At 34.9% G+C, this 288,358-nt stretch overlaps 2 protein-coding genes and 3 long non-coding RNA genes across 12 annotated transcripts in view; 3 read left to right on the forward strand and 2 right to left on the reverse strand.

Annotated features, from left to right (window-relative positions):
- Nucleotides 1-362: 362 nt before the first annotated feature.
- Nucleotides 363-135,791, reverse strand: LOC143203665 (protein-L-histidine N-pros-methyltransferase). Its single transcript, XM_076415920.1, has 5 exons — nt 135,417-135,791; nt 109,026-109,216; nt 957-1,166; nt 722-900; nt 363-664 (listed from the first exon to the last, which is right to left on the reverse strand). Exons 1-5 carry the CDS (start codon nt 135,600-135,602, stop codon nt 456-458), a joined length of 975 nt encoding a protein of 324 aa, XP_076272035.1. The 5' UTR covers nt 135,603-135,791; the 3' UTR covers nt 363-455.
- LOC143203667 (uncharacterized) lies at nt 1,131-1,658 on the forward strand. The gene is made up of 2 exons (XR_013007396.1): nt 1,131-1,401; nt 1,464-1,658. It is a non-coding gene; the product is annotated as an uncharacterized LOC143203667 (long non-coding RNA).
- A 584-nt stretch (nt 135,792-136,375) lies between the features above and the next one.
- LOC143203668 (uncharacterized) lies at nt 136,376-206,106 on the forward strand. The gene is made up of 5 exons (XR_013007397.1): nt 136,376-136,473; nt 205,286-205,396; nt 205,520-205,627; nt 205,759-205,869; nt 205,969-206,106. It is a non-coding gene; the product is annotated as an uncharacterized LOC143203668 (long non-coding RNA).
- An 801-nt stretch (nt 206,107-206,907) lies between these two features.
- Nucleotides 206,908-208,280, forward strand: LOC143203851 (uncharacterized). Of its 2 annotated transcripts, none has more exons than XR_013007453.1 (3): nt 206,908-207,013; nt 207,595-207,705; nt 208,010-208,280. It is a non-coding gene; the product is annotated as an uncharacterized LOC143203851 (long non-coding RNA). The 2 variants fall into 2 exon arrangements; XR_013007452.1 differs by lacking the exon at nt 206,908-207,013 and adding an exon at nt 207,344-207,474 and having other exon boundaries at nt 208,010-208,279.
- A 42,184-nt stretch (nt 208,281-250,464) lies between these two features.
- Nucleotides 250,465-288,358, reverse strand: part of zfh2 (Zn finger homeodomain 2) — a 370,513-nt gene continuing 332,619 nt past the window's right edge. For 6 of the 7 annotated variants that reach the window (XM_076415461.1, XM_076415462.1, XM_076415460.1 and 3 more), the window contains one exon: nt 250,465-251,230. In XM_076415461.1, the coding sequence (XP_076271576.1) occupies nt 250,614-251,230 (617 nt within the window). In that variant the 3' untranslated portion in view covers nt 250,465-250,613. Of the gene's footprint in view, nt 251,231-271,159; nt 271,213-288,358 lie in introns of all 7 variants that reach the window. The other variant, XM_076415464.1, reaches the window with a different exon arrangement.

Genomic DNA, 288,358 nt, shown 5'->3' on the forward strand with positions numbered 1-288,358 from the left:
ACTTAGATTTTTGAACAGTTTTTTTACAGTAACGAAATCAAATATTATTTCAAATGTGTTTTTACCTCATTTGTTTATTATTTTTGGTCATTCCGTTTTAGGATTATTTGTTTTAGAAGTGAATCCTGCTAATGAAAGAGAAATTTTAAAATGTGTTTATCCAATATAGATGATTGATTGCTTTTTACCAATTGAAAATAAACTAAATATTATTCCATCCAACGTTTATGCTATAACTGTTTTTTTCAGGTATTTGAAAGTTGAATCAACTGATTATTAATGAAGGCATAGGCATTGTTTTTTTATGGCGCATTCGCCATTTCTACTATTCATTACAGGTTTTGAATAACGACAAAGTAAAATTTCTCCAAATTATTTAATGAAAATTATTTTATAAAAATTGGCAAAAATCACTCGTTTAGCTTAATAGTCTTACTAATGTGATGTCATGTTCGTTATTCGATGGCTTTTAGTACCAGTATGACATCATCTAGCCAGTAATACGACTGATGCAAGTCGCCCTCACAAAGATACGGAACCCTGCTCCATGAGACTACATCGAATTTGGCAGGTTTCAGGACATCACGAATCAAACTTTGTACCTGAGCTTCGAACGTGTCTCCTCTAATGGGAAGCACTTCCGTAGGACTGTGGTCTGAAGAGCCTGGAAACACGAGTTGGTTTCAGTTAATAGAGTAGAGGCTAGTTATGTTCAGTGTACCTGATTCAACGTATGCCGAGAAAGGAAGCACCAAGGCCAGAAGCACGTAACCACCTGGTTGTAAAGTCTCTCTGATGTTATGTAGGATGGTGAGAGGGGTATTGCATCGATCCAGAAGGTTGAGACACGAGATCACCTCGAACTTCCTGTCCATAAACCATTTCTCGATGTCTAGGATTCTAAATTATTGCGAATTAATTTTCTCTGTAGAGTTTCCGGTGTTAGTCATACTCACTGATAACCTCTCCGAGTCAGGAGCTTCTTCATCGTGCCCGATACTTCGGTAACGTAGGTTTTCTTGAAGAACGGTGCCATTTGTGCTGTGACCTTGCCATCTCCCGCGCCCAGATCCAGCAGAGAATCGAGTTTGGTATCGTTTTCTATCTTGAGCAGTTTCGAGAGTTGAGATTGGGAGACAACAAACATCGAACCACATTCCAACCATCTGTAACAAGAACCATGATTAATTACGTTAGAACTACATACAATATTTTCAGATTGTTATTTTGTTTTCTATAAATTACATATAGTACTGAACATAATAATGAAGAGCATGAGTTTTAAACATCTCTGGAGTGATCAAAAGTGTATTGAGTTACACTATTTACAGATCAACATTTTATTATATTTTGTACATATTGTTACATTTGTCTGTGTAGAGAACCTGTTCTATATAGGAGGTGAGACTCAGTAATGATAGTGTCAATTGAACAGGTGATACTTATGTTATAACTTTAAATAGCAGCAGTGATATGGGACAGTATTCCCTGTCTAGACAATTTGTTGGGCATATGATTGTACAAGTTTAAAAAATGTCATATCTTCTATGGAGTGACTGAAATATAATGAAGGATATTAAGTTACTATTTCTGTAACTGTTTGGTATAAATAAATTGGAACCTATGCTTGAGGAATGAAGATATAGAAGAGGCCTGATTATTTTTGTACGAAACTTGCTCCATAATTGTGTTAACAAGATAATAATAGTATCTTTTTTTTGTAGATCGACTAGCGGGTATTCAAACGGTGGTTGTATTCCCAAAAATGATATAGAACATGCATTTTATTAGTCAAGATATGGTAAGGTGTTGCATCTTTATGCTGGGGACTATTCTGTCTGGATTGAATAATTAGAAATGATGTGGAACGTAGAAAACTATAACTGCTTTTGCAGAGTGAGTAGGTTATAACATATTTTACAATTAAATTATGATATTTTTTATATACAGAGTGATACATACATCTGTGTATAATATGAAGGGGTATTGATTGTTCTGATGGTCAGAAAAAATATTCTCGCGTTTTTATCAAGTAGGCCGTTGCACTGGTAGCCATTAAGCGAAATAGTTGGGCTTTCTCGAGCCGATGTGATGTAATTTAATGATCAAAGATGGCGCTAGACACCGCTAAATATTCGCACACCGATAAGGCAGCCTCGTAAATTCGCGCTCGGTTTTTGTCATCGTCACGCATTGCCACTTCGCGTTATTACGTCTTCGTCGGGGGAAAAACGCTCTCGTCAAAGGTTATGCAAACAATTCGACGATAATTAACCCGCCAAAGGGGCGCGTTTAGCGCTTTTTGCCGTCCACTCTATTATCGCTTAATACCAACAATTCGGTTTTTGTCGACCGTTCCTCGCCGGACATCGAATAAAATGTAAAAAATGGCGATAATGGCATTCCGATGCGTGGTAAACTACGGAGCCAAAGGCCATAAAAATAGCTTAAAGCGTGAAGGTATCTCTCTATGGCCGGCGGGTAGCGGCGGCCGATAGGCCAGAGTGCCGTCGCTCCGTATTTGATTCCAGCGCGATATTGAAATCGTATTCTCAATAAAAACTTGATTCGATGTCACTTTAAACGAGTTAGAAAAATATCGAATCATTTCCCAATATATAAATATTGGTTGGACGTTCTGTAACTCGAGTGGTGGTTAGTCTTTATTTTTTATAAGAGCTTAATGTAATACCCCTTCTGTTAAAACGCGAACTGAATTCGATTTTTCGTTAAAAATTAGCTTTAAGTATATATATTTTCATATATAAACTGAGGAACCTCCACCAAATTATAATTATTGACTAATGTTTTATGACTGTTAACTTTTATTTTTCAGAGGAATTTACTATAATACTTGTAATATTGTTATAACGCATTAGTGAATTCGAATTTTCATTAAAAATGAGCTTTAAGTTTATATTTTACATCGATATTGGTGGAACCTTCGCCAAAATATAATTATTGGTTGGAGAATCTGTGACTATTGTGGTTAACCTTTAATTTTCAGAGTAATTTATTATAACGCTTCCTATATTATTATAAATGCGATAATGAATTCGATGTTTCATTAAAAATTAGCTTGAAGTATATATTTTTCTTAAGTACTGCTGGAACCTCCACCAAAATATAATTATTGGTTGGAGAATCTGCGACTCTTATGGCTAACATTTATATTTCAGAGTAATTTACTACAACAGTTCCTATGTTATTATAAACGCGATAATAAATTCGATGTTTCATTAAAAATTAGCTTGAAGTATATATTTTTCTTAAGTACTGCTGGAACCTCCACCAAAATATAATTATTGGTTGGAGAATCTGCGACTCTTATGGCTAACATTTATATTTCAGAGTAATTTATTATAACGCTTCCTATATTATTATAAATGCGATACTGAATTCGATTTTTCGTTAAAAATTAGCTTTAAGTATATATTTTTCATAAGTACTGGTGGAACCTTCACCAAAATATAATTATTGGTTAGAGAATCTGCGACTGTTGTGGTTAACCATTATATATCAGAGTAATTTATTACAACACTTCCCATGTTATTATAAACGCGATGTTGATTTCGATTTTTCATTAAAAATTAGCTTTAAGTATATATTTTTCTTAAGTACTGGTGAAATCTCTACCAAAATATAATTATTGGTTGGAGAATCTGCGACTGTTGTGATTAACATTTATATTTCAAAGTAATTTACTACAACAGTTCCTATGTTATTATAAACGCGATAATAAATTCGATGTTTCATTAAAAATTAGCTTGAAGTATATATTTTTCTTAAGTACTGCTGGAACCTCCACCAAAATATAATTATTGGTTGGAGAATCTGCGACTCTTATGGCTAACATTTATATTTCAGAGTAATTTACTACAACAGTTCCTATGTTATTATAAACGCGATAATGAATTCGATTTTTCATTAAAAATTAGCTTTAAGTATATATTTTTCTTAAGTATTGGTGAAACCTCCACCGAAATATAATTATTGGTTAGAGAATCTGCGACTGTTGTGGTTAACCATTATATATCAGAGTAATTTATTACAACACTTCCCATGTTATTATAAACGCGATGTTGATTTCGATTTTTCATTAAAAATTAGCTTTAAGTATATATTTTTCTTAAGTACTGGTGAAATCTCTACCAAAATATAATTATTGGTTGGAGAATCTGCGACTCTTATGGCTAACATTTATATTTCAGAGTAATTTACTACAACAGTTCCTATGTTATTATAAACGCGATAATGAATTCGATGTTTCATTAAAAATTAGCTTGAAGTATATATTTTTCTTAAGTACTGCTGGAACCTCCACCAAAATATAATTATTGGTTGGAGAATCTGCGACTCTTATGGCTAACATTTATATTTCAGAGTAATTTACTACAACAGTTCCTATGTTATTATAAACGCGATAATGAATTCGATGTTTCATTAAAAATTAGCTTGAAGTATATATTTTTCTTAAGTACTGCTGGAACCTCCACCAAAATATAATTATTGGTTGGAGAATCTGCGACTCTTATGGCTAACATTTATATTTCAGAGTAATTTACTACAACAGTTCCTATGTTATTATAAACGCGATAATGAATTCGATGTTTCATTAAAAATTAGCTTGAAGTATATATTTTTCTTAAGTACTGCTGGAACCTCCACCAAAATATAATTATTGGTTGGAGAATCTGCGACTCTTATGGCTAACATTTATATTTCAGAGTAATTTACTACAACAGTTCCTATGTTATTATAAACGCGATAATGAATTCGATTTTTCATTAAAAATTAGCTTTAAGTATATATTTTTCTTAAGTACTGGTGGAACCTCCACCAAAATATAATTATTGGTTAGAGAATCTGCGACTGTTGTGGTTAACCATTATATATCAGAGTAATTTATTGCAACACTTCCTATGTTATTATAAACGCGATGTTGATTTCGATTTTTCATTAAAAATTAGCTTTAAGTATATATTTTTCTTAAGTACTGGTGAAATCTCTACCAAAATATAATTATTGGTTGGAGAATCTGCGACTGTTGTGATTAACATTTATATTTCAAAGTAATTTACTACAACAGTTCCTATGTTATTATAAACGCGATAATAAATTCGATGTTTCATTAAAAATTAGCTTGAAGTATATATTTTTCTTAAGTACTGCTGGAACTTCCACCAAAATATAATTATTGGTTGGAGAATCTGCGACTCTTATGGCTAACATTTATATTTCAGAGTAATTTACTACAACAGTTCCTATGTTATTATAAACGCGATAATGAATTCGATTTTTCATTAAAAATTAGCTTTAAGTATATATTTTTCTTAAGTACTGGTGAAACCTCCACCGAAATATAATTATTGGTTAGAGAATCTGTGACTGTTGTGGTTAACCATTATATATCAGAGTAATTTATTGCAACACTTCCTATGTTATTATAAACGCGATGTTGATTTCGATTTTTCATTAAAAATTAGCTTTAAGTATATATTTTTCTTAAGTACTGGTGAAATCTCTACCAAAATATAATTATTGGTTGGAGAATCTGCGACTGTTGTGATTAACATTTATATTTCAAAGTAATTTACTACAACAGTTCCTATGTTATTATAAACGCGATAATGAATTCGATTTTTCATTAAAAATTAGCTTTAAGTATATATTTTTCTTAAGTACTGCTGGAACCTCCACCAAAATATAATTATTGGTTGGAGAATATGCGACTCTTATGGCTAACATTTATATTTCAGAGTAATTTACTACAACAGTTCCTATGTTATTATAAACGCGATAATGAATTCGATTTTTCATTAAAAATTAGCTTTAAGTATATATTTTTCTTAAGTACTGCTGGAACCTCCACCAAAATATAATTATTGGTTGGAGAATCTGCGACTATTGTGGTTAACATTTATATTTCAAAGTAATTTACTACAACAGTTCCTATGTTATTATAAACGCGATAATGAATTCGATTTTTCATTAAAAATTAGCTTTAAGTATATATTTTTCTTAAGTACTGGTGAAATCTCTACCAAAATATAATTATTGGTTGGAGAATCTGCGACTGTTGTGATTAACATTTATATTTCAAAGTAATTTACTACAACAGTTCCTATGTTATTATAAACGCGATAATAAATTCGATGTTTCATTAAAAATTAGCTTGAAGTATATATTTTTCTTAAGTACTGCTGGAACCTCCACCAAAATATAATTATTGGTTGGAGAATCTGCGACTCTTATGGCTAACATTTATATTTCAGAGTAATTTACTACAACAGTTCCTATGTTATTATAAACGCGATAATGAATTCGATTTTTCATTAAAAATTAGCTTTAAGTATATATTTTTCTTAAGTACTGCTGGAACCTCCACCAAAATATAATTATTGGTTAGAGAATCTGTGACTGTTGTGGTTAACCATTATATATCAGAGTAATTTATTACAACACTTCCCATGTTATTATAAACGCGATGTTGATTTCGATTTTTCATTAAAAATTAGCTTTAAGTATATATTTTTCTTAAGTACTGGTGAAATCTCTACCAAAATATAATTATTGGTTGGAGAATCTGCGACTGTTGTGATTAACATTTATATTTCAAAGTAATTTACTACAACAGTTCCTATGTTATTATAAACGCGACAATGAATGCGATTTTTCATTAAAAATTAGCTTTAAGTATATATTTTTCTTAAGTACTGCTGGAACCTCCACCAAAATATAATTATTGGTTGGAGAATCTGCGACTGTTATGGTTAACATTTATATTTCAGAGTAATTTACTGCAACAGTTCCTATGTTATTATAAACGCGATCTTCAATTCGATTTGTCATTAAAAATTAGCTTTAAGTATATATTTTTCATAAATATTGGAAGAACTTTCACCAAAATATAATTGTGGGTTGGAAAATCAGTAATCGTCATGTTAATCTTAATTCATTGATATAATTTTGTATTATATATTTCTATTGTCATAACGCGATATTTAATTCGAATTTTCGTTAAAGCAATATTACATAATTAGTGCTTGTATTTGTAATTTGCTTGATTTTATTTAGTCTAATGCTCCTTTTTGCGGAAATTTAATTATAACGCGAACGTAATCATGAAGACACTCGCGTAAAAAAATCTATGCAGCCCTCACCAAAATATAAATACTACTAATTATATTTTGGCGAAGGCTCCACCAATTTTTTTACGCAAGAAAATGTTTTTAATTCCATGGAATAATCGAATCAGTGCGCGTCGGTCTTGTGTTTCCGGTCCGTGGTTGGTTTAGTAGGCAGCCGCGCAATACCATCTCGACATCTCATCAGTGCTGGATCATCAGTTGCGCGATTACCATCCTAATCGATCCATCAGCTCTGAGCAAATTACAAATTATCGTGGGTTATTCTTCGCAACCATTTGATCGGGTTCTCGGGGGTCAGTCCACGACCAATCGCCAATCACGGACGCTGACCAGTTACGATTTCCATTCCGTTGAGATTCGTGTTTTGAATCAATCGTTAATAACCATACAATATTCCAAATTGTCTGTTTTAATTACCAACTAACAATAGACAATTACAAAATAGTCTGTTTATTAAGTTAATTTGTTAACAAAGTTATTTTGTACATACAAATCATCAATCTCATACATCAACCGTGATATAGTTTTAAATATTTAATTAAAGATATTTTGATGATAATATGTATATATGTATAATATGTATATATGTATAATATGTATAATATATATATATATATATATATATAATATATATATATATATATATATATATATATATATATATATATATATATATATATATATATATTATACATTATATTATACATAAATTTGTGACGTCAAAATGTCGCAATGTTGCCGCATCAACTCTGAGTTTTAGTTCAGTTTGGCTTTGAAATACAACAAAATTCTAATCTAAATAAAATAATTGAACAAAAATATTATTACTTATATTTTGCTAAGTTAAAATTGACAGTAATTTAGACGAAATTTCCCTAATATAACTAAAAAAAATATTGAGTGTAAAATTGAGAATGACAATGTTTCAAAATATTCAAAATATTACTGTAAATATTATGTTGGCGATGTTATTTTTATTATTCAGTATATTACTGCATATTAATTCATTAATTCATATTGCATAATGTAACATACTAGGGATGCTGAAAAAATACCGATGCTGTATAAATAATATAAATACCGATATAAATAAAGATAAACACGGATAACATAAATATCTGTCGGAGACTGCACGTTTTACTTTTAATATTACAAATTTATTACAAATAATATCTTAATATAACATAATATTTACATTATTCTACATATAACAACCATCATGATTGAGGTGGTTACCATTAAAATACACACACACACACACAAAATTCCATCAAAATCGGTCTATTTGGGAGGAGTTCAATTACATACACACGGAAGATTGGGAGGTTGGAGTGAAAAAATATTGGTAGTGTTATATTTTTAAAATAAGACACTATCGGTCTTTTATAACAGGTCAATTGAAAAGTCACCGGCCTACCATAGTAAAACACATTTTTTGGCAAAATTATGATTTTTTAATCAACATAACTCCTTTTAAGGGCGATACAATGATTACAGCGACCCTCCAACTTTTCGACACCATCTTTGTAGTACGATTTGTCCTTTGCTTCAAAATAGGCCTCAGTTTGGCGATCACCTCTTCATTCCATCAAATTTTCTTCCCAGCGAGCATTCTTTTGACATCTGAGAACAGGAAATAGTTGCTGGGGGCCAGATCTGGAGAATATAGTGGATCAGGAAGGAAATCGAAGCCCAATTCATGGATTTTTTACACGGTCAGCATGGTCTTGGTGAAGCAGCACTTTCTTTTTCTTCAAATGCGATCGTTCTTCGGCGATTCCGTTCTTCAAACGGTCCATAGCGATATGTAATAGTCGCGTGTTCATGGGTCGTCCTTTTTCAAGGTAGCCAATGAAAATTATTTCATGCGCATTCCAAAATACAGACGCCATAACCTTGCCAGCCGACTGTGAATTTTTTAAATGTTTTCGTCAGTAACAACCTCTTTTGGGCGTCCACCGTCTTCGGTGCTCATTTTACCACGTCTAAACTTAGCATACCAATCCTTGGTGGTTGGTTTTTCCGGGGCAGTGTCCGGAAACTGGATATCAAGACAAGTTTTTGCTTCAACTGTATTTAATCCCTTAAAAAAGCAATATTTTATCAACACGCGAAATTCCTTTTTATAAATTATTTTCACAATAACAAAAGTTGTTTTACTCAAAGTGCTATAATTCACAAACTAATGATCCGACAACTGTCAAATTTGTACACGCATCTTTTGAGGGTTAGGGCTAACTAAAAAACATATGGATTTAATTCTAGTAGCGTCATCTATGTGTCAGGCCGGGGATTTTTCAATTGACTTGTAAAATTTTTTAAGTTCCTTCACCATTTCGTCATTAAATTGAGTTGTGGGTTGGTTACCAAGTAAACAAAACTTTTTAATAAGCCGTGGGGGTGGTTATAAAAACTTATGGTTGTTCATTAAAAGTTATTTCCCTCCGCAAACCTTAATCATCGTGTCCGGGCTTTTGCCCGAGAGGACCGCCCGTTTGGCGGGCGAGAAGGAGACGGGAAAATTGGTGGATGAAAACGAAAATCATTTCGACCGGTTATGCCGGAGTTTTCTGTTCTCTTCTCTCCTCGCGCCGCGCCATTAGAGCGCTACGCGGACGGCGAAAAGAACAATATGGGACCCGAAGACGAAGAGGAAAAAAGGAGAAATAGTTTAATAATAATTGCGTCGAGACGCTGAGATAGGAACAGTGGCGTCGTGAAGCTCCTGATGGCCGAAATGGTGTAGAACTTGTTTGATGACAATTTGTTTGATATTCGTCATCGAGAGTCTTTGATTTTAATGCCATATTGATTCGAATTTTCCGGAACCGACAAATCAGATCCTCCACCAAAATATAATTATTAACTTTTGTAGAAAACACCAAATAATTTTTTTAAATTAATTAAATTTTACACTAGATATGGTTAGTACAATCTTAATTTATAAATTGATTTATAACTGTTCCATAGTGCTTGCTTCTCAAACTCTGCAGAAGGACTTGTGGAACTTCAACTCTAACGGCTCTATTTCTCAAATAAATATGAGTTTCAAAAACCTGCGACTATTTTGCTTCGACGTTTTAAAAGAACCTGGTGTGGTATTTGGTACTAATCTACGAGATCAGTAAATTGTTAACAGGAAACTATTGCCAATTGCTGCAGTCGTAGCTTTTTAAAAAAAAAAGTCTCGCATCAAAGGACATTCCCAACATTTAAATCAATTTCGGTTAAAGCTTCAATAAATAGTGTCTTGAAATCACTCCTCTATATGCTCCATACTGTTGATATACTACTAACAAAACAAACAGTACTTGGAACATTTGCTGATTAAACAGTCAATATGACAACAGTCTATCTCTGCTTAGGACTCTATTTTACTGATGCAGGTACAACAGGGCAATAGTAAAACATTATATTATAAAGTAGGATTGTACTAAGTATATCTAATAAGATGTGAATATATATTTTGATACAGTAGATAAAAATAACTCTGATCAACCGTGATATAGTTTTAAATATTTATTTAACGATATTTTGATGATAATATGTATATATGTATATATATGTATATATATGTATATATATATATATATATATAGTCTATTCAAACTTTATTTATATATGCGTCATGTAAATCTGTGACGCCAAAACGTCACAATGTTGCCGTATCAACTCTGAATTATGTATCAAACTGAATTTTAGTTCAGTGTTGCTTTAACACAACAAAATTATAATCTAAATAAAATAATTAAACAAAATTGTTATCAAATATAACTTATTTTAACACTATGGTACATCTAAAAACTACAGTTAATTTTACAGCAACAAAGTTAATAGGTTAGAGTTATAACCTCTTATGACTATTAGTTTCAAGAATTTTGCATACGTCTGGCAACCGGACGACTTTGACAGGCTCATTCGTTTACTCGAACACGTAAAAATGAGAAGGAAAATAATGTCCGATATTAAAACGAATTTACAAATTGCAGCAGGCAATAAATGAAACATCTTGATGACATCAATTGCTAAACTGACTGAAAGTTATTTGAGATGTTGAGCTAGGTTATCGTCCAATAAGTCTTAGAATTATTTGTCTTCGAATTTGCTCGGTTCTCCAAGTCGTTTTTTGTCATTGATATCAAAATTACCAGTATTAAATCACTGAGACCAAAACCGACAGTTTTGACAGGATATGACGGAGCAGCATCACCGTAAAAGCGCTTGATCTGATCTGTTTATGATTTAACTAACTGTATTTCGATGATTTTGATAACGATGCGTCCATATATAAACAAAATCCGAAAGATACTTTCGGCTAGATATCGGAGACAAAAGCCTACTCAGGAAATCTCTTTAAAATCACCCCCTCCTCCCTTCACCGCCGCCCCAGCTCCCCTTTATTCATTTTAAATTACCATCCACGCCAAATTGCCCATTAAAAACCATCAATTCCCCACCTTCAAAGGCCGGACGGACCGAACCGACCCCCTGCCCCTCTCCCCGGCCCGTCCCCCCCTCGCTCTGCCGAAATCTTCTTATTATCGATTTAATTAAAAAGGACGGTGCGGGACCGTCATCGGCGGAGAGTCAGGGGGGATGGCGAGGGGCGTGGGCGGGGGACGGGGACGGCAAGGACGTTAGGTAAAAGGTGGGGAGGGGTTGGCGGGCGTCTCGTTCCGTCGCGGGCGTCGGTCCTTCTCATCGACGCTGCCGGTGAGTTAAAAAACAGCGCACGGCGATCAATACATAAAAATTTCATATTGAAAATGATTGAATGGCCCCGGCAGAAGCGTATCGGTCGTGAGAATGAACTCGAAAAAATCGTAAAAAGTACAAGCAACATTCCTGTGTTATTTACCAATAGTTATCATCAAGAATTTTCGAAGAATGTGTAGAAATAAACAATGTCCGTGATTATTATTGAAAAGATTGGATTACCTTATAGTATGTCCAGGGCGGACTCTCGAAAATATAATATTATGAATCAAATAAAAGTATTGATAAATAATGATTTCCATTCATTCATTCACAGTCCTTCAGTTGAAATTGTTAAAACGTAGAGCTATCGCATATTTAGAACGTGAACAATCTATTTACTATCTTTAAATTTCATTAAAAATTAGCTTTAACTATATATTTCTCAATCAACTAAGAGGAGCCTTCGTCAATATATAATTATTGGTTGGAGAATATGTAACTTGCGTGGTCAACATTTATTTACCAAAGTAGTTTACTATAATACTTCTTATATTATGATAACGTCATACTGAATTCGAAATTTCATTAAAAATTAGTTTTAAGCATATATTCCACATATGTAAATACCGGAGGAACCTTCACCAAACTATAAGTATTGGTTGAAGGACCTATAACTTGTCTGGTTAATCTTTATTTTTCAAGGTAATTTACTATAACAGTTATTATATTGTAATAACGTGATATTGCATTCAAATTTACGCTAAAAATTAGCTTCGAATATAGATTTGTCATATATAAACACTGGAGGAGCCTTCACCAAAATATAACTGTTGGTGGGAGAACCTGTAACTCGCATGGTTAACCTTCATTGTTCAAAGTCATTTACTATAACTCTTACACCGTAGTAACGCGATATAAATACGAATTTACGTTAAAAATTGGTTTTGAGTATAGATTTTTCATATATAAATACTGGAGGAACCTTCACCAAATTATAACTATTGGTGGAAGGACTTGTAACTCGTCTGGTTAACTTTAATTTTTCAAAGTTATTTGCTATAACTCTTCTTATATCGTAATAACGCGATATTGAATTTGATTTTACGTTAAAAATAGCTTTGATTATAGATTTTTTTATATATAAATACTGGAGGAACCTTCACCAAATTATAACTATTGGTGGAAGAACTTGTAACTCGTCTGGTTAACTTTAATTTTTAACTAATATCGTAATAACGCGATATTGAATTTGATTTTACGTTAAAAATTAGATTTGGTTATAGATTTTTCATTTATATACACTGGAGGTACCTTAGAAAGTATGAACCTCATTATTAAAATTCTTACATTAGTTTTCAACAGTACGTATCTTTTCTAATAGCTGTTTTACATCCACGTTGTTGTGATTTGGTAATTCAAATAAATAAAATAGATAAATCATTTTATATAACAGGTCAGTGAAAAGTCCCCGGCCGACACATAGATAGATGGCCCTACTAGAATTAAATCCATATTTTTTTTAGTTAGCTCTAACCCTCAAAAGACACGAGTATTAATTTGACAGCTGTCGGATTATTAGTTTGTGAATTATAGCATTTTGAGTGCAGCAACATTTGTTAGTGTGAAAAAATAGATAAAAAAGAATTTCGCGTGTTGATAAAATATTGCTTTTTGAAGGGAAAAAATACAGTTAAAGCGAAAACTTGGCTTGATGCCGAGTTTTCGGACACTGCCCCGGGAAAATAAACCATCAAGGATTGGTATGTTAAGTTTAGACGTGGTGAAATGAGCACCGAAGACGGTGAACGCAGTGGACGCCCAAAAGAGGTTGTTACCGACGAAAACATTTAAAAAATCCACAAAATGATTTTGAATGACCGTAAATTGAAACTGAATGAAATAGCAGACACCCTAAAGATGTCAACGGAACGTTTACATCGTATCATTCACGAATATTTGGGTATGAGAAAGCTCTGTGCAAGGTGCCGCACGAGCTCACTTTTTACCAAAAATAACGACGAGTTGATGATCCGGAGCAGTGTTTGAAGATGATCAAGCGTAATAAATCTGAGTTTTTCCATCGATATCTGACAATGGATCAAACATGGCTCTATCATTGCACTTCGAGGTCCAATCGATAGTCATGCGAGTGGACTGCACACGATGAACCCGCTCCAAAGCGTGGGAAAACGCAACAGTCGGCTGGCAAGGTTATAGAGTCTGTATTTTGGGATGCGTATGGAATAATTTTCATTAGCTAAGAGGAAGGACCATTAACAGCGACTATTACATAGCGTTATTGGACCGTTTGAAGGACAACAGCCGCATTTGAAGAAAAAGAAAATGCTGCTTCAGCAAGACAATGTATCCTGTCAAAATCCATGAATTGGACTTCGAATTGCTTCCTCATCCACCGTATTCTCCAGATCTGGCCCTCAGCGACTATTTCCTCTTCTCAGATCTCAAAAGAATGCTCGCCGGGAAGAAATTTTCGTCGAATGAAGAGGTGATCAATGAAACTGAGGCCTATTTTGAAGCAAAGGACAAATGGCACTACAAAAATGGCATCGAAAAGTTTGGACTTTTCAATTGACTTGTTACTTAATATTGAATGTGTGATTTGATTTTAGTTCCATTTTCGTTAGGTCTTGCTCAGTTTTCAGAGTAGTTCGGGTCCCGTATCGATTGTCCCGATTTTCCCCGGAATAATGTCATACTCGAAATCCGATACCCTGAAACCGGCCCACCCCTCCCCCCGCAGGACAATCCGGGACGTGCACGGATCGGCAGTAAAAACGCCATCGCATTTAAATCAGCACTTAACGGAATAAAATGCCCTCCCCCGAAACGTCCCGGACGATTCCCAGTCGGGTCGTACGGCGTTCCGGGATTCGTATGGTTTTTTTGTCAGTCGGCGTCGCCGCCGCGTCCACTTTCATTTGCCGAATCGTAAAAATTAAAAACGTGCCACGGCGCCGGGCGAATGTAATTAAGCTGAGAGCTCGGCCGGAACCCGGTTTATATCCCTCCTTGGAATGGATTAATATCGGGTCGGGATGGTGGAGGCGGCGGCAGCGGTGGGGCAACGGACGGGGTGTGGAGGAAGGTCGGGCTGATTGTGGGTTAGTTATCCCCTTTGACGGGGAGGTGGCAGGTGCGCTAGGTGAAATGTATCTTTCGCGGCTATGGTGCGGGTGGTCTGTCGCTGATTTTAATATGAAAGTTTCCATTTAAGATATCGAACTTTTGTTTTGAGATATCGCCCCATCGGTCATTAAATTTTGTTTTGCAAAAATTAGGAGTGAGGCGTAAAAATTTCGATATAAAAATCTAGAATTTTTGAGGAGCGTATCGAACTTTTGTTTTGAGGTTTCCCTCTTCCCCGCGTGGCATCAAAAGAATCTTCCGTTGAAAATTTATTGGGATGTTGGAGTGAAAAAAATATTGATAGTGTTATATTTTTAAAATAAGACACTATCGGTCTTTTATAACTGGTCAATTGAAAAGTCCCCGGCCTACCATAGTAAAACACATTTTTCTGGCAACATTAGTTTTTTTTTATTCAACATAATTCCCTTCAAGGGTGATACACGGATTATAGCGACCCTCCACCTTTTCCATATCATTTTTGTAGTACGATTTGTCCTTTGCTTGAAAATAGGCCTCAGTTTCGACGATCACCTCTTCATTCGACGAAAATTTCTTCCCAGCGAGCATTCTTTTGAGATCTGAGAACAGGAAATCAGTCGCTGGGGGCCAGATCTGGAGAATACGGTGGATGAGGAAGCAATTCGAAGCCCAATTCTTGGATTTTTGACACCGTGCATGATCTTGGTGAAGCAGCACTTTCTGTTTCTTAAATGCGGCCGTTTTCTGCGATTTCCTCCTTCAAACGGTCCAATAACGTTATATAATAGTCGCTGTTGATGGTCCTTCCTTTTTCAAGGTACTCAATGGGAATTATTCCATGTGCATCCTAAAATACAGACGCCATAACCTTGCCAGCCGACTGTTGCGTTTTCCAACGCTTTGGAGTGGGTTCATCGTGTGCAGTCCACTCGGATGACTGTTGATTGGACTTTGGAGTGAAATGATGGAGCCATGTTTGATCCATTGTCACATGTCGACGCAAAAAGGCGGGTTTATTACGCTTGATCATCATCAAACACTGCTCTGAATTATCAACTCGTCGTTGTTTTTGGTCAAAAGTGAGCTCGTGCGGCACCCACTTTGCACAGAGCTCTCTCATACCTAAAGATTCGTGAATGATATGATGTACACGTTCAGTTGATATCTTTATAGTGTCTACTATTTCATTCAATTTCAATTTACGGTCACTCAAAATCATTTTGTTGATTTTTTTAATGTTTTCGGTCGGTAACAACCTCTTTTGGGTGTCCACTGTATTCACCGTCTTCGGTGCTCATTTCACCACGTCTAAATTTAGCATACCAATCCTTGATGGTTGGTTTTCTTGGGGCAGTGTCCCGAAACTCGGCATCAAGCCAAGTTTTTGTTTCAACTGTATTTTTTATCAACACGCGAAATTCCTTTTTGTCCATTTTTTTCACAATAACAGCTGTATTATGTATTTGTTCTGTTGTTCCGTGTTTATTAGGGAAGCCAAATTGTTGGTCTGGAATAATAATTCTCTTCTCTGCGATTATTTTGAGTCTTTTAATGTATAGTTTTTCGAAAATTTTAGAGATCACGGATAAGAGGCTTATAGGACGACACAGAGGATACGTTTGAAGACATTTAACAACTGAATGACTTTTGTAGACTCGATTACGTGCTCGAAGGTTTCAGAGAGCATTGTATCTCTTTTTAATGAGGAATAAAATAACAATAAAAAAGTGGAATATTGTTTGGTGTTAAAACGAATTTACAAACTGCAATAGGCAACACAGTATACATCTTGATGACGTGAGTTCACTGCTACTTTAGATATACTATATTTGTATATCTACCTAGTTAAGAGTCTCATCTAGTTAAGAAACAGCGTCCTTCTGGTTTACGCGTCCGAGTCGTAACGCGACATCATCCTGCGCGATCCCTTTCGCGCCTCCGGTCCGCCGCGATTAAGAAAATGGAACGATCCTCCTGCCTAATAAGAATGTTTTCAATTATATCGTAGTTAATTTGGTCGGGGATCGAGTTCGGAAGCGGCAAAACGGCCGGGCATATGGGGCGACCCGTCGCGACCGAGGCCCAACAAACGTTCTCGCGCAGGCCGTACCATTAAAACGGCCGCGTCCTCTAAGATAAGCATTTTATTGGTTAATTTCGAATTAATAATGGCGGAATTCGCTCTGGGAGATGCCGCTAATTCTAATAATTTTCTTATTTATCTCGGCGTTCGCGAAAAAGTGGTGTATGTTCGAGAGGGAGGAGGTTGGACCGCACCAATATCGTTTTAGATTCGCATTTTTTGCCTGTTCTTGTCAACACTGCTGTCATGTGAGTCCATCTGACGGTTTCATCGTAAAGTTTGAGGCATTTTTAACGATATACGTACTCAGAACATTTTGTCGCATGGATGCTATTTGTTTATTTTATATTTAGTTGGACGTTTCGTCTCGGCAAAAAATGGAACTGAATCGTGAATATTTTCGTGCGATCATTTTTAACGATTTTGATAACGACGTTGATTTTCACAAGAGTGCATCAATCCACTTAATTTCACTTTTGGTGATGAAGCTCCGTCTAAAAACCACTGTTTATAGCTGGTTTAGTGAATTCAATCGTGGCCGTAGTTCGCTGTCCGACGAGTTTCGCGAAGGTTGTCCAAAATCGGCTCTTGTGCAAGAAAACATCGATGCTGCGTGCGAAATAATTAAGCAAGATCGTCATGTCACCTATTATGGGATTGATCCATTCCTAAGCATTAGTTCCACCGGCATATATTAGATTTTACATGAACGCTTAGCTGTGCGAAAGTTATGTTCGCATTGGATCCCACATAATTCGACAATCGCTCAAAAAAGAGCTCGTGCCGATTGGTGTAAAGAAATGTTTAAGTTTTCGTATGAGCCCGAAAGTAAGCAGCAGTCGACTGTATGGGTGTTCCAAGATGAATCAAATCTAACAAAAGTTGTTCGCGCACGAAGCACTCCAAAGAAAATGGTGGCTTGTTTCTTCGGGAAAACTGGTCATATTGCAACAGTGCCTCTAGAGGATCGCATAACAGTAAATTATGATTGGTATACAACCATTTGTTTGCAAGAAGTCTTCGGTGAAATGAGGAAAATCAACAAGAGACGTCGGATTGTTGTTCATCATGACAATGCGAGCTCTCACACATCGGCCCAAACAAGAGACTATTTGAGCACTCAAAAATTGAATCGAATCATCGAATTGATGGATCATCCGTCGTACAGCCCTGATTTGGCACCCATTGACTTCTTTTTGTTCCCATCCGTGAAGAATAAACTGCGTGGTCAACGATTTTCATCGCCCGAAGAAGCTATTGAAACGGTCAAGAATCATGTTTTGAATCAATCAATCAATCAATCAATCAATGTTTTGAAGAATCAATAACCGATTTTTATTTTTATATTTCCAAAGGTTAATTCTTTAAGGGTATGCCCTAAAGAGGATTTTTCAAAACTTGCTGTTTTAGTCTCGCGGTATCTAATTTTAAGGTTTTTTCTCTAAATTTGAAGCTTTATTGCAAAAATCGATACAATGTATTTTATTAAAAGTATTGTGCATCGATAGCCGCTACTTTCTTCCCCATCTTTCCAGCAATTTACGGATTCCATCTCGAAAGAACGATGTATGCTTTGAGGCTATCCAAGAGTCGGCCTCTTTATTGGTATCTTCATAAGAACTGAAGCGCTGCTCAGACAAGTCACTCATATACCGGAACAAGTAGTAATCAGAGGAAGTCTAGTAGTACTTACCATTTTATAACCTTTCCAATATATTTTCATGCGTTTTGCAACATGTGGTCGTGCGTTGTCATTCTGACGAATAAGCTTATAGTGTTTTTGCTCATACTCCGTTCGTTTTTCGGGCAATGCACGGCTCAAACGCATCTATTGTAGTCAGAAAAGGGATTTTCAAATAATTTATGTGGTAGCAGTTTTCTTTCGGTTTGGAAGTTTCTCATTGCAAGCAAACGTCTAGTTAGAGTTGCTTTATCAATTGCCAAGCGCTGTCTGACACTTCTTTAATTAAGTGTTTGAGCAGTATTTTCGTCCAATAAGTCTTGTATTTCATTGCTTTCGAATTTTTTAGGTAGTTCAGACCCTTCTTTTCCATTGACATCAAAAATGCAGCATCTTTCTTAATCTGAATAGACCCCAAATGAAGTACAATCTAAAGAATTTGAAAAACTTTGTTAATAGTATTTATTAATACAATTCACACAATTTGACAACACTTCAACAATTATAAATATGCACTTTTAAAACGTTTTGGTGGTCGCGCCTTCAATTATACAGACAAGGGCTCACGTCTTGGTGCAGATCGACCATATCCGAGTTCGTTTTTTTCCCCGAAGTCTCACTAATTATCACTGAACTACTAAAGAGGCAGTAAAAAAAAGGACAACTCGGGTTACTAATAATTATGTATTTTATTATAGCAGTGGGACTGGGAGCGATATAATTATGCCGACTGTATAGTAAAATCTTGGTTTAACGTCCGATTTTTCTGTTTTGATACGCGCCGGTTTAATAAGGGACCGATGAAAAACTGCGCTAACCGTTCCGATGACATTTCGCACCGTTCCAATCCCGATAGCTTTTAATTAGATTAAAAATTCAACCGTTCTGTTCGGTTTCTCGAAAACCGTTGATAATTCGGACCGATACCCGATAATCAAGGCCAACTTGACGAAACCTGGTGATGAGTACCTGTTAAACAATTGCGACAAGAAGATAAGAAGATATTTATCTATTTACAGTATTATTTTAACTACTACCAACTGATCATTTACAGTAAATAGAAGAAATCCCGAGTCAAATTTCTTTCTAATCATTTACTTTACCAAAGAAGGCAACTATAAAACTCACTGATTTTATTAATGCAGTTTTTACTACTAACGCCTAAAGTATTTGAATAACTCTTGTTAAAAAGGCTAAAACTAATCGTACAAAAAACCTAATAACAGTTTGGTTTTATGAACTAACATCCAACAGTTGACCAGGTAGACAGAATTATAAATATTATTGAAAAAATGTACGAAGAGAAAAAGTTTGCTCAGTTATATTCTTGGACGTAGAACAAGCCTTCTATAAAGTCTGCCATAAAGGAGTCATGTATAAACCATAAAATGTTATCCAAGCAATACTTTGAACTCTTAAACTGGTCTCTGGTCTGGCGAAGATGTTTAGAGTTAAATACGAAGAAGCTTAGTGAACAATGGCAATTTGTATGGAAAGACTTCCCCTGCAGGCAGGTGTGCTACTGGGAAGTGAATTGCGACCAGTATTTGATGTGCAGTACATTCGGGACTTGCCTACATTCAGTAAAAATATTATGCTACATTTGCAGATGACACAAGTTTGGATCGGAGATAACAGCACTGAAAAGTTACCTAAAACTTATAAATAGCTATTGTCGAAATACAATGCTGAATAGAAAAATAGTGCATTAAAGTGAATCAAAATAAATCAGTGTATAGATTTCATCAACAAAAGAATTAAATATAAGTCAGTATATATAATTTTGGTATGACCCTTGATGTTAAATTGAGGTGAAAGCCACATGTTAAGAAAAAATGCGAAGAACTTAAGCTGAAGTACCAAAAATGTACTAGTTGTTATTTTGAGTAGATATTCGGCCCTGTCAGTACAGGCCAAATACCAGTGTGGACTTCATATCATGGTGTCGACTTCAACTCTGAGGTTGTATCAGGCAAAGCAATAGAAATATTATACAAAGAGTCTAAAACAAGGTTCTGCGAGATATTGTTGATGCTCTATGGTGGTGTAATGGCAATCTGCATAAGGATCCGAAGGTATAAAAACTATTGAGGAGTAATCCTTATCAAGGAGTATAACCAAAAGGCACGAGCAGAAGCTTCGCCAGCACGTCCTTGTTGAGATTCTCCAGCTCCTAGATTATGATATGGCTTAGTCAGAAGATCAAAAAAATTAAGCAAATCTGTCCAATTCTCGAGTTTAATGAGACTAACGAACACCAATTTATACATATATATATATATATATATATATATATATATATATATATATATATATATATATATATATATATATATATATGTATATACAATTAAACCCTCCTACATGTTAGTTAAAACTTTTTAAAGAATTTTGCCATTAATAGGGACATAATATTGGCCAAGAATGGTGAAATAGGACCCACAGTGGTTCGATTTCTCGAAAATCGCTAATAAATCCGGACCGATACCCGATAATAAAGGCCGACCAGACGAGACCTGATGATGAGCACTTATTAAACAATTGCGGTCGGCGAAATAAGGCAAGCGAAAGAAAAAAAAAAAAAGAACCCGGCCGGCCAATTAAGAGAAAAATTGCGAAATTGTGACGAAGGCGCTTGAAGGACCGACCTCTCTTAACCGCTCTCTCAACCCTCCGGTCACAAACGGTCCGAAATCTAGACGATGGCGGGGCGAAATTGCCAACTGCTAATGGTTCGTGATGTTCGTGAGAACCAATAATGGTCAGTAATAACTATTATAAGTTCAAACTTCAATTTCAGCGCTAATTTCCATAGAGATCGAACCCATACCCGCCGTAGTATAATTTCAGTACGTCATTTCTGCGCTTTGGCGCTCGGGGCCCGGAGCAGCGACCGCAGCGACGCCAGCGAATACGCTTCGGAATTAGTGTAACGACGAACTCCCCCCCCCTTATTTCGTTATTCCGGTCCAATATAATATATATATTATATAATATATATAACTCCGTGAAAGAAATTGCAAATTTTAAATATTTTTTCGTACATCAATTTTTTTGCTAATAATATTAATTTCTATTAGTCTTAACTAGCGTTGGCAACTATCGACGGAGTCAAAAAAATAGCCACTGAAAATACTAGCAAAAACTAGTAATTAATATTTTCATTCAAATGCACGGTTCGATTGTTTTTTTCCATTCGTGATGTACTAATCCTTTCCTGTATAAATAGTGAGAGAGACAAGGACGGAGATAATTGCTTGGATCAGTTAATTTTATATGTGCTTATATTTTCCAACGATAGTATAAGCGAGACGAAGATGTACGTATTCCCTCACGTACTAACTTTAAAAAAGAAAAGGAAAAAAATAATTACTGAATATTATAAACATGCAATGAATAATTTCATTTTAAAGGAATTAGAATTACTTTTATATTTGAATGTTCTGTGGATCTGTAAAAAGGAATAGAAAGGAATCATAGAAAAAAACTAATCTATGACATAATTAAAAATGATAATAACATTACAATAACTACTAGAGCTTTTTTTAAATAAAATAAATGCCTTATTTATTTATTTTTTATATATTTTAAAGTCTCCTTTTACCAACTATGGGTTTATCTGGACTGGGCCTAAAGTTTAACGTGGGCTCCGAACCCCGGTCCTCAGCATTAAGCCTACCGACTGGCGAGTGACCAACTTTAGAAATCATACCAGAAGACATCCGGTCTTACCCAGCCTGATTACTGGCGTGACTGGGATCGTTTTCCTTGTCGGATTTTATACGCTTGCCTAGAACATTCACAAATTTTAAACAATCACAAACATACATTTACGACCATGCCCCAGCAGGATTCGAACACGCGGCTATCGCAACAGTTAGAGGACGGTCCCATCGCCTTTACCACTGCGCCACCAAGCCGGCAGCTTTATTTATTATTGAACGGAAATATTTTTTAAGCACTATTCAAAAATATAATATGTTCAGCTTTTCTCCCGTGATGAGATTGTTAATAATTTGGCCAGATTAAAAAAAAACTTATTCCAAGGGGATAGATGTTGCCGGTATAGCGGAATATATATAACTGATATAACTCAAATAATATCATTTTATGAGCATGCCAAAAATCTAATGGGTTTTCTAAACGCCCAATAAGTGGCATTTCAAAGTACTGCTTAATTTGTGAAGTTGTAGCACCTGGTGTATTTATTTCTAGTTCTTTATCCAAATGTCTTCAGGCGAAATACATTCTTCGTCAGTATTTGTGTCTTGAATTTCGAATTGTACTATTGTATTTGTATTTTTTGAAGTTAGGATGGAATATATCTCTTTAAATCGATGATTGCAGACAGCAGAAATTGAGGATTCTCTTTCAAAATATTCTCAAACGATATAATGTTTAGCTGAACGCATCATTCTACTGAAAAGTATAAAATAATAAAAATAGTTTCTAAAAAAGATTTCTCTGCCTTATCTGCTGATAAGATAAATCGTAACTAAAAAGTGTCGCAGCCATCACTATTTTCTTGTATTTTTTAATTGCCAAGAAAATAAATTGTTGCATATTAAAGAAGAGTTTTCCTATCAGAAAATTTCTTTTTTTAGAAATATCTAGTATAAATATTGAATATAGTCTATCACCTTTTTACGGTTAATACTTTTTTGAAATTTAACTGCTTCTGTAAAAACTTCTTCAAATCCTTTGGAATCGATTCAATTATCAAATCTTCAATCTTCAATCGATCAAACCTTTTAACCTATTAAAAATGGTTCTGCTTTCTAAAATGCTTCTGTGTTGATATACAATATATTGTTATTTGCAAGCAAACTACCAAAAAAATCATAAAACTATATATATTACATATAAATCTATTTAAGCATAAATTCGGCATATTTTTGTCAAGGTCGCGGCTAGGACGACAGCCAGAATGTTAAAGATCAGTCGAACAAACCAGTAGAACCCAAAATAGTAACTAAAAGTACACGACTGACACAGTCTATAGTAAATAGTAATAAAATCAGTCTGACCCAAAATAGCAACTGAAAACAGTGAACTGAAACAGTCGATAGTAAAAAGTAATTAATTACTAAACAGTCGATAGTCGATTTCAGTCGAATGTTCCCAACTGTAGTCTTAACTAATTACAACATGATAAGAAAAATAAATTACAGTTTTTCGGTCTATATAGATAAAAATGAATTGGTGTTCGTTAGTTTCGCTAAAACTCGAGAACGGTTGCACCGATTTGGCTAATTTTGGTTTTAAAATATTAGTGGGACTCCAGGGAATGTTTATATGGTGAGAAAATAGGCAAATAGTCAAAACAATTATGTTTCCTCATACAAAGTGTTACTGTTACGGTCATCAATATGATACGTTCGGAAATTTATTTTCTGACTAACTACCGGACACTATGATCAAACCGCAATTAGAATATATAATGCATTAAATATAATTTCTCAGCACTGCCCGTGTAATTCTTTAGCACAATTTATATATCATATAAAAAACTTATCTTAACTTTCAAGAATATAACAGTTGTTTCCATTCAAATGACGTTATTTGGGACAACGCGTATATAATCTGTTCAAAGTTATTATGTACATACGTCATTTAAATTTGTGACATCGAAACGTCGCCATATTGCTCACCAACCCTGAGTTTTAGGTCAGTTTGGCTTTGACATACGACAAAATTCTAATCTAAATAAAATAATTGAACAAAAATGTTATCAAATATAATTTATTTTAACATTATGGTACAACTAAAAACTACAGTAGCCTCTTATCATTATGGCTTTCAAGAATTTTGCGTACGTCTGACAACCGGGCGACTTTGATAGGCTCATTCGTTTACGTGCTCGAACTAATCAGACAGCATTGTATCTCTATTTAACTAGATTAAAATGAGAAGGAAAATATCGTTTGATTCTAAAACGAATTTACAAATCGCGGCAGACAATACATTAAACATCTCGACGACGCATGTATAAAAAAATTTTGATAGAAAAATTGTGTAGCACAGTGTAATTTATAATAAAAAAATCTTTCCCATGCATGGATTTCCCAGTTTGAAAGATAATAAAACTTGTTTTACTAGAGCCATTATAGCTTGAAGATTAGTACTATCCAGATGCCATATAGATCTGTAAATAGTGAGGCTATCGATGCCTCAGATCAGAAACATATTGGGACATGGAAGACATATACAGAAGAGCTGAATTTCGCTCAAAAAATATCACTTGTTTATGTCTTGTTGATTGACTGGCTAGGAGGAATCACGTGATGAATCTTCACCAGTCCTCGCAGCGGATCCAACCCCTTCCAGGATGAGCTGCGCACGCCTCTCGGCTCCCGCCGCTCCCCCCCTCACCGCCTCCGTTCCGTTTTAATTAAACGCTCCTTCATTAGCGCGTATCACGCCGCCTCTTTTGTCTCGCCAATCGCAGTCTCTCCCTCGTCGATTTTCTCAGGAAAATTAATCGTGGAGGAAAACGAACGCCGGCCAATGGCCACGTCTTTCTTCTCCCCGCTGTTGTTCCCCCCTCCCCCCGGGACCCCGTCGTCGATGATAAATTAATGTGGGGATTTGATTTATTAAAAAATACATACTAAACTCTATATAAAAACTATCTTTGGTAAAAATTTCATAATATTCTTTCATATATATATATATATATATATATATATATATATATATATATATATATATATATATATATATATATATATATATATATATATATATATATATATATATATATATATATAGGGATATAGAGACAGAAAAGGCGACTTTGTTTTATACTATGTAGTGATATATATATACTAGCGACCCGCCCCGGCTTCGCACGGGTGCAATGCTGATACTAAATTAAATACACTACAGAAAAAATATGAACGTTGTATATAAAAACATAGCGGCCCGCTCCGACTTTGCACGGGCATAAAATATATATGCCTATGTCACTCAATGAAAACATGATTAAAATCGATCCAGTATTTTTGGTTCATTCATTACTGCCCTTGGCCTGCACGCATTAAATTTGGAGTAAAACAATTCCGCTTCCCCTATACTTACTATGAAGATTTCCTGCTATCTTTGGAATATCTAAAATCATACAATTTTTATTACCTTACACATTTTTAAACGCAAATTTTAAATTTGTAATATCTCCGAAAATATTTGTTTAATTTACATGCTGTAAGGAACCATATTGATCTATATTAATTGCACAATGTATTTAAGGTACTTAATTCGATAAGGATTAATGCCGTATTGCTTAAAATAGCTTCGTAAATAAGCTATTTTCTCACGTAAAAAGTAAACAATAAAAATGGTTAATGTGGGTTATCCCTAAAAGATAAACATATACCATCGCGGACTTTTTTGTAGACCTTTTTATGTTGTACAATACTGTACTACATTAATTTGATCTAACTCGTAGGGTTAGGCAGCGTTTTTGCTAATTGCTAAATAAGCCTAAAAAAATAGGTTAATTTACGACATCACGTTAGAAACCTCTAAAATTAGCAATGTTGCCTTAGTATATTATGCATGTATTATACATATATAAACCTTCCTCTTGAATCACTCTATCTATTGAAAAAAACCGCATCAAAATCCGTTGCGTAGTTTTAAAGATTTAAGCGCACATAGATCACATAGAGCACATAGATATCAATGAATTCCTTGGGTATTCAATATTTTATTTGAAATAAAAGTAACTGTATCTTAGCTGCGTATATTATAATAATAATTATTACAGTTACAATATAATATATAGAATGAAATACCAGAACTATCATCGATTTTACTCGAATATAAACTTGATATATGAATAGTGAATGAATTGGCTCTCCTTCATTAAGTTCACTAAGTTATCTCTCTGATATCCTGAACAGTCCCAATACTTCTCTTCTACCACGCTTGTTTTTCTTTCGTTTATTTTCCTTATTTTTTATATGCCTTCAAAGATTCTAAATTTGGATCATATTTACGTATAACTAATCAGGACTAGTTGATAATAATAATAAGGACAAACAAGTCCGTAACGTCAGCTATTATACTGAATATATTGATAGATAAAGTGAATTCGTTTAAAATATTAATAATATCAAAAAATAATGTACATATAGGGTGGGGCAAAAGTCCCACTGCCATTTTGATTGCGTGCCATCTTGGTTACGTGACATTTAGCTCAGATTCGCTTTAACCATTGTGTTGTGTAGACGTCCAAATTTTATTATGGACAAATATACGTCACAAGAAGCATATAGTATCTGAAAGCTATGTGGTGAAATTGAAGATTTTTCGTCTAAATTGATAATGAGCGATGAAGCCCATTTTCTTCTCAGTGGCCACGCCAATAAAAAGAACAGTCGGTTTTGGGGAACACAAAATCCTCAATTAATTCATGAAACATCATTGCACCCTCTAAAAACAACTGTATGGTGCGTTATTCATGCTGGAAACATCATTGGTCCGTATTTTTTTGAAAATGACGAAGGTTTTGCTGTTACTGTTGCTGCTGAACGGAAATTTTCTTGTGCCGGAAATAGAAGAGCAAGGATTAGAGGACTTGTAGTTTCAGCAAGAGGGGGTCACAGTACACACAGATCGTTCAACAATTCAATTATTGAATGACGTTTTCCCACGAAGACTAATTTCGAGAAGTGGCGATTTAGCATGACCAGAAACATCTCTGGATTTAACAGCGCCAGACTTTTTTATGGGTTTTTTTTTAAATCAATAGTTTAGGTGAATAAGCCCCAAACGATGAAACATCTTAAAGACAATATTCGTCACGAAATTGAAGAAATTCAGCCTCAGATGTTGCAGAAAGTTGTATAGCGAATCGCGGTCACCATTTAGCCGATATAATTTTTCAATTACAACGATTAAAAAATGTAAGGACCAAATACACTTTTTATGAAAACCAAACCCACTTATCTTTTCTTTGAGAAAAGTTATAGGTGATCAAAATGGTAGCAGGACCACATTGTAGATCAATATCACATCAATCTTTGGGATCTTTTGCTTTTATTTTCTTTATAAAGAAATATATAATCATATAAACCTATTGAAGAGCAACACGTGGTTCCCAACATCCAAATGTTGACAGGAGCTCGGAAATATTTGAGCACGCGCAAAAGAGTACATGATAGGGTGAACTTTAACGTATGATTTATCAGGCCGGTCTTAAACATGTTATCAATGCTCAAACTAATATCCTGGACGACATATTGCAGATATTCTCCTTTTTTTCGTCGGTTACGGCGCAGAGATTGATTACCAGAAGAAATGGCGCATTATCGGACAGCGCTCGAGCCTGCATCTCATCGCGACCGAATCAACAAACTCCTTTCGCCTCCTCGCCACTCACCCCTTTCCTCTCTCTCCCGCTGCCCGCCTGGAAACGTCCCAATTTGGCGGGTGGATTGCGGTGGTGAAGGCGCGCGCGCCATCAAGGCCGCCGCCCTTTTCCTAATTAAGAGCGTTCATTAGCGCGCCGGCCGTCGCCCCCTCCCGTTCTTTGTTTCGCCGCCTTTCGACCAATCGCCTGGCCGCTTTCTCTCGCTTTTCCCAGGAAAATTAATTGCCGCTCCGTGGCCGCGGCGGCGGTGGCGGCGAGGGGGGGTCGGGGATCGGTTCTCCGTCGGATTACGGCTATGATTTATGGATTTCCCCCTAATGGAAATCTGGTCCGTGGTCCCGGCCATTTTTCCGAAAGGTTTGGTCAGTAATTAATCGTTTTCCGATGCTGTTCGCCAATTTGCCCTCGGACCGTGTCCAGAATCATTCGGTCAAGCCGGAAACAACATGAAGGTTTGGCCGGTTCCTCGTGTATTACTATATTAAGTCAGAATCGTCGTGCTGCATCTCTTATGAAGGAAGTTTAGTTCATTTATCGAAATGCTTCAACAACAAATAGAATCATCAGTTGGATGTGAAGTACTGTCTGTTCAATGAAAAATTTTCACTGGTTTAAGAAAAAATAGGAAAATATGCGTATAATAATGTATTGGGTGATTTGGCCACTTTTTCGTTATAAAAAAGACATTTATTAAGAAAAGTGGGTTCGATATATGGCAATCCAAATGTTTTACATTACTTTCTACACCTGTTTTCTTCCAACAAGGTCGGTACACATCTGCAGTAATAATTTCATTCGGTTTTAACAGCTTGTAATATACTACATCTTGCTGATCTCGTCATATACACAGCCACCATTTTTTTTATAACATCTTTATTAGATACGCTTAGTACAATCTTAATTATTATTATTATTACAATTAATTTATTACTACTTTTCCTATGTGCTTGGATTAATTAACAAGCAAGACGAGTGCGAGAAAATACATCAGTATGTATTCGTCAATTATAAAATTATAATTATTTATTAATTATTAACTTATAGCTATAGTTTACACTAATAATACACACTAAATGGTCACACAAGTTCGTATGGTTTTGTTCGTTTCAATCTCCTGACATCCTGTGCGCTGTCCAGCAGTTGTATTGCTTCCACGTTAGTATGATTTAGTAATCTTCTTTCGTGTTTCAAGGCGCAATCCTGCACAACTTCGCATATCCATTTGATTTCCAGGTCATCGTGCAGTTCTGCATTGGTTACATAGCGATAGGCATTGGTAATCAATCGAAGAACCTTGTTTTGACAGCGCTGTATGACTAACTGATTTGAATTTTTAGTGCAACCCCATATTTGCACCCCATAGGTCCAAATTGGCTTTATAATTGTATTATAGATCAACCTCTTTGATTTTAGATCAAGTTGAGAGTATCTTCCGACTAACCAGTATAGTTGTTTTATTTTGGTTCTAATGTGTTTTGCTTTTTGTCTAACGTGATGCTTCCAATTTAATCTACCGTCAAGATGGATTCCAAGGTATTTTGCTGATTCTGCTTGAGGGATTGAGCATCCATTGAGTAATATAATTAAGTTTTTATTACTTCGCCTTAATGCAAAATTAACGTGGATAGATTTGGAGCTATTAAGTTCAATTTTCCAATCTTTTGTCCATTTGTAGATCTTGTTGACTGCCATTTGCACTTTTAACACAGCCACCATGACCATCATTATTTCGCTTCGTTATTGACGTAGATGACTCTCCTAGACTATCCCATGATTTTATATCCTTGGGTTTGTCGTAGTAGATCCCCTTTTCATGTCACAGAACACACTCTTCTTATTTTGCCTGCAACCAATAAACCTGCGATGTTGAAACTGTTCGAAATGTGAATTGGATACACCAATTGCCTAAGTTGTCTGAAAATTCTTTGTCACTGGCCTATCTTTGACATGACATCAATATCACCACCAAACTCGACTACGTAATATATGACGTGGAAACCTTACCACACGTCTCTAGAAGTATTTGGTGGCAGCAGATTGATTCAAATCATTTCATACAAAAAAGTAATGATATATTTAATAAGTCAATAATACTAAATAAGAAACTGTAGTAGAAACTGTAGTGTGTATAGATTAGAATAGTTAGAAATACATGCAATGCAACGTACCATATAATAAACGACTGAGATTTCAACCATATACTTCATATTCTAATTTATCTGAAGCCTCAAGTTAAAATAGAGCGAGGCAGTTTTCGATATGATTAACAGTTTGAAGCTCTAACATGTTTCCTGTCCAAAAACATAATTTAAATGACTCTGCTTGACCTATTTTTCTATTTTAATCTGTGGACAATAAAAGCAACAATATCACGAGATGATAAACCATATAAAATGATAAGAGTTCCAAATATGTCGGTATGACATCGTAGATTTACGCTTGATTATATTTAGATCTTCTTTAAACTGTAATTAGTAAAATATTAGATTGATTCAGTTTAATTATCAGTGATCCTTAATCTATGAGTCCGAATAAGTCTGAGATTTCCTAAAAATTGGGACAGTATTAGCTAGATCAGAGAAATATGTAATATTCACTAACTGAGCAGATAATTTAAAAGAAAACAACACGTGAAATGTCATTATTACTAACGTATTTAGATATCTCCACAAAAGAGAGAAGATTAATCAAGATCAGTTTATAAAAAATATGTAGCAGTTAGTCAAGAATAAGGTTTATTTTTTATGCACAATATGTTTATAGTGTAACGAAGTGCTGACATGGTACTCTGGTCTGATTCAGATACCAATGCCTATTGTTCTCCTGTCGAACTTAAGATGCAAGTTCTGTCGGATTTATACCCCATCTATCGTTCTCGGCGATACTGGAGCTTCATTAATTAGTGGGGCTTACGTTAGGGCTTGATTCTCAAACTCAATATTTTTTAAAAATTATTTAATTATTACATTGTTACTAGTCGTTTCTGACTAACCTACAATTGTCCAAGGTGTGTTTGGAGGACCTTTTTTGCTGTTATTGGATCTTTTTGAGATGCTAAGATGGTAGTTTTACGCTGAGTAGATCAGTTGGATATAGGAGATACAGTTTCAGACCCAGTACACTGCCTAGCGTAACTCCTGAATATATTTGTCAAAACCATCTAATTTAACTGTCACCCATATATATCTTTTTTTGTTACATATATATTGGGAGTGTCATTTCTGACTTGATAGCTTTTGTATTTTTATCTCTGGTACAAATGATATTTTCGCCTGAGTATCAACCCATTTCCTCTTTCCTTTATCTGAATGTAAATTCGGACCAACTTTTTAACTTCGGCTTAGGGCTTCGACCGTACTTTGATCCTGACCTTGGATATCGGCGTCAGTATCAACACGACTTCACCCAACAACAGTCTCGCACACCCCTCCCCCCCGTCCTTTAGCCGCCCCGCCGGCAGTTTCGACGGTTCCAGGTAGGGTAATGGAGGCTTCCGCCAACTTTCGCAAAGAAAAGCAATAAAGCCGCACAGGTGATCGCAGGAGAGCGAGAGGATGGGGGGAAGACGTGCCGTCGGAGGGGGGACCGCCGCCCATCGAGTCCCGTCTCGGAGATAATAAACTCGGGTCGCGAGCTTTTCCCTCGACCGTTCTCTCGCCGGATCCTCCCCGCACCCCTCCGCCGCCGCCGCCGCCTCGCGCGCGCTTCCCCCCCGCTTCAGACGCAGAATCTTATTAAATTGCCCGGGCGTCATATCAGAATGGGCGGCCGTTTCCAGGGTAACGGCCGGGACACTTTGAAAGTCTAATGCATACATATCTCACACTTTGGGATGAGTATGGGGAGGAAGAGGAGGAGGAGGAGGAGGCGGCGGGGGGTTTGGGGAGGATGCGAGGCGAAGCGTTGGTGCCTCTGGATGTTAATATATGTTCGCGTTCTTTTCTCCTTCTTTCGCTCGAGGGAATTGTTTTCGCAGTACTTATTCGTCTTTTAATTGAATTCGTCCTCGATGGTTCTTTAGATGCCTGATCAAGTCAACTACCAACATCAAGAACTATTAGTGACAGCTGAGTTAGCTCTTAAGACTTACTAGTCGTTTCCGACTAACCTACAATTTGTTTTTATGATAACTTAAATCTAGGTATGGTGAAATAATGTTTATACACGTCACTGCTGTATTTTTTATTATATGCACCTCACTGTACAAGGTCAGATGGTTTGATTCTTTTGAGTCTGCGTCTTGTTCTGGTGGTATCCAAAAGCTGCAATACTTCAATATTCTAATGAGAATGGAGTCTTCCCTGATGCCCCTTTGCAATACTCTTGATTTCTTGACTAGCTGTGGGTATCAGAAGGTCTCGATGTAGGTAATCAGTCCTATAGTATTTGGGTGCACCCACAATACCTCTCAGAACTTTGTTCTGATTTTAATAGTTCGGTGTGTTGTTTTGGTAACATTTTCTCTAGTTTATGAACAAGGCCTTCATGCCAAACCTTATCGAACGACAATCAATAATATCTGTTATTCTACTGACCTGTCAATTGTTGAATGCTTGTTAATAAACCCAAATTGGTGTGTTGATATTAGGTTTTTTCGCTCTATGATCGATTTTATCCTTTTTGAACACGAGTTTTTCAAAAACCTTAGATATTACTAGCAGCATTTATATAGGTCTATAGGTTTTTGTTTCGTTTGGTGACTTCCGAGGTTTCGGGATCACTATAATTTCCGCCATTTTCCAAATGGTTGGGACATGTTTTAATATAAATGGCTTTCTTGGTGGTTTTTGCAGTAATTCCTCTGTTATTATATCGTAGCATGGTGATTTCCTGGGTTTAATGTCAGTTTTAATAACTTTGCTTAGTTTTTCTAGATCTTCAGCAAGTGCTCCTGCTTTTTGGTGATTGTCACGTGCCCAATTCCTACATGGGTATCTTATAGGTTGAGTTAATACTACAGAAAATTACTCAGTTTATTCTCAGATCAGTTATTTAAGCTCTGAAGATCATTCCAAACTTGTGGTTGCAAGATCTTATTATTTTTTGAATTTACCTTATTTATTTTTTGAAGTCAGTTATTTTATTAAGTATTACAATGGGTAGGCCAAGTAATGTATATAATAATGTGTACAATGTAACGTATGAGTTGAATGCTTTAACCATTACGCCATAGAAGCAGTTGACTGCGATATTTGTACGACTTCTCATATAATATGGTTAGTGCTTAAAAAACATTATCACCATCTGTAGTAAATCCTTTAAAATGAATGTATAGGCCTGCTATATATATGGAGGACAATTCTATGAGTACTACTGGAGTACTACCAGCCGCAAATCGAAAATCGATCCTCCTCCGAGAAGCTTTATGGCCGGGAATCGGACGAAACCCCGTATCCGACCGATCCGCTAATAATTGGTGTTATTACAAATTAACTTGACGAAAAAAAGGGAAGCGAAGAAGAAAAACGAGGGCCCCAGCTGGAGGCCGGTTCTCTTAACGCCACGTTGCCGGGCCCGATATTATGGCGTCCTCACGAGGTCCCCGAAGGCTACACCTAGAGCTCCAAACGTCTGGTCGAGAGAAATTGGTCCTTTTTAATCATGAAAATTACCCGAACGGGCCTTTAATGAATGATTTATATTCGATTGGATCGAAAGATGCGGGCGGGCACTACCTAACCCATATTTCTTTCGTTTTGTCTACCAGAAGTCGTTTTTTACAATATCAATGTTCGATCACGCTTTCCTTTCAATCTTAAGAGATGCATATGGTTTTTCCAAATAGCTAATCCGCATCGCAGATGGCGTCGAATTCACTATGTAAACATAAACCACTTCACCGACTTCAAACTGAAGATGGTAGTGGTTAAAATAATATTGTAAATAGATAAATAAGTTTAGGTAGGTATTATCTAAATAGTGGGTATATAGTAGATTATAAAATACGTGTAGTAGATTGGTTAAATAAGGTTTTTGTTTATTTTTATTTAGTTATTACGATTGTAATGTACATATTTTATTTTAAAACGTTTTTTTTGCGTTCAAAATTGTAAATTTCGTTCCGATTTCGTTTCAATTCACATTCCAAGTAATATTCGGCATGCTAATTACGTAGTCGTTTGCCAAATTAAATTATCTCTGATAGTTTCCGAGATATAGGCTATTGAAACTTTACAATTTGGGCAATAAACATTCTTGTGTATCGTTTTTCCGAAAGAAAAGAAGTCTGACTTGAATGGTACCGCTCTGTTGTTCAGCGAGTTTCACAAAAGGAAATTATACGTATCGGCGACGATGTATGTGCTGCTTTTCCTGGTGTTAAAATCGTAGCGGGCGCGCAGAGAAAAATCTCGAACTCCTACACCGACGCGGTGTTCGAAACTATATGATTTTCGTTCGGGATTTTTGTGTATTTCATCAGCCCGAAGGCCGTGATGACGTCCGTACCATAAGTACTACTTTGGGTTCTATTGCCGGCACGTTTGGCGAAAATCTACGTGTATTCGGGCGGTAGGTACTAGGGGAATATTTAATTTAATAAACTCAGGAACAAACGCGCTAAATTTGTGTGTTTTTTGCCAATTTTTTACAAATTTGGTTGGATATTGGTTGTTGTCTATTATCAATACTTGAAAATGACAAGAAATTGCAAATTTTCATGACTATATATACGGAAAAAGTGCCAAAAAGATGATCCTCTCGTTTTAAGATAAAAGTCTCAAAATATATGCATTTTGGGTCGAAATAAACGAGAATCCATGTCAAATTGCTTTAGAACTTATAATTTTTAAGATATGTGATATAAACAGAAATCCACTCAATTTTTCAAAATACACTTTTCTTTGGATAACTTGAAAACTAAAAGCTGTATAACAATTATTATACTACCATTCGATTCAGCGTAAAATTCTTTATATATCTGATAATTTTCATTAACCTGCTGCTATGTCAACGGGTATGGCAGTAAAAAACTTGAAAATGACAAAAAATTGCCAATTTTCATGACTATATATATGGAAAAAGTGCCAAAAATATGATCCTCTCGGATTAAGATAAAAGTCTCAAAATATATGCTTTTTGGGTCGAAATAAATGAGAATCCATGTCAAATTGCTTTAGGACTTATAGTTTTTAAGATATGTGTGATAAACAGAAATCCACTCAATTTTTCAAAATACACTTTTCTTTGGATAACTTAAAAACTAAAAGCTGTATAACAATTATTATACTACCATTCGATTCAGCGTAAAATTCTTTATATATCTGATAATTTTCATTAACCTGCTGCTATGTCAACGGGTATGGCAGTAAAAAACTTGAAAATGACAAAAAATTGCCAATTTTCATGACTATATATATGGAAAAAGTGCCAAAAATATGATCCTCTCGGATTAAGATAAAAGTCTCAAAATATATGCTTTTTGGGTCGAAATAAATGAGAATCCATGTCAAATTGCTTTAGGACTTATAGTTTTTAAGATATGTGTGATAAACAGAAATCCACTCAATTTTTCAAAATACACTTTTCTTTGGATAACTTAAAAACTGAAAGCTGTATAACAATTATTATACTACCATTCGATTCAGCGTAAAATTCTTTATATATCTGATAATTTTCATTAACCTGCTGCTATGTCAACGGGTATGGCAGTAAAAAACTTGAAAATGACAAAAAATTGCCAATTTTCATGACTATATATATGGAAAAAGTGCCAAAAATATGATCCTCTCGGATTAAGATAAAAGTCTCAAAATATATGCATTTTGGGTCGAAATAAACGAAAATCCATGTCAAATTGCTTTAGGACTTATAGTTTTTAAGATATGTGATATAAACAGAAACTCAATTTTTCAAAATACACTTTTCTTTGGATAACTTAAAAACTAAAAGCTGTATAACAATTATTATACTACCATTCGATTCAGCGTAAAATTCTTTATATATCTGATAATTTTCATTAACCTGCTGCTATGTCAACGGGTATGGTAGTAAAAAACTTGAAAATGACAAAAAATTGCAAATTTTGATGACTATATGTATGGAAAAAGTGCCAAAAATATGATCCTCTCAGATTAAGATAAAAGTCTCAAAATATATGCATTTTGGGTCGAACAAAACGAAAATCCATGTCAAATTGCTTTAGGACTTATAGTTTTTAAGATATGTGTGATAAACAGAAATCCACTCAATTTTTCAAAATACACTTTTCTTTGGATAACTTAAAAACTAAAAGCTGTATAACAATTATTATACTACCATTCGATTCAGCGTAAAATTCTTTATATATCTGATAATTTTCATTAACCTGCTGCTATGTCAACGGGTATGGCAGTAAAAAACTTGAAAATGACAAAAAATTGCCAATTTTCATGACTATATATATGGAAAAAGTGCCAAAAATATGATCCTCTCGGATTAAGATAAAAGTCTCAAAATATATGCTTTTTGGGTCGAAATAAATGAGAATCCATGTCAAATTGCTTTAGGACTTATAGTTTTTAAGATATGTGTGATAAACAGAAATCCACTCAATTTTTCAAAATACACTTTTCTTTAGATAACTTAAAAACTAAAAGCTGTATAACAATTATTATACTACCATTCGATTCAGCGTAAAATTCTTTATATATCTGGTAATTTTCATTAACCTGCTGCTATGTCAACGGGTATGGCAGTAAAAAACTTGAAAATGACAAAAAATTGCCAATTTTCATGACTATATATATGGAAAAAGTGCCAAAAATATGATCCTCTCGGATTAAGATAAAAGTCTCAAAATATATGCATTTTGGGTCGAAATAAACGAAAATCCATGTCAAATTGCTTTAGGACTTATAGTTTTTAAGATATGTGATATAAACAGAAACTCAATTTTTCAAAATACACTTTTCTTTGGATAACTTAAAAACTAAAAGCTGTATAACAATTATTATACTACCATTCGATTCAGCGTAAAATTCTTTATATATCTGATAATTTTCATTAACCTGCTGCTATGTCAACGGGTATGGCAGTAAAAAAACTTGAAAATGACAAAAAATTGCCAATTTTCATGACTATGTATATGGAAAAAGTGCCAAAAATATGATCCTCTCGGATTAAGATAAAAGTCTCAAAATATATGCATTTTGGGTCGAACAAAACGAAAATCCATGTCAAATTGCTTTAGGACTTATAGTTTTTAACATATGTGATATAAACAGAAACTCAATTTTTCAAAATACACTTTTCTTTGGATAACTTAAAAACTAAAAGCTGTATAACAATTATTATACTACCACTTGATTCAGCGTAAAATTCTTTATATATCTGGTAATTTTCATTAACCTGCTGTTATGTCAACGAGTATGTTAGTAAAAAACTTGAAAATGACAAAAATTGCAAATTTTCATGACTATATATATGGAAAAAGTGCCAAAAATATGATCCTCTCGGATTAAGATAAAAGTCTCAAAATATATGCATTTTGGGTCGAACAAAACGAAAATCCATGTCAAATTGCTTTAGGACTTATAGTTTTTAACATATGTGATATAAACAGAAACTCAATTTTTCAAAATACACTTTTCTTTGGATAACTTAAAAACTGAAAGCTGTATAACAATTATTATACTACCACTTGATTCAGCGTAAAATTCTTTATATATCTGGTAATTTTCATTAACCTGCTGTTATGTCAACGAGTATGGCAGTAAAAAACTTGAAAATGACAAAAAATTGCAAATTTTCATGACTATATATATGGAAAAAGTGCCAAAAATATGATCCTCTCGGATTAAGATAAAAGTCTCAAAATATATGCATTTTGGGTCGAACAAAACGAAAATCCATGTCAAATTGCTTTAGGACTTATAGTTTTTAAGATATGTGATATAAACAGAAATCCACTCAATTTTTCAAAATACACTTTTCTTTGGATAACTTAAAAACTGAAAGCTGTATAACAATTATTATACTACCACTTGATTCAGCGTAAAATTCTTTATATATCTGGTAATTTTCATTAACCTGCTGTTATGTCAACGAGTATGGCAGTAAAAAACTTGAAAATGACAAAAAATTGCAAATTTTCATGACTATATATATGGAAAAAGTGCCAAAAATATGATTCTCTCGGACTAAGATAAAAGTCTCAAAATATATGCTTTTTGGGTCGAAATAAACGAGAATCCATGTCAAATTGCTTTAGGACTTATAGTTTTTAAGATATGTGATATAAACAGAAATCCACACAATTTTTCAAAATACACTTTTCTTTGGATAACTTAAAAACTAAAAGCTGTATAACAATTATTATACTACCATTCGATTCAGCGTAAAATTCTTTATATATCTGGTAATTTTCATTAACCTGCTGCTATGTCAACGGGTATGGCAGTAAAAAACTTGAAAATGACAAAAAATTGAAATTTTCATGACTATATATATGGAAAAAGTGCCAAAAATATGATCCGCTCGGATTAAGATAAAAGTCTCAAAATATATGCTTTTTGGGTCGAAATAAACGAGAATCCATGTCAGATTGCTTTAGGACTTATAATTTTTAAGATATGTGATATAAACAGAAATACACTCAATTTTTCAAAATACACTTTTCTTTGGATAACTTAAAAACTAAAAGCTGTATAACAATTATTTTACTACCATTCGATTCAGCGTAAAATTCTTTATATATCTGGTAATTTTCATTAACCTGCTGTTATGTCAACGGGTATGGCAGTAAAAAAACTTGAAAATGACAAAAAATTGCAAATTTTCATGACTATGTATATGGAAAAAGTGCCAAAAATATGATCCTCTCGGATTAAGATAAAAGTCTCAAAATATATGCATTTTGGGTCGAACAAAACGAAAATCCATGTCAAATTGCTTTAGGACTTATTGTTTTTAAGATATGTGATATAAACAGAAATCCACTCAATTTTTCAAAATACACTTTTCTTTGGATAACTTAAAAACTGAAAGCTGTACAACAATTATTATGCTACCACTTGATTCAGCGTAAAATTCTTTATATATCTGGTAATTTTCATTAACCTGCTGTTATGTCAATGAGTATGGCAGTAAAAAACTTGAAAATGACAAAAAATTGCAAATTTTCATGACTATATATATGGAAAAAGTGCCAAAAATATGATTCTCTCGGACTAAGATAAAAGTCTCAAAATATATGCTTTTTGGGTCGAAATAAACGAGAATCCATGTCAAATTGCTTTAGGACTTATAGTTTTTAAGATATGTGATATAAACAGAAATCCACACAATTTTTCAAAATACACTTTTCTTTGGATAACTTAAAAACTAAAAGCTGTATAACAATTATTATACTACCATTCGATTCAGCGTAAAATTCTTTATATATCTGGTAATTTTCATTAACCTGCTGTTATGTCAACGGGTATGGCAGTAAAAAACTTGAAAATGACAAAAAATTGCAAATTTTCATGACTATATATATGGAAAAAGTGCCAAAAATATGATCCTCTCGGATTAAGATAAAAGTCTCAAAATATATGCATTTTGGGTCGAACAAAACGAAAATCCATGTCAAATTGCTTTAGGACTTATAGTTTTTAACATATGTGATATAAACAGAAACTCAATTTTTCAAAATACACTTTTCTTTGGATAACTTAAAAACTGAAAGCTGTATAACAATTATTATGCTACCACTTGATTCAGCGTAAAATTCTTTATATATCTGGTAATTTTCATTAACCTGCTGTTATGTCAACGAGTATGGCAGTAAAAAACTTGAAAATGACAAAAAATTGCAAATTTTCATGACTATATATATGGAAAAAGTGCCAAAAATATGATCCTCTCGGATTAAGATAAAAGTCTCAAAATATATGCTTTTTGGGTCGAAATAAACGAGAATCCATGTCAGATTGCTTTAGGACTTATAATTTTTAAGATATGTGATATAAACAGAAATACACTCAATTTTTCAAAATACACTTTTCTTTGGATAACTTAAAAACTGAAAGCTGTATAACAATTATTATACTACCACTTGATTCAGCGTAAAATTCTTTATATATCTGGTAATTTTCATTAACCTGCTGTTATGTCAACGAGTATGGCAGTAAAAAACTTGAAAATGACAAAAAATTGCAAATTTTCATGACTATATATATGGAAAAAGTGCCAAAAATATGATCCGCTCGGATTAAGATAAAAGTCTCAAAATATATGCTTTTTGGGTCGAAATAAACGAGAATCCATGTCAGATTGCTTTAGGACTTATAATTTTTAAGATATGTGATATAAACAGAAATACACTCAATTTTTCAAAATACACTTTTCTTTGGATAACTTAAAAACTAAAAGCTGTATAACAATTATTATACTACCATTCGATTCAGCGTAAAATTCTTTATATATCTGGTAATTTTCATTAACCTGCTGTTATGTCAACGAGTATGGCAGTAAAAAACTTGAAAATGACAAAAAATTGCAAATTTTCATGATATGGAAAAAGTGCCAAAAATATGATCCTCTCGGATTAAGATAAAAGTCTCAAAATATATGCATTTTGGGTCGAACAAAACGAAAATCCATGTCAAATTGCTTTAGGACTTATAGTTTTTAACATATGTGATATAAACAGAAACTCAATTTTTCAAAATACACTTTTCTTTGGATAACTTAAAAACTGAAATCTGTATAACAATTATTATACTACCACTTGATTCAGCGTAAAATTCTTTATATATCTGGTAATTTTCATTAACCTGCTGTTATGTCAACGAGTATGGCAGTAAAAAACTTGAAAATGACAAAAAATTGCAAATTTTCATGACTATATATATGGAAAAAGTGCCAAAAATATGATCCTCTCGGATTAAGATAAAAGTCTCAAAATATATGCATTTTGGGTCGAACAAAACGAAAATCCATGTCAAATTGCTTTAGGACTTATAGTTTTTAAGATATGTGATATAAACAGAAATCCACTCAATTTTTCAAAATACACTTTTCTTTGGATAACTTAAAAACTGAAAGCTGTATAACAATTATTATACTACCACTTGATTCAGCGTAAAATTCTTTATATATCTGGTAATTTTCATCAACCTGCTGTTATGTCAACGGGTATGGCAGTAAAAAACTTGAAAATGACAAAAAATTGCAAATTTTCATGACTATATATATGGAAAAAGTGCCAAAAATATGATTCTCTCGGACTAAGATAAAAGTCTCAAAATATATGCTTTTTGGGTCGAAATAAACGAGAATCCATGTCAAATTGCTTTAGGACTTATAGTTTTTAAGATATGTGATATAAACAGAAATCCACACAATTTTTCAAAATACACTTTTCTTTGGATAACTTAAAAACTAAAAGCTGTATAACAATTATTATACTACCATTCGATTCAGCGTAAAATTCTTTATATATCTGGTAATTTTCATTAACCTGCTGCTATGTCAACGGGTATGGCAGTAAAAAACTTGAAAATGACAAAAAATTGAAATTTTCATGACTATATATATGGAAAAAGTGCCAAAAATATGATCCGCTCGGATTAAGATAAAAGTCTCAAAATATATGCTTTTTGGGTCGAAATAAACGAGAATCCATGTCAGATTGCTTTAGGACTTATAATTTTTAAGATATGTGATATAAACAGAAATACACTCAATTTTTCAAAATACACTTTTCTTTGGATAACTTAAAAACTAAAAGCTGTATAACAATTATTTTACTACCATTCGATTCAGCGTAAAATTCTTTATATATCTGGTAATTTTCATTAACCTGCTGTTATGTCAACGGGTATGGCAGTAAAAAAACTTGAAAATGACAAAAAATTGCAAATTTTCATGACTATGTATATGGAAAAAGTGCCAAAAATATGATCCTCTCGGATTAAGATAAAAGTCTCAAAATATATGCATTTTGGGTCGAACAAAACGAAAATCCATGTCAAATTGCTTTAGGACTTATTGTTTTTAAGATATGTGATATAAACAGAAATCCACTCAATTTTTCAAAATACACTTTTCTTTGGATAACTTAAAAACTGAAAGCTGTACAACAATTATTATGCTACCACTTGATTCAGCGTAAAATTCTTTATATATCTGGTAATTTTCATTAACCTGCTGTTATGTCAATGAGTATGGCAGTAAAAAACTTGAAAATGACAAAAAATTGCAAATTTTCATGACTATATATATGGAAAAAGTGCCAAAAATATGATTCTCTCGGACTAAGATAAAAGTCTCAAAATATATGCTTTTTGGGTCGAAATAAACGAGAATCCATGTCAAATTGCTTTAGGACTTATAGTTTTTAAGATATGTGATATAAACAGAAATCCACACAATTTTTCAAAATACACTTTTCTTTGGATAACTTAAAAACTAAAAGCTGTATAACAATTATTATACTACCATTCGATTCAGCGTAAAATTCTTTATATATCTGGTAATTTTCATTAACCTGCTGTTATGTCAACGAGTATGGCAGTAAAAAACTTGAAAATGACAAAAAATTGCAAATTTTCATGACTATATATATGGAAAAAGTGCCAAAAATATGATCCTCTCGGATTAAGATAAAAGTCTCAAAATATATGCATTTTGGGTCGAACAAAACGAAAATCCATGTCAAATTGCTTTAGGACTTATAGTTTTTAAGATATGTGATATAAACAGAAACTCAATTTTTCAAAATACACTTTTCTTTGGATAACTTAAAAACTGAAAGCTGTATAACAATTATTATGCTACCACTTGATTCAGCGTAAAATTCTTTATATATCTGGTAATTTTCATTAACCTGCTGTTATGTCAACGAGTATGGCAGTAAAAAACTTGAAAATGACAAAAAATTGCAAATTTTCATGACTATATATATGGAAAAAGTGCCAAAAATATGATCCTCTCGGATTAAGATAAAAGTCTCAAAATATATGCTTTTTGGGTCGAAATAAACGAGAATCCATGTCAGATTGCTTTAGGACTTATAATTTTTAAGATATGTGATATAAACAGAAATACACTCAATTTTTCAAAATACACTTTTCTTTGGATAACTTAAAAACTGAAAGCTGTATAACAATTATTATGCTACCACTTGATTCAGCGTAAAATTCTTTATATATCTGGTAATTTTCATTAACCTGCTGTTATGTCAACGAGTATGGCAGTAAAAAACTTGAAAATGACAAAAAATTGCAAATTTTCATGACTATATATATGGAAAAAGTGCCAAAAATATGATCCGCTCGGATTAAGATAAAAGTCTCAAAATATATGCTTTTTGGGTCGAAATAAACGAGAATCCATGTCAGATTGCTTTAGGACTTATAATTTTTAAGATATGTGATATAAACAGAAATACACTCAATTTTTCAAAATACACTTTTCTTTGGATAACTTAAAAACTAAAAGCTGTATAACAATTATTATACTACCATTCGATTCAGCGTAAAATTCTTTATATATCTGATAATTTTCATTAACCTGCTGTTATGTCAACGAGTATGGCAGTAAAAAACTTGAAAATGACAAAAAATTGCAAATTTTCATGACTATATATATGGAAAAAGTGCCAAAAATATGATCCTCTCGGATTAAGATAAAAGTCTCAAAATATATGCATTTTGGGTCGAACAAAACGAAAATCCATGTCAAATTGCTTTAGGACTTATAGTTTTTAAGATATGTGATATAAACAGAAATCCACACAATTTTTCAAAATACACTTTTCTTTGGATAACTTAAAAACTGAAAGCTGTATAACAATTATTATGCTACCACTTGATTCAGCGTAAAATTCTTTATATATCTGGTAATTTTCATTAACCTGCTGTTATGTCAACGAGTATGGCAGTAAAAAACTTGAAAATGACAAAAAATTGCAAATTTTCATGACTATATATATGGAAAAAGTGCCAAAAATATGATCCTCTCGGATTAAGATAAAAGTCTCAAAATATATGCATTTTGGGTCGAACAAAACGAAAATCCATGTCAAATTGCTTTAGGACTTATAGTTTTTAACATATGTGATATAAACAGAAACTCAATTTTTCAAAATACACTTTTCTTTGGATAACTTAAAAACTAAAAGTTGCACAACAATTATTATACTACCACTTGATTCGGCGTAAAATTCTTGATATATCTGGTAATTTTCATTAACCTGCTATTATATCAACGGGTATGGCAGTAAAAAACTTGAAAATGACAAAAAATTGCAAATTTTCATGACTATATATATGGAAAAAGTGCCAAAAATATGATCCTCTCGGATTAAGATAAAAGTCTCAAAATATATGCATTTTGGGTCGAACAAAACGAAAATCCATGTCAAATTGCTTTAGGACTTATAGTTTTTAACATATGTGATATAAACAGAAACTCAATTTTTCAAAATACACTTTTCTTTGGATAACTTAAAAACTAAAAGTTGCACAACAATTATTATACTACCACTTGATTCGGCGTAAAATTCTTGATATATCTGGTAATTTTCATTAACCTGCTGTTATGTCAACGAGTATGGCAGTAAAAAACTTGAAAATGACAAAAAATTGCAAATTTTCATGATATGGAAAAAGTGCCAAAAATATGATCCTCTCGGATTAAGATAAAAGTCTCAAAATATATGCATTTTGGGTCGAACAAAACGAAAATCCATGTCAAATTGCTTTAGGACTTATAGTTTTTAACATATGTGATATAAACAGAAACTCAATTTTTCAAAATACACTTTTCTTTGGATAACTTAAAAACTAAAAGTTGCACAACAATTATTATACTACCACTTGATTCGGCGTAAAATTCTTGATATATCTGGTAATTTTCATTAACCTGCTATTATATCAACGGGTATGGCAGTAAAAAACTTGAAAATGACAAAAAATTGCAAATTTTCATGACTATATATATGGAAAAAGTGCCAAAAATATGATCCTCTCGGATTAAGATAAAAGTCTCAAAATATATGCATTTTGGGTCGAACAAAACGAAAATCCATGTCAAATTGCTTTAGGACTTATAGTTTTTAACATATGTGATATAAACAGAAACTCAATTTTTCAAAATACACTTTTCTTTGGATAACTTAAAAACTAAAAGTTGCACAACAATTATTATACTACCACTTGATTCGGCGTAAAATTCTTGATATATCTGGTAATTTTCATTAACCTGCTATTATATCAACGGGTATGGCAGTAAAAAACTTGAAAATGACAAAAAATTGCAAATTTTCATGACTATATATATGGAAAAAGTGCCAAAAATATGATCCTCTCGGATTAAGATAAAAGTCTCAAAATATATGCATTTTGGGTCGAACAAAACGAAAATCCATGTCAAATTGCTTTAGGACTTATAGTTTTTAACATATGTGATATAAACAGAAACTCAATTTTTCAAAATACACTTTTCTTTGGATAACTTAAAAACTAAAAGTTGCACAACAATTATTATACTACCACTTGATTCAGTGTAAAATTCTTTATATATCTGGTAATTTTCATTAACCTGCTGTTATGTCAACGAGTATGGCAGTAAAAAACTTGAAAATGACAAAAAATTGCAAATTTTCATGATATGGAAAAAGTGCCAAAAATATGATCCTCTCGGATTAAGATAAAAGTCTCAAAATATATGCATTTTGGGTCGAACAAAACGAAAATCCATGTCAAATTGCTTTAGGACTTATAGTTTTTAACATATGTGATATAAACAGAAACTCAATTTTTCAAAATACACTTTTCTTTGGATAACTTAAAAACTAAAAGTTGCACAACAATTATTATACTACCACTTGATTCGGCGTAAAATTCTTGATATATCTGGTAATTTTCATTAACCTGCTATTATATCAACGGGTATGGCAGTAAAAAACTTGAAAATGACAAAAAATTGCAAATTTTCATGACTATATATATGGAAAAAGTGCCAAAAATATGATCCTCTCGGATTAAGATAAAAGTCTCAAAATATATGCATTTTGGGTCGAACAAAACGAAAATCCATGTCAAATTGCTTTAGGACTTATAGTTTTTAACATATGTGATATAAACAGAAACTCAATTTTTCAAAATACACTTTTCTTTGGATAACTTAAAAACTAAAAGTTGCACAACAATTATTATACTACCACTTGATTCGGCGTAAAATTCTTGATATATCTGGTAATTTTCATTAACCTGCTATTATATCAACGGGTATGGCAGTAAAAAACTTGAAAATGACAAAAAATTGCAAATTTTCATGACTATATATATGGAAAAAGTGCCAAAAATATGATCCTCTCGGATTAAGATAAAAGTCTCAAAATATATGCATTTTGGGTCGAACAAAACGAAAATCCATGTCAAATTGCTTTAGGACTTATAGTTTTTAACATATGTGATATAAACAGAAACTCAATTTTTCAAAATACACTTTTCTTTGGATAACTTGAAAACTAAAAGTTGCACAACAATTATTATACTACCACTTGATTCGGCGTAAAATTCTTTATATATCTGGTAATTTTCATTAACCTGCTGTTATGTCAACGGGTATGGCAGTAAAAAACTTGAAAATGACAAAAAATTGCAAATTTTCATGACTATATATATGGAAAAAGTGCCAAAAATATGATCCTCTCGGATTAAGATAAAAGTCTCAAAATATATGCATTTTGGGTCGAACAAAACGAAAATCCATGTCAAATTGCTTTAGGACTTATAGTTTTTAACATATGTGATATAAACAGAAACTCAATTTTTCAAAATACACTTTTCTTTGGATAACTTAAAAACTAAAAGTTGCACAACAATTATTATACTACCACTTGATTCAGCGTAAAATTCTTTATATATCTGGTAATTTTCATTAACCTGCTGTTATGTCAACGAGTATGGCAGTAAAAAACTTGAAAATGACAAAAAATTGCAAATTTTCATGACTATATATATGGAAAAAGTGCCAAAAATATGATCCTCTCGGATTAAGATAAAAGTCTCAAAATATATGCATTTTGGGTCGAACAAAACGAAAATCCATGTCAAATTGCTTTAGGACTTATAGTTTTTAACATATGTGATATAAACAGAAACTCAATTTTTCAAAATACACTTTTCTTTGGATAACTTAAAAACTAAAAGTTGCACAACAATTATTATACTACCATTCGATTCAGCGTAAAATTCTTTATATATCTGGTAATTTTCATTAACCTGCTGTTATGTCAACGGGTATGGCAGTAAAAAACTTGAAAATGACAAAAAATTGCAAATTTTCATGACTATATATATGGAAAAAGTGCCAAAAATATGATCCTCTCGGATTAAGATAAAAGTCTCAAAATATATGCATTTTGGGTCGAACAAAACGAAAATCCATGTCAAATTGCTTTAGGACTTATAGTTTTTAACATATGTGATATAAACAGAAACTCAATTTTTCAAAATACACTTTTCTTTGGATAACTTAAAAACTAAAAGTTGCACAACAATTATTATACTACCACTTGATTCGGCGTAAAATTCTTTATATATCTGGTAATTTTCATTAACCTGCTGTTATGTCAACGAGTATGGCAGTAAAAAACTTGAAAATGACAAAAAATTGCAAATTTTCATGACTATATATATGGAAAAAGTGCCAAAAATATGATCCTCTCGGATTAAGATAAAAGTCTCAAAATATATGCATTTTGGGTCGAACAAAACGAAAATCCATGTCAAATTGCTTTAGGACTTATAGTTTTTAACATATGTGATATAAACAGAAACTCAATTTTTCAAAATACACTTTTCTTTGGATAACTTAAAAACTAAAAGTTGCACAACAATTATTATACTACCATTCGATTCAGCGTAAAATTCTTTATATATCTGGTAATTTTCATTAACCTGCTGTTATGTCAACGGGTATGGCAGTAAAAAACTTGAAAATGACAAAAAATTGCAAATTTTCATGACTATATATATGGAAAAAGTGCCAAAAATATTCAATTCAATTCAAATTTCAAATGACCTTTTAGAATAATCTCTTTGTTACACAAACTTGTATTTGCTTATTTTTAGCTTCTACTTTCGATGAGATATGATGTGATCGATATAATATTTGTGAAATTGTTGAGTAATAAACTAGTAAACTAATTTTAAATTTTCGTCCAAAATTCTTGAAATATTCATTGGAAATCGCCATCAAACAATTATGTTAATCAAGTTATTTGAACAACACGAACCAGACAGTACCAATTGAAATGAAACTTGAAAAATTTTTTAAAATATCTGCATATATATGTTAAATAGAACTTGTTACAAATTACAGTTCTATTGAGGGATTTTGATATGGTGTGGTTGACTTAATAATTGTGAATTTGATGGACAAAGTGTTAAAAGAAGAATCAATAATTCTTCTTGGTATTTTTAAACCAGGAGCATCTAATATTCTGCATAGAATCGGCGAAAATCGTCATCGATCAACGAAATGACGCGAGAAGAACGAGCCGGACCGTGCCCAGAAGAAAGACCGGTCGCGGAAACCCGAGCGGTTGGTGAATAGGGTTCCGAACGGCGCGGATTTATGTTCGGCTGTCTTTGAGCGTCGCGGAACCGGGCGATTCGATTAATTAAAAGCGCAAACCTTTTTGTCTTGCGCTTCTCCTACCGCCTTTGAAACGCGATCCGAATCTGCCTTTTTTGCGAGACCCCGACCACGGAACAATTTATGGCCACCGAGATGTACTAACGAAGGAATCGCACCACTCCGCTGCGTACGTTCACCGGATACCGTATCCGGAGAGAAAATTTCGGTGCTTTACGTCGGGTTTTTGTATGTATTTCGATTATTTTTCACTACAAAACGGCTTTTATTGAGAACGTTGGTACCATAGTGTATTAAAAATAATAGGGAGCTTAAGTTTCCTTCTCAATTTATTCTAATTCTCGACACTTAAACCTATTTCGGCTGGAGTTCCACAAGGTAGTGTCTTGGGACCAATTGTATATCTGCTCTATACTGCTGATATCCCAACAACAAAAGAAACAGTACTGGAATATTTGCCGACGATACGGTTATCATGACAAAAGATGAATCTCTGTCTAAGGCTATAGAACAAGTAGAGGTAGCGATCAGCAAGATCTATAAATGGACTAGAGACTGGAAAATACAGCTTAATAGCTCCAAATCTGTCCATGTTAATTTTGTGTTGCGGCGAATTGACAAGAACTTAATTATATCGCTTGACGAATGCCCGATTACTCAAGCAGAATCAGCTACATATCTCGGAATATATCTCGATGGTAGGTTAAACTGGAAACATCATGTGAGACAAAAAGGAGAATAAATTAAACTCGAGCATTCAATCACTCAAGAGTAATTAAGGGCGAATGAGTTTTCCTAGATAAGTACCCGGTTTTGTCACTGTAAAGACATGGTAAGTTACCTTTTAATGCAACACTATTAAATGAATAATTAATAATGAAACATTTGTAAGTCATATGAGCAGTGTTCCTTATACTTATATATTAGTACAAAAACATATATATATATATATATATATATATATATATATATATATATATATATATATATATATATATATATATCACATCGCGCCACCCCGCTACGTACGTTCACCGGATACCGTATCCGGAGAGAAAATTTCGGTGCTTTACGTCGGGTTTTTGTATGTATTTCGACTATTTTTCACTACAAAACGGCTTTTATTGCGAACATTGGTACCATAGTGTATTAAAAATAATAGGGAGCTTAATTTTCCTTCTCAATTTATTCTAATTCTCAACACTTAAACCTATTTCGGCTGGAGTTCCACAAGGTAGTGTCTTGGGACCAATTGTATATCTGCTCTATACTGCTGATATCCCAACAACAAAAGAAACAGTACTGGAATATTTGCCGACGATACGGTTATCATGACAAAAGATGAATATCTGTCTAAGGCTATAGAACAAGTAGAGGTAGCGGTCAGCAAGATCTACAAATGGACTAGAGACTGAAAAATACAGCTTAATAGTTCCAAATCTGTCCATGTTAATTTTGTGTTGCGGCGAATTGACAAGAACTTAATTATATCGCTTGACGAATGCCCGATTACTCAAGCAGAATCAGCTACATATCTCGGAATATATCTCGATGGTAGGTTAACCTGGAAACATCATGTGAGACATGAAGCAGAACAAATTAAACTCAAAATCGAGCATTCAATCACTCAAGAGTAATTAAGGGCGAATTAGTCTTCCTAGATAAGTACCTAGTTTTGTCACTGTAAAGAGACTGTAAAAATGTCACTGTAAAAATTGTAAGTTACCTTTTATCGCAAAATCATATCGCAACACTATTAAATGAATAATTAATAATGAAACATTTGTAAGTCACATGAGCAGTGTTCTTTATTAGAGAGATATTTATATATATATATAGAGAGAGAGAGAGAGAGAGAGAGAGAGAGAGAAATCACAATATTCGCATAAAAGTATAGAAAATCAACCATGTAATTATGATAGTTTAGTCTTCATTATATTTCTTAGTCACAATTTCTTCTATGTTTACCAATGATGACCATGTTGTGTTCCACTTAGTTATCATGTCCTAAGCAGAATCCGATTACGTGACGTATTTGACTACACCATCACTTAAAGTACTTTTTTGAGTTGTCTTTTTGAATCTTTTATTGTAAAATCGCGTTTATTAATATTACTTTCTTCTGCTTCTTCAGAATGTGACAATTTCAGCATCAGTGAGTTTTCTACAGACGGCTAAATCATCATCAAAGGTAACAAACTGCTCAAAGTCAGTCTCTTGAGACCTGAACTCTTCTTGAACTCTTTGTCGAGTCTTAGCTAGTTCGGAAGGTGGTAAGTCATCGTTCTCATCATCATATAGAAATTTAATCCGCTCTTCTTGTGATTCCGTGCTTTGGCAATAATCTACATAGCTGGAAGTTCAATATCAACAAGATACTGCCTGAAAACTTCCTTTTTTTAGTGCATTCTGAAGTCTTAAATGATTCCTTAGTCTAGTGGCTGAGTCCTTAGCTGAAGTTTCGAATTAGTGTTTACAGGCAAGTATTTTATTTTTGTGTTTATTAGATTAGGAATATCTCCAGGTGCTGCATAAACAGTCCCATACATAAACTAAATCAGGTTTTATCGCTAAATCTCATAAAAACCATCAAATTGTATAAATTAAAATAAATAATAAACTGAGTCACATGAGCATTATATTTATTAAACAAAATTAGTTAAGTCTCGTTCAATAACACATCGACACTGTATTTTGATGCCGCGGTATAGGAAACCGGTCCCCCCTTTCCCCCCAGTCGTTCCTCCTACTCCCGCATCGCCGCCTTCCGATGGATAGGACGAACCGGGGAAGGAACGTGTTAATTCGTTAATTAGAACGGAGCTGGCGCCGCCCCCGCAAAGGGTTGCAAGGTCCAGGGCCAGCGTGCGCACCCTCTCTTCCTCGGAACGTTTTCCCCCCACTTTGTCGCTTTTAATTAGTGAGGTCAGATGGGAATAAGCCAATTAGAAACGGGGGAGGCGACGATAGGAAGGACAAGGTTGGAAGGAGACGAGATAGAACCGCAACTGTATCTCGTAAAGTGGGTGGGCTCCGGAAATGTACCGAAAATCGCTCTCTGTATATAGTGTAATTGTAATTATCAATGTACTGGGATCGAGATACAGTGTTACTTCGTCACTCGGTCATGATTTATAGTTTTAAAAACATATGACAAACATAAATACAATTGTCTTACGAAAATACTCCTTTCATTGTATAACTTGTGTATTTCTAAATAAAATAAATGATAATAATATAACAATAAATAAGTTCATGTTAAACTGCTCCAAAATGTATAATTTTTAAGATAAGTCATAAACAGAATTCCACTCATTTTTAGACGATACCCTTTTCATCGTAAAATTTAGAGACCAAAGGTTGAATAAAAATTGTTATACCACCATTCGATTCAAATCAAAATTATTTTAAAGAAAAATTTAGAAAATTGCAAAAAAATCGCAAATATCTAAGGGAAAAGCGTCAACTAACAATGTTAATGTATAACCCGGATAAAGATAAAAGTCTCAAAATAAATGTATTTTGGTACGAAAGAAACGACAACCCTCGTTAAATTGATTCAGAATTTATAACCTTTAATGTATGTGATATAAACAGAAATTCACTCATTTATTTAATATCTTCACTCTTCACTGTATAATTTAAAAACTAAAAATAAAATTGGATAAAAATTATACTACAATTCGATTCAACGTCAGATTTTCTCTAACTCTCCTCTAACTCTAACTCTTCTAAGATGTATATAAATTACTATACCACCATTGTTTATAATACTGTAGTTTTCACTAACCTATAATTTTTTGAACGAAAATTATAGAAAATAGTCTATTCAAAGTTACTTAGTGCACACATCATTTAAATTTGTGACGTCTACATCTAGAAACTATAGTTAATTATACAGCCACAATAGTTTATAGGTTAGAGTTATAACCTCTTATCATTATTGCTTTCAAGAATTTTGCATACGTCTGACAACCGGACGACTTTGACAGGCTTATTCGTTAACGCGATTGAACTAATCAGACAGCATTGCGTCTCTTTTTAACAAGAATAGAATAAAAAGGAAAATATTGTCTGATTTTAGAACGAATTTAGAAATTGCGGCAGGCAATATATTAAACACCTTGATGACGTATGTACAAAAAGACTTTGAATAGACTATATATAGTCTATATCTGTACATAGTATAATTGTAATTGTCATCAGTCATGGATAAAAGTAAGAGAGTAAGATAAACTGTTTAATAATAACGCGAATTAATTTTGAGGGATATAAATAATAATAAATAGTAATTAAAATATAATAATACATTTATATATTAATTTATTACTAATATTAATACATTTGTATATTTAGAGATACATTTTTTGTTGTAGATGTATTTTGTAAGTCTCAATATGTGATTCATCGCCCAAATATTTGAGAAATGTTGGTGTCAATTTGATACCAGTCATAAACATCGTCTTCTCAAATGAAATTTGAAGACTTACTCTTTCTGTGGCTTCTTTTTTTAGAATCTCTAGTATTTGTTTTTGAACTGTTTGAGTGTCCGTGTCCTGAGTTAGAAAAGTCAAAAAGTCTATCGCAATTTTGGTTCTTCCTAACTTGATTGGTTGGTCAATTTTAAGATCCTACTTTATTTTCCGCCACTCTCGGATTACCTTGTCTAGGACGCACTTGAAAAGTAATGAGCGGGGTCCATCACCTTGCCTCACTCCTGTTTTCCCGTTCCCCCCCAAATTTCGAAGGGTTTCGATACTACTAGCTTAAAATGTTTCAACGTTTTGCATTTTTCACACCTTTCTTGAACACATTTAAAATCTTTCACGCCGGTACGGTAAGTGTTCGGTACTTTTCCGGCATCTTGAACCGGCGTGGGTGAAGAAGAAAAACGCTCGGTGCTCTGCTTCTCGGCGAGTTTTTCCGTGGCGTAGACGCGGCCCTGCTGCCTGGGGGACACCGCTCGCCACTATACTGTTCATTAGTTTTTCCGTATATAGTACTTCCACGGCAACAATTGCCACCTGCACGTCTTCGCCGTTGAGCGTACCAGAAAAATCGCGAAGAATAACGCTCGCGGTCCGTCGAGCTAAGCCCTGTACACACTTACACTTTTGAGTTAGATTATATATAAACTAGTGGACCCAACAGACGTTATCTTTGCAGATATATGATATCATTTCGATTGATTGAAATGCCGAAAACAATAGATAGTCATGGTCACAAATTCATTGCGGCTTTAATAAAATATTTGGAAAAGGAACGAGATAATGAAGGCTATAATTTACGTTAGGTTATTGATGATATTAAATAATATAAGTCCCTACAATTTTATTGAACATGTTTTTAGCGGGTTGCTGCCCCGCAAAATATTAGTGTGGGTACTGTTAATAACATCGCTTACGAAATGAAGAATAATATGTTAGATTCACCCAAGAAACCCCGTCTAGGTACAGAGTGGGTGACGAATCCGGACCATTTTGATATTGGCTATATTCGAGACTAAAAATACGAAATGTATAGGAACAGTAAGTACACAAACTATTTTATCGATATAAACATAATTTAATAGAATTATCTTACGGAAAATTGCCTGTCTGAAAAGTATACATAAAAGAATTAGGGACATGCGGCTTTTTGAGGGATGTAAAACATCCCTTCATACACTTTTACAGGGCATAGACTGCACTGTAATCTAAGGGGTCTCCATCAATTCTGAATTGTGTTATGCCGTGTATCGTTGTTCAACCAGTCAAACAGTTTTTTAAAGAAAATTAATAGTTTCTGTTTCCTAAACCCTTTCACACTTACAACTTAAATATGCGCGTCCGTAAACTCCGATATAGTTGCGTAGTGTGAACGCGGCTTAGAGTTCAATTGGCGAACACGAACAATCTGAACCAGCATCTACATATTACTGGGTACCCGGCCTAATTAATGTCCCCCAGGTGATTTATTCGCGGCCATGAGAGACGAACCGGCGGCTACGGCGACGTTATTCCCTTATTGAGAAAAGCGCGACTTTTTGGAGCGTTGCCATCGCACCGGCCCGACTTAATGCCGGTCGAGGTAAGATTTACGCGGAAAACGTCGTGCTCGATCGACGTTAAATTACGCCGCCGGCCTCGGTTCAACTCCCCGTCGGCACGGTGGCTCCGTAAATACTTTCTAATGATCCGTTTCATCGATGTTGTTACCGTTTGATCTTTTATTGTTTCTTTATTGTTAACATCGATGACCTCTCGTGGACATGGTTTTATTGTATGTTTAGTACGTATTGTGTCTTTAAATTTCTTTATTTGATAAATAGAATGTGGCAGTTTACTTAATCAGTATTTATACAGGGGATAGACAAAATAACATGAATACATCAATTTTTGCTTTTAAAACAGCTGCCATTCTTCGCGGAATAGATTAAATGTGGCTTTGTGCTCTGTGCAAAGTGGCTGCCGCGCGAGCTCGCTTTTGACTAACAACAACGACGAGTTGACGATTCGGAGCTGTGTTTGAAGATGATCAACCATAATAAACCCGAGTTTTTGCGTCGATGTGTGACAATGGATGAAACATGGCTCAATCATTTCACTCCGAAGTCCAATCGACAGTCATCCGATTGGACTGCACACGATGAACCCGCTCCAAAGCGTGGGAAAACGCAACAGTCGGCTGGCAAGGTTATGGCGTCTGCATTTTGGGATGCGCATGGAATTATTTTCATTGACTACCTTGAAAAAGGAAGGACAATTAACAGCGACTATTACATAGCGACCGTTTGAAGGACAAAATTGACGAATAACGGCCGAATTTGACGAAAAAGAAAGTGCTGCTACACCAAAACGATGCACCGTGTAACAAGTCAGTGAAAACGATGGCAAAAATCCATGAATTGGGCTTCGAATTGCTTCCTCATCCACCGTATGCTCCAGATCTGGCCCCCAGCGACTATTTCCTGTTCTCAGATCTCAAATGAAGGCTCGCTGGGAACAAATTTTCGTTGAATGAAGAGGTGATCGCCGAAACTGAGGCCTATTTTGAAACAAAGGATAAATCGTACTACAAAAATGGTATCGAAACGTTGGAGGATCTTATAGTCAGTGTATCACCCTTGAAGGGAATTATGTTGAATAAAAAAAACTAATTTTGCCAAAAAATGTGTTTTACTATGGTAGGCCGGGGACTCTTCAATTGACCTGTTATTTATATAACTCGTATCATAAACTCAGCTCAAGCACTTGAATAACTCGCAGATAAACTCAAAACTAGACGAATCAGCACTTGGAAAGCTCTTGGTGCCCCGAGAACAATCCAAGAGGTGGAAGAATAATGACCACACAATACCGCAAATTCTAATTCGACTTCTTCGACGCCCAGAACGAATTTTCGAGACACAATCGAACCCCCGTCGGTTCTCGAATGCCTCGAATAAATCAAAGTCCACGTACGGGCCTGCCCGTGCATATGTATACGTATAATATCCACACAGAAAGGGGTGGGTACCGGTCCATTCGAAACCGTACAATTAACCGGTAGCAAACGGAATAAATAATTAAATCCGTATCGATTATAGCGGCCTCTCGCAGGGCCTCCGTTCGAATTTGACATTTTAAATACGGACCGGCGCCGATGACAGCCCGTAATTATTTTTTTTCTATTTTATTTTTCTTTCTCTACCGGCGCGGCTACCGGTACACGCGGATTGGAGCGCGCTGGCGCGGGGAGAGGACGGGGGAGGGTAAGGGACACGCACACTACCGAATCGAACACACGTGTTCACCTTGGATTGTTTTTATACATTATTTATCGGTTAAACGGTGATATAATGCTTCCCCTCCCCTTGTTCTCATCTTCTTCCACCATCAGTTCATCGTGGCCATCTTAAATCGACATAACTTGATGGATTTGTTAAAAATATGTTTACCTCATCGGTATTTAGTTGCAATTTAGGAGTGGGTTGGGTCTTCATCCAATAAATCTTGCCCTATAATGGCATTTGATTGGTTCATTTCTATAACTCGGCTGGAGTTCCACAAGGTAGCGTCTTAGGACCTCTCCTGTATCTGCTCTACACTGCTGACATTCCAACAACAAAAGAAACACTTCTTGGAACCTTTGCTGATGACACAGTTATTATGGCAAAAGATATATCTCTGACTAGGGCAATAGAAAAAGTGCAAGTGGCAGTCAACAAAATCTACAAATGGACAAAAGATTGGAAAATTCAACTTAATAGCTCCAAATCTGTCCGCGTTAATTTTGCATTATGGCGAAATAATAAAAATTTAATTGTATCACTCAATGGATGCCCGATTCCTCAAGCAGAATCAGTTAAATACCTTGGAATCCAACTTGACGGTAGATTAAATTGGAAGCATCACGTTAGACAAAAAGCAAAACACATTGGAACCAAAATAAAATAACTACACTGGTTAGTCGGAAGATACTCTCAACTTGATCTAAAATCAAAGAGGTTGATCTATAATACAATTATAAAGCCAATTTGGACCTATGGGGTGCAAATATGAGGTTGCACTAAAAATTCAAATCAGTTAGTTATACAGCGCTGTCAAAACAAGATTCTTCGATTGATTACCAAATGCCTATCGCTATGTAACCAATGAAGAACTGCACGATGACCTGGAAATCAAATGGATTTGGGAAGTTGTGCAGGATTTCGCCTTGAAACACGAAAGAAGATTACTAAATCATTCTAACGTGGAAGCAATACAACTGCTGGACAGCGCACAGGATGTCAGGAGATTGAAACGAACAAAACCATACGAACTTGTGTGAACATTTAGTGTGTATTATTAGTGTAAACTATAGCTATAAGTTAATAATTAATAAATAATTATAATTCTATAATTGAGGAATACATACTGATGTATTTTCTCGCACTCGTCTTGCTTGTTAATTAATCCAAGCACATAGGATAATTAGTAATAAATTAATTGTAATAATAATAATAATAATAATTAAGATTGTACTAAGCGTATCTAATAAAGATGTTATAAAAAAAGTTTCAGTTTGTTCATGACACCATTTGTGTGTGCCTGATATAGAGTACGTTTAGCATTTTTGTGACTTACAACCACTATTATTTGAGTATAATGTATCTTCAATCCCAAAAGTGTTGTATATCCAGTGCATGCGAGGAAAAAATGGGATGTCGTTTTCCTTGGAAGAAACAGCCCTAGTTAGTTTAAGGATGTATGTGTGTGACTTAGCATTGTCTTTACCTGGTATTTACGTATACAATTATATAGACTATTTATATTTATATAAATATTGTTTTTTTAAGGAATACAACAGAAGAAATAATGAAATCTTATGCCCCATTTGGACATATTTTGGGTTTAAAATATGCCCAAATGGGTAGCTACAGAGATAGGTCTACGCATGGAGTTAGAAAATTAATTCTTCAACCAGTATGTTACTAATGAGGGTTTAACTGGATTGAACCTACAGTTTAGCGTGGGCTCCGAACCACGGTCTTTGGCATTAAGCCAACCAAACATAAATTTACGACCATGCCCCAGCAGGATTCGAACCAGCGACTATCGCAGCTGTAGGAGGACCGACCTGTTGCCTTTACCACTGCGCTAATCAAGCCGGCTTTTTTTGTTACTGTTCTTTTAAGTATCACTTTTTGGTTTCTCCATTCTGACATATATCATATAATTTATTTGCTTAAATTATCCGTTTCACAATTTTCACAATAACATTGTAAAAATAATTTTAACTTGCCCCATTTCATCTGTATGTTAAACAAGTAAATAAAATATTAACAGACATAGAAAGCAGTCACGTGATGCGCTTATAGATGCCTGTGATGATAATTTAAACTAACCAATGAAATGCAGCGAAATGGTGTTCTCAACGCCTTTCTGCTAAGATCACGCAAAATAATTATGAAATTATATGTATTAAGTAAGAGGGTCACTATTTATATTTCCGGAATTGGCAATACTGTTGTCATGTGAGTCCATCTGACGGTTCCATCGTAAAGTTTGAGACATTTTTGACGATATACGTACTCAGAACATTTTGTCGCATGGACGCTATTTGTTTATAATTAATTGAAAGTTTCGTTTCGGCAAAAAATGGAACTGAATCGTGAACATTTTCGTGCGATGATTTTTTATAATTTTTGACGTGTATTATCAGAACAAGAGTGAATCAGTTAAACTGAATGAAATGAATGAAATTAAAATTAATCAACTTAAATTGACTTTTGGCGATGAATCTCCATCAAAAACCATCCTGTATCGCTGGTTTAGTGAATTCAATCGTGGTCGTAGTTCGCTGTCCGACGAGTTTCGTGAAGGTCATCCAAATTCGGCTGTTGTACTAGAAAACATCGATGTTGTATGTGAAATGATTAAGCAAGATCGTCATGGCACCTACTGTGAGACTGAGGCATCCCTAAGCATTAGTTCCACCAGCATATATGCAATTTTACATGAACACTTAGCTGTGCGAAAGTTATCTTCGCATTGGATCCAACACAGTTTGACGATCGCTCAAAAATGGCTCGTGTCGATTGGTGCAAAGAAATGCTTAAGAAATTCAATCGCGGTGCTTCGAAAGACGTTTATAAAATCGTGACAGATGACGAATCATGGGTATATTCGCATGAGCTCGAAAGTAAGCAGCAGTCGACTGTTTGGGTGTTCCCAAGATGAACCAGATCCAACAAAATGTTCTTCGGGAAAACTGGTCATAGTGCAACAGTGCCTCTAGAGGATAGTAGAACAGTAAATTCTAATTGGTACACAACCATTTGTTTGCCAGAAGTCTTCGCTGAAATAAGGAAAACAAACAAGAGATGCCGGATTGTTCTTCATAATGACAATGCGAGCTCTCACACATCGGCTCAAACAAGACACTAATTGAGTACTCAAAACATCGAATTGATGGGTCAGCCGTCGTACAGCCCTGATTTGGCACTCAATGACTTCTTGTTCCTATCCGTGAAGAATAAACTGCGTGGTCAACGATTTTCATCGCCCGAAGAAGCTATTGAAGCATTCAAAAATCATGTTTTGAAGATACCTCATTCGGAATGGTATAAATGCTTTGAAAATTGGTTTAAGCGTCTGCAAAAGTGTATCGATCGTCATGGCGAGTACTTTGACAAACAATATAAATATATTCGCAGCTTAATTATTTGTTTTTTTTCCTATTCCCGAAATATAAATAGTGACTCTAGTAAACACTCTATATATTACTCTATGTCAGTAAGATAAAATGACATATGTGTCATTATAATATGCCACACCTGATATCAAATATTAATTGAAAAAATCTTGCATCAACCCGGGTGGGTCAGTCGGTAGAACATCGGGCTTTTATCCCACGGGTCTGGGGTTCGAGTCCAGGATCGGACGTCCACTTTTCTCCTACACCTCCCTCACCTCCCGTACCTTCTTCCGATTGTCGCATCGCTCCGCGTTCCTATTTCGACTATTAATTTCTGACGCGTCGTTCCTAACGCACTCGACGATAATTCAATATTCCGCTCCAAGATTAAGCGACGCATAAATAATTTATCTTTTGTTCCTACAAGCCGTTTATCACTCGCATACATTATGTCGCCGTGGCCGTTCTTTTTTTATTTGGGCTGTTGCATTCGCCTTTATAAATATTAAAAGGACCATCAGCGCTCGATGCAAATAGAGAAAGAAATTCGTTTGGCCGCGACCTTGCCAAGGTGATGGGCGACGTTGCCACTGTTCCTGTTCTATTTTTCCTCTTGTTTCGTAGGGATCGACCTCTCGGCCAAGCGGTGATAGTGTTGATACTTCTTTGTTTTAACTGGCTTCGGTCATTCCAAAAAGAACATCCTATATACAGGGGAGGGACAAAATAATATGGACACCTGACATATACACAATATTTATTTATTAATAAGGTGCCGAGCCACCATCCACTTTTGAAAGTGCTGTATTTCTTTGCGGAATAGTGTTTCAATAACAGATCAATTGAAAAGTCTAAAAGTGGCCTACCATAGTAAAACTAATTTTTTTGGCAAAATTAGTTTTTTTATTGAACCTAATTCCCTTCAAGGGTGATAATTGATTATAGTGACTCTCCAACTTTTCGATACCATTTTTGTGGTACGATTTGTCCTTTGCTTCAAAATAGGCCTCAGTTTCGGCGATCACCTCTTCATTCTATAAAAATTTCTTCCCAGCGAACATTCTTTTGATATCTGAGAAGAATATTTTGAAATAGTCGTTGGGGACCAAATCTGGAGAATACAGTTGATGAGGAAGCAATTCCAAGCCCAATTTATGGATTTTTGCCATTGTTTTCACTCACTTATGACACGATGCGTTGTCTTGGTAAAGCAGCACTTTCTTTTTCTTCAAATGCGGATGTTTTTCGACGATTTTGTCCTTCAAACGGCCCAATAACGCTATGTAATAGTCGCTGGTGATGATCCTTCAATTTTCAAGGTAGTCAAGACTTTGGAGCGCAATGGTGGATCCATGTTTCATCCATTGTCCCATAACGACGCAAAAACTTGGGATTATTACGCTTGATTATCTTCAAACACTGCTCCGAATCATCAACTCGCCGTTGTTTTTGGTCAAAAGTGAGCTCGCGCGGCACTCACTTTGCACAGAGTTTGCTCACACGCAAATATTCGTGAATGATACGATGTACACGTTCAGTTGACATCTTTTGTGTCACAAGAGTGGGTGTCCACTGCGTTCACCGTCTTCGGTGCTCATTTCACCACGTCTAAACTTAGTATACCAATCCTTGATGGTTGATTTTCCTGGGGCAGTGCCTGGATACTCGATATTGCTTCAGATGTATTTTTTCCCTTCAAAAAGCAATATTTTATCAACACGCGAAATTCCTTTTTATCCATTTTTTTCACAATAACAAAAGTTGCTTCACTCAAAATACTATAATTCACAAACTAATGATCTCACAGGTGTCAAATTTATACACGAATCTTTTGAGGGTTAAGGCTAACTAAAAAACATATGGATTTAATTTTAGTAGCGCCATCTATGTCTCAGGTTGGGGTCTTTTCAATTGACCTGTTAAAGCAAATATGGAAGTCTAAACTAACTGAATGAATTCCCGACCCATCCTAAAAGAAAATACTTTCATTCTATCGCGTATTAGCCTCGGAAATCAATCAAAAAAGCGCGCAATGCACGCCCATCACATGGGTACCTAGCGATGCAGCAGACCATTCGGCACCGTTGACAATCCACGCAATCGTAATAACAAATGACGCAAAGGTCCTTGTCCTTTCGAAGAGTGTAATAGTCTTGTTTATAAGGTCTCACATTGTTGCCGACACTGAATAGTTTTACTAAATTTATTCTTTGATATTGGTATGTATGTAGAATGGCGTGAAGAAATATAAACTCGTATATATTTTTTTATATATTGTAAAACAAATTGGAAACTTCATGTTAGACAAAAAGCAAAACACATTAGATCCAGAATAAAACAACTATACTGGTTAGTCGGCAGATATTCCCAACTTGATCTAAAATCATAGAGGTTGATTTATAAGACAATCATCAAGACAATTTCGACCTATAGGGTGCAAATATGGGGTTGCACTAAAAATTCAAATCAATTAGTCATACAACGCTGTCAAAACAAGATTCTTCGATTGATTACCAATGCCTATCGCTAAGAAAATTTCGTCGAATAAAGGGGTGATCGCCGAAACTGAGGCCTATCGTGAAGGCAATTATATTAATTAAAAAAAAAACAAATTTTTCAAGGCAAAGGCAAGAAGTCAGAAAAACGCAACAGTCAGCTGGCAAGGTTTCGGCGTCTGTATTTTGGGATGCGCATGGAATAATTTTCATTAACTACGTTGAAAAAGGAAGGACCGTCAACAGCGACTATTACATAGCATTATTGGACCGTTTAAAGGACAAAATCGCCGAAAAAACGGCCGCATTTGAAGAAAAAGAAAGTGCTACTTCACCAAGGCAATGCACCGTGTTACAAGTCAGTGAAAACGATGGTAAATATCTATGAATTGAACTTGGAACTGCTTTCTCATCCGCCGTATTCTCCAGATCTGGACCCCAGCGACTATTTCCTGTTCTCAGATCTCAAAAGACTGCTAGCTGGAAGAAAACTTCGTCGAATAAAGGGGTGATCGCCGAAACTGAGGCCTATCTTGAAAGCAATTATGTTAAATAAAAAAAAACAAATTTTTCCAAAAAAAGGGGTTTTAGAATGGTAGGCCGGGGACTTTTCAATTGACCTGTTTTATATCAAATATATTTCTGACCTTATACTGAAAGTATTACCAAAACCAGTTTTAGTAATATTAATATATTATTTATAAGTTACTTTCTTTGGTTTATTAAGTGAGAAACATGATTAACTTCATAAATTGTGGTTAAATTTCCACAGGGCGATCACCAGTTATCATTACCAGTCAATCGCGATCATTTATGACACCATAGCGTCCCCTGACAACCCCCCACTCGCCCGATGACACCCCTGACCCGCAGTCGAGTCCCGCGCAGGGCGAATTATTCAAAAATAGAATCGCTAGGTGTCACGTAGAATATAAGACTGTCTGTGGATGTCACCGGCAATTCCTCCATGACATGGACATGGCCGCGAATCGGAATTATGCCTCCATATTCGTATATATATTTTCGAAATTGGGGGAATAAATCACTTTGGGGGGGTCGACGGAGAGGGGGTCGGCGACGATCCCCACCCCCCTCTCGTTTCGCACCCGCAAACCAATTTGTCATGTTTTCCGTATGCGTGCATTCGTTCTATATTTTTTTCCTTCGGCTCTCTCGCGGCAGTATTATCACGAAGGTAACGTCATTCTGATAGCAGTTTGAATTAATTTGATTCTAATAATATCACCTCTGCTTTTCGTTAGTATTGATATTATTTAATTATTACATTGTTACTAGTCGTTTCCGTCTAACCTACAATTTGTCTTCAAGATAACTTAAATCTAGGTATATAACTAGGAGGACCCATCGGCCCTATCCCAGTCTCTGGTGAAATAATGTTTATACATGTCACTGCTGTATTTTTATTACATGCACCTCACTACACAACACTACCCAAGATCAGGTGGTTTGATTCTTTTGAGTCTGTGTCTGTTCTCTGGTCGTATACAAAAGTTGCAATACCTCAATATTCCCATGATAGTGGAGTATTTCCTCATGCCTCCTTGCAATTCTCTTGAATTCTTGACTGATTGTGGATGTCTGAAGGTTTCGATGTCTTTCCGTTAGTAAAATAATAGTTTTTTGTTATTGTTTAATACACTTTCTCAAAATGTATGAAAGATATGGCCTATTCTGTAGGATTCCATGAAGATTATAGAGCTATTCTCCTTTGAATTCAATCAATTAACCGGAATCAAATTAATTATCAAGAAAAGGTGTCACGGGCTAACGCTGGCTTGGCAATCGTTCTGAGAATACGTTACTCCACAACATCTCGGATTTGGCTCATGCGCACTCTCCTATATATCATAGAATAAACCATAGAAAAGAATAAACTATATTGTCTTCGTTTTCTAATGGCGGTACATTCTTTTAGAGTCGATCGGTACAGTCGATCAAGTCAAAACAACAAAAAAATCTTGAACTCTCCATATATTTTGAGAAAGGGTATTAAACAATAAAAAAAACTATTATTTTACTAACGGAAAGACATCGAAACCTTCAGACATCCACAGTCAGTCAAGAAATCAAGAGAATTGCAAGGAGGCATGAGGAAATACTCCATTCTCATAGTAATATTGAAATATTGCAACTTTTGGATACCACCAGAACAGGACACAGACTCAAAAGAATCAAACCATCTGATCTTGGGTAGTGTTGTGTAGTCAGGTGCATGTAATAAAAATACAGCAGTGACATGTATAAACATTATTTCACCAGAGACTGAGATAGGTCCTCCTAGTTATATACCAAGATTTAAGTTATCTTAAAGACAAATTGTAGGTTAGACGGAAACGACTAGTAACAATGTAATAATTAAATAATATCAATACTAACGAAAAGCAGAGGTGATATTATTAGAATAAAATTTTCTAATGGTGGTACATTCTTTTAGAGTCGATCGGTACAGTCGATCAAGTCAAAACAACAAAAAAATCTTGAATATATATATATATATATATATATATATATATATATATATATATATATATATATATATTTCTTTATTTTAAAGTCTCCTTTTACCAACTATGCTCGGCATTACTACCGACCGACTGGCGAGTTCCAACTCTAGAAATCATGCCAGAAGACATCCGATCTTACCCAGCCTGGTTACTGGCGTGCCTGGGATCATATTCCTTGTCGGATTTTACACGCTTGCCTAGAACAATCACAAATCTTAAACAATCACAGACATAAATTTACAACCATGCCCCAGCAGGATTCGAACCCGCGGCTATCGCAACAGTAAGAGGACCGTCCTATCGCCTTTATCACTGCGCCACCAAGCCGGCATATTTAGATTTTGTGTTACATTAATAAATCTATAGTAATCATAATTAAATTGTTATGTTATTCTTGGTTGTCTAACATACATTGGTTTTAAAATATGGAAGAACAAGGGTAAGTGCAGAATGTAAGGGTAAGGCTGAAGACAATTTATTATTGTTGCGTCTTTGATTGTATTCCAGCTGTTTTTGACTAAAACGTGTCAATTGCAGTCGATAGATGGTTTCATTGAGTAATGCTTCTAAATATTCTGGTGGAGGACTAACTACGCGAACAACAGACCAAGAATCACAACATTATGTCTCTTGATGCTTGCAGTGATTATATGTTCTTAAGGAGACAAGAAGGGGATGATCAGAAGAGGTGGCAAAACTATCCGCTGGTGGAATACATGTTAGAGCGTCAGTACACTCGTCTAAAAGAAATAGCGATGAACAGAGATTGTGAACCAAAGTCGAGGAATCATAAGGTATTGCCGCCGTTTTTCCTCTCAGTGCTGGGACAACAGACGAGGGATCATCACATGTATAGAGTGTGAGTACGGTCGTCTAAAACAAATAGCAATGAAGAGAGCTGATGAAACAAAGCCGAGGAATCGTAAGTTATTGCGGTCGTTTTCTCTCAGTGCTGGACTAAAACGTGTCATTTGTAGTCAGTAGATGGTTTCATTGAGTAGTAATGGAATACATGTATAGAGTGTGAGCACACTCGTCTAAAAGAAATAGCGATTAAGGGAACTGGTGAACTAGTATCGAGGAACCATCCCAGTACGACCTAGGCGAGAAACGGTACCGATAAATCCACTCCCGGCGCATTGTTAAGGTAAATAGTCTGGCGACCACCCTCGTATCGGCCGGTCCGCCGATATTTACGGCCGTTTACTACCGCGATTACCACCGGGCCGTGCCACACCGTCGGATTTATCGATCCGGAACCCGGCGTGGTGCCACATTGTGACGTGGACCGCGCCCATGCCCGCCGGCGGTCGACCAGCTCCACTGATCCCACCGTTTCTTCTTCTTTTATTATTATTACTATTATTATTATTATCATCGTCATTTTCGTATTCTTTCTGGGGCCTACGCGAGCCCATTTCTCCGGTTTAATTACAATAAATACGTCTCGTTTTACATAACAAAAAAAAAGAACAGGAGAGGAGGTGGAGGAGGACGACGACGAAGAAGACGACCAGATAGAATCGTAAAATCCGAACATGTTTTGTGTGGTCCCCCACACCTGATATCGGGATTGATTTAATGCCTTCCTTTCTGACGAGTATTGATCAGTGTCGTAGTGGTCTGTTTCTTCTTTTTTTTAACTATTATTCGTCCCCATATTCATATATATATATATATATATATATATATATATATATATATATATATATATATATATATATATATATATATAGCCCGAAATAATGTAGCAAAGACTTATTATAATAGACATGCTGGTCGAGAAGGATATTTCATCAAGAACTATTTGGATATGTGGAAGGAAGCCTTGTCGACCATAACACCTTCGGTTTGGAGAAACACCGTAAGACATGCAGAGGATATAATTGATAAATGATGGAATCGTGAGCATGTTTTAGACAGATTAGAAATTAACAGTTTAGTGACTGACTTGGAAAGTGACTAAAGGAAACTTGCAATGTTGTTTCTTGTATTGAGAAACGTATGAAATGTTCATCAGTTAGTTGTTAGTTAAAAGACAAGAATATAAGATGTCCTATATAAGATAAGACTTTAATCAAATGACACTTTATCAGCTGCTGACAGCTGGCCCAATACCAGAGACATCAACATTGGATACAGAACGGTAAAACCATAACATCAAGATTAAAAGGTTGTAGAGTAAGTTTGGCCATGTATCAACACTGTGTGCACAGTTGAATGTGGCTTATTATGAACTGCTGACCCATTATCTACAGTTTAAGTTGTTGACATAGCATTGTTATAAAAATATACTATAAACTAAGTAACTTAAGAACAAACTACAATATTTTTTCAGCCACAGTTTTTTTAACACAGCCAATTTTGTAAGAATGAAAGATTTTCAATCCTGACACAATTTTTTTCCACTGAAATAGTCAGAACAGGATCTGGTGTTGGTCTATTGAGCACTGAAACAGTTTCATGGTTATTATTTGTCGTGGGAACATTCTGTAATCTGCAAATATTGCAGATAGTAATGTCCTAGGATGCAGTGTGGCATTATGTACAGTTTTGCTAGTTGATCTAAACTTCTAAATTTTATTAAAATAATATTCTTCTAAAAAATTAGGAAAGCGTCAAATATTATTTCAGCGCTAGTTTTTTTAAAAATATAGTTAATTTTGTAACGAGGAAAATTTTAGTTTTTTATTCTTAATACATATTTTTCATTTTTTGAATTTTGAAACAGTCAGAACAGGTTCTGGTATTGGTTCGTTGAGTACTGCAACTGCTTCATGGAGCTTATTATTTATCGTGGGTTCTGTTATGCTGCAAATATTACACAGAGTATAAAAAGTCCTAGGATACACTGTGGCATTATCGACAATTTTACTAGTTGACCTAAACTTCTTGCATCCAAAACTCTTTCAGCATCAGTTTTTTTTAATACAGTCGATTTTGTAAAGATGAAAATTCAGTAAGTTTCTCATTCTTGATACATATTTTTTCCATTGAAACAGTCAGGACCTAGCATTGATTTTTTGAGTGCTGCACTCAACGTACACTCCAGACACAGTGCCCTCATATTAGAGCTCGTTCGTGTCGACGAGGTTTTGAAAGTGAAAAAAAGATCAGCATACACGCAAGCATCAAGAGTAAAAGGTTGTAAAGTAAGTTTGGCCATGTATCAACACTGTGTGCACAGTTGAATGTGGCTTATTATGAACTGCTGACCCATTATCTACAGTTTAAGTTGTTGACATAGCATTGTTACAAAAATATACTATAATCTACGTAACTTAAGAACAAACTCCAATATTTTTTCAGCCACAGTTTTTTTTTAACACAGCCAATTTTGTAAGAATGAAAGTTTTTCAATCCTGACACAATTTTTTTTCACTTTCAAATAGTCAGAACAGGATCTGGTGTTGGTCTATTGAGCACTGAAACAGTTTCATGGTTATTATTTATCGTGGGAACATTCTGTAATCTGCAAATGTTGCAGATAGTAAAGTCCTAGGATGCAGTGTGGCACTATGTACTATGATTTTGTAAAGATGAAAATTCAGTAAGTTTCTCATTTTTGATACATATTTTTTCCATTGAAACAGTCAGGACCTAGCATTGATTCTTTGAGTGCTGCAGCCAACGTACACTCCAGACATAGTGCCCTTATATTAGAACTCGTTCGTGTCGACGAGGTTTTGAAAGTGAAAAAAGATCAGCATACATGCAAGCACCTATAAATAATAATAATGAAGGCAAAAAATCAAGTGCGCCACTGACTTTATCTGTATATTAATTTGTTTCTACTCGAAAAATACCTTAAACCAACATCAGCGGGGTGCAGCATCCAAATACCTTTTCCGACACGTCCTAATTGTCCTACGACACGGCCGTACAACATCTTCCATCGGGTGCGACAATGCGCGGTCCATCGAGCCATCATTTTTCGAACCTTTTTTCAACCGTCTCTCTCGTTTCCGTTTATTTTTCATTATGTCTCTCTCTGGCTATCCCCTATGAGCTTAATAGTAATGAAGTAATTTTTTCACGGTTCGAATTAAACTGTTTCTCTTCTGGGCTATCCGATTCGTTCCCTCTATTCGGAACCTACGGTACAATACGTGTTTTTTTTCGATCGCTTTTTCTTCTCCGTACCTAGGCATAACGGATCGATTTTCGGCTGAGGATGTCTTCATTATGTATCGAGGCGAGAGCCACAAAAAAGATTGATACAATTAAGAGTAATGCACCTTTAAATGGAAAAATTTATACATACATATATATATATATATATATATATATATATATATATATATATATATATATATATATATATATATACCTAAACCTAAACTTTTTGTATATTCAGAGAAACATTTTTTTGTTGTAGAGTGTATTTTATCAGTCTAAAAGGTGTATCCATTTTATGACAGCGAATCATATTAGCGATCCTTTCTAGTCTAGCTTGTTGAATAGGTTAATTGTAATCAAATTTACCTACCCTTTAGTACCTGTCATGTCTAATGCATGTTAGAGATGGCGTTGCATACACAAAATATATGAAAACACTAACAATGTTTTTGATGTACATAATACAAAGAATGATACAAATTGTTCTGTTTGTAGTGTTATCATTTAACGAAATATTAAAAACACTACACAATTACACACAAAAAAACACTACACGGTGTAATATTAAAAATATTACACAGAGTATAAAAAGTCCTAGGATACACTGTGGCATTATTTACAATTTTGCCAGTTGACCTAAACTTCTTGCTTCCAAAACTCTTTCAGCATCAGTTTTTTTAATATAGTCGTTTTTGTAAGGATGCAAATTCAGTAAGTTTCTCATTCTTTATACATATTTTTTCCATTGAAACAGTCAGGACCTAGCGTCGATTCTTTAAGTGCTGGAACAGTTTCATGGAACTTATTATTTGTCGTGGGCGCATTCTGTAATTGGTCTTGCAAAATCTGGCAAATTATTCTGTTTATAGTGTTATCATTTAACGAAATATTAAAAACGAAACACTATACAAATAAAAATGTTATCATACGTGGGTATAGTGCTTCCAATAAAGAGCCAACGCACGTCGAATGTACTGCCAAATTCAGCTTGTGAAATCGATATATTCGTTTTAATTTTTCCTTCTCATACTACTTAGCATTACTCTAGTTGAAAAGAGATAGAACGCTGTCTGATACATCGGAACATGTAACCGAATGAGTATATAAAATTCGATTTATGTTGGTACTATCACAAAAGGGTATAAACTTATTAACATTAATATTTAATGCTATGCTACGAATTAATTACTTTCCTAGTATCTGGAAAGTAGCTAAAATATTAATGATTCTTAAACCAGGAAAAATACCAGAAGATGTGACCTCCTACCGGCCTATAAGTTTATTACCGATAATCTCGAAAGTTTTCGAGAAATACATAAAAAAGCTAAACTATATAATGGAAAAAAGAAAAATTATTCCAGAACATCAGTTTGGCTTTCGCAATAAGCATGGGACTATAGAACAAGTGCATAGACTTGTAAACAAAATAAACGCTGACCTAAATGCCAAAAGGTATTGTTCGGCTGCTTTCCTAGACATATCTCAGGCTTTTGACAAAGTATGGCATACGGGCTTGCAGATTAAACTAAAGAAACTTTTCCCTCATCCGGACTATCAGTTACTAAAATCGTATCTCACTGATAGACATTTTATTGTAAATCAAGGCGATGAACATACCGAATAAATCCCATATATTCAGGAGTTCCGCAAGGTAGTGTACTGGGTCCAGTACTATATCTTCTACCACACACAAAACCCACCACAAAAATAACTACTGTGGCAACATATGCAGACGATACAGCAACCTTAGCATCCCATGAAGATCCAGTCACAGCATCAATAAACCTACAAACCCACCTGGAGCAAATACAATTATGGATGAAGACAGGGCGCATTAAAGCCAATGAAACAAAATCCACGCATATAACGTTTACCCTGCGTAGAAGAACATGTCCACCAGTGAATATCAAACATCGTCAACTCCCCCAAGCAGAGCATGTTAAATATCTTGGTATGCACTTGGATCGACGCCTAACCTGGAAGAAGCACATACTCTCTAAACGGAAACAACTGGGACTAAAATTATATCAAGTTATCATTAGATAATAAGGTATTGCTGGATGAGTCTATACTCAAGCCCATTTGGGCATATGGAATCCAACTATGGGGTACCGCTAGCAAATCTAATATATCCATCATTCAACGGTTCCAAAATAAGGTGTTGCGTGCCATTGTTGATGCTCCGTACTATATTTCAAATAAAGTGATACAACGCGATATTCCTCTAGAACCTATAACGAGTATAATTCAACGTGTTTGTGTGAAGTAATTCGAAAGAGTCTCAGTGCATCCCAATGTACTCGCTATTCAGCTAAATATGCGACATGATAGTGAAGTGCGTAGACTAAAACGTTTAACACCACCTGATCTGATTACTGGACATATGTAGACTTTAGAATAAGCTTTAGAATAAGACTAATTAATTAAGATAATATTTTATACAGAAGATTGCTTAATGAAGTGATTTTCTACTTGCCACGTATATATAATATAGGCATAAAACATACTTATTGTCAATAGGGCACATTGTGGACTCACGAAGAGTAATAAAAAAAAAAGAAAAAATGTTGGTACTGGTCGAGACTGTTATATGTTTGCAAAATTATTTAAAACAAGACAAAACGCTGTTTTGATAAATTTTTAAACGCTGTTTAATACTTGTCAATATTATGACTGAAAATACTAAAGCCAGTGAATAGTCAAACAGCCTGGAACCGATTGCATCCCTAATCAGTTACCTCAAGAAGGAAGGAGGTAATGAGGGCCCTCTCTTGCTAGTAAAATGCGTTAAGGAGGCAAGTATTGATACTACTAAATATTAAGTTATTACAGTTTTACTGGAAATATATTTTAGCGTGAATGGGTGAATACAAATACACAATACAAAGAGGTGATGAGGTCATATTGATGTTAGCTCTGTTCCAGATCAATTTTACAAATGTATAAACACAGGGTGTAGTTTTTCTCGGTATAAACATAATTTAATACAATTATTTCAGAAAAAAACTGGGGAGTATCTATAACCCACGATGAGGTTTAATAGAATTTTTAGACATTAATTTTAAAAGAACACCATTGTAATAAGCATAATTTGAAGTTTGATCGTTTTTGGCAAAACGTTAATGAAGAATGTAAAGGCAAAAAAGTTTTATGATGTCTTGTTAGTTATAATATTATTTAATAATTCATTGCAGATAAATTATCGTTCATAATGGAAACAGGCTTTATCTCTGGAACTGAGTTAGAGTTTTGTCACTATATAAATATAAATTAAATGTTTGTGTTTCATGTAATTTACCTGTTTTAGAAATAAACCTAAAAAAGATACACTCAAGAAACAAGCATTGTCTGCAATAACACCTTAGGTCTGGATAAACTCCTTCAGACAGATAGAAATTAACAAATTGTGGTAATTAACTTCAACAGTGATTCTGATAGTGAAACTGTCAGTAAATGAAATTTTTTTGTTGTGGGTTTATGGCGTAATGCTGACAGTTACTAACCCAGTGCGATAAGAGCGGAAACAAATAGAGATGAATGTAGATAATCATATTGTCGAGTGTGAAAGATTTGTGTACATAGAATGGTTTATAATTGTCCAGAATATATATGAGCATTTGGTTAAAATGTGTCAGGAAGAGAAGAATAGTAACAGTTTTGCAGATATGGATGAGCTTGAGGGAGAATGTAGTTATCAAACCTAATTTTATGCCGGAAAATTTACACAGCCAGTAACAGAAGAAGCTAAGGAGAAATAAAATGATATCAAACTGACTTGACAAGGAAACACAGGAACTAAGGAAACAGAACTAAAAATTACCAGATAGTGGATAACCAGTTGTAATATGCGTGATATACACATTAAAAAATTAGTCCCTGATTTTCACTTATTAAGAAGCTCTACATATAGTCGTAAGTAAAGAGTCTACGGTTTTTCTCTTCTTTCTCAATCGATTCAAATGACAGTACAAGAAAAAAAAACTAACGAATATATACTCAATATTTCGTCTTTATCTCGTCTTTTTTTTATTCCTGAATAAAATTACAAGACAAACAGGTCCATTCAATTCGTGTCGCCCGGTGTATATGGTTGACACCGAGAGAAGTAAAAAGCCATTATTCAAGCCGTGACTGTCCCACCATAACGAAATACTTATTTTAATTATTTTAATGGCTTATTTTATTATCCAATTTCAATAATCGATTTATTTAAATACGAAATAAAAAATACGACGAATACGCGGACGCCGCGAGGGGGAGAGAGACGGGCGACGAGAGAGCCGAACGCCATTTGCATATAATAATAAAATGTCCACCTACGTGCCCGATTACCTCTATGCCTAATCTCTTTTCTAATGGTTCGAAATAATCTCCACCGAGCCGTCCGTCCTTGTTCCTTGCGTCGGTACCGTCGTTTCTCTCTCGCTCTTTCCACGTCTGGTGGTTACCGTGGTCAATGTCGAGAAATTATTTCCATCTACAGGGTGATCAATCGAAATCAATTGGTCGCTGTTTGGTTAAAATTAGCATTGGAAATGGAAGTGTGTCATTGCCGGTTTTAGTAGATGTCGCTAGATGCTCGCTTAGTTTGCAATGTTAACGCTACTAGAATTAAATCCATACGTTTAGTTAGCGCTAACCGTCACAACATGCGTGTATAAATTTGACAGCTGTCGGATCATTAGTTCGTGAATTATAGCATTTTGAGTGAAGCAACTTTTGTTATTGTGAAAAAATGGATAAAAAGGATTTTCGCGTGTTGAAAAAATATTGCTTTTTGAAGGGAAAATAGATTTGAAGCAAAAACTTGGCTTGATGCTAAGTTTACGGACATTGCCCCAGGAAAATCAACCAGCAAGGATTGGTATGGCATATTGGCAATTCCAAGGTAATAATGGCTTCATAGATAGAGCCAAAAAGGCTCATTTTTGTCTTGATGAGCTTGATAATATTATCAAACATCTGCCCTGGCCAGCACAATCGCTAGACCTTAACATAATTGAACCGTTATAGGTAGTTTCAGAGCAAAGATCATTCGTTGGAACATTATTTAATTTTCTTTAGGAGGTGAAGGGGCGAGAATACATGATAGAGAAGGGGAGAGAGGGAACATAGTCGTGATTCTAATATATTGCTTCCAAACACTGCCATATTCCAAGATAAGAATGCCTCCCTAGATACCGCCAAGAAGGCTCATTTTTGTCTTGAGGTGCTTGATAATATTATCAAACATCTTCCCTGACCAGTACAATCTGACTGAGGAGACCGAGGAGTAGATGTCCATCTTCAACATCATTGAACTAACTGGCGGATATTTCATCGATTGGAACATTTCGTTGGAAATTATTCAGACAGTCAAAATATTGAAATATTCTCGCTGGCCAGTACAATCGCCAGACCCCGACATAATAGAACCGCTATAGGTAGTAGAAAATCCTTGGCCCATTGTTATAATTCCTGCATACAGTTCACCTGGTCGACTCAAACACGACTACTGAGGCACATATGTTGATGATACGGCGAGTTTACCATCTAACGAGGATCCAATGTCACTACATCCGATTTCATCTCAACAAAATTCATTTGAGTGAGACAAAATCTATTTACTTGACGTTCACCCGGTGTAGAAAGACTTGTCCCGTGGGAAATTTTGTATACTAATGAACTCCCGCAAGCAGATAATGTCAAATATCTGGGAATACATCTGGATCAACGCTTACATTGGAAGAAACATGTACTAAGAAAGCGTAAACATTTTGGGCTTAAACTGAACCAGATATATTGGCTCATAGGATGAACACCTGCTGATGAGGTTCGAGGAGGTTCCATTTTTCCTGTTGGGGTATGACGGAGCACCATCGCTATAAGTTTCTAAAAGCTTGATGGACTTCGGTAACCGATTCCTTCGAATCAAACAACTTTATTGAATGTCCAGAGTAGAATTTTGAGTGTTCCATGGTTAGCTGCTGTATTTTCTGGATAATTCAGTAATACTAAATGAAAAACTGTGATTTTATATGGAGCAATGTTAAAATCATCGAATTTAAGAGTTCTCGGAGTATGTATACTTCTCATTTTCATCGCTGATCAAAATATATGTAAGCACGTACTATGATATTGACCCAATTTCGATTAGGTAAACAATGACGTGTTTGTTTTTTTGTTTACGCCGATTGTCCGGATGGCACCAACGCCAAAACGCTGATCATTTAACATATATATAAATGTTTTCTTGCGGATGGTGCCCGATCTTTATTTGTTTAGAACGCAGAAACATAAGTAATATGATGGGAACACATTTAGAAACTAACATTTCCGATGTGATTGATCTAAATTCATGGGAATCGATGGCTGGACGTAGTTAGATTCGTCGTTCGCCACATTTGAAATGCAAAACGATCCGGGCGACAGACAATTATATGTCGGTTCGTTATAATCAGTGTTATTTTATTCGTATTTAGCTGCATCAATTATTTATAAAGGCTGTACAATAACAAATTGCCCTGTTATTGGTCTTTTAGTAAATTTCCGCTTTTTTTTAGCGCGATTTACATTACTGTCATTGTCACCGCAGTTGTTTCCTTGTTTGAGAGTATTCTTTTCGTTGTAATTTTCACTACTTTAAATAATAATAGTTGTCATAATCAATTCTTTGCCGGCGCTTGGGGAGACTGTCGTTGATGCTACAGGACTTCGAGTATTCTTCAATAAATCTCGCCACAGTTGGCAATTGGTCACAGATGTTCTAGCCTTGGACGATGTTAGACGCGGTTCATTGTGTCTTCCACCTAAAAGATCGATTTTGATCGACACCTTTCACTCGAGAGACATGTCCGAGCCACTGTAACTGTGTGTAAGTGCATTTGAAATCCTTGAAGCGTACAGATATCAGCGCCTCGAAGCTCGAAGCCAGCCAAGGATTGGGAAGATAAGTGTTCAAAAGAAGCGAATTGTAGTCTTGATTGTAATTTTTCGGCTTGACCGATACGGCTTATTGCTTCAGCGACAGATGCCACGAGATATTTTAGGTCAATTTTTGAATTCAAGAAAATGCATAGTATATATATTATATTCCTGAAATATACATATAATTTACAAAAACTGGCAACGTCGCAAGATCAAATTTGGATGCGCATGCTGGGCGTCCCTATGAACAGACTCTTGTCTCGGGACTTAGTAGGTCAATTGGTCCCCGACCTGACACATAGATGGCGCTACTAGAATTAAATCCATATATTTTTTAGTTAGCCCTAACCCTCAAAAGATGTGTGTATAAATTTGACAGCTGTCGGATCATTAGTTTGTGAATTATAGCATTTTGAGTGAAGCAACTTTTGTTATTGTGAAAAAAAATGGATAAAAAGGAATTTCGCGTGTTGAAAAAATATTTCTTTTTGAAGGGAAAAATAGAGTTGAAGCAAAAGCTTGGCTTGATGCCGAGTTTACGGACATTGCCCCAGGAAAATCAACCAGCAAGGATTGGTATGGCATATTGGCATATTCCAAGATAATAATAACTTCATAGATATTCCCTGGCCAGTACAATCTGACTGAGGAGACTGAGGAGTAGATGTTCATCTTCAACATCATTGAACTAACTGGCGGATATTTCATCGATTGGAACATTTCGTTGGGAAAATATTCAGACAGTCAAAATATTGAAATATTCTCGCTGGCCAGTACAATCGCCAGACCCCGACATAATTGAACCGCTATACGTAGTTTCAGAACAAAGATCATTCGTTGGAACATTATTTAATCTTCTTTAGGAGGTGAAGGGGTGAGAATACATGATAGAGAAGGGGAGAGAGAGAACATAGTCGCGATTCTAATATATTGCTTGCAAACTCTGTCATATTCCAAGATAATAATGCCTCCCTAGATACCGCCAAGAAGGCTCATTTTTGTCTTGAGGAGCTTGATAATATTATCAAACATCTTCCCTGGCTAGTACAATCTGACTGAGGAGACTGAGGAGTAGATGTCCATCTTCAACATCATTGAACTAACTGGCGGATATTTCATCGATTGGAACATTTCGTTGGAAAATATTCAGTCAAAATATTGAATTATTCTCGCTGGCCAGTACAATCGCCAGACCCCGACATAATTGAACCGCTATAGGTAGTTTCAGAGCAAATATCATTCGTTGGAACATTATTTAATCTTCTTTAGGAGGTGAAGAGGTGAGAATACATGATAGAGAAGGCGTGAGAGGGAACATAGTCGTGATTCTAATATATTGCTTGCAAACTCTGTCATATTCCAAGATAATAATGCCTCCCTAGATACCGCCAAGAAGGCTCATTTTTGTCTTGAAGAGCTTGATAATATTATCAAACATCTTCCCTGACCAGTACAATCTGACTGAGGAGACTGAGGTGTAGATGTCCATCTTCAACATCATTGAACTAACTGGCGGATATTTCATCCGTTGGAACTTTTCGTTGGAAAATATTCGGACAGTCTCCAGATCGCAAAGAATTGTTGCTCTTTTAAAAGCAAATAGTGTCCCAATACCTTATTAACAAATGCATATTGTGTATATGTCAAGTGTCATATTAGTTTGTTCGTCCCCTGTATGTCTATATCTTTCTTATCCATTTATCCTCGTAAAATTTAGAAATAATGTTTTTAATTTAGAATGTGTTATTCAATCGTCTTTAATGTGAAAGAGTGAGAGAATATGATAGATAAAAAGAGATAAAGAGAGAGAGACAGAGAGAGAACATAATAGTCGTGATGGTTCGTATTTGTTCATCTGCGTCAATTTGCATCGGTTTAAGTGGTGTCATTTGTTAAAATCAGAGCGTCGGCTACCGGACCTCGCTGCTTAATTTAAAATAATTTCGGTGATTATTCATGCCGGGGCTCGGTACTAACGTGCTCTTAATGCCGCTCTTAAGTCTCGTTCGACACGAAGACGTTGACCAACCACTGTCCGCCTGGTCCGAAATCGAGCCGTATCCGTCGAAAGCCTAATTGGATAATCGTCGCTCCATCAACCGTCGCTACTATCTCGATCTGTTATGGACTAGAAATGGAACGGGCCACTGAACATTCGGTTGTTTTAATAGAGGATAAAAAAATTGTAGTTTTAACTTTGGTGTTTTTAGTTTGAGACAATATCTCTTATAGTCTCTAATCTGTTGATTTATTTATGTTAGGTGTCATGTATTTTATCAGGAAGATTTAACAGGTCAATTGAAAAGTCTCCGGCCTAACATAGTAAAACACATTTTTCTGGCAAAATTAGTTTTTTTTTGTTCAAAATAATTCCCTTCAAAGGTGATTATAGCGATCCTCCTATTCTTTGCTTCAAAATAGGCCTCAGTTTCGGCGATCACCTCTTCATTCGACGAAAATTTCTTCCCAGCGAGCATTCTTTTGAGATCCGAGGACAGGAAATAGCCGCTGGGGGCCAGATCTGGAGAATACGGTGGATGACGAAGCAATTCGAAACCCAATTCATGGATTTTTGCCATCGTTTTCACTGACTTGTGACACGGCGCATTGTCTTGGTGAGGCAACATTTTCTTTTTCTTCCAATGCGGCCGAGTTTCGGCGATTTCCTCCTTCAAACGGCCCAATAACGCTACGTAATAGTAGCAGTTGATGGTCCTTCTTTTTTCACGGTAGTCAATGAAAATTATTCCATGCGCATCCCAAAATACAGACGCCATAACCTTGCCAGCCGATTGTTGCGTTTTCCCACGCTTTGGAGCGGGTTCATCGTGTGGAGTCCACTAGGATGACTCTCGATTGGACTTCGGAGTGAAATGATGGAGCCAGGCTTCATCGATTGTCACATATCGACGCAAAAACTCGGGTTTATTACGTTTGATCATCTTCAAACACTGCTTCGAATCATCAACTCGTCGTTGTTTTTGGTCAAAAGTGTGCTCGCGCGGCACCCACTTTGCACAGAGCTTTTTCATACCCAAATATTCGTGAATGATATGCTGTACAAGTTCAGTTGATATCTTTAGAGTGTCTGCTATTTTATTCAGTTTCAATTTACGGTCATTCAACATCATTTTGCGGATGTTTTAAATGTTTTCTTCGGTTACAACTTCTTTTGGGCGTCCACTGCTTCACCGTCTTCGGTGCTCATTTTACCACGTCTAAACTGAGCATGCCAATCCTTGATGGTTGATTTTCCCATTAATTCAACATAATTAATTCACAAATTAATGATCCGACTGCTGTCAAATTTATACATGCATCTTTTGAGGGTTAGGTCTAACTAAAAAACATATGGATTTAATTCTAGTAGCGCCATTTATGTGTCAGGCCGGGGCTTTTCAATTGATCTGTTATTAGTGAAAATGCAAGCTAACAATATAGACAACTGTAACATTCGATGGCTGTGACATTACTTCACATAAAAGAACAATTTCTCTTCAGTACGATTGGCTAATTCAGTTGACAGTGAGGAACAATCGATCGAATCATAGGTTCCTCACTGTCAACCAAACACATAGTAATCGAATGCTGAAGATACAACTCGCAAAGACGGTTGGTCAACCTAGGAGAGACGGTGAACCAGTGCCTTAGGCTGGAGTACCTGGACAAGCTGATTAATTTTCTAACCGTTTTTGTATCTTGTATCCTTATCACTGTCATGGGTTATGCGACCACCATACTGTAGCATTCATATATTCATGCATCTGTATGCTTTTGCACATTTTGCTTTTCATCTTGCAACATACTTGTAATAACATTATATACTTCAACTGATACTGTAAATGTGTTATATTGTGTATCTGTAAACAGACCCTAAATAGACCCGGAGGCAGATGGGTCTATAATATACAAATAAATAAAATAAATATATATACGAGGTGATCCAATATTTCGTGCACATTTGATGCACAGTGGTGGATTTCCTCCTTTAATGAGAAACTTATGAGTCAGTTTGCGGTGACCAATTCTGAGACGCGAGAATAATCTTAAGTTTCCACCTCCCAAAGCTTGTTGTTTTATGTTAGATCCCATCTGAGTTGGTCTAGATGTCTAAAGATTCTAGTAGAGTGATGCTTCATATCTCTATTCGAGAACAGGAACTTTAAGATAGTAGACATGCAATCGGAGGCGATAACTACTCGTTTGTCTTGCACATCTTGTACTGAGGACAGTGCCCTATACATGGCAAACAGTTTAGCCGTCAATACACTCGATGAAACGGGGAGCCTGAAGTGTTCTTCCGACATCACCGATGTAAATGCCGCCTCCATATAGTCATCGCTCTTGGAACCGTCCGAGAATATGAAAAGGTATTCAGGATATTTCTCAGTTTTATATTGATTGAATTGGGTGCTGATACTGCTAAAATCAGAAGTATCCCTTGGCAGACTCCTTAACTGATCATCTCTTTGATTTTAGGTCAAGTTCAGAGTATTTTCCGACTAGCCAGATTCTTGACTTGAATCTAATCTGCTCTGCTTCTTGTTTAATATAATGTTACAATTTAACCTACCATCGATATGGATGCCGAGGTATTAAGCTGATTCTGCTTGAGGAATCGAACATCCGTCAAGTGATATAATTGGGTTTTTGGTATTTCACAGCAACGCAAAATTAACATGGACATATTTGGACCTGTTAAGCTGTTATTTTTTAGTCTCTCGTCCATTTGTAAATCTTGTTGAGTGTTACTTGTACTTTTTCCACAGCCTTAAACAGTGATATATTTTTGCCATAATAAAATTGTATCGTCTGGAAATGTTGTAAGTATTGTGTTTTTTTTGTTTTGCACTTTCACTGGCAGATTTTTTAAGTGAAATCTACACGTGTAGCATTAAATATTACTCTATTCGCCACTTATTAGTCCATTGAGAAATTATATTAACAGCTGTTTGTACTATATTTGTAATTGCCTCAATATTGTTACTTGTAGCAAGTACTGCAGAATCAATGCGAAATGTCACCATTGTTACTCCTTCACATCTGTGAGTAGCACTATTATAGAGTAAATATAACATGGATCCAAGGACATAAACTTATGGTACACCCACATAGATGGATCAAATACGAATATTCGAGACACTATTTTATTCCGAAACAACCATTGGAAATAAATTCCTGGGTAATTTGTTTGCCAACTGGTATTCGATACTCACATACCATATTTCAACAAAGGCTTCATCTTAGACATTTCTGAACAAACTTCCTTTTTCTCCCAAAAGATTTCTCAGTGTTACTTCAGCATCAGTCACAATTATTTTGCTGATTGGCAACTACATTAAGATAACCTGGCTCTCTTATGACTTCTATAATGATACCACGCTAATAGCCTGTAAATGTTAAAGCAATACGAGTGAAGTGATTATCTTGATTAATTTTACCAAATTACTAATAATATTCATTCTTGTTTTGATCTCTTCGTGTCTTCAAACAAATAAGCCGGTTTCCAAATAATATAAAGAAAAAACAAATACGGATTTCGAGAGAAAAACAAAAGAAACCTCCAGAGAACGAGACTGTGAGCGAATCGCGGACTAGGAAGAGTAGGGGGAGATGGGGAGGGGGGCAGTTATTTAAAAAGCGGTCGCCCAGTTCGATGTGAAAGGACCGCAAATGTTCCGAGACTAATTTTTGACTAATTAAAAGCAGCGGGTTCGTTAACAACCAAAGGTGCCCGTACCTGTTAATGACCGACACATTTTTTGTCGATCGTCATCGCGCCGCCGTTGATTTTTTCGTCCTCTTTTTATTCTACCGTACAAGCACCCTCTCCCCCGCCGCCGCCGTCGGTCCGGTCTCCTCTTCTGTTCTGGGGCGCGATGATTAAAACTTTTGGTTCGCTTGTTTCTTCGGTTCACGATGGAGACGATGACGAAGAAGAAATGCGAGCATTGGATTTCGCGTGTGTGGTATTTTGGACGGTAGTACCGTCTTTTCTTTTGAACAGTTGGATATTAGTTTGCTAACTGCTTTTATATTTATATATATATATATATATATATATATATATATATATATATATAAATCATAGAGTATCGCAGAATGACGACTTTTAAAGAAAAAAACCAACAAGAAACTGGAAATTTCAATTTTTCCAACAAAGGGTAGTACCATTACTGATGATGCGATATGTTGCAAAAAAACTGACAACATCATATATAATGCTTAAGAATGGTCCCATTAGAATATGGTACCACTCTTAAGTAATAGAGTATTTATTGTTTTCGTACTGCCAGGTCTATCTTTGTCATCACCCAAAACATAAGACACGTTTTAGAGACCGATAGTTTTTTCTAAGGAGCGCTGGATAGGGCAAATTTCAAATATAAGGACCCAATCAAAACAATTTTCAGGGAGCCAGGAGTCCAAAAGGGTAGAAACAGTAAGTACTTTGGAAAACAATGAAGCCTTCTTCACTTCAGGCCGAATCCCGAAATATAAGAGACAACCTTCGGCCGCGGGCGAAAAACCTAAACCCGCCGAAACCGATATTTCAGAAAACGTCGAAAGACCGATTAATTATAAAAAAACGCGAACGCTTGAAGCCGTTCTTCGCCCATATCCGAAACCAGTCGCCGATCCTGGGTCGGCGGAAGGGGGAGACAGGGGAGGTAGGGCGACTCCTCGACGATTTTTTTTTCGTCCAATTAAATGGGTCCCCAGGTGGATGGGTGCCTTGATCTGTGTGTGTATATACGAATCGTCCATCCGTATAAACCCGCCACAGTCTCGCAGACGCATCGTCCACTGTCAATCACCCTCAATCACACTCACGTCAACGCTGCAGCCACGGACCAGCCCGAGCCAATCTACATTATTTACCTGGACGCCGTATACAGGGCGTGAAGATCGCGGCCTATTTCTTCGGCGAGGGTGAGACGAGTCGGCTTCGATTAAGCTCATCAAGCAGACGTATAGAATAACAGGTCAATTGAAAAGTCCCCGGCTTGACTCATAGATGGCGCTATTAGAATTAAATCATCGATCAAAAGATGCGTGTATAAATTTGACAGCTCTCGTATCATTAGTTTGTGAATTTTGATTGTTGATAAAAATATTGCTTTTTGAAGGGAAATATACATTTGATGCAAAAACTTGGCTTGATTCCGAGTTTCCGGACACTGCCCCAGGAAAACCAACCATCAAGGATTGGTATGCTAAGTTTAGACGTGGTGAAATTAGCACCGAAGATGGTGAACTCAGTGGACGACCAAAAGAGATTGTTACCGACGAAAACATTTAAAAAATCCACAAAATGATTTTGAATTACAGTATATTGAAATTGAATGAAATAGCGGACACTTTAGAGATATCAACTGAACGTGTGTATCATATCATTCACGAATATTTGGGTATGAGAAAGCTCTGTGTAAAGTGGGTGCCGCGAGAGCTCATTTTTGACCAAAAATAACGACGAGTTGATGATTCGGAGCAGTGTTTGAAGATGATCAAGCCTAATAAACCCGAGTTTTTGCGTCGATATGTGGCAATGGATGAAATATGGATCCATCATTTCACTCCGAAGTCCAATCGACAGTCATCCGAGTGGACCACACACAATGAACCCGCTCCAAAGCGTCGGAAAACGCAACAGTCGGCTGGCAAGGTTATGGCGTCTGTATTTTGGGATGCGCATGGAGTAATTTTCATTGACTGCCTTGGTAAAGGAAGGACCATCAACTGCGACTATTACATAGCGTTATTGGGCCGTTTGAAAGGCAAAATCGCCGAAAAACGGCCCCAGTTTAATAAAAAGTAAGTGCTGCTTCAGCAACAAAATGCACAAATGGCAAAAATCCATGAATTGGGCTTCGAATTGCTTCCTCATCCACAGTATTCTCCAGATCTGGCGCCCAGCGACTATTTTCTGTTCTCAGATCTCAAAAGAATGCTCGCTGGGAAGAAATTTTTGTCGAATGAAGAGGTGATCGCCGAAACTGAGGCCTATTTTGAAGCAAAGGACAAATCGTACTACAAAAATGGTATCGAAAAGTTGGAGGGTCGCTATAATCAGTATATCACTCTTCAAGGGAATTATGTTGAATAAAAAAAAACTAAGTAGTACTAAGTAAAGTACTTGATGAAGTATTGTAGTACATATGCTTATAGGATCGTAAGACTGTTGTTAAAATGAACTTCAATATTACAATTTGCGCATTTTATTTACCCATATATTGCAAGGTAATGTGATACAATATTGTATACACATTTTTGTTTCATAGAACTGCTAAAGGTTTAAGGGAAGTCAAACATTCATCTTTAAATGTATATCGTTTAAATCCTGTCAAATATATTTGCATCTATATCTTAAAGTAATCATGATACAATTTTTTCAGTAGGTTTGCTATCGATACGATTTTAATTTATTGTGCAATGCAGTTCATACAAACTGCAATGTTCTAAATATAATACCCACAACAAAAAGAAACTCCATCTCTGCCATTGATACTTTGTTTGGTCACCCTGTCGACGAAACCTCCTCCTCCACCACCCCCTCGCGGCGCGGTCCGCCACCCCTCCCGCTCATCCCCCCTCCTCATAGCGACGCTACACATGTTCGTTTTGGTTTATTTCGCCGTTTCTCGATTTGTGCCGTTTTTCAGTCACAATGAAACGGATTCCTGGGCAGATTTTGAGTCGCGATAGCAGCCCGATGAATCCGCAATGATGCTCCGTCGCCATTCTATGCATAATTGCGTTCAGATCGACGGGGAGGGCGACAGTCGACGAGGGCCGGTGCAATCCGTCCCGGACCGGACGATCAGTTTTGTTTTTCGTTGGTCCCGGCGTAATGACGGCGGATTCTTGGTCGAAACGCTGATGATTATGACGCATACCATTAATGATTTTATGATTCGGTCGAGTTCGAAGGGAATGAATGAAATGTCAACACTTTTCCGCCGCCTATTGTCATTCCACTATTTTTTTTTAATTTTTCGGCTAATAGGAACGGTGGATGCACATAGTCTATTCAAAAAATTCAATTCAAAAGTAATGATGCACGTACATGTAACCGAAAGAGCCTGCAAAAATTGTTGGCGTTTGTCATTCTTCAAAATATAATAATTACGGTTAATAATAAACCGGCAAACGTTGTTTTAATGCTTTATTCTAATAAATTGCAAATCGCCGGTGTTTTTATTGAAAATATTTTTTGCGCCTTGCAGCTGAACTGAATATTAGTACCGGCACGGTCACTGAAAGATTTCAAAAAATAACAAACAATATAACCTTAAATTTACCAAAAAGAAACCTTGTTTATGCGAAACAGGTGACGAATCAGCTTGATGTTAGCTGTATCAGAGATCAAATTTACGAAATGTATAAAAACAGTAAGTAGTTTTTTCAATCGAAATATCATTTAATACGATTATTTCAGAGAATATTGTTAGTCTGGAAAATATCCATAAAAAGCCAAAAGATATACAGCTACTTGAGGGATGTAGAACATCCCTTCATACACCGTTGGGTAATATGGGATTTAAGTGGTGTAAAGATTACTTACGAAGGGGTTTAATGGAACTCCAGAGATTGCTCTTGCTCAGAATGGTACATTGGGTCGCTCATGGTAAAAGGATAATAAATATAGTGTAAAGAACACAAAAGTTGATGGGAAAAGGTAAATGTTGGAATAACTATCGATTAGGTTTAGTTAGTCGTAACATTTATTAATAATTCATTGCAGGCATATGGTTCTTATATATATATACTAGCGACCCGCCCCGGCTTCGCACGGGTGCAATGCTGATACTAAATTAAATACACTACAGAAAATATATGAACGTTGTATATAAAAACATAGCGGCCCGCTCCGACTTTGCACGGGCATAAAATATATATGCCTATGTCACTCAATGAAAACATGATTAAAATCGATCCAGTATTTTTGGTTCATTCATTACTGCCCTTGGCCTGCACGCATTAAATTTGGAGTAAAACAATTCCTCTTCCCCTATACTTACTATGAAGATTTCCTGCTATCTTTGGAATATCTAAATTCATACAATTTTTATTACATTATACATTTTTAAACGCAAATTTTAAATTTGTAATATCTCCGAAAATATTTGTTTAATTTACATGCTGTAAGGAACCATATTGATCTATATTAATTGCACACTGTATTTAAGGTACTTAATTCGATAAGGATTAATGCCGTATTGCTTAAAATAGCTTCGTAAATAAGCCATTTTCTCACGTAAAAAGTAAACAATAAAAATGGTTAATGTGGGTTATCCCTAAAAGATAAACATATACCATCGCGGACTTTTTTGTAGACCTTTTTATGGTGTACAATACTGTAGTACATTAATTTGATCTAACTCGTAGGGTTAGGCAGCGTTTTTGCTAATTGCTAAATAAGCCTAAAAAAATAGGTTAATTTACGACGTCACGTTAGAAACCTCTAAAATTAGCAATGTTGCCTTAGTATATTATGCATGTATTATACATATAAACCTTCCTCTTGAATCACTCTATCTATTAAGAAAAAAACCGCATCAAAATCCGTTGCGTAGTTTTAAAGATTTAAGCGCATATAGGGATATATATACAGAAAAGGCGACTTTGTTTTATACTATGTAGTGATAATCCAAATTTAATTTGCTATATCACATTGAATAAGTGTTGTCGAAGACCCGGCCAAAAAAAACTATGCCCGGCACCTAATATTTCCCCCTCATTAAGTTTCCCTAATAGCCGACAGACTGATATTTGCATCATCATCATCATCGCCGCATCATTACGGCTTAATGAATCTCGATCTAGGCGGCCGCGGTCCGTTTCGGAATATCTCGCACATCTGTGATAAATTACCTTTTTTCCATCTCTGCCTTGTCGTCGCTCTCTTCTTCTCCGACGTAGAAGCGACAGCGACAGCAGCAACAGCATCGCCACCACCACCACCAGCAGCAGCAGCAGCAGAAGCGAAAAGAAATTACCGCGACCGTGCCTGGGATCCGCCCTTTTTCTCGACATGACCTGGCGATTTCTACCCCAATTAGTGAATTTTGTATGGGAATCATTAACGCTAATGGGGGACGCATTACAAACATATTGTCGGAAGTCTAATTTATTTTTTGCCACCTTTTCACACTCTATAATTATTAGTATATATATATATATATATATATATATATATATATATATATATATATATATATATATATATATATATATATATTATTAGTTAGTTAGTTAAACACATTTTTTTGGCAAAATTAGTTTTTTTTTATTCAACATAATTCCTTTCAAGGGTGATACACTGATTATAGCGACCCTCCAACTTTTCGATACCATTTTTGTAGTACGACTTGTTCTTTGCTTCAAAAGAGGCCTCAGTTTCGGCGATCACCTCTTCATTCGACGAAAATTTCCTGCCAGCGAGCATTATTTGATTTTCCTTCTCTTTGGTGAATCTAACATATTGTTCTTCACTTTTTGAGATATTTTACTCACTGTGTCCATAGTAAAAGTCAGTGCAGCTGCATTTTACCCTACCCCATTATCTCGATCCTGCTCCAAGTCACCGATAAGAGAAACAGTCTGTTTCTGACTATGACTAGTCATTGGATTCGGAATTTCCAATCAAAGTAATCACAAATACTAAGCAGCGATGTGAAATTTATCAAAACAATACACAAGACATTTGACAACATCTGCGGACGCATCAGATAGCATTGTATTTGGTTTAATAAAAGCAAAATGAAAATGAAAAATACGGACTGACTTTAAAACAAATTTAGAAATTGCATTCGTCGTGACGACATCGTGATGACGTGAGTTCATTGTCAGTTTGGACGTATTACAAGTTCTTTAATAGTTGTTTTCCTTGATACTTCACATTTTCACGAATAGATCAAAATACTGGCAAGTATGTGATATCATATCTATAGAGAAATAGAGATTTAACTTTATAGGAAATTTCGGGAAAATGTTTCGTGACGTCCCACATGTAGATCTCGCTACTTTTAACATGTTACTTGTTTTAATCGCTATGCTAAGAGCCGCCACGGGACCTGATTGGTTTACTTCGTTCTAGGGTTTGTTTATTTATTTTGTGCGCCATTTTCACTGGGCCTTACATAAAGAACAGTGAGGTCAGACTTTATAACGTTTATAATTAAATTATGATTTTATTATATTAATATATATTAGTCGGTAGTTGAAATGCATTTTCGTTCTAGGAACTGTTGGGTGCCCGGATGCATAGATAATGAGGACAGGGGAATGTATCATCGATTTCCGTTAAAAGAGTACTAATGGGTAGAAAACATTAAAAATCCTAAACTTGTTGGTTTAAACATGAAACAGATAATGATCATTACCGCGTGTCTCATAGACATTTTGTGATACACTTAAACTTTCCTTTAAGTACTTATGAATAATTTAGTGATGGTAACGATAATACCACTAGCACAGAACAATTATATTGTACTAATGTACTAATGTAATGTAATTGTACTAATGGAGGTTGATCAAAACCAAAATGATTTAGAAGGTAAATCGAAGGAGTCAGTCACTGTTCTGTTCATAATTGTTACCATTAATTTCCAAACTGTCTTACTATATTTGTAGTGCCTATTTCCATCGTTCCAGGCCCACAATCAGGGTATTCGAAGCAAGCGTCATCGACATTTGAACACACTCCAGAAAGTAATGGTAAAGTTTGTATTCATTCAGCCAGTATCCCCCTTTCTGTTCATTCTTACAGTTAATGACTCTATAACTTGGGTTCGAGATGTTCCTATGAGAGCAAACAAAGTTTTATGTTGTGCTGTACTGTACATCTCAGGTTATTTAGTAAAACTCTTGAAAAAAGAAATTAATTGTGATTTTTGTTTACATACAATTATGAATACATCAGTAGACCCACAAATTAAGACTGATTTTATATAGACAAGACAATATCTTATGCTGACGACTCCAACAAAATTGTTTTATTATATTGTCAGTAGGTCTCTGAGCTATCTCTTTTATATAATACTAGCGACCCGCCCCGGCTTCGCACGGGTGCAATGCTGATACTAAATTAAATACACTACAGAAAAAATATGAACGTTGTATATAAAAACATAGCGGCCCGCTCCGACTTTGCACGGGCATAAAATATATATGCCTATGTCACTCAATGAAAACATGATTAAAATCGATCCAGTATTTTTGGTTCATTCATTACTGCCCTTGGCCTGCACGCATTAAATTTGGAGTAAAACAATTCCTCTTCCCCTATACTTACTATGAAGATTTCCTGCTATCTTTGGAATATCTAAATTCATACAATTTTTATTACATTACACATTTTTAAACGCAAATTTTAAATTTGTAATATCTCCGAAAATATTTGTTTATTTTACATGCTGTAAGGAACCATATTGATCTATATTAATTGCACACTGTATTTAAGGTACTTAATTCGATAAGGATTAATGCTGTATTGCTTAAAATAGCTTCGTAAATAAGCCATTTTCTGACGTAAAAAGTAAACAATAAAAATGGTTAATGTGGGTTATCCCTAAAAGATAAACATATACCATCGCGGACTTTTTTGTAGACCTTTTTATGGTGTACAATACTGTAGTACATTCATTTGATCTAACTCGTAAGGTTAGGCAGCGTTTTTGCTAATTGCTAAATAAGCCTAAAAAAATAGGTTAATTTACGACATCACGTTAGAAACCCTCTAAAATTAGCAATGTTGCCTTAGTATATTATGCATGTATTATACATATAAACCTTCCTCTTGAATCACTCTATCTATTGAAAAAAACCGCATCAAAATCCGTTGCGTAGTTTTAAAGATTTAAGCGCACATAGGGATATAGGGACAGAAAAGGCGACTTTGTTTTATACTATGTAGTGATGATAATATAATAACATTTTTAAAATTTTTATTTTAAATGTTTAAAAAAAAGTAAATCCCTTCATTGTATATTCCATAATGATCTTTCAGATAAAATATTAAACGTAATAACAAGATGCGCTATATACTTTTGAGTAAAACAGGTGAACAGAATTTTAACAGGGGAAGACGACTCAAAGTTTGTTTTCAGTATAAGAAAACAAAAAGACAGAACTCTGATAGATCCTATTAAATTGATGGCACTAAACGAATATGAAAAAGGAAAAAGACGGAAGAGATAATTTTGATTTGCAATGCACCAAGATTTTTTGTTTATAGTTTTATATATATGTATATTATATTTATGTTTTATAGATAAACTTACAATATATGTTTATATTTATTTAGTTTTTACATTAAATATAATATATCATGTGCCAAACATTACTAATGAGCCAATCAAATGTCTTCACAGCAAAATATCTTTCTTATAGGTGCCTATAATGGAGATTTAGATTGACCAATCAAATTACTTGAATGGCCAATTATGACGCCATCTGGATGTTGGGCAAAGCAAAACTTTTAGCCAGAGTCCTCTATTGAGTTACATCTCTATTACTCTATGTATCATATCCAAATAAATCGGCATGTATATAAAAGGGAAAAGGTATAAATAGAGGACGTTTATCAGTTGCGTATTTGCGAGAAATAAGACGGCGAGGAGCGCGAGTGTCTGCGACCGCGGAATAAATCTCGAACATGGCCTCTATTAACTTCGCGCGGGACCGGGTCGGGTGTGTCGGAGGGTACGCGCGTGGGCCGCCCGTATAAATCACATCGTACGCAGACTAATTGCTTATTTGTTTCGGAGGAAGCTCAAATAGCCCCCAACCAGATTAAGGCGAGCGCTAATCAACGCCTGTTTCACTTACCGCGCTGCGTCCGTCTCTCTTTCTCTCTCGCCGGCGTGTCGACGCATTCTTGCGGATGATTGTTCGGGATTCCGTCGCGACCACCTCCCGGCCTCTGGTTCTTTCGGCCGGTACCTGCGCGATCGCCGCGTCCGAAAGCCCGTACCTGGTGCGGTTACGTGTTTTCGCAAACTTCGATAGTAGTACTTGAAATCGTACCTTTTACTGATACCACAACACCTCACAAAATTCTAATCTATAGGCCTTACAGAATAACAGCGAACTGACGTCATCATGACGTTGAATCTATTGACAATTGCTTGTAGAATGGGTTATGCGAAACAGCTAAATACTTCGGCGTACATCTCGATAGTAGGCTAAATTGGAAACATTATGATGAACAAGAAACAGAGCAGATTAGACTCAAAGTCAAGAAATTGTACCGGTTAGTCAGAAGATACTCTCAACATGACCTAAAATCAAAGAGATTGCTTTATCAGTCAATCATAAAGCCAATTTGGACCTATAGGGTGATATGGGGTTGCACTAAGCCATGAAACCAATTATTAATCTAACGTAGCCAAAACAAAGTTCTACGATTAATTACACTATGTAACACATTTTTTCTAACGTAAGATTACGTATTTTGAACTCCTTGTTCTTTGAACTTCCATTGTTAGAAATATTGTCGATTGATATGGTCGTCTAGCATCTCACGTTCCTTAGTAATACTATTTACAATGACAGCCAATATCCTGCCATATCTATTGCATTTTCAGTGATTTTAACAGAAACGTATGAAAACGTATTGTTTGAGCTACAGGGAGGTTTCATTAAATATTTTTATTTTCTCTGTTTGAGGGACAGTAGAGGCACCAAAAACCACTATGAAGTTAAAGATTGGCCAAGAAGAACTGACTTTGTTTGTAGTAAGTCAAACGTTAAATATATTTTTATAACATCTTTATTAGGTACGCTTAGTTCAATCTTAATTATAAATTAACTTATTACAGCATTTCATTTGTACTTGGATTAATTCACAAGCAAGACGAGTGAGAGAAAATACATCAATATATATTCCTCAATTATAAAATTATAATAACTTATAGCTATAGTTTACACTAAAGGTATATACTTTATATAAGTTCGTATCGTTTGGTTCGCTTCAATCCCCTGACATACTGCGCACTGTCCAGCAGTTGTATTGCTTCCACGTTAATATGATTTAGTAATCTTCTTTCGTGTTTCAAGGCGAGATCTTGGATCACTTCGTGTATCCATTTGATTTCGAGGTCATCGTACAGCTCTTTGTTGGTTACGTAGCGATAGGCATTGGTAAACAAACAAAGAACCTTGTTTTGACAGCGTGGTATGACTAGTTAATTTGAATTATTAGTGCAACCCCATATTTGCAGGTCCAAATTGGCTTTATGATTGTCTTATAGATCAACCTCTTTGATTTTAGATAAAGTTGGGAGTATCTTCCGACTAACCAGTATAGTTGTTTTATTTTGGTTCTAATGTGTTTTGCTTTTTGTCTAACATGATGTTTCCAATTTAATCTACCGTCAAGCTGATTCTGCTTGAGGAAACGGGCATCCATCGAGTGATATAATTAAGTTTATATTATTTCTCCGCAATGCAAAATTAACGTGGATAGATTTGGAGCTATTAAGTTGAATTTTCCAATCTTTCGTCCATTTTTAGATTTTGTTGACTGCCACCTGTACGTTTTCTATTGCCCTAGGCAAAGATATGTCGTTTCAACGTTAAATATAGAGCGAAAATGTGATTCTTCCACCTTTACATACAAAACTTGGTTTAATGAAAATGTTGTCAAAGCCATGGATAAAAATGATAAAGGATCTTTCTTTGTATTTGAAAACTATTTTCTCTAAATTAAGTGATGCCAAATTAAAAGGCATTTTTGTTGGCCCACAAATAAGAGGAGTTATAAGAAACAATAAATTCGATGAAAATTTTAACCGCAAAAGAGTTAGCGGTTCGCTATCTCCAAAGAAAGTAATTTATGAACTCTTAGGCAATCTTAAAGCTAAAAATATATTTAGTGAATGATTTTTTACAGATATGGATGGGGTGCAGAATGTCTTTAAAAATATATTTCTTGCATTCTCATTTCGATTTTTCCGCGCTAATCTTGGAATGGTGAATGACGAACGAGTTGGACGCTTTCATCAGGATATAAAACAGATAGAAGAATGTTATCAAGGAAGATGGAATACTAAACTGCTAGCAAATTACTGTTGGTTTATAATGGAAGAGGATTCTACTGTTCACAAAAGGAAAAGTTAATATATTGTGATTTTCTTTCAGAATATATAGTTCATTTTTTCTATTGACTACTTAAACCCGAGCTATATTGATTCATTGTCTATTTGTAAATACATATTACGTTATTAGCATGTTCCTTTTATTTTAATTTGATATCTGGTGTTTTACCTGTTATACAACCGATTGTTTTTGGTCTTTCATTGGTTGCTAAAGCTCCTTCCGCTTTATTCGCTATTGTATTGTCCTGTTTATTGTTTTACGTTAGCCGTTTGAAGTTTGGGGCCAAAACTTATCAAATTCTTGGGCTGCAAAGCATATTTATTTTTCCTGAATTCGTACACTACTTCTCTAAGTCTATTTATACCGATATACCTTTAGTAAATAGTACCAATATATATAATCTTATCACCAGGATGTTTCAACGTGGATATTACTCAAAGATGAACAAGTGAGTCTCAAAAAAGCACCATAATCACCGGGACGGTAATTTGGTACTAATTAGTGGTAGGTGTTCGAGTTCAGATTTCTTTTTTACGGTACACAGCGCGAACCTAATGACGGACCAGTTGAGTGGACACGATGGAGGAATAAAAAAGCATCCGCAACACCAAACAACAAGAAGAAGAAGAACCCGACGACGACCAAGAAGAAGAAGAGGGGGGAGCGAGATAAAAACGTAATTATATAATTAGCTATGGCCGGAACGACATTCAGGTAGAAATTAGAGAGAGGCTAACGAACAGAGAGAGCTGTGGCGGCGACCAGCGGCCAGCTCCTCCGGTGCTCTTTTTATTTCCGATGACAAAAGACCGGGACGCTTTTGATCTTCCGAGAAATCCTTTTGTCCCGGCGTCCGGAGTTCGATTAATTTTTAATTGCGACATTCGGTTGCTCCCCGCTCGCCCCTCGGACGGTCCGTTGTTTTTGCGGCCGGCTCGGTCGCCGCGCTGATTTATCGACACCTGCTAACGGCGCGAATTTGGCATTGCCGATTTTTTCGAAGGGACTCGGCCGCGTGTTTTTTACCCGGCACCGACAAGGCGCTGGTTCCGATGGTCAAATTGCCGAGAACGGCTCTCATTTTTTAAAGGGTACTACTCTCAAACCGCCTAGATTAATATTAAGATGACCTAACAGGTCAAATGGAAAGATAGAAGATAGATGGCGCTACTAGAATTAAAATCATATATTTTTTAGTTAGCCCCAACCCTCAAAAGATGCGTGTATACATTTGAGAGATATCGGATCATTAGTTTGTGAATTATAGTATTTTGGGTGAAGCAACTTTTGTTATTGTGAAAAAAATGGATAAAAAGGAATTTCGCGTTGATAAAATATTGCTTTTTGAAGGGAAAAAATACAGCTGAAGCAAAAACTTGGCTTGGTGCCGAGTTTCCGGACACTGTCCCAAGAAAATCAACCATCAAGGATTGGTATGCTAAGTTAAGAGGTGGTGAAATGAAGGCGGTGAACGCAGTGGACCCAAAAAAAGGTTGTTACCGACGAAAATATTTAAAAAACCCTCAAAATGATTTTGAATGACCGTAAATTGAAATTGAATGAAATAGCAGACACTCTAAAGATGTCAACTGAACGTGTACATCATATAATTCACGAATATTTGGGTATGGGAAAGCTCTGTGCAAAGTAGGTGCAGCGCGAGCTCACTTTTGACCAAAAACAACGAAGAGTTGATGTTTCGGAGCAGTGTTTGAAGATGATCAAGCATAATAAACTCGAGTTTTTGCGTCGATATGATGAAATTTATAAAACATGGCTCTATTTTTTCACTCCGAAGTCTAATCCGAGTGGACTGCACAAAATGAACCCGCTCCAAAGCGTGGGAAAACGCAACAGTTGGCTGGCAAGGTTATGGCGTCTGTATTTTGGGATGCGCATGGAATAATTTTCATTGACTACCTTGAAAAAGGAAGGACCATCAACAGCGACTATTACATAGCGTTATTGGACCGTTTGAAGGACGAAATCGCCGAAAAACGGCCGCATTTTAAGAAGAAGAAAGTGCTACTTCACCAAGAGAATGCACCGTGTCACAAGTCAGTGAAAACGATGGCAAAAATCCATGAATTGGGCTGCGAATTGCTTCCTCATCCACCGTATTCTCCAGATCTGACTATTTCCTGTTCTTAGATATCAAAAGAATGCTCGCTAAGAAGACATTTTCGTCGAATGAAGAGATGATCGCCGAAACTGAGCTCTATTTTGAAGCAAAGGACAAATCGTACTACAAAAATGGTATCGAAAAGTTGGAGGGTCGCTATAATCAGTGTATTACCCGTGAAGGGAATTATGTTGTACTACGGTAGGCCGGGGACTTTTCAATTGACTTGTTATAGTGTAACGAACGACAGCTGATCCATCCACATGATCGTGTCGCCGGCTCAAGATTACGCTCTGAATGGTTCCCTGTTTCTGGACCAGGTTATGCAGATTCAGCGTCTAGATATAAGCTAGTTAATGAGTTATGTTTTGAATATAGCCGCCACGGAAGGAATAGTAGGGACAGAAATATTTCTTAAAGAATCGATTCTCGATTCCGATTTCATTTTTATATTTTTCGATTCTAAGAATCGATTAATCCAGTGTAAGTATCGATTATTTCGTGTTAGTGTGTCGTTCATGTCTCTGTTTTACGTATAATTATTGTCGATCAATTATTGATCACTATGGACTAAGATTATTGCTAACCATCCTAGTCAATCTATTATTTTATTGCCTACCGTTGTTATCGTCTACCATTCTTATCGATACTATTACAGCTGCCAGTATTTCGACCGTTAGCACCGTTATATTTTAATTACCTGACAATATAAGTATCTACGTAGTATTTCAATTTCAGTAATGTCACTGGAAATTGGTTGCTCAGTTACGTTTTTATTATGTTTGCAGAATTATTACCCGACAACCTCGAACATCAACATCTCGCACGCTTAGCTCTGCATTATTTATTTTACCATTTATTGAGTAAGTAGTGGTGTATCATTTATTTTGATCTCTGCTTTTATTTATTTTAGATATTTATTTTTTTATATTATTTCTTTATTAAATATAATCCGTATTTTACGCCCTGGGTTCAAAAACAGCCCTACGCAATAGCTATTTTCCTCTAGTAGTAGATATACCTAGTGGAAACAAAAGCGAAATTAATCCGGCCCGTCTTGACCGCGTATAATTCGAGATTCAGCCCCGGGTACCCCGGGTACCGAGGCAATAAGTCCGTTGCGTGGCGTATGGCCCCGACGACCGCCACGACCCAGGCTCGTAACTCTGGCGATCATTAAAACAATCACACCGGGTGACGTTTACGGCCCCGCGCGCGCGTTTTTCTTTTGTTTAATTTAGTGCGGTGCGCCGTGGGCGCGGTCCTCGTAAAAGGAACGCTGCGAGACCGAAAACTAAAAGGAGGAGAGGAAGAAAAAAAACGCGACCGGGACGACGATAGGACGTCCACCGGGTCCGGGCGTCAAATGCGCACTTAAAATCGTTATTTACGATTCGGTAATTAACAGGGACCGGGCTTTTAATTATTCGGAGCGATTCCGAGAAGCGGGCGGCGAGAGGTCGGGGGCGGTCGCGCCGAAACGGCGTTCGCGTCGCGCTTCTTCTTTTTTTCTTCCTCTTCTTCTCCGCTCCTCTCGGCGGCGTTGTTTGCGGGCCCCGGCCGTAGTTTCGACGTGTTTGCGCGAATTCGCCGCGGCTCGTTTGCCGAAACCGTAAATTTCCAGCTCGTTATCATCGGGTGTTGCGAGATTTTCGTACCGGAAGATATATCTGCCGAGGTTTAGCGCGGTTTTATCTTCTCGTTCATCGTTGGTCAAGCGAGAAGGGTAAAACGGCCATATTAAAGGTGTATTCTAGCCTAGAAGTTTAAAAAAATATATAATAATATGAAATTAATCATTGAGCGAATGTATCTTATTCCAAATTACCATTTTGGTTTCAGGAAACAACATTTCATGCCTGATCAAGTTCACAGAATCACCGTGTCATGGAAAAATCGCTAGAGAAGAAGCTTGAGGAAAATATAAGTAAGAGTGCCACGGAAAAGTGTATTGGGGCCGGTTTCTTATCTACTGTACACTCGAAACTTGCCTAAATTCTATCAAAATTGCTACATTTGCATACGATACTACAATCCTTGCCATCATAGATAACAACATTGAAGCTATTGATGAAATGAAATGTTGTACAGAAAAATTACGCGTCAAAATGAATCAAAATAAATCAATGCATATTGATTTCAGCTACAAAAAATCAAGTACAGGCCAGTATATATAGTATATATATATATATATATATATATATATATATATATATATATATATATTATATATATTTAAATCAACAAGTAGTCCCATATGGAAATGCAGCCATGTATTTTAGAATTAATTTTGATGCTAAAATCAGGTGAAAGACGCATGTTGAGAAAAAATGTGAGGAACTTAACAAGTTTAAAATAATATACTGATTATTGGGTAGATATTCAGTCCTGTCAATATATAATAAGCTTTTGCTTTACCAACAAGTCTTGCAACCAGTGTAGATAGTATAAGATAAAACCAATCATTAAGAAGAAGTATCTTATTCCGTGTTACCAATTTGGTTTCAGGAAACAATATTCCACGATTTTTCAGATTCACAGAATCACCAATATTATAGAAAAATCACTAGAGAAGAAATTTGAGGAAAATATAAGCAAGAGTGCTACTGGTAAGTTTATTGGGAACGGTTTTTTATCTACTGTATACTCGAAACTTGCCTAAATTCTATAAAAATTGCTACATTTGCATACGATACTACAATCCTTGCCATCATATATAACAACATTGATGCTACTGACGAAATACAATGTTGGACAGAAAAATTACGCGTCAAAATGAATCAAAATAAATCAATGCATAATGATTTCAGCTACAAAAGAATCAAGTACAGGCCAGTATATATAAATCAACAAGTAGTACCATATGGAAATGCAGCCAAATATTTTAGAATGAATCGTGATGCTAAAATCAGGTGGACACATGTGAAGAAAAAATGTGAGGAACTCAATATGAAATTTAAAATAATGTACCGATTGTTGGGTGGATATTCAGCCCTGTCAATATATAATAAGCTTTTGTTTTACCAACAAGTCTTGTAACCAGTGTATATAGTATAAGATAAAACCAATCACTGAGAAAAATTATCTTATTTCGAATTACTGATTTGGTTTCAGGAAACAACATTCCACGATAGGTTCACAGAATCATCAGTGACATAGAAAAATCACTAGAGAAAAAACTTGAAGAAAATTTAAGCAGGAGTGCCACGGGGAAGTGTACTAAGGCCGGTTTTTTAGCTACTGTACACACCACACTTGCCTAAATTCAATTTTCTTCCACTAAATTCATATATTTATTTTCGTACATTATTAGCACATGCATATAGTTAGTTGTTATTTTAGTTAAATAAAATTTCAAAACAGATTCTAGATTCATAACAACACTACATTGTTTAAATCATTCAAATACATGGGCATCCAGCTTACTCGTAATATCATATCTCCTATTCAAAAGCAATGATGCTGAATTGTCATTCTAAATTTTAAGCTTAAGCGCCTATTTAAATTGAACATTAAGACAAATCATAAAAGACCTAGTATTGGTTAGTAGTGGCTTCATTGTCATGGCATTTGTCAGTTTTGAATGACATCTATAATCTATAGCAGTCAATTGCTTGATCAGCAACCTGCAGCAGCAAACAAGCAGACAGGGCTGGGTAACACGTCCATTTTAAAGAAACTATTCGACAATGAGTCGTTTTTTTGGATAACCTTTAAGGATACGTCGTTTTTACCGACTTAGACTTCAAACACCATCAAATAATTAAGAAAAATAACTTCAAACTAAACCGTTAAAATTAATTCACATTCCTAATACTCTCGAGACACGAAAACCTCAGGCAAGGTCGCTGGTGATGGACAATATTCTGAGAAATAATAAAAATATGACATGTTGATTTTTCGATAATTCACGCCGGACCTACGAAAACAAAAACAACCGATCCAAAGAGCATTCTACACGTCTCTAATCGGTCCTTTCATTCGTTCGGATCGCCGTAATCCAAACGCGAAGAAAGGAGATCGAAGAGAGGAGAAAAAAAAAACGAAAACTCATGCTTCATAATGTTACGACCATAGAAACCAAACAGAGCTCGTCCGTCAGAATAGAGATACAATCGTGTAAGACGGTAGCGGGATGCGTAACATAAGAAACGCCGAAAGATGTACAAGAAAAAAATACACGTTAATACCGATTCTGCTTCTCTCGCAGCGACGACGGCCTAGACCAGACCAGAGAGAAACCGTACGAGAGGTGGACGGGCGGCAGACGAGGATAAAAAACGGGCCACGGATGGTTATTAAGGTATTTTGTCGAGCTGAGTTTTTTTTTAATTAAAAATTAATCCGACGTAGTCGAAGAGTTGAGAAGGAAGAAAAAAACGCTCTAATAAGAAAATAATACGTTGGTCAGGTAGATAGCGAAACGTTCTGGTAATCTTTAGATGAATGGACCAATAAGTAATGGTGACTTGTCACTTGGCTCTCGTACAAACACCGACTTGGCTACCAGCATCGCTGGATATTTAGGAAGTTGCCAATTCAGTTTTCAATTTTGTATCTTTAAACAAATACGGTAGACGGTCAAATCAGACCGCATCGTGTCTCTTTTTAACTAGAATAAAATTAGAAGGAAAATATTGTACTTATAATAAAAAAATTGCGATAGGCAATACATTAAACATCTTGATGATATATGTAACAAGTCAATCTAAAAGTACTCGGCCTACCATAGTAAAACACATTTTTATGGCAAAATTAGTTTTTTTTACTCAACATAATTCCCTTTCAAGGGTGTTACACTGACTATAGCGACCTTCCAACTTTTCGATACCATTTTTGTAGTACGATTTGTCCTCTTCCTCAAAATAGGCCTCAGTTTCGGCGATCGCCTCTTCATTCGACGAAAATTTCTTCCCAGCGAGCGTTCTTTTGAGATCTGAGAACAGGAAATAGTGGCTGGGGGCCAGATCTGGAGAATACGGTGGATGATGAAGCAATTCATGGATTTTTGACACGGCGCATTTTGTTGCTGAAGCAGCACTTTCTTTTTATTCAAATGAGGTCGCTTTTCGGCGATTTAGTCCTTCAAACGGTCCAATCATGCTATGTAATAGTCGCTGTTGACGGTACTTCCTTTTTGAAGGTAGTTAATGAAAATGATTCCATGCCCATCCTAAAATACAGACGCCATGACCTGGCCAGGCTACTGTTGTATTTTCCCACGCCATGGAGCGGATTCATCGTGTGCAGTCCACTCGGATGACTGTTGATTGGACTTCGGAGTGAAATGATGGAGCCATATTTCATCCACTGTCACATATCGAGCCAAAACCTCGGATTTATTACGCTTGATCATCTTCAAATACTGCTCCGAATCATCAACTCGTCGTTGTTTTTGGTCAAAAGTGAGCTCGTGCGCCACCCACTTTGCACAGAGCTTTCTCATACCTAAATATTCGTGAATGACATAACGTACACGTTCAGTTGATATCTTTAGAGTGTCTGCTATTTCATTCAATTTCAATTTACGGTCATTCAAAATCATTTTGTGGTTCACCGTCTTCGGTGTTCATTTCACGATGTCTAAACTTAGCATACCAATCCTTGATGGCTGATTTTCCTAGGGCAGTGTCCGCACACTCGGCATCAGGCCAAGTTTTTGCTTCAACGGTATTTTTTCCCTTCAAAAAGCAATATTTTTTCACAATAGCAAAAGTTGCTTCACTCAAAATGTTATAATTCACAAACTAATGATTCGACAGCAGTAAAATTTAGAAATGTATCTTTTGAGGGTTAGGGCTAACTAAAAAACATATGGATTTAATTCTAGTAGCGCCATCTATGTGTCAGGGCGGGGACTGTATGTATTTATATTCAGGCGTCATAACAACTCTACGTCACGACGTGCTCGACTCCGGCATAGCCGAGGTGCCAACACCGGCCGATATCAATTAGACTTTTTATTTACACAAGCCCGCAACGAAGGCAACGTATCATTACCGGAGCACAAAGAACGGCCACGCTGATCACGCCGCTGGTTCCTCTCTACTTGGTCTCTCGGGCCACGGGAAAAAACCCGAATTTTTAATTGAAATTTTCTCGAATGCTGGTGTGCCCCGTTCATAATTATAATTGCCGGTCGTTCGAATTCGACAAAATTAAAAACCACAAAATTGTAACTTGTTTAATATGGAGACAGGGTCGTATTCGATATTTTAAATAAGTAAAATAGCTAAGTAAAATTCACTAGTTATCAACATCCTACAATTACACAGGTCTGCAATAAAAAGCTATTTGAGTATTTGCAACTGATTTCAATGCATTTTGGTATGTTGAAGACGACAATAACATGGAAAAACTTCCAGGACGTCACGATATTTTGCTACGGTCCAATGCGATACAGCGCAATGATCTATCTTCACAGATTTGGGCGGTTTACATGCTTTCATACCTGTAGGTTATTCCGTAAACCTCAAAGAAACCTCCAAGTATTTGGGGCTAGTTTTTCGAAAATTAAAACAAGAAGCACAACTACAGCAATAGCAGAGACCCGGAAATACCAGACCAAAAAGAATTGGTTACCGGGAGAGCTTAAAATTGTTGAAAACTTCGTCCTTCAAGAAACATAGGTATCTCCACATAAAGTTCTTTATATATAGCACAGATATAAAAGGAAGAACGATCTTGGGTTGATCAAAATTAAACAGTTCGTTTCTATCGCAATGGAACTTATTTCGAAAACAAGAAGCTGTGACGTATTTCTTTGTGTAGTTATAATTAATTTCAATAACAATAATTACCTATTATAAAAATTAAGTTTACTTCTTGAAAAACACTATTATGTTTGTGACTGTCACTGTATATGTAAAATCACACAATCATGACAGTGTTACTGGCCGGTCGGTAGGTCTAACATAGTTCGGTGTCTATATAAAGCTGCCGGTTCACTCCAGATAAACCTTAGTTGGTTAAAAGAACCAATCATGTTATATTTTGTGAAAGTAACAAGTCATATATTTATAGCTCTTTAAAATATCAAGTTCATGACGTGCCTTTGCGACACGTATTACTTTTGGATGAAGACCCAACCAAAACTCACAATTGACAGAAGGGGTAAACGTAGCCCAAGAAACGATTAGCGACCAATTACGAGAAAAGATGGGAAGATGCGTGCCACATTAACTGAATGATAGGCAAATGGAAAATTGATATGTTCGGAAATCATTGGTTTCATCGAATACTGATGGGTGATGAAAACTGGATTATTTTGAAAGTGGTGGTGGTTGAAGAAAGTATAAAATGGCCCGATGAGTGGTTTTGCTCAAAGGATAAACAGTTTTTTTGGAACAGCATTCATAAATTGGCTGAAAAATGGATAAGATGTATAGAATCAAATGGCCAATATTTTGAACAAATAGATTTTTCCAGTTTCTTGAAAATTATGTTTTTTTTAGAAAAAGACGATAACGATTTTCCAACACCCCCGGTATGTGTGCCATGTGCATTTTAAACTCAAAAAATATAGCAGTTTGTGGGACGTAAAATAGTATCAGTAGGAAATACATTTTTTGTAGCGTTGGAAACTATCGACTGAAAACAGTCGATAGTCGTAAAATAGTCGAAACAGTCGATAGTTAAAAAACTAGCGACCGAAAATAGTAATTACTTACATATATGTCATGATAATTAAAATTAATTATCATGGCATAATTAGAAATGATCGCACAATAACTACTAGAGTATTTTTAAAGTAAATTCTTTATTTATTATTGAACGGAAATATTTTTTAACAAAAATCGAGGGAGTAATCGAAATATTACCTATTATTGCCAGAAAAACAGTCAAAATATTTTACTATTTATCATTCGCAATTTTAATCTTTTTACCCTATTACTTTAACAATATTGAAAAATATCGTTCCAAAATGCTGCTATATTAATATACAAATATTGTTATTTACAAGAAAACTATCAAAAAAATCATAAAACTATATATATATTACATATAAATCTATGTAAGCATAAATTGGGTACATTTTTATCTAGGTCGTGGCTAGAATGACAGAGCCAGAACTTTAAAAATCAGTCTAATGAAACCAGTAGATCCAAAAATAGTAACTAAAAGTACACGACTGAAACAGTCGACAGTAAATAGTAACAAAATCAGTCGGACCGAAAACAGCGACTGAAACAGTCAATAGTATAAAGTAGTCAATCACTAAACAGTCGATAGTCGATTTCAGTCGATAGTTCTCAGCACTAATTTTTTGCAAGCTTTAAACGTTTTAACAAAGCTTCATTCAGCCACCGGCCGATTTTCTGTAGCATACTAATTTATCATTTGATATCGTTTGAGAAATATTGCTCACCAAATTGGCTTAATTAAATCTAACTTAATGAGCAGTATTGCTGAAGGTCCTCAAGTGGACTTATCCTTATACTGTGATGTGATATCATGGATATTTCAGTCGGAACTTAATTCGAGAGACGGTTCTGCACCCTCATCGAGACTCATAACAAAATAATAATGAAGAATAGCCGAATGCGTAACAATCTAAAAGGTAAGAAAGTTTAATTTAAAACACAGTAGCGGCCTGCATGGTTAAATAGGCGGCGTTAATGATGTCGACCGAGAAAAAACCGATCGAGAGACGAGAGGGTCGTTCTAGGCGGAGTTTCGGAACGTTCGAGGAGGCCTTGAAGACATTTTTCGACGTTTTATATATATATATATATATATATATATATATATATATATATATATATGAATTAATTGATGTGTATATTATAGTGAATAAATCTATAAATCTTAACAGCTTTTCATTATCATGAATTATTTATTTGTTATTATTCTTTTAATTAAAATACGTCTTGCTTCTTCTACAATCTTATTTGAGCGGTATCTCATTACTTATATTTGTTGCCGACGAAATTAATTAATGAAAGAAAAACTTGTAATGGGTCGCCAATGAATGTCTGCAAAATGAGATTTATAATTAATAAATATTATCAATTAATTTGTATATGGATAAGTGTTATCATTCCTTTGCTGAATAATTATCATTAACATTCATTAATGCGTAGACGGTACTATAGTCCACCATAACAGAATTAACGAAACAGCGCACAAATAGGACAGAGTCCATGCGTGATTAAGAGATGCGATGCACATTATGATGCTAGAAATCTTGGCGAGAAGGTACCCTTATTTGTACCTTAATATACAGAACAATGAGTGACTGATCGATGTGCTTTTCTGGGAAATGTAATACTTCTGGCTAAGTCCATATGATAATAATAATAAGCTCTAACCAATAAAAAAAAGGAACAAAAATAGATATCATTAATCTAGTACGTAAGGTTTTTAGTTATGTTGCAAATTTGGTGCGGAAAGTAAAAAATATTGCTACGCTATTGCTATACTTCCATCAGTTAAGTGCTAATGGTTTTATCATTAAACTATCTTCAATTTATATTTGGTTGTTTAACATATTAAAAGTAATTGGAGAATGAGGTCATGTGAGCTAAAAAAAAACGAATGAGCTATCTTGAAGTAATCCTTAATTTGTATCAAGGTGTTAGGTTATACTTTTTTTATGTCATGTGATTTTAATGTAACATATTTGGTCACGCTATGCTTGAATAATTATGCATTTCTACAAGAATACATTTCTACAATGCAGGGCTCATAAAACAGCAACAACGAATGAAGAAGAGAAGTTGTGTTCTTTTCACAGACACTCCCGAGAAAAATGTGTTTGCTTCAGAACAAAACGCTAAAATTAGCGGGAAGATTGAAAGGTTCAAAAAAAGAATCAGAGGAGAAAGCAATTTTTTAAAAGTTCCTCAGAGTGTGATGAGGATAATCACTCTGTTGAGAAAATTAATAAAAAAGTTACCAAGGTGAATAAGAACATAAAGATAACTCAGCTTTCTTCAGATGCTGAACATGGTTATTGTTTTTGTTACTCGTCGAGGTTTATTCCGGCAGGCTACTAAGATAACAAAAGGGTACAATGCGCTAGTTGCAGAGGTACCATGGCAGGACGTACAATGTTTTCACATATTTCACATATTATAATACATATTTTTTATCTATAATAATCAGATATTTGTGTTAATATAGTATTATATATTCATGTTATTATAATGTTATTGCTGATAATGAGTTAATAGGCTCACATTGAATGGACTTCTGGTGTGAAAGCTGTTTATGTGTCCATAAACTTTGATAGTGACTAAATTATTTTAAATTTTTATTTATATGTATCCATATTTCGTAGGTTTAATAGTCCATTGGCTCAAGTCACTCCGTCTGTGGGATTTAATGAGCTAATACCATTTTCTTTCTAAAGTTAATTTAGCACAGTAAAGAACGGATTTACTAAAGTTTTCTGATCCTAATAAGCAGTCAAATATATAAACAACTGATTTAAGAATACTTTTCTATTTTTTTCTTTGAATCGACTCTACGCTGATTTGAACAAAAACCTGATCACGAAAAATGAAATGAAAATTACCCCGCTTGGCCCTAATTAAAAAAAAACAAGTTTCTTGATCAAACTAGCAGAATGACCCTTTAGAGGTGCTCTTGTGATACTGTCGTTTCCTTATTTTAATTTCGTATATATGAGCGTGACCCACGTCAGCTTCATTACCTCTTCCAAATCCGTAGACCGGCCAACTTCGAACTTTAACAGTTTATGACAAAAGCAAAACGAACCAAATCGAAACCGGCGGGTAACAAAAACAAAGTGCGCCGATTTTTCGCCCGCTATCTCCTCGTTTTTTCCTCTCTCCCGGTCCTCTTGCGGCCCCGTCTGTCCGTTTCGGTTGGTTCTTCGAACTAACGCAGTTTGTGAATTAATTCCAACGATAAATCTCGTGCCGAATACAATAAGGCTTACGCTGAAGGTGCTGCGCGCTAATACCTGGCCGAGAGTCATCCTCCTGTCGGCTCCCCCGGCCCGTCCCCCTCGGAAGACAATGGACCGCGTGATTTTTTTTTCTTAGCTAGATATGCGAATGCGAGTGTCGGACGGTTAATTTTCGGAAAGATAAGGAGATGCGATATAAGTGATTTAGCCCAAACATGGGTTTGGGTGGTGGTCGAGACGGGGGACAGTACTTTAGTAAATGGTGAACTGAAATATAACAGGTTAATTGAAAAGTCCTCGGTCTGACACATAAATGGCGCTACTAGAATTAAATCCATATGTTTTTTAGTTGGCCGTAACACTCACAAGATGCGTGTATAAATTTGACAGCTCTCGGATAATTAGTTTGTGAATTATAGCATTTTGAGTGAGGCAATTTTTGTTATTGTGAAAAAATGTATAAAAAAGAATTTCGTGTGTTGATAAAACAATGCTTTCTGAAGGGAAAAAATACAGTTGAAGCAAAAACTTGGCTTGATGCCGAGTTTCTGGACACTGCCCCAGGAAAATCAACCATCAAGTATTAGTGAAATGAGCACCGAAGACGGTGAACGCAGTGGACGCCCAAAAGAGGTTGTTACCTATGAAAACATTTAAAAAATCCACAAAATGATTTTGAATGACCGTAAATTGAAACTGAATGAAATAGCAGATACTCTAAAGATACGATCTGAACGTGTACATCATATCATTCACGAATATTTGGGCATGAGAAAGCTCTGTGCAAAGTGGGTACCGTCACTTTTGACCAAAAACAACGACGGGTTGATGATTGGATGGAGCAGTGTTTGAAGATGATCAAGCATAATAAAGACAAGTTTTTGCGTCGATATGTGACAATGGATGAAACATGGTTCCATCATTTCACTCCGAAGTCCAATCGACAGTCGTATGAGTGGACTGCACACGATAAACCCGCTTCAAAGCGAGGGAAAAGGCAAAAATCGGCTGGCAAAGTTATGGCGTCTGTATTTTGGGATGCGCATGGAATAATTTTCATTGACTACCCTGAAAAAGGAAGGACCATCAACAGACCAACCACTTGAAGAACGAAATCGCCGAAAAATGGCCGCATTTAAAGAAAAAGAAAGTGCTGCTTCACCTAGCCAATGCACCATATTAAAAATCCATGAATTGTGCTTCGAATTTCTTCCTCATCCGCCGTATTATCATTGTTGATAACATTGCCAAGGGTACGAGAGAAATAATATACAATTGCAATAGAAATAATACTAAAGGTAATTATAACTTTTAAACAAATTTTGTTATAATTAACCATCCCTTCGTTTTAGACTACTAAATATACAACTGGAGCAAAAGTCTTGCTACCATTTCGATTGCCTGCAACTTTGCTCAAAGAAAAGATAAATAAGTTTAGTTTTCATAAAAAGTTTATTTGGTTTTTACATTTTTTTTTCGTTATGATTAATAAATCATATCGGCTAAATGGTGACCGCGATTCGCTATGCAACTTTCGACTCATTTTAAGCCATTTTTATTATGACATCATATATATCATCATATTTAGTGACGGATATTGTCTTTAAGATGTTGAATCGTTTGGGGCTTAGTCACATAAACTTTTGATTATCAAAAACCCCATAAAGAAAAAGTCTGATGTTGGACTGCGTGGAAAAACTTCATTCAATAATTCAATAATTGAATTGTTGAACGAGCTGTGTGCGCTGTGGCCCTACTTTGTTGAAACCACATGTCCTCTAGTCCTTGCCCTTCCATTTCAGGCACAAGAAAATTTCGAATCATGTCTTCAAAAAATAGTTTGAACTGTTTATTGACGTGGCCACTGAGAAGAAAATGGCCTTCATTGCGCATTATCAATTTAGACGAAAAATCTTCAATTTCACCAGACAGCCAGACAGACTGCATTACTGTACTCAACTCGTTCCTCAGGATCTCTCGGTAGCAATTTTTGGACTAATTGAATTTATATAATTTATATAAAGGAAACATTTTCAAATCAGTTTTCAAAATTCGCCTTAAACTGCGTGCAGAAATATGTAACTGGGAACCACGTCTCCGAATTGATGTTTCTGGACGCTCTGCAACACTATCGCGCACCGGAGCCACAATTTTAGCTTTACGAGATGTTCATTGTCTTCCAGAACGAGGCTAGTCTGCTGTCGTACCGTACTGTCGAAGATTCGTATGCAAAAGATAAATTGTGGTCTTGTAAGGCACTGTATATTTATCCATAATAAAATTTGGACGTCCACACAGCACAATGGTTAAAGCGAAACTTTAAAGCTACAGCTAGATAATCAGTTCAGCAGTCAGTTCATAAATGAGTTTTGTGCATCAAAAATAATGGTAAAAATTACAGTAATTAGATGAAAATTAGACATTTATTTTAATCATGATATATTTTAGTAGCCCGCTGAAGAAAGTAAAATTAGAATAAGAGAAGAAATTAGACAGGATTTGGCAAAACGCAAGAATAGTGGAGGACGATATTTTGAAATGATCAAATTTATAAATAGGGGTTGATCTGAATTGAATAAACAAAACATGCAGCATTAACCATCAACGGCATCCTAATGATCTAACGCTGAAGAATGTAAAATTATAAGAGAAGAAATTAGACAGGATTTGGCAAGACGCAAGAATAGTGGTGGGCGATATTTTGAAATGATCAAATTTATTAATAGGGGTTGATCTGAATCGAATAAACAAAACATGCAGTATTAACCATCAACGGCACCCTAATGATATATTGACTGGAAACTTGTTTTAGGTAAAAAGTACGATGGTCTGCTAAATAAAGATTTAGCTTTGAGATAGATAAATGACACAATTTATAATTCCACAGTTATATATTACATTTATCCATATCTATTCGGCTCTTGAACGCCAGCATTTAATTTAAAATACGAATTTCTGTATAACATTTTCAACCTAATTCAGAGACTACTTCCTGAGATTTTGGGGACACAAACATACGGAGGACATACTACGTTCAATATGACTTACCCGTTGATGGAGGTTTGGGTCATGAACAGGCCCAAAAACAGCTTCACCAGAGCGTGCCATAGTTGGGTGAAGATCCAGTCGGATTTGCGTTCGGATTCTTCCAGGAAATCGACGGTGTCTTGATCTGGTCCGAGTTGGACGAATTTTTGGGCGATGTCCTTTGGGAGCTTGGTAAGATCGCAGTTATACCACTATAAATAACAACAAAAACACTATTATAAGTATTATATAATATAGGTTGTCTAATAAGTACAATAGACCTAGTATAGGAAGTACAAATCAGTTTTTAAGGCTTTTTTAAAACTTGGTTCAGAAGAACTGGTACAATATATTTCATTGAAACTCTTCTGTCTGTTTAGACATACTTACCGTTAAATATTAATCCTTTAAGCCATCATATTACTTAGATAATGAAAACCCGTCTTTATATAAGCTATTTTTTTAGGTTTTCAGCAACTGAAAGAGGCTTAATTGTATAATACAAAAAAAGATCGTACCAGAACACTAATTTGGGTTTCGCAATAAGCACGGAACCTGCATAGACTAGTTAACAAAATAAATATGGATTTAAGCTCCAAAATATATTGTTCAGCTACATTCCTAGAGATATCTCAGGCCTTTGAAAAAGTATGGCATACGGGATGGCAGGTTAAATTAAACTTCTCAATTATCCGAATCATGAGCTACTAAAATCTCACCTCACAGATCGTCTTTTTACTGTAAAACAAGGCGATGAACATACCGAATTACATGCAATATAGTCAGGAGCTCTGCAAGGTAGTATACTGGACCCAGTATTATATTTTCTGTACACAGCCGATTTACCTACAACAAAAATAACTGACACGGCAGTCTTATCCTCTTATGAAGATCCAGCAATAGCATCAATTAACTTACAAACACACCTAAATCAAACAAAAATGTGGCTGAAAAATGCCGTATAAAAGCTAACGAAACAAAATCCAGTCAGATAACTTCTGCGCTGTGGAGAAGAACATGTCCATCAGTCTATATCAATAATTGTCAAGTCCTGCAAGCAGAGTATGCTAAATATCTTGGTATACACCTAGATCAACGCCTAACTTGGAAGAAGTAGCCTTTTGAATGGTGGTGTAAATGCCACTATGCTGCAGTCTAAAATCCGACGAGGAATAACTATCCCAATCACGTCAGTAACCCAGCTGGGTAAGCTGGTTGTTGGTTAATGGCCAGTCCGTAGGCTTAATAGTGAGGACCATGGTTCCAAGCCCGCGTTAAGCAGCAAGTCCAGTCCAGATAAACCCTGGTTGGTAAAAAGGGAACTTAAAAATATGTAAAAATGATGTTTCGTACAATATTACTTGACCATTGGATGACACTGAATTATCGATGAAAGTTATCAGCATTTTTTCCACAATTCTTATTTCCATTCTTCCATAGAAAACTGACCACGACCGGGTACTTGTTCCCGTTCGCCTTTGGATCCAGATAGCGGCTATTTTATTCCTAATTACGAGAAAAAAGATCCACCCTTTATGCGGGCGAAATCACCTAATTTGCAAGCAATCCCTCCGGGATAAGGGACGCCCTCGAAGGCACTAAATTCCCGAATATTACGACGGGAATAAAACGGGAAGAAAAACGATCGAGCTCCAGGACCAGAAAGCAATCAGGCGGGCAGATCCTCGCGAAATGTAAAGATGCAAAAACGGCGCTGGCTGGGTCCCCGAGAACGGGAGCGGAGAGAGAGAAAAAAAGAAAAAAATGTGACTGTTGGGTTAGTTATGAGACGAAATTAGGCTGGGTTTTTTTTTTGGTCCTTTCGCAGATAGGGTACCCACGGGCCGGGGATTCCAATAGGATTTCGTGAGGTTTTTGCGACGTTATCGAGAAAGAAGAGGACAGTATTTCTCCGATTTCAGATTAGATGTCGAATTATCTTGAAAATGGTGTTCAAATTTCGGTTGTATGCCATGAGAGCTCCTTCACAACAGTAGTAAATGATCAAAAATGAAGTTGGTTGGTTTTATGCAAAAATCAATATTATTCTTATAATAGTATGACATAATAATATACCATTATAGCTAGTATTGGGAACTATCGACTGAAATCGACGGTTTAATAATTGACTATTTTTACTATCGACTGTTTCAGTCGCTAATTTTGGTTCGACTGATTTTACTACTTTTTATCAGTGACTGTTTCAGTCGACTGTTTTCAGTCGCTATTTTCTGCCCGACTGATTTTATTGCTATTTACTATCGACTGTGTCAGTCGTGTACTTTTAGTTACTATTTTTGGTTGTACCAGTTTCATTCGACTGATTTTTAACATTCTGGCTAACGTTCTAGCTCCGACGTCCTAGCCGCAACCTTGACAAAAATGTACCCAATTTATGCTTACGTAGATTTATAATAGGCCAACTGAAAAGTCCCCGGCCTAACACATAGATGGCGCCACTAGAATTCAAACCATATGTTTTTGAGTTAGCCCTAACCCTCGAAAGATGCGTTTTATACACGCTTTGACAGCTGTCGGATCATTAGTTTCTTTTTGAGTGAAGCAACAAAAAGGAATTTCACGTGTTGATAAAATATTGCTTTTTGGATGGAAAAATACAGTTGAAGCAAAAATTTGACTTGATGCCGAATTGGAGGATTGGTATGCTAAGTTTAGACGTGGTGAACTGAGCACCGAAAACGGTGAACGCAGTAAACGCCCAAAAGAGATTGTTAGCGACGAAAATATTAAAAAAATCCACAAAATGGTTTTGAATGACCGTAAATTGAAATTGAATGAAATAGCAGACACTCTAAAGATATCAACTGAACGTGTACATCATATCATTCACGAATATTTGGGTACAAGAAAGCTCTGTGTGAAGTGGATGCCGCGCGAGCTCACTTTTGACCAAAAGTAACTACAAGTTGATAATTGGAAGTGGTGTTTGAAGATGATTAAGCGTAATATACCCGAGTTTTTGCGTCGATATGTATCAATGGATGAAACATGGCTCCATCATTTCACTCCGAAGCCCAATCGACAGTCATTCGACTTATAATAATGGTGATACGAATGAGAGTTTCGTATAGTTTTAGGGTAAACACTAGTCCCGAGCGTTTTCAACCCCCACTCCTTCCACCCTTTACCCTCCGCGCGTTTCTTATCGCCTCTTCAGTGACACCGTTTTCGCATTTTCGACGAAAACGAAATTCGGAGCGTCGCAAATTTTTCTCTCACTGTTTTGCGTCGAATTTTCCGATCGTTGTGCCGAATGGGGCCCCCAGTCATCGAGAAATACGCAAATTTCAATATGGCGGGGGCGCTAAGTAGAAATATATGTACGTGTGAGTCTGGGGGTGGTCGTTGACGGTTCCCATTTTAAATTTACATTATTCGGAAGGCTTGAGGGGGAAGTATAGAGTCACCCCGGCGACGAAAGAAATACTTAACGTTTCTTTTTTCGTATTTATTCATCTCGTCTTACAATCGTACATCCAGCATGCAACAGAACATGTTACATTACGGGGATATCACAAGACTATTCATTCAGTTAACCAATATAAACTAGCCAAAGAAATATAGATTGACAAAGCCCATCAGATACTTTTAGAAACATTCGATGGTGTTGCTTTAAGATAGTGCAAATGTAAGATTCAGTTAATAGACAGCGTGTGAAAGAAATTAATAATCTAATACAGAAATATTGAAATAATATATATGATATATACGTTATTGCTATAAATAGCATAATATAGAAGTTATTGATTAAATTCTGACAATTGCAAAGACAGAGTGATGAGAGTGGAGACAACTAAAGGTGAAATATAGTTAATATAGGATAACTGTAGTAAATCCTAATTGTAGAGTGTGAAAGTTTTATGTGCACACATATGTGTTTAATTGTTCAGAATATACATGAGCATTTGATCAAAATGTGTGAGGAGAGAAAGAATACTAATTGTTTTGCAGATATGATAAATGCATTAGAGAGAATGCAGTGAATAAATCTACTTTTATCAAGAAAGATGTATACAGGTAGTCACAGAACAAACTAAGGAGAAATACAGTGATATCAAAATTACTTATATGTACTGAAAGAAACAACAAGTAAATGTAAAAGCTACATATACTCTTATTACTTACTTACTTTTAATTATACTTTTACCAATACTACTTTTACTTTAATGAAAATAAAATACATAACTTAGACATATATATCTAGGTGGATTAGGTCTCCAGGGGATACCACTACATAAAAAACGCGCCTAGAACTCTACCTCATGGGTGGTGAGGAAAAGAGTTCAATGTAAATATAGTGAAACAACTCTAACCTACAAACTGTTGCGGATGTTTAATAAACTGTAGTTTAAGTGCTTCAATAATATGTGCTATAATGTTAAAATAAATTATATTTGATATGTTATTCTGTATCATTATTTTATTTTACATTATAGTTTTTTATATATAGAATATAGAATAACTTTGGAAAATTGTAAAGACTGAAATATTTGTGTGTAATTGTTCAGAATATACATTTGGTGGATATTTGGAACATTTGGTTCAAATATAAGAAGAGGGAATGAATAAAGTATTTACCGATGCATTGGGAGAATGTAGAGATTGAATCAAGAAAAATGTATACAGGTCGTAACAGAAGAAACGACATGACAAATAAACACTCAACGTAGGAAATAAGAAGTAAACATAAAAATGAAAATATGCTCTCGTACGAAAGTAATATTCATTACTCGGACATATAATTGTTAATTAAGCGGATTAGGCGTTCGGGGGATACTAATACATAAAAACGCGTCTAGAGCTCTACCTCATGGGTGGTGCGGAAAAGAGTTCAATGTAAATATAGTGAAACAACTCTAACCTACAAACTGTTGCGGATGTTTAATAAACTGTAGTTTAAGTGCTTCAATAATATGTGCTATAATGTTAAAATAAATTATATTTGATATGTTATTCTGTATCATTATTTTATTTTACATTATAGTTTTTTATATATAGAATATAGAATAACTTTGGAAAATTGTAAAGACTGAAATATTTGTGTGTAATTGTTCAGAATATACATTTGGTGGATATTTGGAACATTCGGTTCAAATATAAGAAGAGGGAATGAATAAAGTATTTACCGATGCATTGGGAGAATGTAGAGATTGAATCAATAAAAATGTATACATGTAGTAATAGAAGAAACGACATGACAAATAAACACTCAACGTAGGAAATAAGAAGTAAACATAAAAATGAAAATATGCTCTCGTACGAAAGTAATATTCACTACACGGAAATATAATTGTTAATTAAGTGGATTAGACGTTCAGGGGATACTAATACATAAAAAACGCGCCTAGAACTCTACCTCATGGGTGGTGAGGAAAAGAGTTCAATGTAAATATAGTGAAACAACTCTAACCTACAAACTGTTGTGGATGTTTAATAAACTGTAGTTTAAGTGCTTCAATAATATGTGCTATAATGTTAAAATAAATTATATTTGATATGTTATTCTGTATCATTATTTTATTTTACATTATAGTTTTTTATATATAGAATATAGAATAACTTTGGAGAATTGTAAAGATTGAAATATTTGTGTGTAATTGTTCAGAATATACATTTGGTATATATTTGGAACATTTGGTTCAAAAATAAGAGGAGGGAATGAATAAAGTATTTACCGATGCATTGGGAGAATGTAGAGATTGAATCAAGAAAAATGTATACAGGTAGTAACAGAAGAAACGACATGACAAATAAACACTCAACGTAGGAAATAAGAAGTAAACATAAAAATGAAAATATGCTCTCGTACGAAAGTAATATTCATTACTCGGACATATAATTGTTAATTAAGTGGATTAGGCGTTCGGGGGATACTAATACATAAAAACGCGTCTAGAGCTCTACCTCATGGGTGGTGCGGAAAAGAGTTCAATGTAAATATAGTGAAACAACTCTAACCTACAAACTGTTGCGGATGTTTAATAAACTGTAGTTTAAGTGCTTCAATAATATGTGCTATAATGTTAAAATAAATTATATTTGATATGTTATTCTGTATCATTATTTTATTTTACATTATAGTTTTTTATATATAGAATATAGAATAACTTTGGAAAATTGTAAAGACTGAAATATTTGTGTGTAATTGTTCAGAATATACATTTGGTGGATATTTGGAACATTCGGTTCAAATATAAGAAGAGGGAATGAATAAAGTATTTACCGATGCATTGGGAGAATGTAGAGATTGAATCAATAAAAATGTATACATGTAGTAATAGAAGAAACGACATGACAAATAAACACTCAACGTAGGAAATAAGAAGTAAACATAAAAATGAAAATATGCTCTCGTACGAAAGTAATATTCACTACACGGAAATATAATTGTTAATTAAGTGGATTAGACGTTCAGGGGATACTAATACATAAAAAACGCGCCTAGAACTCTACCTCATGGGTGGTGAGGAAAAGAGTTCAATGTAAATATAGTGAAACAACTCTAACCTACAAACTGTTGTGGATGTTTAATAAACTGTAGTTTAAGTGCTTCAATAATATGTGCTATAATGTTAAAATAAATTATATTTGATACATTATTCTGTATCATTATTTTATTTTACGTTATAGTTTTTATATGCACCATTGCGACGTTTTGGTATATATTTTGATGACGTGTGTTGACTGTTTCAATGAATAGTCTATAGTTTCAAGTTCATCGTCAATAGACAATTTCGTTAAATCACATACAAGAAGAACGGGCGATTATGCAACGCCAGTAAAAGCTCGATACGGCGACGGGCAGCATTTAAATCTTCCATAATGCCCTGTCACCCCCACTTAGGTCGGACGGTTCGCCCACGGGTCGCGAGAGCCTTATGAATAAATGCGGGTGTTTTTCTCGACCTGCCGGTTAATTTACAGTGGAATCAATATAACAAATTCCATTCCGAACGTCATAAATCACCGTACGCTCCGCTCTCCGGCCGCGTCGCTCTCTCACCTACAAAGTTATTAAACCCTCCAGCGTGATGGGGTTCGTGAGGGGCAACAGATGGCGCTCTGGGCGGCGCTGGTAAGTCGCTTAAACTCTCCGCATTGTTCTTCGTCGGCCTCGCCGATGGTTTCGGTCCAGTGACGCTTTGAGGTTACAGTAAACTGAAGGTAGTTTCGGTTTAGGACATGCGCATTTTCATTTGTTCGGATTAATAGTCTGAGGAAACGAGCGCTTTTCTGGCAAGCTCTGCGCAAAATTTTAGTCTAACATATTTTTCTTTTGGTAGCGAAGAAATTGAAAGTAGCCCCATTAATTTAAAAAGCTATAATCAAACATAAGTTACAATAGTAAAAGAAGTACTAGAAAAGCTTATCACAGGGTATATATAGACTCCAGCCTGATGGGGTTCGTGAGGGGCAACAGATGGCGCTCTGGGCGGCGCTGGTAAGTCGCTTAAACTCTCCGCATTGTTCTTCGTCGGCCTCGCCGATGGTTTCGGTCCAGTGACGCTTTGAGGATACAGTAAACTGAAGGTAGTTTCGGTTTAACACATGCGCATTTTCGTTTGTTCGGATTAATAGTCTGAGGAAACGAGCGCTTTTCTGGCAAGCTCTGCGCAAAATTTTAGTCTAATATATTTTTCTTTTTTTAGCGAAGAAATTGAGAGTAGCCCCATGAATTTAAAAAGCTATAATCAAACATAAGTTACAATAGTAAAAGGAGTACTAGAAAAGCTTATCACAAGGTATATATAGACTCCAGCGTGATGGGGTTCGTGAGGGGCAACAGATGGCGCTCTGGGCGGCGCTGGTAAGTCGCTTAAACTCTCCGCATTGTTCTTCGTCGGTCTCGCCGATGGTTTCGGCCCAGTGACGCTTTGAGGATACAGTAAACTGAAGGTAGTTTCGGTTTAGCACATGTGCATTTTCGTTTGTTCGGATTAATAGTCTGAGGAAACGAGCGCTTTTCTGGCAAGCTCTGCGCAAAATTTTAGTCTAATATATTTTTCTTTTGGTAGCGAAGAAATTGAAAGTAGCCCCGTGAATTTAAAAAGCTATAATCAAACATAAGTTACAATAGTAAAAGAAGTACTAGAAAAGCTTATCACAGGGTATATGTAATTTTTACTTAAATAGGCGAAACCGAGGAAATGTTTTGCGTGGCCCGTTCAATGCAGGCTCTGAGCCCACTTTATCGATTGGTTCATTTGAATTTGTCTACAAAGGCATTTGATTGGCTCATTTCTCTAACATAAAATACAGTTAGCATTTTTGTGTCTTAATATATTTAATTTAATCACTATTACTTGATTATAATGTATCCTCATCCTCAAAAGTGTGTATCCAGTGTACGTGCGGAAATAAACAACCAGGCGTACTTCTTCTTGGAAGAAACAATTCAAGTTAACTAAATTAAGAATGTGAGTATGACTTAGCATTGCTTTTACCTGGTACGTATACAATTATTTATATAAAGCATTTGTGTTCATATATATTATTATTTACAGGAAAACAATAAAAGAATCATGAAAATATTTTCCACCCAATTTAAACACAAAATGTGTCCAAACAGGCAAATTGACATTGTGGGAAAATGTGATTATAGTACATGAACATATTTTGTTACCCTTTAAAAAGCCTTTTTTAAAATGCCATAAATTAAAAACCTAATTATTTTAGGGTTCATTTACTTTAATTAATATTTTGGCTTAAGGCTTCTTAACCGAGATAATCGTTTCAAGAGGGATGTTAATAAAATATATTAATACAAAATAATATAATACAATTTGTAGACCAACAAGATGAGCTTGATTTTATAGATAATTGATTATCATGCCTGTTTTATCATGCCTATATTCTGTGTTTTTGGGCAGCATTAATTTTGATATATATATATCATACATTTTAATTTTTTGTTGCTAAGTATTGATTTTTGGTATGTTTTCTTCATTCTGACGTATATTGATTGAACTGTTTTAATTATCAGTTCCATAATTTTCACAATAATATTATAGTAATAGTTATAACTTGCCTCAATACATTTTTGTGTTGAACATGTAAGTAAAATATCAAGACACAGAGTGTCAGCTGTGCTGCTCTACTTTCAATATGAGGGAACAAAAATATATAAACATTAATACATCTTATTTGAATTGATATCACTAAAGATATATGAAATAGGCAAAAAAGAGCTATAGATAATTTTGATTATATTTGCCACGAGATATAATATGTTTTCAAACAGATTGCAGCCACTTTTATACACACGTTTAATTATTTTTTATTTATATACATTATACATATTCATTATATACTTATATTTAGGCTTTTTGATTTTGAATAATATTTGTATTTATATGGAATTTTATATTAATAAATGGAAATTGGTCAGTAGAAATAAAAAAATATATAATGTATGTTTAAAGACGCAATCTGACTCTGAGTACCTAATGACATCGGCATTTTCATCAGAGTAGGCCTAAACAGCATTTTAAAATTTATTAAAATAAGCAAAGCACCAAAACGTTTGCAGGTTTATAACATCCAATTATTATCACTAATTTTTCGAAGAATTTTGCAAAGGTTTGACAACCAGGCGAATTTTGTGGGCTGATTTGGTTACATGTTCGAACGCATCAGACTTATGCTGTCTCTTTTTAACTAGAATAAGGTGAGAAGGAAAATACTGTCTGATTTTAAGACGAAGATGTATAAATTGCGATATTTACAGATTGTGACGTGAGTTTAACGTTATTTTGAATAGACTATATTTGTGTTGTTAACAAGAAAGTATGTTTTAGTATGTCGACGACTCCAACCCTTGTTTATGTCAATCTATTTTTTACCAATTACCAATTTTACCAATTTATCGCTCTTCCTATAAATATCTTACGGGAGTTCTCGGCGAGGCCTCCACAGACGCCTCATGAAGAACGGCGAAGACCTGCTGCCGTCATTAACACCCTCCCCCCTTTCCACTTAACAGCAGCAGGACCGAATCCTTTTCATCCGGCAAATTTTCGACGAACTAAAAAAGCAAACGAATGGTGGGAGTGGGGGCTAGATGTAAGGGGGTGTTATATGAGATCTACGTGTAGGGGAGGGAGAAGGGGGTGTACGCCGGCAGGGCCCGAGGGGAAGACCGGCCGTATATGCATGGATTATCCTCTAGCGAAAGGGATGTCATTAAATAGCGGCCCGTCTCTCAAGATACTTCAAAGACGGAGGGTAACAAATGCCCGAGGAGGAAAAAAAAGGAGAAAAGCGCGGTGATTGAGAGTGTACGGGGCGTTTTTCCTTTCTTTTTTCTTTATTTTAAACGTGTTTCTTTCTGTACAGACGGGAAAACATATTCATGACCTTGAATATCGATCTGAGCACTGTGAAACTTCTTCTCTTATAGACCGGGGTTAATAAATTAAACTAATTAATTCCTATTAGGTGTATAACTTAATTTTTACATATTTTATATCGTATCACATAATATAATAAAATAGCTATCAACGACGTTAATTTTTGATGTTTTCTATGAACTTGTTCCAACTCTCCAGTAAGATACGAATTCTTCCTGTAGCATGCTCTTATGCTTGATGAGTTCTGCGTTCAACTTTTTATGTTAGTAACTTTAGTCTTACGTGGATACAATCCAGGAGTTCCTAAAAAAACACCTCCTCCATGTCTGCCTCAATAAGCCTCAAAAAAACCATAAAAATTAAGTCATATAACTAATAGGATTACTAGTGTGTTAAAGTATATTAAAACTTAATAAGTTATTACAACAAATACATGGAAACTGATACTCGACAGGTTACATTTATTTTTATTTTATTGATATTAATTTCATATTAGTCAGTTGCTGATTTTTGGTCTGAAGCTTTTGTTTCTTTCGCATCTGTTGAGGAAACAATCCATCAAAGTTACGTCTGTGGTTTTTATTCAAAATTAAGTAAGTACAAATTGTGTGACATTGTTCAATTTCAACAACATTAGTGCCAGTTACCAGTCATTTTTCTCATCTCTCAAACATTTCTTTTTAAGCATCTATCATTTAACGTACTAATCAGTGTTACTGCTGAATATTTCCTTTATAGTGTCGGTTACAGCCCAAAGTATTTGAAAATATTCAAATTGAATAACATTTTGGTTAGATAACATAAGCCACTAGCATTTACCATCAATGATATCTTTATGAAGTTCAGGCCCTTGCTGATCAAAATGCAGTATTATAGCATGAGCTTGCTACTCCTCATATAATTTTTGTGCTGTCATACATTTATGAAGCACTGACAGCAGATGTTGCTGTAGCTGTCGAGTTTCTCATGAATTTGTAGTATATATAAAAGAGTCGCTAAAATCATATGGCTTGAAAATGTTTGATGTGTATGTAATTTTTTTCTCCAGTTTCTGCTATTGATTGAAGTTAGGTATTGAGCTTCATTAGGACCGATAGTACTTAAGAGATTCTGAATAAATAATAGAGAATTCTAAATATATCACAGTCCTGAAGTGTGCAGGATCGATGATGATTCCCTATAGATTTGGAAATTCGCCACAAGTTGGCAACGCTGCACAGTGTATATAATGAGCAATAGGACTAATAGAAGAGTGATACATTGATGGAGCGCCGGATGACGTCGGTCGTATGGCGGAACGTCGGAGACCAGGTGTGTGACGGATGATTCCCGAGGGACGGTCGGGAACCAATCAGCCAAATGCAAATTTGCCGGCGATCAGGTGGAAGCACTGTCCTGGGAGACGGCTCGGGAAAGAAACGAGACATCGGGAATGAATTACGAGTCCTGGATCGATATCTGCATACCTCCGGAGCAGATGTCATACCTGGTAAAGTTTCAATAACATAATTCAACATCCATCACAGTATTTATATATATATATATATATATATATATATATATATATATATATATATATATATATATATATATATATGTATATAATTCTTCTGTCCATGAGTAATTGAACCGTTGGACCGATTTTGTGTATGTATTTATGTGGATTCGAGAAAAGTTTAGATTCACCCGATAGATAGAGCTGCAGTAGGGTTACAGGAATTTTTTAAAAAAGTTTGATTTCAACTGGGGTGTATCTCTCTATTTATTTTGAAGAACAGCTAAGAAAAATTATTCCAGCTTAAGAACAAACGTACTATTATAGTATTGTTCTAGAGGTTGTGATTGTAACATGTCCTTAGAAAGCAGTAACCGAATATTACAGGTAGTAAATACATAATTTGTGCAACAATTAACAAATTTGCAAATATTAACAATGATAAAATAGCTTCATAGGATTTTAATTTATCATTTATTGGTGAGTTGCCCCATGTGGGATACAAGACAACGTAGAAGGGGTAGGTTAACGAAAGCTATGGAAGACAAATAAAAAATGAACTGAATTTACATAAAATAAAAGTGAAATGTTAGTTTAAAGTTTGATTAAGATTGTCTTTTTCAAATACCTTATTGTTTCAGTTTTTGAACGATAGCGTATATATATATATATATATGTGTGTGTGTGTGTGTGTGTGTGTGTGTGTATTTAATAAAAACATAGTGTGTAACGACAGATGGCAAGACGACGGAAAAAATAGCGGTTGCAATTTTTATGGCGTCGCGGACGTTAGATCGAAGGCGGCTATGGCCATTCCCCGGATTCCTCCCGTTCGAAAAAGCGAAAAAAGCGTTCGATTGTTTTATCTTTTTCGAGCTGTCGACCGGTTCGCTCGTCTCGCGCTCGTCGACGGCTTCCAGCCTCACGAAAACATCCCGGACAATAGTTCACACACGTCTCTATTACGATATGTATTGTTTAGTGAGGATATCCATCCGTATAATGCCTTTTACAGTGATTGGAAGGATGAGTTTATAAAATCGACAACTTAAGGGGATATTCCAGCCTAGAAATTTGAAAATATCGATATTTTATTTCATATTTTCAAAGATTAATCTTTAAAGAGTATACCCTTAAGAGGATTTTTCAAAATTAAAATAATTTTAGGAGATAAAAACGAAACTTTAAACATGTTTCATGTTCTACTGAATCGACTTACTTCCACTTTGATGCGAGTCATTTCCATATATTGTTCTATTCTATTCTATTTAAGACAACAAAAGTTGATAGAAAAAGGTAAACGTTAAAATAACATTTCATTAGATTTATTTAGTTATAATATCTTTTAATAGCTCACTGCACATATAGCATGGGGCAAAAGTCCCGCTACCGTCGACGCGATTTCCGCTGAGCGGCTATAATGGAACGATTTTTTTCAATAAATATTGTCACTATTTCTGTTTGTTCTCTATATAACATTCCCACCCTATATATCATTCTTCATGCTGGAAACAGTAATGGGTTTATTCTTGGAGCCGAGTTAGTGATTTGCTTCATGTCCAAGGGCCACTACCATGGAGATATTAACCAGAATATCTTATTTTGCTCTGGTTTAACAACCAACTATTAAAAAACTTCTTAGGAGGAATCCTTAGTTATTATTATGGACAATGTAAAAAGTCCAAACAAACTGATCGACAAAAGCTGCAATTAAGGAATTGCTTGCAAAAGATACATTGAGTTTTGAAGATACCATATTGAAAAGTGAACTTTTTGATTACTGTTAATTGTTACTCAATATATATAAATATATATATATATATATATATATATATATATATATATATATATATATATATATATATATATATATAATACTTAATGGTGTTAGTTTAATCTCCTTTTTTAGGAATAGGCCTGAAAACTGATGCTGTAAATTAGATACCTGAACAATATGGTCGCGGAATATTATGCCTTCCTCCCTATAACTGCATCTTCAGTCTGATCAATTGATTAGGGATGTGACGTAAAATTACTACAATAGACCTGCAGGTGGAAGGAAGCATTGTCTAGTACAACGCTTTTGACCTGGATGAACTTCGGAAGAAGAATTAGTGTATTAGAAGTGTTAGACAAGTAAACGTGCGAGTAAGGACTGCAGAAACAGTTAAGATTGAGCCAGCTTGGTTGGAGCAGTGGTAAAGGCGATATGACGGCCCACCTAGTCGCGGGTTCGAATCCTGCTGGGGCACGGTCGTAAATTTATGTTTGTGAATGTTCTAGGAAAGAGTGTAAAATCCGACAAGGAAAATGATCTCAGTCACGCCAGTAACCAGGTTGGGTAAGACCTGATGTCGTCTCGGATGATTTCTAAGTTGGTCCAGTTCCATATAAAAAGGAGACTTTAAAATATTTCAAAAAAAATTAAAGGTGAGTATATAATTAGTATAGAATAGCTCTAGAAAACCGCATTGTTGATTTTGCAAGGTGTTTGTAATTGTTCAGAATATTCATGAGCATATCGTTAGAATGTATGACGAGAGAATGGATACTAACTTTTTTGCAGATGATTATGAAGATGCAGTTATTAAATCAGAATATATAGAGGAAATATAATATAGGTAAAATTTTACAAGAAAAAATGTACATAGGTAGTAACAGAACTATATAAGGAGAAATACAGTGATTTCAAAAAGACACAGGAAGCTTATAATGAAAACACAACAACGATGGAAAGAAAAACTATACATAAAATAGTAAAGATGATCTCCAATGAAAGTAAAATACATTACTTCAATAAACAATTGTTAATTAGTTGGCTTAGGCCTCCAGGAAATATCATAGCTGCTTTGGGAAATATTTTAATATATACATTAGATATACTATAATTTTAATTACATTAATATAAAAGTAAAAGCCAATAAAAGTAAGTATACAATATTGAGACGTTTCCATATCACAAATTTAGATGACGTGCCATCACTGTCATATTGGACAGACTAAAGAGACTAATACTATAAGTCTCCGTCATTTAGATTCCAGCTGTGAATCAATCCCGAACGCATTCGGTAAAAAACAAAAAAAAAACGCCACCGAAAAAGGGGAAAAATTAATCCTCCCTCCCCCTGCCCCCTACCGCGGACGAATGTTATTCCGGGGGGCCCGAAATAGGCGTAGTTGCGGCCCCGGCCGACTGTTTGTCCTGGCGTAAGGACACTTTGTCACCGGGAGGCTGTTTTTTATGGCCGGTCCCCGAGGTACACTAACCTTTTGCTACGAGCGTTTCCTTTCAGGGCTTTCGGACCCGGGAAGGGACTCGAATTGAAATTATTAGGGGGAATCCGGACGACGGGGGGCGGGGGCATCGACCACGACGGCGGGGGGCAACCGGGAGAGACGTTTCTAATCATCCCCGTGCATCGATTAGAGGGATGATTGATTATCGTTCGACGAAAGGAATATTAACGAACTTTTTTATGGCGTTCTTCAAGGGATTACGTCATTTTTTAACAGTTTTTGATGGGTGCTATTGCCTATAGGAACAGTTAAAGCCGTCCTGAATATTTTAGTTGTATTCGCAATGGAGGAAGAAGTGCAATAATGATTAAAAACAGTATTTCTTAGCGGTAGCAATTAAAACAGGCAGGTGTAGGATTAGCTAGAAATTTACTGAACTAACTAAACAATTTGGAAATCTGTATGTTTTCGAAAGAAAATTTATTCTCGATAAAGGGGCATTTCCAACACTTAAACCAAGTTCGGCTGGAATTCCACAGGGTAGTGTCTTGCGACCATTCCTATATCTGATCTAAACTGTTGATACCCCAACAACAGAAGAAACAGTACTTGGAACATTTGCCGATGACATAGTTATGGCAAAAGATGTATCTCTGTCTAAGGCTGTAGAAAAAGTACAAGTAGCGGTCAACAAGACCTACAAATGGACTAGAGACTGGAAAATACAGCGTTGCGGCGAAATGACGAAAACCTAATTATATCACTTGACGGATGCCTGATTCCTTAAGCAGAATCAGCTGAATACCTCGGAATATATCTCGATGGTAGATTAAATTGGAAATATCATGTTAGACAAAAAGCCCAGCAGATCAGATTCAAAGTCAAGCAACTGTATTAGTAAGTCGGAAGATACTCTCAACTTGGCTTAAAATCAAAGAGATTGGTTTATCAGTCAATCATAAAGCCAATCTGGACCTATGGGGTTGCACTGAAACATCAAATCAACTAGTAATACAACGCACTCAAAACAAAGATCTACGATTAATTGTCAACCCTTATCGCTACGTAAGCAACGAAGAGCTGCACGATGACCTCGAAATCTGATACATACAGGAAGTGATCCAAGATTTCGCCATAAAACGTGAAACTTGGATGCTAAATCACAACAACGTGGAAGCAATACAACTACTCGATAAAACACAGGAAATTACAAGACTGAAGCGAATCAAACCATACGAACTTGTTTAGTGTATAAGTGTATTCTTATCTTTAGCTGATTATTATTGAATTGTTGAGAATCATATTCATATTCTTCACATATACACCATATTGTTTCTTAACACAGCAGTTGTTTTAAAAATAATGTTTTAATATTTTTAAACATAGTATCCCTTTAAATATTATAAAATAACACCTACTAGTGGTATTGACCACTGAAAAAAATATCGATATATCGTCTTCGATATTTTTTAAAAAATATCGATATATCGGCGGAAAAAAATATCGATATTGTTAAGGAAAAATAAAAATAGTGAAGTATAAGCTTAAAATATATATATTTTTTCTAAATTTCTTAAAGAATAGTGATATTTTTGATAAACCTTTCAAAAATTTTTAAATATCGGCTAAAAAAATATCGATATATCCATATGTCGATATTTTTTCTGCATCCCTAACACCTACGATATGCTAGCCCATCTCACACTATATGCTGTTATTTTTTAACCACTTAATTTTTTTTGTTCCTCATCTCTGATTATATATTAAGACGAAAGAAGTAGAAACCAATTTAAGATCACGCCTTGATATTGTTTTCTTTTTTAAATTTAATAGGTACATTGTCGAGAAACTTGTACGTTTTTTTCTAGAGACAGAGGGCGAGAAGTAGGAGAGGGGGATGTTTAAACTTCACCCTGGATAATCCCCTGAAGCCACGTACGAGACGAGTACGGGATTTTAGATTAGTTGCGGCTTAGTTGGGGGATAATGGTGGATCACAGCTGTGGATGGATCGTACTTTTTTGTTTGTTTAGACAAGGTATAACCGCTTGTAACAAGCGTGATTCCTGATATGTCAATTTGGATATTCCTAAAGGTAATGTTCGTTTTTACTTGGAAGATTAAGTAACAGTCAATGAAATCCCGATGCAGTGAACACGGAGAATGTATCAAGAGTTAGTCAATTGAGTAGATTTGAATCATTTTGTATTTTGTACGGCTTTCAAAAAAAACTATTAAATACCACTCGCTGGAATGGCCTTTACATGTTTCTGGTCTGTCAGTACTGTCTTTTAAAATCAGGCTCTTAAAATATTATTGATTAGTTAGATGACTAGTTCTGAAAAACTGCCTTATAACAATTTACATGAGTTTGCTCAAATGCTTAATATAACAAGTCCCCGGTCAACCATAGTAACACATTGATTTGGTAAAATTAGTTTTTTTTATTCAACATAATTCCCTTCAAGGATGATACACTGATTCTAGCGACCCTCCAACTTTTCGATACCATTTTTGTAGAACGATTTGTCCTTTGCTTCAAAATATGCCTCAGTATCGTCGATCACCTCTTCATTCGGCGAAAATTTCTTCCCAGCGAGCATTCTTTAGAGATGTGAGAACAGGAAACAGTCGCTGGGGGCCAGGTCTGGAGAATACGGTGGATGAGGAAGCAATTTTAAGCCCAATTCGTGGATTTTTGCCATCGCTTTCAGTGAGTTGTGACACGGTGCATTGTCTTGGTGAAGCAGCACTTTCTTTTTCATCAAAATCGGTCGTTTTTCGGCGATATTGTCCTTCAAACGGCCGAATAACGCTACGTAATAGTCGTTGTTGATGGTCCTTCTTTTTTCAAGGTAGTCACTGAAAATTATTCCGTGGGCATCCCAAAATACAGACGCCATAAACTTGCTAGCCGACTGTTGCGTTTTCCCACGCTTTGGAGCGGTTTCATCGTGTGCAGTCCACTCGGATGACTGTGGACTGGACTTCGGGGTGAAATGATGGAGCCATATTTCATCCATTGTCACATATCGACGCAAAAACTCGGGTTTATTACGCTTGATCATCTTCAAACACTGCCCCGAATCATCAATTCGTCGTTGTTTTCGATCAAAAGTAAGTTCGCGCGGCACTCACTTTGCACAGAGCTTTCTCATATCCAAATATTCGGGAGTGATATGATGTACACGTTCAGTTGATGTCTTTAGAGTGTCTGCCATTTCATTCAGTTTCAATTAACGGCCATTCAAAATCATTTTGTGGATCTTTTTAATGTTTTCGTCGGTAACAACCTCTTTTGGGCGTCCACTGCGTTCACCGTCTTCGGTGCTCATTTCACCACGTCTAAACTTGGCATACCAATCCTTGATGGTTGATTTTCCTGGGGCAGTGTCCGCAAACTCGGCATCAAGCCAAATTTTTGCTTCAACTGTATTTTTTTCCTTCAAAAAGCAATATTTTATCAACACGAGAAATTCCTTATTATCCATTTTTTTCACAATAATAAAAGTTGCTTCACTGACAATGCTATAATTCACAAACTAATGATCCAACAGCTGTGAAATTTATACATGCATCTTTTGAGGGTTAGGATTATATAAAAAACATATGGATTTAATTCTAGTAGCGCCATCTATATGTCAGCCCGCGGACATTTCTATTGACCTGTTATGGTGGTGATCCTGTACCAAACTGACATTCACCGATGCTATATATTATCTGTGTTCTAACGAATGCGCGCGCAAAAACAATTAAATTATATATTAATGTATGATAAACAGAAACATCTTACCTGTAGTTTGAGTTTGGTGAAATGGGATTGAAAAATCAGGCGCATATTTGTTCGAAAGGCTGATAAATATTTACGAGCATTTACACGTTATATTATTTTTTTGCGAAATAACGAAATTCCCGGGTCCAATGGTACGTCTTACGCATTCCATGACACAGTTTAAATAATTTTATCGTTAGTATCGAGTCAACACGCACATTATGAATACGATATTATTGTTTGCGGAATCCTGATAGTAAAATTTCGACGATTCATTAATATTAACACGAATGACTGTTTAGATTTAATTTATTTATAATAGGCTTATTTTTTTTATTGGAATAAGATAAAATGTCTAATATAGAACCGTTTCATTCAAATGGCATGATAATATTTTTCCAGTTTTATTGAATCTTTTTTCATTAATATTATATGATACAGCAGTCTGGTAAATGAACAGTAATAAGCTATTTGTTTTTATCCTAATTTGCAACGGTTTTAAAATTACTATAGTCAATTGAAAACAGCAGTGTACCCACGTGACCTGTCAAAACGTCGGAATGTTGCCGCCCCAAAAATAAAACAATGAAGCAAAAATGTTATGTATTATAATTTATTTTAACATTATAGTACATCGAATGCATATATTATCGAAGGACTTCAAACTACAATTAATTATAAAGCCACAATAATTTATAGGTTAGAGTTGTTTTATTATATATACATTGAACTTTTTTCCACACTAGTATAGGTAAGGTTTTAGGCGCGTTTTTTTAGGTAGTGGTATCCCCCGAAGGCCTAATACACCTAATTAACAAATGCGTATCTGAGTAATGTATTTCGTTAAAGAGCATATTTATGTTTTACGCTTAGTTCTTGTTTCTTTCGATGCAATATATCCTTGTAATGTCATTATGATACGTTATTTTTCTCTTTAGTTTGTCCTGTTACTACCTGTATACATCTTTCTTGATAAAACTACATTTAATCACTGCATACTCCTTAATGCACTTACATATCTGCAAAACAGTTAGTATTATTTCTCTCTTCACACATGTTAATCAAATGTTCATGTATATTCTGAACAATAACACACACGCTCATAAAGCTTTTACACTCTATAATACAATTTACTACAGCTAAAGTATATTAACTATATACTGACCTTTATTTGTTTCCTATATATTCCTATAAATGAACATTCATAAAGTTTTATTCAATCACTGTCACTTTCAGAAACACTAAGGAACTTAATAACTAAGCTGTTTATTTTCAATCTATCGAAATCTTCAGAGAAAAACAAAAGATTCTACCATTTGTCAATATCTTCTTCAATGTGTCTGATCGAGCTCACACAAACCGAAGGTGTTATTTTCGATAATGCCTCTTTCCATAAATGCAGACAGTTGTGGTTTGAACTTCTCCTCGACCTGAATATCTATTATAATAATTTTTTTCAATGCTCCATATCAACTCAGTTGGAGTAAATATGCAGTGATAGGGAGGAAGACGTAATACTCGGTGGCCATAACGTTCAATAATCTGATCTCCCATATATCTTTTCTCATTTCATTTATATTTATCGAGTAACAATTTGAAATAGTTCATTCTTTAACATGGTTTCCTCGAAAATGATTTTATGTACTTTAAGCCACTTCTTAGTCGCAGCCTTTGTTGATGCATTTTATGGGATTTTCTCCACCAGTGTACTATGTTATGTTACATAATAATAACTGATGGTTCCTCAAAGTTCTTTAAAAACTGATTTTCAAACTACTGTAAAAACAATTTACGATTCATTTCTCCATGGTATTAAACCTTGAACACAAATTCTGCCCCAGGAATAAAACCATTCCTGTTTATAGCATGAAGAACTATGTGTCTGCAATGAATTATTAATAAATGTTACCCAACAGTGTATATTACCCAACAGTGTATGAAGGGATGTTCTACATCCCTCAAATGGCTATACATCTTTTGGCTTTTTATGGATACTTTCAAGACTAACAATATTCTCTGAAATAATTGTATTAAATTATGTTTCGATTGAAAAAACTACTTACTGTTTATATATATTTCGTATATTTGATCTATGATACAGTTAATATCAAACTGAACTTGATCCGTCACCTGTTTCGTATAAACACTTCTTTTTGGCGAATTTAAGGTTATATTGTTTTTTATTTTTTGAGATATTTTAGTGACCGTGTGCGTACTAATATACAGTTCAGCTGCAAAGTGCTAAAAATATTTTAGAATAAAAACCGCGGCTTTATAACCCGTAATTATAAGATTTTGAATAATGTTGCAGACGTTCGACCAACGGATAACTTTTGTAGGCTCATTCGGTTACATGTTCGAACTTTTCAAACAACAGTCTATATCTTTTTAAGTAGAATAAAATGAGAAGGAAAATATTGTCTGACTGTAAAACGAATTTACAACTTCCGACAGGCACATATTGATGACGTGCGTCACTACTGTATTGAATAGACTATAGATACTTATTCTACGATAGACACTTAGGGCTTAGTATCTATGTCACTGTTTTTAATAGGCACTAAATTTTACTTATAATTTCAATTAATCAGATCAATTAGTTTTACTCTCTTCCATTTTCTGATTACACCATCATTACCTAGGAGCTGGACAACCTCAACACTGATGCGCTGATGGAGCCTCAGTTCATATCATTGGGCATAGTCTTTGATTAAGTTATCGATAGTTTTTACCTTCAGGTCTTTATGCAGACTGTCGTTACGAATATACCAAGGAGCATCAACAATACTTGGCAGTACATTGTGTTGGAATCTTTATATGATATCTCTATTGCTTTGGCTGGTATAACTCCAGAGCGGAACACCATTAGTCCATATTGGTTGCAAGACTTGTTGGCAAAGCAAATGCTTACTATATATGTTGACAGGACTGAATATCTACCCAATAGCCAGTACATACTTTTCTTTAACATGTGGCTTCCTTCTCAGTTTAGCATCAAGGGTCGTGGCAAAATATTTTACTGTATTTCCATACGGGATTTTTTCCTTAATTATATATGCTTGATTCTTTTGTTGGCGAAATCAACATGCACTGATTCATTTTGATTAAATTTGTTGGGAAATGCTGAAACCTAACGTTTTATATAATATATTGTCAATCGCTGTCCATTACCTCTTTTTGCCTTTTTGGTAGCAGACGACAGCTACAGCGACAATTACAATAGGTCCAGTTTTTACTACCTTCATATAATATAAGAAGCGACTTTAGAGATGGATCACGTGATTTAGCTTGATATGAGTAGAAAGCAGAAGGGCGAATAATACATTTTCTTTTTAAATATTTCAATGACGAATTCTTGACCATGATGATGAGCCAGAAAGGAGACAACAACAACAGATGATATATATTTTACATTCTACTATCTGAAGTACAACATACTATACTTATAACGAAACCTTATTAAATCCAGTGGTCCAGATCAGGTAACTATAGAGCTGTGGACACGTAAAAAGCCCAAATAGCACAAAAAAAACCACATAGATGGATAACTTTCAGAAATTTGGCTTAACCTGTCAATAGCACACATTCCACACTCAGTGTAAGATAGAAGCAGACATAAATAGTAGTAGACAGTATATGGCATTAAAAGAAGAGGAAAATTCTTTTTTGAACATGTTTTGTGATCAACATTGCCATGTTGCAGAATCATTGATTATTTTTTTTGATTCAGTGTTTTTGTACAAGAATGGAAGAATATACAAAATGTACAAGAATACAAAATGTTCGAACATTGTGTATATATCAGGTATTCATCCATCCTCTATAATAAAACACATTACATAGGGCCATATCAGGTATCAACAATGAATTCTTTGATATATTATAATTAATTTTTATATATATTTTATAGCCATATTATATTTTACTGGATTAAAGCTTTTCACAGTCACATTTATTACATCTTCACAATTAATTTGCACATTTGCCTTGCACACTTAACAATATCAAACGTGTCTTCTGGATATGTCAAAAATGTGGATGTGTTGAAAGAAGGCTATTTAAAGGTCACATATAACCGGATTCTCTAAGTCCTTCCGGACTTTTATCACCATTGAGGTGACCTGCCCTCTTCTCAAAATCGCTAACCGCATTCGACGTCGCCCGGTAATTACCTCCAATTTACCCCGGCCCTTGTCTCCTCGACCGGTCAAACGCTCATTAACGAACCTACGTTGAATAATGAATCGTACAGTCGTTTAATATTTTATTTCGTTCCTTCTTCAGTCAAAATTTCGGTGAGACATGCGATTATAAGCGGAATAGCAAGGACAAACGAGGGGGACCTGGCAGGACATCGTTCTCGTTGTAGTTGGATGTTTTTATTACCCCGTATGCGGTCGTAGGTTTCTCCAGGTGGATGATGGTTGGATATTATCTTTGATAATTGAAAAAAATCATAAAATAACGCGAACTGATCGGAGATTGGATCACTACCAAACCAATATCGTTTCTGTATCGCTATGTTGTCAGAGAGATGGAAAAAGTCGTAGACCATAATGGAAAATATTTTAATTAAAATATATTGTACCAGTTTTCCTCAATAAAAAAATTAAGTGAAAAAACGATCAGAGTACACTGAAAGCTTAATAATTTCAAGTACAAATGGTACTGTACAGTATGATGTGAAAGTGTCATGTAGAAAGAAAAAAATCAGGAAGTATAGTCAAAACCATTCAAAAAAACTGCTCATTCTTATCTGCTCTTGATGCAAAACTTCGCTGGAAGGAACATATAAGGAAGAAAAGAACTGGAATTGAAATATAGCAGAATGTATTGGCTAACTGGAAGAACATCACAATTATCAGTACACAATAAATTCGTATTATACAAGCAAGTATTGAAACCTATATGGAAATGCGGAATTGCAATCATGGGGATGTTGAAACCATATAAATAAAACGCAAGATTTCCAGAACAAGGTCATGAGAAGTATAGTAGGGGTACCCAGATACCGACTGTGACTCAGGAAATCAGGAGAATTGCAAGGAGCCATGAAGACAGACTCCATTCTGATGTCAATATTGAGGTATTAAAACTCTTGGATAACACTCGGACATGACACATATTCAGAAGAATGAAACCATTGATCTTATGTAGTATAGTGTAGTGAGGTGTGTACACCAGTGACTAAGATAGGGCCGATGGCTCCTCCTAGATATATATATAGTCTATTCAAAGTTATTTTGTACATACGTCATCTAAATTTGTGACGTCAAACGTCGCAAAATTCTAATCTAAATAAAATAATTGGACAAAAATGTTATCAAATATAATTTAGCCACAGTAGTTTTTAGGTTAGAGTTATAACCTCTTATCACTGTTGCTTTCAAGGATTTTGCATACATCTAACAACCGAACGACTGTGACAGACTCATTCGTTTACGCGTTTGTACTAATTAGACAGCATTGTGTCTCTTTTTAACTAGAATACGAGAAGGAAATATTGTCTGATTCTGAAACTGATTTACAAATTGCGACAGGCAATACATTAAAGAACTTGATGACGTATGGATAAAAAAAACTTTGAATAGACTATAACTAGATTGGCAACGATTACTAAAAATGTAATGAACAAAAAAAAGGTAAAACAAATCTTATCTGAATCAACTATCATATTAGGGATATCGACCGCGAAAAAAAAAACATCGATAATTTTTAAAATTACAAATATATATCGACGATCACAAAATGTCTATAGCAAACCACGCAAAATTCACTTGATATCCGGGGGAAGGGGAATCGAGTCTCTTTCCCGCTATTGTCACGAAAGATTCATTTGATAACCGAAGGGCATCCCAAAACAATAGTTCGATATTCTTCGTCGACAAACCTAGGTTTTTAATATCGATACTTTATTTTACAACATAATGTTGGATACTCGATTTATAATTATCGATACTTCTTTGATGATAATATTAATTCTCAAAAATTCATTAATTTATTTTTAAAGGGCAAAAATGTCTAATAATGGCAAAGAGATGGTACAGTATGAAGTAAATTTGTTATGTAGGAAACATATTAGGGATCGATGTTTCGATATATATATATATATATAGGAAGAAAAAAATGGAAAGAATGGTCAAAACCATTCAGACTGCATCCTGAATACTTATTTTCAACTGAATCAAGAACCATATTAGAGATGTTTACTGCGCAGAAAAATATCGATATCGAAAAACAGGAGAAGTTAAAACGACTTTATTTTGTAATAAAAGTTAAATTATAAAAATTAGACGGCTATAAATGGTTAGTGATGACAATCTTCAAATAACACGTGGCATCAACTGTGTACTCCCTAGACCAGGTATTTAAGTGTTCTTGAAGGTTCATGATGACTTGGGCAAAGACTGTCTGAAGATTGTCTGATTTGTGTGAAGACTGTACTTATTAGGCGGATACATTGCATTTGAGTACCTTGTACCTTTTGGCTACCTTATACTGATAAAGTAGGCTGGCTAAGTCTTCTTATCGTAACTTGATTAAACATTATTTCTAGGGAAGGAAAGGCTTATCTAATGGCGATTTTCTTGTCTCAAAAAAGCTATATGCCCATAAAGACATAGAGCTTTACATTTCCCACGAGTTGCCAAGATCAATATGTTTCTCGACATATATTTGTTCATTTACACTATCGGAGGTTTCACATCTACTTTTCATACACTCTTACAGGATTGATATTTTAGAAATTAGTTTATCTAGATGTTTCGTATTAATGCATATATATTTAGAATATTTTTGTTGTCATAAAAAAACCAAACACGTAAATACATTAGATGCCTGAAGTAATATCGATTTCGATGTAAAAAAAAGTATTGATATATCGGCAAACACAAAATGTCGATACCAAATCACGCAAAATTCACTTGATATCCAGTGAGCGGAGGGGTGAAGAAATCCCAAAACCAAAGTTCGATACTCTTCTTCGGAAAAACTATATTTGTAATATCGATATTCTACTTTATAACTAAAATATCGATACTCTCATTATCGATAGTTGATAATTTATCGATATATAGGAAAATAATATAGATGTATCATAAAAATATCGATCTAATGCATATATGTTTAGAATCATTTTGTTGTCATGAAAATACATCAAACACATAAATACATTAGATGCTTGAACTAATCTAAATATCGATTTCGATATTAAAAAAAAGTATCGATATATCGGCGAACACAAAATGTCGATACCAAATCACGCAAAATTCATTTGATATCCGGTGAGCGGAGGGGTGAAGAAATCCCAAAACAAAAGTTCGATACTCTCCTTTGAAATACCTATGTTTTAATATCGATATTCTACTTCACTACTAAAAGATCGATACTCTCATTATCGATTATTGATAAATTATCGATATATAGCAAAATAATATCGATATATCGGAAACCTATCGATATATCGATATTTTTTCCGCATACCGAAATCATATCAACAAGTACGCCGCGGCTGTATACAAATTCCATGTTTTTTTTACCTGACGCTTGTCGATGCCCCTCAGATATTCGTCCTGGAGCATCTTCTCGTGCAACACCCTGGCCAACCCGCCCCTAGGGCGGAAATTCGCCCACGGAAGCAGGTCGTCCACCGAACAGGTCGATTCTCCCGTTTCTCCCGACGGACCGCCGGCCGGGACGTCGGATCGGACGCACGAGTCCTGCATTTTGGTCGTTTGTCTCGCGATTCGCAGCGAAAATATCCACCGGACAACGGTTGGGAAGAATCGAGTTGGCGGTGTGACCGAAAACCGAACGATATTATGTTATAAAACCGGAAAATAAGGGAGATTTGTAAACAAAACAAAAGCAGTTCAATCACCGACCGACTGTGTATCGTGTAACTCGACGCGCGGTTGCCATATCAGGTTCTGTCGTCATCACCCGCCGGTTATCAATATTAGATCGACCTATCATTCTCAAGAGAAATTATTTGTCACTAAGACTGCAAGGTAACACATAATTTCAACAGACCGGCACCAGAATAAGCAAAAATATATTCAAATTGACATCAGGGCGACCCAGATTCCGAGCACAATCCGACAACGCCGCACCCTCGAACAGCTGACGACTCGGCGCAAAATTCAAAGCTGACGTACCTCGTTGATATAGTTTCGTACACGTAAAAATACGAGGTTAAAACGGTTTGGTTGTTTTGGGTTTGATTTTATCTCTTTTTTTTTAAGTACGTGTTGGATTTTACCAAACGAAACGTCGTATAGAGTAAAATAGTTTCCTGTTGGATAAAATATTTATGTTTTTCTATCGATAACAGTCTTATAATATGTTAGGTATGTTGTGTAAATATGAGTTTAAAGGATTCTGATTAAAAATTACTGGTGTTTATAGTCAGAAGACGTGTTTTATCTCGGTTATAGCATTCTATTTTATTATCTATAAAGTTTTAATGTTATTTTAGTAAAGAATCGATTTTGCCAGGACAAAAATGAATATGGGGGGTGATGAATGACATATTAATATATGTTTTATCCATTTAAGAAACTGCAGTTGAATATTATCGTACAAAATATGATCTAGGTATGTTTTTTAGTACATTCAGATTATTTTCTTAATTTTTTAGTGTATTAGAATACTTTACTTTAATTGTAATTATCGTTTACAATATTTGAGTGCTTTAATTACAATATATATATATATATATATATATATATATATATATATATATATATATATATATATATATATATATATATATATATATATTATATATATATATTGAGAGTTTTACCTTTATTGGAGAGGTGAAACATTTTGGTACTTTTTCCATATATATAGTCATGAAAATTGACGATGTTTTGCCATTTTCATATATTTTGCAACAATTTTTGTTGAACTAATTGTAAATTAATGAAAATTGTATAGATTATAAATAATTTTAAGTAGAATCGAATGGTGCTATGACAATTTTTTGTACAAGCTTTAGTTTTTAAATTATACAATGAAAAGTGTTTTTTTTTTCAAAGAAAAACAGTGAATTTCAGGTTATGTCACGTATCTTAAAAACTATGAACCCTAAAGCACTTTAAAATAGATTCTTCGTTTCTTTCACCCCATGGTAGTATAATGTGTTTAAGACAAATACTTCAAGATAGATATATTTTGAGAGTTTTATTTTTATCTGAGATGTAAAAACTGTAGGCACGTTTTCCATACATTTTCATATATTTTTTAAGCCTGTTCGTCACCAACCTACTATATGTACACAAGAACGGGTTTTTATTAAATACCATCAAGCATCAACCCAATCATTATTTGATCAGTGGAAATGATGAAAGTAATATTGAGTGGGAACATGGGTTATCTCTTATATTTTCTAACCCATATTGACCTTTTTGGTCGGCCAGAAGATCCTTTTTCATTGGAATTGAACCCATTACTTGTAAATCTTTGGAAATAGAAAGAGCAATGCAAAGTGCAAGTGAAGAAGATGCAATATCATCATAAGTTCTCGCAGGTGTTTTGAATGGAGTTCGGCAACGAATTTATTTAACTCAACTAACTTTGTTCAAATAACGTCATATTGTGGTACATACAGATAAGCTTTGTGACTATGTATATTCCGCTTCGGTGCCAAGGTATATGGTTCCGTATATTCTTTGAAAGTTTGAGATTTGTTTTCATCCAGTAAGTCTTGTTAGTTCATTGTCTTCGAACTGTTTTGGTTCACCAGACCTTTCTTCCTCATTAACATAAGTTTATAAAAGTATTCGGCAGCAGAGGTCTTCAAATCACAACAGCAAAAACTAGAGAACACTTAATTAAACAATTAATACTAAATGAAAAACTGTTACTTTTGTGGAGAAATGTAAAAATTTGCATTGAATTCAACAATTGTATTTACATTGATACATCACATTTACCTCCTGATATCAAATAGTCCACAACAATTGGAATTTCAATGGTTATGTTTCGATACATCAATTGGAAAATAGCTGATAACAGAGACATTCAATTTTTTCAGTAGTAGTTATAATCAGTAGATTATATTCAACATCTCTTAATAACATCCATATATCTTCTAATCAAGCCATCCACTCACAATGTAGATATAGTAATCCTTGAAGATTAAGTACCGTCCTAAATCGATTACGGGGGAGGTTAGGAAACGATTTTCTGGTTCCGAAATACCGTCCGGTTTTTCGGTTCGCGGCGTGGGCTCCGCGCGCAGTCGCCCGGGGTGGCCGGGGGGAGACCGCTCCCAATTAAGGAGTCCGGGTGCCGTCAGGAATATGAAAATTGACACTGATTGCGCTGATTTATGCGGAGCGGCCCGCGGCCACGGCCGACCGCGATCGTTTAGCGTAATTGCGGTAATGTATGTGTCGGAATCCCGGTACGATCTCCGTAATTGCGGCTGAGTTTTTATTGATTGCTGATTGATCTACGACCGGTCGGTCGTTCGCGCATAGAGCACGATCGGCGAGCCGGTGAGGCCGGCCGGTTGGCGGGACAGAGAGGGTACCGGGGTGGAGACCGGCGGTGCGGCGTTGTCGCTCTTAACTGGTTCTAATCCATCGTGTCTTACGTCTGATTTACTGAGGGGAAAGTGGTTTAATTCGAAATCTGACGGGCTGTTTGTTGCAGTTCTTCGCGGAATAGATTCATGAGATGGACTAGTTTCCAACGGAATGTTCCAACGAATGAAATATCCGCCAATTGTTTCACTATCTGTTCTAAAGCTTCTCATAGCGGCTCAATTATGTTGAGATCTGTAAAACAGTTAACGGAATGTTCCAACGGATGAAATATCCGCCAATTGTTTGAACGGTGTTGAAGATGGAAATGTAATCCACACTCTCTGTTCTGAAACTTCCTATAGTGGCACAGTTATGTTGCGTTATATAGCGTGGGGCAAAAGTCGCGCTACCATTTTAATTAGTCTTCGTGGAAAAACGTCATTCAATAGTCCTTGCTCTTTCATTTCAGGCACAAGAAAATTTCGAATCATCTCTTTGTACTATTTAGCAGTAACAGTAACTGCAACACCTTGGTTATTTAAAAAAAATAGGGACCAATATTCTTTCCAGCATGAACACCACACCATAGAGTCGTTTTTAATGGATGCAACGATGTTTCATGAATTAATTGAGGATTCTGTGTTCACCAATTCCGACTATTCTGTTTATTTACGTGGCCACTGAGGAGAAAATGGACTTCATCACTTATTATTAATTTAGACGAAAAATCTTCAATTTCACCAGACAATCTCAGGATTGTATTATTGTACTCAAAGCCCGCCCGAACATCTGGGATTATATGTTATTAACAAGGCGGGGTATCTTCTGAATGTTTATTAATATCCAGTTCTTTTTTCTTCTTTACACGAGCCTTCCAGTTCAATTTAGCATCCACTATCATTCCTGAATATTTTCCTGGCTTATATGTACAATTGACGTGGACTAATTGTTGATTTTGTTTACTGACGTTTCCAATTTCATAGCTGTTTCCTCGTGGTCTTTACTTACAGCCATTATGGCAATATCACCTGCATTCTCTAGATACATATAGTGAGTTAAACCTACCAAATGTATAAATAATCAATATATAGATAAATTAATAAGAGACAGATTATTAACAACCTTTAACAACCATTCCTTCCTACGCTATAATTATTGATAAAACCGAAGTAAAATCAGTGTCAATCATTGTCGTTCCGATTTCTGCTGAGAGAAAAAAACCGTAATTGCTACGGCGCTCCATTTCATTATATTTTCTTTGCGTTATTGAAATAAATAATAGAGAAAATGGACGGGGGTGTCCGGGAACAGCGTTACGCGATTTCCTTTAATTGACATTTTGTTTACACGGTCCCGATATGGCGTGGATATGAGGCGGTGAAGAGGACAAACAACGGCTGCCCACCGAGCGGGGATTTTATGTCCTGCAAGCGAACGATAAGGGCCGAAAAAATTATGAACTACGGCACTAATGATGATCGTTTGTTCTGATTTTGCTTGGGCATCGACATAGTGCACGGATGGGTCAAAATACCTCGAATATTTTATTATTTACAAGCGACCCGCTCCGGCTTCGCACGGGTGCAATGCTGATACTAAATTAAATACACTACAGAAAAAATATGAACGTTGTATATAAAAACATAGCGACCCGCTCCGACTTTGCACGGGCATAAAATATATATGCCTATGTCACTCAATGAAAACATGATTAAAATCGATCCAGTATTTTTGGTTCATTCATTACTGCCCTTGGCCTGCACGCATTAAATTTGGAGTAAAACAATTCCTCTTCCCCTATACTTACTATGAAGATTTCCTGCTATCTTTGGAATATCTAAATTCATACAATTTTTATTACATTACACATTTTTAAACGCAAATTTTAAATTTGTAATATCTCCGAAAATATTTGTTTAATTTACATGCTGTAAGGAACCATATTGATCTATATTAATTGCACACTGTATTTAAGGTACTTAATTCGATAAGGATTAATGCCGTATTGCTTAAAATAGCTTCGTAAATAAGCCATTTTCTCACGTAAAAAGTAAACAATAAAAATGGTTAATGTGGGTTATTCATAAAAGATAAACATATACCATCGCGGACTTTTTTGTAGACCTTTTTATGATGTAGTACATTAATTTGATCTAACTCGTAGGGTTAGGCAGCGTTTTTGCTAATTGCTAAATAAGCCTAAAAAAAGAGGTTAATTTACGACATCACGTTAGAAACCTATAAAATTAGCAATGTTGCCTTAGTATATTATGCATGTATTATACATATAAACCTTCCTCTTGAATCAGTCTATCTATTGAAAAAAACCGCATCAAAATCCGTTGCGCAGTTTTAAAGATTTAAGCGCACATAGGGATATAGGGACAGAAAAGGCGACTTTGTTTCATACTATGTAGTGATGTCTGGTGTAGGAATGTTCGTCGAGTCGGTCAGTCGTTCGAAATGTGTGGCTGCCACTGCGATTATTTGTCAGAACACTCACTACTATTTTTGGAAGGAATTTGCACGAGAACTGAAAACACTGGTTGAAGAAATACTGCTTATTTTAATATTAAATTATACATGTGGTGGACGGGAGAATTGACAGTTTATTAGGTTAGGTAGAGGAAGTACGGTAGCGTTGTGGAAGTGGTACTATTACAAGGGGGTGGAGAAAAGAAAAGAGAACGAGACGTCGTCATGATGGTCTTTAATATCCTGGAACTGCATGTTGTTGTTGAATTTGTGGTGGCCTAAAGGATCATGGCGGTCGCCACACAGGCTCATAAATTAATTTTGAAATATTTACAACAGATGGTGTTACTGTGTGTTCAATTGTAGGAATGTACGTCATGTCTTGTGATGCTTCCATAAAACTGTGCTATTTTTCTGTAAATTCGAAAACAATTGGTATTGAAAGTTAAAACAAGTTTTAATTCATCATCCACTTCTGCTTCACGTATGGTAATGAGCTGGGGGAACACTGAGACTACATGGGGTTTATAGCAGAAGCCTTGAGTTATCTCTCAACATACCTTACATGAATATATCACCCGTGAAAGCATATATATATATATATATATATATATATATATATATATATATATATATATATATATATATATATATATATATATATGTATATAATCGAATTTCAATAAATTACTAAAGCATTATAATCAAGCCAATTCAAAATTAGTTGTTAGCGGCCATTTATCAAAATGAATATTGCTCTTGTTTCTTTAATATGTACTAAAATTAATATTATAAATGATTGGATAGCGGGGAAATGGAGAACAGGGCTGTATTAGTTGATATTTTTATAGAAATTTAATTATTGTTCGAGACATATTAAGTAATGTGTTTTACATTCAATATTTATTTAACACAATAAAAATAAGAGTAAATAGAACCTATTTAATTGGTCATTATACATTTAAGAAGAATAAATAATGTGCTATCTGTGCGAATTACTATTTCTTTTGATTCTAGTATTGCAATAACAGTATGAACAAAAGTAAAAATTATGTTGCTGTTGTACCAGTAACGAAAGCATCGAAAATCCAAAATCACCCATTGATACCATCGAGTACGGACCTGTATCACCAATTCTACGATAATCGCTATAAAATTAGTGTCTATAATTGCTCGAAGAAACAATACTTAATAATAATAATAGAGCTGGGGGTTTTGGTGAATTTCTACGGGGAATTGTACGAAATTATACGTTGCCGCAATCGAAAATCTATCTGCCAATTAAAATGTTTCTAACCGTCATAGTACGGAATTTTCTTGGTGGATTCGTTCGTATCTCTCTATCAATAAAATATCTGTATAGATTATTCCGGAGTTTTTAATTTATTAGGACGCAATAAAACAAACGTTGGAAAATATGAAATATCCAGGTATTTAAGTGATTTAAGTGAAGGGTTTGTTGAATATTTCCACATTTCCTTGTTACTACATTTTATAGAAGCTTTATGTCTTACGCTATACCTGGAATAGGAAATAGTTCTTTTTTTTAAATATATTTTAAAATCTCCTTTTACCAATTACGGATTTATCTGGACTGCACCTACAGTTTAGCGTGGGCTCCGAACCATGGTCCTCGGTATTAAGCCTACCGACTGGCGAGTGACCAACTTTAGAAATCATCCCAGAATACATCCGGTCTTACCCAGCCTGGTTATTGGCGTGACTGGGATCATTTTCCTTGTCGGATTTTACACTCTTGCCTAGAACATTCACAAATTTTAAACAATCACAAGCATAAACTTACGACCATGCCCCAGCAGGATTCGAACCCGCGGCTATCGCAATGATTCATTAAAATATAACGAACTACTATTTATGATTGATTTTTCTATAAATAGAGTGCACATGTTTAAAAATGAACAGTTTTACTTTTCCTGTCATGATCAACAGAAGTATTTCTCATCGACCCCCAAATATAACCTGCCATCATGCTTTCACTACACTGGATATTCGAATACCAGAATGCCAAGCAAATACCTTCAAAAACAAGCTGTTAAAATTTCATGATATTCTACTCATAAGTTTGTGAGTCACTGTGCTAAGAGTGATACTACTTTTGTTATTTTCGAAACAATGGATTAAAAGCAATTTCATGTTTTAATTTTACACTGCTTCTTGATGGGAAAAATACCGTTCAAGCGAAGCAATGGCCTGACTAGTGTTATAAGGATTCCGCTCCATCAAAAACAACAATAAAATGTTGATTTGCTGAGTTCAAACCTGGTCATAAAGACACCGATGATGCAGACCGCAGTGGACATCCAAAGCGATAACACTAGAAAACATTTAAAAAACGCACAAAATCGTTTTGAATGATCGAAAAGTTGCGTAAGTTAGCCCACATCGTAAAGATGTCAAAAAACGCGTTGGTTTTATAGTGCATGAGCATTTGTCTATGAGAAAGCTCTGTTTAAAGTCCGTGCCGCTTGTGTTTACTGCTGATTGGAAACAAGAACGCGTTGATGATTCTAAGCAGTTTTTGGCCATGTTTAAACGTAAGGAACTTGATTTTTTCTGTGGATATGCGACAATGCATGAAACCTGGATCCAGCCCTTCCCTCCGTAATCAAAATGATCGTCACCGGAGTGGACAGTAACATTGAGGTAAAACATGGATAGTTGTACAAAAGTGATAGTGAAATGAGAGCGGCGCTGGAATGTTTATGTTGCTCTTAATAGACATTACGTTGATAAATAAAGCTAATTTTGAACAAAAAAAAACGCGTTTTCTCAGTTACATCTGGGACTTATGCAATTTATAAAATACTGCTACAGTACCCAAAAATACATAACCAGTCAATTGAAAAGCTCCCGGCCTGATACATAGATGGCGCTACTACAATTAAATCCTTACGTATTTTAGTTAGCCCTAACACTCCTAAGATGCGTGTATAAATTTGATAGCTGTCGTATCATTAGTTTGTGAATTACAGCATTTTGAGTGAAGCAAGTTTTGTTATTGTGAAAAAACGGATAAAAAGGAATTTCGCGTGTTGATAAAATATAGCTTTTTGAAGGGAAAAAATACACTGCCCAAGGAAAATCAACCATCAAAGATTGGTATGCTAAGTTTAGACGTGGTAAAATGAGCAGACGGTGAACGCAGTGGACGCCCAAAAGAGTTTGTTACCGACGAAAACATTACAGACAAATTTAGACGTGGTAAAAAATCCACAAAATGATTTTGTATGACCGTAAATTGAAATTGAATGAAATAGCAGACACTCTAAAGATATCAACTGAACGTGTACATCATATCATTCAGGTATATTTGGGTATGAGAAAGCCCTGTGCAAAGTGGGTGCCGCGCGAGCTCACTCAAAAGCAATGACGAGTTGGTGATTCGGCCCTGTGTTTGAAGAAGATTAAGCGTAATAAAACCGAAGTTTTGCGTCGATATGTGACAATGGATGAAACATGGCTTCATCATTTCACTCCGAAGTCCAATCGATAATCATTCGCGTGGAATGAAGGACGAAATCGCAGAAGAACGGCCGCATTTGAAAAAAAAGAAAGTGCTGCTTCACCAGGACAACGCATCGTGTCACAAGTCAGTGAAAACGATGGCAAAAATCCATGAATTGGGCTTCGAATTGCTTCCTCATCCACAGTATTCTCTAGATCTGGCCTCCAGCCATTATTTCCTGTTCTCCTGAAGAGGTGTTCGTCGAATGAAACTGGGGCCTATTTTGAAGCAAAAGACAAATCGTACTACAAAAATAGTATCGAAAAGTTGGAGGGTCGCTATAATCAGTGTATCACTCTTGAAGAGAATTATGTTGAATAAAAAAAAACTAATTTTGCCAAAAAAATGTATTATGGTAGGCTGGCGACTTTTCAATGGACCTTAAGTTAAAATAATTAATTATATTAAAATAGGTATGTAAATTTTATTCATAAAATAATGCAATTAATAGATCTCAAATCAAACATATACAAAATGAGAATTCTATCAAGATTAGTCCGAATATTCATCGAGAAACACTCCGTCCGGTCCCTGGCGAGAAACAAAGAGATACCAATACGTTCCTTTGTGTGATGTGGTCCACCTGGTAAGGCATCGAGTAATTAAATCTGGTAAAATCCCACAGTGGGTGTCTGTATAATTGATGTTACGACCATTCGGAGCTATTATCGATATCTCTCCGCGGCTCCACCCGACCAAAAAATAAAAGAATCTAACGGTGTAATCCTATATGGGGTTTAATTCGATTTTAAGCACAATACGCGGCGCATATTTTATTTTGTTTATAAGCTCGCCACGTTCGGTAATTAAATACTCACATTTTCCTCGTTCTCCTCCTCCTCTCCGCCCCCACCTCTCTCTCACTCCTGTTGTGACTCTTCTCTAAATTAATTATTGATTCCGATCGACCTACGCTGCCACGCCAATGACAAACGATAAGTGAGGATATTTATTTAGATTTAAGAGTGGTCTACGAGGTGTGCTGGGAAATTATATGATCGTTTGTGTGTGTGTGTGTCTCTCTCTCCCTCTCTCTGTGTGTTTCTTTCTTTCGTCTTGTTTCTCGATTTTGATCACGCAGAAACTAAAGATTTCATAATAAGGATATAAAATAATATAATTTAAGTAATAATGGTCTGACTCTGAAGAATCGTGGCCTGTACACAAGGACTTGAATTTAGAACGTTGCCAATTTATGCAAATTTTACGTACATTTGAGGAATTTTCTGAACGGAATTTGAGGAACTGATAGTTTAGTTGATTGATGCTTAAGTTATTAATAATATATTAATAATATATATATATTTAGATATTTCATATATAAGATATTATTATATATAAGATATTATTATATATAAGATATTTCACCTTAGAATAATATTTATAGGAAAGAATAGAAAATAGACCAATAAGTAATTATTTATCAATATATAAACATTATATATATATATATGTTTGTGTCTCTCTTTCTCACTTTCTTTCCTTTGTCTTGTTGAGAAAATAGAGATTTAACTGTAATAAGGCTCTAACTCTGGGAAATCGAGGATTCGAATTTGCAACGTTGCCGATTTCTACAAATTATACGTATATTTGAGGAATTTAATATAAACTGAATAAAGTGTTTTATATTCACAAAATGAACTGATATGTTCGTTTTGAAGCTCAATTTATTAATAACTTTGGTACAGGTGCAATATGAATAACCTTTTGTAAAGATATTTCATCATAGAATAATGTTTATAGGATAGAATAGAAAATAGACCAATACATAATTATTTATCAATATATAAACATTACGTTAACAAACCAAAGTTATAGTTCTTGTACATTATTTCAATATTTGAAGAGTATATATACTCGAATTTGCCAATTGACCTGACATTTTTCTTGAAACTCAAGTTTACAATATACAAAAATACAAGTATTCATTTATCTTTAGGATTATTCAATAATATATCTATGTAGTGGTAAATTCTAGAAGGATATATATATATATATATATATATATATATATATATATATATATATATATGTATATATATATATATATATATATATATATATATATATATATATATATATATATTTATTTAGTATATATTGAATAAGGAGACTTGTATTACCTTTTGTAAAGATATTTAATCTTAGATTAATGTTTAAAGGAAGGAATAGAAAATAGATCAATACGTTATCATTTATCAATATATATATATATATATAATACGTTAACAAACCAAAGTTATAGTTCTTGTACATTATTCCAATATTTGAAGAGTATAATATATATTCTCGAATTTACCAACTGGCCTGATATTTTCCTTGAAACTCCAGTTCACTGCTATAATTGTTCATCTTCCATAATATAATAAATGTACTACGAATAATCATTATAAATATATTTCATTTTAAAAGGAAAGAGAGAAAATAAAATAACATATAAGATAACAAATATAATTTACTTAACAATATACAAAAATACAAGTATTTATTTATCTTTAGAATTAATTCATCAAATATATATATATATATATATATATATATGTATATATATTTGAGGAATTTAGTATATATTGAATAAAGAATCTTGTATTCACAAAATGAACTAATATGTTCGTTTTTGTTGTTAATATCTTTGGTACAAATGCAGTATAAATAACCTGTAAAGATATTTCATGTTAGAATATTTATAGGAAAGAATGGAAAATAGACCAATACGTAATTATTTATCTATAATAAACGTTAACATAATAATGAATCTTTGACCTAAGAAGTGTTACGTGATCAGATATACAGAAAGTAAAAAAGTGAAAGAAAGAAAAAGACATGGGACAATGTCAAAAGATCTGGCTCTATTTTAAAAATTCTCTATATTCAATTATGTTATGATTAACTCTGTAAACCAACAAGATGAGATCGATTTTATAGTAACAACATTATATTTTATAGTAACAAGATTGACTGTGTGTAGGTTCTTAAGCTATCTCGTTTAGTTTATTCCTAGATTATGCTATGTCAACAATGCCATAATAATTTCAACAGATATCTTTATAATAAGGTAAATTTTAAGCTTTTCGCAAGATAAAATTGATTGAATCCCTTTTGGTTTAACGAATATAATAGAATTTTAACAGAAAAAACATAATAAGGAATTTGTTTTAAAATTTTCTTTTTTTTTTGGCGTATTGTATATCTTAGACTTGCTTCTAATTGTTACTTTTTCGATTTTATTCTTATTAGTTTGTCTGTTGTTATGTATCGTATTATGATATTACTTGTGATTTCATTTGGTTCTACCGAATCCATAAAATGATAGCTTATTTAGGTTTATTGGGTTCAAATAGACGTACCCGGTCTTTTTCGATTAATTAGCAGTACTGTAAAACTTGAAAGAAGGTCCCAAATCATAGCGATGTGGTGGAAGTAAAACGGCTATTAGGCAAATGAAAAGTACTAATAAATTAACTGTAAATTAAGATTGTACTAAGCGTATCTAATAAAACTTGTTTTAATTAAAAAAACATAACTTAAGAGCATGTTTTGGTCACTAAATAATACGTTAGTTTTGAAGTGTCATAAAAAATCAAGAAGCAACATTATTTAAAAAAGGCGAAACCATATTCCCACACCCAGCATATCTTCGCTATCCATCGCGGTATCTAAAATAGAAAACGCCAGTTTAGTACTACCTACTGCTTCGCCATTACCTCATTCAGCATCGTACCGATTCTGTTGTCTCGAACTAAACCGAACCACCGTATATATACCGTTAATAGTTTTTAATTAATGACATTTTGAAGCCGTACAAGCAAAGTCTCTTAAGATATGCGATCTTGTATCGGCCGGACTATACCTTTCAGGAATTTACATTATATTAACGAAATTAATTATTCGGGCGGCTGAAAATATAAATAATTTTAATGTCCTCCACGGCCTGTGGCAGCTTCGGCTTGTCTAGTTAACATCCGTATTGTTTTACATTCTGATATGTCGTCGGAATCTTATAATTGTTGTTTTGGGCTTTTGTAAATACTGGTGATTCCTCTGTGGTTGAAATTTGATCAACATTTATTAAGTTAATCTTCTCTCAAAGCAGAGTAAAGGGAATCATTTAAAAATGATATGTTAATTTCTTTATTATTATTTAATTATTACATTGCTACTAGTTGTTTCCGACTAACCTACAATTTGTCTTTTTGATGACTTAAATCCAGGTATATAACTAGGAGGACCCATCGACCCTATCTCAGTCTGTGATGAAATAATGTTTATACATGTCACTCTTTTTTTTTATTACATGGACCTCACTACACAATACTACATAAGATCAGATGGTTGGATTCTTTTGAGTGTCTCCCGCTTTGATGGTATCCAAAAGTTGCAATACCTCAATATTCTCATGAGAATGGAGTCTTTGATCGTGCCCCCTTGCAATTATCTTGACTTCTTGACTGACTGTGGGTATCTGAAGGTCTCGATGTATGTAATCAGTCCTGTAGTATTTGGGTGCGCCAACAAGGTACCTCTCATTTGTTCAGAAAAATTTGTATTTTATTTATGTTACTCTTTGCAGAACATCCCCATAATTGAACTCCGTATGTCCATATAGGTTTCAGTGTTTGCTTATATAATTGCAATTTATTATGTACTGATAATTATAATTTTCTGCCAACTAGCCAATACAACGTTCAATATTTCAGTTCCAATTCTTTTCTTTTTTCTTTATATGTTCCTTCAAGCAAAGTTCTGCGTCAAGATTTATTTCGAGATATTTAGCGTTGTTGCTGTATGGAATGATTATGAAATGAGTATTATTTAATGTTATTGGTGGTTGTCCGGTCTGATCATAGGTGAATTGCATATGCATAGATTTACTTTCGTTAATTTTTATTTGTCCTATTATTTATATTGTCACTTGCCTATTGTAGTTGTCGTGTTCTTCACTATTGTTTCCGACAACTATAATCGCAGGATCATCAGAAAATGTAGCCAATGTAGTATATCACAAATGTAGAGTAGATAGCATTAGCCCCAGAGTATACTACCTTGTGGTACACCTGCTTTAGCTTATTTTTTTGTAGAATAAGCTTCTTCTTGTTTAACTCTAAACATTCTCGCTATCCTGTACGATTTTAGTAGTTCGGTGTGTTGTTTTGGTAACATTTTCTGTAGTTAATGAAGAAGCAAACCTTATCGAAGGCTTGTGCTACATCTAAGAACATGGCTGAGCTTACTTTTTTACTTTCGTAGGATTTTTCAATAAAATCTGTTATTCTGTGGCCCTGGTCAATTGTTGAATGCTTATTGATAAACCCAAACTGGTATGTTGGTATTAGGTATTTTCTCTATAAGATCGGTTTTATTATTTTCAACAGGAGTTTTTCAAAAACCTTAGATATTACTGTCAACAGTGATATATAGATCTATAGGCGTTTATTTCGTTTGGTAACTTTCCAGGTTTTGGGATCTTTATAATTTCCGCCATCTTCCAAATGCCTGGGACATGTTTTAATCTAAATGCTGTGTTGATCAAATGGTGAATTTTATAATTCCCTTTCTTAGTAGTTTTTGGAGTAATTCACCTGTTATTAAGTGATATGTTAATATAACTAAAACTTGTTTTTGCCAATATTTTCAATACAAAACCAGAATTACCAATATATTTGATATGTAAAATTAGTAATAGCAAAAAATGGCTGAATATTAAAATATATGCAAGCTTAAGAACTAGCACTCACGAACTTTTTTTAAGTGGCATTTAATCGAGTCTTATTTCCATTAAATGTTAATAATAATCAACAAAGTATTAATAAGTTTAAATCATAATATATTTATAATCATTAATTGAACTATTGAATTTTAAAAATTTCATTACTTCATTTATGTATTGATATAATTTTTATCTTTTATATATATTTTTTATCTAAAATATTTTGATAAATTATTTATTGATACTTATTTAACTTCATTTGGTGAAAGAATAATTTCTTTACCTACATTTTTAAATAAAATTGCTTCATTCTTTTTAATTTATGGCACTATTCAATCTTTAGAATAGCAGCTGTCATATATCTTCTCAGTAATTGTATTTATTTCGAGCTATCATGTTATAGAATCTTGCCATTGCAGATAGCTCATCTTTAATCTGTCTTCTATGGCTTTCGTTAATCTACTGCTTTATACTTTGCCTTGCCTTGTGTTCCATGTTTGTATTAAAAACTCACCAATAAATGAGGAATTAAAATTCTACCTATTGTTTTATAATTGATAATATTCTCTGCGATATACCTTGATGTAACTCTTGAAACACGAATTATTGTATTATATATTACCAACAATATTTGGTTATTGCTTTGTTACGAAATGAATTTACTCATGAGACCTGACCGGAATTAGAAGTTAATACCAATAAAAATTACTTAAAATTACAAATTGATTGATATAATAATTTAACTCCCTAATTCTTAACTCTCACAATTTCCTTGTTAATATCGTTTCAATTACAACACATAAAGAGTTGTCTGCCGATATTTTGAAATATAGCGCTGCTAGATTTTATTGTATATTTTAAAGTATCTTTTTTACCCACGAGGGCTTATCTGGACCGTTAAAATATAACGTGGGCCCCGAACCATGGTCCTCGGTATTTAGCCTACCGACTGGCGAGTGACCAACGTTGGGGATCATCCCAGAAGACATCCGGTCTTACCCTGCCTGGTTACTGGCGTGACTGGTATTATTTTCCTTGTCGGATTTTACACTCTTGCCTAAGGACAATTACAAGTGTTAAACAATCACGAACATAAATGCCCAGCAGGATTCGAACCCACGACTATCGCAACAGCCGGCTTTATATAGTGTGTATTTGCACGGTATTTGTTACTAATAGATGTCGCTGATAAAAATGCATTCAACTGTCCAACACCAGTTGACGATCTTTATTTACTTATTTGAGTTAGTTTATATTAGTATATTAAATATGACAAGTAAAATGACAAGTAAAATGACACGTAATATATCCTTCTATGTTTATCTATATTTCTATTTTTATTTCGCGCTTCTTAAATTGGTGTAAAGCATATTTACCATAAATTATCTGCAGTCGTTCGTATAAATAAGCCGTTTGCTTGTAGATTACTATACAACATTGTACTCATTACTGTCCAAATATGCGATTATGTCACCGAACAACACCTGGGCCGTCGTATGACTAACATCAACAACGATCAAAAAAATTACAGACAAATCTACGTTTGACGTTGAATTATCTTTCAATTCGTCCGAACCGAAAACGAATTTATTCTATCTCGCTATTATTTCGATTTTTCAGTCATATTTATAACGACGCATAGTGACAACGAGACGGTTTGGGAAATATTACCAGACGTCTACCATTAAGTTTTGTCGTTCAATAAGAAACACTCCATTTTTTATTATTTAAAACACTAATTGCAAAATATGAATACAGGGTTTGTAAACAATTTTATGCTGAGTTGAATGGTAGCATTATAATTTTTATGTAGTTTATATAGTTTTGTTTTTGAGTTATAAAATGAAAAGTATACTTTCAAAAAATTATTATATTTCTGTTTATGCTGAATATCTTAAAAACTATAAATTCTAGAACAGTCGTCTAGAACATGGATTGTGGTTTATTTTAATCTAAAATACATGTATTTTGAAAGTATTACGTTTATTCGTATAGGAAAAAAAATAGAGACGTTTTCCATGTATGTAGTCTTGAAAATATGGGATATTTTACTATTTTCAAGTATTTTAATACCATTTCCTGACAAATAATCACAGCCTAATGAAAATTATGGCAAATATAACGAATTTTACGTTGAATCCAATAGTGATATAATAATTTTTATAAAAACTTAATTTTTTGAGTTATGCAATGAAAAGTGAGTTTTCAAAAAATTAGCGGATATCTTTTTATGCCGAATATCTTAAAAACTATAAATTTTAAAGCAGTCTAACGCGGATTATTTTAACCCAAAATACATATATTTTGAGGATTTTATGTTTATTTAATAATTTCTATACGTTTAATTGTTATGTCTAGTATATTTCTTATTATTTGTATTAGTTATGTCTCATCTTAAAATCTCTACATTCTAAATCAATATAACATAGATTTGCATTTCTTTTATCAAAAAACATATATTTGAATCATAAAATTTTGACACTTTTTCCTTATATTATGTTTTATGGCAATTTACGATTTTTTGCTGTTTTCAAACATTTTTATGTTAATTTTGTTCAAATAATCACTTTTTAACGAAAATGGTACGTATTATAAACGATTTGAAGGTGAATTGAATAGTCGTGTAATAAATTCTACACAAATTTTAGTTTTTAACTCAGGGAATTAGAATTATATTCCCAAAGAGTAGATTATATTGGCTCATAGTTAACAAGTTAACAACATCATTGGAGTATCACCATAGAAATAGATAAAAGTAGAGATTAGTAAGGAAAAATGTTATGTATAGTAGTAAAGTACAAATGTTTTACAAACAGTAAATCTTAAAAAATCATTTAAAGTTAGCTCATAATTCGTAATATTATTTGCAAGTAAAAAACTTATTGTATTTTGACGGACACGATGATAAGACGATCCATTTTAGTAATAAAAGGAGAATTTTGTTTATAAATAGTTCAAAAAATTATGTTCAATATCACTGAGTTTATTCTATTTGTAAAAATAAAATCAGGTATCCAATTAAGCCATGAGTCAAATTTATGATTAGTGGTATATTATCATTTGAATAAACAATCAAATATATATTCTGCAAATGAGTTTTTTATAACATTTTTATTAGATTCGTTTAGTAAAATCTTAATTTATTAATTAATTTATTACTACTTTTCCTACGTACTTTGATTAATTCACAAGCAAGATGAGTGCGAGATAAATACGTCAATATGTATTCCTCAATTATAAAATTATAACTTCAGCTATAGTTTATACTAAAGGTATACACTTTATATAAGTTCGTATGGTTTTGTTCGCTGCAATCTCCTGACATCCTGCGCGCTGTCCAGCAGTTGTGCCTCCACGTTCGTATGATCAAGTAATCTTCTTTCGTGTTTCAAGGCGAAATCTTGGATAACTTCGCAAATCCATTTGATTTTCAGGTCATCGTGCAGTTCTTCGTTGGTTAGCTAGCGATAGGCATTGGTAATCAATCGAAGAACCTTGTTTTGACCGCGTTGTATGACTAGTTGATTTGAATTTTTACTGCAACCTCATATTTGCACCCCATAGGTCCAAATTGACTTTATAATTGCATTATAGATCAACCTCTCTCATTTTAGATCAAGAGTTGAGAGTATCTTCCGACTAACCAGTATAGTTGTTTTGTTTTGGTTCCAATGTATTTTGCTTTTTGTCTAACGCGATGTTTCCAATTTAATCTACCGTCAAAATGGATTCCAAGGTATTTAGCTGATTCTGCTTGGGGAATCGGGCATTCACTGAGTGATATAATTAATTTTTTTATTATTTCGCCGCAATGCAAAATTAACGTAGACATAATTGGAGCTATTGAGTTGAATTTTCCGTCCATTTTCGTCCATTTGTAGATTTGGTTGACTGCCACTTGCACTTTCTCTGTTGCCCTAGGTAGAGTTATATCTTTTGCCATAAAAATTGTGTCGTCAGCAAAGGTTCCAAGTAGTGTTTCTTTTGTTGTTGGAATGTCAGCAGTGTAGAGCAGATACAGGAGAGGTCCTAAGACGCTACCTTGGGGAACTCCAGCCGAAATAGTTTTAAATGTCGAGAACGCCATTTCGTGCGATACTCTAAATTTTTTTCCGAATAGATATGACCCCAGCAATTGACAATAGTTACGCGGTAACAATTTACTTACAGATTAATCCCAAATGTCAAACCTGTGCAAATGAGTGGACATTTAATTAGTCTCAAAAGAGTACTGATATAGAGAACAAAAACTATGGTATCCGTTTTTTAATAGTAAAATTTTAATACTAATATTTTATTTAAAATGTTAATACTTTAAAATATATAATATTTAGTTTTCAAATTAGAATAAACTTGTCGTAAATTATTAATATTTTGCTGAAATCGATGGTAAAACAAACTATTTTTAACATTTAAACTACTATGATTATATAATTAACAAAAAGGAAGTTAGAAGCCGTTCGGTCACAAAAATATGTTCAATATATTTGAGACTATTCTATTTTTAAACTAAAATCAACAATGCAGTGAAATTTTGAATCAGTTCGACTGTTACTTATAAACATTTCTTTCAAAATGAGGTATCAAAGGATTTAAAAAACACTATATGCATTTGGAATAGTTGACATTTACTTCATTTTAAAAAAATGGCTATAGAGATGCTACACTTTTTTATTAATTTTATTTACAGCAGAATATCGAAAAGGTCCCAGGGTATGTTTTAATAAATGACCAAATATTTAAACAATTATCAACGAAGGGCATAATGAAACTGGCACTGGCGGAAATTGTAAGTGATAAGAAAGGTACAGTAGCTAAAAATATCGAAATTTACATCCAGCAAATTCAGTTTACACAATATTTATATATAGCCCCAAAACTAAAAGCAATCTGTCGCTGGACTCTGCTGTTATAAAGTTTTGAGAGGACTAGGATCTCTCTTTCGGTTACATTATCGAACTTCTCTAACAGTATTATCTCTCTTGTTAAATAGAATAAAATGGGAAGGATAATATTGTCTGACCGTAAAACGAATTTACAACTTTAGACAGACACATATTGACACACGTGTCACTACTGTTTTGAACTGACTATAATTCCTCGAACTCTTAATTCAAGAGCAACCAATATAATTTTTTGAAAACCGGTCTTAATTATTAAACTCGTATGTTCTAACAATTTTCTCTCTTCCTTGGAGAATTGTCTTAGATATATGACATACAGGATTAGTATAACAGTAGATTCTGATATATTCCACAGACGGCCACCAAGCTGAGCTAAGTACTTTGACCCAGACAGTGAGTTTCAGATTAAGTTGTGATAAAGTGGCACAGAACGAAAAAACTGTTAAACATATTCCTGTTTTTTAAATTTAACGACTCGTGTCGTTAAGATTGTCCGGTTTTAAAAAATAGTTAAGAATAGCAAAAGCATATTTATGTTATGTTTATGAAAATGCCGATTCTCCATAATGTCAAATTACTGGTATGCTTCTTCTTCGCATGTAAATATATTGTAATTTTTGCATCTGAGACACCACCGATACGAATTTATTTTAAATAAAAAAACGATTCTAGCCGGAATCGTAAATACAATAATTGTTATTGCAAATAGTTATTCTTAATCAATTCATTACATTATGCAAATGTGCAATATCTCCGAAACTAGCATATACGAATATCTATAAATATGCTGGCAGGAATCCTCTTTATAAATAATTCAGATGGAACTGCTATTTTTTTGATAAACAAACCTTTTTTTCGTATCACATGGCGTTCGGTCTTTAGACTTTTTCAGTTGCGGGCGATGCGTCAGTATACCACGACAACTGAATCATTCTAGTTTCGGAGCCACCAGAACTGGACAGCCGTTCGATTTGGTTTTGAAATTTAAAATTAGTTGTTGCTTTTTGAAATTCGGATGGTGTTTTATTATTTGTTTATGATAGATTAACATTTCTGAAAGAACGTTACCTAACACTTTATGAGAAATGTGAATTAACGTTGATGCTTTCTATATTACAAATTATAATTGTATACAACATCAACTGATTCCACATGGTTTTAAAACAGAGTATATAATTTAATTATATCAGTTCAAAGAGTTTTTGTCTCTTCAACCTCCATACACAGTGTTGTCAGCATTATTGTGTGATGAATGAAATAATATGTACAATATGTATTTATTAATAAGGCAATTCTCTGCAATTCTCCACAGAACACATTTATAGAGTGTCTAAAATATCCAACGGAATGTTCCCAAGGTTAAAATATCTGGCAATGATGTTAAGTTCTTTTCTCGTCAACCTCCATACCGACTGCACCAACACCACTGTGTGATGAACGAAGTAACATACCTAATATTTATCTATTAATAAGCCAATTTTTTTGCGAAATACTTTCGTAGTGTCTAAAATTTTCAACAGAATGTTCTCAAGGATAAAATATCTGGCAATGATGAGTTTTGTCTTGTCAACCTTCATACTGACTGTTGTAAATACCATTGTGATGAATGAAATAACATACCTAATATTTATTTATTAATAAGGTAATTCTTCGCGAAATACATTCACAGAGTGTCTAAAATTTTCAACAGAATGTTCCCAAGGATAAAATATCTGGCAATGATATTAAGTTTTTGTCTCGTCAACCTCCATATCGACTATTGTAAACGCCATTGTGTGGTGAACGAAAGAGTATACCTAATATTTATTTGTTAATAAGGCAATTCTTTGCTAAATACATTCGTACAGTGTCTAAAATTTTCAACAGAATGTTCCCAAGGATACAATATCTGGCAATGATATTAAGTTGTTGTCTCGTCAACCTCCATATCGACTGTTGAAAACGCCATTGTATGGTGAACGAAATAGCATACTTAATATTTATTTGTTAATAAGGCAATTCTTTGCTAAATACATTCGTACAGTGTCTAAAATTTTCAACAGAATGTTCCCAAGGTTAAAATATCTGGCAATGATGTTAAGTTCTTTTCTCGTCAACCTCCATACCGACTGCACCAACACCACTGTGTGATGAACGAAGTAACATACCTAATATTTATCTATTAATAAGCCAATTTTTTTGCGAAATACTTTCGTAGTGTCTAAAATTTTCAACAGAATGTTCTCAAGGATAAAATATCTGGCAATGATGAGTTTTGTCTTGTCAACCTCCTTACTGGCTTTTGTAAATACCATTGTGATGAATGAAATAACATACCTAACATTTATTTATTAATAAGGTAATTCGTACAGTGTCTAAAATTTTCAACAGAATGTTCCCAAGGATAAAATATCTGGCAATGATATTAAGTTTTTGTCTCGTCAACCTCCATATCGACTGTTGAAAACGCCATTGTATGGTGAACGAAATAGCATACTTAATATTTATTTGTTAATAAGGCAATTTTTTGCTAAATACATTCGTACAGTGTCTAAAATTTTCAACAGAATGTTCCCAAGGATAAAATATCTGGCAATGATATTAAGTTCTTGTCTCGTCTACCTCCATATCGACTGTTGTAAACACCATTGTGTGGTGAACGAAAGAGTATACCTAATATTTATTTGTTAATAAGGCAATTCTTTGCTAAATACATTCGTACAGTGTCTAAAATTTTCAACAGAATGTTCCCAAGGATAAAATATCTGGCAATGATATTAAGTTCTTGTCTCGTCAACCTCCATATCGACTATTGTAAACGCCATTGTGTGGTGAACGAAATAGCATACCTAATATTTATTTGTTAATAAGGCAATTCTTTGCTAAACATATTCGTAGAGTGTCTAAAATTTTCAACGGAATGTTCCCAATGATAAAATATCTGGCAATGATGTTAACGGTTCAATTATATCGACGTCTGGTGCTCAAACCAAAACTAAACCTTTTTGGCAGTTTATACGAGCGCATTGATATCTTCGAATATAGCAATGTTTGGCAACCATCTCCTAGTTACAGTAAGAGCTTCATCATTGAGGATATCGAGATATTTCATCCGCCATATTCGTTTAATGAGCAGAGCAGCTGTATACCACGATATTGTTGCCTAAATTATAACAGAACCTACCCAATGTTTGACTATAACAAGGAGCCTTCTTTTGTTATTCTCCATATATAAACCAGATAATTTTTAAGGAAACAATATAAAAGTTGATTCATCTAACTATACCACATTTTTTCAATCATCAAGTATCTAGTTTTTATGATTGATACGTCACTTATTTTGCAGCCTTTTCATGAATATCAGCTTTATGGAGTTACCTCCATGTCGTTTTTATCTATTTGGTAATATTGAATATGTTATGCCCTGAAAGCCTACATCATACAGTATATTATAAAACAAAGGCTTATGTAATTATATTTTTATTACATCATAATTGATCAATGTTTATTTCCTGTAATGGAACTTGGGTTTGATTTTGTTGAGGACGATAGCAGAACATAGGATAGCAGTCATAAGAATCCAATGGCTGGTATGGTCCTCAATGTACACGCAGCTGTACTCATTACTCAACATGCATGTGGTAAGATAGCAATTATTTAAATATTACAAAACAGAATAGAGCATTTATTTTATAGAATTAATGAAATGAACACCTTTTACGCGTCATTGTATTTTGTCTAATTATCTATGTTTCAAATATCTCGTCCCTTAATTTATTTCTTCCCCATAAAATCACTTAACATTTATTTTTCAAGGATTAAAAAAATAATTATATGTATGCTGAATCTAAAAAAGCTAATTTAATAAATAACATTAGACATATGATTAAAAAGCGCTATTTGTTATTATTTCACTGGCGAATCTAAAAAACATCAAAATATCATGAGGAATATTACGAAGTTGCGTTATTTTTTATCCAACTATTAATATTTCGTCACATATGCCAACTAGCTAGGAAGTATCTCTCATATAACCTCATATTTTATTAGGATTCGTTATAAATCGGTTTCGTATTTACGTGATTCTTGGAATATATAGAAATTTAAATTTAATTTATAAATATTTTCATGGATTTGCCAATAAATTTCAATACATTACAATACATTTATTGATTTTATAATATATTTATGTATCCGAAAAAAAATTGTTATATACTATATATTGATTGCTCACTCATTGAGATTGTAGTATCTAGTATGAATTTTATATTTCGCTATATATTAAATGTTATGTACTTTACAATCAAATAAGTTATAGCTGGTGTACTACAAGGATGTGTTTTAGAATCACTTCTTTACCTAATTAGCACATGTGATATAGCACAAATACATTTAATAATTATATAGTGATACTTGTTTTTGGAGATAATTAACAAGAAGCAACCAGAAAACTTTTGCAACTCTTAGATAACACTTGAGTAGGACACATACAGGTCTTGTTGTACAATAGATGTGTTGCTTCCACGTTGCTATAATTTAGCAGCCCTATTTCACGTTTTAAGCTGAGATATTGGACAATGCTTCGTAAATCCATTTGATTTCCAGGTTATTGTGCAGTTCCTTGTTGATTACGTGGATATGAATATTGATAATTAATCGAAGAATCTTGTTCTGCCACCATTGGACTACTAGTAGGTTTGATGTTTTGATGCAACCCCATATTTGTACGCCATATGTTCAAGTAGGCTTTATAATTGACTCATATATCAGTATCTTTGATCTTAGGTAAAGTCGGAAGAATTTTCTGACTAACCAGTACAGTTCTTTGATTTTGAGTCTGATGTACTCTGCTCTTTTTCTAATGACAGAGTTGGGTAATCTCACATGTATTTAAATTAGGTACTACAAAATACTGTCAAGATATCTATTTAAAAACCAAGATGCAGTATTTTAATTACTTTTATTTAAAATATAAATTACAAAATATAATCACTTGTTAGGTTATGTAAATAGACTAAAACTAATACAGCTAGGCTATTAATCAGTAAAAGAAGAATTTCAATATATTTCAAACATATCCTGATAAGCACAAACTTTCGTGCAAAGTCTGCCTGCGTCTGTGTAGTATAGATCACGCTCAAAGATGGTAATACCTTTTGTTTTTATCCTTTAGGAACCTAACTAACTCTATTTTCATTTTTGATATTTTTAGTAAATCACTGTCTCTGTAAACAAACACAATAAAATCATCATTTTCTGTACTAGTACCGGCCTTATTTCATGTTTCTTCTCATCTCTTGTGATGTTGCAAACTGCCATCGATGCATAACTAGGCCTATTTTGAAGCAAAGAACAAATCGTACTACAAAAATGGTGTCGAAAAGTTGGGGGAGTCACTATAATCTGGCATTGAAGGGAATTATGTTAAATAAATAAAACTAATTTTGGTATGGTAGGCCGGGGACTTTTCAATTGACCTGCTATAGACCCTAAAGAGCCCAAAGGGTTGGCGAATCCGTAATTAACAAATAAATAAATAATTGAAATTGCAAAAATTCATCCTTTGGAACATTTGGATATAAAAAGTCATAAAAAAACGACCGAGTTTATCTATCATCTAACGTAGCTGAAAAAACGAAACGGAAAATATGGGAACTAAAGTAAAAATCGTTTCTTCTCCTTGTACCCACCCTTCTTAACACGTATTTATTCTTTTTTCGGTTAAGACAAAACTGCTAGGACGGTTCGAGTGATAATTTAAAACTTCAAAAGAGAAAAACGAAACATAGAACAAGAGGGACGAAAACGCAAACGGGGGGAGCTTCACATATTGCCGAGCAGTATGGAGGGGCGTCGGCAAGTGTAAATGACATCATTATAAGTCCAAAGTGTTCTCCCAGGCGTTCCCCGGGAGACGGGACCCGCGTCGACGCCGCTAATGGCATACATGACAAGAGATCCGCGATCGATTTTTTAAATTTACGAAGAGAGAATAAACAACGTCCGCACCACCGTCGTCGTCGTCGCCGCCGCCGCCACCGCCCCTTTCTCACCCTTGCGGCCCCCTTCCTCCTCTTCCTCCTTCTCCTCCGCCACCCTCTTTTCCTCACCTCTCTTGCTGTGCACCGTCGTCTCCTTCTGCCGCCTCTTTTCCGTCGTCTTTCTAACGAGACCTACGAATACCTGGATAGGCATCGGTCAATTCCTCCGGCGGGAGTAAGTAAATCTGACTTGATGTACAAACATCTCATTAAATAACAGGTTAATTGAAATGTCCTCGGTCTGACACATAGATGGCGCTACTAGAATTAAATCCATATGTGTTTTAGTTAGCTCTAACCTTCAGAAGATGCGTGTGTAAATAACAGACAGCTGTCTGATCATTAGTTTATGAATTATAGCATTTTGAGTGAAGCAACTTTTGTTATTGTGAAAAAAATGGTTAAAAAGGAATTTCGCGTGTTGATAAAGTATTTCCTTTTGAAGGGAAAAAATACAGTTGAAGCAAAAACTTGGCTTGATGCCAAGTTTCCGGACACTGCCCCAGGACAATCAAACATCAAGCATTGGTATGCTGAGTTTAGAAGTGGTGAAATGAGGACCAAAGACGGTGAACGCACTGGGGCGATTGTTACATAGCGTTAGTGCACCGTTTGAAGGACGAAATCGCATAGCCAATAGAAAACCAGCATAGTATGACGGTTATTTGGTTTTGATATATTTGTAGAGGTCCTGGGAAAGCTATATAAATATTGTGAGAAAATATATAGCGAAGAAAATAGTGAAAACAATTTTGGTTTCCCCTATACAAAGTGACACTGTCACAAAAATCGACGTTGTTGTCGATGTTAGTTGCAAGGTGGCTTTTCTGGTTTAGAAATCATAATTAGTTCAGATATGTTCCGGACTTGTGGTACGTCTTGTAGTTTGAATGAAGCATTTCTGTTACATTAATATATTTCTAGTAGTGTTGGAAACTATCCACTGAAATCGTCTATCGACTGTTTATTAATTAACTACTTTTTACTATCGACTGTTTCACTCGCCATTTTTGGTTCGACTGATTTTACTACTTTTTTTCCACAGACTGTTTCAGTGAATTATTTTCGGTCCGACTGATTTTGTTACTCTTTATTATAGACTGTTTCAGTCATGTACTTTTAGATACTATTTTTGGTTCTACTAGTTTCATTCGACTGATTTTTAATGTTCTGTCTCTGTCGTCCTAGCCGCGATCCTTGAAAAAAATGTACCCACTTTATGCTTACATAGATTTATTTGTAATATATATATATATATATATATATATATATATATATATATATATATATTGTCAAGATTTATTATAGTTTAGTATTTGAAAATAGTAATTAGCATATTAAAATACGATAAAACATTAGTATGGTATTATTCCATTCTATAGAAAAATTCCTTTTTATAGATTCACAGAACATTTAAATATAGAAGTAATTCTACTTCGTTTAAAATTAAGCTATATATATGCCGCTATTTTTTTTGAGTATCGACTGTTTCGACTTTTTACGGCTATCGACTGTTTCGACTGTTTTCAGTTGATAGTTCCCAACGCTAATTACATGTTTAATGACGCAGGGTATTGATTTATGTCACTATGGGGTTGAAACATACTTTCGAGGTGGTCTACAAATTTTGTAGCTTTCTCCGGATTATCTCTGGCCGGGCCTCCACCCTCATTTTCTATAGGAGGCATTTGCGTGATCCACAGTGAATGCTCAGCACTAGCATTATTAGCATGTCCACGGAGCGATTCATTCGTGGTGTCAAATCAAGTCTATCTGGTTCATCTATCAATTTTCTATCTGGGCTCCTAAGTTAACAATCAACTTCTTTTTCCTTGATGGTTGAGTTTCCTGGGGCAATGTCCGGAAACTCGGTATCAAGCCAAGTTTTTGCTTCAACTGTATTTTCTCCCTTCAAAAAGCAATATTTTATCAACACGCGAAATTCATTTTTATCCATTTTTGTCACAATATCAAAGCTTCATTCAAAATGCTATACTTCACAAACTAATGATTCGACAGCTGTCAAATTTATACACGCATCTTTTGAGGGTTATATACATAAGGCTTGGAATTAGAAAAATAAGCAACTGCCAGTGGACCGGTGCGGCACCTACCGGTCCAAAAGCAATTACCGCGGGAAAGTCGTTCTTAAATTGCGATCACAACCGCACGGAGAGACAACGTTCCTAGTCGTTGAAGTCACGCGGAGCCCTCTCGCCGGTCTCGTCAACGACCGGCATCATCCCCAAGGCCGGCCGGGTGATTCACGAGGTGTGATACCGAAAGCCTTAATTGCCACTCGAATCGGTGCCTCGGTGCCTTATCTCGACGCGATGGTTATTGAGGAAATGCTGTTTGTTTAGCGTCCGCGATCGATGTGCAACGACCCGTGAGGGACGAGAAGGCTTTGGGGGGCAGGGGGCGGTAGGAGACGCAGCGGACGCGGCGAACATGCACCGGGCGAGGCTCTCCACCAGGTGCAATTACCCCAGACGGTTAATTAGTTGCGGGGAACGAAAAAAGGGCCCGCGTCGACTAATATCGCACCCGATGTGTATCGGGACCGCGAGAGGTCGTCCAGATCGACCGATAACGCTGCGAATTCCTCGTCTTCTTCGTCTTCTTCTCCTTCTCGTCTCCGTCTAATTGCCATTAATCAGCGGTTGAGTTCGGCTTCGGGCACGACCGATAAAATTATAACTCGGAATCGAGGGGCTCGACAAACACTGCGTTTACACGTCCGTAATTGGTTACGGCGGGGCCCGGAGCTGCGCGGATATCGAGATGGTGTTCGAAAATCATTTTTCCGTCATTATTTCCATTAGGGGTATTTTTTTTCGGTCAGAAATTACCGGCGTGACCGGCCTTTGGTGATGTCTTCGGCGCGCGATATGCCGTGTCCAGCTCGGGAATTGAACGCGCTGCAATAACAACATTTACTCTATGAAACACTGGGGAAAAGTGATATTGTATTTCGATCAACATGTTTTAATAACAGGTCAATTGAAAAGGCCCCGGCCTGCCATAATTACACATATTTTGTGGCAAAATTGGTTTTTTTAATTCAATATAATTGTCTTCAAGTGTGATACACTGATTATAGCGACCTTCCAAACAACGGATAGGGATGGGGGCCAGATCTGGAGAATACGGTGGATGAGAAAGCAATTCGAAGCTCAATTCATGGATTTTTGCCACCGTTTTCACCAACTTGTGACATGGCGCATTGTCTTGGTGAAGCAGCACTTTCTTTTTCTTCAAATGGTCCCATAACGCTATGTAATAGTCGCTGTTGCTGGTCCTTCCTTTTTCAAGGTGGTCAATGGAAATTATTCCATGCACATCGCAAAATACGAACGCCATAACCTTGCCAGCAGATTGTTGCGTTTTCCCACACTTTGGAGTGGGTTCATCGTGTGCAGTCCACTCGGATGACTGTCGGTTGAACTTCGGAGTGGTATGATGGAGCTGCATGTTTCATCCATTATCACATATCGACGTAAAAACTCGGGTTTATTACGCTTGATCATCTTCAAACACTGCTCTGAATCATCAACTCGTCGTTGTCCTTGATCAAAAGTGAGCTCGCGCGGCACCCATTTTGCACAGAGCTTTCTCATACCCAAATATTCGTGAATAATATGATGTACACGTTCAGTTGATACCTTTAGAGTGTCTGCTATTTTATTCAGTCTCAATTTACGGTCACTCAAAGTAATTTGGGGATTTTTTTAATGTTTACGTTGGTAACAACCTCTTTTGAGCATCCACTGCGTTCACCCTCTTTGGTACTCATTTCACCACGTCGAAACTCAGCATACCAATCCTTGGTGGTTGATTTTCCTGCGGCAATGTCCGGAAACTCGGTAGTTTTTTCTTCAACTGTATTTTTTCCCTTCAAGAAGCAATATTTTATCATCACGCGAAATTTCTTTTTATCTATTTTTTCACAATAACAAAAGTTGTTTCACTCAAAATGCTATAATTCACAAATTAATGATCCGACAGCTGTTAAATTTATACACGCATTTTTTGAGAGTTGGGGTTAATTAAAAATCATAGGAATTTAATTCTAGTGGCACCATCTATTTCAGGTCGGGGACTTTTCAGTTGATCTCTTAAGCGACTGATAATTGGCCCTCAAACTTCAATGACACTCAATTTTAAGACAAACAGAGCAAGCACATTAGAGCAAAAACAAGTAGGCTTTCACCGATAGTAAAAGCGGCGATAATAATGCATAAATTAACTGGAAACATATTGAAATGTACAAGTTCAACATACATCTTAAAGATGAGAGAGAACTAATCACAACTACGAGGCCATATAGTCTACAAGAAACCTGTTTATGCTATCACGTTAAGATAACACAGAAGAAAAAGTCACGAAATTAATGAATTAGATAAATCGAAACAGACGTAAATGTACAAGTTCATTACCGAGTTGATATATAGGGGTATTGCAAAGAATTATTACAATAGATATTCATGTCGAGGAGGGTATTTGAACCAGAACTGTCTCTATGTATGGAGGGAGGCATTGTCAAAAATAACACCTTCGGTTTGTGTGAGCTCGAACAGACACATTGAAGAACAAATTGACAAGTGGTAGAATCTTGCGCAAGTGACTGTGACTGAATAAAACTTTATGAATGTTAGTTTATTATTCAGTGCTGACAATTACCAAGACAGGGTGATGATAGAGGAAACAACTAAAGATCAGTATACAGTTAATATACTTTAATCGTAAGAAATTGTATTATAGAGCGTGAAAGCTTTATGAACATGTGTGTTATTGTTCAGAATATGCATGAATATTTGGCTAAAATGTATGAGGAGAAAAATAATACTAACTGTTTTGCAGATATGGCAAATCCTTTAAGGAGAATGCCGTCATTTTAATGTAGTTTTATCAAGAAAGATGTATACAGGTAGTAATAGAACAAATTAAAGAGAAATATAGTAATATCATAACGACTTTACTAAACCTAAAACATAAATATGCCCTCTAATGAAAGTAAAATACATTACTCAGATATACAATTGTTAATTAGGTGGATTTGGCCTTTGGGGGATACCACTACATAAAAAATGCGCATAGAATACTACCTAAACTAATGTGGAAAAAGTTCAATGTATATATTATAAAACAACTCTAACCTATAAAATATTATGGCCGTATAATTAATTGTACTTTTAAGATCATCGATCATGCATGATATGCATTAGATGTACTATAATGTTAAAATAAATTATATATATATATATATATATATATATATATATATATATATATATATATGTACACATTGCTTGTAGATATTTGAAAAATGTGACAAGATGATAGTTGGTCGTTGCGAGAGCGAGAAAAATAAACAAAGCGGTCGACCCGACTGACGCCCGGAGCGTCCGGCCCCGGACCGATCGCTTCGGCCTTTTCCATAATTCGTAATTTCATTAATTTGTTACTCGGGGCTCGTCACGAATTTGCGGAATATTATCGACTAGCGGCCGCGAAATTATCCGCAAGCTGCGATTTATTAACCGCATAATTAATGGTTAATTGTCGGTGTGGGGAGCGCTCGTCGGCTCGCTCGGTCCCGGTCCGTTTTTTTTACCTCGATGATCCGAGCTCGCTCGCTCCTCTTTTTTCCTCCACCTCTTTTTATCTGGTTCATCTCGACGCAACGCTCAACGTCTGGTCGGGATGCCGTCTCAATATCCATCGACATTTCCCCAGTCCCGTCCTGTTTTTAATTACGACCTCTAACAATACCATGAAACATTTAAGATTACCGAAAGAAGATTGGTTCGAGGAGAAGTTACCGATTATTCATAGTCGATGAAAACGAAAATTAAGTCTACTTTTATACTGAGAACATTGTATCAACCAATGATATTAATCCGTTATTTTTTCTCTAAAATAACATATGGCCGGAAAAGCGTCGGACCTAACACATAGATGGCGCTAGTTTTATTGCATTCACCGCTTTTTCAGTTAGTACTAACCTTCAAAAGAAAGGTGTTAAAATTTCATGATTTCTACTCATAATTTTGTCAGTTATTTTACTAGTGACACTTCTTTTGTTATTTTCAAAACAATGGATCAAAAACAATTTAGTGCTTTAATTTCGCACTGTTTCTTGACGGGAAAGAGTACCGTTCAAGCTAAGAAATGGCTTGTAAAGCGTTATAAGGACTCCGCTCCACCAGCAACCACACTGAAACGTTGATTAGCTGATTTCAAAGGTGGTTGTAGAGACACTGATGATGCAGAACGCAACGGACATCCAAAGGAAGTGGTAACACCAGAAAACATCAAAGAAATCCACCAAATCGTTTTGTATGATCGAAAAGTGAGGTTGCGTGAGTTAACTAATATCGTAAAGATATTAAAAGAACGTGTTGGTTTTATATTATATGAGAATTGGACTATGAGAAAGCTCCGTTCAAAGTGGATGCCGCGTTTGCTCACTGTTGACCAAAATCAAAAACGTGTTGATGATTCTAAGCAGTCTTTGACCTTCTTTAAACGTAACAAAACGGAATTTAGGTCAAATTAGACCAAAGAAAAAAAATTTCTTTGTTATGCTATGAAGTGATTGTTATTATCCGAGAAAATTTCCAAGATCTTCTAGTAGTCTTCTAGTAACATAATATTTTTTATAAACTGACACAATATTTTCAAAATATCAACCAAAAACTAAAAAAGCAAACATCAAGATAGATTATTTTACAAAAAAATTAAAGATTTTTTTTTGTTAATCTCCTAGAACGTCAACAATCCGACATGTAGATCACTTCAGTAAGTGATCTATTGTACAACTTATAATCTAAATCTTATTCTAGATACTATTTTAACTTATTTTAATGTCTATCCTAACTTATTCTAAAAACTATTCTAGCTTATTCTAGAAATTATTAAATCTCACTCTATGTGTCTATTAATTAGTTCGTATGGCAGTTTGTGTTTGAGCCTACTCACTTCACTATCATCGCGCACATTTAACTCTTTGGTGAGTACATTGGGATGCACTAATAGTCTTTCAGAGTACTTCACACTAACACTTCACGAATCACACTCGTTATGGGTTCTATGGGGATGTCGCGCTGAAGAATCAGTTTGTTGGATACGTAGTATGGGGCATCGACGACATATCTATGTTAGATTTGCTAGTAGTACCCCACAGTTCAATACCATAGGTCCAGATAGGCCTAAGTATTGACTTATACAGCAAAACCTTGTTATCTAATGATAATTTAGATTTACGCCCTATCAGCCAATACATTTGGTTTAGTTTAAGCGCAAGCCCTTTGCGTTTTGTAACTATATGTTTTTTCCATGTCAAACGTCGATCGAAATGTATTCCCAGATATTTAACGTTGTCCGCTTGCGGAAGTTCATGATTATTCAATTTTATTGAGGTACATGTATTTCTACAAAGGGTGAATGTCACATGGATAGATTTTGTCTCATTTGCTTTGATACGCCAAGTTTTCAACCACAATTCCACTTTGTTAAGTTGAAGTTGGAGGTTTCTTGTGGCTGATATTGGATCCTCGTGTGATGATAAAACCACTGTATCATCAGCATATGTTGCAACAGTAGTAAAAAACTAAATATAATAGTTAACACATTTATTAACGCATTAACTGCATCAAAACCATATCAATTAAAAAGACCAAACGAAAAGGATGAGCTCTCAAACACTCAACGAACCTATTCATTATTATAAAGAAATGCCATATTATGACGTAATAAAGCTTGACTATAAGTTGAAAAATATATGAAAATTCACAAGAAAATGTTGAAAACTCTATCTTATTCCTTCTATTCACCAGACATTGTCCCGTTTGATTATCGCATTGTGTATCGTTATCAATCGATAAAACAGAGTATGGTTGGAACTCTTATAGCTTTAAAAGACATAGTCTATCCAAAATTGGTGTGAAAATACTTATTCTCAAGTTATGACGTTAGAATTGTGCAATGTTGCCGCATCAACTGAGTTTTAGATTATTTTGCTTTTGAGCTATAGCAACATTCTAATATAAATAAATTGATGAATCAATGCAATAAAATATAATTTATTTTTACATTATAGTACGTCTAAAAACTACAGTTAATTATACAGCCACAATAGTTTATATGTTAGAGTTATAACCTCTTATTTCTATTGTTTTCAACAGTTTTGCACACGTTTGACAACCGGACGACTTCTGGTTCTATGTTCGAACTTAAACAGCATTTATTGTCTGATTCGAAAACGAACTTGCGGTAGGTAATTCATTAAACAGTTTGATGACGTATGTTCACAGCAACTTTGGATAGACTATATGTTCACTCCATACTTTTCATCAGGATAAAAAATAGGAACAAAAACTCTCCCTCTATTTGTTTTTAAAAGTGATAGAATTACAGATTGAATGTAAACAAAAACCAGCGACTTAAAAGAATCATCACTGTCCAATAAGAAACAAGATATAAAGGGAAGAAAATATAGAACTCATTATTTATCAAGATCACTCGTGTCAGTTTCGGTGAAATTTCTTTCGATTTTTTCAGTCTGTCGAATTTCTTGATAGGAAACCTCCTGGCCCCTCCGACCACAATTATGTAATTGTTTTCTTTTGCGCTATACTGGTCGTCCGGCTAGGCTCGACCGTTTTTCTGCTTAATAAAGTTTGGAGAAACGCAGTCCGCTGGACACCTTGTTCAAATGAAATGGAAAGCACTGATTTTATTTCTATTGTTTTGATATGTGAAGGGTGGAGTTGTGGTGGTGGGTTTTTTAAAACTTAATTTGACGTAAATTTGTCAAAATCGAAGTAAAAAGAGCCTAATAGAAGCTTTTAGCATCTTATTAGATAATTGATGCTGAAATTTAGGGTTTCGTGAAGCTCTCATTCACTCTCGCTCATTCAGGAGTTACTTTTGAGATAATTAAATGATGTTAGGACGTAGTTTCATCATTATTGATATGACTTGGGTCTAGCGTCATGATACTGCATCAAAACTAGAGACAAGAAACAAGTTGGGATGCAGAATTCATGTAAGAAAATGTTTTCTTGGAATATAACAGGAGTTGTGCTCCTTGATTACATTCAAGCCAGTAAAACTATAAGATTATATTTGTTTTGTAACTATGTCTATCCTGTTATTCCTTGTTCTTGTTATTCTTGTTAGTCTTTGTTCATTGATCAACAAAACTTATGAACTGTTTTAGTTAATTAATATAGATTTGACTTCATCGCATCACAACTAAGCCGGTTTTTGAGTAGTAAAACTTATTTCTCTCGGCCTTTTTTTGTTGTTTGCCTGCAAACTTATTAATATCGTTTTCAGCCATAAGCATTTTCAGGCCCTATAAGTTTTAATTTCTGATAAATCCTTTTTAATTAACAATATTATGAAGTGCATTATTGCTATACCGAAAACGAAAGGAACATAACAAAATTGATGTGAAATATGGTATTTCTATATCGAAGTAACATCATCGACAATTTCAATTGTGTATATTCACATGGTAAGGATGTATTTTCTTTCCATTTGGTTTTATTCACACAACCTATGTGCTGTAAACGTTTTCTGGATTATCATCTCGTAACTTAATGATTTTCGTGTAGCAGGGTCTAGTATTTTGCATGCTTCAAACATGTACAGTATTGTTTGCAATAATGTCAGTATACATTCCTCACATATTCTTGTTAAACGTAGCTGCTTACATATCATGTTTTTAATAACCACTAGAACCAATGACATTAACATTGATATATAAACTTTGAAGATATCCTACCAAATGGCGTTAGCTAACTAGTTAACGTTTTAAATCGTCCGCTATTAAATGAGATTTGCCACATCTAGAATAGAATGTTATACCTATAAATTAGTTTTTTTTTAATTTAAACCTTTATTGTGAAAAATCGGTACAATGTATTTTACTTAAAGTATCGTCCATCGATAGTCATTGTTTTTTTTTCATCTTTCAGGTAAGTTACGAATTCCATATCGACCGAACGTTGTATCTTTTGAGGCTATCCACGAATCGATCCATTTTTTTGGTATCTTCATAGGAAATGAGGAGTGGCTTAGACAGGTCACTGTTCATACATTGAAGCAAGTAGTGATCAGATGGAGCAAGGTCTGGAGAGTACGGCGGGTGAGCGGTCCTGTGACATGTGGTCGAGCGTTATCTGAAGACTAACATTGTTGTGTTTTTGATCGTATTCCGACCATTTTTCGCGCAGTGTTCAGCTCAAGCGCATCAATTGTGATTGATTGCTATACCCATTGATGGTTTCATTAGGTTTCAGCATCTCGTGGTAAACCGCAGCAAGCTGATCCCACCAAATATAGAGAGTTGGCTTGGAGCCATGGATAATCGGCTTTATTGTTCATGTTGATGCATGCACAAGTCATCACCATTATTTTCTTTGCTTGGGATTATCATCATGGATCCACATTTCATCACCAGTAACAATATGATGCAAGAACCTTTCCGATTTTGACCATCCACCAGCATTTTACGAATGAGTAAACGCCTTTCTATTAATGAAGCTTTTGGATCATCCCCATGTTCTTCAAACGATTGGAGATGGTTTCTTGTGTTAATACCAGCAGTTCTGCGTATTGGGCCTGCTTTCTACACGGAGCATTATCGAGTAATGATTATAAATCCTCCTCTTCCAAATTCTTTAACTATCTAGAACGTTCTTTGTCGTCGGTGTTAAAATCATCAATTTTGTCCTTTGACGGTGTCGTTATCTCGCGACTATACATTAGTACGGTGATGACATAAAGGGGACATCAACTTCTTTGATTTTAGATCAAGTTGAGAGTATCCTCCGACTAACCAGTATAGTTGTTTTATTTTGGTTCTAATGTGTTTTGCTTTTTGTCTAACATGATGTTGATTTGGTCATTAACACTAAACTTAGCATGGACTAGATTCTGTGGAGAAAAGCGATTTCTCGTAGAAATCCGAAAAGTGTGTCTGCATTTTCTCCTCTTAAGACATTTCTAAAATTTTGCTGACCTTACTTAGTTCCAATCTGGATCAGCAGTGGACACTCAATATTTATTCAGTATGTGGTTGACTGAAATAAGGGCACGGTGACAAAACAGCAGCCGGACTTAAAGTCATCACGTAACCGTGCGAGAAACCACAGTGGCCCGATCTCAGTCGATTCATAGTTACGTCATGGTGACGAAGGGAAGGAACGTGAAGACAGGAGAACAACAAATCAACTTTAACCTCAAAGAGCTTGTTGTAGTTGGCCTCCTGGGTCCAACGACGTTGTAGCTCATTATTTGTGAAACAAGAAACGAATGGGATAAGGTCAGTATGGATACAAACATCCGTGATGGGCAGGGGAGATGAGGCCTCTAGCCGCAATGTCCGCGCGCTCATTTCCCGATGTACCAACGTGAGAAGGGATTCATAGTAAACTTGTCCTGATCCTATTCAGATTGATGGTACGGATGATCGACAGTAAGTAGGTAACCAGGGGATGGTTGAACTTCTGTTCCAGGAAACGATCGAGAGCATTTCGGGAGTCGGTCAGGAGTAGCCATTCTTGGAAGGGCTGTGTTGTTATGTAGGATAAAGCTTTGAATATCGCGAGGAGTTCGGGGAGCTTGAAACGGATGCCTGGTTGTCCACCACAAATGCGCACACACAATCACCACGTTTAAAATGTTGAAACCAGTCTTTATATGTTAAAATCGATGGAGCATGGCTGCCAACAGTTTCATCTCGTTCATTTCCCTGTGGTCTAACGTTATTTCTGAAGTACTGTCAATTTCCTCCCTTCCATCCGACTTCAAGCACGCCACTGGTCGAAATGAAGCTCGCGAAAGCGGAGGGACCGAAGAGTTAATAAACTTTAATTAAATAGAATTATTTTTAACGCGCCGAGATCCTAAATAAACGATTTGTTATTTTGATTTATCAGAATAATTATTAAATAATGTGCACTTATCGCTGCGGACCAGGCGGAACCGAGGTCGCGCGGAGTCCTTCGACGGTCGCAGTAACGAGCTGGTCCGCCGCGCTAAACCGTATGCTAATTCCGCTATTATATTCAGTGCTATATGAACCGCTCGTCGCGTCAGCCCCAGAGGTTAGCTCCTATTCAGTCGGACACGCGCGATGGAGGCTTGAGCGCGAGAGGGACGGAGAGATATTGGATGTGCGCTGGAAGCCATTATACGCCCACGCCAATTGTAATTGTGTTGGTTCGTGAGACAAGATATGACCCCGATGTCCAACAAGGTTATTCTGGTGTACAGGGGGGCGAATACATTTCAGTGGAAATCGTCGCGAAACGGTTCTCAACCCCCAGGAGGCTGAAAATCTGGAAAGAACCTCAGTTTGTAATAGTAAAGTTGATATTGGCGTATTTCCCTCTGATATTTGTATAATAGTAGTAATATAACAGGTCAATTGAAAAGTCCCCGGCCTGACACATAGATGGCGCTACTAGAATTAAATCCCTACGTTTTTAAGTTAGTCCTAACCTTCAAAAGATGCGTGCATAAATTTGACAGCCGTCGAATCATTAGTTTGTGAATTACAGCATTTTGAGTGAAGCAACTTTTGTTATTGTGAAAAAATGGATAAAAAGGAATTTCGCGTGTTGATAATATATTGCTTTTTGAGCGGAAAAAATACAGTTGTAGTAAAAACTTGCCTTGATGCCGAGTTTCCGGATACTGTGCCAGGAAAATCAACCATCAAGGATTGGTACGCTAAGTTTAAACGTGGTGAAATGAGCACCAAAGACGGTGAACGCAGTGGACGCTCAAAAGAGGTTGTTACCGAAGAAAACACTAAAAAAAATCCACAAAATGACTTTAGTGACCGTGAAGTGAAACTGAAATGGCAGACACTCTAAAGATATCAACTGAACGTGTACATCATATTATTCATGAATATTTGAGTATGGGAAAGCTCTATGCAAAGTTTGTAGCGCGTGAGGTCACTTTTGACAGAATACAACGAGTTGGTGATTCGGAGCAGTGTTTAAAGATGATCAAGCGTAATAAACCCGAGTTTTTGCATCGATATGTGACAATGGATGAAACATGGCTCCGTAATTTCACTCCGAAGTCCAATCGACAGTCATCCGAATGGACTGCACACGATGAACCCACTCCAAAGCGTGGGAAAACGCAACAGTCGGCTGGCAAGGTTATGGCGTTTGTATTTTGAGATGCGCATGGAATAATTTTCATTGACTATCTTGAAAATAAAAGGAAATCGGCGAAAACCCGCCGCATTTGAAGAAAAATAAATTGCTGCGTCACCAAGACAATGCACCGTGTCAGTGCAAGTCAGTGAAAACGGCAAAAATCCATGAATTGGGCTTCGAATTTCTTCTACATCCATCGTTTTCTCCAGATCTGGCCCCCAGCGACTATTTCCCGTTCTCGGATCTCAAAAGAATGCTAATTGGGCAGACATTTTTGTCGAATGAAGAGGTGGTCGCCGAAATATAAAAATGGTATCGAAAAGTTGGAGGGTCGCTATTATCAATGTATCACCCTTGAAGGCAATTACGTTGAACAAACAAAAATAATCTGCCAAAAAAAATGTGTTTTACTATGATAGGCCGGGGACTTTACAATTAATCTGTTACTTTATGTTTGTGAATGAATAGTGAAAAATCTGACAAGGAATAACCATCCCAGTCACGCCGGCAACCAGACTGGATATGACCGGATGTCTTCTGGGATGGCCTTTAAGTTGGTCACCGGCCAGTCCGTAGGCTTAATGTCGAGGACCGTGGTTCGGAGCCCACGTAAAACAGTAGGTCCAGTCCAGATAAACCCTAGTTGGTAAAAGGAGATATTAAATATTAAAGACATTTAATCGAATTACCGAAAATGAAACACAGTTGTTTTCGCGTCAAGTTTATTTGCTATAACCCCGAGAGAAAATCCATTTTTTCTCGTCATCTCTCCCTCTCGACGAGAGCCTATGTGGAAGGCGTCCCACATAGGCACCGTCGGTATCTCGTACATCAAAAACAAAACACGAAAACACTATCAATTTCTCGCGAAAATATTTCAATATTAAGACGGCAGCGGCCCCCGTCGTTTCCCGTGGGTTCTCCCCATTTTCCGTCGCTTTCCACTCAGTCTGGCCAACTGTAGACGGTCTAATGGTAATATAGTACAGCCTTGTATAGATACGTATGTGTATTAGGGTGGCCCGGCTCGAGGTGACGGGGTCGGGTCGGGGATAAAGTCGAACGCTAACGGACTGGGCCACAGAGTTTTCCACCGTGGGGGGCATAATTGGAAATAAGGTGGGGTCGGTGTGGAGGAAAGGCATTAATAATTTTTAATGTTTCCTGAAGTTATGAGAGAGGTCCATTATTTAGTCTTCTGGCGTGCTTTGATATTCTCGTTCCTCCTGGGGATTTCATTACGGGAAACATTGGATTAATTTTGGGCAACGCCAGAAAGACAATGAAAGTTATTTTAGTTAAATAATGGCATAATATGTTCGTTAAACAATACATTTGTTTGTGTGTATTAGTTGAAAATTTTATCAGTTCATTTCTTTCTTCTGTGAATATTTTGTATCTTTTTACCTCCATCTGCACCAAGAGGTTCCAACACTCATCTCATTTTACCAGTTTTGCTTTCGTCATAATCTGATTCTCCTTTCCTCCGTCCTTACTTTCCATACCATACCTTATGATACTGTTTTTCTTCAATATTGGAGCCTTTTCTTATTTCTTTACGTCTCATCCTGTCCATCTTTGTTTCTGAGGTATCGCATTTCTGCAGCATGTTTCTTACTTTTATCTTTCATCGACAGTACTCTCGTTATCTACTTTTAATTTTAATTTGTTACTATATTTCCTTTCAACTTATGAATTTTCAATTTATTGCTTAAAAATACATGGCCTTATGTATATATTAAAGTTCCACATTTTTAAATTTTGTCTTGAATATATATAGAAAAACGGACTTGTCATAATAACGACTCTAACTGAAAATTCAGTCTCAATATGGATTACACAGCCCAAAAGAATTGCTCTCTAGCTCTACACCAATATTTACACCTATTTTTACCTATTTATTTTAAACGATTTTTGAAGATATTTTAATTTGAAATGAAACTATTTATATTGATTTAGAGCTGTTTTGAGGAATCTTATGATGTTTGTTTAGACTTTAAGAACATGGATTATTTTTTCCTAGACATCATCTACCAGATATCAGTATTGCAACATACTCGTGACTTAAAAGGTCACGAATCTGAAGCTCTACATTTCTAGAAGATGGGCTAATGTTTTATAATTATATCATAAAGAACTAGGAGCTCATGTTTTACTTATTTCTCTAGTTAAATATAAATTTTATCCAATAAATTCCAATACATTTGGTATAATTAGAAACTGTTCTTCTCAGTTCCTAAATTACTTATGTGTGTAAAAGCTATTTTGAGGAATCTTATGATGTTTGTTTAGACTTCAAGAACATGGATTATATTTTCCTAAACATGATCTCCCAGATATCAATATTGCAACATACTCGTGACCCAAAAGGTCGCGAGCCTGATGCTCTACATACCTGGAAGACGGGCAACACAACAGACTTTTTTTTCTGAGAAAAATATATTCAAATACGATTCTTAGCTAAATGTGATTATGTTAAAAGTTATTAAAATAAAAATTGCATAAATTTGATAGCCGCAAACAAATTATGTAATTATCCGGGGCCGAGATTCATTTAAAATCGTACAATTCGAGGTAAACAACGCGCGGATTTGAATAAACCGAATCCCAAAATATGCACCACCGGCCAGAACGAGTTAGGCGACGGTCTGTGTCTGGAAAATCCGCCGTCGTTTCGAAGCAGACGAAGCTACTGTTACGATCATTGGTTATTCATTCTTCATACGGGGGTCGAACGACAATTAACGGAGGTCTTATCGTAAATTAGCTGACCAGCGGAGCTTTGTACCACGAGGAATGCTGTGGTGGTATAAGGAGAGACATTCATATTCATTTTTTTCTTGTCCCGCTCTATTCTACGTCTTGACAATCTGTCTCAAAACAATAATCCGCTCTGTTGTTCAACTTGTAAACTATATGGTTGCTATTTTTTTAAGATAGAGCATCCATGTGTACTCATGCTTTGAGGAATATTAAGCATCTCCCTTAAATCTTTGCTCTGGAACCAAATTGTGAAATGCACTGATAAGGAATGCTGTGGTGTAATAAGGATGATATTCGTAAACTATTTCCCTAAGAATTTTTCCTCCACCGTCCTTTTTTTGTTCTTCTTTATTCTGCGGTATGAAAATCTGTCTCAAAATAATAAGCCACTCTGTTGTCCAACTTCTAAACTATATGGTTGTTTTATTTTGCATGATAGAGCATCTATGTGTACTCATGCATTGAGGAATATTAAGCATCTCCCTTAAATCTTTGCTCTGGAATCAAATTGTGAAATGCACTGATAAGGAATGCTGTGGGATAATAAGGATGATATTTCCCTAAGAATTTTTTCCTCCACTGTCCTTTTTTTTGTTCTTCTTTATTCTGCGGTATGGAAATCTGTCTCAAAATAATAAGCCACTCTGTTGTCCAACTTCTAAACTATATGGTTGTTTTATTTTGCATGATAGAGCATCTATGTGTACTCATGCATTGAGGAATATTAAGCATCTCCCTTAAATCTTTGCTCTGGAACCAAATTGTGAAATGCACTGATAAGGAATGCTGTGGGATAATAAGGATGATATTTCCCTAAGAATTTTTTCCTCCACTGTCCTTTTTTTGTTCTTCTTTATTCTGCGGTATGAAAATCTGTCTCAAAACAATAAGCCACTCTGTTGTCCAACTTCTAAACTGTTTGTCGAATTTTCTTATGAGTGAGGTTCCATCTGTGGATGCAACTCCCATCCCTCTACGTTAATCTGTTGCTAGGGCTGATGACTGATCACATGATGGTGAGATCTTTCTAATATTTTAATGTTTTGTATACCATTTGTGGGCTTGACGACCTGTTAACTATTAGTTTAAACTTGTTCTCTTGTTACTAATGTTTCCTATCCTAGCCAAGTTTTTGCTTCAACTGTAATTTTTCCGACAGCTGTCAAATTTATACGCGCATCTTTTGAGGTTTAGGGCTAACTAAAAAACATATGGATTTAAGAGGCGTATATGGATTTTAGTAGTTTCTAGTAGCGCCATCTATGTGTCAGACCGGGGACTTTTCAATTGACCTGTTATATTATATCTTAAATCATAAATCTTATATCTTAAATATCTTCAGGCAATAGTGGAAAATTCGACAAGCAATAACCATCCGTTTCACATCCGGATCGGCCCATCGGTAGGCTTAATGCCGAGGACCATGGTTCGGAGCCCACTCTAAGCTATAGGTTCAGTCCGGATAAACCTTCGTTGGTAAAATGGAGACCTCAAAATATAAAAGAAGAGGTTAAGAAGAAGCCATCTATTATGTTTAGGATCGCACCTCGTACCGTCTGTCTGAACCGTATTCGTAAATATTCTAATGATGCATAAAATCATTTCCGCATTATCAAAAATCGAAAACAACACATTAACATTAACATTACGAGCGGTAGATTGTTTTTTAAGGTGTCCTCATCGGGAGATTAATTTACGTTACTTTGTACGAGAAATGTAAAAATTATTATAATATACGTTAATGTCTGTTGCGGTGTTGGTAGACGACGATTGTCTCATTTGATTTTAAACGAGCTAGAAGTATCTGAAAAATCCAACGGTCCCGGGTCGTAAATATACGCCCACACGGCTTTAATTAGGATTTCGAAACTGTTAAAACGTCTTTATTTCGCCCGGTTTACAAGCACCGATTGACATGCGAGTGTTGGTCTTTGTCCGACACATTTTCCAACTTTAATGGGGTCAGTGTTGCCTGTCGACGATTCGTGTTGACATAGCCGAGTTTTTTCTTACATATCTCCCGTAAAAATCACTTCATGGGTCTCATCGTTTCCGATTTTTTAAATTATTATTGAGAAAAATCGGTATAATTAGCGTTGGGAACTATCGACTGAAAAGTGTCGAAACAGTCGATAATCGCAAAACAGTCGAAAGCGTCGATAGTCTAGAAATGCATGGTTCGACTGTTTCGTTCAATTCCTGATGTCAGACGGAGATGTACGAACCCTTTCCTATATAAATTGCGAGAGAGGAAAGGACAGAGATAATTGCTTGAAGCAGTTAATTTTATATGTGCTTATATTTTCCAACGGTAGAATAAGCATGATGGAGATGTACATATTCCTTCACATAATAAATTTAAAAAAGAAACGGAAAAAACAATTACTGAATACTATTAACATGCAATTAATAAATTCACTTTAAACGAAGTAGAATTACTTTTATATTTGAGTGTTCTGTGGATCTGTCAAAAGGAATGGAATTTTTCTATGGAATGGGATAATATCCCAAAAATGTTTTATCGTATTTTAATGTGTTAATTACTATTTTCAAATAATATACTATAATAAATAGAGACAATACAATAGAACTCTACCAAAGCCTAAAAACTAAAGATATACAATAACCATAAATACTATATAAAAATTAAACATATACCTAATCATAGAAAAAAAAACTAATTCATGACAATTAAAAATGATCGCACACTAACTACTAGAGCTTTTTTAAATAAAGTAAATGCTTTATTTATTATTGAAAGTAAATATTTATTATATCCCCTATTATATTAACAATCTTGAATAAAATCATTCCAAAATGCTGCTATATTAATATACAATATATTGTTATTTACAAGCACACTATCAAAAAAATCATAAAACTGTATATATTACATACAAATTTATGTAAGCATAAATTGGCTACATTAATGTCAATGTCGCGGCTACGACGACAGAGCCAGAACGTTAAAAATCGAATGAACTGACTAGTAGAACCAAAAAAAAAGTAACTAAAAGTACAAGACTGAAACGGTCGATAGTAAATAGTAACAAAATCAGTCGGACCGGAAATAGCGACTGAAACAGTCGATAGTAAAAAGTAGTCAATTACTAAACAGTTGATAGTTCCCAACACTAGGTGTAATGTATTTTATTCAAAATATCGTCCATCGATAGTCGCTACTTTGTCCCAACTTTCAGGAAATTTAGGAAATAAATTAGAGAATAAAGAAATTGTTCAGTTATATCACTACATAGTATAAAACAAAGTCGCCTTTTCTGTCCCTATATCCCTATGTACGCTTAAATCTTTAAAACTACGCAACGGATTTTGATGCGGTTTTTTTCAATAGATAGAGTGATTCAAGAGGAAGGTTTATATGTATAATACATGCATAATATACTAAGGCAACATTGCTAATTTTAGAGGTTTCTAACGTGATGTCGTAAATTAACCTATTTTTTTAGGCTTATTTAGCAATTAGCAAAAACGCTGCCTAACCCTACGAGTTAGATCAAATTAATGTACTACAGTATTGTACACCATAAAAAGGTCTACAAAAAAGTCCGCGATGGTATATGTTTATCTTTTAGGGATAACCCACATTAACCATTTTTATTGTTTACTTTTTACGTGAGAAAATGACTTATTTACGAAGCTATTTTAAGCAATACGGCATTGATCCTTATCGAATTAAGTACCTTAAATACAGTGTGCAATTAATATAGATCAATATGGTTCCTTACAGCATGTAAATTAAACAAATATTTTCGGAGATATTACAAATTAAAAATTTGCGTTTAAAAATGTGTAATGTAATAAAAATTGTATGAATTTAGATATTCCAAAGATAGCAGGAAATCTTCATAGTAAGTATAGGGGAAGAGGAATTGTTTTACTCCAAATTTAATGCGTGCAGGCCAAGGGCAGTAATGAATGAACCAAAAATACTGGATCGATTTTAATCATGTTTTCATTGAGTGACATAGGCATATATATTTTATGCCCGTGCAAAGTCGGAGCGGGCCGCTATATTTTTATATACAACGTTCATATTTTTTCTGTAGTGTATTTAATTTAGTATCAGCATTGCACCCGTGCGAAGCCGGGGCGGGTCGCTAGTTCTTAGATATAGCACAATTCTTCATAACTCCTTAGTTCGTAAGCTACTGAAAATGTACACTGAAATGTTACCGAAGAAACACACTGAATTATTAAAATATTCCATATCTCCAGTAAAAGTGACAGCATGGATCATCATCTTTTCCGATTTTTTTTGTTATTAGATCTAGAATTTTTTTATAATTTAAAGCATTATTGAGAAACATCGATAAAATGTATTTTATTCAAACTACTGTCCATCAATAGCTGCTATTTTTTCCCATCTTTCAGAAAATTTACGAAATGAATTAGAGAATAAAGAAATTGGTTAGCTATATTCTTAGATGTAGTACAAGCAAATTGGTGCAAAATTGAGTCCATCTCATGATATCAGTTGTGATTCGAGACCATATGTATTGAGCAAATGTTTCCTTCACTGTGCTCTTCTTTCACTTCTGGATGTGCTAATCCATGTAAATGGCGAAAAACTGTATCTTGGAATGTAAAGCCTAATATTATTAGTTGATGTATCGCACCAAAGTTCTTTTCCCGACTCTTCTTATTTTATAGACGCTACAACATAGCGCGACGCTGGCCTTTCGAAGTTAGTCAGTATAAATTTTTTATACCGGTACATATGCATTAATTTCAAATTTTCTTTTTTAATAGTTACCATATTCTATCCAAAGTTATTTTGACCTATGTATCATCTAAATTTCTGACGTCAAAGTGTCGCAATGTTTTCGTATCTTGCGGATTTATGAAATCTTGGCAATTTTACTATTATTAATAGAATATTAGATTCAGATGTTTAGATGTTTAATGTATTGACTTCGACAGTTTGTAAATTCGTTTTAGAATCAGACAATACTTTCCTTCTCATTCTATTCTAGTTAAATAATAATAATAATAATGGGGTGACAAGGGGTGTTCACCTAAGTGACAAGGGGTGTCCATCCCAAAAAAAATTAGATTTAGTTAGATTTGGGAACTTATAAGAGCTCTAACTTATACAGAATTTTTTATATGTATATTTAATGTAATCAAAGATAAAGTAGATTATTAATATAAAAATTTTCATCATTAAAGAGTTCAATCAGTTCAATTTATACGTGTTTTCTACTGTGCAGTGAACAATGCCAACAAAACGCAAAGGGGCCATTGTGAGCCGTGATACAAATAAATCTAGAAGCATTCGAAATAGAAGAGCCCAAAGAGCCGAAGAACAGGTTCAGGAAGAAACTACTGGAGCGCGTGTGAGAATCACGCAATTGCGTCAAAAACAAAACAAAGACGGGCTGAGAAAAAATATTATGTTATAAGGCCATACCTGGCTGTAGTCTGTCTATAGTTCTCTGCACTTCCCGTCTTTTATTGAAAAATTTCGACGGATCTCTAAAAGGTTTCTTTTTTACCTCTTTTGGAGCCGGAACAGGACCTTCTTCCTTGGCTCCTACTGAGGCAGGATTAACAGTAGGAGGTGGTTTATCTGCCTAAATAACATGTAATTTCAATTAAACAAAAATTAAATAAGTTTTGAACTGTTATATAATTTGTGTATAATTAAAATATCGTCTACCAGCATGGTATCGAACCAAAGAGAGACAAAATTGTATTGGTTCAATAATCTGCCTGCTGGGCAATAAGTATTTATTTTAATGATTACATGGAATCGCTTCACTAAATCTTACTTTAAAGTCTATATATGTCTATTAATCAGATCGGATGGTGTTAGACGTTTTAGTCTACGGACTTAAAACTACGGACTATAAATCAAGGAGACGCACTTTTGGCAACATTTTTCAATATATGCATAGTACATACATAAAGGAAGATATATAGAGATACGATGATTTAATTTAATAAGGAAATTTGATGATATTTCAAACCATAATTTTTTTTATCATTCGGCTAAACTTTTAAAGAACTTATATACTTATATTTTATTTTAAAAATATCAGATACGTTGGTTGACTTAAGCGTCTAACTAATATCAAATCAACACACAATAAATTAACAAATATCAACTAACCTTTTTTGGCTCTGGTCTTGGCGTTGTATATATAACGAACGTTATTATGTGGTAATTTTTTCTTAAACCAATTCTAAGTTGTTTCTGTCGATAATTATCGGGAAAAAATAAATTAAATATCGCTTTTTGTGGTGCCAACGGGCCCGTAAATAGAAAACAAACAATTTTCCGCTGTAATATCGGTTAATTTCACAGCTATCAGAGCGAGTTTTTAAACGAAATATCAAATTCCTACTAAATATCATTGGCTCCGTAGGACGTAATTGTTCTCATTGTTGTTTCCCCGAGGCGAGACAAAAAAGGCCCTCGCCAGAACCGGGGGGCGGAGGGGCGAGGAGGACGAACAGGAAAAAAGGACAACCAAAACGGCCAGTATGTTTAAATTCCTACTTTAACCGAGATTCCTTTCTTTCGGTCAATGTTTTTAACTAGTGTTGGGCATAATCGATATGTTTCACTAACATAAAAGAAATTATCGATTTACGTTTGCAACAGTTTTTTTTTGTTTTAAATATTTTTTGAGTCACGTTTTTACCAATGAAGATTTATCTGGACTGGGCCTACTGCGTAAGGGAGTGTTTTTTCATATTTTCAAAATTTGAAACCTTTCGAAATATATCCGTAAGTGGATTTTTCGAAATTTAAATTATTGTCGGGGATATAGTTGTATTAGTGACGCGGCATTTAAACCGGCTTGGCCGGAACGGATAATAAACCTGCAGAACAACAACCCTCCTCCGTGTGTGGTCTATCGTCTACTTTATTTTGCACCACTGTGTGACTATACGGTCCTGGTTGTTCAGAAAACAAAAAGGTGTGTTAAGTCTGTCTATGAGATGTGTTGAGCTATAGGGATAAGAATTATTAATCCGTTTGTGAAGAAAAGAGGTTGGCATTGGATTGTAAATCGTTCCGCGGTCACTCGAAACATTCTTTGGTGTAGCTAACTGGAATTCGGGCAAAATATCTCAGCTGAAGCTGTAATGTCACAAAAGGTGGGCTGAATGTGCTCAAAGACCCCTGCCTAATATATTTCAACTAGGAAACATCCAAGTTTTGAAAACAATCCTAAGGCGTTAGTGTTTTTAGTTTGTATGCCAGTCCATGATGTCATTCTTTTCCAAAGGCTTGATTTATGTCCAAAAAGACGATAGCAGAGCAGTACAGTCTATTTTTTCTAACATCTACTGATGCTATGGCACCGGAATGCAATTACCGATTTTTCAGATGTCGCTGAGATTAACTGTGCAATGTTATTATTTGACGCGTACGTCATTTTAGTCTACTGTCATCGAGCTTCAAATCTATACCTGTTATAATATGTTGCAAGAGTAACACCATCATAGATTTATATAACAAGTCAATTGAAAAGTGCCCGGCCTGACACATAGATGACGCTACTAGAATTAAATCCAAATGATGCGTGTATAAATTTGACAGCTGTCGTATCGTTAATTTGTGAATTATAGCGTCTTGAGTGAAGTAGCTTTTGTTATTGCGAAACAAATGAATAAAAAGGAATTGTTGAAGCAAAAACTTGGCTTGATGCCGAGTTTCCGGATACTGCCCCAGGAAAATCAACCATCAAAGATTGGTATACTAAGTTTAGACGTGGTGAAATGAGCACCGAAGACCGTGAACGCAGTGGACACCCAAAAGAGGTTGTTACCGACGAAAACATTTAAAAAATCAACAAATTGATTTTGAATTACCGTAAATTGAAATTGGATGAAATAGCAGACAGTCTAAAGATATCAACTGAATGTGTACATCATATCATTTACGAATATTTGTTCACTTTTCACCAAAAACAACGACGACTTGATGATTCTGAGCAGTGCTTGAAGATGATCAAGCGTAATAACCCCGAGTTTTTGCATCGATATGTGACAATGGATGAAACACGGCTCCATCATTTCACTCCGAAGTCCAATCGACAGTCATCCGAGTGGACTGCACACGATGAACCTACTCGAAAACGCGGGAAAACGCAACAGTCGGCTGTCAAGGCTATGGCGTCTGTATTTTGGGGTGCGCATAGAATAATTTTCATTAACTATCTTGAAAAAGAAGGACAATCAACAGCGACTTTTACATAGCGTTATTCGACCGTTTGAAGGACGAAATCGCCAAAAAACGGCTGCATTTCATGAAAAAGGAAGTACTGTTTCACCAAGAGAATGCACCGTGTCACAAGTCAGTGAAATCGACGGCAAAAATCCGATGGCTTCGAATTGCTCCCTCATCCACCGTATTCTCCAGATCTGCCCCTCAGCGACTATTTTCTGTCCACAGATCTCAAAAGAATGCTTGCTGAAAAGAAATTTTAGTCGAATGAAGAGGTGATCGCCGAGACTGAGGCCTATTTTGAAGCAAAGGACAAATCGTACTACAAAACTGGTTTCTAAAAGTTGGGGGGTCGCTATAATCGGTGTATCACCCTTGAAGGGAATAAAAAAAACTAATTTTGCCAAAAAAATATGTTTTACTATGGTAGGCCGGGGACTTTTCAGTTGACCTGTTATCTTTGAAAATGTCAAGTTTTGTGCCTGAAAACGTGCATGTGTGGCGTGCATTACTTTTCTTATTTGATTAAAAAAAACTGCTGAAAATCATCGTTTGCTGGTAAAAACTTACTGTGATCATATTCTAACCTCAAAAACACGGGAGAGGTGGTTTCGAAAATACCAAAGTGCTGATATCGACACAAAGAATGTTCTGGTAGGCCGAACAAGTTTGAAGATACGAAGCTTCAAGATGAGGACCCAACACAAACTCAAAAACAATTGACAGGAGCGTTAAATGTGGTCCAAGAAATGATTAGCGACTGATTAAGAGCAATGAGGAAAATACAAAAGATGGGAAGATGGGTGGCACATCAATCGAATGATAGGCAAACGGAAAATCGTTTTGCGAAATTCTGCTTAAAAGCTATGATCGGAAACCATTTCTGTATCGAATAGTGACGTGTGGTGAAAAGTGAATTTATTTGGAAAACCCTAAGCGCAAGAAATCATGGTTTCCACCTGGAGAAGCCGGCCGATCGACTCCAAGGCCAAATGTGTGACGTTGTTTATTACGAATGATTAAAACCTGATGAAACAGTTACTAGTGATCGTTAGGGACAACAAGTGATCAATTTGAACGCTAGACACAGTAAGGCACGGTAAATTTTTTTACAGCACGATAACGCGCCTTCTCATAAACCAAATCGGTCAAGGAAGCGTTGAAAGTACTTTGATGAGACATATTATAGCGCCCGTCGTACTCTCCAGACCTTACCCCGTCCGACTATCAATGGGATAAGTGCTTGCAGCGCAGCACTTCGCCAATTTCAGAGACGTTAGAAAATGAATATTTGATGAATGGTTTTGCTCAAAGAACAAACAGATTTTGGGGTGGTCTCCATAAATTGCCTGAAAGATGTGCAAGATGTATAAAATTAAACGGCCGATACTTTGAATAAATAAATATAAATCTGGTAATGACTTTCCGGTACACTTGACATCATAATTTTACGTAAGTTTATGATGATATCATATTTTACACGCCTTACGAAACGTGATAATCAATTTTGATCAAATTACTTGAATAGCTTTAACCGAATACTATATTATTTGGTTCAAAATCGACATATTTCGATTAAAATATCCATAACGGAACAGCATTAACTTTTAAATCAATATCTCATACAATTCTCTTAAGAAATTGATCCTTACACCTGGGTACGGCCTCGATAATTAGCTGCAAATGAAGCCTAACCACAAAAGAAATTAGAATTTTGATGAAAGAATGGACAAGAGACAGAGAGAGAGAGACGGAGGGCGAGAGAGACGGCGTGAGTGATCATGCGTGCCCGCTCTGGTACAGTAGGATGTTGATCTCGAGACGTTATAATGGATATTGTTGGGGATACTTGTTAAAATATTGATACGCTGACGACTTAAGGAAACGGAAATGAAACGAATCGCCGTCCGAGTTATTTAAAAATATCGATTGGTCTGAAGATATCCATGTTTTTTGTGTGTCTTATGATATTATTTCGGGTTTTTTTCCTCGGGCATTGCTGTAGCTTTTAAAATACGCTTAGTTGGTGTATTGTTCACTGTTTGTGTTGGTATTAGTATACTAATAGTATATCGAAAGTTTTACATCTGATTTTGAACGCTTTTTGTTACCAAATATGTTCGTCATTATAAAGACATTTCGAACATTGGTGGAGATTGTTTACCTTTTCTATTTAGTTTAATGAAATTGATTACTATTTTTGATAATATAGATATTGATAACCAAGAATTATGTGGCCTGTTGAGAAAGCTTGAAGATCAGGAATTGGAAGGTCAACATTAAATAATATAATCAATGGGATCTTTATTGAATACGACTGAAGCTTTTGATATAAGCAGTAGTGGAAAAATAAGTGACTTTGAGTGAAAAAAACCTATTTTTATATCTTGATATCGATTCTCTAAAGACAGTAAATTTAATGTTATTATCTAAACTGTCTGAATGAAAACTCAACGGAAAACTACGAAATATATAAAGGAAGCAGAGCAAAATTGAAACGAATTATACAAGAGGCAAAAAAAGAAAATATCGATATAGTAAATTGATATAATAAAAAATGATAATAATAAAATAATACTTTCAAACATTTATCAGTAGGAAGCAACATACAAAATAATATACTGATGATGTACCTGAGTTAAATCTTGTCTTTCGATATCAACTTTATATAAGAGTAAAATGAATGATAAAAGAGACAGAAAATAGAACATGGATACAGTTTGGAGAACGAATGCACATGAATACTAAAGAAAACCTAATACTTTATAATAAAGTTTTGAAAACAATTTTAAAGAGAATTTATAAGGACGAAAAGCATGTAGTTATAGACACAAAAATGATGAAAAAGAAGACATAGCAACTGAAGATGAAAACAGATATATGATGTATATACATATATATATATATATATATATATATATATATATATATATATATATATATATATATATATATTTATATATATACATCATACCTTTTAGGTGTCAGGGCTAGGCCTAACTAAAAACATTTGGATTTAATTCTAGTAGCGCCATCTATGTGTCAGGCCTGGGACTTTTCAATTGACCTGTTACATTGCAATGTTTTGGACATGTCTCTTGCATGAAAAGTGAACGAATTGTTCAAGGAGCTATGTGCCAAAATCGATGTATTGTATGAAAGCTACAGCGAACGGGTTCTGGATTGGTAATGATTTTAAAAAATGTATTTATTACATCGGTACCAGTGGAAATCTGTTTATGTATGTAGGAGGACCCATCGGCACTATCTTAGCTTCTGGTGTAATAATATTTATCTATTAATACTGCTGAGTCGGTATCTGATATAGTATCTCGGTGCACCTATAACGCTTTTCAGGACTATTGTTTACGAAAACCACTGTATTGTACTTGTATTAGTTTTCGCGGAACATCCTCATAATTGAATTTCGTATGTCCACATTTTTTTATTAAACTCCTAGAACGTTAACAATCTACCCGGGGGCACTAAGTGATCTAGTGGACAACTTATAATATAAATCTTGTTCTAGGTACTATTCTAATTATATTGTGTGATTATACTTGAACTGCACATGTATAGATTTACTTTCCAAGTTTGTGTCCAATTATTTATATTGTCACTTGCTTATACTTTTCGTGGCATATTTATGGAATATCACAACCGTAGAGTAGATAAAGTGTTGGCCCCGGTACACTTCCTTGCGGTACACCTGCTTTAGCTTCTTTTATTGTAGATTAATCTTCTTCTTGTTTGACTCTAAACATTCTGGTTGTAATGTACGATTTTAATAGTTCAGTGTTTTATTTCGGTAACATTTTCTGTATCTTACGAACAATGACGATGACATACCTTATAGAAGTCTTATTCTACATCTAAGAAAATTGCTGAATATACCTTTTCACCTTCGTAGGTTTTTTAAATTACATCTGTTATTCTACGAATCCGGTCAATTGTTTAGTGTATGTTTACAAATCCAAACTGATGTGTTGATTTAGGTTTTTTCTCTCAATATTCGGCGTTATTCCTTAGATACCTCAGCTATTACTGGAAGTATTAAGAAAGGTTGATAGTGGTGACTATATGCTTGAAGACTATTGTTATTGTCCTGATCTTATTAACGATCCTGTCCTTCTAGGGTAATTCGTCATTTTTTCCTGTAAATAGAGCTTCTACCATCTGTCAAATGATATTTAATCCTAATAATATGTATTTTACTCTATATAAATAGTTTTTAAATAGTTCCAAGGCACCAGCTAGTGGCATAACGAAAGACGACGAGCATCGAACGCTGAGCGGGTGCTGCTGGCAACAGCAGGAACGGCGGCGGGAGCAGCCGGAGCGGCGAAGGCGCTGGCGCATTCGCAAACCCTCCAATTAGAGACCGTCCCAAGACGTGTGCCCGTGACAACCGGGGAAAACGTCATTAGGCAAATTGAAAGCAGCATCTCCGAGGGACAGGCGACGAGCGGCGTCCTCGGCGTCGGCCGCGCGCCGCTACGCCGACGACTCAGCCGGTCCGCTGTCCTATTTGAACGCCACTCCAGTATGTAGATATAAGGAAAAAGCTAGTTCTCGCTGGTCCAAATGGATGGGAATCGATAAGGGAACCCCGGGAAGGCCGGCTAAATTTAAATTACGTCATGTGGAAATTTCTCCAGTTTTCTTTTGTCGTGAGGGCGGGGCAGAGGGGAACTACTACGTATGTGCGAGTTTCTATCTTGAGACCGCTGCGCAATGATTTTTTTTACTCTTTGTGATTCTACTATCTGCCCTATAGGCAGTAAGTATTTCTTATGTCTATATTATATATAAATGGCATCTAGAAAATCACTTCATTAAGCGATTTCCTGTATAAAATATTATCTTAATCAATTAGTCTTATTCTAAAGCTTATTCTAAAGTCTACATATGTCCAGTAATCAGATCAGGTGGTGCTAAACGTTTTAGTCTACGCACTTCACTATCACGTCGCATATTTAGGTGATTAGCGAGTACATTGGGATGCACTAACACTCTTTCGAAGTACTTCACACAAACACGTTGAATTACACTCGTTGTAAGTTCTAGAGGAATATTGCGTTGTATAACTTTATTTGAAATATAGTATGGAGCATCAACAATGGCACGTAACACATTTTGGAACCGTTGTGCGATAGAAACATTAGATTTACTAGCGGTACCCCATAATTGGATTCCATATGACCAAATAGGCTTGAGTATAAACTTGTTATCTAATGATAACTTGGATTTGCACCCGTTGAGCTAATACATTTGATATAATTTAAGTCAAAGTTGTTTTCGTTTAGAGAGTATGTGCTTCTTCCAGGTTAGGCGTCGATCTAAGTGCATACCAATATATTTAACATGCTCTACTCACGGTAGTTGACGATGATTGATATTCACCAGTGGACATGTTCTTCTATGCAGGGTAAACGTTACATGGGTGCATTTTGTTTCATTGGTTTTAATGCGTCATGCCTTCAACCATAATTGTATTTGCTCCAGGTGGGTTTGTAGGTTTATTGATGCTGTGACTGGACCTTCATGGGATGCCAAGATTGCTGTGTCGTCTGCGTATGTTGCCACAGTGGTGGGCAGATCGGCCGTATACAGAAGATACAGTACTGGACAGTACACAATCCTGCGGGGTGTAATTCGGTATGTTCATCGCCTTGATTTACATTAATATCTATATTTATAGACATTGTAGTCGAATAAAATGTCTGTTGGTGAGATACGATTTTAGTAACTGACAGTCCGGATGTGGGAGAAGTTTCTTTAATTTAACCTGCAAGCCTGTATGATGTGCAATCATGAACTTAACTAGTTAATAGTTGTCTCGTATCATTTTATTCTAAGAATGGATGAATTTAGTCTTTAATAGTCAACGTTACAGTGTCCTCAGTAAATGTAACCAATATTTTCTATTTATGTTATATCTTATGTATAGAGTACAATAGAACAGGGCCAAAAACACTGCCTTGTGGTAAATCTGTTGAACCCTGAAGAAGCTTAATGGCTTAATGTATTGCGTCGGTAACATTTTATAGAGATTATACTGCATCCGAGGATATAGCTGAGCAAATGCTTCTCTATTCGTATGCTTTTTTAGTAATGTCTGTGACGCTATAATGTTTTTAGTGATATGCTAGTATCGTGGTATTAAATTTTTTCTATGAATGGTTTCTTGGAATGGTTTTAACCTTTCTACAGCGGTAATATAAATTGGATGAGATTTTACTTCATTTGGTGATTTTCCAGGTGATTTTGGAAAACCAAATTAATCAATTGTTTCAAAGATATTAAACAAACAGAAACAAATATACGAAAACTATAAAATAAATGGCATAAAATTAGAGAGAACAGAAATAGATTAAACAACCTAACACAAAGGTTTTTTTTATTAATCTCTTAGAATGTCAACAATCTGCCTGTGGGCAATAAGTATTATTATATGACTTCTATCCTGACATGTAGATCTGCTATACAACTTACAATCTAAATCTTATTCTAGATACTATTCTAACTTATTTTGAAGTCTATACCAACTTATTCTAAAGACTATTTCAACTTATTCTAGTGACTATTTCAACTTATTTTAGATATTATTAAATCTCACTCTATATGTTTATTGATCGGTTCGTATGGTATTTTGCATTTGAGCCTACGCACTTCATTGTCATCGTGCACATTTAGCTGTTTGGCGAGTGCATTCGGATGCAGTAAGTCTTATAGAGAACTTGGTATGCCCCTAGTTCGACGCCTAACTTGGAAAAAGCACATACTCGCCAAACGGAAACAACTTGGCGAAAATCCAAGTTATCATATAACAAGATATTATTGTATAAATCTATACTCAAGCTTATTTCAACTAATACTCAAACTAATATATCCATCATACAACAGTTGAAACCGCTAGTAAATCTAATGTATCCATCGTACAACGGTTCTAAAATAAAGTGTTGCGTGCTATTGTTGATGCTCCGTACTATATTTCAAATGAAGTGTTATAACCTAGATATTCCTCTAGAACCAATAACGAGTGTAATTCAACGTGTTTATGTGAAGTGCTTCGAAAGAGTGTCATTGCCTCCTAATGTACTTGCTAATCAGCTAAATATACGAAGTGATAGTGAAGTGCGTAGACTAAAACGTCTAACACCATCTGATCTGATTATTGGACATATATTGACTTTAGAATAATCTTTAGAATGAGACTAATTAATTAAATTAGTATTTTATACAGCAGGCCAGTTCATGAAGTGATTTTCTACATGTCATGTATATATAATATAATAAGGATAAATACTTATTGCCCTATGGGCAGACTGTGGAACTATTAAGAGTAATAAAAAAAAAGATTGGGTGCATAGTTTGACGATTTCTTTGGGGCCTCAGCATCCTTGCGTTTATTCCTATATATTAAATCTATTAATATTAAATAATACTGTTGACAAAAACCAGCTGATACTGCTGGCTGATTATATGTAAATGTGTCGAACATTTAAATCCAATCTCGAAAAGCGGTAGAAAATATCACAATGCGACTTAAAAGGATAAGGTTGGATCGTACGTAGCCGAACAACCGATAATATCTTTTATCATTCATTAACATTTTCTCATGCGCGTTGCCGGCTCCCATTTGCATACCATTTTGATAAAGTACAGTTCGAACTTCAGCAATTGAAAATAGAAAGTTCTCGAATAGGTGGGAGAGGATAACCTGACAGTTTATTTACTATAAACAGACGCATTCTGCTATGTTTTAGATCTCTATTGATGCTATTTATTTATGATCGTCCAGTGGTCCAAGTTAAACCACAATTTTTTAAGTTAACAATGATATTCTCATAACAAAGTAAAGATATATAACAAAAAAAAGATATATTAATAAAGTTGTTTTCACAGTATTTTCTGTTCAATATTAATTGAAATAATAAATGCCTGTATATTAATTTATATTATATTTCAATAATCAACGAATTATTTGTAAATTCAAATTACTACATCACTGAACATTATGACAAAGCATCGTAAATAAGATTATTTTCAGAACTGTAACAAATTCAGATCTTCGATTATAAGTATACATGATCTTTCGTTCCTTTTTTGCCAGAAACATGAATGTGGAATTATAAATGAAGTTGTACCTGTTTGTACAACGTGCGGCAAAGTCCCTCTACCATTTTGGTTGCCTATAACTTTTCTCAAAGAAAAGATAACTAAGTTTGGTTTTCCTTAAAAGTTTATTTAATTATTATATCGGCTATATGGTGACCGCGATTTGCTATGGCACTTTCGATTCTTTTTAATGCATTTTTCATGACATCTGAGGTCGAATTTCTTCAATTTCGTGACCAATATCGTCTTTAATATGTTAAATCGTTTGTGGCTTCACATAAATTTTTGATTTTAAAAAACCCCATATGAAAAAGTCTGGTGCTGTTTTAAATTTGGAGATCGGGCTGGCCATGCTAAACCACTTCGTGAAATTAGCTTTCGCGGAAAAGTCATTCAATAATTGAATTGTTGAACGAGCTGTGTGTGCTGTGGCCCCATCTTGTTGAAACCACGTATGCTCTAGTCCTTGCTCTTTCATTTCAGGCACAAAAAAATTTCGAATCATGTCTTGGTACAGTTCAGCAGTAACAGTAACAGCAACACCTTGGTCATTTTCATAAAAATAGGGACCTATGATGTTTCTAACATGAATATCACACTATACAGTTATTTTTAGTGAATGCAATGATGTTTCATGAATTATCTGAGTATTCTATGTTTCCCAAAACCGACTATTCTGTTTATTGACGTGGCCACTGAGAAGAAAATGGGCTTCATCACTCATTATCAATTTAAACGAAAAATCTTCAATTTCACCAAACAGCCTTAGGATTGCATTACTGTACGCAACTCGTTGATTAAGATCTCTCGGTAGCAATTTTTGGACTAATGTAATTTTGTACGGAAACATTTTCAAATCAGTTTTTAAGATTCGCCTTAAACTGCGCGTAGTAGCTGGGAACCAGGTCTCCGAATTGACGTTTTTGGAGACTCTGCAACACCATCGCGCCCCAGAGCCACATTATCAGCGTTACGGGACCTCCGTTGTCTTCCAGAATGAGACCTGTCTGCTGTCGCGCCGTACTGTCGAAATTTCGTATATAAATGATAAATTGTGGTTTTGTGAGGCACTGGACGATTAGGATATTTTTGACTCAATTTCCGCTGAGTGGCAATAAGGGAACGATTATTCTCAATAAATATTGTCACTGCTTCTGCTCGTTCTTTAGGCATATATTTGTCCATAATAACATTCGGACGTCTACACAACACAATGGTTAAAGCGAAACTGAGCTAGACCTCACATAACCAAGATGGAGCGCAATTAAAATGTTAGCGGGACTTCAGCTCCACCTGTTGTACTAAAACAGATAATTTTTTAATAACATAATTTTCTTATTAATATTTGGCTTTAGCATGCATATCAAAACAACAACGAAAACCATTAAGTGATTTATTTTTTACAATTTAGAAATATATATTAAAGGATTGTAGTTACAGTCATTAAATTAACTACTGATTTTTCAAAACTTAAGATTATAAAGTAAATCATTAAAATAATTGACACAAAGTTCAAGCAGTGATATGTTATATAGTCCCATATCTTATAACTGTAATCGTTAAGCAACTTAGTATTTGTCAACCTTAAAATGTTTACAAATTTACTGTTAATAATTCATAATTTCTTCTATTTGTCCTATATGTTCCATCTATACAAATTATGTTGTTAGTGTCATTTTAACTGCTGCATATTTTAATTACTTCATCTGTGTATTCATATAGTCATACTTTTCATCCATGTTTCTCAACTAAAATATATACTGCAAAAACAATAAATACACCGAGGTCATTAAAAGAATAATTTCTTTACTTAAATTTTTAAACAATCCTTCTTTGCTTATTTATTCCACTCTTCGATCTCACCCTTGCAGATAGCTCATCTTTAATTTATCTTCTATGGCTTCCATTTAGCCACCGCTTTCTACTTTGTATTTTGTCCCATGTGGAAACTAACAACTTACCAACAAATGTGGCACTAAAATTTGGTAAGAACCATATCGATTACAATCTGTTCTTAAATGAACATACATTCTTTCAGCTTTTCTGTGTTTTCTGTATATCAAATTCTTAGTCATTCTTAAAATTGAAAGTGAACTCATTGACGTTTATATGATGAAATGAAAATATATTATGATCTGAAAAAGCTGATTGCGAAAATCTAAATGCCTTGTAAATTTTGGCCTGAATTCTTGTTATTCTCGAATTTTGTTACTGTATATTAAGATGAAATTATGTGTGCGTGTGTGTGTTCTACACATTATTTTGTACATACGTCATCTCAATTTGTGACGTCGCAATGTTGCCGCGTCAACTCTGAGTTTTAGTTCAGTTTGGCTTTAACATACGACAAAATTCTAATATAAATAAAATAATTGACCAAAAATGTTATCAAATATAATTTATTTTAACATTATAGTATATATAAAATCTACAGTTAATTATACAACCACAATACAAGGGTAATTATATTTCGGGAATAGGAAAAAAAAAACAAATAGTTAAGCTGCGAATATATTTTTATTGTTTTTCAAAGTACTACTCGTCACGATGATCGATACACTTTTGCTTACGCTTAAACCAATTTTCAAGGCATTTATTCCGTTCCGAATGAGGTATCTTCAAAACATAATTTTTGAACGCTTCAATAGCTTCTTCGGGCGATGAAAATCGTTGACCACGCAGTTTATTCTTCACGAATGGGAACAAAAAGAAGTCATTGGCTGCCATATGAGAACTGTACGGCAGATGACCCATCAATTCCATGTTTTGAGTGCTCAAGTAGTGTCTTGTTTGAGTCGATGTGTGAGACCTCGCATTGTCATGATGAAGAACAATCCTGCATCTCTTGTTTGTTCTTCTGGCAAACAAATGGTTGTGTACCAATCAGAATTTACTGTTCTACGATCCTCCAGAGGCACTGTTGCAATATGGCCAGTTTTCCCGGAGAAATACGCTACCATTTTCTTTATAGTGCTTCGTGCATCTTGGAACACACATGTAGTCGACTGCTGCTTACTTTCGGGCTCATACTATATCCATGATTCGTCACCTATCACGATTTAACAAACGTCTTTCGAAGCACCGCGATTAAAATTCTTAAGCATTTCTTTGCACCAATCGACACAAGCTTTTTTTGCATAACTTAGTGTTCATGTAAAATTGTATATATGCTGGTGGAACTAATGCTTAGGGATGCCTTAATCTCACAATAGGTGACATGACTATCTTACTTAATCAGTTCGCATGGACAGCATGGACGACCTTCACGAAACTCGTCGGACAGCGAACTACGACCACTATTAAATTCACTAAACCAGCGATACACGGTGGTTTTTGATGGAGCTTATCGCCAAAAGTCAAATTAAGTTTATTGATGCACTCTTGTTGTGATAATACACGTCGAAAGTCGTAAAAAATCATCGCACGAGAATGTTCACGACTCAGTTCCATTTTTTGCCGAGGCGAAACTTTCAACTAAATATAAAATAAACAAATAGCGTCCGTGCGACGAAATATTCTGACTACGTATATCGTCAAAAATGCCAAACTTTAGGATGGAACCGTCACATGGACTCAGTTGACAACAGTATTGCCAATTCCCGAAGTATAAATAGTAACCCTCGTACTTTATAGGTTAAAATTATAACCTCTTATCACTATTGCTTTCAAGAATTTTGCATGCGTCTGACAACCGGGCGACTTTGACAGGCTCGTTTTTTTTACACGTTCAAACTAATCAGACAGTATCGTGTCTCTTTTTAAAATCCTATGTTAAGAAATATTTTATCGAATTTATTCATTTTTTTAATTTAATGAATAATTTTAGCCTCATCGTATTTTAAAATATTAACAATGCGTATATGTATGTTGATATCGGCAATCTATAGGCTGATAATGGTACTCATGGGGGGTCGATATCAAAATACGTACTGGCTTTTTCTCGAAAAGCCTCTGTCAATGCTAAATATTTATGAGATTCGATACACAATATCGAAAACTTTTAACATTTATTAGTCGTTTAAATTGAGAAATGTTTTTGAATAATAACTATAGGTGATGATTATTATCCTAATAAATATGCAAATGCCATTAACAATTGGCAATTTATTTAGTATTTTAAGCACTAATACATAATTTAAAACTAGTTCTACTCAAGTCCATATAGCACAGGCTTTACATTAACTGTTTCTCTAGCATCATATTTATATAAAGAATATTAATAATTAATTGTTTGAATTGTTTATGTTTCAAGCTCGAGACAGTTTCTGTCGGATACCAGCTAATAATAATTGTAATAGAAGTCTTCAGTAATCCTTAACCAGATTTGTGGGAGAATGTCTATTTCTCTATTACAACTATGTTAAACGAATTATTACAATGAAATAAAAGAAAATAGACGAAAATATTAAAATATATATTATATACAAGGCCTTAACGACGCCTGTTTTCTATATAATATACATTTACTAACACTTATAAAATATCATTTATTTTCTCTCTTACTTATCTGAGTGTATTTGTTTAATTAAATAATATAAAATATATAAACTGGAAGAAATAACATAGAGATAATATAAAATAATATAAAATGGAGATGTAATGATGAAGAGAATTATTTTATTTTTATTAATCTCTTAGTTCTTCAACAATCTGTCCGTGGGCAATAAGTATTATTATATGACTTCTATCCTAACATGTAGATCTGCTATACATCGTACAATCTAAATCTGATTCTAGATACTATTCTAACTTATTTTGAAATCTATACTAACTTATTCTAAAGACTATTTTCACTTGTTCTAGAGTAAATCTCACTCTATATATCTATTAATCAGTTCGTATGGTAGTTTGCGTTTGAGCCTATGTACACATTGAACTCTTTGGCGAGTGCATTGGGATACACTAATAGTCTTTCAGATTACTTCGTACTAGTACTTCGAATCACACACGAATCACAATATGGGACATCGACGATGACTCGCAACAGTGTGTTCTGGAACCTCTGGAGAATAGCTATGTTAGATTTGCTGGTTGTACCCCACAGTTCAATACCATAGGTCCAAATGTTCCTAAGTATTGACTTATACAGCAAAACCTTGCTACCTACAGTGATGATCATTTAAATTTACGCCCGATCAGCCAATACATTTGGTTTAGTTTAAGCCCAAGCTGTTTGCGTTTTATCACTATACGTTTTTTCCATGTCAAACGTCGATCGAAATGCATTCCCAGATATTTAACATTGTCTGCTTGCGGAAGTTCATGATTATTCAATTTTACTGAAGGACATGTTCTTCTACAAAGGGGAATATCACATGAATAGATTTTATCTCATTTGCTTTGATATGCTGTGTTTTTAACCACAATTCGACTTTGCTAAGATGAAGTTGGAGGTTACTTGTTTCTGATATTGGATCCTCGTATGATGACGAAACCATTATATCGTCAGCATGTGTTGCAGTTTTGGTTCTTGAGGAGAATACGAAATCAATTAAAATAACTTGTGATTAATTAATTAATTCTGATGCTTGTTTCTGTTCTGATTTTAGTTCGGGTGTTCCTTTTCTCACGTTGTTCCTAACTCTGATGTTCTTTGGCTAATTCTGATTCTTACCCCTGATACTCACGCTTGTTTCTGTTCTGATTGTTTTGATCTTAATCAATTGTTATTCTGTTTCTCATATTTTTTCTTCCATTGTCTTTTGTCTAGTTCTGATTCTCATTCTGATGATGAATTGTGTATTATCACTGAAGCTGCTCCATCGGATTCTTGCATCCCGATACGTTCAGACATTCTGGATTCTCTAGCCTTCTTGAGATTTATGGTTATGGCCACCCAAAGGAGTCTTGCACCAGGTCTAACGTCACTTAAAAACACTCGAACAGTTTTTGCACAGTAATATTATTAGCTGATACTACTTCAAACTGATAGAAGAAACAAGACGAATATGTGTATGAGGTTACTTCAGTATCAGTAATTTAAATGTATATAAAAATTTTGCAATTAAATAAGACCATCTATTTCAGCTTCATTATTTTCACTATTACCAACAAAAAAAAGACGTTTTTAATGGCGTATGACTAAACGCTGTCCATACATTGTCGCAGATACCCATTTGGGCGACCTAATCTGTCCTTTTAGTGGCAATCAAGCCTAAATGAATTTGTAACGTGACCAGATTTAGTGTCGTGCGAGTTTTTTATTTTTCTTCTCTCCGAGCTCTCGGCCGGCCGCGCATTACATCTTAATAGTGAATCTGATATAGAAAACGATTAAACGGATAAGAAGAATAAGGCAATTTTCGGTAATTTTCTCGGAACAACTCGGTTTAGTGGTAGCAGACACATATGTTTAAATGTTGTAATTAAGATAATGACAAGCGTAAAGGCGACCCACAATCATAATCGAACGACTGTAAATGATGCGAATTTTTGAACGTAACGCAAGAGAAGAAGAAGGAAAAAACAGACGCCGCGTAATAATCCGCAATTATGTTAGACTTGACGGTGGTAATTAACGGCGGACGGGAGGGGCAGAGGGGGGAGGGAGAGGAGTTTAATACGGTTGATAATGGATTTAATGAGGACGAAAGGTGATCCGGCCACTAACAACATTAATTAACCGACATCCAGCTAGTTTGTCGAATTATGTTTTCCATTTTCGGTCGATTATCGTTGTTCATGCAGGTTAAATCAAAGAAACTTCTCCCCCGAAAATTGTATCTCACAAATAGATATCTCATGAATTGTGTTCATTTAGAACATGGGCAGAGTCCCGGACGTAACAAAGAAAACGCATTTTTTTGCTCAAAATTGGCTTTATTCATCAACGTAATCTCCATCAAGGTCCACACAATCATGCTAGCGCTGCTCTAATATTTCAATAGCACTTTTGTAGAACGATTTATCGTTTGCCTCAAATTTCAGCCATAATCGAGCGAAATTTCGTACCGGTGAGTATTTTTTGAGGTCTGCGAACAGTTGTTGATGGTATATCTGGTGGATGTGGAAGCAACTCAAGTCCGGTTTCGGCCTTCAATGATAGATGAATATTCATTGTTGATGGTACACGACTCACATCCCAAAATACCGAGGCCAGAACCTTTCCAGTCGAATGTTGTGATTTCGACCGCTTTGGACGAAGTTCACCAGTTGCTGTTCACTCAGATGATGATCGTTTTGATTCCGGAGTGAAGTTATGGACCCGTGTCTTAACCAGTGTCACATTTCGACGCAAAAATTCCGGTTTGTTATGTTTAAACAACCAGCAAACGCGGCAACCACGTTGAACAGAGCCTTCTCATTGTGAAATATTCATGCAATATAAAATCAACACGTTGTTTTGATATCTTGAACGGTATTTTTCCCGTCAAGAAGCAGTGTAAGATTAAAACACGAATTTACTTTTGATCTATTGTTTTTAAATTAACAAAAGTAGCGTCACCCTTAGCACAATAACTGACAAACTTATGAGCTAAATATCAAGAAATTTTATTATATATATATATATATATATATATATATATATATATATATATATATATATATATATATGTATACAAAAGCCCTAGGTATATAATTGTTTTTTTCAACTGGACAGATTGTTGAACCATTAAGAGAAAAATTGTATAAACAAACTGTATGTAAAGAAAAACAATATATCTGCACTCGCCAGTAGATTGGCTTACTAGTCCTAACTTAAGATCTACCGCAGATAAATTCTAGTTGGTAAAAAGAGACCTCTACAGTATAATTAGTTATTTACAACCTAGTATATTTTCTTCAATATTGGTAAATTCACAGTTTTCACATATTGCTTGACTATACTAATTCAAAAGTCCCTTCTCTTTTCTCTTATATTCACAGGGTAACTTACTGGAACCGTTATTGTACCTAATTTAAACTGCGGACCTTCCAACTGGGGAGCACACAATGGCTACGACCTACATTGACACAAAAGTTGCTTTATTCCAACTCCAATGATATCTCAATAAAATCGAGAAAGGGTTTAACTAATAGATGCAAACCAAACCAAGTCCACTGAAATTACTTAAACTTTGAAGAATATTCAAAATACTTGGGCCTTTACTTGAGTAGCGTGTATAAATTTGACAGCTGTCGGATCATTGGTTTATGAATTATAGCATTTTGTGTGAAGCTACTTTTGTTATTGTGAAAAAAATTGATAAAAAGGAATTTCTCGTGTTAATAAAATATTCCTTTTCGAAGGGAAAAAATACAGTTGAAGCAAAAACTTGGCTTGATGCCGAGTTTCCGTATACTGAACCAGGAAAATCAACCATCAAGGATTGGTAGGCTAAGTTTAGACGTGGTGAAATGAGCAATGAAGACGGTGAACGCAGTGGACGCCCAAAAGAGGTTGTTACCGACAAAAACATTAAAAAAATCCACGAAATGATTTTGAATAACCGTAAATTGAAATTGAATGAAATAGCAGACACTCTAAAGATTCTAAAGATATCAGCTGAACGTGTACATCATATCATTCGCGAATAAGAAAATACTGCGTCACCAAGGCAATGCACCGTATCACAAGTCAGTGAAAACGGTGGCAAAAATCCATGATTCTCCAGATCTGGCCCCCAGCGACTATTTCCTGTTCTCAGTTCTCAAAAGAATGTTCGTTGGAAGAAATTTTCGTCGAATGAAGAGGTGATCGCCAAAACTGAGACCTATTTTGAAGCAAAGGACAAATCGTATCACCAAAAATGGTATCGAAAAGTTGGAGGGTCGCTATAATAAGTGTATCACCCGTGAAGGCAATTATGTTGAATAAAAAAAAATTGGCAAGAAAATTGTTTTTCCATGGTAGGCCGGGGACTTTTCAATTGATCTGTTATCTGCGTAGTATACAACAGATGTGACATACTCATGTAAAAGGTAGGCTCTTTAATTGAATAAATAGAATAACAAACATCTTATTATTTTGGAATAGATTACCATGGTACAGAACAGAGAAAAAAACTACTATAGAGCGAATATAATAATGATCTAATGGCACTAACTTGTTGTACATACTTGAAGCTCGAGTTAGTTGAAAAAGAGTTACTACCTCTATGACTCTATCTTCATTTCTTCTTCAATCATTTATAAAGATATCACATGCGTTAGCAAGATGAGGCTGGAAAGTATTTGCCAAGAATTTATAGATTTACAAATTGTTAATCAAAGTTATTGTTTTGGTTCGTTGGTATTCTGCTTTCTAGCTTTATACGTTGTTGTCAGGCCAAAATATATTATAATTAAAAGATCATAATTCTAATAGAAGTTTTTTGAAACTCAATTTACCAAATTAATTAATAAAACCTAAATAAATTTCTTAGTTGTGCAGCGAATTATTAATCGAAATCTAATTCCGCTTCTTTTCGTTAAACCCGTCCAAAAACTATGTTTATTTTTTCTTCTTGAACAATATTAAACTTTAATTGTTGTTGAATAATTTATTAAAAATATGTTTTTAGCATATATTTTTGAGCAATATCCGAAAAATAATTACGTTTTTTCGCCTTCTTATGTTACACAAGTCCCTTTCACATTTTTATCATAACAAATATCCACACTATTAATACTGTTTATATAATGACGAGAGACTCTTTTTTCATCATATCTATATTAAGAACAGTAACAATTAAATGTGATTAAATATTGTATTTTTACTATTACCATTTCGATCGATAAAATGTGCAAATTTTTCGAATAACATTGCCTCATTGTGTTTTAAAATTAAATTTAAATAGCGTTTTTTTTAGAGATTTATGCCCCTGTTTGCCGATGGTATAGGCCGAGAAATCGGCTGGATATCCATAAGAAATAAGTACGTTTTGTTGGCTAATCTATTGTACATATATTATTCAATGCTAAATATTTATAAAGAGGCCATACGCCGTATTAATGGTAAAGCATCAAGAAGTAAACAAAATTCTTTCAATAAAAATACCAGTTTAAATGGACTCTCCGAAATTGGCTGAAGATAACAAGAAAACAGATGTTTCATTGTTTTAATGGACACAAACATGATTCCACCCTTTTTGGTCACAGTTAGTTAATGGAAGAAATAATGGAAATATCTTTACAAAGTAAATGAACCTTTCACCAGACTACATCAATAGGAGAATCCAAAGGAATATATTGACTGAAGTTCTATATTTCTAAATACAACTTGTACATTTCTTTAGGCTATTTACATTACCAGGCTAATTACTAGTGATTAGTTACATTACTTAGATGTCGTGTCTTCATGATTTTCAACATAATAGTGGATGAAATTCTGGGAAAGAGTCTTGACCATCTGTTGAATCAACTAAAGTTTTTAGTTATCGAAAAAATAAATTCTAGTCAGCTTTATAGTCGTTTGAAGCCTTTTTATGGTTACGAGATTCTTGATAAGTGTAATCTAAATCATTGGGTTATAAAATATCGTGCTTGTGACCCTAGAAAGTTTATAAATGTTGATTAAATATACACGGTGAATATTTGAGCACTACTGTAGGAAGTGTCATCAACAGTAGTAGAGAACATTCGGATCCATCTGGACTAAACATAAATAGATTTGATAAGTCTTTCAGTGTCAGTGCTGATTTATCATAGCTCTAGTCCTTCATTTATTTCATATGGCAAGTACATTTGATTAGCTTAAATCATAGAGAGAAAGAACCTAATATCAACATACCAGTTTGGGTTTATTAACAAGCATTCAACAATTTACCAGATCCACAGAATAACACATGTTATTGAAAAAGTCTACGAAAGTAAAAAAGTATGCTCAGCTATATTCTTAGATGTAGCACAAGCCTTCGATAAGGTTTGGCATAAAGGACTTGTTCATAAACTACAGAAAATGTTACCAAAGCAATACACCGAACTATTAAAATCGTACATTAAAACCAGAATGTTTAGAGTCAAACAAGAAGAAGCTTACTCCACAATAAAATAAGCCAAAGCAGATATACCACAAGGAAGTGTACTGGGGCCAATGCTTTATCTACTCTACACTTCTGATATACCACAAGACAGTGACAATATAAATAATTAGACACAAGTTTGGAAAATAAAAATTAACGAAAGTAAATCTGTGCATGTGCAGTTCATCTACAATCAGACCGTACAAGCACCAATAACATAAAATAATAATATCATTCCATATAGCAACAGCGCTAAATATCTCGGAATGAATCTTGGTGCAAAACTTCGCTGGAAGGAACATATAAAGAAGAAAAGAAAAGGACTGGAATTGAAATATAGGAAAAAGTACTGGCTAATTGGAAGAAAATCACAATTGTCAATACATAATAAGTTGCTATTATATAATAATATTATAATTATATAAGCAAATACTGAAACCTATATGGACATATGGAGTTCAATTATGGGGATGTTCTGCAAAGAGTAACATAAACAAAATACAAATTTTTCAGAACAAAATCTTGATAGATATTGTGGGCGTACCTAAATACTATAGGACCGATTACCTACATCGAAACCTTCAGATACTCACAGTAAGTCAAGAAATCAAGAGAATTGCAAGGGGGTATGAGAAAAGACTCCATTCTCATGAGAATATTGAAGTATTTCAGCTTTTGGATACTACCAGAACAGGATACATACTTAAAAGTATTAAAAGTTTTAAACCATCTGATTTTGTGTAGTGTTGTGTAGTGTGCATATAATAAAAAATATAGCAGTGACATGTATAAACATTATTTCCCCGGAGACTGGGATAGGGCCAATGGGTCCTCCTAGTTATATACCTATATTTAAGTTATTATAAAGACAAATTGTAGGTTAGACGGAAACGACTAGTAACAATTTAATAATTAAATAATAAAAAAAATTATTAGCTTATAATGCAGAAAGTTTGAGAGTTGTGGCGTCGTTACTTTTCAACCTCTACTCGTATTTATTAGTTTATCATATATATTGATACATTTATTTATTTATAACAGTTGAAAAGAAGTCTCAGAGCCTTCTAGACCTACATAGATTCGAGTAGACTTCGCTTGACGTCAATCCTTATGGCATTTACCAGTGCCCTATTGCCTCAATTGTTTTATATGGTAAGAACATTTCACTAGCTAATAATGTGAAAAGTTTGAGAATTATACTCTAGTTACTTTTCAATATACACTTGTATATATTATTTTATCGTATATCTCGATACATTTATTTATTTATAACAGTTGAAAAGAAGATTCAGGGCCTTCTAGACCTATAGCCATTCTAGTAGTCTTCGTTTGGCGTCAGTCCTGATGGTATCCACTGATCCAATCCTTCATTTGTTTCATATGGTAATAACATTAGATTAACTTATTAACTTTTAATGTAGAATGTTTGAGAATTGTGCCGTCGATACTTTTCAGTCTCTACTCGTATATTTTATTTTATCATATATATTGATAAATTTGTTTATTTATAACAGTTGAAAAGAAGTCTCAGAGCCTTCTAGACCTACATACATTCGAGCAATCTTCGCTTGACGTCAATCCTGATGGTATTTGCCATTGCTCTATTGCTTCAATTGTTTTATATGGTAGGTATATTGATCTAGCTAATAATGTGAAAAGTTACAAGTGTTAAAAGTTAATTTTCAATATCCACTTGTATTGATACATTTATTTATTTATAACAGTTGAAAAGAAGATTCAGGGCCTTCTAGACCTATAGCGATTCTAGTAGACTTCGTTTGACATCAGTCCTGATGGTATCCACTGATCCAATCCTTCATTTGTTTCATATGGTAATTACATTTGATTAACTTTTAATGTAGAATGTTTGAGAATTGTGCCGTCGATACTTTTCAGTCTCGACTCGTATATTTTATTTTATCATATATATATTGATAAATTTGTTTATTTATAACAGTTGAAAAGAAGTCTCAGGGCCTTCTAGACCTACATAGATTCGAGCAATCTTCGCTTGACGTCAATCCTGACGGTATTTACCACTGCTCTATTGCCTCAATTGTTTTATATGGTAGGTATATTGCACTAGCTAATAATGTGAAAAGTTACAAGTGTTAAAAGTTAATTTTCAATATCCACTTGTATATGTTATTTTATCGTATATATTGATACATTTATTTATTTATAACAGTTGAAAAGAAGATTCAGGGCCTTCTAGACCTATAGCGATTCTAATAGTCTTCGTTTGGCGTCTGTCCTGATGGTATCCACTGCTCCAATCCTTCATTTGTTTCATATGGTAATAACATTAGATTAACTTATTAACTTTTAATGTAGAATGTTTGAGAATTGTGCCGTCGATACTTTTCAGTCTCTACTCGTATATTTTATTTTATCATATATATTGATAAATTTGTTTATTTATAACAGTTGAAAAGAAGTCTCAGAGCCTTCTAGACCTACATACATTCGAGCAATCTTCGCTTGACGTCAATCCTGATGGTATTTGCCATTGCTCTATTGCCTCAATTGTTTTATATGGTAAGTATATTGCACTAGCTAATAATGTGAAAAGTTACAAATGTTAAAAGTTACTTTTCAATATCCACTTGTATATGTTATTTTCTCATATATATTGATACATTTATTTATTTATAACGGTGGAAAAGAAGTCTCAGGGCCTTCTAGACCTACATACATTCGAGCAATCTTCGCTTGACGTCAATCCTGATGGTATTTGCCATTGCTCTATTGCTTCAATTGTTTTATATGGTAGGTATATTGATCTAGCTAATAATGTGAAAAGTTACAAAGTTATCCACTTGTATATGTTATTTTCTCATATATATATATATATATATATATATATATATATATATATATATTGATACATTTATTTATTTATAACAGTTGAAAAGAAGATTCAGGGCCTTCTAGACCTACATAGATTTCGAGCAATTTTCGCTTGACGTCAATCCTGATGGTATTTACCACTGCTCTATTGCCTCAATTGTTTTATATGGTAAGTATATTGCACTAGCTAATAATGTGAAAAGTTACAAATGTTAAAAGTTACTTTTCAATATCCACTTGTATTGATACATTTATTTATTTATAACAGTTGAAAAGAAGATTCAGGGCCTTCTAGACCTACATAGATTTCGAGCAATTTTCGCTTGACGTCAATCCTGATGGTATTTACCACTGCTCTATTGCCTCAATTGTTTTATATGGTAAGTATATTGCACTAGCTAATAATGTGAAAAGTTACAAATGTTAAAAGTTACTTTTCAATATCCACTTGTATATGTTATTTTCTCATATATATTGATACATTTATTTATTTATAACAGTTGAAAAGAAGATTCAGGGCCTTCTAGACCTATAGCGATTCTAGTAGACTTCGTTTGGCGCCAATCCTGATGGTATTTACCAGTGCCATAATACCTCTACTGTATTATATGGTAAACACATTTTATTAGTTAATAATTTCAATATTTATAAACATTTAGTTAAGCGTAGTGTATATACTCTTAGTCATGATAATTTTTTTAAGATATAAATCAATATATTCATCACAATTAGAGCTTATGTTATACTCAGCATCCCTATTTTAATCACTAAAGCTTTAAGAGTTAATAATTGATTATTTTGATTAATAAAAGCTTATCGGTTGTTAAAGACTATTAGATGTCTCATGTAAAATTTGATGAACTTGAAATTTGAAGCTTTTTTGCTAAATATTAATTATATCCTTTCATATTTCAGACATACATCACCAAGAACCCTCTGGACCAATACTGTGTGATAGCTGCAAACTGGAACAAGCCATCTTGATCCTCATTATTAGATAGCTTAAGTATTACTCTGTAACAATTAAATTAATATGTGTTGTCATTTATTTGAAAATAATTAATTAATATGTAATTTATTACCATTTATGATGTATTTATGGAGTAATTATATTATGTAATTGAAATATTGTTAATTAATATGTAATTTGCATAATTTATTAGCATAATATATTACTATAACATGTACTTACAATAGTGTAATTAAAAGCATAACACCGTTGCTACTAAAGACTAATAATTAGTTAATAAACGTCTTAAAATTAATCAGTTTTTGATTTCTATGTTCCCAAGGTGGTGATATTGATCAACAATTCTCCCTAATCTTGAGAAAAAAAATTAGTAAATTAGTAAAATATTAGAAAAAAAATAGTCCAGGAACACAACCCAGAAAATTTTAATCCTGATAACAAGTACTTACAATCACGTTTTCATCTTCAGAGATACTTTCTTGGAAAACTAAATAAAATCAAACTCTGATATCAGGCGCATACGAAAGCGAAGAGGTAGAATTTTTATTCGGCTGCGCCGGGATTTTAAGGGGGAGGGGCCAAGAAAATGTTTATTTTCGAGCGCCATTTTGTAAATAATTCGGATATCAGTAGTAAATAATTTATACCTCCTTCATACTTCTATGTTCCTAATGAGACGTTTTGATTCTTAAAATAAAATATATGGAAGCACAAAGGCAAAAGTTGAAACTCGAAAATTGAATTTTGGTATCAGGAGCATACGAAGGCGAAGAGGTAAAATGTATAAGGGGGAGGAGCTAACAAAATGTGTATTTTTCTGCATTTGAAGGGGGAGGAGCCAACAAAATTTTATTTTCGAGCGCCATTTTGTAAATAATTCGGATATCAGTAGTAAATAATGTATACCTCCTTCATACTTCTATGTTCCTAATGAGACGATTTGAATCTCAAATTAAAATATATGGATGCACAAATGCAAAAGTTGAAATTCGAAAATTGAATTTTGGTATCAGGAGCATACGAAGGCGAAGAGGTAAAATATATAAGGGGGAGGAGCCAACAAAATGTTTATTTTTCCGCATTTTAAGGGGGAGGAGCCAAGAAAATTCATTTATGGAACAGGAGCCTAATACCTCCTCGAAACTTCTATATTCCTGATAAGAATTTCAAGTTTTCTGACTGGTTCTGTCTGGTCGTCTGGGCATAATTTACTTTCGATATTTCATTATTCAAATTATAGTAACATATTAATGACATAATAATAACCATGTTAATAAATGGCATATGTGAGTTTGCCCTCAACATGCACTAGCCAAAATACAGGAATTGACGGGAATTATAATCAAGAAGCAATTCCCAAAATAATATTATTGACCGTTTGGCGAAGGTTATTTTGCGTGACAGTTACTTCAAGGTCATCACGGAAAAATTAATTTTCATATACTTTATTCAATTTTTTTTTTTAAATATCATATTTACCTATATGCGTTAGGTGTATATTTGGTTGCCTATGCTTTGGATGAAAATTCACTCTTTGTTATTTATATTTTTTTATGGTAGTTTTTTGGGGTTTTCTATGGAATTGGAAAAAAAGCCCGATTTACTAATAAATTGTTTTTTATTTAATTAATTTCTTTCGAATAATTTGTACAGATATTGTAAATCTACGTTTAATTTATTGGCATTCTTTAATTCTAATTACTATTAATATTTAAATAAATACTATTCTTAAAAATACAATTAATTGTATACCACATTGCTAATTAACATTGCAATTACAAATTAATTACAATTAATTAATATTATTACAATCAATTAATTACAAAAAATTACAATTAATAATATTACAAAATAATATACAATATTCAGTATTCGTTATAATGTTGTTTGCGGAGGAGGAGTGATAGTGATGAAGCTCTGTATCTTCCTGCGGTCCCGATATTCCTGGAATACGAGAAAATAAATAGAATTTTTGGAAAAAATTAATTTAATAACAATTAACTGCCAAATATCAATTAGCAATTTAAGTATAATATACTTACTTGTCTAAAACGTAATTTTCAAGATAATATCGATTCTATATCTATCATGAACTGGGAAGTGTTGTGCTCGAAGATATTCAGGCCAGCTGTGATGCATTGTAGTGATGATGACGTCATAACATTGTTTTCGGATGAGCGTTGACAGCGATATGGCTGCGTATCTTCCTGCGGTCCTGATATTCCTAGAATACAAGAAAACAATTACAATTTTTGAAAGAAAAAAATTAATTACAATTAACTGCTAACAATTAGCGATTTAATAAATATATACTTACTTGTCTAAGGCGTAATTTTCAAGATGATATTCATCTTCTATATATATCTTCAACTGGGGAGCGTTGATACTCGAAGATGTTCAGGCCAGCTGTGGTGCACTATGATGATGATGTCATAACATTGTTTGCGCATGAGGACTGCCAGTTATATGGCTGCCTATCTTCCTGCGGTCCTGATATTCCTGGAATACGAGAAAACAATTAGAATTTGAACTGAATTAGAACATCTTGGGAACACCCATACAGTCGACTGCTGCTTACTTTCGGGCTCAAACGAATATATCCATGATTCGTCACCTGTCACGATTTTATGAACATCTTTCGAAGCACCGCGATTGAATTCGTTTAGCATTTCTTTGCACCAATCGATACGAGCCTTTTTTGAGTCATTGTTAGATTGTGTGAGATCCAACGCGAATATAACTTTCGCACAGCTAAGTGTTCATGTAAAATCGCATATATGCTGGTGGAACTAATGCTTAGGGACGCCTCAATCTCATAATAGGTGACATGACGATCTTGCTTAATCATTTCGCACACAGCATTGATGGACTCTGGCACAACAGCCGATTTTGGATGACCTTCACGAAACTCGTCGGACAGCGAACTTCGACTACGATTGAATTCACTAAACTAGCTATACAAGGTGGTCTTTGATGGAGTTTCATCATTAAGTTGATTGGTGCACTCTTATTGTGATAATCCACGTCGAATATGGTAAAAAATCATCGCACGAACATTTTCACGATTCAGTTCCATTTTTTGGCGAGACGAAACTTTCAACTAAAAATAAAGTACGTATATCGTCAAAAATGTCAAACTTAACGATGAAACCGTCAGATAGACTCACATAACAACAGTGTTGCCAATTCCCGAAATATAAATAGTGACCCTCCTAAAATCAGTCGGACCGAAAATAGCCACTGAATCAGTCGATAGTAAAAGGTAGTCAGTTACTAAACAGTTGCAAGTGATTTTTAGTCGATAGTCCCCAACGCTAGTATATATGTAAAATAGTTAATGTGTAATTAATGATCTTGCCAGTAATCTGTTATTCCCTATCTATGACAAAAATGTATTCGATAACTATTGCTTTCTCAGATTTTACAAGATTTTGATATGTTTTTCTTATATATACAGGGCGAATAATGTAGAATTAATAAACGCTATATATATATATATATATATATATATATATATATATATATATATCCTCTTGAGGGATAGAAAGGCACGTTTTTAATCTACTTCCCTAGCACGCGCCAGGCTACTAATTCCGGTCTGTGTCTCCAATCCTGGAGACGTGATTTATGCCCAACGGGATATATGTACAAACATACAGCCGCACACACACACACACACATGCGGACGTCTCGCGTTGCCGGTAATTCGAAAAAGATGGCGAACAATAATGGAAGATAAAATACGATCGGAGTGGTCGCCCGGTCTTAATTAGAAGAAATGAGAAAGAATTAGTTATTGCAGGTCGTAAATTCTGATTTTCCTGGATGGCGCCCTCTATTGGTTTTCCGTGTTTGTCGACGGGAACGAGCCGAGGAGTTTTTCCGGCTCTGTCCGTCTCCCGCTCGGTCGTGAGGGACCGGGCTTCATAATGATCTGGGACTAATAAGAGTTTTTCGTTATTTTTCCTCTATATATAAAAGGTGAACCTTTATGATCATGAAATATAATTCAAGTATATGGTGACAATATTATACAGTAGAGATAATACAGAATAGATCAAATTTAAAATCAAAGAATTTTACTGATTTGTCGGAAGATACCCCTAATTTCATCCAGCGTCAAAGCTATTTTCCTATATATTAGTAAGTTATAAGATCTATTTGGACTTAATTGCCAATGTAAGAATTAAATCCATATGTTTTTAGTTAACCCTAACCCTCAACAGATGTGTGTATGAATTTGACAGCTGTCGAATCATTAGTTTGTGAATTATAGCATTTTGAGTGAAGCAACTTTTGTTATTGTGAAAAAAATTGATAAAAATTAATTTCGGGTGTTGATAAAATATTGCTTCTTGAAGAGAAAAAAAACAGTTGAAGCAAACACTTGGCTTGATGCCGAGTTTCCGGACACTGCCCCAGGAAAATCAGCCATCAAGGATTGGTATGTTAAGTTTAGACGTGGTGAAATGAGCACCGAAGACGGTGAACGCAGTGAACGCCCAAAAGAGGTTGTTACCGAAAACTTTTTAAAAAATCCACAAAATAATTTTGAATGATCTAAAGATATCAACTGAATGTGTACATCATATCATTCACAAATATTTGGGTATGAGAAAGCTCTCTGCAAAGCTCTCTGTTTGAACAAGATCAAGCGTAATAAACCCGCGTTTTTGCGTCGATATGTGACAATGGATGAAATATGGCTCCATCGTTTCACTCCGAAGTCCAATCGACAGTCATCCGAGTGGACTGCACACGATGAACCCACTCCAAAGGGTGGGAAAACGCAACAGTCGGCTGGCATGGTTATGCCGTCTGTATTTTGGGATACACATGGAATAATTTTCACTGACTCCTTTGAAAAATGAAGGACCATCAAGAGCGACTATCACATAGCATTACTGGACCGTTTGAAGGACGAAATCGCCGAAACACGGGCGCATTTGAAGAAAAAGTAAGTGCTGCTTCACCTAGACAATGCACTGTCTCAAAAATCCATGAACTGGCTTTCGAATTGCTTCCTCATCCACCGTATTCTCCAGATCTGGCCCCCAGCGACTATTTCCTGTTCTCAGATCTCAAAAGAATGCTCGCTGGGAAGAAATGTTCGTCGAATAAAGAGGTGATCGGCGAAACTGAGGTCTATTTTGAAGCAAATGACAAATCGTACTACAAAAATAGCATCGAAAAGTCGGAGGGTCGATATAGTCAGTGTATCACCCTTGAGGGCAATTATGTTGAATAAAAAATAATAATTTTGCCAAAAATGTGTGTTTAACTATGGCAGTCCGGGGACTTTGCAATTGACCTGTTAAGTTGAGAATATCTTTCGTCTCATCAGACTCGAAACTGAACATTTTAAGTAAACCTACTAATTATGTATTGCAGTACTATATTTACAAGGATGTACACGAGCAAAAAACTGAACGAATAAGTTAGTTATTTATACAAAATTAAGGGGACGCAGAATCGCGAGATGATTGTAGACAATTATCGGGCGTAGTGGTCAAGACAAGACCTCTTACAATATAACAATTCGAATGGGTGAGGATAAAAATAAGAACCGTGTACAGTTACGGCGGTAATTGCGTTTAATACAGTCGTAACGGGCGGCGTCCGGGGGGTACCGATCGAAAAAAGGCCCCGAACTGTATCATAATAATTTAAAACTTATAATTAGCGATGGCATCGGCCGCGCCGCAGCGCCAATCTTTAATTTTATGCTTAATTTTTGGTAACTGTAACCAATTTGTAAATTAAAAACGTAAAAAGGCCCCGGCCACGTATTCCGGGCGCCTTAATCAGTGTTTTTGGTGCGGAATCGGCGGTTTTTTGTTCTTGCCCAGAACTACGTCGACGATTCTGGGTTGGGGTCGACGATCCGCGACCTTGAACATTTCGACCAATGCCGGATGTGGGGCTTTTAATTTTTTCCACCAATCAGCCCGACGGTGTTCGTTACGAATCTATTAATTTTTTCTCCCGTATTGGAACGACGCACCGGATCGGGAGGGGGAACGCGCGTTTTTTCCTTCTCGCGCGCTTCGCGGTTCCTTCGATCGATAATGGAATGGTCCTGATCATTTCGATCGTTAATTTGTTAAATTCGGAAGCGAATGGATTTTGAAACTCAATGAAAGAGACGGGCGAGTGTTAAATAGATTCGTCAGGAGCGAGATGCTTGCGCGAGGTTGGTCGGTCGTGAAGAATCTTGGTCAAGAAGTATATCGGACGTGATGAAAACGGGCTGATGGTTGTTCAAGATTAGCCAGAAACGTTCCATGATTTTCTATGACTTTTTCCCATCTTTCTGTGCCGAATTCTGCAGAATTTCGAAAACAAGTCATACTTTTTTTTTCTCTTTGCCTGGTGTCGTCATTTCGCGACTATACAATAGTACGGTGTTGATACAAAGGGACGGGGACATAAACAGGAGGCTAAAAGTGTAAATCACTACATAGTATAAAACAAAGTCGCCTTTTCTGTCCCTATATCACTATGTGCGCTTAAATCTTGTTTTTTTCAATAGATAGAGTGATTCAAGAGGAAGGTTTATATGTATAATACATGCATAATATACTAAGGCAACATTGCTAATTTTAGAGGTTTCTAACGTGATGTCGTAAATTAACCTATTTTTTTAGGCTTATTTAGCAATTAGCAAAAACGCTGCCTAACCCTACGAGTTAGATCAAATTAATGTACTACAGTATTGTACACCATAAAAAGGTCTACAAAAAAGTCCGCGATGGTATATGTTTATCTTTTAGGGATAACCCACATTAACCATTTTTATTGTTTACTTTTTACGTGAGAAAATGGCTTATTTACGAAGCTATTTTAAGCAATACGGCATTAATCCTTATCGAATTAAGTACCTTAAATACAGTGTGCAATTAATATAGATCAATATGGTTCCTTACAGCATGTAAATTAAACAAATATTTTCGGAGATATTACAAATTTGAAATTTGCGTTTAAAAATGTGTAATGTAATAAAACTTGTATGAATTTAGATAGTCCAAAGATAGCAGGAAATCTTCATAGTAAGTAGAGGGGAAGAGGAATTGTTTTACTCCAAATTTAATGCGTGCAGGCCAAGGGCAGTAATGAATGAACCAAAAATACTGGATCGATTTCAATCATGTTTTCATTGAGTGACATAGGCATATATATTTTATGCCCGTGCAAAGTCGGAGCGGGCCGCTATGTTTTTATATACAACGTTCATATTTTTTCTGTAGTGTATTTAATTTAGTATCAGCATTGCACCCGTGCGAAGCCGGGGCGGGTCGCTAGTAGTTTATATATAATTTCAAATGAACGCAAACACTAGACTACAAACACAACCATAACGAAGTAGAGGTTCTATCCAGACAGCACTTATCAGCCCCCATACCAAAGTGGTAATGGTTATTTGGTCAGTAACACTAAACTTAGCATATGCTAGATTCTATGGAGAAAATCGATTTCTCGTAGAAATCCAAGGAGTCTGTCTGCATTTTCTCCTGTTAAGGCATTTCTGAAATTTTGCAGCCTATACTTAGCTCTAATTTGTGTGAGCCGTGGACAGTTGTTTAGTATGTGGTGATCGTGCGAGAAACGACTGTGGCCCAATCTCAGTCGATTCAGAGTTACGACATGCTGGCGAATGGAAGGAAGGCGAAGAGGTGAAAAAAATCAGTTTTAACCTCAAAGAACCTGTTGTGGTTGGGCTCCTGGGCCCAACGACGTTGTACCTCATTATTTGTGAAACAAGAAATGAATGAGATAAGGCCAGTATAGATACAAACATTCATGATGGAGAGGGTAGAGGAAGTTGAAGATGAATGGTAAATGTTTGAGCAGGAAGTTTTGCATCATAACTAATTTCGAGATACTTGCACTATTGCTATGTGGAATGTTTATATATTGACTATTATATATTGTTATTGGTGTTTGTTTGCTCTGATTATACGTGAACTGCACATGCACATATTTATATTCGTTTATTTTTATTTTCCATGTATTATTTATATTGTCATTTTCCCATTATAACATTCCTGTGGCTTTTTCGCGCTTATCTTCGACAAGAAAAATATCAGTATCACTACCTACTACATTTGTGGTGTAAATTAAGTAAAAAATAGGCCCCAATGTACTTCCTTGTGGTATACCTGCTTCAGCTTCTTTATAGATGTAGGTGATACGAAGTTCTATCTCAGTACTAAATAAAATCATCGCATTTAACAGTTGTTTACATTGATAATTCGCATTTGCGCCAATAAGTATCGCCGAGCACCTATGTTAATAGCTAAATATATACGGAATAAAGGAGTAAACCAGAACGGTACAGCGCGAGAGGTGGATAGCTTCACGATCTGCGCTCTGCCAATAGTCAAACGGTGCCAAAAGGACCCGGCGAGATAATAAAACAGCCGACGGCATCGAAAAATTTCGATCGTGAACACGAGATATATTAGATATCGCTCTAAAGCCGCGCAATAAATCATATCTGCCGGCCATTATGCATTATTACCCAGATTTATTAGGCACCAGCATCTGAGTTAAACACTCACATTTCGTCGGCAATTTACGTAACAACAGGAAGAAATCTCCGAAAGGGATCTCGGAACGGACGAGCCGTAGACCGGGCAACAGCAACAACAAACAACCGAATCGATCGATTGCTACAGAATCGAATATTGCGCCCATCGTAATAACGTTTATAGTTTATCTAAGGAAGTTTCGTACATACGTCATCGAGATGTTTAATGTATGGCCTATCGCAATTTATAAATTAGTTTTGGAATCAGACAATATTTTCCTTCTCATTTTATTCTAGTTAGAAAGTGACACAATGCTGTCTGATAAGTTTGAACATGTGCCAAAGTCGTCCGGTTGTCAAATGTATGCAAAATTTTTCAAAACAATAGTGATAATGATTTATAAATCGGCAAACGGTATTTTAATCGAACAGAAACGAGATAATGGGGGTCGGTCTCCTTTTTCCATTTAAATTCGATAGAGAGCTAAGCATTTTTGGAATATTAGTATGGACCCTGTCGCTGAAATATCTCAACATATGAAAAATATAATCTTGACTTCACCGAATAGAAAACCGTCGTCATACGGATACGTTGACGTTAGCTCTGTCATAGTTTAAATATATGAAGCATATAAAACCAGTGAGTACTTTTTCAATACAAATATAATTTAATAAAATTATTTCAGAGGAAACTGTTAGTCTGAAAAGTATCGAAGAGGTCTAATGGAATTTACGGATGTTGCTTTTAAAATAATGCAATTTTTAATTGCAAAGGGGCCAATTTGAGCCGTGATACAGATAAATCTAGAAGCATTCGAAATAGAAGAGCCCAAACAACTGAAGAACATGTTCAGGAATTGCGTCAAGAACAAAACAAAGACGGACCAACCAAAAATATTGTTCACGCTGTAGTATTAAGAGATTAATATTGTGTAATGAACTAATGATATAAATAATTATTACGTAAAATAAATTATAAAAATTTAAAAAGCTTATGTTTGGTGTTTTATTATTTTTATATTCCCTCATCGTTCGCAGCGCTCCATGCCTTTTTCACTCATATTCCACATCCTTACACACTTGTTTAGTCCATTCTATTATTGTATCGCTAGCTGATTGTAGTCTCCTTATGTGTGGTGTAATTTTATTTACATTAGAATTTTATTTTGTCAAGTCAAAGCCAAAATAAACTAGTTAATATAGTTAAAGCTGATGCGACAACACTGCGATAATTTTGTAGATTATCTGGCACGTATTATAAAAGGCGTCCTAAATGAATCGGAAATTGTCGAAAAGGGTACTGAATGCCTACTAGGAGTCGCTAGAAGTAGCCACTGCTGAATAAACTGACACAGTTTTAGAAGATCATTTTATGGAAGCGCCATAACAGGTCTATTGAAAAGTCCCCGGTCTGACACATAGATGGCGCTACTAGAACTAAATCCCTACGTTTTTTAGTTAGAACCTAACCCTCAAAAGATGCGTGTATAAATTTGACAGCTGTCGGATCATTAGTTTATGAATTATAGCATTTTGTGTGAAGCAACTTTCGTGAAAAAAATAGATAAAAAGGAATTTCGCGTATTGACAAAATATTGCTTTTTGAAGGGAAAAATACAGTTGAATCAAAAACTTGGCTTGATGCCGAGTTTTCGGACATTGAGCCAGGAAAATCAACCATCAAGGATTAGTATGCTAAGTTTAGACGTGGTAAAATGAGCATCGAAGACGGTGAACGCAGTGGACCCCCAAAAGAGATTGTTACCGACAAAAATATTTAGAAAATCCACAAAATGATTTTGAATGACCGTAAATTGAAATTGAATGAAACAGCAGACACTCTAAAGATATCAACTGAACGTATACATCATATCATTCACGAATATTTGGGTATGAGAAAGGTCTGTGCAAAGTGGGTGCTGCGCGAGCTCACTTTTGACCAAAAGCAACGACGAGTTGATTATTCGGAGCACTGTCTAATAAGCCCGAATTTTTGCGTCGATATGTGAAAATGGATAAAACCTACCTGGCTCCATCATTTCACTCCGAAATACAATCGACAGTCATCCGAGTGGCCTACACACGATGAACCCGCTCCAAACCGTGGAAAAACGCAACAGTCCGCTGGCAGGGTTACGGCGTCTGTATTTTGGGATGCGCATGGAATAATTTTCATTAACAACCTTCAAAAAGGAAGGACCATCAACAGCGACTATTACATAGCGTTATTGGACCGTTTGAAGGACGAAATCGCCGAAAAACGGCCGCATTTGAAGGAAAAGAAAGTGCTGCTTCACCAAGACATTGCACCGTGTCGAAAATCCATGAATTGGGATTCAAATTACTTCCTCATCCACCGTATTATCCAGATCTGGCCCCCAGCAACTATTTCCTGTTCTCAGATCTCAAAAGAATGCTTGCTGGGAGGAAATGTACGTCGAATGAAGAGGTGATCCACGAAACTGAGGCTTCAAAATAGGAAGCAAAGGACAAATCGTATTACAAAAATGATATCGAAAAGTTAGAGGGTCGCTATAATCAGTTTACCACCCTTGAATAAAATTGTATTGAATAAAACAAACTAATTTTGCCAAAAAAATGTATTTTACTATGGTAGTCCGAGCACTTTTCATTTGACCGGTAAGAGGTGGGGATTAACTTTAAAACGAATAAATCTCAGAAAGGGAAGGTTAAACTGTAGAGGCAGCAATACGAATTCCTCTACGAAACATTAATTGACCTCGGACTTGGATCGAGTTCACCCCCGACATCGTCAAGTAAAACATTGAACGTTTTCTGTATAGGAATTATGTTTACTGAAGCCATTATTATAATAATCATCCGTCCGCCCGTTCATCCAGCCCGAACCCCCACTTGCCCCGGTCGGAGAGGGGCACCGTGAGGGGGCGGCGCGGAGAGGAACGGGGGCTGGGGGGTGCGCCGAGATCGTTTCTTTTTTATTAAAATGTTCCGGCTGACCTCATTTAGGTAAACAAATTCGCCCATTAGGATATTAAAAGGGCTCTTTTTTCTGTTTGGCGTAGGAAAAATCCGCAAATGTATCGAAAGGGTCCGGCGCGCCGCCCTCCCTTGATTCCCCACGTACCTGCCCCTCCGAAATCCGATTCAAAGCCGACGGAATGGAATTTTTTTTAATTCGAATTTTTGTTTGAACGTTCCGATTAGATAATTAGTGGGACTATTGATTGTGTGTCGCTCGAAAAATATCCAGCATGAGCTCTATATACAGCTGGCGTGTCGGTAATTCCTTTCTGTCTTTTTCGCTGGAAGAAGAAAAGACGTTATTTACGAAGTATAGTTAAAATTTATTTGTTCAAACTATTGGACATGTGACTCTATATATTTTGCTCATCTCCTAGATAATTTATGAATGCCTTTCTAAAATACAGTGTGTCTCAAAAACTGCACGAAAGTTTAATTTATCCTAACACGAAAGTACTGTACCGTAATAAACTAATTTTTGTTTCATCGGATTCTCAATGCGTTATGTACCACTGTGATATGTTTCCTTATTATGTACCACTGTATTATTGCAATTTTATACGTACTCATTTTTAAAAGTACCCGGTGTGCTGAAAAGAACAGAAAATCTCTATTTTTAACAATGAAATCATCAACGCTGAAAGAATAACTTTTGGTCTCTAGGATTTATCATTTAAGGTCAACTGTCTGAGTCTTTATATATTCCTGAAGCTTCTGAAGTCTTAAGAAAGTATCGTAGTCAATTCATTGTTATTTTGTATAACTATTTTACCATTAAATGTTTCAGTTAAATATTTTTAATATTTAACATTTTAATTTTAATATGCAATATTTAACACTTGTAATACGTATTGTTCTGTTTCTTCAATTTCATTTGGTTATTATTTGGCTTAATTTTATATAGTATTGCTGATTTTAGATATGTATTGTTTTTTTGCTAGCTATATATATACATCGTTTTCACTGACTTGTGACACGGTTCATTGTTTTGGTGAAGTAACACTTTCTTTTTCTTCTTCAAACGGTACATAGCGCTATGTACTAGTGGCTGTTGATGGTCCTTCCTTTTTCAAGGTAGTCAATGAAAATTATTCCATGCCCATCCCAAAATACAGACGCCATAACCTTGCCAGCCGACTGTTGCGTTTTCCAACGCTTTGAAGAGGGTTCATCGTGTGCAGTCCATTCAGATGACTGTTAATTGGACTGTCGATTGGCAGTGACTTCGGAGTGAAATGATGGAGCTATGTTTCATCCATTGTCACATATCGACGCAAAAACTCGGTTATAATACGTTTGATCATATTCAAATACTGCTCCGAATCATCAACTCGTCGTTGTTTTTGGTCAAATATGAGCTCGCGCGGAGCCCACTTTGCACAGAGCTTTCTCATACCCAAATATTCGTGAATGATATGATGTACACGTTCAGTTGATATGTATAAGTAACTTGTAACTAAAAAATGAGCCCGTATAAAATTGTAATAACACAGTGGTACATAACAGGTCAATTGAAAAGTCCCCGGCTTGACACATATATGGCACTACTAGAATTAAATCCATATGTTTTTTAGTTAACCCTAACCATCAAAAGATGCGTGTATAAATTTGACAGCTGTCGGATCATAAGTTTGTGAATTATAGTATTTTGAGTGAAAAAACTTTTGTCATTGTGGATAAAAATGGATAAAAAGGAATTTCGCGTGTTGATAAAATATTGCTTTTTGAAAGGAGAAAATACAGTTGAAACAAAAACTTGACTTGATGCCGAGTATCCGGATACTACCTCAAGAAAATCAACCATCAAGGATTGGTATGCTAAGTTTAGACGTGGTGAAATGAGCATCGAAAACGGTGTACGCAGTGGACGCCCAAAGGAGGTTGCTACCGACGAAAACATTAAACAAACCCAAAAATTGATTTTGAATGATCGTAAATTGAAATTGAGTGAAATAGCAAACACTCTAAAGATAAAAGCTTGCGAAGAAAGACTATTAAACAGGCATAAAGTAACAAGAGAAAGTTCGAAATTGATGTGTTAGTCCTGAAGGGGATTATGTTGATGAATATAGTTTAATTTATGGGAAAAAATGTCTTCTGAACCCGGACTAAGATATTATTAAAAATACTCGGGTTATTATTATAGTTAATATTTCGGGATTGTGTTATACTAGTGCCTTAATAATAAAATTATGTACGTCTGGCTCCAGTTATTATGTGTATGTGTGCAAAAAAGCAGGTAATACCTATTATATTTATTTAAGCAATAAAATTATAAGCTGTGGAAAGAGAAAAAAATTAAAAATTATAAAAATAATAACTAGGAATAATTATTTGAGGTCGAACTGTCTGAGTCATTATAGGTTTCTAAAGCTTCTGAAAATATTTTGAAGCACAATCACTTGTTTTAATATAACAATTTTACCAATAAATATTGCAGCTTAATGTTTTAATACCACTTTTAGTATTTATATTTTTTATTTAGTATATATATATATATATATATATATATATATATATATATAACTATAACAAAAAACCAGTTGATGTTAGTTACAGAGAAGAAAGAACAACGTGACAATTAACAGCATCACCATTAATAGACCCAAAGGACCTTCCCGCCACTTATCCCGCTACCCCTGTACGTGAACTGGTCCAAGGCGTTCTAGATTTAATCGCGGTCCGAAACAACTGAAACAAATTTCAACGGGCCCTAAATCAGTCTCAATTAGTACCTCGGGATGCCGGCATCTGATGCTTCTAATTAGCAATATCCGGTAGGTTTCCGATTCCCTGGCCCGACGGTCTCGTCTCCTTCTCACAGACCGACGCTCGACGGCAGAGACCTCTTCGGCCTCGATTAAAACAAACTCGGAGCTGTCGGAGATGGGATTACGGACACCGGGTGATTTTTTCTTTTTTTTTTTAAATTCGGACGGTCCGATTTTCGGAGCCTTCCTACTGTGGTAAGGGTATAAGTATGATTACGACATGTTTTAGTAACTTTGACTGATTTAGTTGTAAGAAAACATAAATAAAAACATGTAAGTCCCCCAAAAAATTGGTAAGAAAAGCATTTTACCAAGAAAGAAGCAGTATTTTGTACAAGTTTCAGTAGAGCACGAAATGACGTTCTCGATATTTAAAACTATTTCGGCTGAAGTTTTACAAGGTAGCGTCTTATGACCTCTCCTATATCTGCTCTACACTGCTGACATTCCAACAACAAAAGAAACACTACTTGGAACCTTTGCTGAAGACACAATTATTATGGCAAACGACATATCTCTGCCAAGGGCAGTAGAAAAAGTACAAGTGGCAGTCAACAAAATCTACAAATGGACAAAAGATTGGAAAATTCAGCTTAATAGTTAACTATTAATCACTCAAGCAGAATCAGCTAAATACCTTGGATTCCATCTGGACGGTAGATTAAATTGGAAATATCATGTTACACAAAAAGCAAAATACATTAGAACCACACAATTAGATCTAAAATCAAAGAGGTTGATTTATAAGAAAATTTTAAAGCCAATTTGGACCTATGGGGTGCAAATATGGGGGCAAATTCAAATCAACTAGTCATCCAACGCTGTCAAAACAAGTCAAAATAAAAAATTCAATATAAATTCAATGAAGAGTCTTCCATCTTATCTTTAGTATAAGGAATAATTATTTAATCTGACAATTTCAAAATTGTTATTAATTAGTTGTCTGATAGATGGGCAAGGTGTTTAGAATCAAACGGTCCATAGTTTGATTAAATAATTTTTTCCATTTTCTTGAAATTTTTTTTCGAAAAAATCGGTAATGACTTTTCAGTACACTTGTTAAAATTGGCTGAAACCTATAAGGAATTTGTGAACTGGCTAGGAGTTGATGAATCAACACTTGAAATATGTTTAGACAACGTGGTCCTTGCCTATAACTTTGCTCAAAGAAAAGATAAGTAAGTTTGGTTTTCATAAACATTTTACTTAGTCTTTACATTTTTTTTGCCGTTATGACTGAAAAATTATATCGGCTAAATGGTGACAGGGACTCGCTATGCAACATCTCTTTTTAAAAATGCCTTAAAACTGATGATATTCTGCAACATTTGAGACTGAATTTCTTAAATTTCGTGACCAATATTGTCTTTAATTATTTGGGGTTTATTCACGTGAACTGTTGATTTTAGAAAACCCCATAAGAAAAAGTCTGGTGCTGTTATATCCGGAGATCTGGCTGGCTATGCAAAATCGCCACTTGTTTTTAGTGGATGCAATGATGTTTCATGAATTAATTGAGGACTCTGTGTTCACCAAAACCGACTGTTTTGTTTATTGACGTGGCCACTGAAATGAAAATGGGCTTCATCGGTCATTAACAATTTAGACGAAAAATTCGCCTTAACAGTGCAGAAATGTGTAACTGGGAACCACGTCTCCGAATTGATGATTCTGGAGGCTCTGCAACACCATCGCGCACCAGAGCCACATATTCAGCGTTACGAAACGTCCGTTGTCTTCCAGAACGAGACCTGTTGTCGGACCGTACGATGGAAAATTCGCATGTAAACGATAAATTGTGGTTTTGTAAGGCACTGGACGATTATTTTCAATAAATAATGTTACTATTTTTGCTCGTGGCGTATATTTATTCATAATAAAATTTGACGAACAGTGTTTAAATTGACCTAATTTTTAAGTTGAATAAGAAATGATGAATGAATTTAATACATATTAATGGAAAATGTTGGCTTGTACAAGGCCAAGTGTTAAATAACATATATAAGCCCTTAACTCGCCAGACAGTCCAATTTCGAGCATATCGACGACCGAACAGAGAGAAAAAAGGTCGAATTTCAGTAAATACTATCGTGGCGTTCGGTCCTCACCGTTGGATAATTAAAGAGCAGAAGCAAGGGTCCCAGCGCGAAGATCTGCAATTAAATGGAGACTAATTTTTATAGAAATTTAATCGGTACCGGAGAGTCAGACTGGCCAGTCGCCAGGAAATTAGATAATTACTGTCGAATAGTTCATAATCGCTTCTTTATTATAGTACCTTTTTTTTGCCCTGCCATACCTAGATGCCGAGCTGCTCTCCGCTTTGTTCTCCGTCCTTTTTCTGGCTTCTTTCTAATAACGTATCAAAATGCTACAAATTTCGGTTACTTTTTTAAATAATTAATTTATAGCATGACTCGTACGTTTTGATTCTTTCTCTCTATCGCTGTTTCGGTTCTCTCGTACGATTTATCTTGGATTGACAAGAGAGTAATTTGGTTTTTTTTTCTGTATATAATAAAATTCGATATTTTAAAATGTAATCAGTTTCTATTTTGTTTAATGACCTTTTAGAGTTTTTGAGGTAATTTCATTATAGTCTTCCTCTTGATATTTTCGTGAGTCGTGTGGTAAAATACTGCAAAAACAGGGTTCCTCAAATTGAGGAGACACTCGCGCAAATTAATTTATCCACATATTCCCCCTCAAATAATATTTATTTTTGTTCTTTCATGATATGAAATAATGCATATATATTGGCTTACCAAGAAGTTTTATTGGAAGGTCTATAACATATAAACGTTTCAAGTTTTTTTCTAAGCTTCATTAGTTTTTTTGGAGGGAGAATTATGCAGCACTGCAGCGCTTATGTACCATCCGCCACTATTTAGTGAGGAACTAATATACCAGATTATTCAATAAGCTCCATCTTCGAGAGAGTTCAACATTTTTTGAAAACTGGATTGTTATTTAAACTAAAAGTGATGTGAGTTAGTTCTATAAAATGTAGTGGACTTAAATTTACAAAGACATCCAAAATTAATTGATTCTCCCTCTAATTTTACGCATTCTTTTTTGCTCATCATTGTTTATTGCTATAAGTATATCAAAATGTCTCGCAAAGTTAATTTCTCTCTTAAATTTTGTCAGATAAAGTAGGAAGTCCACCAACCTCTCCAAGACTTCGTACGGACACTTGATTTGGCTTCATTGACTAACCTGATGTTGGTCAACACTGCTGTAACTTTTTGCTCATCACTGTCTATTGTTATAAGTATATCAAAATGTCTCGCAAAGTTAATTTATCAATTGAATATTTTCAGATAAAAAGGAAGTCCACCAATCCCACCAAGACTTCGGACGGACACTTCATTTGGCTTCAATGACTAACCTGATGTTGGTCAACACTGCTGTAACTTTGTGCTCATCGCTGTCTATTGTTATAAGTGTATCAAAATGTCTCGCAAAGTTAATTTTTCAATTGAATATTTTCAGATAAAGAAGGAAGTCCACCAATCCCACCAAGACTGCGGACGGACACTTCATTTGGCTTCAATGACTAACCTGATGTTGGTCAACACTGCTGTAACTTTGTGCTCATCGCTGTCTATTGTTATAAGTATATCAAAATGTCTCGCAAAGTTAATTTCTCTCTTAAATTTTGTCAGATAAAGAAGGAAGTCCAGCAACCTCTCCAAGACTTCGTACGGACACTTCATTTGGCTTCATTGGCTAACCTGATGTTGGTAAACACAACATGAAGTACTACGTCATAATTCACTTGTCAGGCATAAGGAATTAATTAGAGTTATATTTCTATAATATTACTAGCTTTAACTGAGTGTTGGTGAGAAAATAATATACAAGATTATTAAATAAGCTCGATCTTCGAGAGAGTTCAATATTTCTTGAAGAACGAATCGTCATTTAAGCCAAAGATAATATGAATTAGTTGTATGAAAAAGTAGTGGACTTAAACTTACCAAAACCTTCAAAATTATTTCACGCTGACTGTAAGTTACGTATTCTCTTTTGTCCTATCATAGTTTATTGTTATAAATCAAAACGTCGCAAAGTAAATTTCTCAATTGAATTTTTTCGTCGCCTTATATATCCATCCCGGCCGTATATCTCCCCTCCGTCTCCCCCCTCGCCACCTCCTATACCGCCACCCCCGCCCCGACGCCGTCGTCGCCGAATCCACTCGTATTCTTCTCGGTCCGATGGTGGGAATCCCTTTAAAAAGACTCGCCGGGTTTTTTTCAATTTTTCCATTTCATCCAGGCCGCCTCTGATGTTTTATTCATCGTACCACAGGTCATATGGCGGCGTTCAATCAAACCCTCTGCCTTATCGATACGGCGAGGATCGCGGAACCGTGGAGAGGATACTCCGTTTCGTTTAGGTTTTTGGGTCCCGTCGTTCTGTGTCTTGGCTTCGTTCCCAATTTCGAATTAGTCGCCGTCGCGGAGGCAGCCTCCGCAACAGAGATGAAGAATGTGAAATGAACGATTCGATCGATCGATGTTGAGGGTGATTAGTTTAGATTAAGGTACCATGTTAATTAACAAACCTTGAACCATTTATCAGGTTCATAGAACAACAGATGATATTAAAAAAGCCTATGAAGGTAAAAAGAGGCATGCTAAGCTATATTCTTAGATATAGCATAAGCTTTCGACAAGGTATGATAGAAGACAAGAGAAATTTCAACGCAGAAGGCGACAGAAACTGTTACCGAAACAACACATTGAACTTCCATTACATTTTATTATTTGAACCTTTAATATACCCTTCAAAATTGTAAAAATGTGTTCGCTATTCTTTTAATATACATACTAGAGTCAAATTTCAATTTCATGTATTACTTCATTTATTATTAAATATGTATGTCTATAAGATATAAGTAAAGAATGATCATGTACACTTATATCGGATGGTCTGAAGTAGTTACAGTTCCGAAAATAATCTTACTTATGACACTTTGTTAATAATTACACTTAATAGTGTTAAACTTATTAATAGTTTGTTGAATATTGAAAGTTACTGGAAATTAGATGTAATTAAATGCAATTTAAATATCATAGTGAGTCCTTGAGATAGTTTGCATATATTTTACTATGTTTTAATATACAGACTTACATTATTTTAATTAATGTTGTATGATATAGATTTCTAATCTTATATTAAAAAAACGGCAATACTGATTCTCATATCTTGTTCAATATATGTACAAGACACACACTCAAAGAATCAAACCGTTTGATTTTGTATAGTATAGTTAGTTCCATTTAATAGAAAAACAGCAATGTTAATACATAAATGTTAGTATTCCAGAGACCAAGATAGAGCCGATTGGTCCTCCTAGATATATATCAAGATTTAAGTTATTCCAAAGATAAATTGTAGATTAGACTACAACGACAGGTAACAATGTAATAAATACATTTAAAGTAAATGTTTGTAACGTAAAATATAGTTAAATGTACCTTGTTTCCTAACTTTGAAGACTTATCACTCAATAAAAAGTACTCTATAGTGTGACTATAGGTTAAAATTGCAAGAATAACATGCGAAATCGTTGGGAGTAACACAAGAAATAATTTCCAAAACCATTATTAACATGGAAATGATGCAGAAACTTGAATATTTTTTGCATCGTCCTATTACTTCTGATGAAAACTAATTTTATTATGATAATCGATTTTTAAAGGCATAAAATAAGACCAAGAAAGATAAACTATTTGGATTTGTGTATCTAAATGAAACTTGAATATTTCAAAATGGTTGATTGTTGCACTCTTGGCAAGACAGTAACAATAAAAGTATAAAAACAACAAAAATTGATGGAAAAAGGTAAAAGTTGCCATAGCGTTCGATTAGACTTAGTTGGCCATTATATTTATTAATAACCAATTGCAGATATACTGCTGTTCGAGAAGAATATTCCATTAAGAACTGTTTAGATATGTGGAAATAAGCATTGTCAACCATAACACCTTCGGTTTAGATGAACTCGATAATACATACAGAGGAAGAAATTGATAAGTAGTGGAATCGTGAACATGTTTTAGATAGATTAGAAATTAACAGTTTAGTGATTGAATTGAACAGTGAGTCGGAAAGTGAAACTATCTGAAAGAAACTTTCAGGATATTTGATAATGCTCTGCAATGCTGGAAATTCCTAAGAGAGATTGATGAGAGTAAAAACAACTAAAGGTATGCACATTATTAATTGAATATAACTGTAGAAAATGGTATTGTAGAGCATGAAAGACTTGTGTGCACAGATACAATTATAGTTGTTCAAAATGAAATATGAGCATTAGATTAGAAAATATGAGGAGAGAAGAATACTAACTGCCTTGTAGATATGGTAAATGCATTAGACAGAATTCAGTGATTAATTTCATGAAGAATGGGGTACACCGATAGTAGCAGAAGAAAAAAATATATACAGTGATACCAAGATGACTTGTATAGAAATTTTAATGTTTTAACAACTTTTAGTAGCAATCATTATAAAATATTTAAAGGTAGATACCGTCATAATGAATCTATGGTTCATTGGATCTTCCAAATCTTAAAATTCGGTTCTAAGGGTATTATATTGATTTGATTTGTAGTAGGTTTTTGATTTGTGCATCTTTGTGGATTACACTAGCTTTATTTTCAATGTAGGAGTGATTTATTTGTAAGAGAAATAAATTTACTAGTATAAATTAGAGATAAATTGTAAGTGTAACACCAAAAATAAAGTGATTTAATAATAATAAAGAGAAACATATCCTCCCTTACAAATGGATTACCAAGAGAATAACAGTTAAGTTACAATGGTTAGATTTTTAGGTATCGTTTATTAATATTATATTTATTACATAAGACAATAAATAATGGAGTGATATAATAAACTTTAAATATTAAGAGGGTTCAACAGAAACAGTTATCTTCAAAAGCGTCCTGTATGTCTCTTCATAAGCGATATTTATTGGTGAAAATTCATGATGAATGAAACTGTTATGGTATGGTACAGAATTCAGTGATTAATTTCATGAAGAATGGGGTACACAGATAGTAGCAGAAGAAAAAAATATATACAGTGATACCAAGATGACTTGACACGCCATCGAAGGAAACAAGAACTAAACGTAAAAAGTAAATATGCTCTCGAATGGACGTAAAATACGTTTCTCAAGAGTACAATTGTTAATTAGGTGGATTAATTAGGCCCACAGGGGATATCACTACATAAAAAACGCGCCTAAGAACTCTACCTCATGGATTGTGTGGAAAAGAGTTCAATGTAAACAAAAAAAATCTATCCCACAAACTATTATACCTGTCTTCTTAATTGTAGTTTTAAGTCCTTCGATAATATATGTATTAGACGAACTATAATGTTAAAATAAATTGTATTTGATAACATTTTTGTTCAATTATTTTATTTAGATTAGAATTTCGTTGTATGTCGAAGCCAAACCATATCCATGACGGATTACTAAACAAATTTTCAATAGACTCTATACGTACCGTCAGTACACACGCCAAGTACTAAATCGTGACAGTTCGGAAGTTAATTGATATCCGAGCAACATTGTAAAGGTGAGGCCCTAATTATCAGTTAGAATTTTTCGGGAATTCGGCCCGGACGAAAACAGGAGAAAAAAACCGGTGGGAACCTGTGTCGGGGGCCGAAAAAAGTTTTTATCGCGTTCCGGGACATCGGGTTCGCTAAAATTCCTGCAATTATTGCCCTAAATTATCCATAATTTATGGATTTAATTGGGCCAGCTCGGCCCGAACGCATTAAAAGGATGCCAGCAGTCGATCGGAGGGACGGGCATCGGTATCGATCGCGTGAATTTCGTCGATATCGATTAATATATAATGTGCGATGAAGCATATTGGTTTTGGTTGAGGTGTCAGTAAGATGTGGTAGGTATTAAGGGACTTCATCGACGCTGGTATTGTTTTTTAGTTTGTTTATTGCCTATTGATGTTTTTATTGCCTAATAATTCAATAGCATAGAAATTTTAATGTTTTAACAACTTTTAGTAGCAATCATAATAAAATATTTAAAGGTAGATACCGTCATAATGGATCTATGGTTCATTGGATCTTCCAAATCTTAAAATTCGGTTCTAAGGAGTTTGTATTATATTGATTTGATTTGTAGTAGGTTTTTGATTTGTGCATCTTTGTGGATTACACTAGCTTTATTTTCAATGTAGGAGTGATTTATTTATAAGAGAAATAAATTTACTAGTATCAATTAGAGATAAATTGTAAGTGTAACACCAAAAATAAAGTGATTATTTAATAATAATAAAGAGAAACATATCCTCCCTTACACATGGATTACCAAGAGAATAACAGTTAAGTTACAAAGGTTAGATTTTTAGGTATCGTTTATTAATATTATATTTACTACATAATACAATAAATAATTGAGTGATATAATAAACATTAAATATTAAGAGGGTTCAACAGAAACTGTTATCTCCAAAAGCATCCTGTATGTCTCTTCATAAGCGATATTTATTGGTGAAAATTCATGATGAATGAAACTGTTATGGTAGACGTCCACCGACGTCATTTCAACAAATTGAACCTCCTATCTTGTTGCGTAAGATTCCTCGACCACATATTGCAACAGGTATGAAGAATATACTGTTGCAGATCAAATGAAAAGTTCTTGCGCAACCCAGGGTACTCTTTGGGTAATTCTTTGTAACTACAGCTTGTTCAGATCGATGCAGCCTGTCTTGTTTGGCAGAAGGCTTCGAATTGCCGAAGAAGTGCGAAAATGAATCGATGATTGAAGCTCTGCCAAGCCAACATTATATTCTCGATACGGCGATAATGGCAATGTTGACAGGAAGATGGGAAAACATCAAACAATTTGAAATTTCCCGGTAGCTTCACTGAAATACTATGAATTGCTAACATACTTCGTTTGGTAATATTCTTTTATCTATATATATATATATATATATATATATATATATATATATATATATATATATATATATATATATATATATACCAACCAAGTCCCAGCAGGATTCGAACCCGTTACTATTGGAACATTAGAAGCACCGTCCTGTCTCATTAACCATCATATATATATATATATATATATATATATATATATATATATATATATATATATATACATTTAAGTCTCCATTATACAGAACCAAGGTCCTCGGTGTTAAGCCTACTGACTGACGAGTTCTATAGACCATTCTAAAAGATATTTACCCAGCCTAGTTACTGGCGTGACTAGGATAGTTTTCTAGGATTCTGTACTCTTGTTTTATGGATAAGTACAATAAGAAACAATCACAAATATATATTTACAACCAAGTCCCAGCAGGATTCGAACCCGTTACTATTGGAACATTAGAGGCACCGTCCTGTCTCATTAACCATCACCCCAACCAAGCTAACTAGCAGTATTTTATTATACAAGATGTGCGAAATTTGACTAGTAAATATATGGACGAAAACTTCAAGAATATATCAGGGAAAAGGAGTATTTATTTATTGAATTTATAATTTAAAAATTACGTAAGGCAATTAATAATGAGTGATATAGTAAACGTTAAATATTAAGAGGGTTAAACAAAAATAGTTATCACCAAAAAGGTCTATAGTGTTAGGATTGCATGTATTTGGATCATCCATATTTATTGGAGAAAATTGACGATGAGTGAAACTGTAAATGTCTACCGACGGTATTTGAACAAATAAGTAACAATGAGTAACAGAGACAAAGTCTTCCTTTGCATAAAATTCCTTTCAATGATAAAAAGTCTTGGTTGGTACACTCAGAATAACTGGTGAGTTAGCAACTCTAGAGACCATCCTATAAGATATTCGGTCTTTCCCAGCCTGATTACTAGTGTGACTAGCTAAATCTAAGGGCAACTACCATGGAGAAATGAACTGAAATGTTAAAAAAACATCAGCTAATATTTTCAAATCGACAGACAGACACACGCAGTAATTAATAAATGGTGGATCGTGAACATGATTTAGACAGATCGGTAATTAACAGTTTAGTTATTGCCTCGGACAGTGACTCGGAAAGCTAAAGTGACTAAAGGAAACTCAGAATATATGATAATGCTGGAAATTCCTGAGACAGAGTGATGAGAGTTGAAAGAGCTAAAGGTATGAACATAATTAATAGAATATAACTGTGGAAAATGGAATTGTAGGGCGTGAAAGGTTTGTGTGCACAGATATGATTGTCATTGTTTAAAATTAAATATGAGCATTTGGTTAGAATGTATGAGAAGAGAATTAGTCCTAACTTCCTTGTAGATATGGCAAATGCATTAGGAAGAATTTAGTGACCAAGAATGGTATACATAGGTAGTAGCAGAAGAAATAAAAAATACAGTAATGTCAAGATGACCTGGCAAATAACCACACCATCGAAGGAAACAAAAACTAAACGTAAAAAGGCAAATGTGCTCTCGAATGAAAGTAAAATACTTTACTTTGATATATAATTGTTGAATAGGTAGATAGGCCTCTAAGGGCATAGCACTACTTCAAAATATGTACTTAGAACTACATCTAAAAGAGTTCAATGTAAACAAAAAAAATCTATCCCACAAACTATTATACCTGTGTTCTTAATTGCAGTTTTAAGTCCTCCGATAATATATGCACAAGACGCACTATAATGTTTAAATAAATTATATTTGAAAACAGTATTTTTGTTTAATTACTTTATTTAGAATTATTATTTAATTTTTGCGAGGTTTTGACGTCATGAATCTCGATGACCCATGTATAAAAAAACTTTGAACAGACTATAGATTAGTATTTATTTATTGAATATATAATTTAAAATACTTCTCTTCATTGAACAGATAACCCTGAAGAACAAAGAACTCCTTATAATATAAATATACCAATTAATTCAACGTAAATAAAGACGGAGAAAAAAACTTGAAAAAACACCGCGAGGGTGAAAAAAACAACAACAGTGAAGGGAGGACGGCGAGAAACAAAATCACGACAATAAGAAAACAAGAAACTCTCCAATTTAGACCCGGTTGTACTAATTTATTTCGGGTCATCGTTAAAACAGGCACGAGGACGAGTCCCCCCCTGGGCCCCCGTCGTTCCGGCACTCCACGCCGGAGAAACACCGACCCCAATTATCCGTAAACCGTTAATTGAGTTATTAATTCTAGTACTTGGCTTCATGAATTTTAATTGCGCCGCGACGACGGCGGGGCGGGAGGGGACCCGAGGCCGGAGTCGGTGGCTTTGGGAGGCGCTCTGGTAAATCAGGGAAAAAAATTCGGTACGCGGGTAGTAAGTAGGCTTCCCTTATTATTCGGGAAACAAGAGGGAAATAATAATTAGTCAGCGGATTGGGGGAGAGGGATACTGGGGATCTGGTATCGATTTTTAAAAAACGTTAATTTTTTAATATTTTAAATGAGTCATAAACCAACATTCCTAAAGTTTTATTCAATCACAGAAACACTAATCAAGTGAAAAACTAAGCAGTTTATTTTCAATCTATCAAAAATTTGCTCACTATTCTACCATTTGTCAATCTCTTCTTCAATGTGCTTGTAGAGCTTAAGGAAACCGAAGGTGTTATTTTCGACAATGCCTCTTTCCATACATCCAGACAGTTCTGGTTTGAATATCCTTCTCGACCTGAATGTCTATTGTAGTAATTGAGTCATAAACCAACATTCGTAAAGTTTTATTTAATCACAGAAACACCAATCAAATGAAAAACTAAGCAGCTTATTTTCAATCTATCAAAAATTTGCTCACTATTCTACCATTTATCAATCTCTTCTTCAATATGCTTGTAGAGCTCAACGAAACCGAAGGTGTTATTTTCGACAATGCCTCTTTCCATAAATACAGACAGTTAGTTCTGTTGTAAATATCCTCCTCGACATGAATGTCTATTGTAATAATTCTTTGCGATACCCTATATCTACTCAGTTGGATAAAATATGCAGTGATACGGAGGAAGATGTAATACTCTGTTTCCATAACGTTCAGTAATCTGATCTAACATGTATCTTTTCTCAAGCTTATTTCTAAACAAGTAAATTACGTAAAATACCACTAAATATTTCATTTATATTTACCAAGTTAAATTTGAAATATTTCATTCTTTAACATGGTTTCTTCTAAACTTATTCTACGTAGTTTAAGTCATTCCTTAATCGCAGCCTTTGTTGATGCACTTGTTGGTATCTTCTCCGCCAGTGTACTATGATATGGTGCATAACTATAACTGATGATTCCTCCAAGTTCTTTAAAAGTTGATTTTTAAACCACTGCAAAAAGAAGGCAGTCACACTTGGAGACGAAAACACTAATTTTACACCAGGAATTAAACCATTCCTGTTTAGAGCACGAAGAACTAAGTCTGCAATGAATTATCAATAAATGTTATGACTAACAAAACTTAATCGATAATTATTACAATGTTAACCTTCTTCCATCAACGTTCGTTGTATCTATATTATATTTATTATCATCTTGCCATCCAAAGTACCATTCTGTAATATCCATGTCTAATCTAAATAAACAAGTAGATATAATAATTCTTCCTTGATTTTGATTAATGTTTTTAAAAATTGTATTCTTTTAAAAGCAATGTCTGTAAGTTCCATGAAACCCTTTTGTGCATTTTCGTTACACCACTTAAATCCTATATTACCCAACAGTGTATGAAGGGATGTTCTACATCCCTGAAATAGCTGCAGGTCTTCGGCATTTTTATGGAGAAGACGATTTATCTTTGATGAATTTAAGGTTATATTGTTTTTATTTTTTGAGATATGGAATACCGACATTTTAGTGATATATTAGTGACCGTGTCCATACTAATATTCAGTGCAGCTGCAATGCACAAAAATATTTTCAATAAAAACCGCGGCGGTTATAAGTGTATCAAAACAAAGCATTAAAACAACGTTTGCCGGTTTATAACCCGTTATTATAATATATTGAAGAATTTTGCAGACGTTTAACAAGCGAACAATTTTAGAGGCTCATTCGATTACACGTCGGAATTTCTCAAACAGCATTCTATCTCTATTTAAATAGAATAATATGAGAAGGAAAATATTGTCTGACTGTAAAACGAATTTACAAGTTTCGACAGACACATATTGATCACGTGTGTCACTACTGTTTTGAATAGACTAAAACGGATATTGCAAAGAATATTAACAACTATAAAATTGCTTGTATATAATAGAATTTTAATTCGTCATTTGTTGGTGAAACATCATGTGAGACAAAAAGGAGAACAAATTATACTCAAAGTCAAGCGACTGTATTGGTGAGTCTGAAGACACTCTCAATTAGATCTAAAATCAAGGAGATTGGTTTATCAATCAATCATAAAGCCTATTTGGACCTATAGAGTTCAAATATGGTGTTGAACTAACGCATTAAACCGACTACAATCCAACGCACCTAAAACAAACTAACACCATTATCTCGGAATCAAATGGACACACAAAGTGATCTAAGATATGGCCCCAAAAACATGAAACAATACATCTACTGGTCAACACGAATAAGAAGATTGAAGCGAACCAGACCACACGAAATAGTTTAGTGTATGAGGGTATTTTTGACTTTAGCTTAAGTAGAATAATTTTATTCTATTTTGTGAAATACACACTGATGTATTAATCCCGTACAAGCCTTGCATGTATATCAATGCAAGTACAACAGAACAGTAGTACTAAATTAATTTGTGCTAGATTGTATTATGTATATCGAATGTAAGAGGTAAATAATAAAAATTAAAAAATTGTAGTATATGTTGTATTGTAAATAACAGAAGGTAGAAAGCAGTAGATAAACGAAACAAGGCAAATTAAAGCTGAGCTATCTGCAAGGATGAGATCGAAAAATGGAATAAATAAGCAAAGAACGATGCAATTTTATTTTAAAATTCAGGAGAAAATTATTTTCGCAATATATATTTTAGGTGGGATACATTGTAGGTGCACCGATACACCACAGGAGCGATTACTTATACTGAGACATTCAGAGGCAGATTCAGATTTCATTCTTATGTCAATATCGAAGTAACACAACTCTTGGATAACATCAGAACAGGACAACATTTGATCAAAAGAATCAAATCATTTGATCTTGTGTAGTGTATTGTAGTGAGCTTCATTTAATAGAAAAACAGCAGTGTTAATACATAAACAGTATTACACCAGAAACTAACATAAGATAGGGTCGATCTGCCCTCCTAGATATATAAATAGATTTAAGTCATTGTAACGACAAATTTTAAGGTAGCCGGTAACGATTAGTAATATAGTAAATACATTTTTAAATAATTATACAATTTTTCACCCTTATATTTTTATAAGTGCTAGAAATCCCAAGACTACAAACTCATAGAAGAGAAAATTATTACGGATAATTATAAAAAGGTAGACAAGTAAGTCTTCGCTCTTAATTAATTAGTTGCGCAGACCAATAAAATAACATATTTTATATTTCTTATATTCTTATATTTTTAGGTACCTAAATTGTATTTGATAATAGTTTTTTTTAACATTGAGAATTCTCTTCCAAAATTTCATGGTTTACACATCTTAAAATGTAGGGAAAATGAAATTTAGCATATATAAAACACTGTTCGAGATAATATTAATACATTTAGATGTTCCTTTTTTTGTATCTTTCCCCTTTTTTCTGTAAATTTTCTTTTATAATTTTTCTTAGTATGTGATGATTTTTATTGTTCTTTGTGGTGACTTAAAGTAAATGCAACCATGCTGAATAATCAATCGTCTAACATAACGCGTCTCCACCTTTTTATGTCGTCATGAAACCATTACTCTTGTTCTTGTTCAGGAAGTTTTAAGGAAAAAGTCAAAATGGACAAAAAGTCAAGACAAAATATCAAGGAAGAGGATTTTTAAGGCTCATCAGACTACTTAAGTGTTTGGACTACCCTTAAAGTTAGTCCTTAGGAAGTCCTTAAATAATGTCCAAGTCTCTTTTTCTTTCTACTTGATATTATATTGAAGTTGAAAACGAACACCAGGCCCAAAAAGCCTTTTATCTGTTATTTTTCTAACAAAAAAAGGAACTTTTCTAAACTATTTTTAAATATAATTACCATAATTACCAACGCTTCAGTAAATGGCATGATAAAGCCCAAAGTTATGTCTAGTTTTTAGATTATAAAATATAGAGTTAGCGATATAATACAGTCAGTAAAATTATTTAAGTAAAATAAAAAGCATAGCTTAATTTTTTTTAATCCTGCACCCCAAAAATAATCAAACATTTCTTAAATTGCATATTAATCAAAAAAATACTTTATTAATAATTTGTGTCAACATGAAGAATTATCTAATAGATATTGTCTAATTTATATTAAAACAATTGATCGATTTTCAACACGTCCCGATTTCTAGAAAAACGAAAGTAATTTAGAAAAAGAGACAATCATAAATTTTAAGCGCTTTTATTAAAATACTAATTGTTTTTGGGGGGGTGTTTTTGTTGTCGAATGCTTTGATTCAGTTTATAATGAAATTAAAGTGGATTTTTTCTTTAACAAATTAATCAATCTTTCTGTTATATCTATATTATGTTGTAACAATCGATATCTTTGTTTTTAACGAAACTATATGTAATTGTACCATTGTTACTTAAGATTTCTTTCGATAAGGGCGGGTAGATGTTGAAAGTAGACTAAGAATAGGCTTTCTGATAACAAAATTTTGATATAAAGAAATTTAAAAAAGAATTTAAAAATAAAATTTATACAGCCACAATAATTTATAGGTTAGAGTTGTTTTATTATATTTATATTGAACTTTTTTCCACACTAGTGTAGGTAGCGTTCTAGGCGCGTCTTTTTATGTAGTAGTATCCCCGAAGGCCTAATTCACCTAATTAACAAATGTATATCTAAGTAATGTATTTTACTTTCATTAAAGAGCATATTTATTTATGTTTTACACTTGTTTCTTTCGATGCAATGTATCCTTGTAAAGTCATTATGATATTATTATATTTCTTGATAAAACTACATTTAATCACTTCATTCTCATTAACTCATTTGTCACATCTGCGAAACGGTTAGTGTTATTTCTCTCCCCATACATGCTAACCAAATGTTCATGTATATTCTGAACAATAACACACATCCTCATAAAGTTTTCACACTCTATAATACAATTTCCTACAACTAAAGTATATTAATTGTATACTGACCTTTAGTTGTTTCCTCTTTCATCACCCTGTCTTGGTAATTGTCAGCATTGAATCATAAACCAACATTCATAAAGTTTTATTCAATCACTTTCACTTTCAGAAACACTAATCAAGTGAATAACCAAGCTGTTTATTTACAATCCATCAACAACTTGCTCAAGATTCTACCATTTGTCAATTTCTTCTTCAATGTGTCTGATCGAGCTCGCACAAACCGAAGGTGTTATTTTCGACAACGCCTCTTTCCATAAATCCAGACATTTTTGGTTTGAATACCCTTCTCGACCAGAATGTCCATTGCAATACTCCATTAAATATGTAGTGATAGGGAAGAAGAAACAATACTCTGTGGTCATAACATTCAGTAATCTGATCTAACATGTATCTTTTCTTAGGCTTATTTCGAAGAAAGTAAATTATATAAAATGCAATTAAATATTTCATATACATTTACCGAGTAAGAATAGCAAGAATTTCAAATATTTCACTCTTTAACAGGATTTCCTCGATACTTATTTTATGTACTTTAAGCCATTCCGGAATTGCAGCCTTTGTTGATGCACTTGGTGGGATTTTCCCAACAGTGTACTATATATATGGTAGATATGGTGATTATCAAGATAGATATGCAATATAAAGTTATAGCTCATTTCTTCAAGGTAGTCGCCCTTAGACATAGAGAAAAACACTAATTCTGCATAAAAGCATTCCTTTTTGCAGCCTGAAGAGCTATATGTCTGCAATGAATAATTTATAAATGTTACGACCAACAAAACCCAATCGGTAGTTATTCCAACGTTTACCTTTTCCATCAAGTTTTGTTGTCTTTACACTATATTTATTATATCACCTTGCCATGCAATTATTGATTTTGTTATATGTTTTTAAAAATTGTATTCTTTTAAAAGCAATCTCTGGAAGTTATGGAAGCCACTTCGTGGGTTATCTTTACACCACTTAAATCCTATATTACCCAACAGTGTATGAAGTGATGCTCTACATATCTTAAATAACTATATATATGTTGGTTTTTTATGGATACTAACAATTTTCTCTGAAATAATTGTCTTAAATTATGTTTCGATTGAAGAAATTGCTTAATGTTTTTGATATTTCGTATATTTGATCTCTGATACAGCTAATAAGCTGATCTTGATTCTTTACCTGTTTCGCATAAACACGGTTTCTTTTCGGTGAATTTAAGGTTATATTGTTTTTTATTTTTTGAGATATTTTATTTTTATTTTTGTGATCGTGCCCGTACTAATTATAATATTTTGAAGAATTTTGCAGACGTTTGACAAACGGACAACTTTTGCAGGCTCTTTCGGTTACACGATCGAACTTCTCTAACAGCATTCTATCTTTTCTTAAATAGAATAAAATGAGAAGGATTTGGAATTGTCCAACTGTGAAACGAATTTAGAACTCTAGACAGACACATATTGATACACGCGTCAATACCGTTTGGAATTATATATATATATTTAATTTTGTAATGAATATATTTATTTCTGTATTACAATCTGTAGAGATCTAAGTGGCCGAAAATAAGGAGAGGAGACCCGAAGAAAATGGGTAACAAAACGGCAGCCGATTTCCATTCTAACTGCTGCCCAACTAACGATCCCGTTCGATCGATATCGATATAAATAGCCGAGCCGACGGCCCCTCCCTAATGTCCCTCGCGATATCTCGTGATAATTTAATAATAAGTATGAGTTTCAGCGGTCACTCTTAATTGATAGGGTTCCCTCTTCGGAATATTAAATGGCGTATAACCGAGAGAGACCCCGTCTGCGGTTCATCTACTTTACATACTAAATTAACAATCGCGGGTTTAAAAAATTCCCTTTTTTTGAGGAATTAAGGCGATTTCTTTATTCCCTTTGACGAGCGGCTGTTTCAGCTTCGCGTTCGATACGGACTTACCATTACGCGTTCTTTTTGTTGTTGTCTTGTTGGTGTATTTTGTTGTTAAGGAACGTTTTACTGACGTGAAGTGGACATCTGTTCCAATTCTATTGTTCAGAATTAAGAATTACAGGTCAATTGAAAAACACATTTTTTTGGCAAAATTTGTTTTTTTTTATTCAACATAATTCCCTTCAAGGGTGATACACTGATTATAGCGACCATTCAACCCTTTTGGACACCATTTCGGTAGTACGATTTATCCTTTGCTTCAAAATAGGCCTCAGTTTCAGCGACCACCTCTTCATTCGATGAAAATTTCTTCCCGGAGGGCACTCTTTTGATATCTGAGAACAGGAAATAGTTGCCGGGGCCTGATCTGAAGAATACGGTAGATGTGGAAGCAATTCGAAGCCCAATTCATGGATCTTTGCCTTCGTTTTCACTTACTTGTGACACGGTGCATTGTCTTGATGAAGCAGCACTTTCTTTATCGTCAAACTCGGTCGTTTTTCGGCGATTTCGTCCTTCAAACGGTCCAGTAACGCTATGTAGCAGTCGCTGTTGATGACATAAATAAATAAAAATACAGACGCATTTGCATTTTCCCACGCTTTGGAGCGGGTTCATAGTATGCAGTCCACTCAGATGACTGTGGATTGGACTTCGGAGTGAAATTATGGAGCCACGCTCGATAATCTTCAAACACTGCTCCGAATCATCAACTCGTCAGTCAAGAGGATCCACAAATGTACTAGATTCTTAGCGAGAAAAAATACTACTTAATAGCTCCAACTCTCTCTAAATTTTGCGCTGTGGCAAAACCACAAAAATCCAATTATTTCACAGAGTTGATGAGAGATCCCAATTTCTCAAGCAGAATCAGTGAAATATTTCGCACCCATTTTGATAGTAGGTTAAAATGGAAACATCACGTTAGACAAAAAGCCGAGCAGAGTGAAACCACATGAATTTGTATAGTGTATAAATGATAATAATAATCCTCAGTTACCATATCTTACTCAATGATGCATCATTTAATTAATTAACAAAAAAAATGTTAACATATAAAATATTAATGAAGAATAATTAAAGATTCTTTCTGCAGATAGGAATCCAAGAGTAGAATACAAGAAAGTAAGCAAGAATTGTTACATGACTATTTATTATTCCCTTATTATTGTTATATTTGGCCTATAAATTGTTATATTTGGCCTAAAATCGCATCTGGTATATTTGTAACCAACTCCATCTTGAAGCTTTATCCAGGTATGGATGCCGAGATAATATCGATATTTTCCTTTTACCGACATATTTCCATTTATTTTTTTTTTTTTCAAAAAAATGAAATATATTACTAACAGTGTACTTTGGTACTTAATTATAAAGGCTATGTATATTTTGTAACTCGATTAAAAAAATTTATTTTAACTTAAACTAAACAGGTTTTCAGTAAATCAATTTTAAGGAAAGGTGGTTGAAGGTCATCGAATCCCGTATGAAGCTTAACATGTGAATGGCGGCTTCGATGTTTTAAAAGTAGAGATTTTGACACTGAACACAAAGAGTGTTCTGGACAGCCAAAAGTATTTGAAGGATATGATGGCATTACTCGATAACATCATGAATAGGAGACGCTATCGACTACAATTGATGGGTTTGAGTCTACCACTGTGTGAAAAACGACCGGAATATGAACAAAGACGCAACAATGTCAATCTTCAGTATGACAACTCTCGACCACATGATGCCAAAGCGCCGAAAACGATAAAATGGGAAGTGCTACCTCACCCGTCTTATCCTTCAGACCTTGCTCCGTTTGATTATTTCTTATTCCGGCATATAGCAAAAAATCGGTGCCATTCGTGTATTGCCTCGAAAAATACATCGATCTTTCGAGATGGAATCCGTAAATTACCTGAAAGATGGGGAAAAGTAGCGACTATCCATGGACAATATGATTAAAATACTTTTTAACGATTTTTTACCATAAAGCTTTGGATTAAAAAAGAAAGGATATCCAAATGCTATTAAAATGTGTCAGTCATTAGTGTACTCTATAAATTAACATAATTATATGCAATATCTAATTGAACTAACAATAAATATTATGTTTGCTCTGGCAGGGAATCGAGCTCTAGGCGAAACAGAAACCCTTGCTAAATCACAACTGCTTCGAACACAATACGCCGTCCCCTCAAAGGAAAAGATCGCGGAAACGAATCGCGGGAAAATCAATTTTTGAATAAACACGGTCGAGTTCATTCCTTTCCACTCGCTCCCCCCTCTGGGTTCATCCGCCAGAGCATTCCGCGGCAGTATTGAGCCATAAAACTAATAAAAGCGTCGAGGATCGCGCGCGAGAGGAAGTTCCCGCTGCTGCGGGCCGCGCGGGCCGCGATAAGCCAGTACGCACGGCTGGATTTTTCAATTTCGGCCGCGGAGCAGACGGGGATCCCGTCCTGAGCCGTTATTTCGTTTCGCCGTCCGTGTGTTTAATAGAAATACGGGTCGACATTGGCGCGTCTTGCTCCAAACGGATCAATTTTCGGCATGCGAGAGTCGTAAAATATCGTTTCAGTTTTTCTCCTCTATGTAGCAGGTCAAATGAAAAGTCCCCAGGCTGATACATAGATGGCGCTATTAGAATTAAATCCATATGTTTTTTAGTTAGCCCTAACCCTCAAAAGATGCGTGTATAAATTTGGGAGTTGTCGGATCATTAGTTTGTGAATTATAGCATCTTGAGTGAAGCAACTTTTGTTTTGTGAAAAAAAAATTGATAAAAAGGAATTTCGCTGAATTGTTGATAAAAGATTGATTTTTGAAGGGAAAAAATACAGTTGAAGCAAAAACTTGGCTAGACGCCGAGTTTCCGGATACTGTCCCAGGCAAATCAACCATCAGGAGTTGGTAGGCTAAGTTTAGGCGTGGTGAAATGAGTACCGAAGACAGTGTATGCAGTGGATGACCAAAAGAGGTTGTTACCGACGAAAACATTTTTAAAAAATTAACAAAACGAGTTTAAATGGCCGTAATTTGAAACTGAATAAAATAGCAGACACTCTAAAGATATCAACTGAACGTTTACATATTATCATTCACGAATATTTGCGTATGAGAAAGCTCTGTACAAAGTGGGTGCCGCTCGAGTTTACTTTTGACCAAAAAAAAAAAAACGACGAGTTGATTATTCCGAGCAGTTTGAAGATGATCAAGTGTAATAAACCCGAGTTTTTGCATCGATACGTGACGATGGATGAAATATAGCTCCATCATTTCACTTCGAAGTCCAATCGACAGTCATTCGGGTGGACTGCACACGATGAACCCGCTCCAAAACGTGGGAAAACGCAACAGTCGGCTGGCAAGGTTATGGCGTCTGTATTTTGGGATGCGCATGGAATAATTTTCATTGACTAGCTTTAAAAAGGAAATACCATCAACAGCGACTATTACATAGCGTTATTAGACCGTTTGAAGGACGAAATCTCTGCCGAAAGTGCTGCTTCAACAAGACAATGCATCGTGTCACAAGTCAGTGAAAACGACGGCAAAAATCCATGAATTGGGCTTCAAATTACTTCCTCATCCACCGTATTCTTCAGATCTGGCCCTCAGCGACTATTTGCTGTTCTCAAATCTCAAAAGAATTCTCGCTAGGAAGAAATTTTCGTCGAATGAATAGCTGATCGTCGAAACTGAGGCCTATTTTGAAGGACAAATTGTACTACAAAAAGGTATCGAAAAGTCGGAGGGTCGCTATAATCAGTGAATCACCCTTGAAGGGAATAATGTTGAATAAAAAAAAATAATATCGCCAAAACAATGTGTTTTACTGTGGTAGGTCGGGGACTTTTCAATTGACCTGTTACAGATCAGGTTTCGGTTAGATTTTTTCATAGTTAGAAACACAACATATAACTATATGGAAGTGGAAGAAATCTTTGACCTAAGTTCAAACCACACCCAAATAATTCTGACAGTATCAGTGAAAATATAATAAGCAAAGAACAAAATGCAACGCGAACAAACAAGAGAACACACTGGGAATAATTTGTTGAAGGATCGAACAATCGAATCTCTATAACTAATATGCTGAAGAGTCCCCGGCCTAACATATAGATGGCGCTAGTTTTATTTCATTTTACTGTTAGTACTAACCTTCAAAAGAAAGCTGTTAACATTTCATGATATTCTACTCACAAGTTTGCGAGTTATTGTACTAAGCCTGACACTACTTTTGTTATTTTCAAAAGAATGATTTAAAAACAATTTCGTGTTTTAATTTTACACTGCTCCTTGATGGGAACAAATGCCGTTGAAACGAAGCAATGGCTTGAAAAGTAAGGACTGTGCTCCATCAAACACATTAATAAGATGTTGGTTTGCTAACTTGAAACGTGGTCGTAGAGACATCGATGATGCAGAACGCAAAGGAGGTCCAAATGGTGTGATAACACCAGAAAACATCAAAAAATCCACAAAATCATTTTGAATGATCGAAAAGTGAAATTGCGTGAGTTAGCTAGCATCGTAAAGATATCAAAATAACATGTTGGTTTTATATCTCATGAGTAGTTTGGCCATATTTAAACGTAACAAACCCGGAATGTTTGCGTGGATATGTAACAATGGATTAATCCTATATCCACCACCGTATTCGTCAGATTTGGTTCCCAGCGACTACTGGTCGTTCGCAGACGTCAAAAAAATGCTCACCGGTAATAAATTTCGCTCGAATGAAGAGGTGTGTGTTCACCTGAAACTGAAACCTATTTTGAGGCAAAAGATAAATAGTTCTATAAAAGTGGTACTGAAATGTTAGAACGGCGCTGAAATGAATGTGTGGCTCTCGATGGAGATTACGTTGAGGAATAAACCTAAGTTTGATGTAGACGAATATTTGGTATTAGAATTCTTGGGAATTATTAGACATATTGATTAAAGTAATTCATCTATTTCAGGAATCAACACCCATCTATAACTATCATCCAAGTATTGTCAAAAAATAACACAAATAATATAATTAACAATAGATTGCTAAAATTTACCATGACAATATTTAAGGATAATAATTTTAATTAATATTTAATACTCAGGACTGCTTTTTAAGATCATTAAAATTTAGTGAGACTGTTTACAGTTTACTTACCTATAAGTGTGGATGTTTTTCCACCTTTTTGATGTCTGCTTCTTTCACACTATATAGCCCACTGCTAGATGTATTGGAAGTTTTGATTTGGCTTCTTTTTGTTTTAGGATATTTAGAATAAATTCAGTAATATTGTTGTATTATTTTTTAAGTTGTTTTCGTCTTCAATTCTTTATTCTACAAGAACACACATAACAATTTATTGATATGATTTTCATGTTTGTTAATGAGGAGAGGTAAATCTTAGTTATTGTTAAACAAATATTGTTTTCTGATTCCAATGCCAATTTTGATATACATAGGGTGTCTTTGAAGATAATAGGCCCATAATATTTTACCATGTGCTATAATGTTGGAATAAAAATTGATTTATATTTCAAAATAAATATAGGTACCAGTAATCAGAGTAAAATGATCACTTTCTTAAAGGATGATAAGTTCGATAGTGTTGCCAATCAAAGTAATATGTACTTAAAAAAATTACCAACAGATAGTCCACTATAAATAAGTTTGATAAGAAAATAATTTTGGGCACTGTATAAAGCTTGTCAATTATGCATCGTCCTTCTGGCAGGAAGATTCAAATATTGCCAAGAAGATCGAAAAAAAGAAGTGGCTAATGATTGAAGGCACTATAATAGACCATTCATTTTCACAGATTTTTCAGAAGATTTTTTACAAAGATGGTGAACTGTCAAAACCGCCTGCATAAAAGTTTGGTTCATCACAAAGAGGTTAAATGTTGTTTATACGAAAATTAAAGATTAAAATTGATTTGAAATTTGAACGAAAACTATTTGATACTTTGGTATCCGTATCTTAATATTGTTACCAAACCCTTAATAATGTTATATTGTGCTCCAAGAAAGTTTCTAGAAAAAGTTTCTTTCTCTCAGAAAATTGTACAGCTTTAACATACAACATCTAAGTATTTTTTGGTACTATAAAACCCGAATTTATTTTCTTGCCAAACCAATGTTAGCATTACCCCCAAAAAACAAAGAAAAAATTGTATTAGCTGTGATATTAAGTGTCGAGATTCAACATAGAAGTTTATCTGTATATTTAAATATGATATACGAGGTGTGTATTCATGATACTTAAAATTAAGATTTCTTATCTTGAGTTTCAAATGATTATAGAGCTTAAATATTGTTTATTGCTCCGTTTCTATTTGATCAAACTTCTAAGTATTAAAGAAATGTTTCGTTAAGATGGCACTCTGGTCTGGAATGTTCTTTACAAATGACGTCTACTTAAGGACGTAGTTTTCTATGTTTATTATGAAAACATTTTTATATAAAAAAATAAAAATTATAAAAAAGCAGCGTTCTCATACTCTAAAAAATTTAGAAACTTTTTAAAACTTTTTTCGTTCCAAATATAAGGCTCAGGATAAAATTATTGCGGATAAAGGTATTAGAAAGTTTAATCTTAAAAGAACGCTTTCAGAACTTTTATTTTGAGTACTGGTCTAAAGTAACATTTTTATAAAAACACGTGTAACTATTCTTTTCTCCCATAGTTGTTAATGTTCTTTTTTTTTGTCGAAAACTTTTTACTTTTGAGAAAAGTATGAAAAATAATCACATAGTGCAAAATCTGGGGAGTAAGGATATCGATGATTCTATTTTTTCTTGTGTTTATCATTTTTATATATCACCTCGAAAATATAGAAATATAGAATGGGAAGTTGATTAGACTTGTTAGAGTTGTTAGAGGGCTTGAGGTATAAAAATAAAAAAAACTGACGGTTTTCTATGCTTTTGATCTGACATTTTGTAGGATATCTGCTATATATTTTTTATTTTTGGGTATAATTTTAAGAACATTTCTTGCTAGGAAGCCATTTTTGTAGCTTTTAAGTATTGGTTCCCAAGATGTGATTCTGATCCAGCGCAGAAATAGTTCTTGAAAGCAAACAATGATAAGTGAACTAGTGGAATAATTTTAATTCTAAATAGTTTGAACTCAAGAAAAGTCACTTCTAGACCAGAGTACCCCTTAAAATTTATATTAAAACTATTTATTTTTAAATATCTTTACCAGAGTCTTAAACAGCTTTCTTTAGTTTCATCCGGACTTTTTTTTAACATTTCTTGAGAGATTTCTTTTCTTTTAAACTCGATAAACACAACAGCAACGAATTTTTCGGCACCTAAGGAAGAAATAAAAAAAGGGAATCAATAAAATACCACAGCTATGATAAACTATTTAGTTTATTTGACTTCATATACACTCACAAATTGAGAGGTGGCTAGAAAGCCGGTAGGATACAAACATTTACCTATTAGTTATTAGAGGGTTTCGGCGCCGTTATCTTGAACGGTTCCCCCGTTCAGCCGCAGTACTGGTTCAAAACGAACGGCGCGAAACGCCATAACTATTATTATTAGTATTCATCAAATATTACGAAACGTAATTCAACAGTCCATATAACAATATAAAATGATCATCGGTGAACTCTAGAATAGATCTACTCAGTTACGTCGCGGGAAAGAAACCGAAATAAATTAACTAACATCTCTAAAAAAAAAACAAAAAAAAATAGAGTATCTTACGAACTAAAATCACTTTGACATTCGATGACGTTATATCTAATAAATAAAAGTGTCAACTCCGTTCTTCTTCTTCTACTCCAACACTACTACCATTACGCGAAAAACGAAATAAAAAAAAAGGAAGAAAAACTCTTCTGGTATTACTTGGCATCGTAAATCAAACTAGGAAGAGAGAGTGAGAGAGGGGGGGGGGGCTAATAATGAAATAACAGCGAGTATTTATCTAACGCCAGAATATCGGGGGATCCTATCGAAGGCCCGTTTCAATTTTTTCTAATATTCGCTTTTACATACTCGCTTAAAAACATCTTTTTTTAAATAACATCAACATGAGAGGAACATAGTACCCAGGAACTTCGTGTTCATTATCGAGGAACAGACGGGCCGGATCCGCGACGTTCTGGCGGACATCGAATATAAACAGGTAAATATAAGCGTTTGTTTTAGTTCAGAGATATACAGTCCAGGGGGTATACAAAGTAACGTATAAAAATAAATAGAAATTTCTTAGGAATAAGTTCATCAACAGTATACTTACGTTCGGGGGACGATGTCTCCTGATGGTAACCGGACCGAGAACGCTCGATTGCACGTAGTTTATGAAACTGGTATATTGGTGGGGTTTACCGGCCGGGTACCATCGGCAGACCCGTCCCCGTGTGATTCTCCGAAACAAAATCAGATCTAATTCGAAATTCAAAGATATGAAACAGTAGGAACTACATTCTTCGTGGCGTCCATCGCCGCTAAACCTAAACAAATCGAGAATATCGCTCACACAAGTCAATAGCAAGGAAAAATAGCACGAAAGTGTCACATCATATACATATAAAAATCAGATAAAACACTTCTTGTATAATAATGATAACATGAATATTAATAATAATCGTAATATCTTTAAGTGTCGACCACGGGACCCCCGCGCCCTCCCGCCACCTGCGTCCGAACGCCGCCCCCCTCCGCCGCGAGGGAAATAATAAACCAGGAAGGATATGTTCGGCTTGTTCCGACGGTGGGTGAGGTTCTTTTCGATTTGTCGAGCGTGGGGCGGCTCGGGCGACGGGGAAGGCGCCGGGGCCGGTTCGTTTCTGTTTGTTTTTTTTTCTCTATATCAATAATCACACTTAGTTCCAATAAAACTCACTTTTTCAATGCGAGGCAGGTGACGTCCCCTGGGGGACGTTTCCCAATTTTGAGTTATTTTGGATACGTTTTATTTTTTTTTAAGTTTTCCCTTTAACCTAAGATTTAAAATTTTTAAATATATATATGTATATATATATTTATATCTACTACTATATATATATATGTACGATGACGTAAAAGACTTAAAACGGCAACAAAATCGTCTCGCGTATCGAGATCCGAGGAGATCCGCCACCATTACAACTAATTATTAGGTAATAGGAACCAATTTTTTTTGTCTGATAGAAAGAGAGAGACAGAGAGAGAGAGAGTGAGAGATTTATCAGTTTCGTTGGCCTCTTCACGCGTCTTACGTCCGAGAAGCTCCCTTTCACAGTTTCAGGGTTAACACTGATCCTCTTCTTCTTCTTCGTCGTCGTTCTTCTTCATCAGCGCGGAACAAAATTCGATTTTCTTCTTCCTTTTCCGTTTCCTCTTCTCATATACTCAATAATAATCAATAATAGCAATAATAATAATGATAATCAATAATAATAATAATAAATGACGGGCGGGGCCCTCGGTCCGGGACCCGCGCCCAATAGGAACTTGTTTTACTGACGCCCGCCGGCGGGGGGCGCTGTTACAGGCCGATCCGCGCGTCGCGGACGGCGATCGTCTTCATTGAACCTCTGGCTTGTGTTCGATTCGCCGTTATTTAATTAATTTGCGAGATAAAGTTACAGTTTAGGAACATATATCGCGGTTAGTTTGCTGCTTCTACTTCTTCTTCTTCTTCTTGTTCTATCTTCTATCGTCTCACTTATTTACACGCAGTCGTACTGGCGCAGACACACTGACACACATGCACACGTACGGATTAGTTCTGTGACATCTTTGTTTCCGCCGAAATCAAGAACGAAATCAATCGAAACGAACCGAAAAGGGAATTCGTCAGGAACTGGCTTGGGGCGGAGGCGCGCCCGATATCCGGATCGGGTTGCGATCGGGTCCGGTCGGGCGCCCTCGCGTTTCTTAGTAACTATCAGTTGCAGTATAGGAAACATAACCCTACTTTTTTCTCTCTATGGTACATACAACAATTAAATATGATACACTACGTTGCTAGTTTTTGTTCAATTTTCGTGGGTGTTCTCTCGACCGCCACCGGGTCCCGGAGTCGCGGAACCGGATTAATATAATCCGCGGGCGACCCCCTCAGTGGCTGGTGGTGGTCAGTGCCTGGGCTACGTCGCCGGGACTCAGGAACCTACGCTTAGGTTCGGCCGGCTGACAGAAACTGTTCGAGTTGGTGTCCAGGACCTGCTGGTGGGCGGCCGCGGGGTTCTCCTGCGCCGCCCGCGCCGCCAGCAGGGTGATCTGCTTGACGACGTCCTCCATCTCGTGCGTGAGCGGGCTCTCGCTCTGGGGAGGGGCGGCTTCGCGCTGCTGGTGGCCCTCCGACTCGAAGTGGGCCTTCAGCTCCAGCAGGTTCTTGAACTTGTCGGCGCCGTGGCACTGGCGGCATTCGAACCCGACCTGGACGATGCGGAACGCGCCCCTGTCCTCCTGGTTGGGGCCGTAGCACTGCCGTTGGTGGGCGAGTAGCGGTGACTCGCCCGGGTAGGCCATGCGACACTTTTTGCACACGAAGCACAGCTCTAGGTCGACGTCTCGCACGGGCAGGTCGGACGGACGGTGATAGGTTTGATCGGGCAGTTTCAGGGTGGTGACTCCCGGTTCGGCGTTGTTCTGGGCGACCTGCTCGAGGACCTGCGGCGGCAGGGGAAGGAACGACGGGCCGCTGCCGGTGTCTAGAAGCAGTCCTCCGGCTCCTAGAACAAATAAAACGAACGTTATCGGTCATTCAAACCTAATCATCAGTCTGCACATGCTTTAGTACGAATTTTCTATACGGCTATATATTTAACTATATATCTAAGTATAACTATATATAACTATAATATTTAGCTATATATTTAATCGCATAATATTGTCGTACAAATAGGAAAGGCTCAAAGATCATATTACTGCAGATGTATACCGACGATAATTGAACAAACTGAGTGATTTTCTGAGACTATACATCATAATTATGCAGAAAATTATGAAACCAGAGAACTTATTTTAACTATCGCAACAGTAGAAGGACTGTCCTGTCGCCTTGACCACAAAATTAAATCAGAAAGCAATAATTTTCTTCTTTCCTGCGTCTACATTGAATGTTTTATATTTACTATACTCTATTACAAAATTGGACTATTATTTTGTAATAATTTTGAAGATATTTTAACATGAATTCAACAGGTCGAAAAGAACTTTGAATAGGGTCCACTAAAGAACTTTATAGATCTGAAATCCTAATCTACATCAGCCCAGGAAGACATATTAACTTTAATGATGCCTAGTGATGATTTTTTCAGATCGAATCTACCTCTTATTAATTGTTCCGATATTAATGATGGTGCTCCCAAGATAACACAGAGAACTGTTGTGTGATACGTTGGGTGATACGGCTCGAGACCAGTCAGTTGGGTGGTCAATCAACAATTTGTCATCATCGAGACCGCACTTATATAAATATATATATGACATCGGGCCGGTCCCATCGAAAAACCGAAACCAAATAAACGGGGCCTTATCTGTGGCCATTTTAAAGGCCATAAAGTCCGACACGGATCTACATTAAAACGTATTAAAACCCGTCCCGAGACCATCGAAATAAAATCGAATAAATAAACAACAATCATTAAAAGATTACACACTTGTCGATACATTAACATCGACATTTTATCGGGCCGGCCTGGTCGAGTCGTCGTCGACCCGGAGACGTGGCCGGCGGTGCAGCGCGCAGCTGGTCGGATGGACGCTGGGCTGGACCGGTGCCTCATGGACGTGTATAAATTTGTATCAACATCTACGCTAAGATTGGACCATAATTATGCTGGATTTGTGCGACGTTCCAATCTTGCTATTACTCGCGCATTGTATCGATTTTTAATGATGTTAAAGTGTTAAGATAACACTAATAAAATCATATATATATATATATATATATATATATATATATATATATATATATATATATATATATATATATATATAAATATATATATATATATATGTATATATATTATGTTCACCTAACCCAGCACTCTCGATATCTATTGCCCTTCTTGGTAGCATTGCTTATCTTTAACTTTCTTAACTTAACTTTCCTGAAAAAGCAAGCAACTGGTTTCAACCAAATTCATATTATTGAAGACACATATTCAAAATACATTTTCCACATTCAAATCTTGATTATTTCCGTCAAAACTTGACCGACACGAGCGACGACCAAAGAGAGCAACTACACCAAGATATATCGAAACTCCAAGGCTTTTGGGACGAAGGTACAATGAGCGATTACTGATGGAGCCCAATGCGTGACACAGATTTCAAGCAGTATAAAAGACTTAGTTCAATCTCTGTTCGTTTCTGATTTATTATTTTAATTCGATAAATGTCTATTAATGGTCAAAAATAGTAGAACAATGATTTTATTAAATATTTCGAAAAGTAGAACTTATTTAAAAAAAGGGATGCTCATTTGCTGAAACAGTTTTTGGTTGTTCAGGCCTAAGACCGAGTATACGTGATATCTATTAGTAAATTGTTATCAAAAGTTATGTTTCAATGACTTTTGTATCAGGCCAATAATTCACTTTACTGCCTGGAGGGTATGGTATTTGATTACAAAACCACTGTTAGTGACAAAGGGAAATTAGTTTGTCTTCTAAGAATAACACTTATATAACGAAAGTTCAATAATATTTAAATAATACTAATACAGAACAAAACATAATAATTGGATTGAAAATTACTATTTGGTACATTCGAAATAAAACCAGGAGACATGCTGTATGTAAAAAAACAAACATAAAAGAAATAGGAAGGAACCAGATGTATTGAAAATTGGGCCATACAAGATTACTGAAAAACTACAACCTAAATATGTATAATCAACAGGAATCATAAAACTGATTTAAATTCCTCCTATGTTAGCAGAAGAAGAGAGAGAAGTGATGGTAAATAGCCATGTAACAATCAAAACCATTTTAACGAAGCAAATATATATGACTGATAAACACTGACTGCTTTCTTAATTATTATATATTCTATATGATTAATATTCTGCTTTCTGGTCAGAATCATCATAAATATTCGATAAGTTCAGATAACGAACTAAGATAAAGGCTAAGTTGCTTTATTCTTAACATAAAACACTCCCTATTCCACGTAAACACTCATACAAAACTTCACAGTATGTGGTAGAGTCAATGTTCTTGACAGTTGCTCATTTCAACATCTGTTCGATTTTTTCTTTGCTACGTAAATTAAAACTATTTAACAAAAATATCTCACCGATACGACTTTTGAATAAATCTCCTTCAGTTATAAGTGAATGAAATTGATTCAAATTGTCTTTATTTCGAATTCCCGATCGCATTCTTATACCAAATCAAACGGTAATCGCTCCCTTCGTCGGCATTCCTACAAACGTCTCCGTTATAAAAGAAAACGGGACGAGTCCGTAGCGTCAAAGCTGATTAAAATCGCCCATTAGCCGTCCGAGACGGGTTTTCACGAAGTTTCCTCGCGAAAATTAAAAATCAAACGGCCCCCCGACGTAATTTAATTCGGTTCGGTGCTCGTGTCAGATCTAATTACCGGGAAAGATTACTTTCCTTAATAACAACGCATTAATTTTGACGGCCTCGGGTTTCGCTTTTTTCCAATTTGCATTCCGACGACTTTCAGGTGTTTTATCGGCGAACGGGACTACCCCCGAATTAATTTAGGTGAAAAAATGCTGAATTCTCCGTCAGATGCCTTAGACGGCACCTGGAAAGACTTGGAACATGAATCGTAGTTCAGACAATCCTGAAATATAAAAGACAATCTTCACATACAACATTATCTCGAAAATCGACTAATAGCCGTTAGTGGTGCCAGAATTCAAAATATAAATAGAATCCCTCGTAGGTCAGTACAATCCCGAAATATAAAAGACAACCCTCATATTCAATATTAGCGCGAAAATCGACCGACAGTATGTAGAGTTGCAAGAATTTATAAATAATAGAAAATATAAATAGAATAACTAATGGTTCAGTACAATCCCGAAATATAAAAAACAACCATCACATTCAATTTTAAAGCGAAAATTGCCTACTGAAAACACTTAGTGTTGCTAGAATTTAAAGTATAAATAGAATCCCTCGTAGGTCAGTACAATCCCTAAATATAAAAGGCAACCCTCATATTCAATATTAATGCGAAAATCGACTGACAGTATGTAGAGTTGTCAGAATTCAAAATATAAATAGAATAACTAATGGTTCAGTACAATCCCGAAATATAAAAAACAACCATCATATTCAATATTAACGCGAAAATCGACTGACAGTATGTAGAGTTGTCAGAATTCAAAATATAAATAGAATAACTAATGGTTTAGTACAATCCCGAAATATAAAAAACAACCATCATATTCAATATTAACGCGAAAATCGACTGACAGTATGTAGAGTTGTCTGAATTCAAAATATAAATAGAATAACTAATGGTTCAGTACAATCCCGAAATATAAAAAACAACCATCACATTCAATTTTAAAGCGAAAATTGCCTACTGAAAACGCTTAGTGTTGCTAGAATTTAAAGTATAAATAGAATCCCTCGTAGGTCGGTACAATCCCGAAATAAAAAAGGCAACCCTCACCTTCACCATTAACGACAAAAACGCCCGACAATGCTTAGTTTTGTCAGAACATAAGTAAAACTCATAATTCAGTACAATCCCGAAATATAAAAGACAACACTGACGTTCAATATAATGACGCAAAAATCGCCTACTAACATTTAGCATTGCCAGAACTGAAAATATGAACAAGACACATCCTAGTTCAGTACAATTCCGAAATATAAAAGACAACCCTCACACTCGACATTAACGCGAAAATTAAAAAACGCGAGCATCGGTTGGATACTAATGATAACAAATAAATCGGCCGATGCTATTCTAACAACAAAAGCCGTCGGCCATTTGAAATATTCCCCACCCGAGCGCTTTTTCTCGTTTTTATTGCGCCCTTATTATCGATAAATTTTCCTACCGAGAAAAAATCCCGATTTTTTTACGCCGTCTTCTGCACAACGTAATAAATTCCGGAATGAGCGGTTTGATTTAAGACAGGAGGGGGAGTGTATTGTTAGCGGGGCCCTTTATTACCGTATATAATGAGTTTTTTTTCTCCGCTCTCTATGCCGATGCTGCCCCCAATAACTAAAAAACCTGGGGTGGAGGCGGCCATTGTTTCCCAACAGGCCGATTTATACAGATCGATCTTCCCGATAATGCGGAATCGCTTCTCCATTGCCGGGTGTTCCTGATTAGTTGAGTCTTGTATCATTTTTTTTTTTTTTTTGGAACGAGGGAATATTGGGATGCAATATTCCCGGATCGCCATTTCGCATTACTTAAATATGGGTGTTGGAAAGGACAACACAAAAGCTTGGAAGAACTTATAAAACTTCGTAATAACAATGGGATTAAAAATACCAAGACTAATAACTTAACATATTTATTCAAAACTTTCGATATAATCCCCAATTAAATTGGTAGAAAAAAATCTCCCCTCCCGACCAGATCTATTAAAAACCAGCCGAACATTCAGCAGGGCCGCTATACGTAGGGAAAGGGCGAGGGATTCTTAAAATTTACTTTTTGCGTCCGAAAAAATATAACGCGGAGGAGGAAGAGCGGCGCGAGGGGGCGGCGTCGGCGTTGGTGGTTTGAGATATGGATTTTTCCCTTCCGACGTAGCGCGCTGCAAGGTTTTTTCCTTCCCCGCCGCGAGGAAGGACGGGGGAAACGCGCGCCCCCCTCCGATGAGGGCAGAATTATCAAATATATTTCGTTGCAAGATGCGGGCTTTATTGAAAATTAAAAACGACTCGTGGGGATGAGGGAGCGGCGGGGAGAGCGTCTTATTTATGGATTTTCCTTGGCGTTTGATTTGCTGTAACGGCCAGAGAAACTCGTATGTCGAACGGGGAACTCGGTAATTCGGTTGTTATTTAATGTGGTTCAATGGTCGTTAGTTCTTGTAAATTACGAACCGATATCACCCGAAATATTCTACAATTCTTTTTCACAGAAAAGGTTTCATCAAGCACAAACGTATATCCAATATTATTTATCTGTACGCTGATAATGAGTGATTAACAACAGCTAATATTATACAGCATTATCAGAAAGAATAAATGAATGGTGGAAACAACAAAAAAAAGCAGGATAAAGACGCACAAAACAAGAGTTACATTAGGAATTGAAGCTTCCAGTGATTCTAAAGTATATGTAGCAAGGTAAACATTAATGTTTTGGACAAAGGCATATTTTAAGACAAAATTATATTTCTTCAGAGAAAAACTCAATCATTATGAAACAGAAAGCTAGAAAGAGGAAATTTTCAAACGGTTTTTGGTAAAAGTTGTATAAAACTGTTGAAATAGTTAAATTAAAAGTTCAAACTGTGAGTTTTCAGCCATTGTATTATACAGAACCGACTTGTGGAAAAATCGACACTGTTACCGAGGGGTAAAGAGGGCAGTCCTAATTTTGTACCAGGCGAAATAAAAATCAAAAACCGTGAAAATTGCTTCGAGGAAAAACGCCGATTTCCCTAACGACACAAAGGAAGGAGGTTGTAAAAATCGCCGGTAACACTTTTTCTTCCTTCGCTGCGTTTTAATTATATTTATTGGTGGTGTAAATTAAAAAATCTCCCCCTCGCGAGGAGAAAATAGATAAAACTCGACGATAAATTAATTTCCCGGAAGCAACATAAATATTTTTAAGGGTTTTCCTTTTAATTAATCAATTTCTCGATTATGTAGTTTATTCACCTTTCCACTTTGGTTAAGAAATGTAATTTAAAAAAGCAAAAAAATTAAAAATTATGTTAAAAAATTACGTAAAATTTTTTTAGTGAGATTGCATGCAATTTTATGAGAAATTTAAACAACTATGTCCACCACAACAAACAACAATTATACTCAGCAATATTATATTTACATTCAACGAGCTTTTTATATAATTATCAGCAGTACTAGAAATATACTAAGCAATACTGACTGTATGTTCTTCCCATATTAAAACATATTTTACAAGTTTTCGTGTCATTATGACAAAATATTTAAATCATTTTAATAAATATTACTGAATGATTATGCTCAGTTATAATAAAGTATATTCAGCAACACTTATATATTATATTCAATACACTACGAGTAGTACAAATATATTCAGCAGAATTTTATATATATATAACTATGCTGTTCTAGTATACCACCTAATAACAAAATATATTCGGCAATATTATGAGAATGTTTGGCAAATAGTTTAAATGATGTACTGAAATATAAAAAATATACTCAACAGTATTTCCATAAATTATTGACTAATTACGCTAATAATTATTAACTATAACGCTGTGCATTTTTTATAATAAATTCAAACGATTATATCCAGCATTCTTACGATTATACCCAGCAGAAGTAGAATATACTAATATAAAAATACAGCAGCATTAAATGTACAACATTGTCAACTAATTATGCTCAGTTATAGTGCAATATATTCAGCAATAATCTGTGCATATTTTATAATAAATTAACATAAAAATATATATTATAAAAATAATATTAAAAATATACCTATTAATATTATGTGTATAGGTACATAGTATTATTGACTAATTATCTTTAGTAATATTGAATTATATTTAGTAATAGAATGGGTATTATTTATGATAAATTTAAATATATATAGTTAGTATTACAACAAATATATTTTGCAATATTTCTTATGAATTTTACTTTATATTCATTAGTAATTTGGTTGCCATCATAGCCGATATTTTGTTAATTTGGACTCATTGTATTAATTTTTACACCGATATATCAATGTTTGCTGATGAATAGCGACTGTTTAGGAGAAATACGTTCGAATCCAGTACGTTAACGAGCCAAGGAAAACGAGATACGAGGAAACGGCGATAAATATGGAAAAGAAAATATTGTTCCCCCGATAAGCGGCGACCGATAGGCACAAACGACGCGGCATTTCCTTATGAATTTTGATGGGAAATAAGGCAGAGACGTCGAAATCGAAGCGTCTCCTTCGATAGCCTCGTTCAACCACCCCGCAGACCCCTCCGTCCCGCGCCGTCGCGACCCCGGGAACCGTACGGGATTCGGTACATGCGAGATGAGAAAATTAGTTTTTCTGTTGCCGATAGCGGGCTTATCAAAAAATGCGATAGCCAGGAACGTGGGGAGGCCTTGGGGGTCGGGGGTTCCGGCGGATTAATCGATAATTTAAACCCGCGAGGGATGAGGGTGCCTTTTTTTCCTGCGACTAGGGGGTTTCGTTTATTTTTCCCGCGTTGCCAAACTTAACATACGAGGATTTTATGGATTTTTTATTGCGGGATTTTTCTCCCGCCTGTTAGGTCTTTGTCGTTAAGAATTTTCATTATTTTATCCAGTTGTTATATCATTAGCTGCACCAAAAACTTACGTAATAATATTGACTTGAATATTTGAAGGAATTTTTCATTCGGACGTCTAAAAATTCGAGAAACTTTTTCCAAATACCGAAAAACGTTATATTCGTATTTTATATATGATATAAGAAAATAAAAAAGTAAATGGATATCAAATCAGGAATATATAATGGTTGGTACATCAAAATTAACTAGTTGAGTAAAATTAGGACAATTTAACAATTCACAATAATTGCCTTAGTGGTGATGAAGATGATGGTGAAATTAAAGTTTATAGAGTTAAAAAAAGGCTAGAAATACAGGCTAGAACAACTTTCGTCGAAGAACTATCACAGGCATTGAAAACAATCCAAAGTGTACTACAGAGTTGCAAAAATAATGTTGATGAAAACTGTTGATTTCTAATGAGTATTAAGTCATACACTTATATCATCAAGGTTTGCCACACAAGAGGTAAGAAGGTATGAAAAACAAATTATTGCAATTCGAATAGCACCCAATGTGCTTCGCAAACTAGGTATCTTTTGAAGTTACCTGTTCTAATGATATAGGAATCTGAAATGTCGAATAAGTGCGAAAATATGGCCCAAAATCAGCATCATCCTTTACATTACTGTATGCTTTATATGCTTATTGCTCTATATGTTGTAAGAAATACAGAAAAAACTTCTAAAAACTAGTGTTTTATAATGGTATTACAATTTGCATACTTAGATTATTTTAAAATACATTAATCCAACGACCAAAAGAAAGAAGGTGAATTAGAAATTAACGTATTTATCAAGCATATAAATAAAATTTAAAGTATTTATAACAGATGGCGTTATCTTGTACTAAATCGTTGAAGCCTCGTAAATCCTATTTGCGGAAGGTTTTATTTTTTCACTTCAGTTTGGAGAAGAAGGTTGTCGAATGCTGTGTGAAGCTTAGGGCAACTTAAACTGGTTTTGACGTTTTAAAAGTGATGTTATAGACACAAAAGACAAAGATCCTTCTGGACAGTCAAAAAAACTTGAGGACGACGGTCTGAAGGCATTACTCGATAAAACCATTAATGGGGATCGCTTGGAGTACAATTGATGGGTTTAAGATGACCACTGCGTGTAAAACAGCCGGAATACGAGCAAATATACAAAAATGTTATTCTTTAGCATGAGAACTCTCGATCACAAGTTAAAAAATTGGTGGAAACATAATTGGAGACATTAAAATGGGAAGTGCTGCTCCATCCGCCCTGTTCTCCGGACTTTGTTCCTTCTGATTACTACTTGTTTCGACGTATGAGATGTGATCTGATTGAGCAGCGCTTCACTTCTTATGAAGATACCAAATAATAGGTGGATTCGAGTATAGCCTCAAAAGATATATCGTTCTTTCGAGACGGAATCCCTAAATTGACTGAGAGATGGGGAAAAGTACCCGCTGTCGATTAAAAATACTTTTTTTTAATAAAAAAAAATAAATTTTTTGAATAAAACGTATTTTACCGATCTTTCACAATAATTGTTTAAGTTTAAATCCTTTAAAACGAATTCCTTGTTCTGTTATTCATATGTACATATACCTGACAAACCTGCAGAACAAGTCGAATCTTACAGGCCTATTTCGCTACTACCTGCAATATCAAAGCTATTTGAGAAGCTGATATATAAACGTGTTAAATATTTGGTAACAATACCAGATTTCCAGTTTGGTTTTCGAAATCACCATTCAACTATCGATCAAGTGCACAGAGTAACTGCGGCTATTGAAAGAGCGTTTGAAGAAAAGAAATACTGCCCTGCAATATTCCTGGATGTCTCACAAGCTTTTGATCGGGTTTGGCATTTGGGATTAATCTGTAAGATGAGCAAACTGTTACCGCGTAACTATTGTCAATTGCTGGAGTCATATTTATTCGGAAGAAAATTTAGAGTATCGCACGAAATGGCGTTCTCGACATTTAAAAATATCTCGGCTGGAGTTCCACAAGGTAGCGTCTTAGGACCTCTCCTGTATCTGCTCTACACTGCTGACTTTCCAACAACAAAAGAAACACTTCTTGGAACCTTTGCTGATGACACAGTTATTATGGCAAAAGATATATCTCTGCCTAGGGCAATAGAAAAAGTGCAAGTGGCAGTCAACAAAATCTACAAATTGACAAAAGATTGGAAAATTCAACTTAATAGCTCCAAATCTGTCCACGTTAATTTTGCATTAAGACGAAATAATAAAAACTTAATTATATCACTCAATGGATGCCCGATTCCTCAAGCAGAATTAGCAAAATACCTTGAAATCCATCTTGACGGTAGATTAAATTGGAAGCATCACGTTAGACAAAAAGCAAAACACATTAGAACCAAAATAAAACAACTATACTGATTAGTCGGAAGATACTCTCAACTTGATCTAAAATCAAAGAGGTTGATCTATAATACAATTATAAAGCCAATTTGGACCTATGGGGTGCAAATATGGTGTTGCACTAAAAATTCAAATCAGTTAGTCATACAGCGCTGTGAAAACAAGGTTCTTCGATTGATTACCAATGCCTATCGCTATGTAACCAATGAAGAACTGCACGATGACCTGGAAATCAAATGGATTTGCGAAGTTGTGCAGGACTTCGTCTTGAAACACGAAAGAAGATTACTAAATCATTCTAACGTGGAAGCAATACAACTGCTGGACAGCGCACAGGATGTCAGGAGATTGAAACGAACAAAACGATACGAACTTGTGTGAACATTTAGTATGTATTATTAGTGTAAACTATAGCTATAAGTTAATAATTAATAAATAATTATAATTTTATGATTGAGGAATACATACTGATGTATTTTCTCGCACTCGTATTGCTTGTTAATTAATCCAAGCACATAGGAAAAGTAGTAATAAATTAATTGTAATAATAATAATAATTAAGATTGTACTAAGCGTATCTAATAAAGATGTTATAAAAAAAATATGTACATATATATAAATTGCGAAGAATTTTGGCAACAACGTCGGCTTTTTTAAGTCGACTCGGTGAGTCATTTTTTTTCAAACCACCCCCGATTAGCAGGGAAAGCATTTCTGCACATAAAAAATGCAACCCTCGCGAAACTGGGGGTGCCCCGGCCGTGCCTCCCCCACTAGAAACTCGCCACTAGACGTTCTCGAACGTCGGGCGTACGAATTAATTTATTTCAAAAGGATGCGAACCCCCTCCCGCTCCCCGGGCGACGATATCGCCGGCACGCGTCGCCGGTATCATCCGAAACTGCACCCCTCCCCCCGAAGGCGTTGGGGAATTTTCACGCCCCCCTCCCCCAACAACCCTTTAATTTGTCAAAACATTCGGCGAAAATCTGCTAATAGCTCGGCCGATTTACATTCAAACAATGATGTTAAGTGCGGCAGAGTCAACAAGTTGCCGAGAAAGGGTTAACGCTGGAAAATTAATGAGCGAAAGGGTTGCGAGAGTCGAAATGAACGGCTGTTTAATTAACGGCCATTTAAAAGGGCTGAACGGAGGAGAGAGACGCGTGCCACGTCTTTATTAATGTTTCAGTGTTGTTTGGAGCTGAAGAATTATCATAATTTGTATAACTAACTATTTAAAAGTAGCAAAATACAATAAAATAGTTTTGTTTTAAAATACTTATAAGGTTTTCTCGCTGTACTGGAAGCAGCATGGGTTCAAGTCAAGATACTCTAACAGAAGCCACAAGAGAACAACACTAAATCGATAAAATCCAATGGTCAGTGGGATTTGCAGTATTTTGCCTCAAAACCAAAACCAACAGACCTGGAAGATTTAAGAAATAAGACCTAATTGAACGAAGTTAAAGAATTATCATAATTTTTATAACTAACTATCTGAAGATGTAAAAAATACTATAAAATAGTTCTGTTTTAAAATAATTATAAGATTTCTCCCTGTACCGAAAGCAACATTGGTTCAAGTCAAGATTCTCTAACAGGAGCTACAAAAGAACAACACTAAATCGATAAAATCCAATGGTCAGTGGCATTTGCAATATTTTGCCTCAAAACCAAAACCAACAGACCTGGAAGAGTTAAGAAATAAGACCTAATTGAACGAAGTTAAAGAATTATCATAATTTGTATAACTAACTATCTGAAGGTGTAAAAAATACTATAAAATAGTTCTGTTCTAAAATAATTATAAGATTTCTCCCTGTACCGAAAGCAACATTGGTTCAAGTCAAGATACTCTAACAGAAGCTACAAGAGAACAACACTAAATCGATAAAATCCAATGGTCAGTGGGATTTGCAATACTTTGCCTCAAAACCAAAACCAACAGACCTGGAAGAGTTAAGAAATAAGACCTTGTTGAACGAAGTTAAAGAATTATCATAATTTTTATAACTAACTATCTGAAGGTGTAAAAAATACTATAAAATAGTGCTGTTTAAAAATAATTATAAGATTTCTCCCTGTACCGAAAGCAACATTGGTTCAAGTCAAGATACTCTAACAGAAGCTACAAGAGAACAACACTAAATCGATAAAATCCAATGGTCAGTGGGATTTGCAATACTTTGCCTCAAAACCAAAACCAACAGACCTGGAAGAGTTAAGAAATAAGACCTTGTTGAACGAAGTTAAAGAATTATCATAATTTTTATAACTAACTATCTGAAGGTGTAAAAAATACTATAAAATAGTGCTGTTTAGAAATAATTATAAGATTTCTCCCTGTACCGAAAGCAACATTGGTTCAAGTCAAGATACTCTAACAGAAGCTACAAGAGAACAACACTAAATCGATAAAATCCAATGGTCAGTGGGATTTGCAATACTTTGCCTCAAAACCAAAACCAACAGACCTGGAAGAGTTAAGAAATAAGACCTTGTTGAACGAAGTTAAAGAATTATCATAATTTTTATAACTAACTATCTGAAGGTGTAAAAAATACTATAAAATAGTGCTGTTTAAAAATAATTATAAGATTTCTCCCTGTACCGAAAGCAACATTGGTTCAAGTCAAGATACTCTAACAGAAGCTACAAGAGAACAACACTAATTCGATAAAATCCAATGGTCAGTGGGATTTGCAATACTTTGCCTCAAAACCAAAACCAACAGACCTGGAAGAGTTAAGAAATAAGACCTTGTTGAACGAAGTTAAAGAATTATCATAATTTTTATAACTAACTATCTGAAGGTGTAAAAAATACTATAAAATAGTGCTGTTTAAAAATAATTATAAGATTTCTCCCTGTACCGAAAGCAACATTAGTTCAAGTCAAGATTATCTAACAGAAGCTACAAAAGAACAAAACTAAATCGATAAAATCCAATGGTCAGTGGGATTTACAATATTTTGCCTCAAACCCAAAACCAACAGACCTGGAAGAGTTAAGAAATAAGACCTAATTGAACGAAGTTAAAGAATTATCATAATTTTTATAACTAACTATCTGAAGGTGTAAAAAATACTATAAAATAGTTCTGTTTTAAAATAATTATAAGATTTCTCCCTGTACCGAAAGCAACATTGGTTCAAGTCAAGATTCTGTAACAGAAGCTACAAAAGAACAACACTAATTCGATAAAATCCAATGGTCAGTGGGATTTGCAATATTTTGCCTCAAACCCAAAACCAACAGACCTGGAAGAGTTAAGAAATAAGACCTAATTGAACGAAGTTAAAGAATTATCATAATTTGTATAACTAACTATCTGAAGGTGTAAAAAATACTATAAAATAGTTTTGTTTTAAAATAATTATAAGATTTCTCCCTGTACCGAAAGCAACATTGGTTCAAGTCAAGATTCTGTAACAGAAGCTACAAAAGAACAACACTAACTCGATAAAATCCAATGGTCAGTGGGATTTACAATATTTTGCCTCAAACCCAAAACCAACAGACCTGGAAGAGTTAAGAAATAAGACCTAATTGAACGAAGTTAAAGAATTATCATAATTTGTATAACTAACTATCTGAAGGTGTAAAAAATACTATAAAATAGTTTTGTTTTAAAATAATTATAAGATTTCTCCCTGTACCGAAAGCAACATTGGTTCAAGTCAAGATTCTGTAACAGAAGCTACAAAAGAACAACACTAACTCGATAAAATCCAATGGTCAGTGGGATTTACAATATTTTGCCTCAAACCCAAAACCAACAGACCTGGAAGAGTTAAGAAATAAGACCTAATTGAACGAAGTTAAAGAATTATCATAATTTTTATAACTAACTATCTGAAGGTGTAAAAAATACTATAAAATAGTTCTGTTCTAAAATAATTATAAGATTTCTCCCTGTACCGAAAGCAACATTGGTTCAAGTCAAGATACTCTAACAGAAGCTACAAGAGAACAACACTATATAGATAAAAAATAAACTGAAATTCGCAAAATTTTGCCTCAAAACTAAAAACTAACAACCTGGAAACCTTGCTGCGGTTTTCTACTATGCAGTTTCGACGAATGCTTCATAACTTATGAAAGGAATAGAACTTTGTTGAAGGAATTTGAAGTCTAATTTATTTGTATATATATAACAGAAGAGCGAAAATTAAAATCAGTTCGTTAGATTAGAAAAATTCAGTACACATACTATTTTCGAGATAGTAAAGCAAGATATTTCCGCTTGTTACAGATTAACTCAGGCGAAATTGAACGAGCACACGAATGAAATATAACACCACTGAAGGACAATAACAAACTCTACATTTTTTTGCTGGAACTTCTTTTTCAATTTTTCAACAAACGTTATTGTTTTCCCTCAATATTTGGAAAAAAACTGTATAAATGAATGGAAAAAATGTCAATATTCCTTCGACATTCTTTATTCATAGTAGTACATATATATATATATATATATATATATATATATATATACCAATCTCAATAAGCTATCTCAATTTTTGATGTCAAAACAACTTATTTATTGAAGAATAAATACGAAATCTATACACTGAGACTAAAATTGTAACAATACACAAAAATTAATTAATATATGATATATTTGTTATCTAGAAACTAGTTTTAATGACGACTTATGATGATTGTATATTAAACCCATTTCAAATAACCCCAGATGACGTAAAGATTCATAAAAATCATCAAACTCAATGAAATGAATATCTCCACTAAACATACATCCAATCTAACAATATTAAACGTTATAATTAAGCAGAGAGTGATGTAACCGTAACCGTATGTTACTCCAGATGCTATTTGACTAAGCACACACATGCAAAACGACGCCTTTTGTTTGAGGTTCGTGTTATTTTATGTAAATATGTCCATTTTGTTTACAATTTTCATGTATGTAGTTAACTAGAACCGTTTTTCCAGGCGTTCGTTCGTAATTTGTATTCGATCAGATGGGGGGCATGTAAAATGCCGTACGAGGTGGGAGATCGGGCATTAATTTCACGTTGATTTATACCAATAGAGATCATTACTTGTTCTGTCTTTTTGATATGAATAATAGTCACTGAAAGCACTTCTAGTATCAGTTCTCTTTAATCAAGATCAAAGTTTTAAAAGTATGTTACAATGTTGCCATTGTGTTATTTTTGTCTTTGATGTTATCGTATTATTGGTTTTGTTATTTGCTCATTTATAGTCTCAGTTTTCATTGCACCTTACACTCTTTGTATCATACTATCTGTATATCATATCATACGAAAAAACGGACGTTTTTTTACCACTATGTTGGCATTGCATTAATTTTCTGTATATCGTTATATTCTCTGTTTTGTTATATATATACAATACACTCAATAACACAGACATTATTTAAAAGTATTTCAAAACAGTTTCTCATCTCCGATTGCCTTTAAGATACATTTTCGTTTCGTCAAAGTTTGTTATAAATTCCTCATCTTCAATTATTTTTGGATTTTATTTTACATAAAATAGATCGTTTGGGCTAAGACACTTTAGTTGAATGAATCGAAACTATTTTTGTTGCATTCACGTTATGTATCTGCTTATTAAAATTCTAAATATGTTTTACATATTAACGTGGTCATGCTTAAAGAAAACAATTTGTCCAGAACAAATACTAGAAACTAAACGCTACTAATTGTCACACCTGTTAGATACCAAGAGACGCCAAATCAAATACAATTATAATTTTCAAAAAAAGGCTGAATCATATTTGTACACTTAATATGCAGAAATAAAGTCCTAAACACGACCAAATTGACCGATTAATGGTAAACTGATGCCAGTTATACCATTTTGCATTTTTTTCTCTATAATAAAATCAAAATAACAAAGCGACGCTGCCAGATTTGCGTTTTCTTCCGTAAACCTCGTAAAACTTCGTCGAACAACACGTCCGACGTTTCGCGTCAATTAAGAAACGTTCGTTAAGAAATCTATCGCATCCGCATCCTTCAGCAACAATGAGCAGATGGACGCAGAAAATTAGCTAGAACCAATAAAATTAATTTAAAAAATCGGAATCATATTTGTACACTGTATATACAGAAAAGAAATCTTAAACACACCTAAATCGAACTGAATAATGTTGAAATAATTGCGGATATTTATTTTTCTCTATTTTTCTAGATAATTACGTCGAAATCATATTGCGACGATGCCAGATTCGTACTTTTTCCCGTAAACCTCGTAAAAAGAATTGTAAACCGCGCCTGTCGCTTGGCGTTAATTAAGAAACGTTATCTACGCCGGTCGCCGCATCCTTGAGGAGCAATGAGCAGATAGGCGCGCGTAATCAGACGCGCGGACACATCCGAAATCGTCCCGGTGGCTAATTCGTTTAAAGCAATTAGAGAAAATCTGTCCACTAAGCAGGAAAAGGATGTGACGCGAGCGCTCTTTAATTGCAGTGTGAACCGAGCTTAACAAATTGTAATTAACGTTTTAATAGGGATACGCCAGTTAAAGTAATTAGATGGGGGCGGTATTTTGTTCCAGGCCGAGTGCGGTTTCCCCGCTCGATTTCGTGTCTTTGGCGAACGATTATTTCGTTATTATTGTTGTTGTTTTAATGTTAATGGCGTTATCGTCATTACAGCTTTAAATAGTTCCGAGCTCATTAAACGTTACTCACGGGAATAAGAGGATATTATCAATTTCGTTCATTAAAGAACGTTTCGTAGATGTCCAAATACCGAAGACAGAAACAGTTAACGTAATAAAAGGAAGAAAACTAGTAATAGTTAAGGCGTAATGTTATAGAGTCTTTTTGTTTACATAACCTTCAACTTGGTCGTTACCTACTCTCTAAAGATATGTATAACACTGCATGAGTACTCTTCAGAACTATACTGGACTTATTCTAATAATTTTATAAAAGCTTTAACATTATGTTCGAATAATTGAAATTTCTTTCTTAAAAAAAATTATTTCTTTCCCCAAATGTAACTCAAGTTACTTATTGTGCTGAATGTTTTCTGCAAACTTCGTGCATTTTTTTCTCTATAATAAAATCGAAATACCAAAGCGACGTTGCCAGATTTGCGTTTTCTTCCGTAAACCTCGTAAAACTTCGTCGAACAGCACGTCCGTCGTTTCGCGTCAATTAAGAAACGTTCGTTAAGAAATCTATCGCATCCGCATCCTTCAGCAACAATGAGCAGATGGACGCAGAAAATTAGCTAGAACCAATAAAATTAGTTTAAAAATCGGAATCATATTTGTACACTTCATATTCAGAAAAGAAATCTTAAACACACCTAAATCGAACTGAATAATGTTGAAATAATTGCAGATATTTATTTTTCCCTATTTTTCTCGATAATTACATAGAAATTATATTGCGACGTTGCCAGATTCGTATTTTTTCCCGTAAACTATTCCCCGTCATTTATTGGCTATTGTTTCCAATAGAAAATATCGTATATTTGTAGAATATCGTATTTGTAGAGAATCGTATATATAGTAGAATATCCTGATAGCATTTTCTATTTATTGACAGGTTTGGTTTCTTTCATTATTAATTGGACAGCTATTTGTTTGACTAGACGTGGCTGAGATGTAAGGGTTCAGTGTACATACATTATTCTCTTCACTGTTGGGTATTCAATAATATTTAGAAAATATGATATCAAAAGACAACTGATAGGACTAGCAACATTGTTACCTGTCATTACACGGCTACCACAATAGTTTAAAATTGATTTCTATTAGTCAAATTTACAGAATCTGTAAAAGAAGAAAGTGACCAACAAAGTTAATCAAAGTAAGAACAAAATAATAGCCTGCATAAAAGTATATATTAAATCAATTTGTAACAGGTGACGCAAAAGTCTCGCTACCGTTTTTATTGCCTATAACTTTGCTCAAAGAAGAGATAAGTAAGCTTGGTTTTCATAAAAAGTTTATTTGGACGATTCTCTATGAAACTTTCGGCTCTCTTTAGACATTTTTCATGACATCCTGCAAGACCTGAGGCTGAATTTCGTCAATTTCGTGACGAATATTGTCAAAAGAAAAAGCATGGTGCTGTTAAATCCAGAAATCTGGCAGGACATGCTAAATCGCCACTTCGCGAAATTCGTCTTCATGGTAAAACATCATTCAATAATTAAATAGTTGAACGAGCTCTGTGTGTTAGTGTCCCCATCTTGCTGAAACCACACGTTCTCTAGTCCTTGCTCTTCCATTTCAGGCGCACGAAAATTTCGAATCATGCCTTGGTACCATTCAGCGGTAACAGTAACTGCAACACCTGAGTAATTTTCAAAAAAATAGGGACTAATGATGTTTCCAGCATGAATACCACATCGTACAGTGGTTTTTAATCAATCCTTTTGTTAAAAATCTTCAATTTCACCAGGCAACCTTAGCATTGCATTACTGTACTTAACTCGTTGATCAGAAACCTTCGGTAGCAATTTTTGCACTAACTGAATTTTGTAACTAACTGTTTGCATATTTCCAATCAGTTTTCAAAATTCGCCTTAAACTGCGTGCAGAAATGTAAGTGGGAACCACGTCTCCGAGTTGATGTTTCTGGAGACTCCATCACTATCGCGCACCAGAACCACATTGTCAGCGTTACGAGACGTCGGCTGTCTTCCAGAACGCGGCTTGTTTGCTGTCGTACCGTACTGTCGAAAATTCGCATGTAAACGATTAGGATATTTTCGATGCAACTTCTGCCGAGTGGCAATAATAGATTAATAAATTTCAATAAATATTGTCACTATTTCTGCTCGTTCTTGTGGCTTGTATTTATCCACAGTAAAATATGGACGTCTACACAACACAATGGTTAAAGCGAAACTGAGCTAAAGGTAACGTGAAATGGTAGAGGGACTTTTGCCCCACTCATTATATACAGAATATTTGAATCTTCAATCTCTTCTTTTCAAACTTTCAATCTTCTTCTTTTTTTTTAAACCAAACTTGCGTGATAGCAAGTAGTACTTTGAACCTTTAGTATATCACCTATAATATATTTAGATAAATATAAATATAGATAAATACCCTCGATGGAAGTCAACTGACGATGAAGATCAGTTATCACTCAGATAAAATAGTTATTAAATTATATTAAAAAAAGATACGGGATTTCATTCTAGAAAAGACAGAACAAAAGTCAAGAAAATTGATATCTTTACAGATTTAGGCTATTAAATTTCAACATTATTTTAAATAGAATATAACAACAGCATTTAGTTGACCAATGGGAGTTTCAATTATATGTTATTATTAGATTAGTAGCAAAACAAAGAATCAAATCAAATATACACCAATGGCTTCCAACAGACCTATAAAAGATGATACGAGTACAAAGAACAAAAAATCTTTTGCAGACTTAAACTATTAGTTTTTCAATGCTTGATTATAATATGACATGTGAAAATTCATGAAATATTTCTGCCCAAAAGTTCTGTGTTGAAGTTCAGTAGTTGTTGTGTGGTACAAGGGCTGTTGACAATAATGTTATCACTAATATACAATTAAAATATATTTCTACTTATTGTATATCAACTATACATATATATATATATATATATATATATATATATATAAATCTAACAAATAACTAATACATTATTGAAAAGCATGAGAAATCATATAAAAGCAAAAGTACTGGAACTGGACTAAATGGAAACTAGAAGCAGATGTGAGCGAACTTATAAACGTATACGTATAATAAACTGAACTAAGGTTATTAATATCAATGCACGTGCTTAAAAATTGTGTTACTGACCTTTCCCATTGAGGTCAGTATGGGTCCAAATTCATATTGCGCTGAGTCATAGGCTGAAATTTGAAAAAACAACATTGTTCAATAACTGATAGAGGGATCCGTGGTTGTATTCTGTACGGTTCACTATTTTTAAGCACGCTCTAATCGGAATTAGAACTGATTCTTATTATTATGGTGGAATAAATGGATGTTTGGTGACTTATTTGAAGAAAGCTGAGATAAAACTTTTTATTAGTGGTATATATAAAAAAAAATTAACTGTATTAACATTTTCTAGCGTCAATAAGTCACCAGAACGAAATCTTGATTGTATATAATAATAGAACATTAATAGTGCTGTAAATTATCATATAAAATTATTGTAAATATTAGATGCTTGCATGTACATTGATCATTTTTAGTTACAAAAATAAATTTATTCAGAAAAATTGATACAATATAACAGGTCAACTGAAAATTCCCGGTCCTACCATAGTAAAACAATTTTTTTTTATTCAATATAATTCCCTTCAAGGGTGATATACTGACTATAGCGGCCCTCCAACCTTTCGACACCATTTTTGTAGTACGATTTGTCCTTTGCTTCAAAATAGGCCTCAGTTTCGGCGACCACCTCTTTATTCGACGAAAATTTCTTCCCAGGGAACATTCTTTTGAGATCTGAGAACAGGAAATAGTCGCTGGGGGCCACATCTGGAGAATACGATGGGTGAGGAAGCAATTCGAAGCCCAATTCATTGATTTTTCCATCGATTTCACTGACTTGTGAGACGGTGCATTGTCTTGGTGAAGCAGCACCTTCTTTTTATTCAAATCGTCCAATAACACTATGTAATAGTCGCTGTTGATGGTCTTTCCTTTTTCAAGGTATTCAATTAAAATTTTTGGAGCAGGTTCATGGTTTGCAGTCCACTCGGATGACTGTCGATTGGACTTCGGAGTGAAATGATGGAGCCATGTTTCATCCATTGTCACATATCGACGCAAAACTCGGGTTTATTACGCATCATCTTCAAACGCTGCTCTCGTCGTTACTATTTCAATTGACCTGTTATAAATCGAAATAGTTTATACTATTTTCTACAAGATTTTAATATCTTTTTGGCAGTATAGCGATACCATGTCAAAAGAACGATGTTGGTCTAGCAACGATACAGTCATTAGTCAATTTTCGCACTTCCTCAGCAACTGGAAACCGTGGATCTACTGACACAATCCAAGACTATTTTGCTTTGGTTTGTCATAGTAGATCTTACTTTTCATCGCCAGTCAAAGTATAATAATTAATACGCAACAGAAAACCGTTTTTCTTTCATTTTTTAAACAGTTCGAAATTATCTTCCCTCCTTTTGTATATTTTCCATTTTATGAGAACACCTGGAAACCGTTGATTCATCAACTGCTAAGCACTTGGAAAACACTTTTAAATTCTGAGCTAGATTTTCATCCAATAAGTCGTTCAGTTCATTGTTTTCAAACTTCTTTAAAAACTCATATTGCTGGGGGTATAAATTGACCGAAAGATACTCTTAAATTGATTTGTGAATCAGAAATATTACATTATTCGTACATAATAAAAGCTTCTATGTACATCAAGGTTGATAGTCAAAAAGGTCAAAATAAAATAATTCAAGATTTGGTTATAAGAAAACGAAAGAAACTTCATGATAATCACGATCTGGCTTAAAGGATCCTAACCAGACAAAAATTATATCAAGAAATGTTACTAATTAATAATATAGCTTTGTAAAAGACTCTTGGTGATTCATAAATTCATCAAATGAGTAAGCATATTAAAACATATTAAAAACTATTAAAATATGGAGTGTTCTATATGGAAATCAATATGTTTAAAGATATATAAATCAATTTGTGGAAAGAGTATTTCGCATTTTACTTAGTTGAGAAAATTTGCGATATTTTGCCCTTTTCTAGATTTTTGCTGGCATTTCAAATGACATTAAATAATGCTATTAAATAATGACAGGTTAATAAAAATTACAGGGATTATAAAGAATTTTTCCTTCAATCGAATGGTGATATAGCAATTTTTATATCTAATTATAATTTATACTGCTAGAAATGTTTATATTGAAAGAAAAGTATATAAAAAAATGAGTGTATTTCTATATATGTATATATATATATATATATAAATAAATATAATTAGAATATATAGTATAAATTATAATTAAATATAAAAATTGCTATATCACCATTCGATTCAACGAAAAATTCTTACATATATATATGAATATATAATAAAATATATATATATATATATATATATATATATATATATATATATATATATATATATATATATATATATATATATATATATATATATATATATATATATATATATATATATATGAAAAAAATTGATTTTTACCATTTTCAAGTTTTTACTTTCATATCTGTTATAATTATCACAGGTTAATAAAAATTACAGGGATTATATAGAATTTTACACTTACTCGAATGGCTGGTTAGCTTACTGGTATAGCAACATTTCAAGAACCTTTAGTTTTCAAGTTATACAATGAAAAAAATATATCCCAGAGAAAAAAAATTGGACACCTGTTGGAATTGGATATAGTGGTGCGATATTTTGCAATTTTCAAGTTTTTTTGCCATAATTTCTGTTCAAATAATCGTAGATTAATGAAAATTACAGAGATTATCAGGAATTGAGTAGGTGAACCCCAATTGCATTCCATATTTATATTATAATAAATTTCCTCATTAATAACAATGAAGAAACGGAGAATTGATGCCAAAGATTACGGTGATAAATTAAAGAGACACTGTTACTATATCAAACAAATGTGGATCCATTAAAATTTTATTTCCTTTATTATACTTTAGTAATAAAATGGATTTGTGTTAAATATATTAAAATTTCTCCATTATTTCAAACAGAGCTAAGCCCCTGAACATAATATATTCGGTGATTAATAACGACAAAAAGAAACATTAAGACAGTTAATTAATATAAACGATTAATGTGATATATTATCGAGACAATAAACGACGATACTCATGCATACCGTAGAGAGAGACGGAGCCGTAACGAAGAGAAAAGAAAAGAACACACACACGACCCATCTGGGCGATACTTCGATTTAAAAATAAATTATGGAAGTAGTTGTTGCCGTCCCAACCCATCAATCAACTCAGGTAAGACCTCGGATCATTCAGTGGTACCCGAAAAATAGTGAATGAATTTACATTTCTACGTCCGATGCTTTTCTATGAATTAACACGAAAAATATGATATATGGTGTTTAATGGATGCCTTTCTCGGCTGACCCACTGTCTCGGCAACGAAAACAAAATGTGACAGTGCTGTTCTGTTGATGTGGGGCATATTTTTCGAGCGAATGGACTTTTTGTTGTCGGTAAGGAATTTTTCGGTTACCAGGTAATCGTGATATCCTTGAAATATAATCAATCGAAAATATTAGGTACATTGTTGTAATCAGAACTCGATAAAATACAGACTTATTAAAGCTAAAATACAAGTCACAAAATACTACCTCCCGGGTAGTTAAACTATTAAATACAAGATACTTTTTAAGTCGTAACTATTTTTATTTAAAATTTAAAATTATAAAACACAGTCAGGTCAGGTAAATAGCATAGAACTAATCCAGTCCAGTCTATCAATCAGAAAAAGAATAGAAGAAGAATTTCCTTTCATGAATACTAACATTTTGAATGTACTATCAGACAAACACACTCTTGTTGGGAGAACAAAAATGTTGTTACCGTCAGATAATTCATCCAATTATCCTTCAGAACAGCAACTGACGAGCCAGAATGGGTCAAGTTTTGTAATGTATCTGCCATCGAAGGTAACTTCATTAGTCTATAGTATACTACTACTGAAATTGTTCAACTCTCGTCTCTCCTATCAAGAAATCCTAAAAACCTATCACAGACTTTGACACAGGTGACACTACAAGCTGCTTTAAATATGCATATGGTTTGGAATATTTTGAATCAGGAGATGAATATTCTGTTTAAACAATCTCTTTCGTACCAATGATGAAGATGAGGATGTTCCCTTAAATGTAACTAGGGAACAAATACGATCGAATGCGGATATCCTTGTCAGTGCGTCTTTGGATGTAGTTAACTTATAGGAAATGGTGAATCTCAGCATTGCCTGTACTTTATGAAACCAATATAAGCTGACGAATAATGATAATGAGGAAGATTTGTTGTGTAATACGGCTCAGACTATCCGGCCATCTGCTTTTTTTTTGAGTACCTAAACACCGTTCAGAACGAGTAAGACGGGTTGTTCAGTTTTTGCCCTTAGTGTCGCTTTGCATCGCCGTTTTGCAGTCATTTTTGGTCAACAGTGAGCAAACGCGGCACCCACATTGAACAGAGCTTTCTCATATTCAAATTCTGATGCAAAATAAAATTAACACGTTCTTTTGATACCTTTACGATATTAGCTGATTCATGCAACTTCACTTTGCGATCATTCACAACGATTTTGTTGATTTTTTAAATATTTTCTGGTGTTACCATCTCATTTGGACGTCAACTGCGTTCTGCATCATCGGTGTCTCTACGACCACGTTTGAAGTCAGCCAGCCTTTCAGTCATTTTCAAACCAATGCTTCGCTTGAATTGCATTTTTTCCCCATCAAGAGGCAGTGTGAAATTAAAACACGAAATTATTGTTGATCCATTGTTTTGCAAATTACAAAAGTCGTATCACTCTTAGAACAATAACCAACAAACCAATAAGTAGAATATCACGAAATTTTAACAGCTTTCTTTTGAAGGTTAGTACTAACTGGATAAGAGATAAAAGACTAGCGCCATCTATATGTGAGGCCTGGGTCCTTTCAGTCTATGTGTTAGTATAAACTTAGTGAGTCTATATTTTTTCATGGTATCGTATAACGATTTATCAATAAATATTAGCGGGTTACCTAACGTTTTGTCGATTCATTTCACTGGTACGGATCCGATGAGGAGTTCTGAGAAGCCAATCCCTTCTAATAATAAAATTCGTCTCTATCCCGGGCATTATGCGTCTCGTTTTTTTTTCTTCATGTTCATCGACTTGATTACGATAATGATCGTGTCAGTGTGTGTGTGAGAGAGAGAGAGGGACCCCGTGCCCGCGTGGTCCGCTCGGAGAAGCGATTATTAATCAAAAACGGTTTAATAATAAATTCTGGTGTCTCCTGTAGACTTAAGAGTCTTATCTGTATCTTTATTCGATACAAATCAAGCGGAATATCTCGATACTGATAGATTATTCGTCGGGCTCGAGGATACCTCGGGTGTCGGATCGCTCGGGGCGCCTTTGTATCGTTATTTTTCGAATTGTTAGACATCCTGGGCGATTGTTACGCGACGTAATATGATTTACCAGCCGAATTATGATCGGATCGTTGGGATTTCATTGAATCTATTCATTATTCCGGATAGTTTTCGAATTCTCGAAGCTTCCTTCCACTTCTTCGTCTATTGTAATTGAAATAAATAACAATTATGTTCGGTTACTTATTAGGACCACACAGTGTTTGTTTATTAAGAATTTTGGGGGCGTTGGAGTAAAGATATTTGCCCCCAGAAAGCGACAGCCTTTAGTTTTTTATCACCAACTCTTGGGGCACATCAAAAAGGAAAGAAAAGAACTGGAATTAAAGTTTAAAAAATATATTAGTTATTTGGAAGAACGTTTAAATTATCGGTACATGATAAGTTTCTCTTATACCAGCACATATTAAAACCTATATGGATCTTGGAATTCAGTTCTTCGAGAAGTAATTTGAAAATAATACAAGTATTTCAGAATAGAGTACTGAGAAGTATTGCGGATGTACCTAGATACTACAGGAATAGTTACTTACACCGATACTATAAAGGAGACTACAAAACGAGATTCGCAACAAGACATGTGGAAATCATGGACCACACTGAACTAGGACGCAGATTCATGTAAACCAAACCGGAGATCTTGTGTAGTTATGTAATGAAGTGCTCTAAATGGTAAAAAAAATACTCAAAAGTGCTACTAACCTTTATTTTATTAGAGACTAAGTAAGGACCAATGGGTCTTCCTGGATTATTTAGAGAGAAAACGTGTAATTAGTCGCGAACTAATAGTAATAACATATTAGTACATTTAAAAATAAACTATAACTCGTCAAGGCCTTTTCATCAAAAAATCTCAACTTATATCATTCGTCAACAGTCTATTTACTTGATTTAACTTCATTAGACTCTCTAGGATATTATTTTGAGTGGATAACTCTTGAGTGACCCAATAATTCTTTCGAATGCTAGAAAATATTGGCTATAAATAAACTATATTAGAACTTATTGTTAAAGTTTTTTTAAATTATTAATAATTAATAGTTTAGCAACAAGAAATTAAAAAATATCAGTAATATATACAATTTAAGTTAGCAATCAATTATCTCTGGTAATAAGAATTACTGATTTTTAGATTTTTGTTGAATATTAAAACAATTTTGCTGCAATGTCAATTAAAAAAGCACTTAGGAACTTTATCATACAAGACACACTTTAATAACAATAAGAAAATTACATAAAAGGCAGTACAAGTGAACATGGAACAAGAAAGAAATGAAGACCTCAATTCCACCAAGAAATCCAAACTATTGCAATGTATGCCCGAGCGTATGTTAATAGGTATTTTTCGAACAATAGTTATATATACTATTTGAAACAATACTGGCGTGTATTTACACTGAGTAATTCAACAATACCAAAAGAATAAACTGTTACTTTATGAAGAAAATTATTAGCTAGTGTTGAGAACTTTCGACTGAAATTGACTATCAACTGTTTAGTTAGTAATTGACTACTTTTTACTAGTTGACTGTTTTCAGTGGCTATTTTAGGTCCGACTGATTTTGTTACTATTTACTATCGACTGTTTCAGTTTTACTTTTAGTTACTATTTTTGGTTCTACTTCTTTTATTCACTGACTGATTTTTAACGTTCAGGCTCTGTTGTCCTAGCCGCGACCTTGACAAAAATCTACCCAATTTATGCTTACATAGATTTATATGTAATATATATATATATAGTTTTATGATTTTTTGGGTAGCTTGCTTGTAAATCACAATATATTGTATATTAATATAGCAGCATTATGGAACGACATTTTTCAATATTGTTAATATGCCGGATTGGTGACACAGTGGTAAAGGCAATGGGACGGTCCTCCTACTGTTGCGATAGCCGCGGGTTCGAATCCTGCTCGGGCATGGTCGTACATTTATGTTTGTGATTGTTTAAAATTTGTGAATGTTCTAGGCAAGAGTGTAAAATCCGACAAGGAAAATGATTCCAGTCACGCCAGTAACCAGGCTGGGTAAGACCGGATGTCTTCTGGGATGATTTTTAAAGTTGATCACTCGCCAGTCGGTGGGCTTAATGCTGAGGTCCGTGGTTCGGAGCCCACGTTAAACTTTAGGCCCAGTCCAGATAAACCCATAGTTGGTAAAAGAGAATTTTAATTTTGATTTAGTATGTATGGTTATTGTACATCTTTAGTTTTTGTTTAAGTTCTATTGTATTGTCTATATTTATTATAGTATATTATTTAAAAATAGCAATTTGTGGGGTATTCCTTTCCATAGAAAAATTCCATTCCTTTTTACAGATCCACAGAACATTCAGATATAAAAGTAATTCTACTTCGTTTAAAATGAAATTATAATTGCATGTTACTAGCATTCAGTATTTTTTTCCTTTTCTTTTTTAAAGTTAGTACGTGAAGGAATATGTACGTCTAAGTCGCTTACACTACAGTTGGAAAATATAAGTACATATAAAATTAACAGCTCTAAGCTATTATCTCCGTCCTTTCCTCTCTCACAATTTATACAGGAAAAGGTTCGTACATCTTCGTCTGACATCACGAATTGAACAAACAGTCGAACCGTGCATTTGACTGAAAATAGTAATTACTATTTCCAGACGGTAGTTTTTTGACTATCGACTGTTTCGAGTGTTTTCAGTCAATAGTTCCCAACGCTAACTAAAACGATCGAAATTAACCCTGACGAATTTGATATTTGGAGTTTTTACCGATAGATATCGCCGGTCATCGAACAATATATCAAGGAATTTCAAAATATGCAGCATATTATACTTAAAATATCAAAATAGAGTTTCAGATATTCCTTTTCTAAGGACGCCCGAAGAACTATTAACGCGAAATGTCGAAATCAATCGTACCCACCACCGCCTTTTCGCAGAACTCAGCTGCACCGCGTCGGCCCATAGAGGTCGCCAAGTCCGTAGCCCGAAATTTACATAGCTATTCCCCAAACAAAAGCCGCACTGTCCCACTGGTCCTAATCAAATATGTTAATCGGATATCAGCATCTGTGAACGGATCGAGATCTTTGTTATTCCGTTACATTAATAATTAATGAAGGATCTCTATTTTTATTTTCTCATTGGTCCGGCCCGATGCTGCCAGATAAGATCTGTCCGCTGATTGTTCGTAAAGGAGTCTTTTGACAAAGCGTTTCAATTTTAAATTATTCCTGCCTAGATGGACCGGACCTGTGCGCCGTTTTCTTTTCTCTTTGTGTTAATCAGCTTTCGAGTCTTCGTGCGGTCGCGTTATCTGTACCGTGCCATCGTTCCCGACCGACACCTCGGTCATACACAAATATTGGAAAATTCAGATACATTTCTCCTTATTTCTTTCTCTTTCGGGAAATAACACTTTAGTTTATGATGTTTTGTGTCTTCAGATGTTACAATAACACACAAAATAATATCAAACCATACATATAGGGTGGGGCAATTTTGATTGCGCGCCATCTTGGTTATGTAACGTTTAACTCAGTTTCGCTTTAACCTTTGTATTGTGTGGACATCCAAATTTTATTATGGATAAATATACGCCACAAGAACGAGCAGAAATAGTGACAAAACTTTGTTGAAAATAATCGATCCATTACTGCCACTCTTGGCGGAAACTGCGTCGATGGTAGCGGGATTTTGCCCCACGTTGTATAAATTTAAAGGTTTTACTCAGTCAAAAGTAAGTTGCCAAGAAAACATTAAGTTCCGTAATCTGGTAAGGTTCGATGAATAATCGCTAACATTATTTCGGCTTCTATCTGGGCTGTTTGCTTCCTACGGTCAAGCATGGGAAAGGCTCCGTTATTCTTTGTATAGCAATATCTTGGTATTCAACTGGTCCTTTCATTTACATTGTTGGCCAGGTTACTGCGAATTAACATTTCGACATTCTCAATTATGACTAGTATATGGCTGCCAACACTGCCATATTCCAAATTGATCCTGCCTCCATATACATAGCCAAATATGTTCAGTTCTGGTTTGAGGAGCATCGGAATCATCGAACACCTTCTCCCAGGCTAGCACTCAAGAAGTTTTAGTCTTCATTTTCATCCATTGGAACATTCCGTTGGTAATTATTGCAGTTTATTAATAAATAAATATTATGTGTATGTCAGGTCTTCATATCATGTTGTCCATCCCCTGTAACTGTATCAGATTCGAAGATAAATCGATTTTAATTCTCAACTAATGAAAGAACGATAATTGTTCCTATCCGGAGTCGGGCGAGAAGAATGGCTAAGGTCGGCTGTTAACAACGGCTACGTGCCGGGGTGGACCCGCGCCCGTAAATTGATGGCATTTCCCGCCATCCCAAACAAATAACGTCCCCCCTCGCATCCCCCCAGGAGCGCGGCCTGAATTTCAATAGGACCCAGGCCCGGTGATGAATGGCGGCTATTAGCTGGCGGCGGATGGATACCCGAAAAAATGGATCGTGTTTTGTTTTTGGCGTTGTTCGTTCGGCAAAAGGGGGGCCGGGGGTGTGCAGGAGTTCGGAAACGTTACGCAGTTCGGTAATCCGGTGAAATATTGATGAAAAAGACGGTCCCATTAGAGAAAGTTTTTCTTTCAAAACGACGATATATTGGAGGAGATTTTTTATATTAAATACAAGTAATATATCAGCTGATAAGTCCTCGGTCTAAGTAATATAACGCGTTTTTAGTTAATATGTTACATTAACATATTACAGGTTATGATGACCTCGAAGATAAATAGATATACGAAGTTATCCAACAATTCCCCTTAAGGCATGAAATAGGTTGCTAAAATAACTGCAACGTGGAAGCAATACAGCTGCTAGCCAACATGCAGAAAATCAGTATGCTACTCTTACATAAATCGAGATTTTACTAAGTATATCGAATATAAGATGTAATAAAAGAAAATTAATATATTATTTTTTCATGAAATTGTCGCTGGCAGGTCAAAAAAACAATGAGCAGAATCAGGCAGGTTAAAATGAACAATAATTGGAAAGAAATCAATCAGGGCTTTGTATGGTATGAAATAATTTACAAGAAAAAAAATCACCCGGTAACAAAATTGTCGAATTTCTGCGATCGTTGTTAAAGAAGCAACGTCAATTTCCAAAAGGGCTACTTCGAAAAGTGATGGAAATATAACTAAGCTTGTACTAAGCATATATAACAGGTCAATTGGAAAGTGCTCCGCCTAACATATAAATGGCGTTACTAGGATTAAATCCATATGTTTTTTAGTTAACACAAACCCTCAAAACATGCGTGTATAAATTTGGTAGCTGTCGGACCATTAGTTTGTGAATTATAGCATTTTGACCGAAGCAACTTTTGTTATTGTGAAGAAATGGATAAAAAGGAATTTCGCTTGTTGATAAAATATTGTTTTTTGAAGGGAAAAATACAGTTGAAGCAAAAAATTGACTTGAAAACATCCACAAAATGATTTTGAATGGCCGTAAATTGAAATTGAATTGAATAGCAGACACTCTAAAGATATCAACTGAACGTGTAGATCATATCATTCGCAAATATTTGGGTATAAGAAAGCTCTGTGCAAAGTGGGTGCCGCGTAAGCTCACTTTTGACCAAAAACAACGACGAGAAGTGTCTTCAAGATCAAGCGTAATAAACCCGAATTTTTGCGTCGATATGTGACAATGGATGAAACATGGCTCCACCATTTCACTCCGAAGTCCAATCGACAGTCATCCGAGTGGACTGCAAAGCGTGGGAAAAGGCAACAGTCGGCTGGTAAGGCTATGGCGTTCGTATTTTGTGATGCGCATCGAGTAATTCTCATTGACTACCTTGAAAAAGGAAGGACCATCAACAGCGACTATTACATAGCGTTATTGGACCGCTTGAAGAACTAAATCGCCGAAAAACAGCCGCATTTGAAGAAAAAGAAAGTGCTGCTTCACCAAGACAATGCACCTTGCCAAAAATTGACGAATTGGGCCTCGAATTGCTTCCTCATCCACCGTATTCTCCAGATCTGGCCCCCAACGACTATTTCCTGTTCTCAGATCTCAAAAGAATGCTCGCTGGGAAGAAATTTTCGTCGAACGAAGAGTTGATCTACGAAACTGAGGCCTATTTTGAAGCAAAGGACAAATCGTACTACAAGAATGCTATCGAAAAGTTAGAGGGTCGCTATTATCAGTGTATCACCCTTGAAGGGAATTATGTTGAATAAAAAAAAACTAATTTTGCCAAAAAAATGTGTTTTACTATGGTAGGCCGGGGACTCTTAATAGACCTGTTAATGTAAAATGTAAGGAAATAAACTTAGTATTTGATTTTTTCAGGCAATTTTCGCTGGAAGGCCAAAAAAACAATGAGCAGATAGGTTAAAACGAACGAAATAATTGGTAAAAAATCAATTACGGTTTTTTTTGTGGCGGGAAATAATTTACAAGAAAAAAACGACCCGGTAACGAAACTAACGTCGACTTTCTGCGACCGTTGTTAAAGAAGCAATGATAATTTCCAAGAGAGGCACCTCGTGTGAAATTCAGAGACCGGGTCGAACAATAGCAGTGCGGCGCGAGGAAATCATCTTGAATTCCACTCCTGTCCGTGTAGGATGGCCCGCGTCGTGAGCTACCAGAAAAAGTGACGTCGTCGATCGGCCGCGGACGGTGAATTAGTCATTTTTGCTCTTGGTGTCTCTTAAATTAACATCCTCCTCGTGAGACAATACGTAACGAAATTTATGTGTATTTATGTGCAAATTACCAAAAAATTCGGAATATACGAAGCGTGAATTAATTTTAAAGGATTACTGTTTTCTAAAGCTTGAAAGAAGAGCATCACTGTTTTCGGTTTAGATATTGATATTTTTCAATATATAAGGACAATTTTCGTTACAACCCCAATAGCATTCACCATCAATGTTTTCTCATGAAGTTCCAGGCCCATCTTGATGAAAATCCAGTATTGGATGACGTCGTCACTCGCCATCTATTTTTGTGCTGTTATGAAGCACTGGAAATCGCCTAAACAGTGGCTCAAATGATTTAGTTCGTAACTGTTGAGCTTCAGATGGATTTATAGCGAATATAAAAGGAAATAAAAGATCCCTTGATAAATGCCTGAGGTCAATATGAATGAACTAACGGCATGATCTATATTTTCATCTTTCTACAGTTTATAATCCGATGTATTATATATTTCGTCTAAACTTAGAAAATGTGTGAATTGTACGTGACATTAATTTTTATGAAGTTAGCAAATACCTTCTCAAAATATTCCTAGCTTTTTTTTGTTTCAATTTCGAAAAAGCATCCTTTGTTTCTGATCCAGCATATTGAAGTTTATTAACAGTGAAAGTAGATAAGACAAAAATTCTAAACATACAACCAGCAAAGCGGTTGTTTCTCGTAATCAATATTTCTTCTGTACTCTTCGACGAATCAGAAACGACTGTTTCTGCCAAGCAGGCTTTCACACACTCTTTTAGATAGAGCCATTGAATTTGTGCTGTTGCTTGAAAGAAGATAAAATAAAAATAAACTAAAAGTGCAAAAAACGGTGGAGAGTATTGTAATATGGAGGATTTTTCGATATCCATGCCTAATCCAAAAATGTTTTGAAATGAATATGTAGGTATGCGGAGCCCTTATAGGAGTATTCACTGGATAATGCCAATACTCAATAAATCCACAATCAACATGAAATTCCTCACAGATGGTAGAATTAAGAACAATTAAGAATAACAGCGAAGACGTTTAACGCGTTTAGATAAAAATTACCGTAAAATTCGGAATATATGGGGTGTGAGTTAATTTTAAAGGATCCATGTCGAATTACTGTTTTCGATGCTCGTTGTTTTCACCATAGATGTTGATATTTACTCCAGAGTAGGACACAGGCGACAAATGCTCAAAATTCACATCACCATCAATTGACTTGGCGACTTGGGAAGAGTCTACTTCTGGACCAATAGGCCACCGTTGCTTCGTTTGGATTTCGAGAATTCTTCGCCAAATCTAGCCACAGCTCGCCAATGTTTAGGCGTTAGTTTTTTTAATTAGTTTCCTATTATGAGACTGTTTTCTTGATCTTGATCCGTGTTTATTTTAAAGCACTTCGCTGCTTCTTCCACCCAGAAGGTCCATTTCACTACAGAAGTCTGAGATCAATCAAGCTTACAGATGTTAGATTATAATAGTATCCAAATCATACTGAATAGGATTAACAAGATAATTGCTCGATGAGCTCGATTGCTCATTAATATTATACTTGCTTTAACTGGATCCCGTAGAATAACAAACGAACCTATTTGAAATATTTTCTGAGCTCTTCTTATTATGCAGTTTTAATTTATTCTTCATAATTTTCAAGAGAAATAAGACCTGATATAACACTTTAATATAGAATGAGATATAGAACGAATAGATAAGAAGATATAGATTAATATAGAACCTAAATAGCTCACAAGACTAATTGTATAAAACAATTTTGCTCTTGCGTATGATTCACTTTGATTTCCTTGATCTTGATCATTTCAATAGTCAATTCATTATGAAATACAAACACATATAAATAAATATTTCCTTTTTCAGAAAAATCTGACTGGCCACAAATCTAGCAAAAACAGTCGATGAATAAGTTATTATTGACTGTTTTTCGTTATTTGAGTTTTTTGATCATACCCATTCCATGTTACTAACTTTTCTTTACTCTGAGTACTGCCTTTACTGCATAATTAAATAATGATTTACATTGGTAATTTTTATAGCATTACTCAATTGTATTTATAATCATCATTGTCTCGGACCTTTTCTTCAAGATATTTCATGTTATTTATCTAAAACGATTTTTAGAAACATCTACTGAACAGGGTGTTGCTGGGGCTTGATGCCATTGAAATATGTTTTATGGATTTTTAATTATGTAACTAACTGGATTCCTGGAAAGTTTACAAAAGCAGGTAATCCGTGAGTTGTCAATATTTGGCCATTTCTTCGTTCATTATTAAGTCACTTGGTTCTGCAATGCGAGCCATATCGTGAAGTATGTTAGAGGCTTCAATAGTATCAGATCGATCAAGGAGTTAAGAAAAAACAAAGACATCAAGGTGGATACGAATAAATTATCACTGTCAAGAACATTACCGACTGGAAAAAGAATAGAGTCCAATATAGTTAAAGAATCAAATGATACGTCAATATTTTGTAAGTAACGTGTTTTCTTTAGCGAAAAAAACGGAAATATTGAAAAGTAATAAAAGCTAGCGGCAAAACAAAATAATAAAATCTAATCACCCGATCATAAATCCGGACGATATCGAGCGTCAGACGAATTATTGTTTCATACAGAGCGTGTAACCTGTCCGAACCAGATGCCTACCACGGACGGCATATAAAATAAAAATATCACCGCTTCTATGGGTGTATTTACACGAACTGACAAAATTTCATAATCACATATTTATGATAATCCGAGAGACCTGGGGACCCTCGGCATTTTAATGTGTTCCGAAACATTTTTATGGTCGTACCCGCGGGGTGGTCACATGGTGATATTAATGTTGGGCTTTTAATTAGTAGTGGTGTTTTTTACGATGCCCGATTTATTTATGGGGCTCTGCTGGACTGTCTGGAGGTTTAAGGAATCGAGACCGAGAACGGGTAAGCGTGCCGGGGGGCGGGAGATGAGCGGGGAATATCGATTAATGAGCATAAAATAAATATATATCTACGCTATTGTCCGTATCATCTATATTTATACCACGAGTGAACTTCTGTTCGCTAGTCTCGCTCAAACTCGAGAACTTCTAGAGCGATTTGGCTAGTTTTTGTTTTAAAATATTTTTAGAAACCCGGGGAAGGTTTAAATGGTGAAAGAACATGAGATATTTGTGAAGAAAATAGTAAAAACAACAATTTTGTTAAGTCAAGGTACCGATTGGCTTAAGACTTGGTGTACTAAGTTATGAAACATCATTAACTACTGCTTATGATGTGTGTTTGTTTCTTAAAGACTGTAGCTAGGCTTGTTTCAGATAAGTTCTTCCGATAAAAAGTGTCAACCTTTGAAATCATCTCGAATTAACGAATGTACAATAACTTAGGCAATTGGGGTTTTGACTTCGTGTCACAAAACCACTTTTTTCTTCTGTTTTGACGATTGATAGTTATTGGAGAAATACTTTCCATCGGTATTTTGACATCCACTTCATTTATAAAGTTTAAAGAAACTTAATATCAACCTAACGAAGTCTGTTCTGCTTTAAAAATTGTTCAATATATGGGGTTATGAATAGAAACCAAGGAATAAATCAATTACGTATATTTAAACTAATACTTCAGATGTCTTCATGTTATACTAAATAATATTTAAAAAGAACTAAAGAATCCAACAGGACGGGTTGATATTTTACCGAATTCTATAGTTTATTTCATGACAAAAACTGTTAAAAACATCTTTTATACCTTGTCCGTTGAATTATTTCTTGTACGTCGAATGTTCAGGCATTCACAAATAATTATTTAGGTACTTATGCGTGTTTACAAAGGACTTAAAAAGGTTATTTTTACCTGATCCGTATTATTTCTCGTCACCGTGTCCTCTTTATCTCGTTTTGAGAAAATAAACGACCACATATTTTAATTTCGATATGACGGCAGTTACAGGGGATAGTCAACATAATCGGAACGCCACATCTTATTACATGCTGGCTCAGTTTACATGTTAAGTGTTAATACAATATCATGATATTCAGCTGCTCCTCTAGATTTAGATGAATGGTCGGATTACTGGGAATGAATATCTCGACATTCCCATTTATGAGCTTCTTAGTATTACCAGCATATTGCTGACAAACATTGTCATGTTACAAGATGATAAGATGCCTATACACATATCCAAAAAGGTTCAGAATATCCTCAAACATCTTCAATGGCTATCACAATCGCCGGACCTCTACATAATTAAACCAATTTTTCATCCGTTGGAACATTTCGTTGGAAAACAATGAGATATCGGCTGTTTTAAAAGTAAATGTCGATATTTTTCAAGATAATAATACGCCTATGCACATAGTTGAAAATGTTCAGTCTTGGTATGACGAGGATCAGATTGTAATCAAATATCTTCCCTCGTCAGCACAATCTCTAGACATCAATAACATTGAACTAATTAGCGGCTGTTTTATTCGTTGGAACATTGTGTTGGAAAATGTTGGAATTTCAGCTGTTTAAAACAAACAAGACATTCCCATTAGCTTCTTACTATAACTAGCATATTGCTGACAAACACTGTCATGTTACAAGATGATAAAATGCCTATACACATATCCAAAAAGGTTCAGAATATCCTCAAACATCTTCCCTGGCCATCACAATCGCCAGACCTCTACATAATTAAACCAATTTTTCATCCGTTGGAACATTTCGTTGGAAAACAATGAGATATCAGCTGTTTTAAAAGTAAATGTCGACATTTTTCAAGATAATAATACCTATGCACATAGTTGAAAATGTTCAGTCTTGGTATGAGAAGCATCAGATTGTAATCAAGAATCTTCCCTCGTCAGCGCAATCTCTAGACCTCAATAATATTGAACTAATTAGCGGATGTTTTATTCGTTGGAACATTGCGTTGGAAAATGTTATAATTTCAGCTGTTTAAAACAAACAAGACATTCCCATTAGCTTCTTACTATAACTAGCATATTGCTGACAAAGACTGTCATGTTACAAGATGATAAGTCGCCTATACACATATCCAAAAAGGTTCAGAATATCATCCAACATCTTCCCTGACCATCACAATTGCCAGACCTCTACAAAATTAAACCAATGTTTCATCCGT

Source organism: Rhynchophorus ferrugineus, unplaced genomic scaffold, assembly GCF_030347505.1.
Source record: "Rhynchophorus ferrugineus isolate W39M unplaced genomic scaffold, kcgeb_rfMv2 rfM10, whole genome shotgun sequence".
NCBI classification, from domain to species: domain Eukaryota; kingdom Metazoa; phylum Arthropoda; class Insecta; order Coleoptera; family Curculionidae; genus Rhynchophorus; species Rhynchophorus ferrugineus.

What these genes read in the sequence shown, in the direction of transcription:
- LOC143203665 (XM_076415920.1), bottom strand. Translation starts at nt 135,602, where the DNA reads ATGCAGGACTCGTGCGTCCGATCCGACGTCCCGGCCGGCGGTCCGTCG. An exon ending in GGGGCATCGACAAGCGTCAG is followed by an intron (nt 109,217 to 135,416) that starts GTAAAAAAAACA and finishes TGTTATTTATAG; the next exon opens with TGGTATAACTGCGATCTTAC. An exon ending in CTGACTCGGAGAGGTTATCA is followed by an intron (nt 901 to 956) that starts GTGAGTATGACT and finishes GCAATAATTTAG; the next exon opens with AATCCTAGACATCGAGAAAT.